The sequence below is a fragment of the Stigmatopora argus genome, chromosome 1 (assembly GCF_051989625.1).
Source record: "Stigmatopora argus isolate UIUO_Sarg chromosome 1, RoL_Sarg_1.0, whole genome shotgun sequence".
In the NCBI taxonomy this organism is placed as follows: domain Eukaryota; kingdom Metazoa; phylum Chordata; class Actinopteri; order Syngnathiformes; family Syngnathidae; genus Stigmatopora; species Stigmatopora argus.
The window spans coordinates 29865635-30104218 of NC_135387.1; the positions used below are offsets into that span (position 1 = coordinate 29865635).

The window sequence follows — 238584 nt, forward strand, 5'->3', positions numbered from 1 at the left end:
AGTAGTGTGAATCCCCATCCTATTATTTAATGTCAGTTCTGCAGCGCCGGTTGCCATGGCGATCTGCTTTATGGAAGACGGAACAATCGGCACCATAACAGAAATCCCAAGGTACCGCGACTTCAATAACACTTCCTGTATCATCTGCATGACTTAACACACTCTTTACAAAACGCCATCCGTATTTACTCGCATATAAGCCGCCTCCGCGTATAAGCCGCACCCTTAATATTGCCTTAAAATCGTTGAATTTTACAATTTCTCGCGTATAAGCCACACCCTGGTTCGCAATTTTAACCTCCATATTCATGGTTTTAATAGGGAGTACAAATGTGTTACTTTGAAGGGAAAATCTTAAGAAAAATCATCACACGTGGTATTTCGGAGATATTATATGAATCAAAAATTCCGAAAGGGTGTTGCCTGCACATAGATGAATACAAAAAGATGTCATGTGAGCGGTACAACCAGGAAGTGTGTCCGTAGCGGTCTAGTTTTGTCATTCCTAGGTAAGATGGCGGCGCCCTGAGCGAGCAATGGCAGGCACAAGTCAGTTTTTTCATGTTTTATGTAAGATATATTTTAATTTTTTTCTTGAATTTCAATCATAGACATTGAAATATTTTTTTTTAGCATTTTATCTGTTTATCTTTTCTCTATTTTGAATGAAATGACCGTATCAGCCGCATTGTCTTGCGTTATGGCGTCATGGCGTAATGGCGCCATGGCGTTAAGGGTGTCATAGTATTTCGTCTTTGTCACCTTGCAGTTTTGTGCATGTCAAGTTTAATTTGTACGCATATAAGCCGTACCCTCGATTCAGTCGTCATTTTTTTCAGCGACAAATTTGGCGTATATACGAGAAAATAAAGTATATTACGTGTATATATATAAATATATAATATGCGTGGGTGTCCTCCGGGTAGTCCAGTTTCCTCCCACATCCCAAAAACATGCATGGTAGGCTAATTGGACATTCTAAATTGCCCCTACCTTTGATTGGATGTCCTTTGTCTCCTTGTGCCCTGCGATTGGCCGGCCACCGATTCTGGGTGTCCACCCCCTGCGACCCTAATGAGGATAAAGCGGTTCAGAAAATGAGAGGAGAGATGATATATATATATATCTGTATATATATATATATATATATATATATATATATATATATATATATATACATATATCTGTATATATATATATATATATATATATATATATATATATATATATATATATATAAAGATATATATATACATATATAGATATACAGATATACAGATATATGGATATACAGATATATAGATATATAAATATATAGATATTGATATACAGATATACAGATATATATCTATATAGATATACATATATATATATATATATATATATATATATATATATATATATATGTATATCTGTGCATCTATCTATATATATATATATATATATATCTGTATATCTATATATCTATATATATATATATATATATATATATCTTTATATATATATGTATATATACATATATACACATATATATGTATATATACATATGTATATATACATATATTTATATATATATATATATATATATATATATATATTGGATTGGATAACTTTATTCATCCCGTATTCGGGAAATTTCATTGTGACAGTAGCAAGAAAAGGCATAGTTATAAATTAGACAGTACAGTCAAAGGCCGCAGAACAACAAAGCAAAAGCAAAAAGCACAAAGTACAAAGCAAATCAAAGTCAATGGGATCATTAAGAATCACCAAATCATTAAGACAGAAAAGCAGCAAAAACACAAAATGAGCTACAAGTTTCGGTAGCAAAACCGGATAGACTCAAAAAGACGTAAAGTTGGACAAAAACTGGAACCACACCATATATATATATATATATATATATATATATATATATATATATATATATATATATATATATATATATATATATATATAGAAAAGACAGAGAAATAGTGTGGAAATTGATGTTAAATTTACAGCATTTTGTAATCTGGCAACGTTTCCAAAGCAATATTAACATTGCCCTGGACCTGACTTCCTCCTCTTATTAAAGGTCCCCATGAAAGAAAGATTGTCCAGTCGCAAGTCGCCAAGCGCCGGAGCCCGATTTAACCAGACCAAGGTCCAAGGTGACAATTGGCGGAGGGCTGTCGCTCTGGCCCGGATCGGATATACAGTAAATGAACCTCTTGAGACAGTTTGGATGAGTCAATCCTTCATTTCCAGCGCCGGCAGAAAGGAGAGGATAATTGGCCGCTTCTCATGGCGGCCGCCAATTGCTCTGGGAGATGAAGAACCGTCATAAAGTCAAGAGTAACTAAGCACCTTGACTCGGACAAAAAAAAAGCCCACTGGTACTTTAAGGACATGTTGTTTCTATGCCCGCAACCTCAATCTGACATTGTTATGAGCTTGTCCATCTTCAAAGTCCTTGCTTTTAGTGTCCAATGCATGAAAAAAGATGGACGACAAGCGCAAACCTTGCGTTCCTTGCCCATTTGCGTTTGATTTATTTAATAAGGGAGAGAGCACATATTAATGAATATATTTATATTCATGTTAATGAACATATATATGGAAATCAGTAAGATTGTTGCCCTTGACATGAATGATGACACATACTAGACACACATATACAAACATGTACATTTTGTTCGTCTGATAGGCAGGCTTTAAAATGATTGGCTAAGAGGTTCAGAGACGGACGGATGGGAGTGAGGATTCCCTTTCACTTATTTATTATGTTGAGTAATAGTATTTATTTATTATAAGTCAAATCAATCAAAAGCCTTTATTGTTATCATACACAGCTGCGTATAACGAAATTGGTGGTGCTACTCCACAAAGTGCGTTTTCCCAGTTCTATGACTACTACGACTACTACTACTACGACTACTACCACAAGTACTGCTACTACTACCACGACCAATACTACTACTACCACAAGTGCTGCAACTACTACCACGACCAATAATACTACTACTACTACCACCACAACCAATACTACTACTACTACCACAACCAATACTACTACTACTACCACCACTACTATCATTAACACTTCTACTACTACTACCAGTATCAATACTACTACCACTACTACTACTACCACTATCAATACTACTACTACTACTACCACTACTACTACTACTACCACTACTACTACCACTATCAATACTACTACCACTACTACTACCACCATCAATACTACTACCACTACTACTACCAATACTACAACTACTACCATCACTACCACTTCTACTACTACTACCACTTCTATTACTACTACCACTACCAATACTACTACCACTACTACCACCACTACTATCATTAACACTTCTACTACTACCACTATCAATACTACTACCACTATCAATACCACTACCACTATCAATACCACTACCACTACCACTACTACTACTACCACAATCAATACTACTATCACTATCAATACTACTACCCCTCTCAATCCTACTACCAATATCAATACTACTACCAATACTACAACTACTACCATCACTACCACTTCTACTACCACTACTTCTACTACTACCACCACTACCAATACTACTACTATTACTACCAATATTACAATTACTACCATCACTACCACTTCTACTACTACCACCACTAGCAATACTACTACTACCAATACTACAACTACTACCATCACTACCACTTCTACTACTACTACTACCACCACTACCACTTCTACTACTACCACTTCTATTACTTTTACCACTACCAATACTACTACCACCACCACTACTACTACTACAACCGCTACTACCACTAACACTACCACTACTACTACTACCACTACTACTACTACTAACACTACCACTACTACTACCACTACCACCACTACCCCTTCCACCACTACTACCACTACTACCAATGAAAGAACAACAAAAATCATTGTAATAAATGTTTTTAGAATAAAAACAAATATTTCTCACAAAAGTTATCAGTTCAAAGTAGGGATCATCCAAGAAAGAAATGGCATATACTCAATCAAAAGTAAAGCATTTGTGATTCCGTCATCATTACGTTTGTATATTGATGGAGACTCAAGATGTTTTTCTTTTGTTATTTTCAAGCTTGAAGTGCTCTTTTGCCATTACTTTCAAAAATAATGTCTATGTCTGGATTTTAAGGGCTCTTTCGAGTATCAAACTCACATTGTACCTGATGAAAAATAATATATGACAATAACCTTTGATATTCTTCCTGCTGGGATCGTAATGCTCCCCTTGGCTGGTGGCTTCACAAAAGGGGAAGTAATTATTTACATTTTTTGCTCGTAACAAAACATAAACAAATTTAAATGAACTTGAGTTATATTTCCAACCCTATGAAAAAACACCCAAAACAAGATATTGGATTGGAATTTTTTTTATTTGTTCTGTTTTGCCATCTATTAACAAAGTGACAAATAACTAGTGGTTTAATAGTGCACTAAAATGTGTTTAATAGTACTAAAATTAGACTGATTTCGCAAAGGGAGGGAAATTGTGAATGGCAACACGCTTGTAACATAACACAAACAAATCTAAATGAACTTGGATTTTGATGCAGACACTTTCAACAATAAGTTTAATCTTACCTTACACTACACTTAATTCTAATTTTGTTTGACATTTTGATACTTTTCTTCTCCCGGGTTGGCTCTATTGGCCCCGCCTCCACCCTGACTTTCAGACGCAACCTATCGAGGGTTGTTTGCTTTTGTCTTCCCTTCAAAATATTCAGAAAATGATGCACACAAATGTCCTCACAATAGGATAACCCACGACCACTAGCCAACGAGAAGTAGCATATACTCCTCTCGTATTAGCGAACAAGCTCCGCCATTCGCACTGACTAACGGGGAAAAAAAACACTGAAAAAAATGCAAGGCTCCGCCCACTGCTCGTAGAGGGAGTTACGACCAGAAAGACAGTGGCCATGATGTTCTTATGAGCTTGTATATCAAAATTTGTCCTGCATCTCAAGATAATCATTTGTCCGAATTTTTACTCGTATCTCAAATTCCTCGTATGTCGGGGTACTCGTATGTCAAGGCACCACTGTATACTAAAAATCCGACCAGACGTTAACCCAGATGTTAAACAGACTCTGCCAAGAGATGCGTGACTGGCGCCATGACGCGCACCGATTACCTCGAGATCCCCCACCACCTGGATCCCGACGATCTAAATAAAAAATGATTGGCAGGAGTCGTTAGCACCATCCATCATCATTTGCCGCCTCCCATTAAGGCTCCGTGTCTAATTGAGCTCCCGGCTAAGGTCAAAATGATGCTAACGTTCCGTTGCAATGGCAGGAATAATAGCCTTACCTCACGACAATTAGGCGCACCTTGTTTATTTGCGTGCATTACGTTTTCCCCGCGGGGTGATTCATCCTCGCCATTGGGGGGGGGCTAATAAGAGTCGGAATGTCGCTAAGTTCAAGCCCAAGTTTAATGCTGTTCGATTTTTATCGAGAACATTTTTTTCCTCTCCGGCTTGTTAAGTGATGAAGGACAAAAGATGGCGGCTCTATATTTAGCAAGAGGAAAAAAGGTTGGGATGTTCTGGATGCAAATGGACTCATTTCCGCTTTCCCCGCATCCCCCCGTAGTAGTAGTATCAATAGTTTTAGTAGTTGTTGTAGTGATAACAGTAGTAGTAGTAGTCGTAGTACTAGTAGTAGTAGTACTATAAGTAGTAGTAGTACTAGTAGTAGTAGTAGTAGTAGTACTACTAGAAGTAGTAGTAGTAGTACTAGAAGTAGTAGTAGTACTAGAAGTAGTAGTACTGGAAGTAGTAGTAGTAGTACTAGTGGTAGTACTAGAAGTAGTAGTAGTACTAGTAGTAGTACTAGAAGTAGTAGTAGTACTAGAAGTAGTAGTAGTACTAGAAGTAGTAGTAGTACTAGAAGTAGTAGTAATAGTACAAGTAGTAGTAGTACTAGAAGTAGTAGTAGTACAAGAAGTAGTAGTAGTACAAGTAGTAGTAGTATTAGAAGTAGTAGTAGTAGTACAAGAAGTAGTAGTAGTAGCACTAGAAGTAGTAGTAGTACAAGAAGTAGTAGTAGTAGTACTAGAAGTAGTAGTACAAGTAGTAGTACTACTACTACTACTACTAGTAGTACTAGAAGTAGTAGTAGTAGTACTAGAAGTAGTAGTAGTACTAGAAGTAGTAGTAGTACTAGAAGTAGTAGTAGTACTAGAAGTAGTAGTAGTACTAGAAGTAGTAGTAGTACTAGAAGTAGTAGTAGTACTAGAAGTAGTAGTAGTAGTAGTTGTTGTTGTTGTAGTTGTAGTAGTACTAGAAGTAGTAGTAATAGTACTAGAAGTAGTAGTAGTAGTAGTTGTTGTTGTTGTAGTTGTAGTAGTACTAGAAGTAGTAGTAGTAGTACTAGAAGTAGTAGTAGTAGTTGTTGTTGTAGTTGTATTAGTACTAGAAGTAGTAGTAGCTGTTGTTGTTGTAGTTGTAGTGCTAGTAGTACTATTAGCAGTAGTAGATGTAGTAGTATTTGTAGCGATAGCAGTAGCAGTAGTAATAGTAGTTGTTGTAGTAGTAGCATCAGTGACGGAGGAAATTGACTAGATGAGGAAAAAGCCTGGAGACTTGGTTAGAAAAAGACCTGGGCGCAAACATATTTCAATATAAATGATTCTATCGGTCCATTTTCAATAGGCTGAGTGTAATATTGTTGAGAGTCACTGCTGTGTGATGATAACGCAGCGGAGAGGCGCAATCAACAGCCAGCCTGTGTGTAGAAATTGGTCAAACATAATTGGAATTCAGTCTTTTGGAAGAGGGGAGCTGGAGCGGCGTTTCGTGGGATTATTTCGTGACTGCCGCCAAATTCGTGTCATCAATAAAAGCCTGTATGAAACACCTGCGCGTGCGTGTGTGTGTGTGTGTGTGGATGCACTAGACTACCAAAGTGTAAATAAGTCGATGGATAACAATAGAATTAGAAGAGGTACCTTCAGTGAAGGGTTTATCCTAAAAATAGTTTTATATATAAGGTGCACTGAGTTATGCGGTAGTAGTGGTCATCGTAGTGGTAGTGGTAGTTGTAGTAGTAGTAGTAGTGGTAGTGGTAATGGTAGTAGTAGGGTTAGTAGTTATTGTAATGGTAGTAGTAGTAGTAGCAGTCGTAGATGTAGTAGTAGTTGTAATGGTAGTAGTAGTAGTAGTACCAGTCGTAGATGTAGTAGTATTTGTAGTGATAACAGTAGTAGTAATAGTAGTTCTAGTGGTAGTAGCAGCAGTAGCAGTAGTAGCAGTAGCACTGCAGTAGTATTTGTACTGATAACAGTAGAAGTAATAGTAGTTCTAGTGGTAGTAGCAGCAGTAGCAGTAGTAGCAGTAGCATTTGTACTGATAACAGTAGTAGTAATAGTAGTTCTAGTGGTAGTAGCAGCAGTAGCAGTAGTAGCAGTAGTATTTGTACTGATAACAGTAGTAGTAATAGTAGTTCTAGTGGTAGTAGCAGCAGTAGCAGTAGTAGCAGTAGCAGTAGTACTAGAACTAGTAGTAGTTGTTGTAGTGGTAGTAGTACTACTAGCAGTAGTACTAGTACTTCTAGTAGTAGTTGTTGTAGTGGTAGTAGTACTATTAGCAGTAGTAGATGTGGTAGTATTTGTAGCGATAGCAGTAGTACTATTAGCAGTAGTACTAGTACTGGTAGTAGCTGTTGTTGTAGTGGTAGTAGTACTATTAGCAGTAGTAGATGTGGTAGTATTTGTAGCGATAGCAGTAGTAGTAGTACTAGTAGTAATAGTAGATGTAGTAGTTGTCATAGTAGTAGTAGTACTATTAGCAGTAGTAGATGTGGTAGTATTTGTAGCGATAGCAGTAGTACTATTAGCAGTAGTACTAGTACTGGTAGTAGCTGTTGTTGTAGTGGTAGTAGTACTATTAGCAGTAGTAGATGTGGTAGTATTTGTAGCGATAGCAGTAGTAGTAGTACTAGTAGTAATAGTAGATGTAGTAGTTGTCATAGTAGTAGTAGTTGTAGCAGCAGTAATAGTGGTAGTAGTAGTTGTTGTTGTAGTGGTAGTAGTGGTAGTGATAGTAATAGTGGTAGTAGTAGTCGTTGTTATTGTAGTGGTAGTAGTAGTAGTTGTAGTAGTAGTGGTAGCAGTGATACTAGTAGTAGTAGGTTGTTGTCTCCTTGAGCCCCGCGGTTTAGCTTGCTGCCCCATAGACGACTGAGATAAGCTTTAGCACCCCTTGTGAAAATAAGTGAAACTGAAATTTAATTGTTTTTGTCTCTATGAATTGCATTTTATTTGAGGAGCAAGATGAACCCTGCTTTTTTGCTTTGGATAAGCTAGCAAATTACACTTTTTATTAAAAAAACAAACTAAAATATTGTATATTTTTGGGACTATTCGTCACACTGGCGAATGTGTTGCATTTTTGTGAGTACAATTTTTTTTTTTACCAACAAACAAAATAAAGTTAACAGCACTAAAATGGAGAACAAGACACAAAATTGGAATTTGTTAACAAAAAAGTTTTTCAGATAAGTATCGTTTAATAAGAAAACAACATAACTGGCGGTTATGTAGAAAAAAAGAAAAAGAATTTGCAGGCCCAGCCAAATTATGAAAAAAAAAATGCGGAAAATACTGATAACACACAAGGGCACATTCTCTTTTATTGCAAAACGACTTTGGTGCCTCTTTAATGTTGTGGTGAAATTGCCGCTCATCGTCATTGCAAATTGTTACTTAAAACTAAAACAAAAAAAATCACTTTCCTATGTGTTTTGGCCCACCTGATATTTACTGGTAATTACTAAGTCATTTCCCCAAAATGTTATTACAGAAATCCAAAAGCAACTCTAATGGTCAAATCATTATCTTTAAATCCCAAATGCTGCCATCGGCTGTCCACTGATTCGGGTCCGAAAGTCAGCAGGGATGGGCTCTGGCACCCCCCGCGACCCTTGTGAGGATGAAACGGTTCAGAATGACTGAATGACAATGAATGACAATGAATGACTGAATGACTGAATGACTGAATGACTGAATGACTGAATGACTGAATGACTGAATGACTGAATGACTGAATGACTGAATGACAATGAATGAATGAATGACAATGAATGAATGAATGACTGAATGACTGAATGACTGCATGACTGACTGAATGACTGACTGAATGACTGACTGAATGACTGACTGAATGACTGACTGAATGACTGACTGAATGATTGACTGAATGACTGAATGACTGGATGACTGGATGACTGGATGAATGACTGAATGACTGAATGACAATGAATGACTGGATGACTGGATGACTGGATGACTGGATGAATGACTGAATGACTGAATGACAATGAATGACAATGAATGAATGAATCCCAAATGCTGCGATCGGCTATCCACCGATTCGAGCCTGAAAGTTAGCATAGGCTCCGGCACCCCCCATGACCCTTGTGAGGATGGAATGGTTCAGAAAATGACTGAACGAATGAATGAATCCCAAATGCTGTGATCGTCTGTCCACCGATTCTGGCCCGAAAATCAGCAGGGATAGGCTCCGGCACCCTTGCGAACCTTGTGAGGATGAAATGGTTCAGAAAATGACTGAATGACTGAATGAATAAATCCCATATGCTGCGATCGGCTGTCCACCGATTCGGGCCCGAAAGTCAGCAGGGATAGGCTCCGGCACCCCCGCAACCCTTGTGAGGATGAAATGGTTCAGAAAATGAATGAACAAATGAATGAATGAATCCCAAATGCTGTGATCGTCTGTCCACCGATTCGGCCCCGAAAATCAGCAGGGATAGGCTCCGGCACCCCCCGCGAACCTTGTGAGGATGAAATGGTTCAGAAAATGAATGAATGAATGAACGAACAAACGGACGAACGAATGAATCCCAAATGCTGTGATCGCCTGTCCACCGATTCTGGCCCGAAAGTCAGCACGGATAGGCTCCGGCACCCCCCGTGACCCTTGTGAGGATGAAACGGTTCAGACAATGAATGAATGAGTGAATCCCAAATGTCCAAAGCAATAAGTGGAGCTCTTTTGTCCAAGAAATGAAGACATTATGATCCCGGAATTCCACCCTCTGACTGTGCCAAGTCATTAGACCCAAACCCAATAGAGCTAATAATGAAAATCCAGTCTCATCCTAAAGCGGAATTTTTAATCTTTGCCTGCTTTTCCCCTATGCTTACCTATGTCGCCTCTAAGATTAGTCATAATTACCATCACTCCTGCCAGATTCCTCGATGTCCAGTCACCATGGAAACTCGTGGCCTTTCCCACAAAACGGCACGGCTGGCAAAGAGAGAAATCATCCAATTAACTACTATATGTTCAAATAAAAATATGTGGCAATATATTCACAAATATACTTTTTGATACCAACGCTATTATATGGCGCTAATCCACTTTGAACGGGAGACAAAAGGATAGGACATCTATACAGTAAAGTGCCATTTGAGGACTTTTAATTTTTAGTATTGGTCCAATATTTACCGTATTTACTCACATATAAGCCGCACCAAAATTTGTTCGACTTCCGAAATGTGTTCAACTTCCGAAATGTGTTCGACTTCCGAAATGTGTTCGACTTCCGAAATGTGTTCGACTTCCGAAATGTGTTCGACTTCCGAAATGTGTTCGACTTCCGAAATGTGTTCGACTTCCGAAATGTGTTCGACTTCCGAAATGTGTTCGACTTCCGAAATGTGTTCGACTTCCGAAATGTGTTCGACTTCCGAAATGTGTTCGACTTCCGAAATGTGTTCGACTTCCGAAATGTGTTCGACTTCCGAAATGTGTTCGACTTCCGAAATGTGTTCGACTTCCGAAATTTGGTCGACTTCCGAAATGTGTTCGACTTCCGAAATTTGTTCGACTTCCGAAATTTGTTCAACTTCCGAAATTTGTTCGACTTTTGAAATTTGTTCACATTCTGAAATTTGTTCACATTCTGAAATTTGTTCAAATTCCCAAATTTGTTTGAATTCCAGGACAACAAAACAGAATTTTTTAATTGAATCCCGATTAGTTTGATGTCTAAATCCTTTGAGAACCACGATTTTCCCGTTATTCCAAACGTGATGTGGTGCGACTTCATAGCGGCGAGGCAGTAGCGTACACAATTTGAAATGATCAAAAAACATGTAAAAACTACGGGAAAAACAAGTTGACAGGTATGTTAAATCAACACCATAAAAACACTGTCACTATATTGCTGTTATTCACCTTTCACAGCAAATCTTGGAACCTATTACCCGCGATAAACGAGGTATTACTGCAATACTAACACTATTCTAAAATGACACAAGGGAGGGTTTGCTACCAAAAATGAAGTTTAGTTTTTTTGTTTTTGTTTTTTTTGCTTGGCTTCACCATTGGCGCTTAGTCTAGCTGGCCAGCAGGGGCACGGCCTGTTAATTAAACAAGCTGGAAATGGACTTCATGAAATGTTAATTAGGTTGTAAATGAAAGTGAGGTGGGCTGTATAGGGTCTGACCTGATAAAGCGGAGCTATGGATGTGTGGGTGTTCGTCTGTGCGCTTCGGGCAGACGGAGATAATGAGCTCAGTCACTTTGACTACGGAGAATATTGGACCAGGACCAGGACTTCAGCGAGAGCCTGGAAATATGGCACCGGGTTCAAACAAATGAATGAAAGCCGGCTCAAAAATCCAAAAGTAGTTGATCGTGAAAACTTCCAAGGATTTTACCTCAAACATTGAACGCTGTTTTTATTTTAACCTGATTTTATAACATGGTTGGCAGAGGAACTTTTCTTCAATGCAGTTTTTAATTCGCAAACCAAAATAAAAAGGATGTATGCGTTATTTTTACTTTTGCATTTTTCTGTCATATTTGTTATCATGGTTTAAAAAATATCGGTAAAAAAACTTGGATCAGAAGTAAAACCTAGATTTTTCTGTATATGTATATATATGTGTATATGTATATATGTATATGTATGTGTATGTGTGTGTATATGTATGTGAATGTGTATGTGTATGTGTGTATGTGTGCATGTGTGTATACGTGTATATGTGTATGTGTGTATCTGTGTATACGTGTATCTGTGTATACGTGTATACGTGTATGTGTGTATATGTGTGTATATGTGTGTATGTGTATGTTTGTATGTGTGTATGTGTGTACGTGTGTGTATATATGTGTATATGTGAGTATGTATATATGTTTACATGTGTATATGTGTATTGGATTGGATTGGATAACTTTATTCATCCCGTATTCGGGAAATTTCGTTGTTCCAGTGGCAAGAGGGTGAGGATGCAGGAATAGGAAAGGCATTTGTGTGTATGTGTGTGTATGTGTGTGTATGTGTGTATGTGTATGGGTGTATGTGTGTGTATATATGTGTATATGTGAGTATGTATATATGTGTATATGTGTATATGTATATAGGTGTATGTGTGTGTATGTGTATATGTGTATATGTGTATGTGTAAATGTGTATGTGTACATGTGTACATGTGTATATGTGCATGTGTGTATGTGTGTGTGCATGTGTGTATGTGTGTATGTGTGTGTATGTGTGTATTTGTGTATGTGTGTATGTGTGTATGTGTGTATGTGTGTATGTGTGTACGTGTATATGTGTATATGTGTGTATGTGTACATGTGTACATGTGTATATGTATGTGTATATATGTATATGTGTATGTGTATATGTGTATGTGTGTATGTGTGTGTATATATATGTGTATATGTGTGTGCATGTGTATATGTGTAAATGTGTATGTGTATATGTGTACATGTGTACATGTGTACGTGTGTATGTGTGTATGTGTGTATGTGTGTATGGTGTATGTGTGTATGTGTGTATGTGTATATGGTTATATGTGTATGTGTATATATGTATATGTTTATGTGTATATGTTTATGTGTATATGTGTATGTAAGTATATATATATATATATATATATATAAATCAATATGTCATTAAGTGCCATATTTGTCAAGCCAAACCGCAACATTTCTTATTTTAAATCACATACTATTATTATTATATATTTTGAATCTCCGTAATACTTTGAACTGTCTCTTTTGTACTTTTGTACTTTTGTACGCAATTCTATCGTTTGATTTGTGTGGCAAAACTGCTATTGGGAATATAAATGGCTGTTGCTGAATAAAATAGAAGAAAAGAAAAACATACAAAAGTGCGAAAGTAGGTCAGTCAATGAAGAATTCCTAATAAGAATCATTTGGAATAAAATCCACCTTTCTGCACTCGAATTTAACATCATTTCACCTTGGTTCTGATTTGCAATTTTTCCTTGTTTCGCCTGTGTTCTCGCCTTTCACTGGAGGCGCTTGTTCTGAGTACCCGAACGCAGTCGTACCCGCAGGTGGATTATGTTAGCCCCCGCATTTTGGAAGGTAGATGAATGCCATGTGGTTTTTCAAAAAGGAAAATTGTGTTTCAGGATACGAAAGACATTCAAGTTAGGAACGCCAAAACTGAAAAATTTATATTGACTCCTCATTTAACAATCATTACTTCTCTAATTAAGATATTAAAGGTGGTGCCGACAGCCTCAGTTAACATAAATAACCTGTCACAGCTGCTTAGTTGTTGTATTACCGTATTTACTCTCATATAAGCCGCTTTTGTCGGACAAAAATAATGACTGAATCGAGGGTACGGCTTATATGCACATAGAAACACGACATGCATGGAACTACAAGTTGACAGCGCCGTGACATGATGATGTCATGACGCAATGGCGCCGTGACATGATGACATCACGATGCAATGGCGCCGTGACATGATGATGTCACGACACAATGGTGGCATGAAATGATGACGTCACGACGCAATGGCGCTGTGACATGATGACGTCACGACGCAATGGCGCCGTGACATGATGACATCACTGCGCAATGGCGCTGTGACAGGATGACGTCACGACGCAATGGCGCCATGAAATGATGACGTTACGACGCAATGGCGCCGTGACATGAAGACGTCACGACGCAATGGCGCCGTGACATGAAGACGTCACGACGCAATGGCGCCGTGACAGGATGACGTCACGACGCCATGGCGCCGTGACATGATGACGTCACGACGCAATGGCGCCGTGACATGATGACGTCACGATGCAATGGCGCCATGGAATGATGACGTCACGACACAATGGCGCTGTGATATGATGACGTCACGACGCAATGGCGCCGTGACATGATGATGGCACGACACAATGGTGCCATGAAGTGATGACGTCACGACGCAATGGTGCTGTGAAATGATGACGTCACGACGCAATGGCGCCGTGATATGATGACGTCACGACGCAATGGCGCCGTAACATGATGACGTCACGACGCAATAGCGCCGTGACATGATGACGTCACGACGCAATGGCGCCATGAAATGATGACGTCACGACACAATGGCACCGAGACATGATGATGTCACGATGCCATGGCGCCGTGACATGATGACGTCACGACGCAATGGCGCCATGAAATGATGACGTCACGACACAATGGCACCGAGACATGATGATGTCACGATGCCATGGCGCCGTGACATGATGACGTCTATGAATGAAATTCAGGAAAAAAACGTATCTTGCATAAAACTGCTCGCTCGGGGTATGGCTTATATGCGCATAAAAACATGAAAAAATCTGCAATATGACGGCGCCGTGATGCGACATGATGACGTCACGAAAAACATGCGTGTGCCGTGACATCACGACACACGTAAATGCCAATAGGGTCAATTATTTCAAAATAGAGTAAATATGGGTTTTACAAAAAACATACTTTAAAAAATCCTGTACAAAAGTACAGCGTACACATTATGATCCGAAAATACGGTAAAAAACGTATAAATTGACAGGTATTTGAAAATCCACTCCCGATTCCCTCTGTGTGCGCATCCCTAAAAAGGCCAAACAAATCAAAATCATTCCGATGTCAGCGCCGCATGTTTAACAAGCGAGACTGATAACTCTTTCAATAAATCACGGCATTCTTTTCTTGCAGCTAGCAAGAAAAAAAACGATTAAAAAAACCAAAAAAATGTCATCCAGGTCCATTCAAGGACAGCAAAAGCCAACGTGGGCGGAACCTTTTACCGGGCACAAATAGGTTCCATCAAATATTCACCCGAGCACATGTCTGGAGAAGTGCAGGCCTTAATAATCCATGAGAAGTTGAAGCGACTTGTCTACCGGAACGTGGCCGATCTTCAGGTGTGTTTCTTTAGAGTTTAAATCAAGTTTGGGTTTTAAAGCCTTTTTATTTCGGGAGTAAGCACCACCGCGTACTCTCGACAAAAAATGAAAGTGGGTCAAGTGAAAAGGAAACATGGTTCATTTGAATAATGAATTCCTTGAATCTCGTTCAACGCACGTTATTTGGGAAGTGCATTTTGGAAAATTATTCAAAATGGCAGAGGCTTATTTTTTTATTTTTAATCTTTGGAGCAAAGACAATAATTGGGATAACTGCGTTTTTCAAAGCTGGTTCTGCAATCAATTTACTGTGTTGGGTCTATCTGGATTACCCTATTTTCAGGCATTATTAGCTACCTCCGACTAGAAGCCGTAGTGGTAAAATTGCCTGAAAATGGTTGAATTTGACATTTTCCCTCGTATAAGCCGCCCCGATTGCCAATTTTCACCTGCATATTCGTGGTTATAATAGGGTACAAATGTGTTACTATGAAAAATCATTGCTCGTGGTATTTCTTTGATACTTTATGATCATACGAATGATTTTAATTTTTAGTAACGGTCCAATATTTACTCGCATATAAGCCGCACCCTTAATATTGCCGTAAAATCGTTGAATTTTACGATTTTTCGCGTATAAGACGCCCCCTGGCTGACAATTTTAACCTCCATATTCATGGTTTTAATGGGGAGTACAAATGTGTTACTAGCCTAGCATGCATGTTTTTGGGATATGGGAGGAAACCGGAGTACCCGGAGAAAACCCACACAAGCCCGGGAGAACATGCAAACTCTACACATGCCAAAGGCAGGGCCCAATAAGACAAACAATCAATCACACGCATGGTCAGGGGCAAATTAGCGGACAATTAGCCTAGCATGCTTGTTTTTAGGATGTGGAAAGAAACCGGAGCACCCAGAGAAAACCCACGCAAGCCCGTGGAGAACATGCAAACTCCACACATGCCAATGGCAGGGCCCAATAAGACAAACAACCAATCACATGCATGGTCAGGGGCAAATTAGCGGACAATTAGCCTAGCATGCATTTTTTTTGGAATGTGGAAGGAAACTGGAGTACCCGAAGAAAACCCACACAACCCATAGAGAACATGCAAACTCCACACATGCCAAAGGCAGGGCCCAATAAGACAAACAACCAATCACTCTTAGCTAGCGACAATTTAGAGTGCTAAATTAGCCTAGCATGCATGTTTTCGGGATGTGGAAAGAAACCAGAGTACCTGCAGAAAACCCACGCAATCCCGGAAAGAACATGCAAGCTGCACACAGTGAGAACCCATTTGGGATCGAACCCTCGAGCCCAAAACTGTGACGCCGAAATGCTAACCACTCCACCACCGCGCCTTATTTATAAAACATTACAGAAAAAAACAGCTGGAAATCAAGTATTTCCCATTGCTAAAATCAATAATGAGAAAAAAATTCAAACAATAACAATAACACCGCCAATAAAACAGTAGCAGACGATCGAACGGAGCTGAAAGCCGAAAAAAAATAATAAAAATATGAATTTTAAAATCCGACGGCGAGGGAGCTTCTTTAATGGGCGATATTCCACAACGCGGGACCAATAACAACGAAACTATCTTCTACACGTTTGATCAGCTGACCCGCCGCAGCTCACAGGAATGTCGGCGCTCCGAGATAAAAATTAATCTTCATGAATAGAATATTAATGAAGAGATATTAACATATTAAAAACCAAGAAGGGAGGCCAGGACCAGACTTTTGTGATCCCTCTTAAAGGGACTATTCAGACAAAGTTTTCCATATCTTACCTATAAAAATGTATTATAAAACTCAAGAAAATGAAATTATATTCTATTTCACTATATTGGTTGTCTGCTTTGTCGTGCCCTGTGATTGGCTGGCAACCCATTAAAGGATCATAATCATAAAGAGCCAAAACTGCATCAAAAAATTCAATAAAATCATCTAACAACATTTTGCACACGGCACGGCGTTGGCCCCGCCCACTAATTTAACAGATAAAATAAAGTGTTGCAGCATATGTCCTTAAACTAATGGATGACATCATTACATGTGTTTTGACATTAAATGCAATGCTATATTAATTATTTAATAGCACTTTTATTTAATTAGTAATTTCCATTTTTATAATTTAATAACAATTTTAAGTATTTATTTAAAGATGTATTTATATATTTCATTCAGTCTTATTTGGTACTCTATACAAGTTCCTCTTTTTATACACTTATTCAATGATTTGAATTTTAATATTGACAATAGCCAATAGAAAATAACTTTTGGAAGGGTTTGCCTCTGCATAGTTGAAATCAAAGACGTAACGGGAGTCCATTACGTTGTTGTTAACAACTCTTCAATGGCCACAAGTCATTTATCACTCGATCAAAGCAGTTTTTAGTCAAATATTTTGGTCATAACACAGATTAGCAATCTAGCGGGGGTGCTGGAGCCTATCCCATCTGATGTTGGACACCCTGAATTGGTGGCCAACCGATCACTGGGCACAAAGAGACAAAAGACAACCAACCACTCATAGCTAGCGGTGATTTGAGTGTTCAACCAGCTAGCCTAGCATGCATGTTTTTGGGCAACTGTAAAAAAACGTACCCAGAGAAAACCCATCTAAGCCCAGTGAAAACATGCAAATTCCACACAGTGAGGACTGACCTGGTATCAAACCCTCGACCCCAGAACTGCGAGGCCGACAAACTAACCACTAGGCGACTGAGAACAAATCATAGCTAGGTGCAATTTAGTGTTCAAACAGCTAGCATAGCATGCCTGTTTTGTGAGCGGAAACTGGAGTACCCTGAGAAAACCCACGCAAGAACATGCAAACTCCACACACGAGGGCCAACCTGGGATCAAACCCTTGACCCCAGACCTGCGAGGCTGACGCGCTACCCACTAGGCCACTGAGAACCAATCATAGCTAGGGGCAAACAGCTAGCATAGCATTCATATTTTTGGGGATGTGAGAGGAAACCGGAGTACCCTGAGAAAACCCATGCAAAAACATGTAAACGCCACAAAGCGAGGACCAACCTGGTATCAAACCCGCGACCCCAGAACTGCGAGGCCGACGCACAAACCACTAGGTGACTGAGAACCAATCATAGCTAGTGGCAATTTAGTGTCAAACAGCTAGCATAGCATGCATGTTTTGTGAGAGGAAACCAGAGTACCCTGAGAAAACCCACGCAAGAACATGCAAACTCCACACACAACGACCAACCTGGGATCAAACCCGCGACTTCAAACCTGCAAGGCCGACGCGCTAACCACTAGTCGACTGAGAACCAATCATAGCTAGGGGCAAACAGCTAGCATAGCATTCATATTTTGGGGGATTTGAGAGGAAACCGGAGTACTCTCAGAAAACCCACACAAGAACATGTAAACTACACACAGCGAGGACCAACCTGGCATCAAACCCTCGACCCCAGAACTGCGAGACCGACACTCTAACCACTGGTTCGATCAAAAAATGTATTATCCTGATATTATTGGGGTATTTATTCTAAAATATTATCGTCGATTGAAGGGGTTTAGTGACAGATTTTCTGCGGTTTGTCACATGGGTTAAAACACACCCATGGAAAGGCCAACCTGGGTGAAAAGTGATAGCGAAAATATGCTAACATTTGCCTTGTTGGCATGGAAACCCGCGCGTGGCATTTTGTGACATTTGCCTTCCTGGACAAACGCATTAAGAGGGTAAAGCGAGTGGCAAAAAATGGGGTCATCTGTGGGTAATAATGAGCGTATGATCCATATAAGCCCATTGAATCATATACTGTATTAATATAATACCTAAATTGCCTATGTAATGTGATATTTATTTAATTAAAAAGCACGTGTGCAGAAAAAACTGAATTTTAATGTTGATTTTTTGTTGCTTTTTTATTGATAATTCCGAAACATTATAAAAAAGTTGCGTTCTTCCTCTCAAAATTTATTGAACTTGAGCTTCTTTATACGCGGCTTTAATGCAATACTCATAAAAATGTTTTAATACCTCGGGAAGCAGCTCTGACCTTCTTAATTGGTCAGTTTTCGCGGAATGGATTCAACGTTTTATTTTATTTTTTATTACAGCTGCTCTAAGTGCGCGTTGGGGTTTAATAAAATATATATTTGTAGGAGACATATTGTTTGCTTGAGATGTTATATGTTTGGCAAGGTGGTGTTTATGGTTATAATTCAATTGGATATCTTATTAACGTTGACCTATTGTGTTGGTGTTGTTGTCTTGGGTTATTGGGAAAGATGGCGTCCCGTTTGGGATGTTAACGGGGAGCCTCCATTGATTGGCTAATTAAAATACAGATGTTAGGTGGGTTTAAGGGGGTGTGGCTTGGACACAAGCCAGGGAGTCAGTCGTGTGTGTCGAATTCATGTTTCAGGCAAAAAATCAAATGAAGTTTATAAGCAATATTAACTGTTTTTTTCTCTGTTGGAAAAAAACACAACTCCTAACCACTACTACTATTACTACTGCTACCACTTCTACTATTACTACAACTACCACTCCTACTACTACTATTATTACTGCTACCACTCCTACTACTACTATTACTACTACTACCACTCCTACTACTACAATTCCATCTTGCAAACATAATACAGTCTTCTACTACTACTACCACTCCTAACCACTACTACTATTACTACTACATCAATTCCATCTTGCAGACATATAGCACAATCTACTACTACTACTACCACTCCTCCTCTTCCTACTACTACTACCACTACTACCACTCCTCCTCCTACTACTACCACCACTACTACTACTACCACTCCTCCTCTTCCTACTACTACTACCACTCCTCCTCCTACTACTACTACCACTACTACTACTACCACTACTACTACTACCACTACTACTACCACTACTACTACTACCACCACAACTACCACTACTACTACTACTACCACTACTACTACTACTACCACTCCTCCTCTTCCTACTACTACCACTCCTCCTCTTCCTACTACTACCACTCCTCCTCCTCCTACTACCACTCCTCCTCCTACTAATACTTCTACTACTACCACTCCTACTACTACTACCACTCCTACTACTACTACCAATCCTACTACTACCACTCCTACCACTCCTCCTCCTACTAATACTACTACTACCATTCCTCCTCCTACTACTACCACTCCTCCTCCTACTAATACTTCTACTACTACCACTACTACTACCACTCCTACTACTACTACCAATCCTACTACCACTCCTACTACTACCACTCCTACTACCACTACCATTCCTCCTCCTCCTACTACCACTCCTACTACCCCTCCTACTACTACCACTCCTACTCCTCCTACTACCACTCCTACCACTCCTACTACTACTCCTACCACTCCTACTACCACCACTTCTATTACTACTACCACTCCTACTACTACTCCTACCACTCCTACTACTACCACTCCTACTACTACTACCGATCCTACTACTACTACTATTATTACTGCTACTACAATCCCATCTTGCAGACATAGAATACAATCTACAACTACCACTCCTCCTACTATTACTACTACTACAATTCCATCTTGCAGACATATAACACATTCTCCTACTACTGCTACCACCACCACCACTAATACGTCTTATAATCCTGTGCACCTTATACGTCTTATGACACAAATTTTCAGCTAGGCCACTCATTGAAGACGCACCTTCTACGCTTCAGAGCCGTTTTGATACTCCCCGTCTCAGATCTTCTTCAAAGGTGCCTTTGCAAGCACGGTAGCGAGTCGGCCATCAAGCGAGCCGAGCCTTCCGAGCCTTCCGAGAGCTCACGTCGCACGCGGCATTCCGACTCAAGACATGTTGGCGAGGAGTGTTACGCAACACGTCCAGTTAGCGAAGGCTCAAGCGGACAAGCCCGGTCAGAGTTGGGTCCACTCATAACAGCCTCTAGAAGCGGGGGTGCCGGACGCAAGGACACACGCGGCTTTCGGAGAGACAAATCGTATGTGAAAAGGAGCATCGGTCTGAGACTGCGGGTCATTTTATCAGCAGCTTTTTGTTACTCACAGCACAAGATTACTTGTGTGTTAGTTAGTGTGCCTTCTAGAGGGCAGCGAGTCTGAATAGTTTATCTGTTTATTTTAGAGATGAGTGTTCCAGTTGGCTTAGTCATGAAGCCAAGGGAACTTTGCTTTCAAATGTCACGCCATTACATTCATCCCTTTAAATTGCTTCACTTAAAAACAGAAGTTACCAACAAATTCATTTCCCGAGTACGTATATTTTGAGTTCATTTTAAAATTGGCCGTCTACGGTTACCGATAAATTAGAGCCGGCGTATTCATTCATTTTCCGAACCGCTTTATCCTCACTCTGGGGGGTGCTGGAGCCTATCCCAGCTGAAGCAGGAGAGACCCTGAATCCATGTCCAGCCAATCACCAGGAGACAAAAGACAACCGATCATACCTAGGGGCAATTTAGCATACAATTAGCTTAGCATGCATGTTTTTGGAACGTGGGAGGAACTCAGAGTACCCAGAGAAAACCCACGTAGGCCGTGGGAGAACATGCAAACTCCACACAGGTGGACCAACTTGGATTTGAACCCAGAACCCTAGAACTGTGAGCCCAACGCGCTAACCACTCATCCGCCGTGCCGCCCTATTTATTAGTTCTTTATTGTTTATTTATTTATTATGATGATTCATTGATTATTTAGATTAGATAACTTTATTCATCCCGTGAGAATACAGACACAGAAAAAGACATTTTAGACATAAATAAATAAGTTAATAAATTACTAAATAAACAAATATATAAATAATTTAATTAATAAATAAATATATAAAATTAATAAAAAGAAGGAAAATAAATATATAAATTAATTAATATATATCAATTAATAAATAAAAAAAGAAAAAGGAAAAATATATAAATAAATAAATTAATTAATATATATAAATTAATAATTAAAAAAAAGAAAAAGGAAAATAAATAAATAAATATATAAATAAATTAATATATATAAATTAATAAATAAAAAAGAAAAGGAAAAAATATATATATATATATATTAAGAAATTAATATATCTAAATGAATAATAAAAAAATAAAAAATGTATATCAATAAATATATAAATAAATTAATTTATAAATATATAAAAAAAATAAAAAATAAGCATGTTGCTGAATTTTTCAGTTTTTTGTTTGTTGTTATTATTTGCACACTTCACTCCTTATTTATGTTGTTGAATACTTATTGTGAAAATGTACTTATTTATTACTTATGTTTTGATTATTGATCTATATTTTATTATTATTTATTGATTATTTATTTGTCTGTTCCTTATTGTTATTTGTGTACTTTGTGGTGAAGCTTTAAATCTCATTATACTTAAATAATGACAATAAAAACATTCAATTAAATTATATGAAATTAATTTTTATGTCAAAGCCGCCACGATAAACACTAATTAAATTTTTTTGACATGCGAAGTCAGTTTTTATACCCCAAAAAAATGTAAATATCGAGGGAGGCCGCCAACGCCGCTTAGCCAATACGTTTCAATTTTTAATGTACCGCAAAATCCCTCGCCGTAACCTTGAAACGCGGCGGCCCAAAGAGAGAAATTATTTATTAAAACATATAGACCTACTTATTATTGTATAAGTTTCACTAACAGAACATTTTTATAATAGTTAGAGTGAATTCTGAGCATCGTATTTTGGAATTTTAATAGGTTGACCATTATATTCTATGACATAATTTTACAGTCTTAGCTTTTAACTGCTAATGAAGTTAAATATCATGTTTTTAACGTATTTAAGTGTCTTAATTGTCACGAATGTTAGGTAAAAATTCGAATAAAGTGCAAATGGGAACTTGCATATAAAATATTAAAGATCTTGTAAGGTCTTTTTGGGGGATTTTCTTCAAAAAACATGAAATCTGGTTGAAAATAAGCGCTAAAAACAAGCAGAAAACTCAGTTGTGAGTTTTAGGCTGAAACTTTTTAGGTCTAATTTTTTGAAGTTATCATTTTAGTTGGTTTTAAATAACCAGTTGTTGACGCCAGTTTCGTCACCGCCTTTCTCGGGGCCCCTCCCCCAACGATATACCGTATTTTCTCGCATATGGGCCGTATTTGTCGCAAAAAAGATGACTGTATACATATTAATGATTTAAAATGCACATATAATAACATCCCCGAATAACCCCAACAGGAACCTTGTCAAACCTGTACCGAGTCTATTACGTTGCGATCTACGGAGGCGGAAGTAAGCTAGCTCGGACCCCGAAGCGGATAACTTGAACCGGGGAGGCGTGTTATAATATTTATTGAAGCCAAACCACACGCGAAGAAGAAGAAGAACTAACTAAAAGGATCCGTGACAAAAAGTCTAAGAAAAACCCGAGGGGAACGCAGTCAAAAACAAAACAAGCAACTTGTTTAAAATCTTAAGACATTGGAAACATCTGGAAGTTGCAGTTTAAAAAAGAAAAATAATAAACTGTAATAAGTATTTTTTTTAAAGACAAAATGTGATTAAAATGTCAGTTTCTGTTCTGTCAGGCATTCACATGGTCGTGTCCTGTTTTTTTTATGCCTGCGGTTCTTATTCATTTAATTGGCTTAATAAATCATTTTCTAATATTTTTTTGCATTCATATATATTCATATAAAATTGGTTTACGTTTATCATTTTCAAAGGGCTTAGACCAGATGTGTCAAACTGGCGGCCCGGGGGCCAAATCTAGCCCGCCGCATCATTTTGTGCGGCCCGGGAAAGTCAATCATGAGTGGCGACTTTCTGTTTTAGGATCAAATTAAAATGAAGAGTATAGATGTATATTAAATTTCCTGATTTTCCCCCTTTTAAATCAATAATTGTCATTTTTTAATCCATTTTTTTCTGTGTTTTTAGTTCAAAAATCATTTTGTAAAATCTAAAAATATATTTAAAAAAACTGAATATTCAGGGTTTTTAATCCAGTTCTTTTAATCCATTTGTAAAAAAAATGTAAATATTATATCTAAAATGGTCCGATGTATATTCAATTTCCTGATTTTCCCCCTTTTAAATCAATAATTGTCATTTTTTAATCCATTTTTTTCTGTGTTTTTAGTTCAAAAATCATTTTGTAAAATCTAAAAATATATAAAAAAAAACTGAATATTCAGGGCTTTTAATCCAGTTCTTTTAATCCATTTGTAAAAAAAATCTAAATATTATATCTAAAATGGTCCGGTCCGCATGAAATCAAGTTGATGTTATTGTGGCCCGCGAACCACCCTTGGACACCCTTGTCTTAGGGGGTAATATTAAAGATCAGGGAACAAATGATGCAAATTCAATGTAAAATATGTCCCTACTTAAGAAAAACTTAATTTCGTAAGTAGAGGTAAATGGAAATCGTGTTCACTGCAAATATTTTTAGGGGGTTTAGAGGGTAATATTAGTGATCAGGGAACAAATGATGCAAATTCAATGTAAAATATGTCCCTACTTAAGAAAAACTTAATTTCGTAAGTAGAGGTAAATGGAAATCGTGTTCACTGCAAATATTTTTAGGGGGTTTAGAGGGTAATATTAGTGATCAGGGAACAAATGATGCAAATTCAATGTAAAATATGTCCCTACTTAAGAAAAACTTAATTTCGTAAGTAGAGGTAAATGGAAATCGTGTTCACTGCAAATATTTTTAGGGGGTTTAGAGGGTAATATTAGTGATCAGGGAACAAATGATGCAAATCCAATGTAAAAGATGCTTCTTCTTACAAAAACGTTACAAAACCAATTCTGGAACCAATTAATTTCGCAAGTAGAGGTACCACTGTATATGAAAATAATGTTCCAGTGCAAATATCTTAAGGGGGTTTTTAGAGGGTAATATTAATGATCAGGGAACAAATGATGCAAATTCAACGTAAAGTATGCGTCTACTTACGAAAAAGTTCGTAACCACTTCTGGAACCAATTAATTTCGTAAGTAGAAGTACCTCTTTACATGAAAATAATTTTCCACTGCAAACATCTTCAGGTGGTTTAGGGGAGTGGGATTAATGATCAGGGCACCAATGATCCGAATTCAATATAAAATATGCTTCTACTTACGAAAAAGTTACAAAACCACTTCTGGAACCAATTAATTTCGTAACTAGAGGTACCTCTGAACATGGAAATTATTTTCCAATGCAAATGTCTTTACTTTATAAATGACGAAAATACTCCCAAAATACTCATACATAGTCACTTGCCCTATAAAATGTTAAATAGGCAGCCACAGTGTTGATTGACATGTTTGTACTGATGGATTTCACGCATTTTTCAGCCTCCACTCACAGCTTTAAATCAAATGAGTCATTTGGGAAGCCTTGCCAATCACAAGCATAAATTAACGCAACTTTAGCACGACCGTCGGTTTGATACCGAGAAAACTCGCCGACACCTACCACTCCCCCCCGTCCCCGTCCGTAAGGTCAACTGTCAAATAAAGCCACCTGATAAATAACCTTTATAAATATCTTCTCACCTCGCACCGCCTCAGATTAAGAACAGAGCAAATCCCGCCGTTGACATTAATCCCCGCTGTTTGCTCCCACACAACGGGGCCATCTCATCAGTTTTAATCATCAAAAAAATAACAGCAGGTCTCATACTTGCTTTTTCAATAAATATATTTTTTCGGTAGCCATGTTGGCGGTGAAAACCATGAACAGGTCAGTTTGTAAACGTTATTTAATTGGTTAAACCCTCCGCGGCCTTCGTAAGGTAGGATGGTTAACCACTCTAAATTGCCCCTAGCTCTGATTGGTCGTTCTTTGTCTCCTTGAACCCTGCGATTGGCTGGCCACCGATTCAAGGTGTCCGTAGTTAGCTCCGAGAGGCTCCGGCACCCTCTGCGACCCCTGGTTGAAGACTCTAAATTGCCCTTAGCTATGATTGGTGGTCTTTTGTCTCCTTGTGGCCTGTGATTGGCTGGGCACCGATTCAGGGTGTCCTTAGTTAGCTAAAATAGGCTCCGGCACCCTCTGCGACCCCTGGATTAAGACTCTAAATTGCCCTTAACTATGATTGGTGGTCTTTTGTCTCCTTGTGGCCTGCGATTGGCTGGGCACCGATTCAGGGTGTCCATGGTAAACTGAGATAGGCTCCGGCGCCCTCGTAAAGACATTTGCGTAGGAAAATTATTTCCATATACTATAACGATCTTTTAATCCTTCTTTATTTTGGTTTGCAAATTAAAAACTGTATTAAAGCAAACTATGAATCCAAAATAATTCCTTATCAAAAACTAGTATTTTCTCGCATATAAGTCGCACCTGCGTAGAATGTCATTCATAGACATCAAAATAAATTTTCTTTCGCATTTTATCTGTTTATCTTTTCTCGATTTTGAAATAAATGACCGTATCGGCCGCATTCGCTTGCGTCATGACGTCACGGCGCCATTGCATCATGACATCATGTCACGGCGCCATTGCGTCGTGACGTCATGTCACGGCGCCATTGCGTTGTCACGTCATGTCAGGGCGCCATTGCGTCGTGACAGCATGTCACGGCGCCATCGCGTCGTGATGTCATTGTCACGGCGCCATTGTGTTGTGACGTCATGTCACGGCGCCATTTTGTCGTGACATGTCACTGCGCCATTGCGTCGTGACATCATGTCACGGCGCCATTGCGTCGTGACGTCATGTCACGGCGCCATTGCGTCGTGAAGTCATTGTCACGGGGCCATTGCGTGGTGACGTCATGTCACAGCGCCATTGCGTCGTGACGTGATGTTACGGCGCCATTGCATGGTGACGTCATGTCTTACGTTATGGCATTATGGCGTAATGGCGCCATGGCGTTAAGGGTGTCATAGTGTTTCGTCTTTGTCTCCATGCAGTTTCGTGCATGTCAGGTCTAATTTGTGCGCATATAAGCCATACACTGAATTCAGTCATCATTTTTTGGAGCGACAAATAGGGCCTATATGCGAGAAAATACGGTACTCGCCAAATTTATAAGGAGACATTCAAATTGGTACAAGATTGTCGAAGCCGATGCCTGATAAACCGAAATGATTCATGGGATACGACCAATTGATTTGGATGAAGTCGCCAGATGAGGTTAGAAAAGAACATCAATAACAAGCTTTTGTGGCAGTTTTTGTCAGCACTTAATAAAAATGAAAATACAAATCGGCCGTTTTAAGGGCTTTTGATGCGAAAAGCGAAATGTTTTTAAACGCATCTTTGGCAAAGAGCCGCGAATGAAAACGGCAAAAGTGAATTTATTGTTTCTCTGAATGACAGCAGATGTGTTTGCTACGCGGCGGCTGCTTGTTTTGGCTATCAATTGCCTTTTTATCTTTTCTCTGTTCTTTGTGTCTGGGTTGCTTTTGTGTCAGTTCCGTCTGCGGGTTTACGTTTATCACCAAGATCACCAAAAAAGGGCATTTTGTATCATTTGTTCCGCCATTATTCATTTAAATGTTCTCATATTAAGAAAAACAGTGGTTAGCGTGTACACCGCGCAGTTCTGAGATTCCCCTGTGCCTGCGTGGGTTTTCTAAGGGTACTCCTGTTTCCTCCCACATCCCAAAAACATGTTTGCGAGGCATATTGAAGAGTTTAAATTATCTTTGGGAAGGAATTCGGGCACCAGGGGTTGTTTTCCCGTGTGGTTACCATTTTAGTGCTAATGTTTTTTAGCGGGGGGCGATTGACTATAGAAAAAAAATGTTTTTGGGATTACAATTACCGTATTTTCTCGCATATATGCCGTATGTCGCTAAAAAAAAAGATGACTGAATCGAGGGTATGGCTTATATGCGCATAAATTAGACTTGACATGCACGAAACTGCAAGGAAACAAAGACAAAATACTATGACACCCTTAACGCCATGGCGCCATTATGCCATGATGCCATAACGCAAGACAATGCGGCCGATACAAAATGGCGCCATAAGTGACGGTTAAAAATTTGTATTTTCATTATGTAAAATGAAATTATTAGTTCAAATGTTTTAATCTTTTGCACCGTAATCAATAAAAAAATTCTAGCTTTACAAGCTAATGGTAAGATTGCCTACTAATTAATTAATTAAAACACACAAGTTTTAAACTTTTGACTGCCTAAAGCCTATTTTTACGAAAATTAAAACAGTATCATGAGAGAACTAAATTACAAAAATTTGCACCAAATTTTTTTGGGGGAAGTTGCCATGCTATGTAGCAAGGAAAAAAATGTTCGGAGTCCGCTAGGTGGCGCCATCTCTCTCCGCAAAACAGTTGTTCAATTGTAAACAAAAGACCAACAGCTTTTAAACTAAAAAAAAGTTGTGATTTTTCCAGAAAATATATATGTGATAAATACGTCAATGATCTCAGAAAACTACAGTAATCCCTCAAATATCGCGGATAATGTCCACCAAACATGGCCGCGATAATTGAAAAAACGTAAAGTAGGATCACCCGTTATTATTACCACAATGCTAAATATAGCATTATTTTGTACCGAAACGCTACATTTTGGATCAAAATGCTACATTTTGGATCAAAGTGCTATATTTTGGATCAAGGTACTACATTTTGGATCAAAGTGCTACATTTTGGATCAAAGTGCTACATTTTGGATCAAAGTGCTACATTTTGGATCAAAGTGCTACATTTTGGATCAAAGTGCTACATTTCGGATCAAAGTGCTACATTTCGGATCAAAATGCTACATTTCGGATCAAAATGCTACATTTCGGATCAAAATGCTACATTTCGGATCAAAATGCTACATTTCGGATCAAAATGCTACATTTCGGATCAAAATGCTACATTTCGGCTCAAAATGCTACATTTCGGATCAAAATGCTACATTTCGGATCAAAATGGTCTCCACAAAATAATACCTTCATATATCATTAGTAAAATGCCATTTTTGGAAGCGTAATTCGGGCAGCTAAAGCGCTAACAACAAAAAAATTATCCCAGAAAATAAGAGGAACACTAAATAATCGCAACTAACAGCAAATTAGCTAAATCAACCGTTAATTGGAGCACTTGAGAGCTACTCCATCACCATCGCTCATAGGCCACACCCCCTAGCATTGATATCTGGAAAATGTGTCCAAGCTTTCAATCAATCAGTGTCGCTTTTCCCATCTGATCCCCGCAAATGCATCCAATTCATTAAGAAAAACGCTAAGAAAAAAAAAAACATTGCATAAAACGGCTATTAAATTCAGGGTGATTATGCAAATGAGTTTAATCACATTAGACCAACTGGGATCAAATACGGAAACTGTCGTTTGATTGGAAATGCCAGCGGAGGCAAAGCGTTGTCCAGTCATCTCCCGTTTCAATATCTCATCTCAGCACGGGGCGACGTTTTATTTTCTCATTAGCGGCTTATAATCGCCATGTGGCTGTGTGAAATATGTTCATTATTTTGGACGCGTGACGTGTGCTGTTGAATTGTATTGAATTGATTTGAATGCTTTTGTTGTCATGATACGCAAAGTGCACAAATACCAAACAAACAAATGAATATATAAATAATCAATAAATAAGTAGGGAAGTGCATAAATAACAATAATCAATAACTAATAACAATAAATAAATAAGTAGTCAACAATTTAAACAGGTAGGGAAGTGCACAAATAACAACAACAAACAAACAAAAAACAGATAAATAATCAATAAATAATAAAAAATAAAATAAGAAAAGGAAATGATCAATAAATAAGTACTAAATAAGTAGTCAACAACATAAATAAGTAGGGAAGTGGACAAAAACAACAGCAAACAAACAAACAGATAAATAATCAATAAATAATAAAAATAAAATAATAAAAATAAATAATCAATAAATAAGTAATAAATAAGTAGTAGTCAACATAGATAAGTAGTCAACATGAACAAGTGATGCGGGGAGGTCTATCGAAAGAATTAACTTTAGCGTCCTGGGAAATAAAGATATTGGAGCAGGGGCGGAGCTTAGAGAGGCATGCTGGGAGTGTGGCCACACCCAGTTTCTGGGTGCAAAGGGGGCGTGGTTGTGTTAAGGGAGAGCATAAAACAACTATAAGATAATCTAATCAGAGCTACATGTTGATTCATTCATTTTACATACCACTAATCCTCACAAGGGTTGTGGGGGTGCTGGAGCCCATCCCGCCCACCTGCTCAATGAGGGGGGGGGGGTCAAAATACTCATGGCCCCCGGGCCCTATCCACATTTGTTCCGCCACTGCACTGCAGAAAGGAAGAGATGAGTGCAAAGGTTTGCATAGATTTATATTTATTAGACTTTAAAGATGGACGTCAGGGCTATAATTTAGCATAATATTACGCCGTGATTTTCAAGAGATGAATATGTCGAAGAATTTTAATGTCTTCCAAGAATGCAATTGCGCAGAAGGCGGCAGCGTGACAAATTGTTCGGCTTTTTATATTATTTTAAATGTGGTACGGTGAGAGATGATTTTTTCTCTCAATTGACTCGACTGAGAATCTCATCATAATTTGGCGCTAACCATTAGCCTGTCAGCGCTACGGTGAGTCGAGAGCGGGTGTGTCAAACCTTTGGTTGGCGGGCAACATGAAGGCCAACGAGATCGCATGTGGGCCAGACTAGATTATTGGCCACCATTGATGATGCCAGATGTGGGAGGGGCCAATGAACAACTAGAAACGATTGGTTGTCCTTTGTCTCTCTGTGGCCTGCGATTGGCCGGCCATAGCGTGGTGTCTGTAGTTAGTTGGGATCAGCTCCAGCACCCTCCGTGACTCTTGCAGAGCAGTCTGGTTGAAGATTCTAAATTGCCCCTAGCTATAATTGGTCGTCCTTTGTCTCCTTGTGGTCTGCGATTGGCTGGCCACCGATTCAGGGTGTCCGTAGTTGGCTGGGATAGGCTCCGGCACCCTCTGTGACCCCGGGTTGAAGACTCTAAATTGCCCTTAGCTATGATTGGTGGTCCTTTGTTTCCTTGTGGCCTGCGATTGGCTGACATCAGTTCAGGGTGTCCGAAGTTAGCTGGGATAGGCTCCGGCACCCTCTGTGACCCCTGGTTGAAAACTCTAAATTGCCTCTAGCTATGATTGGTGGTCCTTTGTCTCCTTGAGCTCTGCAATTGGCTGGCCACCAATTCAAGTTGTCTGTAGTTAGCTGGGATAGGCTCCGGCACCCTCTGTGACCCCTGGTTGAAAACTCTAAATTATCGTTAGCTATGATTGGTTGTCCTTTGTCTCCATACTCCCTGTGATTGACTGGCCACCAATTATTGGTTCTCCCCCCATGCCCTGACCCCGTAGTTAGCAGGGATCAGCTCCAGCACCCCCGCGACCCTTAAACACTAAACCGGTTGAACACTCTTAAATTACCCCTAGCTATGACTGATTGTCCTTTGTCTCCTTGTGCCCTGCTATTGGCTGGCCACCGATTCAGGGTGCCCGTAGTTAGCTGAGATAGGCTCCAGCACCCCCCGCGGCCCTTGAACGGTAGGCTGGTTGAACACTCAAATTACCCCTAGCTATGATTTGTTGTCATTTGCCTCCTCCTACCCTGCTATTGGCTGACCACCAATTCAGGGTGTTGTCCCCCACCTCCTACCCAAAATCAGCCGGGATACGCTCCAGCACCCCCCACACGACCCTTATGAGAATAACCCATTCACACAATGAATTCCCAAAGCATGATGGGAATTCTATAGTTCAAAAGGACAGAATTCTGCACCACCTTGAAGTTCCTCACCGCTTCATTGGACAATTTACAAGGCGACAACCCATCTGGGACTTTATAACCCGCACATAAACAACAGGCTTTCTTCGGGTTGACTAAATTAGATTAACCCTTGATTGACCCACAAAAGATGTCATCTCCCATACCTGCGTACATCTATTTCATCTTTTTGATATGATATCTTCTTCCCAACAAGTGCCTCAGACGATTTCCTAGTGGCCTTAATATTATCATCCACGGCATATTTAATGCACTGTTATTATTTGAAAGCGTTGCACCCTCTGCCAAATGCAACCGGATGCAACCGGATTACAACCATCGCTCTTCGCCATTCGCGTCTACGCCGCCGAGAGGAAAGCTCGCAGCTGTTTTATTTGATTTTATTTCATTTTTTTTCATAAAGAATACGAGGTGGGGAGGGGGGAGTTACCCACTGAAAGGATTTGGTTCAGGCAGGATTTGCTCCGCCTTCTTTACACAGCTGACCTTGTTTTTGGCGGGTTCTTCCCTGCCGTCCCTCCCGGCGTCCATTGACTGTTCTTTAATAGATTGTAGTGCACGGACGGCTTAAAGCAGTGTTTGGCAACCCGTGCGCCACACGCCGTGTGCTTAGGCGTGCCAAAGAGTCGCTTGTTCATTCATTTTTCTGAGCGCTTATCCTCATGGGGGGTGCTGGAGCCGATCCCAGTTGAATTCAGGCGCCAGGCGGAGGACCGAGGCGGCTTATATGCGAGTATGTGTTTGAGCTGTGTATTATTTTCTGCCAAATTCATTCATTTTCACAACCGTTTAGGCTCACTAGGGTCGCGGGGGGTGCTGGAGCCGATCCCGGCTGACTTCAGGCACCAGGCGGCTAATATGCGAGTGTGTATTATCTCCCACCAATCAGTCATTCATTCATTTTCACAACCGCTTATCCTCACTAGGGTCACGGGGGTGCTGGAGCCGATCCCAGCTGACTTCAGGCACCAGGCGGCTAATATGCGAGTATGTGTTTGAGCTGTGTATTATCTCCCGCCAATCAATCATTCATTCATTTTCAGAACCACTTATATTCACTAGGGTCGCGGGGGGTGCTGGAGCCGATCCCAGCTGACTTCAGGCGGGGACGGAGACGGCTAATATGCGAGTATTTTTTTTTAGCTGTGTATTATTTCCTGCCAAATTCAATCATTTTCAGAACCGCTTATCCTCACTAGGGTCGGGGGGTGCTGGAGCCAATCCCAGCTGACTTCAGGCGGGGGATGGAGGCGGCTAATATGCGAGTATGTGTTTGACCTGTGTATTATCTCCCGCCAATCAAACAATCATTAATTTTTTCAGAACCGCTTATCCTCACTAGGGTCGCGGGGGGTGCTGGAGCCGATCCCAGCTGACTTCAGGCACCAGCCGGCTTATATGCGAGTATGTTTTTGAACTGTGTGTTATCTCCCGCGGAAAGGAGATATTTTTTGGCATCTCCCCAACAAAATATGTTGGAAGGAATTGCATTCAGTGGTGTGTTATTTGTGTGCCACTTGCAGTACAATGTTGTCATTCTGCAAAGAGAAGATAAGCAAAAATGCGACCTTTGCGAGGCAGATAGCCCAATTGAAACACTAACTTCAATATCAAACGCCGTGTCCCACTAAATGTTTTGCCTTCTACTAGATGCAGCTTAGCAAATAATTTTTCAGTTTTCAACATGACAATATAGGATGGGTAATCATGTTGATGCTTTTTAAAAAAGGATACTCGTTCGCATCGAGAATAACCGATATAAATATGTAATAACGTGTTAACATAATGTGTCAATAATATGAGTTCTGGAAGGAGATGATTGCATGCATGAAAATTACTGCAATCGGATTCAGAACTACACCTGATTGAGTGACTTATTACTTATTTGTTGATTATTTACATATTATTCATTGTTGTTATTGATTGTTTGTTTGTTGTCGTTATTTGTGAAGCTTTGGATATCATTATAATTTTGAAAAACAAAGTCAAAACCCCATTCGACAGTTATAAAATATTCATTTTCTGAACCGCTTAACCTCACAAGGGTTGCAGGGGGTGCTGGAGCCTGTCAGCTAACTAGGCACAGAACATCTTGACCAACCAAGCGCAAGACACAAGAAGACAAACAACCAATCACAGCTAGGGGCAATGTAGTGTTAGCCAGCTAGCTTAGCATGCATGTTTTTGGGATGTGGGATGAAACCGGAGTACCCGTAGAAAACCCACGCAGGCCTGGTGAAAACATGCAAACTCCATACAGATGAACATGACCCGGATTTGAACCCAGGGCCCCAGAGCTGCAAGGCCGACACATTTACCACTCCCGCCACCGTGCCGCCAACTTTTCATTTTTACCATTCATATTTGCTTGCACACACTTAATAGAATAAGGCAGCCATTTTGACGCATTCGAGGGTTGTTTTCGGGTTAGTTAGGGTTTTGGTTTGCTTGCTTTTTTGCCTCTTGCGTCCCTCCGGGCTTCCCTTTCTCTCGTAACCAGCTGCATGTACTTTGTAATAGACCATTGTCTGTATACTAAACCCCGTGTGTTTGTTAGTTTTTGTCGGATCGACTTTATTGTTGGATTTTTAAGTCCTGGTAATTTTCTTAAGACTCTCCCGCCTTATGAATTCAAGTTTTTTTAGAGACCGCCATTCCGGGTCCAACTATGACGTCACTTTGCTTGGTAAATGACGGGAAACTGACAAACATTAACGGCATTAGACGTCTCATATTTTGTCCAAAAATTTCATGAATATCACCTTTTGTTGTCTGGCATGTCCATTTAAAAAAAAGAATTAAAAACCCCTCACCTGCATCCGTCAACTTTTGTCACATCCCAACTAATTAGCGCTTCACCTGAGGGGCTTCGGGTGAAGATGAGCTCAAAAGGGGAACACGGAAGAAGGAGAATATCATAAAAGGAGCGTAGAGGAAGTGCAGCCTCAGCATCTGCCGATGCCAAACCACCACTGGAGCGTGATTATGCCGAGACCAAAGAAAGCTCGGGGTGGCAACAGCTGGCCCGGTCGCTCTCAACGCGGATCGCTTCCAGTCGTCTGATCTTTTTTTAATGTATGCAGTTATCTCACTTCGCTGTCGACAGAATGTACTGGCAAAAGTGGCTCACCGAGCGGCTTCTCCTTGAGTATTTTTGGATTCGTGAGCCAGTCAAAAATGGCCATTCTCTCCGGTTTTCGGTAAATATCGAATACAGTGGTACCTCGTCATACGACCGTTCGTCATACGGAATGCTCGTCTTACGGGGGAAATTTCGATCGAATAATTCGCCCGTGATGCGGTTAAAGTTTCGTGATGCGACCAAGCCAGGTTGCCATGGCATTTTTTTTGGCATATCTTTCGTGTATAACAATATTTACGAGCACCGGATGAGCTATTCAGACCAGGAAACGCACAACGCGCATGCGCGGTGAAAAGAGGGCTTTCTGGGTAATGAAGTATACTCGTGCTCGCAAAAGTATCCCCGGTAGCAACTCTATCATAGGCGCCGTTCGATGGGACGCGAACACAGATGCTACAAGCTAAAAGGAGCCGCTAGCCAGCGCCCCTGTAAGCTCCCATGAGAAATCCGACTCGGATCGCTGCCGCCTGTGCGACGAGGAAACAGAGTCGTCTGAACACTTATGGCTCCGCTGTCCGGCCTTAATGACCGAACGCTACCATCGCGGCTTGGGCAACTCCCTGGATGAACTTATCCGTGTTCCAGTGGCAGCCCTAGCGCTGCTGAGGGTAATCCTCAGGCGCCTGAGGTGAAAAAGAAGAAGAAGAAGAAGAAGAAGATGAGCAGCGGGGCGATCGCTGATAAGACTGCTTGCTGCTCGTTGGCAAGTGGTCGTGCGTTCTCCGATTGTGAGGACATTTGTGTGCATCATTTTCGGAATATTTTGAAGGGAATAGTACGACAGCAAACAGCCCATCGATAGCGAACGTGAGGGTGGAGTGTTTGTTCTGTTTACGAGTGCGTTGTGTGGAGGGAAAAAAAAAACGAAGCCCCTCTCCCCTCGGCGAAATCCGGCCAATTTTAGTTAGATTAAACACTTTATTTCTATTAAACCACTCGTTGTTTATTACTTTGTCAATATATGGCGAATTATAAGAAATAAAACATTTTTTTTCAATCCAATATCCTGTTTCTGGTGTTTTTTTCAGAGAGTTGGAACGAATTAAATTGTTTCCCATTCATTTCAATGGGAAACTTTACCTCGAGTTACGAGTAACTTGTCATACGAGCTCAGTCCCGGAACGGATTAAGCTCGTATCTCGAGGTACCACTGTATTTAGAAGGATACCCTATTTTCTCGCATATAAGCCGCCTCCGCGTATAAGCCGTACTCTTAAAATGGCCTTGAAAATCGTTGAATTGTACAATTTCTCTCGTATAAGCCGCCCCTGATTCGCAATTTTCACCTCCATATTCATGGTTTTAATAGGGAGTACAAATGTGTTACTTGCAAGGGAAAATCTGAAGAAAAATCATATTGTGGAGATACTGTATGAATCGAAAGGATCGTCTGCTGGATTGCACACTCAAAAAAGGTGTGGCCTGCATTTAGGCAAATTCAAAAAGGAAGTCATGTGAGCAGTACAAGCAGGAAGTGTGTCCGAGTCTACAGTAAAAGATAAGATGGTGGCGCCCGGAGCCAGTAATAGTAGGCAAGTAAGCAAGTTTTTTTCCATGTTTTATGCAAGATATGGTTTATTTTTTTCTTGAATTTCATTCATAGACGTTAAAATACATTTTGTTTAGCGTTTTATCTGTTTATCTTTTCTCAATTTTGAAATAAATGACCGTATCGGCCGCATTGTCTTGCGTTTTGGCGTTTCGTGCATGTCAAGACTGATTTGCATGCGTACGAAAGAAATTCAAGTTATGCAAAAAAACTGTCTCTGGATACGATAGAAATTAAACTGACGAAAAAATGTCTCTAGATATGAACGAAATTCAAGTTACGAAAATATGCTGTCTCAGAATACGAAAGAAAATCAGGTTACGAAAAAATATCTCTAGGTATGGACGAAATTCAAGTTATGAAATATTCAGTCTCTGAATACGAAAGAAATTCAAGTTACGAAAAAATGTCTCTAGATATGAACGAAATTTAAGTTAGGAAAATATGCTGTCTATGGATACAAAATAAATTCAAGTTGTGAAAAAAATCCCTCTGGATCCAAAATTCAAGTTACAGAAAAATGTCTCTGGATCCAAAATTCAAGTTATGAAAAAATGTCTCTAGTTATGAACGAAATTCAAGTTACGAAAATATGCTGTCTAGATACGAACGAAATTCAAGTTACGAAAAAATGTCTCTAGTTATGAAAGAAATTCAAGTTACGAAATATGCTGTCTGGATACGAAATAAATTCAACTTACAAAACAATGTCTCTGGATCCAAAATTCAACTTACGAAAAAATGTCTCTGATACGAAAGAAATTCAAGCTACGGAAAAATGTCTCTAGATATGAACGAAATTCAAGTTACGAAATATTCTGTCTGAATACGAAAGAAATTCAAGTTACTAAAAAACATTTCTCTGGATATGAACAAAATTCAACTTCCGAAAATATGCCATCTCTGAATCCGAAAAAAATTCTACTTCCGAAAATATGCCGTCTCAGAATCTGAAAAAAAATCAACTCCCGAAAAAAGTCTGCACACAAAAAAAAAATCCCGAAACACAGTCTAAAAAACTCAACCACCCCCCAAAACGAAACTCCACTCACACCATCCTGCATTTTATTTTGTAATTACCTCCATTCAATTTCCCCCATCTTAAAAACCAACTTTACCGCAAAACTAAAACGAACAAAACCAAAGGTCCTTCCCACTGCGGGACATTGACTTTTCCCGAACCACAATTCCCATCCCAGGTATGCCAAAGTCTTCATGAGCAAAACCCCGGCGCCATTTTTCCGGCTAATGCGGCATTATCAGCGAATGAGAGCATAATGTGTCAAAGCACTTTGAGTCAGTGCCATTATCCGTCCCATCGCCAAGGTCACTGAATTGACATTTTTTTGTATTAGAAAGCTTTTTGAGCAAAGTGCACGAGAGGCGACCCTCTGGCTGCCTGCGAATAATTATTTTCCCTCGCCCACTAATCCTGCTGAGCAACGTTTAACCACTGTTGCAGTTTCTTCTTGTCAACAGCAGATGCTAAATTATTATTTTTTGGGTTGTTTCGTAAAAAAAATCATACCCTTTCATAGGCCATTTTTCACTTGCACACACTTTTCAGTTTAACAGAATAACGTGGCCTAATAATGGCTGTCTTGCACTTTTGGTTTATAAAAAATGAAAAATGGATCTCAAGGAACAGCTGGTAAACAAAAGATAGTTAATATTATTTTAACAATTTACTACCGTATTTTCTAGCATATATGCCGTATTTGTAACAAGAAAAAGATGGCTGAATCAAAAGTGCGGCTTATATGCGCACAAATGTGTGTGTATATATAGGTGTATGTATGTGTGTATAAATGTGTATATATTTATGTGTATATATGTGTGTAATATGTGTGTATATATACATATGTGTATATATGTGTGTATATATTTGTGTGTGTATGTGTGTATGTACGTGTGTATATATAGGTGTATGTATGTGTATATGTGTGTATATATAGGTGTGTGTATGTGTGTATATATGTGTATATATAGGTGTATGTATGTGTATATATGTGTGTATATATAGGTGTGTGTATGTGTGTATATATGTGTGTATATATGTGTATATATAGGTGTATATATTTATGTGTATATATGTGTGTATATATACATACATATATATGTGTATATATATGTATGTGTATATATAAGTGTATATATGTGTGCATAAATGTGTGTATATATAAGTGTGTATAAATGTGTGTATATATAGTGTATATATTAAGTGTGTATAAATGTGTGTATATATAAGTGTGTATAAATACATGTGTGTGTATATATGTGTATATGTGTGTATATATGTGTATATATGTGTATATATACGTGTGTATATATGTATGTATGTATATATGTGTGTATATGTATATATATGTGTATATATATGTATGTGTATATATAAGTGTATATATGTGTGTATAAATATATAATATAATATATATATACACACATACATACATACATATATACATATATTTATACATACATACATATATGCATATATTTATACATACATATATAGATATATTTTTACATACATACATATATTTATATATATTTATACGTATCTATATATCTATACATTTATTGGGTTCATAGGTGTATAAAACATATCTAGGCGAAGTGATATCATAAATGTCGAAGCTGCTTTTGACACATTTGACAATCGTTCCACTCCAAAGCTTCTATACAACCATTAACTAAACTGCTCAATTGCTTTTCTTGAAACGCTATTTTCTGCTCTTGCTGCTTGAGTGAGCAATATCCAATCTTATGAGTGGGGGAGGGGTGGGGCAAAAATAAATAACAAATCCAATGGTGTTGCATCCTGTTTTTCAACACAAATGAAAACACAAGACGTAGTCTTCCTTCACCCGAATTCTCGTCATCCTCATCCTCGGAGGGCAAATAGGCAATTATACAGAATGCGCAAACACTTCACGGTGAGTTATGGTGGCCGTCCCACTAGATAAATGTCCGACGCTTAACAATGAATTTGACTTCCAATTCCACTTGTTTGCTTTTGTTTCTTCTGCTTGACGTGCCCCCCCAAAAGCTTGTCTTCCTAAATGTGAACTAAACACTTTCTGTCCCTTTTATTTACTGGATTTTGCAGACTATAATGCACATTTATTTTTAGTTTGGCCGAGAGTACGGCTTATTCTCGCATAATTTCCCTCGTATAAGCCGCCGCTTGATTCACAATTATCACCGACATATTCATGGTTTTGATAGAGAGTAGAAATGTGTTACTTTGAAGGGAAAATTTTAAGGAAAATCATATTTCTGAGATTTTGTATGAATCGAAAGGATTGTCTGCTGGATTGCACACTCAAAAAAGTGTTGCCTGCACATAGACAAATTAAAAAAGGAAGTCAGGTGAGCAGTACAACCAGGAAGTGTGTCCGTACCGCTCTAGTTTGTCATCGCTAGGTAAGATAGCGGCGCCCTGAGCGAGCAATGGCAGGCACAATTTTTTTCACGTTTTATGCAAGATACGCTTTTTTTTTTTCTTGAATTTCATTCATAGACAATAAAATACATTTTGTTTAGCGTTTTATCTGTTTATCTTTTCTCTATTTTGAAATAAATGACCGTATTGGCCCGATTGTCTTGGGTCATGGCATCATGGCGTCATGGCGTCATGGCATCATGGCGTCATGGCGTCATGGCATCATGGCGTCATGGCTTGACGTCTTTGTCACCTTGCAGTTTCGTCCATGTCGTCTTTTTATCCGCATATAAGCCGTACCCTCGATTCAGTCGTCATTTTTTTAGCGACAAATACGGCGTATATGCGAGAAAATACGGTACTCAAAGACAGCCTGTTATGTGTCTTTGTCACCTTGCATTTTCATGCATGTCAGGTCTAATTTATGCGCATATAAGCCGTACCTCTGAATCAGTCATCATTTTTTTAGCGACAAATGCGGCGTATATGCAAGAAAATATACTAATACTTCAATAATACTTCATTCATTTTCTGAACAGCTTATCCTGGCAAGGTACGCAGGGGGTGCTGGAGCCTTTTCCAGCTAACTCCAAACACCAGGCGGGGGGACACCCTCAATCGATAGCCAGCCAATCGCAAAGCAAAGGAGACAAACAACCAATCACTAGTCGTCAGGGGGCAAATTAGAGCGATCAATTAGCCTAGCATCCATATTTTAGGGATGTGGGAGAAAACAGGAGTACCAGAAAAGACCCACACAAGCATTTTTCTCAAGGAAACCCACTCGTAACATAACATAAACAAATTTAAATGAACTTGGATTACGATGTAGACACTCAAAAATAAGTTGAATCTAACATTACACTAAACTTAATTCTAATTTTGATGGACATTTTGATACCTTTCTTCTCCCGGGTTGGCTCTATTGGCCCCGCCTCCACCCTGACTTTCAGATGCAACCTATCCAGGGTTGTTTGCTTTTGTCTTCCCTTCAAAATATTCCAAAAATGATACACACAAATGTCCTCACCATAGAATAACGCACGAATACTTGCCAACAAGAAGTAGTATATACTCCTCTCGTATTAGCGAAAAAGCTCCGCCATTCGTATTGACTAACGGGAAAAAAAACACTGACAAAATGCAAGGCTCCGCCCAGTGCTCGTAGATACATTTACACGAGGGAGATGCGACGGGAAAGACAGCGGCCATGATGTTTTTATGAGCAGCCTCTCTTGTCCGCTGTCTGCTCGTATATAAAAATTAGTCCTGCATCTCAAGATAAATATTTACCCGAAATTTTACTCGTATCTCAAATTGCTCATATGTCAAGGTACCACTGTACATTGATTATTTTGTCTGTTATTATTTTTGCACTTTGGTGAAGCTTTAAATCTAATTATAATACATTCAATTCAATTCAATAAAGCAAACATAAGAAGAAATGAACATTCCTAACCTTGCTTTGAATCCGGTCCGGGTGGTCCATCCTCGGGGGTTTTGCAAAAGTCGCACTTGACTCCTCCCATCATTCAATGTCACCTATCAAAAGACTTTTTTTTTTGGTATCTGTCAGGCCGGTGATGAAAAAGACAAGTGGCCATTGATCCCAGACAGGCAGGTCGGCCGGCCACCCCCCCAACAAAAGCCAGCGGCCAGGACCCGGGGAGTTAATTTAGGGGTTGTAAATATTACAAGCCCAACGTACAATTAAAGGGGAAATTGCCAGCCATGTACGCCTGTAATTTATTGCTCGTATAATGTTAGCATGATGACGGGAATAAAATTGAGTTAAGTGTTCTATTAGCAATTTCCGTGGATGGGAAGATGTTCTGTTGCGTCGTAAAACAGGAGTTGAACAGTGACTTGCTTGGCAATATTCATTAATAATGTTAGTCTTTTGAAATTCAGTCACCGACAATTTTTTTCTATTTTAGGTGAGTATTAAAACAGGGCTTTAATTGTTTTGCTAAGTTCAACTTTTCACATTGAAATGTATATATGTATGTATGTATATATATATATATATTTGTGTGTATGTGTGTGTATATTTGTGTGTATGTGTGTGTATGTGTGTGTATGTGTGTACGTGTGTGTATAATAACACAAAAACACAAAAAAGCCTACTTGTCATCACACCCAGTGTATGTGTGTGTATGTGTGTTTACGTGTGTGTGTATGTGTGTGCATGTGTGTGTGTATGTGTGTATATGTGTGTTTACGTGTGTATATGTGTGTATATGTATGTGTGTATATGTGTGTATGTGTGTGCATGTGTGTGCATGTGTGTGTATGTGTGTGTGTGTGTGTGTTTATGTGTGTGTATATGTGTGCGTGTGTATATGGGCGTGTGTATTTGTGTGTGTATGTGTGTGTATGTGTGTATATGTGTGTATATGTGTGTGTATATGTGTGTGTATATGTGCGTGTGTATATGTGCGTGTGTTTATGGGTGTGTGTATTTGTGTGTGTATGTGTGTGAATGTGTGTATATGTGTATTTGTGTGTGTGTATGTGGGTGTATGTGTGTGTATATGTGTGTGTATATATGTGTGTATATGTGTGTGCATATGTGTGTGTATGGGTGTGTCTGTGTGTCTATATGTGTGTATGTGTGTGTATGTGTGTGTATGTGTGTGTATGTGTGTGTATGTGTGTCTATATGTGTATGTGTATGTATGTGTGTGTACATGTGTTTGTATATGCGTGTGTGCGTGTGTATGTGTGTATATGTGTGTTTATGTGTATGTATGTGTGTGTACGTGTGTACGTGTGTGTATGTGTGTATATGTGTGTTTATGTGTATGTATGTGTATGTGTATGTGTGTGTATATGCGTGTGTGTGTATATGCGTGTGTATGTGTGTAAATGTGTGTGCATGTGTGTGTGTATATAGGTGTGTATGTGTGTATGTGTGTATACGTGTGTATATGCGTCAATGGTAGCCAAAATGTTAAATGATCGCCCTATCAAAGGTTAAGGTTAGTATATGAATAAAGACAAATAAACGGGCCTACCTGATTCAACTCAAACAATTGATTCAATGATCCATTTTCCATTTCAGGGGTGCCGGAGCCCATCCCAGCCAACAATGAGCAGTCGGGGGGAACACCCTAAATTGGCTGCCAGACAATTGCATAACACAACAAGACAAAAAAAACAACAAATATTATTTAACACCTGATAACATAAGATTGTTTTTCATATGTATTAAAAAAATCATAAATAAGACACCTTTAATTTGCGTTTTCTCGGGACAAAATGGAGGCACACTGGATTTGTTTTGGAGTCTCGAAACCTGGATGAAGTAGAAGGTCCCGACCTGAGAAGGAATAAAGCAACAGGAATCAAAAATCCATTTTCAAACCAACAGCAACGATAAGTCTTCAAAATTGGGGTTATGTGATGTCATCTTCACGCGTCGGTAAGAAGTCAACACACTGAGGGAAAATAGATGTTTTTTTTAAAATCATACTGGAGAGGATTATCTTGCAGTCACGTTAATCTGGAAATAAGAAATACCGTATTTTCCGGACTATAAATCGTACTTTTTTCATAGCCACGACAGCCTATTGTTTTTTTTTCGCCTATAGCTATCTGAAAAACTTTATTTAGCCTTCTGTTCTCCATTTTACTATTGCTACATATGTTTAGTCTTAGTTTCAAAACATCACCCTCCCAAAATGCCAACTTATATAAACGGTGAAGAAAATATATGCAAGTCATAATGAAGATTAAGTTTAATTTTTTGGGGGTGGCTTTTAAATTCATCCAAAACCAAGAACAAACGGGGTATGTTGAAATAATAGGAAAATATTGAGTTATTTTATGACTAGCCAAAAAAAATACAACAAAACAAGCTGTTGGAGGTCAGAATTTTTTTTTTTTATTATTATTTCCTTTTTATTGTGTATTCTTAAGATGGTAAGAGTTAAAATCCGAAAAATACTATCTCAGTTTTAATAAATATTTATTTTATCTTTGGCTGCATTCAAAATAATATATCAAAAACATTAAAATAAGTTCTTTTAATTCATTTATAAAAAATCAAAATATTATATCTAAAATGGTCCGATGTATATTAAATTTCCAGATTTTCCCCCTTTTAAATCAATAATTGTCATTTTTTCATCCATTTTTTCTGTGTTTTTAGTTCAAAAATCATTTTGTAAAATCTAAAAATATAGAAAAAAAGCTAAAATAAACAGTTTTACATCTATAAAAAACGGAATACAGACGCTCCCTTACTTACGAACGCAATTGGTTCCGAGCGATTGTTCATAAGTTGAATTTGTTTGTAAGTTGATTCAGTGCTATATTTTGTATTATAATTTATGTTTAAGGCCGATATAAGTATATTGAAGGTTTATATAAGTGCATTTGTATGTTTAAGGCTTGTATAAGTAACACGCATTGGTTTGTACTGAAAAAAAAACATTTAATAAAATGGAGAGAATATGTACAGTACTGTAGAGAGAGAGAGAGATTTATGTATTGGAAACTGGCCAAAAGAAGCGACCTAATGACGATTGCACAGTTTTCTTTTTTTCATCATAAATGATGCGTTAGCACTGTATGGCATCATTCAATTGATTTGCAAACTTTGTGCAACGTTCAATATTTGGGTCCTGCTGCTCGATCTTTCTGTTTAGAAATGGTACTCACGCGCATCAAGCTTCGTTATTATTGCCACTCGTTTCAGAAGAAATGGCTTGCCTCTTCCTTGCAACTCCCTCAATAGAAGCCTTTAGCTTTTTTACCAACCATATTCAATGTTGGATGCATGAGATATTTAATGATACAAATGAAAAAGGTTCTTTGCACACTGGAGATACATTCACGCACTTCCGCATTGCAACGAAGAAGAAGAAGGGAGATGCTGGGTGAGCTGAGCTCTCACAGCGCCAGGCGTCGGTATTAGTGGCGGAAAGAAGTACTACTCCGAAAAAGGCGAAATACAAAATTGGACTTGCGAACATTTTTGGACTTAAACGCAATTTGCAGACATGTTCGTATGTACCGTTGTTCGTAAGTTGAATGTTCGTAAGTAGGGGAGCGTCTGTATTCTTAAGATGGTAAGAGTTAAAATCCGAAAAATACTATGTCAGTTTTAATAAATATTAATTTTATCTTTGGCTGCATTCAAAAATAATATATCAAAAACATTAAAATAAGTTATTTTAATCAATTTATAAAAAAATCAAAATATTATATCTAAAATGGTCCGATGTATATTAAATTTCCTGATTTTCCACCTTTTAAATCAATCATTGTCATTTTTTAATCCATTTTTTCTGTGTTTTTAGTTCAAAAATCATTTTGTAAAATCAAAGAATATATAAAAAAGCTCAAATAAACATTGTTTTAGAACTATAAAAAACTGAATATTCGGGGCTTTATATCCATTTATAAAAAAATCTAAATATTATATCTAAAATGGTCCGATGTATATTACATTTCCTGAGTTTCCCCCTTTTAAGTCAATAATTGTCATTTTTTAATCCATTTTTTTCTGTGTTTTTAGTTCAAAAATCATTTTGTAATATCTAAAAATATATTTTAAAAAGCTAAAATAAACATTGCTTTAAATCTATATGAAAATGAATATTCAGGGCTTTTATTACAGTTCTTTTAATCCATTTATTTTAAAAAAATCTAAATATTATATCTAAAATGGTCCGGCCACATGAAATCAAGTTGACGTTAAAGCGGCCCGCGAACCAACCCGATTCTGACACCCTTGCATTGGACGGAGCCAAAAACGACAACAACAAAAAACCCACTCAACTAACAGAAAAAAACCCAAATAGAAATATCTGGGCTTGCTTACTTGCCGTTAAAAGACGCGTTCCGTCCTTTCCAAGCGCTAACAAATAGGACGAGCAAGAGGAAGCAGCTGCCAAACGATTGGCAAATTGGGCCCGGCTGTAAAACAATGAGTCAGCTAAAAGCTTTGAGCGCCGTCAGCACCCTGCAGAGCCTTGATGTTTTGATACAGGGATGTGAAAAAGGGCTGATGGCGGCAAGAGCAACCTTGGAGGACCCCGATCCAAAAAAAAACGCCCACCTAACCACCCCACAAGTGTGCTAAACCGTCATGCTAATGCTTCCCAGCCCGGAACAGCAAGCAAATACAGTGTTACCTCGACATACGAGTGCCTTGACATACGAGCGATTCGAGATACGAGTAAAATTTCGGGCAAATATTTATCTTGAGATGCAGGACACATTTTGATATACGAGCGGACGCGATTGGCTGCTCATAAGAACATCATGGCTACTGTCTTTCTGGACGCAACTCCCTCGTGTAATGTCTGTGAGAATTTACATATAAAGTACACCTCTACTTACGAAATTTTCAAGTTACGACAAAAGTCTAAAATGTACTACAAAGTGGACGGCTTTCGGCCGTGGTAGAACCGGCTCTTGCCGCCATTTGGCGGACAAACGCGGGTATTACATCTATAATGCCCACGTAGGGAGAAATTTCAGCGGCGAAGGGCACATTTTTATAAGCTTTATTTATTTTTAAGAAATTAATAAATCATTTCCTTATAATTTTCTCAAATTTTTGTGTTTCTTCGCATCTTTCATACAAAATTGGCACACTTTGACCCATTTTAAAGGGTTTAGTTGGTAGTTGTGTGAGGACCGTGGAACGAATTTGAGAATTTACATATAAAGTACACTTCTACTTACGAAATTTTCAAGTTACGACAAAAGTCTAAAATGTACTACAAAGTGGACGGCTTTCGGCCGTGGTAGAACCGGCTCTTGCTCCCATTTGGCGGACAAACGCGGGTATTACATCTATAACAGCCACGGAGGGAGAAATTTCAGCGGCGAAGGGCACATTTTTATATGCTTTATTTATTTTTAAGACATTAATAAATCATTTTTAAATAATTTTTGTGTGTTTACTCACATCTTTCATACAAAATTGGGACACTGTGACCAATTTTAAAGGGTTTAGTTGGTAGTTGTGTGAGGACCGTGGAACGAATTCGAGAATTTACATATAAAGTACACCTCTACTTACGAAATTTTCAAGTTACGACAAAAGTCTTGGAACCAATTAATTTCTTAAGTAGAGGTTCTCCACTCTTCTTTTAAAATAGTGCGGCCGTCGAGGATGTTTTCCAAGGATTGGAAGGGCGCTTTGTGACATCCCGTCCAATCGCTGGAAATCGTGGCTGTCGGGCTAAAGTTGAGTCATGGCAACCTTTTGAATCATCGTACGCTCTCACGCAGAATGAAGCGCCCCAGTTTCCGCCATTGTGGCGTGTCGAGGTGCGCCGAGTCATCCATCAAACCGTCATCCCGCGTTTCTTTCATTGGTTTCTTAATGTAAGGCGGACTAGTGGATAAGTGGATGCTTCTGATGATTTGGCGCCGCTTAAATTTGGGTTCGTTGAGACATTTTCAAAGTCCCGCTAACAGATATTTACACACTCATTACACATAGTCACTACTTATCTATGTTGAATACCTACTTGTTTATTTATTACTTATTTATGTATTACTTATTTATTTATTACTTATTTATGTATTACTTATTTATGTATTACTTATTTATTACTTATTTAAGTAAGTCAACCTGAATATAATCAATTAACGACACTAATTAAAAATAATAAATAATAATATATCTAAAAATGACAACAACAAACAAACAGGTAAATAATCATTAAATAATAATGATAAAACAATAAATAAATAAGTCAATCCACGATACTGATTAAAAAAGAATCAATAAAAAATAATATTTTTTATATATATAAAAGATATCTAAAAATAACAACAACAAACAAATAATATATATAATATAAATAATCAATAAATAATAATAAATAATCAATCAATAAGTAATAAGTAGTCAACATAATAAATAAATAGTACAGTAATCCCTCACGGCTTCAACTTTCACGTCTTCACTACATTGCGGATTTTTAGTAAAGTAAAAAAAAATGTTTATTTTTTATTTTTTAAGTTCCCCTGTTTTCCGCTTGCTACTAGAATTTTTAAATTTTATTTTTTTTTTAAATAGGGGTGACCCTACTTCGCGTTTTTTCATTCATCGCGGCCATGTTCGCTCTACATTAACCGCGATAATCGAGGGATTACTGTAGTCAACATACGAAATAAGTACTTCTTAAAGTCTACATTGTCTATTGACCCTATTATTGATCAACCCGCGTTCTTCCCGAAAGAACAACGTGCAATTATCCAAAAGTATGCCCACGTCAACGGCTTCTTTTGTTGTTTCGGCACAAATTGTGCTCCACGTTTGAACGTCTCTGAGAAAAATTACACATTACGTTGCAATATGCTTCACAATACGCTTGCTAAAAATAAATGGCGGCGGAAAATGGAAGCTACGACGACCCGCTCGTCATGTTTCCCTCGCAGTCAATTATACGGGAAGTAGCTGCTAAGCTTCCTGAGAATGTTGCCATTACCCACTGGGGAGAATAAGTAATTACAGACCACTTTTGTCCCCATTTGTCGACCGTAATGGGCCTAAAAGCCTGGCAGCACGGCCAAGGAAATCAAGATTCCCAAGGTACGCATACATGAATTTGTCAGTAACAATGGTTTTCTTTTGTCTCCAACTATAGAGGCCTTTAACAGGTCAATCATTAGATTTGAACTTTCCGATTATGATGTTTAATACTCGGCGAAGGACGTGCCAAAGATGTCGACGTGGGTGGAAAGCACTATTTTCTTGCTTCCGCGTATAAGCCGTAGCCGTAAAATGGCCTTAAAATGGTTGAATTTGACGATTTCTCGCGTATAAGCCGCCCCCTGATTGGCAATTTTCACCTCCATTTTCATGGTTTTAATAGGGAGTACAAATGTGTTACTTTGAAGGGAAAATCTTAAGAAAAATCATGGTAGGTAATATTTTTTAGATACTGTATGCATTGAAAGGATCATCTGCTGGATTGCACACTCAAAAAAGTTGTTGCCTAAATGTAGACAAATTCAAAAAGCAAGTCATGTGAGCAGTACAACCAGGAAGTGTGTCCGTAGTGGTCTAGTTTGTCATCCCTAGGTAAGATGGCGGCGCCCTGAGCGAGCGATGGCAGGCACAAGTGAGTTTTTTTCACGTTTTATGCAAGATACGGTTAATTTATTTCTTGAATTTCATCCATAAACGTTAAAATACATTTTGTTTAGCGTTCTATCTGTTTATCTTTTCTCTATTTTGAAATAAATGGCCGTATTCGCCGCATTGTCTTGTATCATGACGTCATGGCGTCATGATGTCATGGCGTCATGATGTCATGGCGTCATGGCATCATGGCGTCAAGGCGTCATGGCGTCATGGCATCATGGCGTCATGGCGTCATGGCATCATGGCTTCATGGCTTCATGGCATGATGGCGTCATGGCGTCATGGCGTCATGGCGTCATGGCGTCATGGCGTCATGGCATCATGGCGTCATGGCGTCATGGCGTCATGGCGTCATGGCGTCAAGGCGTCATGGCGTCATGGCGTCATGGCATCATGGGGTCATGGCATCATGGCATGGCGTCATGGCATCATGGCGTCATGGCGTGACGTCTCTGTCACCTTGCAGTTTTGTGCATGTCGTCTTTTAATGCGCATATAAGCCGCACCCTCGATCCAGTCGCCATTTTATTAGCTACAAATACGGCGTATATGCGAGAAAATACGGTACTCAAAGACAGCCTGTTATGTGTCTTTGTCACCTTGCATTTTCGTGCATGTCAAGTCTAATTTGTGCGCATATAAGCCGTACCTGTGAATCAGTCATCATTATTTTTTGGTTACAAATACAACGTGAGAAAATACGGTATCTTATCTTTATTTATCTGGGCTCATGAGTTCCTCTACTTGGAATTCAGCTTCATCGAGATGAATATTTCTGCACGGATTCACAATTTTACTTGATGCGTGCAGCCGAGGATGCAAACTTGATAAAAAAAATGTCATTACTTTCAAACTAAGCACTCTCAGCCCCGCCCCCCACAAAAAAATGACATCTACTGAAGCTAAGGTGAACAATCAAGAGTGACTAACTGAATCGTTACAGCGATGAGTCAACATTTTGTACTTAAAATGTGGGCACTTTTGAGCAAACTGACCTGCTGACACCCAAAAAAAATTGAGCGTCTGATTCTGTGCTTCACAACATCAAAATCCAACATCTTTTTTTATGCGACTTAAACTTAAAAAAACATTTTAGGTTGTTATTTTTCACCCCACTTAACCAAAATATGGCATTTTTTGCTCCCTGAGTTGTATTCCTTAGGCTATAGATATCTGAAAAAAATGTGGAACGAATGACAGACTTTACATATAAAGTACTGCTCTACTTACAAAAAATTAGAAAATGTTTCTGCATGCTTGTTAGTCATTTTAATAAATTAATAAATCAATTTCTTATCATTTTTGTGTGTCAAAAATTGGGGACACTGATCATTATTAGAGGGTTGTTTTGAGGGCAAATTACAGACTTTACATATAAAGTACTGCTCTACTTACAAAAAAATTGAAAATGTTTCTGCATGCTTGTTATTCATTTTAATAAATTAATAAATCAATTTATTATCATTTTTGGGTGTTACTCAAAAATTGGGGACACTTTGATCATTATTAGGGTTGTTTTGAGGACCGTAGAACAAATTACAGACTTTACATATAAAGTACTGCTCTACTTACAAAAAAATACAAAATGTTTCTGCATGCTTGGTTTTAATTTTAATAAATGAATTAATCAATTTCTTATCATGTTTGTGTCAAAAATTGGGGACACTTTGATCATTATTAAAGGGTTGTTTTGAGGGCGAATGACAGACTTTACATATAAAGTGATGCTCTACTTACAATTTTTTTTAAATGTTTCTATTTGCTTGTTATTCATTTTAATAAATTAATAAATCAATTTATTATCATTTTTGTGTGCCAAAAATTGGGGACACTGAACATTATGAAAGGGTTGTTTTGAGGACCGTGGGACAAATTACAGACTTTACATATAAAGAACTACTCTACTTACAAAAAAAATCCAGTTACAAATAGTTTGCAAACCAATTAATTTCGTAAGTAGAAGCACGACTTTCATAACCCGTGGCTGATGCGGCTTATAGTCTGAAGAATACGGTAATATAGCGACAAGAAACAAGCTAGCAACAGTAAATTAACAGTAAACCTGTATAATCATGCCGGAAAATAGACTTGGCATCCCACAATTCTGCCAAAAACTCTGCGGGAATTTTTTTCATTAGCTCCAAATTTGACGCCGGATGCGGGTATTGGCAGATGACCCGATCGCTCGGTGCCAAGCGTTTTGCCGCCACATCCCAAAGTGTTCAGTGCCATTTAGTGATCACCAAGAGTGTCGGCACTTAGCCCAAGCACCCTTTACTTGCTTATCTCCCTACCGGTGTCTCACGTGGATAATTTTGGTAATTGAGGAGGTAAACAGGCAATCTCTCCATTTGTTAATTGCACGGTGTGTTCGGAAAGGCGGGATCAAATGAGCGGGGGAACTCTAAGATCTTAAGTCAGAAATAGAACACTGTTATTACTAGCGGTATTTTAAATGATATATAAGTTATTCGAGAAATTGTAAAATTCGACAATTTTAAGGCAATTTTAAGGGTGTGGCTTATACGTGGGGGCGGCTTATATACGAGTAAATACGGTACTAGTCAACATAAATAAGTAGGGGAGTGCACAAAAAACAACAACGAACAAATCAATAAATAATGATAAATAAATAAACAATAAGTAAGAAATAAGTACTCAGCTTAATAAACAAGTCGTACTCAACATAATCAATATACGTAGTAGTGAACATAAATACATAGTAGTCAATATTATAGATAAGTAGTAGTCAACATAATGAACAAGTCAACATAATAAGTAAGTAGTCGACATAATAAATAAGTAATAGATAGATAATGAATAAGTAGAATTTAGCATAATAAATAAGTGGTAGTCATCATAATAAATAGTAGTCAATGTAATAAATAAGTAGTCGACATAATATATAAGTAATAGTCAAGATAATAAATAAGTAGTAGTTAACATAATAAAGAAGTAGTAGTCCACATAATAGATAAGTAGTAGTCAACATAATAAACAAGTAGTAGTCAACATAATAAATAAGTAGTCGGCATAACAAATAAGTAATAGTCAAGATTATAAATAAGTAGAAGTCCGCATAATAAATAAGTGGTAGTCGTCATAATAAGTAGTAGTAAATATAATAAATAAGTATGAGTCAACATAATAAATAAATAGTAGTCGTCATAATAACTAGTAGTCAATATAATAAATAAGTAGTAGTCAACATCATAAATAAGTAGTGGACATAATAAATAAGTAATAGTCAAGATAATAAATAAGTAGAAGTGAGCATAATAAATAAGCAGTAGTCATCATAATAAGTAGTAGTCAAGATAATAAGTAAGTATGAGTCAATATAATAAATAAGTATGAGTGAACATAATAAATAACTAATCAACATAATAAATAAGTAATAGTTAAGATAATAAATAAGTAGAAGTCAGCATAATAAATAAGTAGTAGTCATCATAATAAGTAGTAGTTAAGATAATAAGTATGAGTCAATATAATAAGTATGAGTTAATATAAAAAACAAGTATGAGTGAACATAATAAATAAGTAATCAACATTATAAATAAGTAGTTGACATAATAAATAAGTAATAGTCAAAGTAATTTTATACGTAGTAGTCAACATAATAAATAAGTAGTTGACATAATAAATAAGTAATAGTCAATATGATAAATAAGTAGAAGTCAGCATAATAAATAAGTGGTAGTCATCATAATATTAGTCAAAATAAAAAACAAATAGTCTACATAATAAATAAGAAATAGTCAAGAAAATAAATAAGTAGAAGTCAGCATAATAAATAAGTAGTAAGTAGTCAATATAATAAATAAGAATTAGTCAACATAATAAATAAGTATTAGTCAACCTAGATAAGTAGTCAACATAGAATAAGTGATCACATAAACAAGTACGTACAGTGACAAAAATGGATAGCACTTAATAGTATGGTTGCCTGGGTAAAATCTACACAATAAATTCCGAGAGGGACCAAGACGTGGTTGTTGACCCCCGACTACCTACCTAACATCCAAAGAGGGATTTAGTGGGAATAATTCCTTTTGCTAGACTTCTAATCATAATGCTAATGCCGACCCAATGAAGTGCATACAATATTAGCTTTGGCAGCAGAGCGTTACTAACATGCTCGTTTAAAGAAAGGCCGTACGGCGACCTTGTAGCGACTTCGGTCGATGCTCACCTCAGCAGAAAAAAAAATGTAATTATGAGGGTTTTTTTACCCAGTAAAAAGACACGGAAAGAGGAACCGTTGCACCGTGGCCGTCTCCGTCCGTCATCATGAGCTTCAACGATGCAAAGAATATCGTACGACACCTAATAACCTTTGTTGCAGGGAAAAAAACATCATTCTAATTAGGGGAAATGGGAATATATTCCCATTTTTTTACGTATAATTATGTATAATATCTCCTTGTTAGTATAGTGGGCTTGTCATGCAGAAAACGGGTTCGATTCCTGGACAGGGAGTTTCTGTTTGAACCCATTCAGGATGGATTGTAACTACTTAACATAATTGAACTGGGATAGGCTCCAGCACCACCGCTAATTTAGGATTAGCGTAGTGGAAAACATATGTAAGTGTACGTTGAACTGAATTGAATTGAATGCTTATAAGTATAACAAGATTTAAAACAAAGTACACAAATAACATGCCTGTCAACTTATACGTTTTTGCAGTATTTTATACGTTTTTTTTATCATCTCAAATTGTGTACGGCGTATAACAACTTTTTTACGGGAAGTTCCCGACTTTTTTGCATGGCAACCCGCTCGTAACATAACAAACAAATTTAAATGAACTTGGATTATGATGCAGACACACTAAAAAAAAGTTAAATCTAACCTTACACTAAACTTAATTCTAATTTTGTTTGACATTTTGATACCTTTCTTCTTCCAGGTTGGCTTTTTTGCTCCGCCTCCACCCTGACTGCACGGCAACATGCTAGTAACATAACATAAATAAATTTAAATGTACATGGATTATGATGCAGAGACACTCAAAAATAAGTTGAATCTAACTTTACACTAAACTTAATTCTAATTTTGGTTGAAATTTTGATACCTTTCTTCTTCCGGGTTGGCTCTATTGGCCCCGCCTCCACCCTGACTTTCAGATGCAACCTATGGAGGGTTGTTTGCTTTTGTATTCCCTTCAAAATATTCCCAAAATGATGCACACAAATTCCCTCACAATAGGATAACGCACCACCACTTGCCAACGAGAAGTAGTATCTACTCCTCTCGTATTAGCGAACAAACTCCACCATTCGCACTGACTAACGGGAAAAAAACACTGTAAAAAATGCAATGCTCCGCCCAGTGCTCGTAGAGACATTACACGAGGGAGTTGCGACCAGAAAGACAGTGGCCATGATGTTCTTATGAGCAGCCTATCGCGTCCACTGTCTGCTCGTATATCAAAATGTGTCCTGCATCTCAAGATAAATATTTGCCCGAAATTTTACTCACATCTCAAATTGCTCGTATGTCGGGGCACTCATATGTCGAGGTACCACTGTATAAATATAGCGTGTCAGCAAGCAATGTACCCAGCGTCACCCGGACTCAACAGTCTGTCTAAGACGTGGTCAGACAAGGAAGTCTCGGTTAGCTTAGCCTAGCGTGCCTGTTTTTGAGATAACGAGAAGAAACCGCAAAACCGGGATAGTCCGAACCCACTGGGGTTTGAACGCTCAATGTCAGAACTGCTAGGCAGACATGCTAGCCACTTGTCCAATTAGTGTGCGAGAGTTGAATTCATTTGCTTTGCTCGGTAATTATCGAACGGGGCGTCGAGTGCGGGGGGTCCCAGGGCACGGCGTAGACCCCACATGGTCTTCTCTCATCAATTACACTATTGACATCTAGGTAGGAGGCGGAGTATTGGATGGAAACCTTTTAGCATATGATACGGGGGGGGGAAATTTGCACCTAGACCAAATGTCACCTTCGGGGGAGTGTTTCTGGGGGGGGGCACGAAATGTCAGACACCCTGGGACAAGAAATGACAAGCTCGGCGACGAGAAACACGGCGGGTCGCCGGTTGAAACGGTAAATGAAACGACTCGTACACCTTCTGGAGAAGGGAGAAATAACAGGTGTGGAACAGAAGACAGGTGACGCGACGCTTTGCCGCACGGCAGGTGGTGATTGGCAGGACCTGTAACTAATGCCGCCGAGGTAGCGGAGAAAGGTGACGGGAATGAAGTGGCGGAAAATGGATGTGCTCGGTTGGTCCAACGTTGCCGGATGGGTGGTGATGGGTTACGGTGTTGAGAGGTGATGGGAAGAAGGGAGGGGGAGGGATGTAGGGAGGAAGGGGTGAGGATGAAGGAAGGGAGGTAGGAAAGAAGGAAGGAAGGGAGGGAGGGGGAGGGAGGAAGGAAGGAACAAAGAAAGGAAGGGAGGGAGAGGGATGAAGGAAGGAAGGAAGTATGGAAGGGAGGAAGGAGGGGGAGGGGTGAAGGAAGGTAGGAAGGATTGGAGGAAGGTAGGAAGGAATGAAGGAAGGAATGGAGGCAGGGAGGGAGGGATTTAGGAAGAAGGAAGGAAGGAGAGAAGGAAAGAATGAAGGAAGGTAGGAAGGCAGGAAGGAAAAAGGAGGGTAGGAAGGAAGGAGGGAAGGAAGGAAAGAAAGAAGGAAGAAAGGAAAGAAGGAAGGAAGGGAGGAACGAAGGAAGGGAGGAACGAAGGAAGGGAGGAACGAAGGAAGGGGGAAGGATGAAGGAGGGAAGGAGGGAAGGATGGAAAGAAGGAAGGAAAGAAGGAAGGAAGGAACAAAGGAAGGGAGAGGGATGAAGGAAGGTAGGAAGGAAGGAAAGAAGGAATGAAAGAAGGAGGGAAAGAAGGAAGGAGAGAAGGAAGGAACAAAGGAAGGGTGAGGGATGAAGGAAGGTAGGAAGGAAGGAAAGGAGGGAAGGAAGGAAAGAAGTAAGGAAGGAACGAACGAAGGAAGGGGGAAGGATGAAGGAGGGAAGAACGGAAAGAAGGAAGGAAAGGAGGAAGGAAAGAAGGAAGGAAGGAAAGAAGGAAGGAACAAAGGAAGGGAGAGGGATGAAGGGAGTTAGGAAAGAAGGAAGGAAAGAAGGAGGGAAGGAAGGAACAGAGGTAGGAAGGAAGGAAAGAATGAACAAAGGAAAAGGGAAGGATGAAGGAAGGTAGGGAGGTAGGAAGGAAAAAAGGAGGGAAGGAAGGAATGAACGAAGGAAGGAACGAAGGAAGGAACGAAGGAAGGAACGAAGGAAGGAAGGAAGGAAGGAAGGAGGAAGGCAGAGGGATGAAGGAAGGAAGGAACGAAGGAAGGAAGGAGGAAGGCAGAGGGATGAAGGAAGGAAGGAACGAATGAACGAAGGAAGGGAGAAGGATGAAGGAAGGTAGGGCAGAAGAAAGGAAGGAAGGGAAAAAAAACAGGGAATGTAGGAAGGAAGGGCAGAAGAAAGGCACAGAGGGAGGACAGCAAGAGGTGGGCTAGAACCAGAGGTTCTCTTTAAAAAAAAGAGAAAAAAATATTGAAATGAAAAGCTAAGTGACTTATCAATTGGCCACAGCAGGCATGATTGTAAAGATATCGATGGCAGGAGTTGACGCAGGCTTGTGGCCATCGGCCACCTATCAACACACACTCATGCTTGCCTGCCTGCATTTCACACTGCTTTCGTGGCCGTGATGTATCAAGCAGCATTTCCACGCTCTCACACAGCGAAACGCTACATCGTCCATCTCCAGTCGACAGCCACAAACAGTGATGTTTTCTTTCGCCGCCGCCGCCATCGCTGCCGCCGCCGCGAGCTATCATATTTCACTGACTGATGCCATTGGCCCCGCTTGATGATTCCCTCTGCCACATCTCTCTATCAATTGCTAGATTCAAATTGATCCTTGTCAGGCTTGATCATGGCGTTCTGCTAGTTTCAAAAGCTCCTTTTCTATTAAAAAAAACGCTGAGAAAATGCATTGTGGGTCGTCGTAATTCGGCTATTTGCAAGCTCTGTTTTTTTCCCCCATTAATTTGTTTAACACAGGTGTGAAAGTGGTGGCCCGGGGGCCAAATCTGGCCCGCCACATCATTTTGTGCGGCCCGGGTAAATGATGAGTGCCGACTTTCTGTTTTAGGATCAAATTAAAGTGAAGAGTAGAGATGTATATTGCATTTCCTGATTTTCCCCCTTTTAAAACAATCATTGTCATTTTTTTAACCATTTTTTTGTGTTTTTAGTTCAAAAATCATTTTGTAAAATCTAAAAATATATTTAAAAAGCTCAAATAAACATTGTTTTAGATCTATAAAAAACGGAATATTCAGGGATTTTAATCCATTTCTATAAGAAAAATCTAAATATTATATCTAAAATGGTCCAGCCAAATTAAAATGGAGTATAGATGTATATTAAATTTCCTGATTTTCCTCCTTTTAAATCAATCATTGTCATTTTTAATGCATTTTTCCTGTGTTTTTAGTTCAAAAATCATTTTGTAAAATCAAAAAATATATATAAAAAAAAGATGAAATAAACATTGTTTTAGATCTATAAAAAAACGGAATAGTCAGGGCTTTGAATCCAGTTCTTTTAATCCATTTACTAAAAAAAATCTAAATATATCTAAAATGGTCCGATGTATATTCAATTTCCTGATTTTCCCCCTTTTAAATCAATCATTGTCATTTTTAATCCATTTTTTTCCGTGTTTTTAGTTCAAAAATCATTTTGTAAAATCTAAAAATATATAAAAAAGCTCAAATAAACATAGGCAGGCACATGTGGATTTTTTTTCACATTTTATGCAAGATACGGTTTGTATTTTTTCTTGAATTTCATTCATAGACGTCAAAATAAACTATGTTTAGTCTTTTATCTGTTTATCTTTTCTCTATTTTGAAATAAATGACCGTATCGGTTGCATTGTCTTGCATTATGGCGTCATGGCGTAATGGCGCCATGGTGTTAAGGGTGTCATAGTGTTTCGTCTTAGCTTCCTTGCAGTTTTGTGCATGTCACGTCTAATTTGTGCGCATATAAGCCGTACCCTGGATTCAGTCCTCATTATTTTGTTACAAATACAACGTATATACGAGAAAACACAGTATGTGCAGCTTGTAATCATACCGTGGAAATAAACTCTTGAATAATGATCAATACAAAGAGTGCTACTTGAAAATGCTACACGAACTCGCTACCTTCCGCCTGTGACCTTTTCTACGGTCACATGAATAATACAAAGTTGGCCATTTAACCTATAGAACATTTTCTTCAAATGCCCTTTTAAAAAAACCACACACACTTCACGTCTTTCTGATATTTGGAGCGGTCGCTCAGACGTGAAATCCTTCCGTAATATCGAGAAATGTTAGACATGAGGATAATAGAAATGGGCTGAGGGGAAATTATTAAAACAGGATTTGTGTCAATCACTGGTTTTTTTTTTCCACCCGCAAATACATACTTAATCCCTTATTGCTATATTTATGAAGATGGCAGGCTTTTGTAAAGCTTTGTCAAATCAACACATTAAAAATAAATATCCTGTCAGACGAATCATTTAAAACAGAGATAGCTACAGTTGTCAACATTTAATGAAAAAGTGTTCTCTGTCTATATTATATATATATATATATATATATATGTATATATATGTATCTGTATATATGTATATATGTATCTGTATATATGTATATGTTTATATGTATATATGTGTGTATATATGTATATGTATATATGTATATGTATATATGTATATGTATATATGTATATGTATATATGTATATGTATATATGTATATATGTATATGTATATATGTATATATGTATATGTATATACATATACACACACACGTACATATACACATGTATACATATATACACCTATACACATATATACACATATATACACATATACACATATATACACATATACACACATACAAATATACACACATATACACATACAAATATACACACATATATACACATATATACACATATATACCATACACATATACACGTATACACATATACACATACACACATATATATATACATTTACACATATACACATATATACACATACACACATATACATACACATGAATACACATACACATACACACATATATACACATTCACATATACACATACATATATATATACACATATATACATATATACAAATATACACACGTACACATACACACATATATACACACATGAATACACACACATATATACACATACAAACAAATGAACTAATTTACATATAAAGTACTGCTCTACTTACGAAATATTCAAGTTACGAAAAAAGTTCTAGAACCATTTCATTTCGCAACTAGCGGTACGACTGTACTAAAAATATTTTTCCCCAACAGTGAAACAGGATTAAAACAATATTTTGCCCTTTTTTTGCTTAATTTTAGAATTACGAATTGTAACTGAGTGAAGTCTCATCTATCCAATTGATGAATGCATACCATGAGAATATCCACTTCTAAACAACGTCGTTAAGTGAACCTCGCTTCCCTCAATTCAGCTTTGGACAAAAACCGACGAGAAAAAAAAGGATCCGTTGACCTTGCGTGTACGTTTCCTTTCACGAAAATTATTTCGAGATACACGTAAGACAAAATGAGGTAGACGGAAAAAAAAGCACGCCATCTTTGTAATGAAAACTGGGGATTCGAACAATAGGCCAATAGATGAGCATCGGATCAGCTGTGCTACGTTAGCATACGTTTAGCCGTCATTACTGCCGACACCTGCGGAACCTCGGGGGTCGCGTATGTGTGTTGGAGAGTGAAAATAAAGAGTGTGAGTTAACCTGTTGAAGAGCCGACCTCATTTTATGGTGCGTAGGCTGGTAAACATCCACATTGCAGCGCCGCTCAACATCGAGATGTGTACTGACATTTGAAAAATTGCCTTTATGTACAGTACATATGGATTCCTTGACTGGAGTGGAAATACAAGTGGAAATTTGACACTGGCACTTTGGATCTGAAGGCATATACAGTGGTACCTCTACTTACAAATGATTCTACATAAGACAATTTCAGGTTACAAAAGCCTGTGATACACAAAATATTATGTTGACTACATTGGTACCTCGAGATATGAGCTTAATGAGTTCCGGGACTGAGCTCGTATGTCAATTTACTTGTAAGTCAAATGACTGTTTCCTATAGAAATGAACTAAAAATGAATACATTCGTTCCAACCCTCTGAAAAAACACCCAAAACAGGATATTGGATTGGAAAAACATTTTGATTTGTTCTAATTTGCCATCCATTAACAAAGTAACAAATAAGTAGCAGTTTAATAGCACTAAAATGTGTTTAATAGTACTACAATTAGAGAGAGACTTTTTGCACGGCAACACGCTCGTAACATAAACAAATTTAAATGAACTTCGATAACGATGCAGATACACTTAAAAATATGTTTAATCTAACAGATCGGTTGGTCAATGTCCAGTAAAAAAATATATACAGTGGTACCTCGAGATAAGAGCTTAATTCGTTCCGGTACTGAGCTCGTATGTTGATTTACTCGTAATTCAAATGAACGTTTCCCATAGAAATGAACTAAAAATGAATTAATTTGTTCCAACCCTCTGAAAAAATGGCAAAAACAGGATATTGGATTGCAAAAATATTTTTATTTGTTCTAATTCGCCATCTATTAACAAAGTAAGAAATAACTAGTGCATATGTGTCAAAGTGGCGGCCCGTGGGCCAAATCTGGCCCACCGCATCATTTTGTGTGGCCCGGGCTAGTCAATCATGAGTGCCGACTTTCTGTTTTAGGATCAAATTAAAATGAAGAGTATAGATTTATATTAAATATCCTGATTTTCCCCCTTTTAAACAATCATTGTCATTTTTTAATCCATTTTTTCTGTGTTTTTAGTTCAAAAATCATTTTGTAAGATCTAAAAATATATTTGAAAAAAAAGCTACAATAAACATTGTTTTAGATCTTTAAAAAACTGAATATTCAGGGATTTTAATCCATTTCTTTTAATCAATTTATTTTAAAAAAATCTAAATATTATATCTAAAATGGTCCGGCCCACATGAAATCGAGTTGACGTTAACGCGGCCCGCGAACCAACCCGAGGCTGACACCCTTACTACACATCACAGGTGTCAAAGTGGCGGCCCTGGGGCCAAATCTGGCGCGCCGCATCATTTTGTGCGGCCCGGGGAAAGTAAATCATGAGTGCCGACTTTCTATTTTAGGATCAAATTAAAATGATAATGATAATATTCAGGGATTTTAATCCACTTATATAAAAATCATCTAAATATTATTTTTAAAATGGTCCAGCCAAATTAAAATGAAGAGTAAAGATGTATATTACATTTCCTGATTTTCCCCCTTTTAAATCAATCATTGCCATTTTTTAATCCATTTTTTCTGTGTTTTTAGTTCAAAAATCATTTTGTAAAATCTAAAAATACATTTAAAAAAAAGCTACAATAAACATTGTTTTAGATCTATTAAAAAACTGAATATTCAGGGCTTTTAATCCAGTTCTTTTAGCACATTTAATTAAAAAAAAATCTAAATATTATATCTAAAATGGTCCGGCCCACATGAAATCAAGTTGACGTTAACGCGGCCCGCGAACCAACCCGAGTCTGACACCCCTGGTTTAGTTGGTCGTGTTTTTGAGGATCTTGAAACAAATTAAATCTAAAATACTGCCCCATTTACAAAAAAAAAAATCCATGTTCCAAAACAAGTTCTGGAACCAATGAATTTCTTCAGGGAAAGGACCAGTGTATAGATTTTGGACCTATACATTATTTCGGTGGGGAAAACGGTCATCCATCAAGTCGTCAGATGCGCGTAAAAGCAAACGACATCTTTAATGGCGTTTAATGAGGCACGTCCCAGTCGTGGGGATTTAGAGTTGTTAGCACATGAATCTAAGGAACAACATTCTTTCTACGGCCGGCAAAAAGACGGCTAAAAGTGACATCATCCTCCTGGAATTTAAAGCACGTTTATTTGAAAAAAATTCATTTTTATCTTGGAAAAAATGTGGATTGGAACGCTACCATCTAGTCATCGTGTGTGTGTGTGTTAAATATATATTAAGCTTCATTATTTATGAGTTTGGTTATTGTGCGGGTGAATTCAAAGTCCCACTAGGACCAGCTTTACAATACTACAGTGGTACCTCGACATATGAGTGCCCCGATTTACAAGCAATTTGAGATACGAGTAAAATTTCGAGCAAATATTTATCTTGAGATGCAGGACACATTTTGATATACGAGCAGACAGTGGATGCGATAGGCTGCTCATAAGAACATCATGGCCGCTGTCTTTCCCGTCGCAACTCCCTCTTTGTAATGTCTCTGCGAGCACTGGGCGGAGCCTTGCATTTTTTTCTGTAATTTTTCTGTAATTATTTTTATATACTACTTCTCGTTGGTAATTGGTCGTGCGTTATTCTATTGTGAGGACATTTGTGTGCATCATTTTGGGAATATTTTGAAGGGAAGACAAAAGCAAACAACCCTCGATAGGTTGCATCGGAAAGTCAGGGTGGAGGCGGGGCCAATACACCCAAGAAAGGTATCACAATTTAAAAGAAAATTAGGATTAAGTTTAGTGTAAGGTTAGATAAACTTATTTTTGAGTGTGTCTGCATCGTAATCCAAGTTCATTTTAAAAAAAAATGTTATGTTACGAGCATGTTGCCGTGCAAAAAGGCTCTCTCTCTAATTTTAGTACTATTAAACACATTTTAGTACTATTAAACCACTAGTTACTTGTTACTTTGTTAATAGATGGCGAATTAAGACAAATACAAATGTTTTTGCAATCTAATATCCTGTTTTGGGTGTTTTTTCAGAGGGTTGGAACAAATTAATTCATTTTTAGTTCATTTCTATGGGAAACGTTCATTTGACTTACAAGTAAATTGACATACGAGCTCCGTCCCGGAACGAATTAAGCTCGTATCTCGAGGTACCACTGTATATATTTTTTTACTGGACATTGACCAAATGACCCGTTAGATTAAACATAATTTTAAGTGTATCTGCATCGTAATTCAACTTCATTTCAATTTGTTTATGTTATGTTACGAGCACGTTGCCGTGCAAAAAGTCTCTCTCTCTAATTTTAGTACTATTAAACACATTTTAGTACTATTAAACCACTACTTATTTGTTACTTTGTTAATAGATGGCGAATTAAAACAAATAAAAATGTTTTTTCCAATCCAATATCCTGTTTTGGGTGGTTTTTCAGAGGGTTGGAACCAATTAATTAGTTTTTAGTTCATTTCTATGGGAAACGTTCATTTGACTTACAAGTAAATTGACATACGAGCTCCGTCCCGGAACACATTAAGCTCGTATCTCAAGGTACCACTGTATATATTTTTTTACTGGACATTGACCAACCGACCCGTTAGATTAAACATATTTTTAAGTGTATCTGCATCGTAATCCAACTTCATTTAAATTTGTTTATGTTATGTTACGAGCGTGTTGCCGTGCAAAAAGTCTCTCTCTCTAATTTTAGTACTATTAAACACATTTTAGTACTATTAAACCACTAGTTATGTGTTACTTTATTAATAGATGGCGAATTAAAACAAATAAAAATGTTTTTCCAATCCAATATCCTGTTTTGGGTGTTTTTTCAGAGGGTTGGAACCAATTAATTTGTTTTTAGTTCATTTCTATGGGAAACGTTCATTTAATTTACGAGTAATTTGACATACGAGCTCAGTCCCGGAACGAATTAAGATCATATCTCAAGGTACCCCTATATAAAGTACACCTCTACTTACGAAAATGTCAACTTCTTCGTAAGTCGAGGTACGACTGTACTTCCTTCCCTCATCTTTCAAAGCCCTACTGTAACTTTACCCGGTAACACCATTAAGCAATTAGCTTCCACTTGACAAGATTAGCATCCACGCTAATGGCAGCAATCAAAACAAAGACGACTCCACTTTCCCGGCGGTATCTTGGGACACCAAAAACAACATCCAGCGCATCATTACACTTCAAGGACCGTTTCTGGAGAATAGTTTGTGTTTGTAAAAGTAAAAGAATGTATCTCTCGTGTCTTTTTTTGGGGGGCTACGCGGCATGGTGGGCAATTTTTAGCAACTCCGACGGGAGTCACTTCTCAGCTGCACACAAATTGTATTCCCTAAACATCAAGGCTGTCAAAGTCAGTTTGTTTGGTGGTCCACATTCATGCCAACGAGACCCGTTTATTTTTGGCCATTAAAAAGTAGCTTAAAAGCTGCCAGGGGTGGCGCTAGATCATCCATTTTGACTCAAATGAATCTTCCCAGTCTGGATTGGACGTCTAGCGCCGTCAACGGCAATGAATTATTGATTTAAAAGGGGAAAAATCTAAAACAATGTTAATTTTAGCTTTTTTTATATATTTTTTTAGATTTTACAAAATGATTTTTGAACTAAAAACACAGAAAAATGGATTAAAAAATGACAATTATTGATTTAAAAGGGGGAAAAGCAGGAAATGTAAATATACATCTATACTCTTCATTTTAATTTGATCCTAAAACAAAAAGTCGGCACTCATGATTTACTTTCCCGGGCCACACAAAATGATGCGGCGGCCCAGATTTGGCCCCCGGGCCGCCACTTTGACACATGTGCTCTAAGTGAAAAGGACATCGACTGTTGTCAATGGCAGGCAATCGGTTAATTAAGTGTCAACTAGATATCATTTTACGGTACTTCCAGGTCACTTCCTGTAATTTTTTTTGCTCATTTCCTATTGGTTGTTGGTCAAAAAGTCTCAATGGATAGAACATGTTCGTTTAGTCCAAGTGTATGAAAACAAAAACAGAAAAACTGCACAATCGTTGTTTTACTAGCGGATGTTAGCAATGTTTTTTGGCTTTGGCATTCGCTATAAAACTGTGTCTATTTCAATAAAGTTGCGTGTGCGAATCCGAGAGAGAATTCCGTCATGGCAGGCGGCTACTTGATGACTCGGAATGTCTTTGCAACGACCCATTGGCACGCTGGAAAACTGGCACGGGTGGCCTGAATCAGCATAGATTAACATACACACACACACACACACACTCACACAGGCAGTCATTGACTGGCAACCACATTTTTTGAACCTCTTTATCCTCACAAGGGGGTGCTGGAGCCTATCCCAGCTGACTTCAGACCAGAAGGCCGTGGACACCCTGAATCGGTGGCCACCTAATCGCAAGGCATAATGACACAAACAACCAATCACACTAATACTTAGGGACAATTTAGCATACAATTAGCCTACCATGTATGTTTTTGGAATGTGGGTGGGAACCGGAGAACCCGGGGAAAACCCACATAGGGGCGTGGAGAACAGGCAAACCCATACTTGTCAACGTTGGTCAATTGCTGACCTTATTAATGATTGCAATTCCCCTTATTAAGATGTACAAAGACAACCCAGCACATATTTACCCACATAGGGCCCATTTAAAAGTCTCAAAATGTTGACGTTTTCGTCTGCTACCAGTGACCGAGATGATCCCAATTAGAGCCAAAACGGGTAAAACTAGATCGGTTTTCCAAAGAACGTACTTTTTTGAAAAGAAAATTCCCGTACATAAGTTATTATATGGCGTACACAATTTACAAAGATCAAAAAACCTATAAAACGCGGGAAAAACATATACATTGACATGTATGCTTATCCTCACAAGGCTTGCGGGGGGGGGGGGTGCTGGAGCCTATCCCAGCTAACTACGGGCATCAGGCGGGAAACACCATAAATCGGTGGCCAGCCAATCGCAGGGCTTAAGGAGACTAACAGTAGTTAGCTTAGCATGCATGTTTCTGGGATGTGGGAGGAAACCGGAGTACCCGCAGCAAACCCACGCAGACTGAAATGCCCCAAAAGCAACAGGAAGTGACCCAGAAATGGCCCAAAATCCACAGGATGTGACCTGTACATGCCTAAATAAGAACATGCAAACTCCACACAGGTGGACCAACCTGGATTCTAACCCAGGACCCCAGAGCTGTGAGACGGACGTGCTAACCACTCATCCACTGGACCGCCATTTATAGTATTTTTCCACCCAAATTAATATTTATTTTCCCTGGGATCGGATCGGTACTGAAAATTAGGCGACTCCAAATCACATACAAAAATATGCTTAATAAAAGATATTCAAAACAAACCATTTTGAAGCTAAAAACGGTATAATGCTAAAATTCCCATTTTCCACTGGTTGCTTCATTCATTGAAATTATGCGGGTGGTCTTCCTAACGAAGAGGCTTTTAATTAGCAACGAGTTCCAGCCGTTCAGTTATCCGGCTGTGCGATCTTTCTTGTAAGCCCGCCCACACAGCGCCATTTTTAGAACCAGAGCCGCTGGCAGGGCAACATTATTAATGTTTGCCACGCAAGCTACCCTGGAAATATTTGAACTGGATTAAAAAAAAATGGCCAGATTGTAACGATTTGCATTCGGCGGCGAAACCACGGCATCACCGAGAGGGTTCGAGACGCGATTCGGGCCGCTTGTTGTCTGATGTCAGGGAATTGAGCTTTTTCCCCCCGCCTCCATCAGGCGTGAGGAAGGTGCCCTTGAGTTGCTCAGATAGCCCTAATTGCTCCACTGATGCTGCAAAAGTTAGCAAAGCGTGGCTGGCAGCTACAGTTTTATGTTCCGAGAATGCTGGCCTCGCTTTTAGTTTGATGAGACTCAAATGTATACCGTATTTTTAGGCCTATAAAATGCACCTTTTGATAGGGCGCAGTCTCATTTGTGGGTGTATTTTCAGTTTTTTTGTCAATATGTTGGGCGCTTCTTCAGAAAAGGCGCTAGCATGACGCTAGACTAGCGTGTGTTATGCTAGCTTCTAGCGTATGTTATGCTAGCCACTAGCGTATGTTATGTTAGCCGCTAGTGTATGTTATGCTAGCCGCTAGCATATGTTATGCTTGCCGCAAGCGTACCTATGTTATGCTAGCCGCTAGCCTACCAATGTTATGCTTGCTGCTAGGGTACCTATCTTATGCTAGCTGCTAGGATACCTAGTTATGCTAGTCGCTAGTGGGCCTATGTTATGCTTGCTGCTAGTGTACCTATATTACACTAGCCCCTAGCGTACCTATGTTATGCTTGCCGCTAGCGTACCTATGTTATGCTAGCCACTAGCGTACCAGTTTTGCTAGCCGCTAGTGTACCTATGTTATGCTAGCCACTAGCGTACTTATGTTATGCTAGCCACTAGCGTACCTATGTTTTGCTAGCCGCTAGTGTACCTATGTTATGCTAGCCACTAGCGTACTTATGTTTTGCTAGCTGCTAGTATACCTATGTTATGCTTTACGCTAGCGTACCTAGTTATGCTAGTCGCTAGTGGGCCTATGTTATGCTTGCCGCTAGCGTACCTATATTACGCTAGCCCCTAGCGTACCTATGTTATGCTTGCTGCTAGCGTACCTATGTTATGCTAGCCACTAGCGTACCTATGTTTTGCTAGCCGCTAGTGTACCTATGTTATGCTAGCCACTAGTGTACTTATGTTTTGCTAGCCGCTAGTGTACATATGTTATGCTAGCCACTAGCGTACTTATGTTTTGCTAGCTGCTAGTATACCTATGTTATGCTTTACGCTAGCGTACCTATGTTATGCTACCTGCTAGCGTACCTGTGTTATGTTAGCTACTAGTGTATGTCATGCTAGCTACTAGCGTATGTTATGCTAGTCGTTAGCTTACCTATGTTATGCAATCTGCTAGCGTATGTAATGCTATCTGCTAACGTATGTTATGCTAGCCGCTAGCTTACCTATGCTATGTTTGCTGCTAGCGTACCTTTGTTATGCTAGCTGCTAGCGTAGCAATATTATGCTAGCTGCTAGCATACCTATGTAAATTGAATTTATTGCGCAGACAAGGCACATCGACCATTTTAGAGAAAATTTTAGACTTGAAGGTGCTTGTGTTGTTGTCCCTGAACGCACCCTGATATTCTATTTTTTTTCTGTTGTCCTCGCCTTCAGGTACGTTGGCAAGACACAACGCTAACTTGTTAGCCGATGTTAGCTCGGGTTCATCAGATGGCAAAATTCATCTCCTGTCGTCGTTTTTGTTCTATTCAGCCGTCGAGCTAATCTGCCTCGTCGTGCTACAGATTGAACATCTCTTTGATGGCTATCGCATTGATTCAACCCGAACAATGGCTGCCTTTTTGTCTTGGAAATGATGCCTCCCTGACAACCCGAATAAAAGCTCTCATCAGTTCGGAGAAACGAGCAAATTCACCGTATTATGATGCGCAGGCAGTCTGCGACCTTTGCCCTTGACGTGCTTTCAAATTGCATTCAACTTGAAGCAGCTGTCTTTTCATACACGGTTGAAAAACAAAATGCTAGCCTTGAATACTTTTTTTTTATTGTTATGTAAAAAAAAAAATGGCATGTTTACCAAGAAGAGAATGAAGACCGCTGAAGAAAAGAAAGGGACGCAAGGTTTGGATTTGAAAGTCAGTTTTTGGGAAATTGACGTCATCATTTTGAGTTTATTTGGAGATTTTTTGGTTTAAAATCCGAGTTCAGGATTTTCGGAATTTTGAATTTTAAAGTCTTTTTTATAGAAAAGTAAAAATGTTTGGCATGATTTTTTGATGAGAGCCACTGAAGAAATTAAAAATGGCGGCCAAAATTATGAGATTCAAGTCATAATTTTGAGATTTATGTCACCATTTTGGCTTTAAAAATGAGGACACTTTTGTCTTTGATAAGGTCGGAATTCTGATTTTAAATTTAGGATTATTTTTTTGTTAGAATTGTGACGTTATTGAGGCGATCTTTAAAGGGAGAATTTTGCTGTTTGAGAATTCTGAAATTGAAGTCGGATCTGAAAAATTTGATAATTTTGAGATTCAAGTCACAATTTTGATTAAAAATGGGGACAATTTTGACTTTAATTGCGTGCGAATTCTGAATTTAAACAGAATTGTGACTTTTTTTTAGAATTCTGAGGTTACGGTGGCGAATTTTGAAGGGAGAATTCTGAAAATTCTGACAGTCACAATTTTGACCTTAAAAATGGAAACAATTTTGACTTTATTTGCGTCTGAATTCTGAAATTAAACCCAGAATTGTCACAATTTTAATTTTTTTTTGAATTCTGACATTACTGTGGCAAATTTTGAAGGGAGAATTCTGAACATCGAGAATTCTGAAAGTTGGATATGTAAATTCTGACATAAAAAATCATAATTTTGAGATTCAAGTCACAATTCGGACCTTAAAAATGGCAACAATTTTGACTTTAATTGCATCAGAATTCTGAAATTAAACCCAGAATTGTCACAATTGTATTTTTTTTTAATTCTGACATTACTGTGGCAAATTTTGAAGGGAGAATTCTGAAAGTCAAATATGTAAAATCTGACTCTAAAAAGTCCTAATTTTGACATTCAAGTTACAATTTTGACCTAAAAAATGGCAACAATTTTGACCTTATTCTGAAATTAAACCCAAAATTCTCACAATTATGACTTTAAAAAATTCTGCCATTACCGTGGCAAATTTTGAAGTGAAAATTCCGAAGTATGAGTCAAAATTCTGAAATCAAAGTCGGATCTGAAAATTCTGATATTTAAGTCATAATTTTGAGATTCAAGTCACAATTTTGATTAAAAATGGCGACAATTTGGACTTTAATCGCCTCAGAATTCTGAAATTAAACCCAAAATTCTCACAATTTTGACTTTTTAGAAAAAAATTCTGACGTTACTGTGGCAAATTTTGAAGTTTGAGAATTCTGAAAGTCGGATATGTAAAACCTGACATAAAAAGTCCTAATTTTGAGATTCAAGTCACAATTTTGACCTTAAAAATGGCGTCAATTTTGACTTTATTCTGAAATTAAACCCCAAATTCTCACAATTATGACTTTAAAAAAATATATTCTGCCGTTACTGTGGCGAATTTTGAAGTCAAAATTCTGAAATTAAAGTCGGATCTGAAAATTCTGACATTAAAGTCATAATTTTGAGATCCAAGTCACAATTTTGATTAAAAATGGCTACAATTTGGACTTTAATCACGTCGAAATTCTGAAATCAAACCCAAAATTCTCACAATTGTGATTATTTTTTAGATTTCTGCCGTTACTGTGACAAAATTTGAAGGGCAAATTCTGAAATACGAGTCAAAATCCTGAAATTAAAGTCCAATCTTTGAATTCTGACCCAAAGGTCAGAATTGTGCGACAACACTTCGAACTTTCCACACCAACTCTAACTCAAATCTCCAAATTCTCTCCATTTTTTTCTTTCCCAGTAGCTATATTTCTCTTCTGTGTATCCAAATTCTCACAATCATAACAGGAAATGCATTTTCAAGATGACCTTAAAACCAAGCCGTATCCAAGCCGTTAGCGATTTTCAAAAAAAGACCTCATGGTCAAGTAAAAGAGCTGAAGATGCGAAAGAAGTGAACCGTAAGCACGTCTTGACTTGGCCGGATTCCAAACTCTGCTCCCTAAACAAGAATTCTATGAAGGACGCAAATGAGACCACCAAAGAAAGACAACTCGAAAATGAGCTTTATTTCTTTTTGGGGTGCAAGATGCATCACGAGTTGAAGATCCTTCATCATTCCTAATTTCAGCATAATGAATGAGATCTTTTTGCTTTTATGAGCGTCAGCAAAATTCAGAGGCTCCGACTCAGGAGTTCAAAAGATTAAAATTTGCCACCATCGGCAGATAATGGAAGTCGAAGGAGATTTTAAATGAGGGCTACTAAAATGCGAGATGGAAAGAAAGGACTCGGACGGCCATAATTTCTCCAATAAATGTTGGCCAGAAACTAACTGGAAGTGTAGTTCTACCTAGTTCAGAGTTTGGAGCGCTACCCAACGCCCAAAAACACCCACAGAATTTACGGTGGTTGAGAAATATCGTGGGAAAAATACGGTCCAAAATAATAAGCACAAAGTCAAATTGCCACAAAACGAATGCCAATTACAAGTAGTAAAAACATGACTACAAGTAGTCCCAACATGAATACCAGAAGTCAAAAAACGAATACGAGTAGTCACAAAAGGAATACCAGTAGTCCCAACACCAATACCAGATGTCACAACACAAATACCAATTCCAAATACTTTACAAAATAAATAAAAACATGTATGCTAATTGGCCAAAGCTTGAATACCAGTAGTCACAACACGAACCAGTAGTCCCAACACCAATACTAGTAGTCAAAACACAAATATCAGTAGTCCGAACACAAATACCAGTCATCCCAATGTGAATACCAGTAGTCCCAACACAAATACCAGTAGTCCCAACACAAATACCAGTAGTCCCAACACAAATACCAGTAGTCCCAACACAAATACCAGTAGTCAAAAGACAAATCCCAGTAGTCCCAACACAAATCCCAGTAGTCCCAACACAAAACCAGTAGTCACATCACAAATACCAGTAGTCACAAGACAAATACCAGTAGTCCCAACATGAATCCCAGTAGTCCCAACACGAATCCCAGTAGTCCCAACACAAAACCAGTAGTCACATCACAAATACCAGTAGTCACAACATAAGTACCAGTAGTCCAAACACAAATATCAGTAGTCTAAAGACAAATACCAGTAGTCCCAACACAAATACCAGTAGTCACATGACGAATACCAGTAGTCACAAGATGAATACCAGTAGTCACAAAACGAATACCAGTAATCCCAACACGAATACCAGTAGTCTAAACACAAATACCAGTAGTCACAAGACAAATATCAGTAGTCGCAACACCAATACCAGTAGTCACAAGACGAATACCAGTAGTCTGAACAAAAATACCAGTAGTCACAACAGGAATACCAGTAGTCAAAAGACGAATACCAGTAATCACAAAACGAATACCAGTAGTCACAATACAAATACCGGTAATCACAAAACGAATACCAGTAGTCACAATACAAATACCAGTAGTCAGAAGACGATTCCAGTAGTCACAAGATGAATACCAGTAGTCTGAACACAAATACCAGTAGTCACAACAGGAATACCAGTAGTCAAAAGACGAATACCAGTAGTCAAAAGACGAATACCAGTAGTCACAACACAAAAGCAGTAGTCAAATCACAAATACCAGTAGTCACATCACAAATACGAGTAGTCACATCACAAATACGAGTTGTCACAACACAAAAACCAGTAGTCAAAAGACAAATACCAGCAGTCACAAAACGAATAGCAGTAGTCACAAAACCGAACCCAGAACTCAACCATCCACAATTTCCCTCATCTCAGAACTGCATGGTGGGTCTGGATTATCTCACGAGTCATACGACCATCCCAGGTCGCCGTGTTCTACTCTCTCGAGGTACAACCACTTGAAAACGACACCAAATGCGGTTATACGAGCGGTAAAAATGTCCGCTAGCCAAGCGCGGCCTCGGCGTTCCTTCCCCGCCGTAGCAGACGGCGCGAAAACGATGCTCGGCGGTACCGAGACGTCTCTTCCGGAAGGCCCGGGAGACCCGGCAGCCCAGCTGCTAATGCTGGAAAAAGATGTTTTATTGAAAGCGGGATGATTACCAACCGCGTTGTGTGCGGCCATTAGCCGGCAACTGTTCACCTGGGAGACGGCGGTTCAGACGCGGCGCACTTTCTAATTTCCGTGCGAGGCCTCGAGTGGGGGTCTCCACCGGTTGGGCGACGGGACATCTGCTCCGAACGCCGCCGGCATGCTAAGCGTGGGTTTCGCTCTCCGTCGGAATGGTAATAAAGTACGCTACATTTGCGGATTTACATTTCAGACACGCTAGCGAATGAATGCGGTCGCTAACGCTAAGGCCCGGAGGAATGCACGGTGCTTAGGTATTTCGTTTTTTTGATATCACTTTATTATTAAAGTGTCACACGATCTTACAGTAATATGTGGATTATCGAGGTTCATGGGGGTGTCGGCGCCACCGTGAAAAGTGAAAAACCGTTAAGTAGTCACCCCTATTAGTTATAGTCGTACCTCTACTTACGAAATTAATTGGTTCCAAGACTTTTTTCGTATCTTGAAAATTTCGTAAGTAGAGGTGTACTTTATATGTAAATTCCGTGATTTGTTCCAATGTCCTCAAAAAACTACCAACTCAACCCTATAAAAATGATTTACTTACGAAATTAATTGGTTCCAAGACCTTATTTTAACTTGAAAACTTCGTAAGTAGGTGTACTTTGTATGTAAATTCTGTAATTCGTTCCAAAGTCCTCAAAAAACTACCAAGTCAACCCTATAAAAATGATCTACTTACGAAAATAATTGGTTCCAAGACCTTATTTTAACTTGGAAACGTCATAAGTAGAGGTGTACTTTATATGTAAATTCCGTAATTCGCTCCAACGTCCTCAAAAAACGACCAACTCAACCCTATAAAATTTATCTACTTACGAAATTAATTGGTTCAAGACCTTATTTTAACTTGAAAACTTCGTAAGTAGGTGTACTTTATATGTAAATTCCGTAATTCCTTCCAACGTCCTCAAAAAACGACCAACTCCACCCTATAAAAATGATCTACTTACGAAATTAATTGGTTCCAAGACTTTTTCGTAACTTGAACATTTCGTAAGTAGAGGTGTACTTTATATGTAAATTCCTTAATTCGATCCACGGTCCTCACACAACTACCAACTAAATCCCTTAAAAGTGTCCCAATTTTGTATGAAAACAAACATGTAAAAGCAAATTATAAGGACATGATTTATTAATGTCTTAAAATAAACAAAGCATATGAAAATGTGCCCTGTGCTGCTGAAATATCTCCCTCAGCGACCGTTATAGATGTAATACCCGTCTTTGCCCGCCAGGTGGCGGCAAGAACCCATTCTACCAGGGCCGAAAGCCATCCACTTTGTAGTACATTTTAGACTTTTACGTGTGCCCTATGTGTGTGTGAAAATATGTGCCACGTTGCATTTGTAGTTTTCAATCGCTTAATAAGCGGAATTCAAAATAAAATATCGGATAAAGAAATGCATTGTTTTTGGGGGATTTCGTCACTTGGATCTTTTTCGTATCTCCAGTCACTCATTTGCATATAAAAAAAATGTAACCTGAAACTTTTGTAAGTAGACGGATTTGTAAGCAGAGGCATTTGTAAGTAGAGGTATTTGTAAGTAGAGGTATTTGTAAGTAGAGGCACTTGTAAGTAGAGGTATTTGTAAGTAGAGGCACTTGTAAGTAGTCATTCGTAAGTAGAGGTATTTGTAAGTAGAGGCACTTGTAAGTAGAGGCACTTATAAGTAGAGGCACTTATAAGTAGAGGCACTTGTAAGTAGAGGTATTTGTAAGTAGAGGTATTTGTAGGTAGAGGCATTTGTAAGTAGAGGCAAGATTATTTTTTTAATTATTCAGTGCCGAGTCCTAGTAGCAAGAGTGGCTTCTGTTTACGAGTTTCAGCGTGGATTTTCATATTTTTATGAACTTAAAAAAATATATATATATAAAAATAAACCGCCTCGTTGTGTAGCGGTTCACTGGCCTGACTTCATTGCGGACAGACGCGGATCTGAACCGTACAGCACAACCTAACCAAGCCGTTTTCTTCAAGCGTATTTTATGTTGTTAAAATCCTCTGCCTGTTGTTTTATGGTGATTGACACATCTGTTTAAAGGATTAGACTGAACTCAAATATCCTGTAGAACATCCCAAAGAGAGAAGGTCAACGTCGTTATAGATTTTTTTTGACTTCACAAGCTTGGCTGTTTTACATTTTCAAGGTCGCTTGGTAACTGACTTTTTCATTGTCGCATTCACGCAACTTTAGCAAACACATTCTAGTGTGCATCAAACCATAATTTCATCTATAAACGAACAAACAAAGATCATAAAGTACTTTGAACAACATGCAAAAGCGCTACGCTAATCTGCTAAACCACTGTGTTTGATATATTGTCACATGTAGCAATTTCTTTCATTTTCCATTGTCCATTTTGGTGGGAATTTGACCCCCAAAAAATGACCACGCCCACAATTAGCCATACATTGGACCACCCGTGTCAAAGTGGTGGCCCGGGGGCCAAATCAGGACCGCCGCATCATTTTGTCTTGCCCGGGAAAGTCAATGATGAGTGCCGACTTTCTGTTTTAGGATCAAATTAAAATGAAGAGTATAGATGTATATTCAATTTCCTGATTTTCCCCCTTTTAAATCAATAATTGTAATTTTTTAATTATTTTTTTCTGTGTTTTTAGTTCAAAAATCATTTTGTAAAATCTAAACATAAAGAAGCTAAAATAAACATTGTTTTAGATCTATAAAAATGGAATATTTAGAGTATTTAATCCAGTTCTTTTAATCCATTTATTTAAAAAAAAATCTATATATTATATCTAAAATGGTCCGATGTATATTCAATTTCCTGATTTTCCCCCTTTTAAATCAATAATTGTCATTTTTTTAATCCACTTTTTCTGTGTCTTTTAATCCAGTTCTTTTAATCAATTTATTAAAAAAAGTCTTAATATTATATCTAAAATGGTCCGATGTATATTACATTTTTCCTGATTTTCCCCATTTTAAATCAATAATTGTCATTTTTGAATCCATTTTTTCTGTTTTTAGTTCAAAAATCATTTTGTAAAATCTAAAAATATATTTAAAAAAAGCTCAAATAAACATTGTTTTAGATCTATAAAAAATGGAATATTCAGAGCCTTTAATATAGTTCTTTTAATCCATTTATTTAAAAAAAAAATCTAAATATTATATCTAAAATGGTCCGATGTATATTCAATTTCCTGATTTTCCCCCTTTTAAATCAATAATTGTCATTTTTTTAATCCATTTGTTCTGTGTCTTTTAATCCAGTTCTTTTAATCCATTTATAAAAAAAAATCTTAATATTATATCTAAAATGGTCCGATGTATATTATTTTTTTTCCTGATTTTCCCCCTTTTAAATCAATAATTGTAATTTTTTATCCATTTTTTCTGTTTTTAGTTCAAAAATCCTTTTGTAAAATCTAAAAATATATTTAAAAAAGCTAAAATTAATATTGTTTTAGATCTATAAAAAACTGAATATTCAGAGCCTTTAATCCAGTTCTTTTAATCCATTTATTTAAAAAAAATCTAAATATTATATCTTAAATGGTCCGATGGATTTTAAATTTCCTGATTTCCCTCCTTTTAAAGCAATAATTGTCATTTTTTAATATTTTTTTTCTGTGTTTTTAGTTCAAAAATCATTTTGTAAAATCTAAAAATATAGAAAAAAGCTCAAATAAACATTGTTTTAGATCTATTAAAAAACTGAATATTCAGAGCCTTTAATCCAGTTCTTTAATCAATTTATATATATAAAAAAATCTAAATATTATATCTAAAATGGTCCGGCCCACGTAAAATCAAGTTGACGTTAAAGTGGCCCGGGTCTGACACCCTTGAGTTGGACCATCTAGCAAGAGCGAATCAACAGCCTCGCTAAATCTGCGTCCAAAAAACGCAAAACAATTGAATCCCAAGTGGAATAAATAGTTTTTTTGGTCACACGTTACCATAAAAAATGTATTTAGCATCCACTCGTAACAAAAAATTGTCATTAGTGATGAATACATATGATTAATGAATGTACAGGAAGAGTTCTTGGTTAGCAAAGAGTTGAGTTTCTATCTTAGTGTCCTTTCTGTCATCTTGCTTTTGTATTTTAAACACATTACACCCACAATATCTGCCCTTCGCATTTTATCAAAAGGACATCTTTTCAAAACAGCAAGATAATAAAATCTGACATTTCGAACATATTCTGCTTCTGAAATTTCAATCCATTGAAACAATTACCGTATTTTCTCGCATATACGCTGTATTTGTAACTAAAAAAAAGTGGACTGATTCATGGGTATGGCTTATATGCGCACAAATTAGACTTAAGATGGCCAAAACTGCAAGGTGACAAAGACACATAACAGGCTGTCTTTGAGTAACGTATTTTTTCGGATATACGCCGTATTTGTCGCTAAAAAAATGACGACTGGAACGAGGGTACGGCTTATATGCGCATAAAAAGACGACATGCACGAAACTGCAAGGTGACAAAGATATCACGCCATGACGCCATGATGCCATGACGCCATGACGCCAAGACGGCATGACGCAAGACAATGGGGCCAATATGGTCATTTATTTCAAAATAGAGAAAAGATAAACAGATTAAACGCTAAATAAAATATATTTTAACATCTAAGAATGAAATTCAAGAAAAAATAAGCCTTATCTTGCACAAAACGTGAAAAAAATAAAACCTGAGCCTGCCATTGCTCGCTCAGGGTGCCGCAATCAATCTTACCTTGGGATGACAAACGACAGCGCTATGGACACACTTCCTGGTTGTACTGCTCACATGACTTCCTTTTTCTATTTCAAGATTTGCACTCCCTATTAAAACCATGAACATGGAGGTGAAAATTGTGAATGCGAGAAATCGCTTGACCGGACGTTTGGACGACCGGACGTTTGGTAGAACGGACGTTTGGTAGAACGGACGTTTGGTAGAACGGACGTTTGGTAGAACGGACGTTTGGTAGAACGGACGTTTGGTAGAACGGACGTTTGGTAGAACGGACGTTTGGTAGAACGGACGTTTGGTAGAACGGACGTTTGGTAGAACGGACGTTTGGTAGAACGGACGTTTGGTAGAACGGACGTTTGGTAGAACGGACGCTTGGTCGCCGGTTTCGCTTGCTGTCAAATTATGACAGAGTTTACTGTTGATATTTTGATATTAGATATTTAGATATTAAACTCACTCTCTCTCATGATTATAATTTTGAGAGCTGGTTTCAACAGTAACAACCTGGCGACCAAACGTCCGGTCGACCAAACGTCCGGTCGACCAAACGTCCGGTCGACCAAACGTCCGGTCGACCAAACGTCCGGTCGACCAAACGTCCGGTCGACCAAACGTCCGGTCGACCAAACGTCCGGTCGACCAAACGTCCGGTCGACCAAACGTCCGGTCGACCAAACGTCCGGTCGACCAAACGTCCGGTCGACCAAACGTCCGGTCGACCAAACGTCCGGTCGACCAAACGTCCGGTCGACCAAACGTCCGGTCGACCAAACGTCCGGTCGACCAAACGTCCGGTCGACCAAACGTCCGGTCGACCAAACGTCCGGTCGACCAAACGTCCGGTCGACCAAACGTCCGGTCGACCAAACGTCCGGTCGACCAAACGTCCGGTCGACCAAACGTCCGGTCGACCAAACGTCCGGTCGACCAAACGTCCGGTCGACCAAACGTCCGGTCGACCAAACGTCCGGTCGACCAAACGTCCGGTCGACCAAACGTCCGGTCGACCAAACGTCTTTCGACGAAACGTCCGAGTACCAAGAAATCGTCAAATTCAACAATTTTCAGGCAATTTTAAGGGTACGGCTTATAAGCGGAGACAGTTTTAGTGATAAATTCACTAAAATCCACAAAAATGCAAAACTTATGATAGTCATGCCACTCAATCAATAAATCAGTGTAAAAACCAAAACATCAGTCCATCAAAAATCCTTCACCAGACCACTTTATGTCCAAATTCCCCTTTGAAAATAAACTCGTTGGAAAGCCGCCGGATAATCAAAGCGGCTTGATATTTTCTGCAATTGGCACTAGAGCCGAATTTCGAGCCGGTAGGTATGTTAGACTAGATTAAGGGTCTGCATGGCCCGTGTGCCGCCGCATGCCCACAAACATATTTATGTCGGCGTTTGTTTCCAGCCAAAGCTGATGTGAGTAACAGCTTGGTGCAGTGCTGTCACCAAGCCAGCATTAGTGTGCATTATTTATCCGCTTGCAGACGGAGCCAGAGAAAGGCATAACCATAGCAACAGGAGTCATGCAGACACGCACGGGTAGCAAGCAGAAACATCGCTTAGCGAATGCGCCACTCAAAACGCATTCTTTCAGGCCAAAAAAAAGACAATCGGCAAACCCGTGCCTTGGAAAGAGCTTTAAAACGGATCCTTGTTTACATTCAAGGGAGTCGTGTTGGACAAAAAACTTTTTGGAAAGGTCAGGGATGTCAAAATGTTTTTCTTGCTCGGAATAGGGAGGTATGGAGTCCGGTAAATGTTGGGTAGATACTAAGCGGTGGTGTTGTTTTGACTTAGGTGAGAGTTTGGAGTAGTGGTAAACGCCGAAAAATATTAAATTTACGGGGGTTGAGAAGTGTCAGGCCGAAAATATGGTCCCAAAAAAGAGAATAAGCACAGATTTAAATTGCCACAACAGGAATGTCAATTCCAAACGCTTTACAAAATTAAAAAATAAAACATGTTTGCTAATTGGCCAAAGCTCAGATAACAGTAGTCACAACACGAATACCAGTACTGAAAAGACAAATACCAGTCCTCACAAGACGAATACCAGTCGTCACAACACAAATACCAGTAGTCAAAAGACAAATACCAGTTGTCACAACACAAATACCAGTAGTGACAAAAACAAATACCAGTAGTCACAAGACGAATACCAGTAGTCATAACACAAATACCAGTAGTCACAAAAACGAATACCAGTAGTCACAAGACGAATACCAGTCATCACAACACAAATACTACTAGTCACAAAAACTAATACCAGTAGTCAAAAAAACTAATACCAGTAGTCACAACACAAATACCAGTAGTCACAACACGAATACCAGTATTCACAAAAACGGATACCAGTAGTCACAAAAACTAATACCAGTACTCACAACACAAATACCAGTAGTCACAAAAACGAATACCAGTAGTCACAACACGAATACCAGTAGTCACAACACAAATACCAGTACTCACAACACGAATATTAGTAATCACATCAAGAATGTCAATTCAAAACGCTTTGCAACATTTTGAAAAGATGGATGCTAATTGGCCAAAGCTCAAATGCAAATAGTCACAAAATGAATACCAGTAGTCACCAAACGAATACCAGTAATCACAAAAACGAATACCAGTCATCACAACACAAATACCAGTACTCCCAAAACAAATACCAATTGTAACCACATCAACACCAGTATTCACAACCTGAATATCAATTCCAAACGTTTTACAAAACAAAAAAAGTATGCTAATTGGCCAAAACTCAAATGCAAATAACCACAACACGAATACCAGTCGTCACAACACAAATACCAGTACTCACAACAAAAACGCAAATTGTCCAAATCATGAATACAAATAGCCACAACAGATTGTTTTTTTGTGGGTCAACACTATCTTGACTAGCATTAGCACGTAATTTTTTTTTTAAAAACTCCACACAGGAAGCTCGAAACCCAAGAGAATTGAACCCACAATCTCCGCACGGCTTGTCGGACATGCTAATGCTAATCCTCACGACAAACCATAAATTAAAAACAAAAGTAACCCTTAAACACACCAAACTAAACCAACATTTTACCCCCGTTTCCCACAAGCTAACTCATTTAGCAATACATTCCACATCCCAGCTAGCATTCCACTTTTATCTGCACTTTATTCCTAATCCACTTCCAAGTTACTTCCCCCAAAATGGTTCACTTGTGCGTAAATACGGCCTTGTTCGTTTAACATTCACAGTCGTAAAATTAATTGTCTTTCCCGGCGCAAAATTGCCCACCAAAGCATCACAAAACAACCGTTAGCGCCGATTGCAATGGCTTTTTTCCGGGTTCTATATTGTTTTTTTATCTGTACATACAATAGTACTACATTCCCCAGGCAATTAACAAACGTCCACGTAGTCGTTGTTCCGGACTCGGCTTTTCCGCGGGGAGGCAATTCCCCGAAAGCTATTAAGCGAAACGCCGCGAAAAGGAATAATCCAAATCGTTAGCGTGTCCTGAATAATGCGTGGCTATCGATCGACGAGCTACATTGTCCTTCAAGTCCCCTCCGGAGTGAGGACGTTCAATTAAAAACAACAGGTGGCATTGTGGGAAATTGTCAGTCAATAAAATCACTTTTAATTGCGTCGTTAAAACGTCCCCAATAATTCCTGGATTTGTTTTTCCGTTTCGTTGCCGATGGGGGGGGGGAATCGTACGTTCTTGGATAGCATGGAGGGGACGCAAAAATGGATTTTTTAACGTCAAATGTCGAGGGGGAACGTGTCCATCACCTGGACATACTGGACCTCGGGGGACTTTCGTTTCATTGGCTGTGGACGAGTCGCGTTGACCATCAAAAGAATTAGGGTCAGAGATTTTAACAAGAACGGAGGTCACGTCAAGGCCCCCAAGCCCCCCAGCAGTACTACAAATCACGTATTTCTGGACTATAAGTCGCACTAGATCAAGGGTGTCAGACTCGGGTTGGTTCGCGGGTCGCGTTAACGTCAACTTGATTTCACGTGGGCCGGACCATTTTAGATATAATATTTAGATTTTTTTTTAATAAATGGATTAAAAGAACTGGATTAAAAGCCCTGAATATTCAGTTTTTTATAGATCTAAAACAATGTTTATTTGAGCTTTTTTGAAATATATTTTTAGATTTGACAAAATGATTTTTGAACTAAAAACACAGAAAAAAATGGATTAAAAAATGACAATGATTGATTTAAAAGGGGGAAAATCAGGAAATGTAATATACATCGGACCATTTTAGATATAATATTTAGAATTTTTTTATAAATGGATTAAAAGCCCTGAATATTTAGTTTTTATAGATATAAAACAATGTGTATATTAGCTTTTTTAAATATATTTTTAGATTTTACAAAATGATTTTTGAACTAAAAACACAGAAAAAATGGATTATAAAATGACAATGATTGATTTAAAAGGGGGAAAATCAGGAAATTTAATATACATCGGACCATTTTAGATATAATATTTAGAATTTTTTTATAAATGGATTAAAAGCCCTGAATATTTAGTTTTTATAGATCTAAATTTTAGATTCTAAAACAATGTTTATTTTAGCTTTTATTTATATATTTCTTAGATTTTACAAAATGATTTTTGAACAAAAAACAGAAAAAATGGATTAAAAAATGACAATTATTGATTTAAAAGAGGGAAAATCAGGAAATTTAATATACATCTATACTCTTCATTTTAATTTGATCCTAAAACAGAAAGTTGGCACTCATCATTTATGTTCCCGGGCCACACAAAATGATGCGGCGGCCCAGATTTGGCCCCCGGGCCGCCACTTTGACACATGTACCCTAGTGCAAGAGTGTCAAACTCGCAATTGTGCAATTTCTCACGTATAAGCCACACCCTTGCGATTTTGCAATTTCTCACATATAAGCCACACCCTTGCAATTTCCCTCGTATAAGCCACAGCCTTGCAATTTTGCAATTTCTTACGTATACCGTCACCCCTATTACACAATTTTTTTTCTTAAGTGCTAAGTCCTAGTGGCAAAAGTAGCTTCCTTTTATGAGTTTCAACGTGGATTTTCCCATTTTTATGAATAAAAAAAAATAAAAAAAATAATTTAAAAATATTTAATAGCGGAAAAATTGCGAAGTCATGGATTTTCACATTTTTATGAACTTTAAAATAATAATAATAATAATCATTAATAGCGGAAAAAAATGCAAAGTAGTGGATTTTCCCATTTTTATGAATTTAACAAAAATAAAAATAATTAATAGCGGAAAAAAATTGTGAAGTCGTGAATTTTCAAATTTTTATGAATTTAATAAAAATAATTAATAGCGGAAAAAAATTGTGAAGTCGTGAATACGCGATAAGTGAAGACGCGATACTCGAGGGAAGACTGTATTCCTATATATCATTTTGAAACAGAGTTAGCTATTGCTTAAAAATGTCTGTCTCTTTTATTGCTTAGTTTTTTTTTACTCTTTGTCCAATCCGACGATGGCCAGTTGGTTAGCCTGGAGCTGTTTGTCAATCTGGTAGCCGAGTCCCCAAAAACCTTGGCCTTGTTGTTCTCTTTGTTGGATGAGTGAGAACAACAAGGCCACGCTTCTGTGGAACTTCCACTTTTTCAGACTGACAAACAGCTCCGGGCCAATCAAGCGCACTTTGTGGTGGTAGACAAAGATCGATGTGGGTACACCAGCTGACACTGAGGTGGGGAAGTACCGAGGGCTCAATGAACAGATGGAGTGGATATACAAGGTGAAAAACTAGCTTGACCCCCCCTGGTGGTGGGAGCACTTGGGGCAGTAACCCCTAAACTAGGAAAACTGAAACCCGGGACCGACATCTGAAGCCTCACTTTAGAAGAGAGTAGTCATTTTCATTTCATTTTCTGTACTGATTAACCTTTAAAAAAGGTCGCGGGGGTGCCGGAGCCTATCCTAGCCAAAGGGTGGACACCCTGAAACCGGTGGCTAGCCAATCGCAAGGAGATAGACAACCATTCACACTTATCTAAGGATAATTTAGCGTTATGTTAGCCTAGCATGCATGTTTTTGGGATGTGGGAGGGAACTGGAGCACCCGGAGAAAACCCACAAAAGCCCAGGGAGAACATGCTAACTTCAGACAGTGAGGACCGAACTGGGATCGAACTTACGACCCCAGAACTGCGAGGCCGAAGCGCTAACCACAACAAACAGACAGATAAATAAACAATAAATAATCCAAAAATAATAATAAGTAGTCAACATAATAGCTAGTCACCAACATAAACAAGGAGGGAAGTGAACAAATAATACGTACAAAGTTATAAATAATCAATAAATAATGATAAGTAATAAATGTGTAATCCTTAAATATCATGTCATTTGTAGTCAAGAACATAAATAAGTAAGGAAGTGCACCAATAACAACAAAAAACAAAGAGGTAAATAAACAACAAATAATGATATATAAAAATTAAAAAACAATAAATAAGTAATAAATAAGTAGTCACTGTAATTTGTGGTTAACAACACAAATAAGTAGGCAAGTGCACAAATAACAACAAACAAAGAGATAAATAATCAACAAATAATAATAACAAAATAAAAATCAATAAATAAGAAATACATAAGTAGTCAACGTAATTTGTAGTCAACAACATAAATAAGTAAGTGCACAAGTAACAACAACAAACAAAGAGATAAATAATCAACTAATAATGATAGAAAAATAAAAAAATCCATAAATAATTAATAAATAAGTAGTCAACACATAAATAAGTAGGCAAGTGCACAAATAACAACAACAAACAAAGATATAAATAATCAACAAATAATGATAAATAAAAATAAATTAATAAGTAATAAATAAGTAGTCAACATAATTTGCAGTCAACATCATAAATAAGAAGGGAAGTGCACAAATAACAACAACAAACAAAGAGATAAATAATCAACAAATAATGATAAATAAAAAAATAAAAATAAATAAATAAGTAATAAATAAGTAGTCAACGTAATTTGTAGTCAACAACATAAATAAGAAGGGAAGTGCACAAATAATAACATCAAACAAAGAGATAAATAATCAACAAATAATGATAAATAACACAATTAAAAAATCAATAAATAAGTAGTCAATGTAATTTGTAGTCAACAACATAAATAAGAAGGGAAGTGCACAAATAACAACAACAAACAAACAAATAATCAACAAATAATGATAAATAAGATTTAAAAATCAATAAATAAGTAATAAATAAGCAGTCAACATAATTTGCAGTCAGCAACATAAACAAAAAGAAAAGTGCACCAATAACTACAACAAACAAACTGCCAAATAAATAAGCACTAAATAAATAAGTAGCCAAGAGAATAAGTACTAGTCAACATAGATAAGCATTCAACATGAATAAGCGATAACACAACTAAATACTTAACGGTAATGTCATCCCAACCTCACCATCTTTAAGTGACTTTCCAAACCATAAATAAAAATACACATCATTCACATCAGCAAATATTTATTTAATTTCCTTCCTCCGAAAACCTATAAAAAACCCGCTTGGACGGCAAGTCTACCCGACAACAACCTGTCCAACCGGCATTCTCATTAAAAGCTTCCGAACGTCTGCAACGAATCACTGGCCGTTTTTTTTCCGAGTGTCTCGGCCTGAACAAACGCGACTGTTCTATCTCTATTAACATACACACACACACACCCACACACACGTGTGTTTTTTGTCCCTTGTACTGAATCACTGTAAGTGATAAAGCGACCAAGCATGTAATTTCATTTTCCCTTTCTGCGCGTCCGTTTGTGCATGGCGGCTGTCTTCATTTCCACACTGGTACATCGCATGTGTATGACTGCGTACTAATTGGTATGGGTGTGTGAGTGTGTGTGTGTGGGTGTGTGTGGGTGTGTGTGTGTGTCTAAATGGGGCATTCTGCCAGTAGTGCGCCACGGTGGAACTGACCATGGCTTTTGCTGTTTCCCTTAGCTGACTTCCTGTCGCTTGTAATTAAGCCGATGGCGTGTGTGTTCTGCATGCATGCGAGCGTGAAGGCGGGTTCACTTTTTTGGGGGGGTTTGAATCAACTGAGATATGGAAAAAAATTAAAGATATTTGATATGAATAGGAGAAAAAAATAGTGTGTAGTGGTTAGCATGTTCGCCACGCAGTTTTGAGGTTCGGGGTTCGATCCCCGGTGGGTTGAAATGTGATGAGTAGGAAGATTTGGAGATCCGCTTTGATATAAAATTGTTTTTTTGGGGGAAAAAAGTGTGTAGTGGTTAGCATGTTCGCCACGCAGTTAGGAGATTCAGGGTTCGAGCCCCGGTGGGTTGAAATGTGATGAGTAGGAAGATTTGGAGCGACGCTTTGATATAAAAATCGATTGTTGGAAAAAAAAGAAAAAAAGCAATGTGTGTAGTGGTTAGCATGTTCGCCACGTAGTTTTGAGATTCAGGGTTCGATCCCTGGTGGGTTGAAATGTGACGAGTAGGAAGATTTGGAGCTCCACTTTGATATAAAATTGATTGTTAGGGAAAAAAATGTAGTGGTTAGCATGTACGCCCCTCTGTTTTGAGATTCGGGGTTCGATCCCCGGTGGGTTGAAATGTGATGAGTAGGAAGATTTGGAGATCTGCTTTGATATAAAATTGTTTTTTTGGGGGAAAAAAGTGTGTAGTGGTTAGCATGTTCGCCACGCAGTTAGGAGATTCAGGGTTCGAGCCCCGGTGGGTTGAAATGTGATGAGTAGGAAGATTTGGAGCGACGCTTTGATATAAAAATCGATTGTTGGAAAAAAAAGAAAAAAGCAGTGTGTAGTGGTTAGCATGTTCGCCACGTAGTTTTGAGATTCAGGGTTCGATCCCTGGTGGGTTGAAATGTGACGAGTAGGAAGATTTGGAGCTCCACTTTGATATAAAATTGATTGTTAGGGAAAAAAATGTAGTGGTTAGCATGTACGCCCCTCTGTTTTGAGATTCGGGGTTCGATCCCCGGTGGGTTGAAATGTGATGAGTAGGAAGATTTGGAGATCTGCTTTGATATAAAATTGTTTTTTTGGGGGAAAAAAGTGTGTAGTGGTTAGCATGTTCGCCACGGAGTCTTGAGGTTCAGGGCTCAATCCCCGGTGGTTTGAAATGTGATGAGTAGGAAGATTTGGAGATCCGCTTTGATATAAAATTGATTGTTGGAAAAAAAAAAAAAAAAAAAAAAAAAAACGTGTGTAGTGGTTAGCATGTTTGCCACGCAGTTTTGAGATTCAGGGTTCGATCCCCGGTGGGTTGAAATGTGATGAGTAGAGAAGATTTGGAGCTCCGCTTTGATATAAAATTGATTTTTTGAGAAAAAAAAATGTGTGTAGTGGTTAGGATGTTCGCCATGCAGTTTTGAGATTCAGGGTTCGACCCCCGGTGGGTTGAAATGTGATGAGTAGGAAGATTTGGCGCTCTGTTTTGATACAAATTTGATTGTTGGAAAAAAAAAACAGTGTGTACTGGTTAGCATGTTCGCCCTGCAGTTTTGAGATTCCGGGCTCAATCCCCGATGGGTTGCAATCTTTCTAAGATGAGTTTGCGTCTTTCCCTGTGCCTGAGCAGGTTTCCTCCGGGTATTTTGGTTTCCTCCACATCTTAAAAACATGCATGCTAGACTAATTAATTCATGTTCTAGGGTCGTGGGGGGTGCTGGAGCATATCTCCAGCCAACTAAAGGCACCAGGCCCTTTGGTTTCCTCCACCGCTTAAAAACATGCATGCTAAGCTAATTCATTTATTTTCTGAACTGCTTATCCTCACAAGGTTCATGGGGGGGTGCTGGAGCATATCTCCAGCCAATTAAAGGCACGCATGCCAAAAACATTCAACACTGAACATTTTTGATCCATAATGCCCAAACTCATTTTTGTTTTTTTGTGATTCTTTAAAAGTTGTTTTTCATAAGCGTCCCCCCCCCCCCCCCCAAAAATCTTGCGAGCCCGCCGGTATGCGCTGTATTGACATAAAAAAGTGTTTCTTTGCGACAGCGCCAGGACTGCAAGAGGAATGAGCAACACGCAAATGTGACAGTACCCTGGTGTGTTGTGTAACACGCCTGAAGACTTTTATTGTATCTGGCCCTGTCTTTTTTTCCCTTTTTTTGCCACCAAACATCTCTGCTGAGCTTCACAACGCTGTTTTTTTGGCCAACTATTCTACAAAACCGGAAAATAAGTGAGTGCGCCGTGATTGTATTTATTTTAGAATCAGAACAAAGATAAGATAAGATCAGTAGCTGTAATAGACGAGACTAGTTGAGAGGAGACTAGTTGAGAGGAGAATAGTTGAGAGGAGACTAGTTGAGAGGAGACTAGTTGAGACAAGACTAGTAAAGACGAGACTAGTTGAGATGAGACTAGTTGAGACGAGACTAGTTGAAACGAGACCAGACAAGAATAGACAAGACTATTTGAGACTAGACAAGACTAGTTGAGACTAGTTGAGACTATACTAGTTGAGACTAGACAAGACTAGTTGAGACTAGACAAGACCAGTTCAGACTAGACTAGACTAGACGAGACTAGACTAGTTGAGACGAGACTAGACGAGACTAGACTAGTTGAGACGAGACTAGACTAGTTGAGACTAGACTAGACTAGTTGAGACTAGACTAGACTAGTTGAGACTAGACTAGACTAGTTGAGACTAGATTAGACTAGTTGAGACTAGACTAGACGAAACTAGACTAGACTAGTTGAGAATAGACTAGACTAGTTGAGACTAGACTAATTGAGACTAGACTACACTAATTGAGACTAGACTAGTTGAGACTAGACTAGACTAGTTGAGACTAGAATAGACTAGTTGAGACTAGACTAATTGAGACTAGACTAGACTAGTTGAGACTAGAATAGACTAGTTGAGACTAGACTAATTGAGACTAGACTAGACTAGTTGACACTAACTAGTTGAGACTAACTAGTTGAGACTCGACTAGTTGAGACTCGACTAGTTGAGACTCGACTAGTTGAGACTCGACTAGTTGAGACTCGACTAGTTGAGACTCGACTAGTTGAGACTCGACTAGTTGAGACTCGACTAATTGGGACTAGACTAATTGAGACTAGACTAGTTGAGACTAGACTAGTTGAGACTAGATTAGACGAGACTAGATTAGACTAATTGAGACTAGACTAGTTGAGACTAGACTAGTTGAGACTAGATTAGACGAGACTAGATTAGACTAATTGAGACTAGACGAGTTGAGACTAGACTAGTTGAGACTAGACTAATCGAGACTAGACGAGTTGAGACTAGACGAGTTGAGACTAGACGAGTTGAGACTAGACGAGTTGAGACTAGACTAATTGAGACTAGACGAGTTGAGACTAGACGAGTTGAGACTAGACGAGTTGAGACTAGACGAGTTGAGACTAGACTAATTGAGACTAAATTAGACTCATTGAGACTAGACTAATTGAGACTAGACTATTTGAGACTAGACTAGTTGAGACTAGATTAGACTAATTGAGACTAGACTAGTTGAGACTAGACTAGACTAATTGAGACTAGACTAATTGAGACTAGACTGTGTCGATGACAATGGCAGGCGATGAGTTCAACTTGAATCATGCAAATAAATACAGTATCTTTGGATAGTCATGGCGTCCCTGATGGTTTGGTGGTCAAGTCAGCTGACTTGAATGCCACAAGAGTGGGAAGAGTGGGATCACTCACCACTCAGTCAAGGTGCAAATGAGAGTCTGTCACTCTATATGTCCTAGTATGCCTTTTGCCAGATGTCAGCTGGGAAAGGATTTTGCACACAAGGATGAATGGCTTGGAAATTGAATGGAAAAAAAAAAAAAAAATGGAACCAACTGTGGGTGGGTGGAGGGATACATTAATGGATGAATGGGCGTATAACAACTTTTTGTACCTGAAAGTCAGGGTGGAGGCGGGGCAAACAGCCAACCCGGGAGTAGAATGTATAAAAATTTAAAACAAAATTAGAAGTAAGTTTAGTGTAAGGTTAGATTCAACTTATTTTTGAGTGTCTGCATCGTAATCTAAGTTCATTTAAATTTCTTTGTTATGTTACGAGCGCGTTACCGTGCAAAAAGTCTTGCCCCCCTCTCTCTCTACCCTCCACGAAATCCATCTAATTTTAGTCATTTTAAACACATTTTAGTAGTATTAATCCACTAGTTATTTGTTATTTTGTTAATAGATGGCAAATTAGAACAAACAAAAATGTTTTTCCAATCCAATATCCTGTTTTTGGTGTTTTTTTCAGAGGGTTAAAACCAATTAATTAGTTTTGAGTTCATTTCTATGGGAAACGTTCATTTGAGTAAATCGACATACGAGCTCAGTCCCGGAACGCATTAAGCTTGTATCTCAAGGTACCACTGTATTTATTTATGTCTAAAATATATTTTCCTGTGTCTGTATTCTCACCCTCTTGCTACTATGACAGTGAAATTTCCCGAATACGGGATGAATAAAGTTATCTAATCTAATCTATTATAAATATAGCGCGTCAGCAAGCAATGTACTTTTCAACGTCATCTACAAAATCTTGAATTTAGTGCATACTGATTGGGCACCCTGTCCACTTTGGAGAAAAAAATGGACTTTTAGGTGCGCCCTATGTGAGTAAATATTTATTTATTTATTTTTATCACTTAATAAGGGGATTTTCAATCATTAATTAGCAATTGGCCGAGATTGACAGTATGTAATTCAGTATATGGAAATATATAAAAATTGGTAGGTTGGTAGCTACGTTGGGAAGTAGATTGTCTTGATATGCGGGTATCTATGTACGAAAACTGTAGATTTATTGCTATCAAGCAGATAAAAACATTTTTGGGGGGGAAACCCATCTTAAAAAAATAGACATTTTTATAACTTTTGATAAGAGAAAGATTAATTGCAGATTTTTAGAGGAATTATTAATAAACGCCATGAATAACACAACAAAAACAATTTTACCGTGACTAACCCTGATGAATGACAAAGATAATCAAAGAAAATGAAGACAAAATTTGGGAATTTGTTATTCATAATTATGATTGGCCACCTGGTTTTTGTGTCCACTTATTAGCGAATCAAACGATCCGAATTAAATCGATGTTTTATTCTCAAGCTTCGTTCGGATCGTTAAAATGGCGAAATGACGGAAAAAATGGAGATGATTTCTTGTTTATCATTTTACCTTTCAGGCTTCTCCGTCAATGTCAAAGTGTACGCTTTTGTGTAAATAGAATTTTACGTAATTACTGTGTTTAAACACTCAGCGGGAGATTATTTGACAGTTAGAGTACGGGGGTGCAAAACGGGGATGACGTTTTGATCGTGTAGCCGTTTTGATTGCAGTGTTTACTACAAGAAAAATAAAACAATCTTTTAAAAAAAGTCAAATTCGTCTTTATTTTTTACGTGAGATAATGATGACTCAAGTTGAAGACATTTGAGTACCGTAATTTCTCGCATATAGGCCATATTTGTCGCAAAAAATGATAAAGGGTACGGCTTATATGCGCACAAATTCGACTTGACATGCACGAAACTGCAAGGAGACATTGACGAAATACTATGACACCCTTAACACCATGGCGCCATTACGCCATGACGCCATAACGCAAGACAATGCGGCCAATACGGTCATTTATTTCAAAATAGAGGAAAGATAAATAGATAAAACGCTAAAGAAAATTTATTTTGACGTCTATGAATGAAATTCAAGAAAAAGTTAAACCATATCTTGCATAAAACGTGAAAAAACTCACTTATTGTGCCTGCCATTGCTCGCTCAGGGTGCCGCCATCTTACCTAAGGACGACAACTTGGACTGCTACAGACACACTTCCTGGTTGTACTGCTTACATGACTTCCTTTTTGAATTTGTCTACGTGCAGGCCATACGCTTTCAGAATATTCGATCTAGCAGACGATCCCTTCGATTCATACAATATCTCAGAAATATATTTTTTCTCAAGATTTTCCCTTTGAAGTAACATTTGTACTCGAGTAAAACCATGAATATGGAGGTGAAAATCGAAAATCAGGGGGGGCTTATACGAGAGAAATCGTAAATTTCAACAATCTTAAGGCAGTTTTAAGGGTGAGGCTTATACGAGAGAAATCGTAAATCGACATACGAGCTCAGTCCCGGAACGAATTAAGCTCGTATCTCGAGGTACCACTGAATATATTTTTTACTGGACATTGACCAACCGACCCGTTAGATTAAATATATTTTTAAGTGTATCTGCATCGTAATCCAACTTCATTTCAATTTGTTTATGTTATGTTACGAGCGCGTTACCGTGCAAAAAGTATCTCTCTCTAATTTTAGTACTATTAAACACATTTTAGTACTATTAAGCCACTATTTATTTGTTACTTTGTTAATAGATGGCCAATTAGAACAAATAAAAATGCTTATCCAATCCAATACCCTGTTTTGGGTGGTTTTTCAGAGGGTTGGAACCAATTAATTTGTTTTTAGTTCATTTATATGGTAAGCGTTCACTTGAGTTACGAGTAAATCGACATACGAGCTCAGTTCCGGAACAAATTAAGCTTGTATCTCGAGGTACCACTGTACATATATTATTATTATATTTTTTTTAAATAGGGGTGACCCTACATTTTTCGTTTATCGCGGCCATGTCTGGTCTACATGAACCGCGATAATCGAGGGATTACTGCACACTGCCTTCATACGCAGAACTCAGCTCGCTAACAAAGCAGAGGAGAGTGTGGGTTGACATTCGTATGTCTCTGAAGCCAACCATAAATTAAGCCCCTGGGAGGGTGCGGGAGGCGGGGTGAGGGATTCTGGGGGGGGGAGGGGCATGAAAAGGCTGGAGAAGAGGCTTGGAAGAAAGACTTTGCAATGAACCTCTCTGCTCTCGACAGCTTTTATCGCTTCCTATTTTATCTCTTTCCGATTTGAGATGGATTGCCTCGGCGGATGTGGGGGTCCCGGACGGACTTCTCCGTAAAAGATCACCCGATGATCTTTTCTCGAAGTGAAATGTCGGGTTTTAACGTCCCAAGTCTATTCGAGCTTTGTATCATCTGGATTGCGTTTTGGGAGAGTTTAAACGTACATTTAAGTCCTTAAAAGTCATTAACAATTGAAAATTTTGTAAGTGGAGGTGTACTTTATATGTAAATTCTCTCATTCGTTACACAGTCTTAAAAAAAACACAAATTTGAGACGAAATAATGCTTAAAAGTCATTAACAATTGAAAATTTCGTAAGTGGAGGTGTAGTTTATATGTGAATTCTCTCATTCGTTACACGGTCCTAAAAAACACAAATTTGAGACTAAATGATGAGTAAAATAATTAAATAATGTATTAAAATGAATAAATAGGTGCTGGTGTATAAGTGTAAGCTAACGTTAGCATACGAGCACACGCCTATTAGCACACATTTAAACAAAACAAAACAATGTTGGCATTATTATCGCTATTATAGCTCGTGATGATAAAATATTGTGTTTATTCTATTTTCTGAACCGCTTGTCCATACAAGGGGGTGCTGGAGCCTATCCCAGCTGACTTAGGGGACACCCTGAATCGGTGGGCAGCCAATCGCAAGGCAGAATGACACAAACAACTAACCACTCATAGCTGAGGGCAATTTTGACTGCTAAATTAGCCTAGCATGCATGTTTTTTGGGGTGTGGGAGGAAATCGGAAAAATATATTTAAAAAAGCTAAAATAAACATTGTTTTAGATCTATAAAAAACTGAATATTCAGGGATTTTAATCCAGTTTTTTAATCAATTTATTTAAAAAAATCTAAATATTATATCTAAAATGGTCCGATGTATATTAAATTTCCTGATTTTCCCCCTTTTAAATCAATAATTGTCATTTTTAATCCATTTTTTCTGTTTTTTTAGTTCAAAAATCATTTGGTAAAATCTAAAAATATATTTTAAAAAAAGCTAAAATATACATTGTTTTAGATCTATAAAAAACGGAATATTCAGGGCTTTTAATCCAGTTCTTTTAATCCATTTATAAAAAAAAATCTAAATATTATATCTAAAATGGTCCGGCCCACGTGAAATCAAGTTGACGTTAAAGCTAGCCTAGCATCCGTGTTTGTGCAACGTGGTTAGGAAACCGGAATACCTGGAGAAAACCCACACAAGTCCAGGGAGAACATACAAATCCCACACGAGCACCGACCCAGGACCCCAGAACTGTGAAGCCGACACGCTAACCACTCACCCACCGACCCACCTTTAAAATGAAAGAACTGTAATTGCACTTGGGAAAGGCACACGCATTGCACGGGGTGCCGTAGTGCCGCCGGGGGATGCGGTGATCCATCATTCAGACATCAAGGGAGGAATAGTGACAATTTAGAGATTGGCTCGCTAGCTCGCTGTGCTCGAGTTTGATCCCGCGGGAAGGAAATCGGACGACGGCGAACGCTGAATCCAACCTGCCGTCCGTCTGACGGGTTTTTTCCGTGCATGACGTGACCCGGTTAACACATGCGCCTCGCAGTTTTAAGATCAAGGGTTCAATCCCGGGCTATGGTCTTCCAGTCACTCACATTTTGGAAGGTTTTGTAACCTAGGGATTTTGTAAATAGGAGCATTTGTCAGTACAGGTACCACTGTACAATAAATAGGCGGGTTGCCAGATCAGAAACTGTGTCCAACCCAATCACTCTATAAATATAACCCACCCAGTTTGGCGGGAAACCGCCCAATCTGTCAACATTGCTGCACCCATGAACATGAATACTAACTCATGCGCTCTTCATACAACAAATATGGCTGACATAGCGATGTAAGCTAGTCCAACTCAAGATCCAGGTTTACATGCTTTCCCTGGGCTTGCGTGGGTTTCCTTCCACATCCCAAAACATGCACGCTACACTAATTGAAAATGCTATATCACATGTGTCAAAGTGGCGGCCTGGGGGCCAAATCTGGCCCGCCGCATCATTTTGTGTGGCCCGGGAGAGTAAATCATGAGTGCCGACTTTCTGTTTTAGGATCAAATTAAAATGAAGATTATAGATGTATATTTATACATAATAAAAGATAAAATAAACATTGTTTTGATCTATTAAAAAATGAATATTCAGGGGTTTTAATCCAGTTCTTTTAATCCATTCATAAAAAAATCTAATTATATCTAAAATGGTCCGATGTATATTAAATTTCCTGATTTTCCCCCTTTTAAATCAATAATTGTCATTTTTTAATATTTTTTTCTGTGTTTTTAATTCAAAAATCATTTTGTAAAATCTAAAAAAAAATATATATAAAAAAGCTAAAATAAACATTGTTTTAGATCTATGAAAAACTGAATATTAAGGGCTTTTAATTCAGTTCTTTTAATCCATTTATTAAAAAAAATCTAAATATTATATCTAAAATGGTCCGATGTACATTAAATTTCCTGATTTACCCCCTTTTAAATTAATAATTGTTATTGTTTAATCATTTTTTCTGTTTTTAGTTCAAAAATCATTTTGTAAAATCTAAAAATATATTTAAAAAAGCTAAAATAAACATTGTTTTAGATCTATAAAAAATATTATTATATTCAGGGCTTTTAACCCAGTTCTTTTAATCCATTTATTTAAAAAATCTAAATATTATATCTAAAATGGTCCGGGCCACATCAAATCGAGTTGACGTTAAAGCGGCCCGCGAACCAACCCGAGTCTGACACCCTTGATTTAGAGTGTTTAACCTGTTAGCCTATCATACATGTTTTTGGGACATAGAAGGAAACCCGGAGAAAACCCACGCAAGCCCGGGGAGAACATGCAAACTCCAAATAGTGGGGATCGGACCCTCGACCTTAGAACGACGAAGCCGATCCGCTAACCACCCGCACATGTGCAGCTAATGAGTTAAAAATAAATGTGAAAAAGTTCTCCTGCGACTCATCACATGGCAAAAACACCCAAATAGATTACCCCTAAACTCAAGTACCAAAAAAACTGTTCAACGGATTGTTCCAGTACATTTAGCATCTTTGTCATTATACTCTCGAGTCCAACCGACCAATGTGGCTACATGCTATTATCATCTCGGCACAACAGCGATAACAGCCTGGGGAGGGCGGCATAAGTTTCACATCCCGCAGTAAACTAAGGAGAACGGATAGAAGAAAAATATGCTGGTGTAGAAAAGCAAAACAGCTCCAGGCAGCCAAAAGATAGGAACTTTTCTTGGAAAGCAAAGATGCAAATGTTTCGCATTCGTATGTGCGCCGCGTGTTTTGTTGTTTGATGTTTTAACGCTGCTGAAGTTGCAAGATTGTCAAGTAAGTGACTGCCAGCATTTTTCATCACAATTGCCCATTTTCTTCTCCAAATGTCAAACTTTGAGAAATCCACTCCAAACTGAAATGGGCAGCACGGTGGAGGAGTGGTTGGCGTGTCGGCCGCACGGTTGTGGGGTCCAGGGTTCGATCCCAGGTCGGTTCTTCGCCGTGTGGAGTTTGCATGTTCTTCTCTGGGGTTGCGTAGGTTTACTCTGGGTACTCTGGTGTCCTACCACATACCAAAAATATGCATGCTAGGCTAACTTTATGCTACATTGTCCTTAGGTACATAAAAAGTGGTTAGCATGTCGGCCGCATGGTTTTGGGGTCGAGGGTTCGATCCCAGGTCGGATCTTCGCCATGTGGCGTTTGCATGTTCTTCTCCCGGGCTTGCGTAGGTTTTTTCTGGGTACTCCAGTGTCCTACCCCATCCCAAAAATATGCATGCTAGGCTAACTTTATGCTACATTGTCCTTAGGTAGAAACGAGTGGCTAGCGGGTCAGTCTCACAGTTTTAGGGTGGAGGGTTCGATTCCAGGTGGTTCCTCACTTGAGTAGGTTTTCTCCGGGTATTCCGGTGTCCTACACCATCCCAAAAATATGCATGCTAGGCTAACTTTATGCTACATTGTCCTTAGGTAAAAAAAGAGTGTGGTTAGCGGGTCAGTCTCACAGTTCTAGGGTGGAGGGTTCGATTCCAGGTGGGTCCTTACTATGTGGGGCTTGCGTGGGTTTTCTCCAGGTACTCCGGTGTCCTCCCACACCCAAAAATCAGGCATGCTAGGCTAAATTTATGCTACATTGTCCTTAGGTACAAAAGAGTGGTTAGCGTGGTCAGTCTCACAGTTCTAGGGTCGACGGTTCGATTCCAGGTGGGTCCTTACTATGTGGGGCTTGCGTGGGTTTTCTCGGGGTACTCTAGTGTCCTACTCCATCCCAAAAACATGCATGCTAGGCTAACTGTATGCTACATTGTCCTTAGGTATGAATGAATGGTTGTCCTGGTCCCGGGGAAGAGTGGTTAGCGGGTCTGTCTCACAGTTCTAGGGGCAAGGGTTCGATCCCAGGTGGTTCTTCACTGTATGGGGCTTGCATGGGTTTTCTCCAGGTACTCTGGTGTCCTCCCATATCCCAGAAACATGCATGCTAGGCTAAGTGTATGCTGAAATGTCCCCAGGTGATAGTGAATGGTTGTTTGCTCCAACTTAAACTCGAGTGCGACTTATAGTCCGAGAAATACTGCACCACAATGTAGTTGAGTGAACATACAAAAAATGGGAAGTGAAGTTTGGGTTCTTTTTTTTCTTCCACTTAGTCATTTTTTTCTTCTCCATCTGTCTCCTGACCCGGTGCCTTGAGCAAAGCGTGTCGGTTTATGCAAGTTTCTCGCCATCCCGCTAACACGGCACCCTCCTTATAGAGCGCTTTGAGGTTAAAAATAAAAAATAAAAATGGCGCCATCTGAGTGCATTGCACCATCCAGACGTCTGAGTATATGTTTGGAAAATTCAACAGATACATTTCCCTGAAATAGATGGAAATAACTTAGCTTTGTAGCTAACGGATGTATTTTTTGTAATTTTTAAAAAAAGTTTAAGTGACCAATCCGGTGGGGCAAGTGGTTAGCATGTCTGCCTCGGAGCTCTTGGGTCCTGGGTTCAAGTCCAGGTTGGTCCACCTGTCTGGAGTTTGCATGTTCTTTTTTAGGCATGTACAGGTCACTTCCTGTTGATTTTTGGCAAATTATGGGTTACTTTCTGTTGATTTTGGGCTATTTTTGGGTCACTTCCTGTTGATTTTGGGCCATTTATGGGTCACTTCCTGTTGATATTGGGCCATTTATGCATGTTCTTTTTAAGCAATGTACAGGTCACTTCCTGTTGATTTTGGGCTAATTATGGGTTACTTTCTGTTGATTTTGAGCTATTTTTGGTCACTTCCTGTTGATTTTGGGCCATTTATGGGCCACTTCCTGTTGATTTTGGGCCATTTATGGGTCACTTCCTGTTGATTTTGGGCCATTTATGGGTCACCCCTGTTGATTTTGGGCCATTTATCGGTCACTTCCTGTGGATTTTAGGCCATTTATGGGTCACTTCCTGTTTATTTTGGGCCATTTAAGTATCACTTCCTGTTGATTTTGGGCCATTCATGGGCCACTTCCTGTTGATTTTTGGGGCATTTCAGCCGGTGTGGTACTCCGGTTTCCTCCCACATCCCAGAAACATGCATGCTAGGCTAACTGAATGCTAAAATGTCCTCAGTCCCCTGTGATTGGCTGGCCACCAATTCACTGTCTCCCACCTGGTGCCCGTAGTTAACAGGGATATGCTCCAGCACCCCCCCGCAAGCCTTGTGAGGATAAGCGGTTCAGGAAATGATATTTTTGATCTGGATTCTTTCACATTTCAAGGGTGGGCCTTATTCTGGAATAAGTGACTTTGTTCCTCAAATTTGTTGCCAAGTGGAATACGGCACCCCAAAAGTCTTAGCCGTCAATCTGCGGGTAATCCAGCGAGTCCACGGCGAAGAATGCCCCGAGCGCGGTGAAGAATGGCCGCATTTAAGGCCGCCCAATCGAATCAATAAAATGATCAATAAGTGGGTAACAGGAAGAAAGGGATTAATCCGGATATGTCTTGATTAAGGGCAACTCACGCTGGATTGGCTGACACGTGATCACAGAGTCAATTATGAATTGAAATGTGTTTAATGACTGCAATATTATCTTGGCGGTCTCCACGGTAAACACGAGTCTGTGTTGTGGTTGGAAAGGAGGCCAGGAAATATTGATCGTTAATCCCGGGAATATTTCCCCGGTTTATTTCACGCCGGGGAATGACAAATAAATAGTGAGTAACTCGCCATACCATTTACGATGATTCATTACTATAATTATTGCGGGAAATTATTCGACACGATTTGGTGACTATTTTAAACCTTCTGCTGTGAAATTGTCGCTAAATGTCCATAGCATTTGATATGGGGCAGTTAGGGGTCACTTCCTGTTCATTTTGAGGCGTGTACGGGTCACTTCCTGTTAATTTGGGGGCATTTCCGGTTCACTTCCTGTTAATTTGGGGGCATTTCCGGTTCACTTCTTGTTTATTTGGGGCACGTACAGATCACTTCCTGTGGATTTGGGAGCATTTTTGGGTCACTTCCTGTTGATTTTGGGGCATATCAGCATTACTTCCTGTTGATTTTGGGGCATTTCAGAATTACTTCCTGTTGATTTTGGGGCATTTCGCATTACTTCCTGTTGATTTGGGGTCACGCACAGATCACTTCCTGTGGAGTTGGGGGCATTTCTGGGTCACTTCCTGTTGATTTTGGGGCATTTCAGCATTACTTCCTGTTGATTTAGGGCACGTGCAGGTCACTTCCTGTTGATTTTGGGTTTTTTCAGCATTACTTCCTGTGGATTTAGGGGTATTTCAGCATTACGTCCTGTTGATTTGGGGCACGTGCAGGTCACTTCCTGTTGATTTTTGGGCATTTCAGCATCACTTCCTGTTGATTTGGAGGCATTTCCGGGTCTCTTCCTGTTCTTTTTCAGGCATGTACAGGTCACGTCCTGTTCATATTGGGGCATTTACGTGTCACTTCCTGTTAATTTTGAGCCATGCACAGGTCACTTCCTGTTCATTTTGGGAGCACATACAGGTCACTTTCTGTTGATTTTGGGGCATTTCCAGGTGACTTCCTGTTCATTTTGTGGCACATACAGGTCACTTCCTGTTGAATGGGGGGAATTTCCAGGTCTCTTCCAGTTCATTTTGGGGCATTTACAGATCATTTCCTGTTGATTTTGGGTTACTGGACAGGAAGTGACCGTAAAACATCCCCACATGAAAACCCAGTGACCCCAAAATCAACAGGAAGTGACCTATAAATACCCCAAACTAAACCCAGAAAGGCTGTCTTTGAACGCCCTGTTGCCAGAACCACTGACGGCGCCCTCCCATCTAGTTAAATATAATAAATTGGACGTCTAGAGCCGTCGGGGGCAGCCACTGACTTAACAGATATATTTTACGAGTGGAAAATGTGTTCAGAGAACAGTAACACCTGCTTATAGCAATTTTGGGCGTTAGCATATCGACAACCTTTCGGCATAAAACGTATTTAGTAACATTAGCATTTAGATATGTTGTCACGCCGCTAACTACTATAGCGCTCAACTTTCATTGGGCGGAAAGCGTCAGCGGCAACGGCAGCCAAATTAACAACGTAAGACGGATTAGCCGCGCTAAAACGGACTTACGGGGGGTGCCGGGGAAGCTGCGCTTTTAGTACGGCTCCGGGCTGCGTTGCGCGTAGCCGCAATTTAGCGTCGTAATTAAATGTCCTTTGTCAGCCGTGTCTGCCTATTAACAAGCACGACGGCGCCGCTAGTTTGCGGTAAACAATAGCTTGACGTGTCGGTAGCCGGCGCTAAAGGGCGCGGGGCGTTTAGATGAATATTGTACATTTTCATAAAAGATACATTAGCTTTCTTTGAAAACAGTGGATCACAGCAACGAGGCAGTGCCTGCTGGGCTTTGTTAGTCGCATGTAAAACGAGCGTCTCCTTTCGGCTATGTTATGCTACATCGCTATAATTGATGGTCATTTGTAAAGAGAGGCGTCACAACAACAAAAATCTTGCTATGGGATTGTTGATATAACGTCACCATTTTGGTTAGGGTTTATTCATTCGTTCATTTTATGAACCGCTTATTCGCAAAAGGGTCGTAGGGGGGTGCCGGAGCTTATCCAGGCTGACTTTGGGAAGCAGGCAAGGGCCAATTGCAGGGCACGAGGAGAGAAAGGACAACCAATCATAGCTATGGGCAAGTATGAGTGCTAAATTAGCCTAGCATTGTGGATGTGGGAGGAAAGCGGAGTACCTGGAGAAAACCCACGCAAGCCTGGGAAGAACAGGCAAACCCCACCTGGGATCGAACCCAGAACTGTGATGCTGGCCCCCTAACCACTCCTCCACTGGTTACAGTTCAGGTAATACTAAATGAAAAAATGGCTATTTTATGTTTACATGAATTTTTATTCATTCATTTTTCAAACTGCTTATCCTCAAAAGGGTCGTGGGGGTGCCGGAGCCTATCCCGGCTGACTTTGGGAAGCAGGCAAGGGCCAATCGCAGGGCACGAGGAGAGAAAGGACAACAAATCTTAGCTAGGGACAAGTATGAGTGCTAAATTAGCCTAGCATGCATTTTTTATGGATGTGGGGGGAAAGTGGAGTACCCGGAGAAAAACCACGCAAGCCTGGAGAGAAAATTTACAGGGGGAAAGCTGTCAGAAAATTTTCTAAAAATATATATTTTTTTTGTCTCAGTCATCTATTCATATTCTATGGTGCTTATCCTCACAAGGATTGTGATCGGCTATTTTTTGTTTATATTTTAATTCATTCAAGGGTCACGGGGGTGCTGGAGCCTATCCCGGCTAACTACAGGTTAGCCCACGCGCTTACCGCTGGCCCGCCTATTTTATTTATGATCATATTTTTTTTTTTAAGAGGGAAAACAAATGTATTAGAAAATTTGCTATGATTAAACGATAATGTCAAAACATGGGGGGGGGGGGGGCGGGGTTTATCCGCCCTTGGCTCAAAATGAACTAGAACCGCCACTGCCTGAAAGGCCTTAATCCTACATGTGTACTTTATAAAATGCCAAATATCCCCCAACTCTACCACGAGGCCCCTCCCCCAAATCCTCCGCAAAATCCCAAACCACCTGCAACCCGAATAAATTCCACCCCAAATCCCTCCAATCACAAGACGTTTTCACTCCACCTCAACCACACTTTATTTAACAAAATAGAAGCATGTCAAATATCGCAAAGCATAAAAATGTCATTTGAAACACAGCGCTGGAAAATGAAAACAAAACACCACGAAAGGGGGTTGGGGGTTAGGGGGCGGAGTCAAATCAAATGAACCGGCTAGCTAAATCGATGAGTCACAGATTCACTGTGTCCTTAGGGATCAAAGGTCAAAAGGTCAGTAGGTCAAAGCAAATCCACAGCACGGGAACCAAAAAAAACTTTGAATTCCCATCATTTGAGGACTGAAATCCCTTTTTGTTGCAAAATTGTTAATTTTGGGGCGATAACAGTTAAGGGGGGAGGGGCTAAGGGGGGCTTCACGGATGCAAATGTTGGCACATCTCTGCGGACAAGGAGACAAAAGAAGTGATTCAGCACCAGGACAGCGCTCAACTGTTTCTCGGGGGAGGTGCGTTGGCCTAATTTGGGCCGACGCGCCCATCTCACTGCAGCTCTTTATACTTAACCTGCTCGCCTTTAACCATGGCGGCTAAGCGGAATTTAATTGGAAGGTCGGTATTTTTGAAGCCTAGGCAGAAAATGCAGAAACGCGGGTATGTTTTTTTTTTTTTTTTTTTTTTTTTACATCAAGCCGAACACGGAAATACAAAAAAAAGGCCTGCCGTTGTTGGTAAGTGTGCCTCCATCTTTTTTTTTTTGAAAGTGGCATTTACGCGGGTTGAAAAAAAAAAATCACCCGCGTTTTTTTTTAAAACCACCGCTGATCACATTCCACAAATGCAAGAAATGTTCCCCCGGTATAGAATACTTCAAGCATATACAATGAAATATTTGTACAAGGTTAGATATCTTAAAACCAAAAAAAAAATGTATTATTTTGTTTTTTTTTCCACAATAAAAAGCAATCTAGGCTATATTTACCGGCAATGTTGACATAGACGGAATCCTTCTAGCGTAGGCTAAATTTTTGAAAAAATAGGATGGTACCAAACCCCCCGTTGAAATGATTTTTTTGTAGTTGTTTTGAATTTCCTCCCGCTATATCATAGACACACAAAAACCACAGAACGGTTGAGCTACATCAACTTTTGCGGTAGAAGCATCCAAGCGACGTCATGCTAGTATGCATGTCGTCGACCGTTGGCACGCCATTGAAAGTAACACCATATACATTCAGAAAGAAGGATGGACCGCGCAGACGTGCGTGTGATTGGCCGGGCCTGGAGTGCTACACCCCGCACCGTCTAGAACGGTATAAATAACCCCGATAATCATCAACAATCAAATAAGAGCAGGAAAAAAAAAGAACATGCACCGACAGCTTTTTAAATACAATGGTACCTCTGCTTACTAATTCTTCTCCTTACAAATGATTCAGGTTACAAAACCCATTTTGCTCCAAAAAAAAGTTACACAACATCAAACATTGTTAATTAATTAGTTAATTATTTTTTTCATTGTCTGGGTAGAGTTGCTTTCCTATTGGCTGTCTCGCAAGACCACGCTAGCCTTCCATTGGCTATAAAAGGAAGCTACACCTCCAGGATGCCTGAACTGAGGTTAGCTTAACATACCGCAGGCGGACGTTAGAGCTAGCCTATAGAAGGGTAGATGTCAACAGGTTTGACGGGGGGACAGCGGCAGTCTGACCCGAAAATGGCGCCCACTAGAGGCCAGAACAACTAATAGCACCTTTTTGGCTTTTAAAAAAAATAATAATGATAATGGCTGATCAGATGATCAGAAATTAGAATTTTTCTGAGTAAGCGTAACATAATTCTAAGTTTTGTGTTTACGCTCGTGTTTACTCAGCTGCCACTCGCAATTCCACCCTAATGGAAAAAGTGCTTGCATTTTATATTAATTTTAATGGCTTAAGAAATTATTTTCCTATATATTTTCTATTTTTTTCCATATAAGCATATTTCAGACAGATGATCAGAAATTAGAATTTTTCTGAGTGTGCGTAACATAATTCTAAGTTTTGTGTTTACATTTGTTTACTCAGCTACCACTCGCAATTCCACCCAATGGAAATAGTGCTTGCATTTTATATTCATTTTAATAAGAAATTATGTTTCTATATATATTTTTCCCATATATGCATATTTTAGACAAGATTGGTAGAATTTTGTAACATTTTTAAAAGGGTTTTAGGAACATAATATGCTAATTCAATGCGTAAAATGCCTCATTCATTCATATTCTGAACCACTTTAGGATCGCGGGGGGTGCTAGAGGCTATCCCAGCTGACTTTGGGCCAGAGGTGGGGGACACCATAGCTAGGGAAAATTTTTGGAATATGGGTTGCAGGGGGTGCCGGAGCCTATCCCAGCTGTGTTTCGGGCTAGATGCGGGGTACACCCTGAATCGGTGGCTAGCCAATTGCAGGGAACGATGAGACAAACAACCAATCACTAGTTAGGGACAATTTTGAGTGTCCAACCAGGAAACCGGAGTACCCGGAGAAAACCCACGCAGGCTCAACGAGAACATACAAACTCCCCACAGCACATATAACACATTTTAACCAATATTTGAAACATTTCCCTTAATTTACAGACCCATTTTCTACCCAAATGGGTTGCAGAGGGTGCCGGAGCCTATCCCAGCTGTGTCCCGGGCTAGAGGCAGGGTAAACCCTGAATGTGGCCAGCCAATCGCAGGGCACGATGAGACAAACAACCAATTTCGAGTGTCCAACCACCTTAGCATGCACGTTTTTTTGGAACGTGGGAGAAAACCGGAGTACCCGGAGAAAACCCACACAGGCCAAAGGAGAACATACAAACTCCACACAGGTGGACTGACCTGGATTTGAACCCAGGACCCCAGAGCTGCGAGGCCCAGGCGCTAACCACTCAAGCCGCCGGGCCACTGTAATATGCCGGGTAAAATGCGGGTTTCGTAAGTAGAGGTACCACTGTAATATTTCATATTTCTCCTCTCCGTCACCCCAGACATTTTTAGAACAACAAATACAAAGTCTAACTGCAGTTTCACAAAAATAGAGAAATGGCACTTTGTTATAGTCATATATGCGTTACTCTGGTTATATCTATTTATATATTTATAGATAGTCGTCATATCGATGGAGCATGAAAGGGGGCGGAGTTAGCCTCCTCATTGGCGGTCATGGTCATGGTCATGGTCATGGTTCCTGGGCCGCGCGCTATGAGAGCGTGTGTTTGAAACCATGCAGGAATATTGTCATGCATATGATACACCGGCCCGAATATTTACATTTACATTCATGCGCTCGTGCACCCCCGCGCACGCACGGCCTGTTTTCCCCCCCCCCGCGCCAGGCCTCCGAATCTGTCGTTTGATTTGCGCTAGGGCAGGATTACTCTCTAGGGGGTCCGAGGGTGGATTCGTACACCAACCGGCGGGGGAAACTAGCGATAGGGCGCAATGAGTCCGCGTAAATCCAGTCCGGCCCCCCCTTCTCACGCGTCGTTGGCGGCGGAGAGTTGCGTGGTACAGTCAAACCCCCGGTGCGCCCCCGCGTCGGCGTTGTAGTGCCCGCTGTGCCAGTACGACGAGTCGCAAACGGTCTGCAGGGAGTTGATCTCGGACGCCGAGGAGTTTCCGTCCCGCCGCTTGGAGCGCTTGCGGTTGCGCAGGATGAAGACCAGCATGCCCACCACGGTAAACGCCGAGGTGACGAAAACCAGCAGCAACCCGGGGACCAGCACCGAAATGGAGACCCGGTTGGGTTCCACGTAAGAGTTTGAGCGGGTTCCCGAGTCCAGGGCCAAGGTGCTGTTTTTGGACAGGGAGGTGGGCCCCGGGGGGATCCGCTGGTAGAGCCCGGAACACATCAGGTCGTTCCGCACGTAGCGGAAGTCTCGCTTCCAGAACTCTTCGGGCGACTCGCACTTGAGGTCGCTGACGATGACGTCGGCGCCCAGTCGCTCGGTCCACTGCTTGAAGGGCACGATGTTGCAGGAGCAATCCCAGGGGTTCCCGTGTAAATCGATCTGGATGATGGAGTTGAGTTGCTCCAGCACCCCCGGCACGGGCAGGGTGGAGAAGTAATTATTATGCAGGCTGATTTTGGACAAAGAAATCCCAAGGAAGGCATCGGCCGGCAATGATTTGAGCAAGTTGTTGTTGAGGAATAGAACCCTCAGGTTGGGCATGGGGGTGAAGGCGCCTGCCACGATCAGCTGGATGTCGTTGTATTCCAAACTCAGGTATTCCAGGTTGACCAGGCCCAGGAACATCTCGGCTAGGAGCGTATCCAGGTAGTTCTTATCCACGTACAGCCACCTCAACTCGCTCTGGTTGTGGAAGGTGCCATTGTCCATGACTTTGATGTTGTTCCCGCCCAGATCCAGCAGGTTGAGACTGGTATAGCCCAGGAGGTGGTTCTTCTTCACCGCGTGGATGTTGTTCTCGCGCAGGTTGAGCTCGTGGGCCGCTAAGGGCCTGGGTTTCAAGTTAGCCAGGCTCTCCATCTTCCTGCCCTCGCAGTTGACCCCCAGGCCTCGCCGCGAGCCCACCAGCTTGCAGCTGCACGGCGGCGGGCAGGTGGCGTTGGCCACCGCCGACTCCCTATCGTGGTCGGCGCCCGTGGGCGTGGGCTTGGTCTTGAGTTGCCAGTTCTCCCGCGACTTGGAGCGACTCTTTGCGCCGTGACTTCCCGACGTGGGCGCCGTGGGCGGAGTGGGGTCGGGAGCGTCCGCCGAGCCCGGCGCCAAGGGGCTGGGGGTCTGATCCCGAGTGGGGGGCGCCGCCAGGCTGGTGTCGGCGCCGCCCCTCAGCGAAGGGCACAGCTCGACCTCCGCCGTCTCGTTCAGGTCGGCGCCCTGGAGCCCGGTGGGCGCCTCGCAGACCACCCGCCCGATGAGCGCGTTGGGCGGGATGTTCTCCAGCCATTCCTTGAGGGCCACAAGTTGGCAGTTGCAGTCCCACGGGTTGTCCTCCAGGAGGACCTCCACGATCCCCGGGATCTGTTCCAGGATCCCCTCGTAGGGTAAGGTCTTGATCCGGTTCCCCCGCAGATCCAGGTGCGTGACGGGCACGTGCCGGAACACGTCGGCCGGCAGCGCGCTGATCAGGTTGTCGTTCAGGATCAGCACCTCCAGCTTGTTCAGGTCCCGGAAGACGGCCGGGTCCACCTCCCTCAGAAGATTAAAGTCCGCCTGCAGGTACTCCAGGTCATCCAAACCCAGGAAGGTGCTCTTCCGGAAGGAACGGATCTTGTTGTTGTTGATGTGTAGCCTCTTGACCAACTGTAGACCCAAGAACGCACCCGGGACGATGTCGTGAAGACCGTTATTCTCCAGGTGCAGGCTGACGGCGTTGTAAAAGTTGGCGAACTCGTTGGGGAACAACCTGGACAGCGAGTTCCCGTGCAGCAGCAAGTGGTAGAAATGCGAGCTGGGCCCGCTCAGGTGCCGCAGCGTGGTGAAGCTCCGCTTCTCGCATCCGACGTGCACGTCACCCTCCACCTCGGCGCACTGGCAGATCCGTTCCTGGCACACGTCTCGCGTCACGTTCCCGTTGGCGACACACAACGCCGCCGCGTTCAGCAGGACCACCCAGAGCAGCATTTTTTTTTCTTCTCTCAACGCCGAGCCCCCGGTTTCGAGCCGCCGACGGGCGGGAAATCGGCCACGCGCTCGGATGAGGCGCCCTTCTCCGAAGAACGCATCTAACCCGCTCGCCTGCTGGCGGCGGCTTCAGTTAAAAACCGGCGGAGGGGGGGCGGCGGCGGGGGTCGCTGCCAGCGAAAGTCCGGCACATCCTCCCCGCGGATGAAACCACTGACCTTGGCGGTTTAAAAAAAAAAAACGAAAAAGGAAAAAACGAAGGAGCGGAATGGCTCGTCTTGTCGTTGGAGGGAACCCAGGTGCCGAGCCGAGGTTTGGCTGGAAAACACCCGCATTTGCCCCCCCCCTCCGTCCCCCCACCCTTTCCCCGTCACATCTCCCAACGGCGCCGAACAAGAGCGGGATGCCCCCCACCCCCAAAAAAGGACAAAACCCACCAGAATATCCTCCCTCTACTTTAGTCCGCGCACCCTTAAAAAAACCCAGACGTCCAAACGGCAAATCTGGCGGATTGCGCCAAAAGTTGCGCCGATTCCGCGGGTGATCGGTCGCCGTCCGACTCGTCTTCTCACTTTGCGGCAAAGTGTCCGAGTCCCAGAATTCCAAGAGGCGGTCCAACAACCCCCCCCGGGTTGCGCAATCCCACCCGGTCCGTCAGGTCTGGGAAAGGGACACTGTTGAATGCAAGGTGTGGGGGGTGAAGAAAAAGTCTGGAATCCGCCACGGGCGAGCTGGAGCTCGGCGAAAAGCGTCTGAACCGATGCGTCAGCTCGTATGCGCATGTGTGCGTGACGTGTTCCCTCCTCAGATGCTTTGCGGAGACGACGACGGCGCCGCCAGAAAGAGAGACAAAAGGGAGCGGGATGGGCAAAGATTTCCATTAGCTGTTTGTTTGGATTCTACTCCTCCTCCTCCTCCTCCTCCGCTTCTTCTTCTTCTTCTTTTTTAATCAACCGAGGAACAACACACACGCGCGCACGCAAACGCGCACGCGTGCGGTACGCTCCACTCGGGTTTCCGATAACTCCATCTCGCGAAGTTTTAACAAGCTTTTTTTTGTATTTCCTGCGTGTGTTTTGAAAATGGCTGTCTGAGAATATTATCAGGTTACATCAGTGTTCTTGTCAACCACACACACTAAATAATACACGCACACATGGGCAGAGAGTGTGTGGGTTTAGTCGAGCTGCGGTCAGGGGCGTTTCTAGGGTGTTTGGGGGATGTGGGCAGGGAGTCTGTGGGTCCCCCAGACCACCCCAGTTGTGGACAAGACAGAAATGAAATTGAAAAAAAATGCGCTCTATTATGGACAAAAAGGGAAGAATAGAAAAATATTTCATAGTGTGTGTGTGTGTGTGTGTGAATGTGCGTGTGTATGTGATTGTGTATGTGCATGTGTTTGTGTGTGTGCGTGTACGTGTGTGTGCGTGCGTATATGTGTACGTGTGTGTATGTGCATGCGTGTGTGTGTGTACATGTGTGTATTTGAGTGTATACATATGTATATGTATGCATGTGTGTATGTGTGTGTATGTGTGTATGTGTGTGTATGTGTGTGTATGTGTGTGTATGTGTGTGTATGTGTGTGTATGTATGTGTGTATGTGTGTGATAATGTGTGTGTGTATGTGTGTATGTATGTGAATGTGCGTTTGTGCGTGTGTGTGTGTGGGTGTATGTATGTGTGTGTGTGTATGTGTGTGTATGTACGTGTGTGTATGTGTGTATGTGTGTGTGTATGTGTGTATGTGTGTGTGTATGTGTGTGTATGTATGTGTATGTACGTGTGTATGTGTGTATGTGTGTGTATGTGTGTGTGTATGTGTGTGTGTACATGTGTGTGTGTATGTGTGCGTATATGTGTGCGTATGTGTGTGTGTGTATGTGTTAATGTGTATGTGTGTATGTGTTTATGTGTATGTGTGTTTATGTGTATGTGTGTATGTGTTTGTGTTTGTGTGTATGTGTGAATGTGTGTATGTGTGAATGTGTGAATGTGTGTATGTGTGTATGTGTGTATGTGTGTATGTATGTGTGTATGTGTGTGTATGTGTGTGTATGTGTGGGTGTATGTGTGTGTGTGTACGTGTGTGTATGTACATGTGTGTGTGTATGTGTGTATGTGTGTGTGTATGTGTGTATGTGTGTGTATGTATGTGTATGTACGTGTGTATGTGTGTATGTGTGTGTATGTGTGTGTGTATGTGTGTGTATGTGTGTATGTGTGTATGTGTGCGTATATGTGTGCGTATGTGTGTGTGTGTATGTGTTAATGTGTATGTGTGTATGTGTTTATGTGAATGTGTTTATGTGTGTATGTGTTTGTGTTTGTGTGTATGTGTGAATGTGTGTATGTGTGAATGTGTGAATGTGTGTATGTGTGAATGTGTGTATGTGTGTATGTGTGTATGTGTATGTGTGTATGTATGTGTGTATGTGTGTGTGTATGTGTGGGTGTATGTGTGTGTGTACGTGTGTGTATGTACATGTGTGTGTGTATGTGTGTATGTGTGTGTGGGTGTATGTGTGTGTGGGTGTATGTGTGTGTGTGTATGTGTGTGTATGTGTGTATGTGTGTGTGTGTGTGTATGTATGTGTGTGTATGTGTGTGTATGTATGTGTGTATGTGTGTATGTGTGTAAGTGTGTAAGTATGTGCGTGTATGTGTGTGTGTATGTAGATACATGCGTATATGTATACAGTATTTTCCTACATATTAGCCCCCTCCGCGTATAAGATGTACCATTAAAATAGCCTTAAAATGGTTCAATTTGACAATTTCTCTTGTATAAGCTGCCCTTTGGTTCGCAATTATCACCCCCATATTCATGGTTTTGATAGGGAGTAGTAAAGTGTTACTTTGAAAGGAACATTTAAAGAAAAATCATATTTCTGAGATACTGTATGAATCGAAAGTATCGTCTGCTGGAATGCACACTTTAAAAAGTTGTTGCCTGCACGTAGACAAATTCAAAAAGAAAGTCACGTGACCAGTACAACCAGGAAGTGTGTCCGTAGCGCGCTCGTTTGTCAAGTCTAATTTGTGCGCATATAAGCCGGACCCTCGATTCAGTCATCTTTTTTAGCGACAAATAAGGTGTATATGCGAGGAAATACGGTAATTATCTGACGAATAGCATGACAATTGTGCACAAATAGCTACCTAAAAAATGCTGTGTGGCCCCTTGACCACTTGGCGGCCCGATGTGCGATACTTCGTTTGCTTAAACACAGTGACGGCACTGTCAGTTATACGGTCTAAAAGTGGCGCATTTTCGAATATTTCAAATGCGGAATAATCCCCAAAAGAAATAACTCGTATTTCTAGCAGGAGATCAACATTTTTAGAGTCAAATTTAATTGGATTATGAATATAAATGCATTATCCCAAAGGAATAATTGCATGGAGCTCAGCATGATGATGTGATAGAGATACTGTCATTTTGCATTACTGTGATTAGAGTGCAGAGGAGAGCACAAATTCTATTGGAAGAGCCGGATTTCAGTCCAATGATTCGTTACCCGTGGGATTCCCGTGCCATTGACGACCATGTGTGTCCAATCAGGGGCTGCAATTGAAGCAATGTGTATTTATTGCTGTCCAATCGGGCAATGTGACTCTGTGCTGTTAATTAGTTCGACGCTCGGTCGACGTCCAATCCATTTGGACTGGGAGGGGCTTGACGGCATGATTCCAACCCTCCGAGTCCACAGGGATTGGACGTCTATTGAAGCCGATTGTAGTCTTTGAGTTTAAGTTATATATTGTGTTGGGAATAGGTGAGAGAAAAATAAATAAATACATTTTTTTTAAAAAATAATTAAAAATATATATAATTTTATAATAATAATATACATATTTATTATGAAAGATATGTTTTTCATGAATTTCATTCATAGACGTCAAAATATATTTAGTTTAGTGTTTTATTGGTACTCAATTTTGAAATAAATGACCGTATCAGCATTCGCTTGCGTCGTGACGTCACGGTGCACGCATGGGTGCCATTTTGTCGTGGCGTCATCGTGTCCCGGCGCCGTCAAATTGCAGTTTTTCATGAATTTCATTCATAGAAGTCAAAATAAATTTTGTTTCGTGTTTTATCTGTTCTCAATTTTGAAATAAATGACCATATCGGCATCAACTTGCGTCGTGACGTCACGGCGCACGCATGGGTGCCATTTTGTCGTGGTGTCATTGTGTCACGGCGCCGTCAAATTGCAGTTTTTCATGAATTTCATTCATAGAAGTCAAGATAAATTTTGTTTCGTGTTTTATCTGTTCTCAATTTTGAAATAAATGACTGTATCGGCATCAACTTGCGTCGTGACGTCACGTGCACGCATGGTGCCATTTTGTCGTGGCGTCATCACGACGCTTTCAAATTTTTGTCAGACAAAAGCGGCTTATATGCGAGTAAATACTTTTCACAGTAGGATGTTTGACGAAATACAACTTTTTCAAAAGTTTTGCTTGACATTTTTGGGGAAAAAAGATGACGTGAAGCAAATTGAACTGTCAAACTGTCGACCTGTCAAATATGTTGATTTCCGAGTTAGATATCAAATCAAACCGATAATGAAAACGGAGTTCTGATCATGCGAGTCAATTTCAGGGTAATAGCTCAATATTATTGGTTCGCTCCATCGTTTATGTGAACTTGCCAAAATAAAACTTAATTTATTTATTCATCGCACAAAATGATGCGGCGGGCCAGTGATGGCCCCCGGGCCACCAATTTGAGAGAAAATAAATAAATAAAATATTTAAAAAATATATATATATATATATATATGTAATTTTATAATAATATATTATATATATTATTTATTATGCAAGATACGTTTTTTTCATGAATTTCATTCATAGAAGTCAAAAAAAAATTTCTTTAGTGTTTGATCTGTTCTCAATTTTGAAATAAATGACCGTATTCGCTTGCGTCGTGACGTCACGACGGACGCATTGGCGCCATTTTGTCGTGGCGTCATCGTGTCACGGCGCCGTCAAATGCAGTTTTTTGACAAATCGTGTTTTTATGCGCATATAAGCCGTGCCCTCGATTCAGACATCATTTTTTGTCCGACAAAAGCGGCTTATATGCGAGTAAATACTATTTACAGTATTGGTTCGTTCCATCGTTTATCTCAACTTACCAAAATAAAACATTTTTACTTCATTTATTTATTCATCGCACAAAATGATGAAGGGTCCAGAATTCTCTTGTGTTGTGACGTCACGGTGGACGCATTGGCGCCATTTTGTCATGGCGTCATCGTGTCACGGCGCCGTCAAATGCAGTTTTTTGACAAATCGTGTTTTCATGCGCATATAAGCCGTGCCCTCAATTCAGACATCATTTTTTTTGTCCGACAAAAGCGGTTTATATGCGAGTAAATACTATTTACAGTATTGGTTCGTTCCATCGTTTATGTCAACTTGCCAAAATAAAACATTTTTACTTCATTTATTTATTCATGGGACAAAATGAAGGGTCCAGAATTGGCCCCCGGGCTGGTATTTTCACACCCGTGCGCTCATGCATTTGCCGAAGCCGCCGAGGGAAGAAAAACGCGGGTTAAAGTCAAGGACAACATCCTGAGAAGCAAACTCAGCAATGCTGTCTAACGCACTGCAGTCCAGTGAGAAATGCAGCAAGCTCCACAATGGAGAGACTAAGCAGTGATTCATTCGCATCTCAAGAAGTCTGGACGTTCCTCGGAGAGTTTTTAAAAAAAACATCGGAATTCTGGGTAGGCAGAGCTGCTGATTTTCAAAGAAGACGTCTAGGTCCAAATAGAAATGTTGTTTACAGGCGGCGCAGGTGGTTTGAAAAAGCTTTGTCGGAGTATTTTTTTTTAGCTCTGTTGGGACAACACATGTATTTGTTCATATGGACAATAGCAATAAAGCTTTGAATTCAATTGTTAATGCGGGCTTGGAAAGTGGAAGGGCGTATTTACAATAGGAAAGTGCGGTTTAATATTATTAAAAAAATATTGAAAAATTAAATCTAAAATTTAGAATTTAAGTGTTTTTTTGTTTGGGCAGAGCATTTTTGACTGTAATTTTATTTTAAAACTATACAAAAAAACTAACAAAAATTTAAATCTAAAATTTTAACTATAGCTTTTTTTTCTTATCTTTTGCTTCTTTGCATTTTTAACAATAATTTTAACATTATAAAAATATTATTAAAAAATTTAATCAAAATTTTTAACTTTACCTTTTTTTTGGTCCAGAGCATTTTTTAACTATAATTTTACGTTTATAAAAAAAATTCCATCTACAATTTTGACTTTAAGGGTTTATCTTTTTTCTTTTCTTTTCTCTAGAATATTGTTTTGCTTTGTACTTTTTGAATAACTTTTTTGCTTGAATTTCATCGTACACCCTTTAACTGCCTAAAGCACATTTCTGCAAAAATTAAAACAGTCTAATTAGCAAAAAAAATAACATTTAGAGTTTGTTCGCTAAAAAAGACGTGTGGACAAAAATATCACTAGGCTGTTTTTGTCTTTTAAACTCCAAAAAGTTGTCATTTTTCGAGAAAAAAAATATTCAGAAAAACATAAAAGATCTCAGAAAGCGAATATTACTATAATTGGATGGAAAATGCTACCCAGCATGCATGTCTGGGATCGAACCCTCGACCAAAAACCGTCATACCGACGCACTAACCACTCTCCCACCCCAACCTTACATAATAAATGATTATTTTTTTCTACAATTTCACTAGTTCTAGATCTGTATGTGTCTTAATCATCTATTTTTGATTCTATTATTGAATTGGCGGGTACAAATCTACGAACACCGACCTTCCCGGTTCAGGCCAACGTGTCACGTACGGAAAAAAAGCAAGGTCAAGTCCGCAACGGGAGTCGATAGGACGATACGACTGGCAAAGGTACGCCGACCGGCGTTGGCGCGCTATTGAGCGACAAGTCCGTACGGGCACTCAGCAAAACGTTTGACTGAAAATCTATCCACAGCTATCAACAAGCATGCTCCACCCTCCGTCCCAGAAGACCCCAAAAGCCCCCGAAGGCGGAACACTAGGTAACATCAAAGCCGGCGAAGGAACTGAGAATTCCAGAAGGTTCCTGCGAGCAGTAGATCAGCCGTCTTTAAACATTTTGGCTTCCAAGATCGACTTTTTAAGGAGTTCACCTTTCATGATCGACATTTTTTACAGTGTACTGAGAAAGGTTAGCAGTAGGTCACAGTAGCAAGAGGGTGAGAATACAGACACAGAAATTGTAGACATAAATAAATAGGTAATAAATAAGTTAATGAATAAATAAATAAATGAATAAATAAATATATACAAAAATATAAATAAATATAAAAATAAATATAAAAAAATAATATAAATAAATATGAATAAATATAAATATGAATAAATATAAATAAATAAACATAAATATAAATAAATAAACATAAATATGAATAAATAAACATAAATATAAATAAATAAACATAAATAAATACATATAAGTAAATAAACATGAATAAATAAATAAACGTGAGATACTAGCTTAATTAAAAAATGCCTTGAAATTTTTCAATTTTAAAATTTCTCGCGTATAAGCCGCCCCCTGATGTGTATGTGTATATGTATACTGTATTTTCTCGCAAATTAGCTGCCTCCGCATATAAGCCGCATATAATCCGCACCCTTAAAAGTGGCTTAAAATTTTGGAATTTTACAATTTCTTGCGTATAAACTGCCCCTGATGTGTATGTGTGTGTTTGTGTTTTGTGTATGTGTGTGTGTGTTTTTGTGTATGTGTGTGAATGTGAATGTGTGTGCATGTGCAAATGTGTTTGTATGTATGTGTGTGTGTATATGCATACCGTATTTTCTTGCATATTACCTGCCTCCGCATATAATCCGGACTCTTAAAACTGCCTTAAAACTGTTGAATTTTACTATTTCTCGCGTATAAGCCGCTCCCCTGATTCCCAATTTTCACTTGCATATTCATGGTTTTAATAGGGAGTACAAATGTGTTAATTTCAAAGGAAATTCTTAATAAAAATCATCGCTCATGGTATTTCTGAGATATTATATGAATCAAAAATTCCGAAAGGGTGTTGCCTGCACGTAGACAAATTCAAAAAGGAAGTCACGTGAGCAGTACAACCAGGAAGTGTCTCCGTAGCGGTTTAGTTTGTCATCCCTAGGTATGATGGTGGCGCCCTGATCCACCGTTATATCGCCATCCACGTATACGGCACCCTCGTCGCAGATCATTGTTCCGAGGTTGTGCATTTTAAAACGCCAACTCCGGAAACAAAAATCTCCCGTTCTCTAAGCCGGAATCTCTTTTGCCGGCTATCACTGATCTTTTAAGTTTGAAAGGCTTACGATATTCAAAATGTTGAATAAAGCTGTAAGCTTCTTTATCTATTTGCTAGCCCGGGCTCCACTCGGTGTCCTCTGGACCGGCCCTCGCCCTTTTATCCATAATCCACCCTCAAAAAGTCGGGTGATGCGCGTCTATCCATTTGAAATTCAATTGGTTTGGAGGAGTCTTATGTTTTAAGGTGCCGCAATTAATGCTTGTTACCATGGCAGCCAGTTCATCTGGGTTAAATCAGCCGGAGCTAGTGAGCCGCTCCTTCCCATGGAATCGCAAAAGCGCCGACGCGTCTGGCTCCGGCGCCCTCGGTGACGGAGGCCACTTGAAAACGCGAGTGGATCGCCGGCTCCGCCTCGACGATCGTGATTCGTGACCGATTGCAACTCGGGGCCGGTTTTTGGAGGGCGAAATGAGGGCAAGCGCCAAGGGTGCAATCAGTTTGGGGGCGCAATATTGTTTTTTTCCGTTATAAACCAAATTGTCTATAGACAAGGCTTATCCTCACAAGGGGCGCAGGGGGTGCTGGAGCCTATCCCAGCTGACTTTGGGGAACAGGCGGGATACACCCTGAATCGGTGGCCAGCCAATCGCAGGGCACGATGAGACAAACAACTAATCACGCAAATAGCTAGGAGCAATGTAGCGTCCAGTTAGCCTAGCATGTGTGTTTAAAGGGATGTTGGAGGAAACCGGAGTCCCCGGAGAAAACTCATGCAAGCCGCAGGGGGTGCTAGAGCGTATCCCAGCTGTGTTCCGGGCTAGAGGCGGGGTACACCCTGAATTGATGGCCAGCCAATCGCAGGGCACGATGAGACAAACAACTAATCACGCAAATAGCTAGGAGCAATGTAGCGTCCAGTTAGCCTAGCATGTGTGTTTATGGGATGTGGGAGGAAACCGGAGTCCCCAGAGAAACCCCACGCAAGCCCAGGGAAAACATACAGACTACACAGCAAAGACCCACCTAGGATCGAACCCTCGGCTCCAGAACGGCAAGGCCGACGCTTTCACCACTTTACCACCGGATCGCTAAGACAATTTAACGACAAGTGTAAAAAACATTAAAACAGTATAAATTCAGATTCTGTGAATTATTCATTCATTCATTTTTTGAAGCGCTTATCTTCACAAGGGTCGCAGGGGGTGCTGGAGCCTATTCCAGCTGACTTTGGGGAACAGGCACGATACACCCTGAATCGGTGGCCAGCCAATCACAGCGCACAATGAGACAAACAACCAATCACTCAAACCTAGGAGCAATTTAGCATACAATTAGCCTAGCATGCTTGTTTTTGGAACGTGGGAGGAAACCGGAGTACCCGGAGAAAACCCATGCAGCCCCGGGGAGAACATGCAAACTCCACACAGCACATATAACGCATTTTAACCAATATTTGAAACATTTCCCTTCATTTTCAGACCCACTTTCTCCCCACATGGGTCGCAGGGGGTGCTGGAGCCTATCCCAACTGTGTGTGTCTGAATGTGGCCAGCCAATCACAGGGCACCATGACACAAACAACCAATTTTGACTGTCCAACCACCTTAGCATGCACATTTTTGTAACGTGGGAGGAAACCGGAGTACCCGGAGAAAACCCACACTAGCCCGGGGGAGAACATACAAACTCCACACAGGAAAACCAACCAGGATTTGAACCCAGAACCCCAAAAACTGCAAGGCTGACACCCTTCCCACTTCTTTTAATGATTTTAAACTTGATAATTTTTCATTTCTTCTCTCCTACTTTTATATAATGCATTGAACACATCTTTAAATTATCCATATTTAGCGTAAAGTGTGACAGATGAGCCGATTTTCAACGGCTTTATTCCTTTTAATCGCATCCCACTATCATCTTTAGACCGCTATTATGAAAGATTAAAGATTTTTCTCTTCACGCCGCCACCAGGTAAGACAAACTTTTGATTTTCTATATTTTATTTTATTTTTTTTTATATCAGCGGTCCACCGGATTTAAAGCATTCAGGTCAGCTAGCGTAAAGTCATCACGGGGACAGTGGGGAAGCGGGTTGTCTCCTGTCTGAACGCATTCTGGGCTCACGTCCAAGCCTTTTTAATCCTCGTAGCGTCGCACGCTCGGTCTAGCACGACTAATGCTAGCATGCGGCGCCGTAGCCGTTCGTTCAATTTTGATTTGAACGGCGCGGCCACATCATTTGTTTTGCGTTTTTTTTTTTTTTTTTTTACTTTTAATGAAGCACTTTGTGAGCGAGCAAGAATGGCAGGAAATGGAGATTTATTCCGGCGGAGTCTCTTTTTAATCCTACGAAAAGACGATGGCGGCTTGAGGAGTGGACTTAAGGACTATCGGGAAAAGTAAATCAAGGAAAACCACGGGTGATGTCGTTATTCCGTGAAGACGGGGGTCAAGAGGTCGTGGCGTTGCGGGGAAGCTAATGGGGACGAGGCATAAGGACAAAAAAATGCTTTGAATTTTCCCTCATATCTCAAATTTCCCGTATGATGGGACACTCGTATGTCAAAGCATTGGAGCAAAAATTTGCTCGGAACTTTCATCATATCTCAAATTTCCCGTATGTCGGTACACTCGTATGTCAAGGTATTAGAGCAAAAATTAGCTCTGAATTTTCCCTCATATCTCAAATTTCCCGTATGTTGGGACACTCGTATGTCAAGGCATTAGGGCAAAAAATAATTCTGCACTTTGCCTCATATCTCAAATTTCCCCGATGTTGGGACACTCGTATATCAAGGCATTAGAGCAAATATTAGCTATGAATTTTCCCTCATATCTCAAATTTCTTGTATGTCGGTACACTCGTATGTCAAAGTATTAGAGCAAAAATGTGCTCTGAATTTTCCCTCATATCTCAAATTTCCCGTATGATGGTACACTCGTATGTCAAAGCATTAGAGCAAAAATTTGCTCTGAATTTTCCCTCATATCTCAAATGTCCCGATGTTGGGACACTCGTATATCAAGGCATTAGGGCAAAAATTAGCAATGAATTTTCCCTCATATCTCAAATTTCTCGTATGTCGGTACACTCGTATGTCAAAGCATTAGAGCAAAAATTAGCTCTGAATTTTCCTTCATATCTCAAATTTCTTGTATGTCTGTACACTCATATGTCAAAGCATTAGAGCAAAAATTTGCTTGGAATTTTCCCTCATATCTCAAATTTCCCGTATGATGGGACACGCGTATGTCAAGGCATTAGGGCAAAAATTTGCTCAGAATTTTCCTCATATCTCAAATTTCCTGTATGGTGGGACACTCGTATGTCAAGGCATTAGAGTAAACATAAGTCATTATTCCGTGAAGAAGGGGGTCAAAAGGTCGTGGCGTTGCGGGGAAGCTAATGGGCACGAGAAGAAACACCTGGGATGTCTTTGGAGAAATTGACGCCACCCTAAGAAACGCCACTGCGCCAAAATCCACACATACCTGGCTGGCAACCTCGGCCAATTGATCCCCTTATTAATGATTGCAATTCCCCTTATTAAGCGATTAAAAACGTACAATTACATATTCACTCACATAGGGCGCACATACGTCTCAAATTTTCTACAAAGTAGACGGGGTGCCCAATCAGTCGGTGCAGTACATTCAATATTCTGTAGATGTCGCTGTTTGACGCTGATAGCTTGACTGTCTGGGTACATTGCTGGCTGACACGCTATATATTTATATACAGTAATACAGGGGTCGGGAACCTTTTTGACGAAGAGAGCCATAAACAATTCATATTTTCTAATGTTATTCCTTGAGAGCCATACTCCGAATTTAAAAGGCAAAATACATGTAAATGGGTGTCTTTTATTTTAGTAATTTCACCACTTTTAAAGTGAAAAAAAAAAGAATACTTTTGACAACATTCTTACGCAGTTGCTAATCAATGAGAGTATGCATTCTAGCAGAGTCTAATGCAAAAAAAGAAGACTAAAGCAGCACTGGACGTAGTATCTCAGTTCTTTCACCAGTGGGTTCCATATTTTAGCTCACAGGTTAGCGAAGAGCCAGCTGCACCCATCGAAAGAGCCACATGTGGCTCCCGAGCCATAGGTTCCCTACCCCTGCAGTAATACCTCGACATACGAGTGTGCGGACATATGAGCAATTTGAGATACGAGTGAAATTTTGAGCAAATATTTACCTTGAGATACGAGACAAATTTTGAGCAAATATTTACCTTGAGATACGAGTTGAATTTTGATATACGAGCAGACAGAGGACGCGATAGGCTGCTCAGAAGAACATCATGGCTACGGTCTTACCAGTCACAACTCCCTCGTGTAATGTCTCTACGAGCACTGGGCGGAGCTTTGCATTTTTTCAGTGTTTTCCCGTTAGTCCAATGGTGTCAGACTCGGGTTGGTTCGCGGGCCGCTTTAACGTCAACTTAATTTCACGTGGGCCGGACAATTTTAGATATATTTAGATTTTTTTTAATAAATGGATTAAAAGAACTGAATTAAAAGCCCTGAATATTCAGTTTTTTATAAAACAATCTAAAACAACGTTTATTTTAGATTTTTTTAAAATATATTTTTAGATTTTACAAAATTCTTTTTTGAACTAAAAACACAAAAAAATGGATTAAAATTTTTTAATGATTGATTTAAAAGGGGGAAAATCAGGAAATTTAATATACATCTATACTCTTCAATTTAATTTGATCCTAAAACAGAAAGATTTTTTTTAATAAATGGATTAAAAGAACTGTATCAAAATTCCTGAATATTCAGTTTTTTATAAAACAATCTAAAACAACGTTTATTTTAGATTTTTTTAAAATATATTTTTAGATTTTACAAAGTTATTTTTTGAACTAAAAACACAAAAAAATGGATTAAAATTTTTAAATGATTGATTTAAAAGGGGGAAAATCAGGAAATTGAATATACATCTATACTCTTCAATTTAATTTGATCCTAAAACAGAAAGTCGACACATCATTTACTTCCCGGGCCACACAAAATGATGCGGAGGGCCATATTTGGCCCCCGGGCTGCCACTTTTTTTCCCCGTTAGTTAGTGCGAATGGCAAATCGATCGCTAATACGAGAGGAGTATATACTACTTCTGGTTGGCGTTATCCTATTGTGAGGACATTTGTGTGCATCATTTTGGGAATATTTTGAAGGGAAGACAAAAGCAAACAACCCTCGATAGGTTGCATCTGAAAGTCAGGGTGGAGGCGGGGCTAATAGAGCCAACCCGGGAGAAGAAAGGTATCAACATTTCAAACAAAATTACAATTAAGTTTAGAATAAGGTTAGACTAAACTTATTTTTGAGTGTCTGCATCGTCGTCCAAGTTCATTTAAATTTGTTTATGTTATGTTACGAGCGCGTTGCCATGCAAAAAGATGGGTTTTCCAAAAAACATACTTTTTAAAAAACATTTTTCCCATACAAAACTTCTAATACAGCATACACAATTTCACAAGATCAAAAAAACTATAAAATACGGGGAAAACATATAACTTGACAAGTACGAAATTGCAGGGCACTGAGACAGACAGCCAAATCACATACACAGAACTTAGCATGTAATTAGCCTAGCATGCCTGTTTTGGGGATGTTGGGAGGAAACCAGCGTACCTGGAAAAAAACCACACCAGCCTAAGGAAAACATGCAAACTCCACACGACGAGGACCAACCTGGGGATCGAACCCTCGACCCCAGAACTGCGAGCCCGACATGCTAACCACTGGTAAAAAAATCCCGATTTCAAAACTTCCGTCCATTAATTTCTACATATTTTTTTGCTATTTTCATGACACTGATAAAGTCAAATATACTGCGTTTCTATCCCCACTAATTAATAAAATTCAGATTCAAAATTGATATTCTAGATATCCATTTCACAGAAGACACGCTAACCTCGCTATCTAGCTACGCTATTTAAATATTGACATTTGGCCTTAGGTTAAAACGTCCTCGTCTCCCCGACTATAAATAATAAAAGTTAATCAGGAAATCAGATGAAGAGTCCTGTCATATTTTCATATTTCAAACAATCATCATCAAAAGCTGAATCAACCTCTTTAGTTGACGATAAAAGATATTCGTACTCACCGTATCTTAATTGTATCAAGGTGCCCGATTCTCACTGTAGTTAAGGATGAAACATGTCCGCCTTACGCCGACTCTCCGCCTCCCCCCTCAATTGGGGACTAGAAATCAGAGCACAAGAAACACAAATAATTAATACTCGGGGGTGCCGGATTTCTGCTGCAGGAGAGATGCTGAATTGAAAAGGAAAGATGCGAACACCAAAAAAAATGATCATTGGCTGTTAACCCGTGAATCAACGTACAGTGGTACCTCGACATACGAGCGATTTGAGATACGAGTAAAATTTTGGGCAATATTTATTTTGAGATGCAGGACAAATTTTGATATATGAGACGGATACAGCAAAAAAAATATAATTGGCAGCTAACCTGTGAATTAACGTACAGTGGTACCTTGACATACGAGCGATTTGAGATACGAACGATTTGAGATACGAGTAAAATTTTGGGCAATATTTATTTTGAGATGCAGGATAAATTTTGATATACGAGACAGATACACCCAAAAAATATCATTGGATGTTAACCCGTTAATTAGCGTACAGTGGTACCTCGACATACAAGCGATTTGAGATACGAGTAAAATTTTGGGCAAATATTTATTTTGAGATGCAGGATAAATTTTGATATGGCAAATTAGAACAAATCAAAATGTTTTTCCAATCCAATATCCTTTTTTGGGTGTTTTTTCAGAGGGTTAAAACCAATTAATTAGTTTTGAGTTCATTTCTATGGGAAACGTTCATTTGAGTTACGAGTAAATCAACATACGAGCTCAGTCCCGGAACGAATTAAGCTCGTATCTTGAGGTACCACTGTATATATTTTGTTACTGGACATTAACCAACCGCCCCGTTAGATTAAACATATTTTTAAATGTATCTGCATCGTAATCCAACTTCATTTAAATTTGTTTGTTATGTTACGAGCGTGTTGCCGTGCGAAATAATGGGTTTTACAAAAACCATCATATAAATTTGCGACAATGCCATCTTGTACATCACCCTGCGCGTTTCCCATTGGCATCTCAAACAAATACATTAATATTACATTCCAAAACACGGCCCTTTCTGCCCTTCCAATTTAATTCCCTGAACAAACATCGCCGGCGGTCCCTGATCATCTGGATTTTCTTCCCCGGCGTGTCCATTGAAATGATTTCCAATCAGGGCCCTCCTTTCCATCCCCCTTGAAAAATTGTCATTCTCCTCCATGTCACTTGCCACCTAGGGGGCACAAACCTCTGAAAACACACACTTTGCTTGACAATGGTCGCCCACTTTGACTCTTGATTCACCTCGAAAACTTTCTTTGCATATTCTTCCTCCCAAGAGAGGCTCCTCCCCCTTTATATCAACGCTGTAATTATCATACGGTCTAGCTCAGTGGGTATTTTAACACCCTGCATATTGAATGTTATCTCATTTATTTTCTGAACCGCCTATCCGAAGGGGTGCTGGAGCCTCACCCTCAAACTACCAGGCGGGGGGACAACCTGAATCGGTGGCCAGTCAATCACAGGGCACGAGGAGACAGACAACCAATCATAGCTAGGGGAAATTTAGTGTTCAACCAGCCTAGTCTCCAAGGGACACGGGGGTGCTGGAGCCTATTCCAGCTGACAATGGGCAGCACCCTGAATCGGTGGGCAGCCAATCGCTAGGTACAAGGAGTCAAAGGACGACCAATTAATCTTAGCTAGCGACAAATTAGCATACAATTAGCCTAGCATGCATGTTTTTGTGATGTGGGAGGAAACCGGAGTACCCGGAGAAAACCCACGCAAGCCCATGGAGTACATGTTAACTCGACACAGTGAGGACCGACCAGGTATCGAACCCTCGACCCCAGAACTGCCAGGCCGACGCACTAACCACTCATTTTCTTCGCTATTAGCATACAATTAGCCTAGCATGCATGTTTTTGTGATCTGGGAGGAAACCGGAGTACCAAGAGAAAACCCACGGAAGCCCGCGGAGAACATGTTAACTCCACACAGTGAGGATCGACCAGGTATCGAACCCTCGACCCCAGAACTGCCAGGCCAACGGGCTAACCACTCATTTTCTTTGCTATTAGCATACAATTAGCCTAGCATGCATGTTTTTGTGATGTGGGAGGAAACCGGAGTACCCGGAGAAAACCCACGCAAACCCTTGGAGAACATGTTAACTCCGCACAGTGAGGACCAACCTGGGATCGAACCCAGGACGCCAGAACCGTCAGGCCATCGTACTAACCACTACGTCATTGAAAGTCAAATAATCATTCATTTTCTGAACTGCTTATCCTCACAAGGGTCACGGTAGGGCGCCAGAACGGGGGGGGGGGGGGGGGGGAAACCCTTAATCGGTGGACAGCCAATCGATGGGCACATTGACACGAAGAACCAATTACAGAAGGGTGTCAGACTCGGGTTGGTTTGCGGGGCCGCTTTAACGTCAACTTGATTTCACGTGGGCCGGACCATTTTAGATATAATATTTTTAAATAAATGCATCAAAATACCTGGATTAAAATCCCTGAATATTTCGTTTTTTTTATAGATCTAAAACAATGATTATTTTAGCTTTTTTTAAATATATTTTTACATTTTAAAAAATGATTTTTGAACTAAAAACACAGAAAAAAATGAATTAAAAAAATTCAATGATTGATTTAAAAGGGGGAAAATCAGGAAATTTAACATACATCTATACTCTTCATTTGAATTTGATCCTAAAACACAAAGTCAGCACACATCATTGACTTTCCCGGGCCACACAAAATGATGTGGCGGGCCAGATTTGGCCCCCAGACCGCCACTTTGACACGTGTGAATTACACAAATACCTAGGGAGAATTTAGCTTTAGCAACCAGCTAGCCTAGCATGGATGTTTTGGCCATGTGGGAGGAAACCGGAGTACCTGGAGAAAATGCAATTTAGCATACAATTAGCCTAGCCTACATATTTTGGCCAGTCTAACTCCCTAGTTAACCCTTTCCATCCATAAATTCAGAGATTCCGAGAGAACTGCCATGATTTGAAATATTTGGGAGAAATCCAGAACCCCAAGAAAACCACGAGGTCAACAAATTATTTCTTTGCACGCCGCCGTCAAGCGCGGATTCATTTTATAAACAACAATCTGTTGCATTATGTCTACGGGGTCCTATCTTTGAATAATAGATACAATAGAAAGTAGAGCGTTTCGACTTCTGCGAAACGGCTTGAATAAATCAGGCATGTGAATTGCGTGCGCGCCGTCTCCAACGTGCCGCTAAAACCTGCCTTGATGTATTCTCTTAATTAATGATCAATTAAATAGCCTATTTTATGATTGTTATTCAGTATTTACAGGCCGGCTTCCACTTTAAATGGATACGATGTATGTCAGACTACTACAAATATCCACTTCAATGCAATGTGATTTTGGCTGGTCACCAATTCAGGGTGTCCAAGTAATACCTTGAGATACGAGCTTAATGCGTTCCGGACCGAGCTCGTATGTCAAATTTATTTTTCCATATAAAATAACTAAATACGGTTTTACCTCTACTTACGAAATTAATTGGTTTTCGTAACTTGAAAATTTCATAAGTAGAGGTGTACTTTATATAGTGGTACCTTGAGATACGAGCTTAATTTGTTCCGGAACCGTGCTCCTATGTCAAATCAATTTTTCCCCTTATAAAATAACTAAATAAAAAAAATAGAAAACTAAATTTAAAAAAAACGAAGTTTTACCTCTACTTACGAAATTAATTGGTTCCAAGACTTTTTTCGTAACTTGAAAATTTCGTAAGTACAGGTGTACTTTAAATAGTGGTACCTCGAGATACGAGCTTAATTCGTTCCGGAACCAAGCTTGTACGTCAAATCCATTTTTCCCATATAAAATAACTAAATACGGTTTTACCTCTACTTACGAAATTAATTGGTTTTTGGAACTTGAAAATTTCGTGAGTAGGTGTACTTTATATAATGGTACCTTGAGATATGAGCTTAATGCGTTCCGGAACCGAGCTCGTATGTCAAATCAAATTTTCCCCATATAAGATAACTAAATACGGTTTTACCTCTACTTACGAAATTACTTGGTTTTTGAACTTGAAAAATTTGTAAGTAGAGGTGTACTTTATATAGTGGTACCTTGAGATGTGTGCTGAATGTGTTCCGGGACCGAGCTCGTATGTCAAATCATTTTTTCCCATATAAAATAACTAAATACGGTTTTACCTCTACTTACAAAATTAATTTGTTTTCGTAACTTGAAAATGTCGTAAGTAGAGGTGTACTTTATACAGTGGTACCTTGAGATACGAGCTTAATGCGTTCCGGACCGAGCTCGTAAGTCAAATCAATTTTTCCCCTTATAAAATAACTAAATATGGTGTTACCTCTACTTACAAAATTAATTGGTATTCGTAACTTGAAAATTTCGTAAGTAGAGGTGTACTTTATATAGTGCTACCTCGAGATACGAGTTTAATGCGTTCCGGAACCGAGCTCATATGTCAAATCAATTTTTCCCATATAAAATAACTGAATACGGTTTTACCTCTACTTACAAAATTAATTGGTTCCAAGACTTTTTTCGTAACTTGAAAATTTCGTAGGTAGAGGTATAAGATGCCCCTTAAAGATTAATTTTTAAAAATATATTTTCATTTTTTTAACCAACAACAAAGGCTATCGATAAAATACACACAAGTCATGCAAAAGTCCAAAGTAGTGTCATTTCTAAATGAAAAAAAAAATAGAATAGAGAAAAGTAATGCGACTGCTAAGGGCCAAAGCATTTGACAGCTGCATTATTCAGATTTCCCTTGAAAAAAATGCTGGTTTTGGGTGCCTTGACAATTGAAATGATCCACTTTCAAGCTACAAAGAAGAGTGATGTCGCTACTGCCGTTCGGTCTTTGTACGTACAAACGTCGGCAGGCAGGCGTGGAAAATGAGAAGGGACAGCTTCAAACCAAGACTTCACTTAATGCCTCTAAACCATTGGCGCTTGGGAGTTCAGGAAAGGGTAAAAAGTACTCAAGCGCCACCGTACCCAATGGATCTTAATATGGTGATACCTTGAGCTTAATGCCTTCCAGGACCGATTTACTCGTATCTCAAATCAACTTTTCCCATACAAATGAACTTAAATACAAATGAATTCATCGGCACCCTCTGAAAAAAATGCCAAAAACAAGATATTACAATGGAAAAATATATTTTTATTGGTTGTAATTCAACCATTTACCAATAGTAACAAATAACTATCTAGTGGTTATGATGTCTCATCTCATCTTCCCACTACAGTACCATAGAGCAGACATATAACACTACTCCTAACCACTACTGCTATTACAGTTCCAACTTGCGGACATATAATAATCCACAACTACTCCCACTATTACTACCACAACAACTACTACTACTACTACTACTACCACCACTACCACAACAACAACTACTACTACTACTACTACTACTGCTACCACCACTACCACAACTACTACCACTATTATTCTGACAACCACTGTTACTACCACCACTACTCCAACCACTACTACCACAACTACGACTACTACTACAACCACTACTACCTGAAATACCACTACTAATACAACCACTACTACCACAACCTCTACACTATTACTACTAACATCAATACCACAACTACTACCACTATTACTACCACAACTACTACTACTACTACCACTATTACTACCACAACTTCTACTACTATTACTACTAACAACAATACCACAACTACTACCACTATGTTACTACCACAACTTCTACTACTATTACTACTAACAACAATACCACAACTACTACCACTATTACTACCACAACCTCTACTACTATTACTACTAATAACAATACCACAACGCCTACAACTATTACTACCACAACTTCTACTACTATTACTACTGACAACAATACCACAACTACTACCACAACTTCTACTACTATTACTACTGACAACAATACCACAACTACTACCACTATTACTACCACAACTACTACCATTATTATTCTGACCACCACTATTACAGCCACAACTACTACTACTACTATAACTATGACCATTACTACCACAACTACTACTACAATAACTATGACCATTACTACCACAACTACTACTACTACTATTACTATGACCACTACTACCACAACTACTACTACTATAACTATGACCATTACTATCACAACAACTACTACTATTACTAGGACCACTACTACCAGAACTACTACTATTACTACGGCCACTACTACCACAACTACTACTAGTAATATTACTACTACCACCACTACTATTACTACTACCACCGCTACTATTTCTACTACCACCGCTACTATTTCTACTACCACCGCTACTATTTCTACTACCAACACTACTACTACTATTACTACTAAAACCACAACTATTACAACTACTCCTACCTTTACTACTACCACCGCTACTATTTCTACTACCACCACTACTACTACTATTACTACTAAAACCACAACTATTACAACTACTCCTACCTTTACTACTACCACCAACCACTACGATTAAAACAACTACTACCATTACCATTACTACTACTACCACGACCACTACTACACATCTCATAATCCGGTGCGCCTATATATGAAACTAATTTTAAGATAAGCCATTTATTAAAAGTGTGCCTTATACTGCAGAAATCACCGCATTTTCATTGGTTCCATTGTGGTCATTTTTATAGCCCTTCATACTGTCAAAAATATGAAATCGCGCAGGTAGGAAAAGAGAGAAGTAAACAAAGAGTAGTTAAAAATAAACATATACATTACAAAAAAAACACCTGATCCTTTTATCACCAATTGCAATTTCGGACAACCTTTTTGGGACTCCGAATCTCTAAAAACGAGGCGACCTGTCGGCCCCGATTTCCAACGGCGTGGACGTCTCTTTTCAGTTTTGCTTTTGAGGGAAAATGGCAAAAGCAGCGAGCGCATCCCACGCTGCTCTGCCTACACCTCAGCGCGCTTCCAAGTCAAGGCATCTCTGGGTAATAGCGCATCCCATGGAGAGCGCCGCTTTTTTGTCGAGCACGTTCCTGATAACACGCGGCGTGCTTATGGATGAAAGCGCACGAGGGCCCAGGCTCGGGCTCGATAACACTGGTCAACAACCACAACAACAGAAAACAATTTCCCAATGCACCAGTTGTGCAAATCTGGAGTCCCATTTTTTTTCTATCTCGTCTAAAAACTCATAACCACTTTAGTCATGCTGACTACTTACCGATCTTGACTACGTACCGAGGTTGACTACTTATCGAGGTTGACTACTTATCGAGGTTGACTACTTATCGAGTTTGACTACTTATCGAGTTTGACTACTTATCGAGTTTGACTACTTATCGAGGTTGACTACTTATCGAGGTTGACCACTTATCTCATGTTGACCGCCTATCCTATGTTGACCACTTATCTATGTTGACCACCTATCTATGTTGACCACCTATCTATGTTGACCACCTATCTATGTTGACCACCTATCTATGTTGACCACCTATCTATGTTGACTACCTATCTATGTTGACTACCTATCTATGTTGACTACCTATCTATGTTGACTACCTATCTATGTTGACTACCTATCTATGTTGACTACCTATCTATGTTTTCTACCTATCTATGTTTTCTACCTATCTATGTTTTCTACCTATCTGTTTTCTACCTATCTGTTTTCTACTTATCTATGTTTTCTACTTATCTATGTTTTCTACTTATCTGTATGGCCTACTTATCAATGTTGCCTACTTATCTATCTTGCCTACTTATCTATGTTGACGTATTTTCCGCGCAATAAGGCTCAACTAAAAAAACTTCCAATTTCCCTTAAAACCCAACACACCTCACCCTCAACAAAATCCAAACCCACCTGGTATTAAACCTCCCACCTCAGAACCGCAAGGCAAACATGCTAAACCCGCTCACCACAATTGACCCATTCCACTTACATCTCCATCCATTCACGTCAAGACAAAACACCTGTTATCCCACCACACAAAAAAACATCTCTATCCATATGTTGCATAAACGCGGGGTAGAAAATGCAATATTTCATCCAATTCTTGTTTTTCTCCGCGGGCTACATGCCAACGACTATATTTAGCGCGTTTCTGACAAAAACCCCGAGGAGGATTCCAGTTAGACTGCCGAACTGTCCATCCCGCCGTCCACATACACACTCAGACCGCCTCCATTTTTCTCTTGTATTTATTATTTTTTATAGCGCTTGGTTCACCAATGCTAGCCTCCACGTCGTTCCCATCACGCGACCCACGTGTCACGGAGACGGCGAGGTCCAGTGACCGGCACGACCGGCGTCTGGCCGCGGGTAACGGGCAATCTCGCCCGGACGCACGCTGACGACTTCGCTCCCGGCCGCGGCTATCTCGCCGTCCCTCCGTATAATTGTGCTTTATAGAAGATGCTATCATACGGGCTTGTTGAAAAGCATTTTTTTTTACCCAGAGTGCAACGGGGTGAACGGTTCTCGCCTCTAAATCCTGTAGCAACAACCGCGGGCCAGCGTTTCTATGTCGGAAAGAAGAAATAAATTCAGTTTAATGTATCCAATTGAATACAATTCGTCAGGCTTGGGGCGAAAATAAGGATGCGGTTGGGAAATGCGGGTGTGTTAAGATCAGGGGTATCAAAGCGATTTGATTGGATTGAATTGAATCGAAGGTAGCCGGGTGGCTAAGTGGTTAGCGTGTCACCCACACTGTTTTGGGTTCGAATCCAGGTCAGTGTGGACTTTGCCTGGTCTTCCCAGGCTTACGTGGGTTTTCTCCGGGTACTCTGATTTTCTCCCACATTCCAAAAATATGCATGGTTTTGCAAATACAAATTTCCCCTAGCTATGATTGGTTGTCTGTCTCCTGTGGCCTGCGATTGGCTAGCTACTAATTCAGGGGTCATGCCCGAAGTCAGCTGGGATAAGCTCCAGCACCCCCCGCGAGCTTTGAGAGGATAACGTAGTTCTAAAACAGAACGAACCAGCAAATGAGTGGTTAGCGCGACGCCCTCACAGTTCTGGGTTCGAATCCAGGTCAGTACACCTGTGTGGAGTTTGCCTACTCTTTCCAGGCTTGCGTGGGTTTTCTCCGGGTACTGCCATTTCTTCCCACATTCCAAAAACATGCATGGTAGGCTGGTTGGACGCTCTAAATTTCCCCTATCTATGATTGGTTGTCTGTCTCCTTGTGGCATGTGATTGGCTGGCTACTAATTCAGGGGTCATGGCCGAAATCAGCTGGGATAGGCTCCAGCACCCCCTGCGAGCCTTGTGAGGATAACAAAGTTCTGAAACAGAATGAGTTGGTGAATGAGTGGTTAGCGCACCGGCCTCACAGTTTTAGGGGGCTGGGTTTGAACCCAGGTCGGTCCACCTGTGTGGAGTTTGCATTTTTCCCCGGGCTTGCGTGGGTTTTCTAGGGGTTAGTTCAATTTTTATTTTTTTTAAATTAAAAAATGTATTCAATTTCTGAACCGTTTATCCTCAAGGGTTGCGGGAAGTTTGGGTGTGATTGTTCCACGGCATTGCGTGTTTTTTGGGGGGGGGTTACTTCAAAAAAAAGTTTTTTTACATTTTTTTAATTTAAAAAATTATTCAATTTCTGAACTGTTTATCCTCACAAGGGTTGCGGGAAGTTGGGGTGCTATTGGTTAGTCCAGACACTTGATTTGGAAACCAGCCAATCACAAGTCATAATGAGACAAACAACTATTCACCCCCATATTTAGACAATTTAGCATACAATTAGCCTAGCATGCATAATTGTACCTTGTGGGAAGAAACCGGAGCGCCCAGAGAAAACCCACGTATCCACACGGGAACATTCCAAACTCCACACAAAATCGTAAAACCGGGGCATTGAGCCCGCGATCTGAAGCAGACGTGCAAACCACTCTACCACCCGGCCACCTATATTAAGATATTTTTTTCAAAAATAGGCAAAAAAAAGATAAATATTTTCAATACACTTATTCCACCAAGTCGATAAATTGTCAAATTTTCAAGCCACAAAAAGTCTCCACCAACGCATGTTTTGATCGTGCTTATTTTGGAAGGAAAAATTCATATTGTTGCTGTAAGATGAGAAAAATTATGATTTTATATACGGCAATTTGAGTGCAAGCAATGCTGTTTTTGTTTTCACAAGAGTACAGGATTTGTAAATATACTCATTAACAATACATGGCACCCGACTCTGATCCGTTCTGCATCACTTCAACAGCAGCGTGGCTACAGGCATGATATCATAATATCATAATATCATAATATCATAATAAACAATGAAAAAGTCAGTTCAAAAATTACAACAAATAGTATAAAAGTATGTAAAGATTTCACTATCAGTCTTTGTACCGGCATAAATACATTCTTGCTTTTGTTATTTACATATTTATTCATTCATTTACCATATTGCATATATTCACGAGGGTCGCAGGGGGTGCTGGAGTCTATCCCAGGTAACTACGGGAACACTGGGCACAATGAAACAAGCAACCAATCACTCATAACTAGGAGCAATTTAGTGTACAATTTAGCCTAAGATTCATGTTTTTGGGGATGTGGGAGGAAACGGGAGTACCCGGAGAAAACCCACGCAAGCCCGGGGAGAATATGCAAACGCGGGGCACAATGAAACAAGCAACCAATCACTCATACCTAGGAGCAATTTAGTGTACAATTAGCTTAGAATTCCTGTTTTGGGGATGTGGGAGGAAACGGGAGTACCCGGAGAAAACCCACGCAAGCCCGGGGAGAATATGCAAACTCCACAAAGCGAGAACACAAAGGACAAGGAGACAAATGACAACAATTTGCACTCAAACTTATGTTCATACTTCATTTTCTGAATCGCTTATCCTCACAAGAGTCGCGGGGGTGCTGGACCACCTTGAATTAACCAGCCAATTGCAGAGCACAAGGAGACAAAAGACCAATTTAGGGTCAATTTAGAGTGTTCAACCAGCTAGCCTAGCATGCATGTTTTGGGGATGTGGGAGGAAACCAGAATACCCGGAGAAAACCCACGCAAGCCCGGGGAAAACATGCAAACTCCACACAGTGAGAACCCAAACGACAAGGAAACAAATGACAACCATTCGCACTCGTACTTCATTTACTGAACCATTTATCCTCACAAGAGTCGCAGGGGTGCTGGAGCCTATCCCGGCTAACTCTGGGCACCTTGAATTAGCCAGCCAATTGCAGGGCACAAGGAGACAAACAACCAATCACTCGTAGCAAGGATCAATTTAGAGTGTTCAACCAGCTAGCTTAGCATGCATGTTTGTGGGATGTGGGAGGAAATGGGAGTACCCGAAAAAAACCCATGCAAGCCCGGGAAGAACATACAAACTCCACCCACCGAAGACCCAAAGAACAACCATTCCCACTCATTCTCGCATACATCATTTACTGAACCGCTTATCCCCACAAGGTTCGCGGGGGGTGCTAGAGCCAATCCCAGCTAACTACCAACACCAGGCGAGGGACACCCTGAATTTGTGGCCAGCCAATCACAGGGCACAAAAAGACAAAGGTAAGGGCAATTTTTCAGTGTTGAACCAGCTAGCCTAGCATGCATGTTTTCGAAATGTGGGAGGAAACCAGAATACCCAGAGAAAACCCACACACGCCTGGGTAGAACATGCAAAAATCCACTTGGGATCGAACCCTTGCTCTAAAAAATGCGGGGCCAACGAGCTAAACACTCAACCACCGTTCCAGCCTATTTACATACAATTCCCCCAATAAGAAATCAGTGAACAAATAGCCTGGATTGACGAAAACATACATTTTTAGAACACGGATTTGAAAATAAATGAGTTATATTGACTTTAAAAAGCCACTATCAACGTACACATCTTTTTTCCAATGACTTTTTTTGCAAGTGTTTCTGTGAAAAAGCAGATATTTGCTCTCCGATTGCTTTGTGAGTGCTCGCACGTATCGAGTGGTCCTCGCAAATAGACGACTATGTTGGGAGATGAAAGCCTATAAACAGAGAGGCTGAAAGTCCAAATTGCAGGGGAAATGGCTGCGGTCTGAAAAAGCCCACACTGTCCATCACGCTGGAGGCTGCTCAATCAGGCTAAATGCTGGATGTACTTTATCCAAGTGCACCGAGGTTAGCCATGTTTTCAGGCCCACGTTTCATTCCGATTAAATGTCCGAGCGGGGGGGGGGGGGGGGGCTCGCCAAATGGCAGCGACCTATCGGGTGAGACGGTACGGATGAAGATGGCTTGGTTAACGGATTGTGGAAGGGGATATTCATCTTAACTGTATTAAGTCATCCCTGGAATATCAAGGTTATTGTTGACCAAACATGGCCGTGACAATGGAAAAATTGCAAAGTAGGGTCACCCCTATTAAAATCTATATCTATAAATATAGATATATCTATATCTTTAGATATAGATATATCTATAGATATATCTAAAGATATAGACATAGATATATCTAAAGATATAGATATATCTATATCTAAAGATATATCTATATCTAAAGATATAGATATATCTATATCTAAAGATATATCTATATCTAAAGATATAGATATATCTATAGATATATCTATATCTAAAGATATAGATATATCTATAGATATATCTATATCTATAGATATATCTATATCTATAGATATATCATAATCTATAGATATATCATAATCTATAGATATATCATAATCTATAGATATATCATAATCTATAGATATATCATAATCTATAGATATATCATAATCTATAGATATATCATAATCTATAGATATATCATAATCTATAGATATATCATAATCTATAGATATATCATAATCTATAGATATATCATAATCTATAGATATATCATAATCTATAGATATATCATAATCTATAGATATATCATAATCTATAGATATATCATAATCTATAGATATATCATAATCTATAGATATATCAATATCTATAGATATATCAATATCTATAGATATATCAATATCTATAGATATATCAATATCTATAGATATATCAATATCTATAGATATCAATATCTATAGATATCAATATCTATAGATATCAATATCTATAGATATCAATATCTATAGATATCAATATCTATAGATATCAATATCTATAGATATCAATATCTATAGATATCAATATCTATAGATCAATATCTATAGATATATCAATATCTATAGATATATCAATATCTATAGATATATCAATATCTATAGATATATCAATATCTATAGATATATCAATATCTATAGATATATCTATGTCTATAGATATATCTATGTCTATAGATATATCTATGTCTATATCTATCGATATATCTATGTCTATATCTATCGATATATCTATATCTATCGATATATCTATATCTATCGATATATCTATATCTATCGATATATCTATATCTATAGATATATCTGTATCTATAGACATATCTATATCTATAGACATATCTATATCTATAGATATATCTATATCTATAGATATATCTATATCTATAGATATATCTATATCTATCGATATATCTATATCTATATCTATCGATATATCTATATCTATAGATATATCTATATTTACCACTGTATATAATTTTTAACTTTACCAAAAATCTGCAATGTCATGAAGCAGCGATATTCGAGGGATTACTGGAGTTGCAAAAACGGCTGCCACACTTACACTCTTCACCACAGGAACAATGAACATCGACCAACCGACACATCTCTGAACTTTAATGCCGACACGCGGCCATTTTATTTCCGCGCCGTCTCTATTGCTAACAGCCGCATTGAACCACGTCTTCCTGTTGCATTCGATCGAATCAATCCCCTGCCCTTGAGCATCGACGTAGACCCGAATAAGTTCAATTTCCGTTCACCCGGAAAATAACCAACCGTATTCTCCCCTTGCGCTCCAACGCGGTAACGAGGGAGACCGCTTATGTCTGCGAAATGGCGTGCTGGAACGGCGCCCGGGCGGCGGTCATCGGCCCACGGGGGGCTGGCGTTAGCTAGCGGCGCCGTGGGCAACGGCGCTGCACAAAAAGCCCGTCAAAACGGAACGAGCGCTGAATAGAACAAGTCATTTGAAGAAAAGGACCAATGAAATGTGGCTATTATGTAGCTGTTTTTCACCAAATGGTTCAGATCAGTCGATTGGACGGCGTTCTTAAATCGTATTCGCTGGTGTTGGAAAAGAGTCTTTTAAATACAAATGAGATGTCACTCAATCTTTTGGCGAATCGCCCAACAGGAAACATTTCTACTTTTATTCGATCTTCCGATAGATTTGAAAGACGGCTTGCGATTTTTTTCTGCTATTGTTTATTTTAAAATATTTATATACAGTGGTACCTCGAGATATGAGCTTAATGTGTTCCGGGACGGAGCTCGTATGTTGATTTACTCGTAACTCAAATGAACGTTTCCCATAGAAATGAACTCAAAAACAAATTAATTTGTTCCAACCCTCTGAAAAAAACACCCAAAACAGGATATTGGATTGGAAAAACATTATTTGTTCTAATTCGCCATCTATTAACAAAGTAACACATAACTAGTGGTTTAATAGTACTGAAATGTGTTTAATAGTACTAAAATAAGACGGATTTCCCGGAAGGGAGAAATTTTGCACGGCAACGCGCTCGTTACATAACATAAACATATTTAAATGAACTTGGATTATGATGCAGACACTCAAAAATAAGTTGAATCTAACCTTACACTAAACTTAATTGTAATTTTGTTTGAAATGTTGATACCTTTCTTGGCTCTATTGGCCCCGCCTCCACCCTGACTTTCAGATGCAACCTATCGAGGGTGGCTTGCTTTTGCATTCCCTTCAAAATGTTCCGAAAATGATGCACACAAATGTCCTCACAATAGGATAATGCACGACCTCATGCCAACAAGAAGTAGTATATACTCCTCTCGTATTAGCGATCGCTCCGCTATTCGCACTGACTAAGGCACAGGTGTCAAAGTGGCGGCCCGGGGGCCAAATCTGGCCCGCTGCATCATTTTGTGCGGCCCGAGAAAGTAAATGATGAGTGCCGACTTTCTGTTTAGGATCAAATTCAAATGAAGAGTATAGATGTATATTAAATGTCCTAAATTTCCCCCTTTTAAATCAATAATTGTCATTTTTTAATCATTTTTTTCTGTTTTTAGTTCAAAAATCATTTTGTAAAATCTAAAAATATATTTAAAAAAAGCTAAAATAAACATTGTTTTAGATCTATAAAAAACGGAATATTCAGGGCTTTTAATCCAGTTCTTTTAATCCATTTATATAAAAAAATCTAAATATTTTATCTAAAATGGTCCGATGTATATTAAATTTCCTGATTCTCCCCCTATTAAATCAATCATTGTCATTTTTAATCCATTTTTTCTGTGTTTTTAGTTCAAAAATAATTTTGTAAAATCTAAAAATATATTTAAAAAGCGAAAATAAACATTGTTTTAGATCTATAAAAAAACTGAATATTCAAGGCTTTTAATCCAGTCCTTTTAATCCATTTATAAAAAAAATCTAAATCTTATATCTAAAATGGTCCGATGTATATTACATTTCCTGATTTTCCCCCTTTTAAATCAATCATTGTCATTTTTAAATCCATTTTTTCTCTGTTTTTAGTTCAAAAATCATTTTGTAAAATCTAAAAATATATAAAAAAAGCGAAAATAAAAATTGTTTTAGGTCTGTAAAAAAACTGAATACGTGAAAACACTGCCGGTCATTTCTGGGACTGACCTTGACCCAGAAAACCCAAATTGACCAAGGGATGACGTCACCACGTCCAAATATTTGTCCAGTCTTTTGTTGTGGAGAACAAGCAACGCAAATCAATGAGCGCACTACCACGCCGCTCGTTTTCCAATAACATTTTCAAAGAATCTTCTTTTCCTGCCGTCAACATTGTAGCGCAAATAAAAACATGACCCGCCTAATCAATCCATCCATTCCATTCTCTTGGTTCTGCCGGATAACCCAGCTGACTTTGAGTGGGACAACCTTGACTGCTTTCCGATCAATAGCGGTGCACGTCTAGAAAAGCAAACAAGCGTTCATCCATTTTCTGAACCGTTAATTCTCACAAGGGTGGCGTGGGGTGCTAGAGCCCATCCCAGCTGACTCCGGCCATCAGGATGGGGACCTGGGATCGAACCCTCGAGCTCAGAACCGTAGGGCCGACAAGCTAACCTATTTACATATTACTGGTGGCCAGCCAATTGCACGTATAGAAAAACAATCATTCACATTTCAGTTGGATATGTCAGGGGTGGAACTTCGGGTGGGTCTTGGGGGCAGGGCTGCACTGGGGCCCCGGTCTAGAGGCCCCCCAGTTTTTGAGTGGAAAAAAATTATGAAAGATGGTACTTCAGGGATAAAACGAAAATATCTTAGCCAATCCCACAAGGTCGGTTACGTCACATTCTGAAGGGGTCCCACAAGTAAAAACCAAAGTCACCAGCACTAGGTAATGAAAACCAATAGAATTATTAAGGGGCCCCGCTAGCAAAAAGTCAAAAGTAAGCACCCCTGTTCCCATGTAGGGTCCGGCACATTAGCCAAAATTTGAAGGGGGCCAACTAGCAAAAACTCAAAAATAAGCCCCCTGGTCCTCTGGAGGGTCATGCACATTACGCAAATTTTAAGGGGCCCTGCTAGCAAAAAGTCAAAAGTTAAACCCCCCTGGTCCCATGTAGGGTCCTGCACATTAGCCAAATTTTGAAACGGGCCTGCTAGCAAAAACTCAAAAGTAAGCCGCATCTGGTTCCTGTAGTGTACCTGCATGTTACGCAAATTCTGAAGGGGGCCCGCTAGCAAAAACTCAAAATTTAGCCCCCCTGGTCCCATGTAGGGTCTCGCACGTTAGCCACATTTTGAAGGGGGCCTGCTAGCAAAAACTCAAAAGTATGCCGCCTTGGTCCCTGTAAGGTCCCGCACATTACGCAAATTTTAAGGGGTCCCGCTAGCAAAAACTAAAAAATTAGCCCCTCTGGTCCCATGTAGGGTCCCGCACATTAGCCAAATCTTGAAGGGGTCCCGCTAACAAAAACTCAAAATTACTGTAGGGTCCCGCACATTAGCCAAATCTTGAAGGGGTCCCACTAGCAAAAACTCAAAATTACTGTAGGGTCCCGCTAGCAAAAACGCAAAATTACTGTAGGGTCCCGCATATTAGCCAAATTTTGAAGGGGGCCCGCTAGCAAAAACTAAAAAATAAGCCCCCTGGTCCTCTGTAGAGTCATGCACATTTTGCAAATTTTTGAAGGGGGCCAACTAGCAAAAACTCAAAAATAAGCCCCCCTGGTCCTGTGTAGGGTCCCGCACATTACGCAAATTTTAAAGGGGCCAATTAGCAAAAAGTCAAAAGTAAGCCCCCCCCTGGTCCTCTGTAGGGTCATGCATATTTCACTAATTTTCAAAGGGGCCCGCTCGCAAAAACTCAAAAATTAGCCTCCCAGGTCCCATGGAGGGTCCCGCACATTACGCTAAATTTAAAGGGGCCAATTAGCAAAAAGTCAAAATTAAGCCCCCTTGGCCCCATGTAGGCTCTTGCACATTTCGCAGATTTTGAAGGGGGCCTCCTAGCAAAAACTCAAAAGTAAGCCCCCCTGGTCCTCTGTGGAGTCCCGCACATTAGCAAAATTTTAAAGGGGTTCTGCTAGCAAAAACTCAAAAATAAGCCCCCCTAGTCCTCTATAGGGTCTCACACATTACGCAAATTTTAAGGGGGCCCGCTAGCAAAAACTCTTAGGTAGCCCCCCCACCCCCGGTCCTTTATAGGGTCCTGCACATTAAGCAAATTTTGAATAGGGCCCATAAAAAAATCTTACTCGCAATCCCCCCCATCCAAGGGGCCCCATGAGATTCCTCGCCCCCACGCCCTACTCACACTAGTTCCGCCCCTGCTCCATATTTTTCAAAACGTGGGACACCCGTCAGATTGTCACTGGATGGACATGCAAGCCATCGTTAATTGGGAATTGATTCGATCCCTGCCAATAGTAGAATAATTCGATAAAGAGCTATTTATCTTGCCGGATAGACCTTCATAGATCACTCAGACAAGCGGTTACGCCACGGCGCCCCCGCCCCCATCTGCCCGCGGATGGAGTTGCGGCGCAGAAAGACAAGGACATAGATTGCATCACGGATTTGGTAACAGCTGCCCTCTTGGATTAGCAAACAGAGTAGGAGGTTAAAAATAGATCCGGAACATGGCGGCAATCCAACTTGGTTTTTCTTTGGGTAGAACGGGCGACTGCTTTTTTAGCGGCTTGGGATTTGACTCAGCAACTTTTAAGGCTTTACAATCTAGAACGCCGTCAATCCTTGACATTCGAAGAAGACGCTACGTCGTCTGCGTTATCGAGTGACGGTTTGTAGGAATGGCGCCCCCTATTGAGAATGCCCGGAATATCCCTTATGAATGTATGGGTATATTTCAATAACTAGTGTATTAGGATTTAGGAATGTATAGGATTTTCAACATACATTTTTTTTTACAAATTTCTTGGCCGAAACAAAAAAAAAACAATTTTAACGACGTCAATTTTGGTTAAAAAAAAATTACAAAAATAATGGGTTGTGGCTTAGTGATGTCAAATTGATCAAATTATAATATAATATAAATACACAGTGGCGATCCCAAGTGGGTCCTCACTGTATGTAGTTCCCATGTTTGCCCCAGGCTTGTGTGGGTTTTCTCCGGGTACTCCCCTTTCCTCCCACATCCTAAAAAACATGCATGCTAGGCTAGCTGGAATTAAGGACAATTTAGCATACATTTAGCCTAGCAATGGCCCGGTGGTCGAGTGGTTAGCTCGTCGGCCTCGCAGTTCTGGCGTCGAGGGTTATGTGGGTTTTCTCCGGGTAGTCCAGTTTCCTCCCACATCCCCAAAACATGGCCTCCCTCACAGTTCTGGTGTCGAGGGTTCGATCCCAGGTGGCTCCTCACTGAGTGGAATTTACATGTTTGCGTGGGTTTTCTCCGGGTACTCCGCTTTCCTAAAATCGAAAAAAATGCATGCTAGGCTAGCTGGTTGAACACTCTAAATTTCCCGAGCTAAGAATCATTATTGTTGTTTGTCTCATGGTGCTCTGCAATTGGCTGGCCACTAAATCAAGGTGTCCCCTACCTGGATGCACCTTATAGTGCAGAAAATACGGAATCTTTCTTCCATTATTCTTGTTTTTTGTGAATTTCTCCCGTTTTTTACGGACATTTAAGGACAATTTAGCATACAGTTAGCCTAGCAATGGCTCGACGGTTAGCTCGTCGGCTTAACAGTTCTGGCGTCGAGGGTTATGTGGGTTTTCTCCGGGTAGTCCGATTCCCTCCCACATCCCCAAAACATGGCCTCACAGTTCTGGTGTCGAGGGTTCGATTCCAGGTGGGTGCTAACTGTGTGGAATCTGCATGTTTGCGTGGCTTTTCTCCGGGTACTCCACTTTCCTCCCACAACCTAAAAAACATGCATGCTAGGCTAGCTGCTTGAATACTCAAAATTACTCCTCACTATGATTGGTTCTCCTTTGTCTCATCGAGCCCTGCGATTGGCCGCCCACCTGGTCGGCTCCAGCACCCCACCACGCCCCTTGCGAGAATAATCATTTCACAAAAGGAATAAATTCAGATCTAAAGTACAGTTAAAGCCCATCCATTTTTTATTCCTGCCCCATATTAATTTCATCAGAATCCACCGGAACGTTACATAATTCATCGAGCGCCCCTCCCCCGCCTTGAGAAAATTCTCTGAGCCAGGCAGCGGGTCGGGAGCAGATACCCTCGCAAAACCTAGATAAGCTCTGATGGCTTATACCTGACGGCCAGCTGTGCGCAGGTACAGCAAGCACATCAATCCAGTTTGGGGAATGGGGTCAAAGGTCAAAAGTGCTGACCATGTATAATAAGGTTTTTTTCATAAAAATGACCATGTATATAGTAAGGCATTTTTCTTAAAAACTGACCATGTATAGTTAGTCATTTTTTTTTTTTAAATGACCATGTATAGTAAGGCTTTTTTTCATAAAAATGACCATGTATAGTAAGGCTTTTTTAATAAAAATGACCATGTATAGTAAGTCATTTTTCTTAAAAAATGACCATGTATAGAAAGGCTTTTTTCATAAAAATAACCATAAGGCTTTTTTAATAAAAATGACCATGTGTAGTAAGGCTTTTTTCATAAAAAATGGCCATGTATAGCAGGCTTTTTTTTCATATAAATTACCATGTATAGTAAGGCTTTTTTCTTTAAAAAAGGACCATGTATAGTAAGGCTTTTTCTTTAAAAAAGGACCATGTATAGTAAGGCTTTTTTCCATAAAATGACCATGTACAGTAAGGCATTTTTCTTAAAAATGACCATGTATAGTAAGGCATTTTTCTTAAAAATGACCATGTATAGTAAGGCATTTTTCTTAAAAATGACCATGTATAGTATGGCTTTTTTCATAAAAACGACCATGTATAGTAAGGCTTTTTTCTTAAAAAATGACCATGTATAGTAAGGTTTTTTTCATAAAAACGACCATGAATAGTAAGGCTTTTTTCATAAAAAAAATTACCATGAATAGTAAGGCTTTTTTCATAAAAATGACCATGTATAGTAAGGCTTTTTTTAATTAAAAAATGACCATGTATAGTAAGGCTTTTTTTCATAAAAATGACCATGTATAGTAAGGCTTTTTTTCATAAAAATGACCATGTATAGTAAGGCTTTTTTCATAAAAATGACCATGTTGTTAAGCCGCGCCCACTAGACCCTGCACAAATAGCACCCATATTTAAAATGAATTTGGGTTTAAATCTCGGGACTTTAGTGAAATGACATTGCGTCCCCCGGGGCCGAGTTTTTATTTGATGGAGCGACTGGCCCGAGGCCAGAGATGTCATCAAAGATATCCAAGATGGCGGAACTATGAAGCGTACTCCAAAAGGAAGGAGTTTTTGACGTTGACGTGACGGATGGCGGAATCCTCCGGAATGTGCCGGGAATGTTAATGAGGAGAGTGAATCCATTCTTTAGATTGCCCGCCCACTTTTCTTAATCACGCCGGCGTCGGTGAGCGCTAATTAGCGCCTGTGTCGGACACGTTTAGCGACAGTGCTAATGTGTCGGATGTTTTTTTTACTTCGTGGAATATCGTTTGTTTTAAGCTTAATTGAAGAGAATGGGGGAGGAGTTGATAATGGGGAGGAGCCATGTTAAGGATGGGAGGAAAAATGAGGTCGGAGGGTTTCAAAATGGCGGTCGGGGGGCTGGAGGCGGTCCTGGATAAATTGGCGCTATGGGTTGAAAACATGTAAACAGCAGGTTATACTATTTATGATATTTATGTTTATTATAGGGCAGTTTGGCGGATGAGTGGTTAGCACGTTGGCCTCACAGTTCTGGGTTCAAATCCAGGTCGGTCCATTTGTGAGGAGTTTGTTGTGTGGGTTTTCTCCGGGTAGTCTGGTTTCCTCCCAAATTGCAAAAAACATGTATAGTAGGCTGATTGGACACTTGAAATTGCCCATACCTAAGAGTGATTGGTTGTTTGTCCCCTTGTGCCCTGCGATTGGCTGGCCACCGATTCAGGGTGTACCCCCGCTTCAGGCCTGGAGACAGCTGGAATTGGCTCCAGCACCCCCATGAACATAATGAGGATAAAGCGGTTCAGAAAATGAGATGAGATGGCCTAGCGGATGTTAGCGCGTCGGCCTCACGGTTCTGGGGTACAGGGTTCAAATCCAGGTAAGTCCACCTGTGTGGTGTTTGGGTGGGTTTTCTCCGGGTAGTCCAGTTTCCTCCCACATTCCAAAAAACATGCATGTAGGCTGATTGGACACTAAAAAATGTCCTAGTTAGAGTGATTGTTTGTTTGTCTCCATGTGCCCTGCGATTGGCTGGCCACCGACACAGACAGCTGGGATTAGCTCCAGCACCCCCTGCGAACCTTGTGAGGATAAAGCAGTTCGGAAAATGAATGAAAATATTTCAAATATTGGTTAAAATGCATTACATGATAAGGGTCGGTTCGGCGGGCAAGTGGTTAGCGCATCTGCCTCACCGTTTTAGGGTCGAGGGTTCAATTCCTAGGTCGGTTTTCACTGTGTGGAGTTTGCATGTTCTTCCCGGACTTGCATGGGTTTTCCCCGCACACTCCGGTTCCCTATCACATCCCAAAACATGCATGCTAGGCTAACTCTACGCTAAATTGCCAACATGTTTGAGTGATTGGTTGTCGTTTGTCTCCTTGTGCCCTGCGATTGGTCGGCCACCGATTAAGGGTGTCTTCCGCCGGCTTGTGAGGATAAAAACATGCACGCTAGGCTAATGGTATGCTAATTTGTCCCTAGCTACGAGTGATTGGTTGTTTCAGGGTGCCCATAGTTAGCTGGGATAGGCTCCATCACCCCCCGCGACCCTTGTGAGGATAAGCAGTTAAAAAAAATGAATGGATGAATGATACGTGCTCATTTCTAGCACCCCTGTATAGAATATGATAGTACGTGAGGACCATTTTAAAGCCTATTTAAACGTGTGCTATCTATGGAGCGAAATAAGAGTAAATGATGGAAATGAGTTCATATTTCAGGCTGCCAATGAAGCGAAAATGTCGTTTTCTTTTCTTATTATTCCCTTTTTTTATTTTTTTTTGTAGTTAGCGCCGAGAGAAAATTAGCACTTTATCAAAATCACCGCGGTGACTCAGCGGAGCGATTAGAAACCAGAGAGCTCAGGTACTAATCCAGATGACAGCCCTCGGGGACATGTCATTTGGCCGGGAACATTTTGGACCTCGAGTCGGTGGCTGTGTTGAAAAAAACAAGGTTTTACGGGGTGACAAAATAAATGCAGGGGAAAAAAACACGGGTTAGACAGGGCAGGGAGCGTCAAGATTTTTTATAGCTGTAAAAAATGAAAACACAAAAGTTGATTTGTTTTTGCGATAGCTTCATTTTTAACAATAATTTAAAATAAGCTGACTAATAGATATAACTTTTTTGTTAAAAACGTATTTTCTCGCGTATAAGCCGCCTCCGCGTATAAGGCGCACCCTTAATTTTGCTTTGGAATCGTTAAATTTTACAATTTGTGTCGTATAAGACGCCCGCTGATTCAAAAAAAGTTTAAAAAAATAAAAAATAAATACAAGGTTTAAAAAATTAAAAAATAAGTAAAAAAAAGTTTAAAACATTACAAATAAATAAAAAGTTAAACAAATAAAAAAGTAAAGAAAAACATTTAAAAACGTAAAACATTTTAATAGGTTAAAAAAAATAGAAATAAATAAGTTACAAAAATTAAAAATAAATAATAAGTTACAAAAAAAGCAAGTAATTTTTTTTAAAAACTTCAAACATTTTTTAATAAGTTAAAAAATAAAAAATAAATAAAAAGTTACAAAAAATTTAAAAAAAACAAGTAATTTTTTTTGAAAAACTTAAAACATTTTTTAAAATAATTGATCGCAGAAAAAAATCGCAATAAAATGCGATAAAAAAAGCATAGAAATTCAACACGTCACATTTTTTACTCACATAGGGCGCACTAAAAGTCCAAAATTTTCTCAATAGTGGACGGGGCGCCCAATCAGTCGGTGCGCCTTTTGTATGCACAAAATTCAAAATTCTGTAGATGTCGCTGTTTGACGCTGACAGCTTGACATTGCTTGCTGACGCGCTATAGTAATATAGTGAAAAGGCGGACATAATTGTCATATGCTTCAAGCATGACAATATTAGCAGTCAACAATTACGTTTTCGTCTGCTACCAGTGACCGAGCCGATCCGGATTAGAGCCAAAATCGCTAAAACGAGACCAGTTTTACAAAAAACGTACTTAAAAAAATCCCGGACTAAAGTTGTAATACGCCGTACACTTTGAAATGATCAAAAAACGTATAAAATACTGGAAAAACGTATAAATTGACAAGTACAGAATAGTCATTCTACAGCTAGCAATAGCGCACAATGAGCAAAAACGTCCAAAAATCTTTAAAAAGTGCAGTAAATGACCCAAGGGGGCGGGGCAAAGCATCCCCATGCAATTTCTGGCAAAAATGGCATCTTCTAGAATAAATAAACACACAAAGATAATGAGAAACATGGCGTCGATGTAATTTCCGCTGCTAACATATGGCCATTTCATGTCGAATTAGTTTTCAACGGGCCAACGCTTTAATTCCGCACATGGTGTTTATTTTGCTTCAAAGTCTCACGTGTGCCAGGCGGCGTTTCCGATTTGTTTACGAGTTGCAACGCAAATTTAAATGACGGAAACATCCTGTCGGGTGTTTTTTTATTTTTTTTTTAAACGGGACAACAATATGACAGTGGAAACAAAACACAACAGGATTTTAAAGAAGGACACAAAATGTTACACTTCTTTTTGAAACAAGTGCAACCCGCATGTCAGGCGTCGAGCCGGGCGGGAACAGAGAAAAGCTTTCCCCTCGTCATGAATTAAGGATTCGAACGCAAACATCGCCATCTGGCCCGAAGTGATGCTTTGCATGCGGGTTGGCAAAAAAACAGCAATGCACTAGGAGTGGTAGGAAGCAAGGAAAAAATATGGTGCACCCATGTAGTCTAGCACGGTGGGGTCAAACATAGGGCTCGAGGGTTGGGTGTGGCCCACTAGGGGGTCGGATCTGGCCTGCAAGGGTGTCAAACCTTACTTTGTAGCTCATTCGTACTGTACATTTATTCATTTTCTGAACTGCCTCACATTTCTATGTTGACGACTACTTTTCTACCCATTATGTTGACGACTACTTATCTACGCTGTTGACTACTACGTATCTACGTATTATGTTGACGACTATTTATCTACTTATTATGTTGACAACTACTTACAAACGTATTAAGTTGACAACCACTTATCTACACATTAAAATGACTACTTATCTACGCTTATGTTGACGACTACTTATCTATGTGTTAAGTTGATGACTACTTATCTACGCATTAAGTTGCCAATCACTTATCTACGCGTTAAGTTGCCGACTACTTATCTATGCTTTAACTTGACAACTACTTATCTACACATTATGTTGACGACTACTTATCTACGCATTATGTTGATGACTACTTATCTAGGTATTATGTTGAAAGCTAATTATCTACGCATTAAGTTGATGACTACTTATCTACGCTTATGTTGACGACTACTTATCTATGCATTAAGTTGATGACTACTTATCTACGCTTATGTTGACGACTACTTATCTATGCTTCAAATTGACAACTACTTATCCACGCATTAAGTTGATGACTACGTAACTGCACATTAAGTTGACTACTACGTATCTACGCGTTAAGTTGACAACTACTTACATACGCATCAGGTTGACGACTACTTATCTACGCATTAAGTTGACAACTACTTATCTACGCAATATGTTGACAACTACTTATCTACGCATCAAGTTGACGACTACTTATCTACGCGTTAAGTTGACAACTACTTATCTACGTATTATGTTGACGACTACTTATCTACGTATTATGTTGACGACTACTTATCTACGTATTATGTTGACGACTACTTATCTACGTATTATGTTGACGACTACTTATCTAGTTATGTTGATGACTACTTATCTACGCATTATGTTGACAAATACTATCTATGCGTTAAGTTGACGCCTACTCTACGCATTAAGTTGCAGACTATGCATCTACGTAGTATGTTGACAACTACTTATCTACACATTATGTTGCTGACTACTTATCTACGTATTATGTTGACAACTACTTATGTACGCATTAAGTTGCCGGCTACTTATCCACGCATTAAGTTGCCAACTACTTTAATTACGTATTATGTTGACGACCACTTATCTACATTCAGTCGACAACTAGTTATCTATGTATTATGTTGACGACTACTTATCTACGTGCTAAGTTGAAGACTTTATCTACGCATTAAGTCGATGACAACGCATCTACAAATTGTTGACGACCACTTATCCACGCATTAGGTTGACGACTCCTTATCTACGTATAATTTTGTCGACTACTTATCTACGATGCTAACTACTGCTTAGCAATGATGCTGACTACTAATCTATTATCTTGACTACTTAAGTATTACTTATTTGATTATTATTTATTTCTTATTGATTATTTGTTTGTTATTTGTGTACTTCCCTACTTATTTATGTTGTTGACTGCTTATTTATTTGTATTTTTCTTTGTTGTTGTTATTTCTGCACTTCGTGGTGAAGCTTTAAATCACATTATACTTGTATAACGACAATGAAAGCATACAATTCAATTCATAGCTAGCAACCAGTTAGCATAGCACGCATGTCTTTAGTACGTAGGAGGAAACCGGAGTACCTGGAGAAAACACGAATTCCACACAATGACGACCCAACTGGGATCGAACCCTCGACCCCATAACTGTGAGGCCGACCACCTAACCACTTGTCCACCAGACCGCCTCATAAAATACATACAAAATTTATGTATTTTCTTTTACGCAGTCGCTATAAAACTACAATTTTGTGAGTTCCGTGATTGAACGCATGCACTATTGCACTTTTCTCAATTTCTTACCCGCCGTCATATTCGTTCTTTCACCCCCTGCAATCAAAACGGCGCCATCACCGGCAGCCAATCAGTGAATAGCGAACCGTAAAATGCCTCACACAGGAAGTCGCCCAGAAATTCCCCTAAAATTAATAGAAAATGATCCAAAATGTACCATAAGTACCCTAAAAATGGCAAGAAATTTATGCAAAATAAACTCATTGCCTGCCATTGACAGCAATTGATGTCCAATTCCCTTAAACTGCCAGTGAATTATTATAATAATATAAAAAATAATAAAAAATATAAAAAGTAGCGACATCCAGAATCCTGTAAAAAGTCTTCCACGCAGAAAATAGGCAATCATAACAAACCAGCAATAGAAGAAATTGAATTTCAAAATAAAATGGAATGATGCTAAATGAAAATAATTTTACGGATTAAAGGCCAATTAATTCATTTCAGATGAAAAGAAATCGTCAGGGCGGAATTTTGATTTCCTCCCAAGCAAGCGTGCTTAGCCAATTAACAGCAAGCCAATATAAATATGACGATGCGTCATAATCAGAGTTGATGACACTATCTGGCTCATTATGATATCATCCTTATTAAATCAATGTCATCTTTATATAACAAGGACAAATAATCGGTTTCAATATTTCAACAGATTTGTTTGTAATCATATAAAGCCTATTTAAGATTTGGGCGAATGCTTAGATAAATATTATTATAAATGGAAAGCTCCTCTCTCTCATAAGCATACTATATCAACCGTAGTTTGTGCACAAAAAGGCACAACTAAAAGACTACAACCTTAAACATGGATCAATATTGGTTAAGCATCATCTACTACTAAAGCAACTACTACTAACACTACCACTACTACTGGTACTTCAACTACTACTACAAATGCTGCTACTACTGGTACTTCAACTACTACTACAAATGCTGCTACTACTGGTACTACTACTTCTACTACAAATGCTGCTACTACTGCTACTACTACTTCTACTACAAATGCTACTACTTCTACTACAAATGCTGCTACTACTGGTACTTCTGCTGCTACTACTGCTACTACTACTTCTACTACAAATGCTACTACTTCTACTACAAATGCTGCTACTACTGGTACTTCAGCTACTACTACAAATGCTACTACTGCTACTACTACTTCTACTACAAATGCTACTACTTCTACTACAAATGCTGCTACTACTGGTACTTCAGCTACTACTACAAATGCTACTACTGCTACTACTACTTCTACTACAAATGCTACTACTTCTACTACAAATGCTACTACTGCTACTACTCATACTACAAATGCTACTACTTCTACTACAAATGCTACTACTTCTACTACAAATGCTACTACTGCTACTACTCATACTACAAATGCTACTACTTCTACTACAAATGCTACTACTTCTACTACAAATGCTAGTACTACTACAACTATGAATGCTACTACTACAACTACTACTACAATTATGAATGCTAATACTACAACTACTACTACAATTATGAATGCTACTACTACGACTACTACTACAATTATGAATGCTACTACTACGACTACTACTACAATTATGAATGCTACTACTACGACTACTACTACAATTATGAATGCTACTACTACGACTACTACTACTACAATTATGAATGTGACTACTACTACTACAATTATGAATGTGATTACTTCAATTATGAATGCGACTACTACAATTATGAATGCGACTACTACGACTACTACTACTACAATTGAATGCGACTACTACGACTACTACTACTACAATTATGAATGCGACTACTACGACTACTACTACTACAATTATGAATGCGACTACTACGACTACAATTATGAATGTGACTACTACGACTACTACTACGACTACAATTATGAATGTGACTACTACGACTACTACTACTATGACTACTACGACTACTACTACTATGACTACTACTACTACTATGACTACTTCTACTACTACAACTACTACTACTACAATTATGAATGCGACTACTACGACTACTACTACTACTTCTACGACTACTTCTACGACTACGACTACTACTACTACTACTACTACTACGACTACTACTACTACTACGACTACTAATACGACGACTACCACTACAATTACGAATGCTACTACTACGACTACTACTACAATTACGAATGCTACTACTACGACTACTATTATGAATGGTAACTACTTCTACTACTCAATTTCATAATATGTGAGCCTTATAAATAATATATTAAAATATATATATATATATATATATATAGAGAGAGAGAGAGAGAGACAGAGACAAAGAGAAAGAGAAAGAGAGAGGGAGAGGGCGAAAAAACAAAACGGAATAAGATCAAAGTGTATTTTTCGGAGGACGGAATTCAAACACCGTTTTGCTCTTATTTTGCTTTACTTTAAAAAAAGAGAGAAAACGGAGCACAACTGCAGCTCAGTAAAGCCCAATCTATGGAATTCACAAAAGTCGCAATCCCCTGAGGTATAAAGTGGCACTGCTAGCATAAACAACTCCACGCATAGCACGATAGAATAAAACAAAGCGGCATTCATGCGAAATGGGCTCGGAGGGGATGGTGCCACCAAAAGCCGCCTCCAATTCTCCTTCTTCTCCGCCAAACTTTTATTCCTTCCTTTTCCGAAGCCCTGACTTGTTGAGAGTAATTAGCGACATGCGCTCTTTTGTTCTACGGTCCGCTTTCATCCGTCCCGAGCTTCAAGTGCACTGCACACAAGACAGCTGCGCCTCAGCGGGGTCCGCACTGATGAGAAACTTGCCCACCACGCTTGACTTCTATCACGCCGTGCGCCAGCTTTCACACTGTGGCGCTAATCAACAGCGGCGCCCCACTTTTTTGGGGTTTGCGACACCCTCGGTTTCGCCACCGCCGCCGCCACGTGTCGTTGGCGGATCTCTTGACCGCCGATGGGTTGATTAGCCGCTGGTGGCGCGGCAAAACCGAATTGGCAGGTTGGCATGGCGACCAAATTCCGACCTCATTTCTGGCGAAAACCAATTGTCTTTAGAATTTCTATGATTTAATTTTTGATTTGTTTTCTCCAATTCACTGACCGTGTTTATCTGAGTATAAGTCGCACCCGGGTATAAGCCGCCTAGCCAACGAATGCACATTGAAACTGGGAGAAAAAAAACCTGTCGCAATGGAGGGGTGGAGAAGTGTGGCTAACGCATTGGCCTCGCAGTCCTTAGGTCGAGGGTTCGATCCCGTGTCTGGACATTAATGTGTGGCATTTCCCTGTTCTCCTTGTTTGAGTGCAGGTGACTATGACTACTACAATGATGACGACTACCGCTAAGACGACTACAATGACTACTACTAAGACGATGATAACAGCTACTACTATTACTACTATGATGATGACTACTACGACTATGATAACGATTACTACTACTACTACTAGTATTAACATGAATAGAAATATGTTCATTAATTTGTGCTGTCCCTTATCAAATAAATCAATCAATCTTACTACTACTATGATGACTACTACTACTACTAATATGATAAGTATTTCTACTATGATGTCGACTACTACTACCACTATGATAACAATTACTACTACTACTAGTATTAATATGAATATAAATATGTTCATTAATATGTGCTGTCCCTTATCAAATAAATCAATCAATCTTATTACTACTATGACGACTAATACTACTATGATGACTACTACTACTATAATGACTACTACTACTATGACGACTACTGCTACGACTATGATAATGACTACTACTACTATGACGACTACTGCTACGACTATGATAATGACTACTACTACTACTGCTACGACTATGATAATGACTACTACTACTACTGCTACGACTATGATAATGACTACTACTACTACTGCTACAACTATGATAATGACTACTACTACTACTGCTACGACTATGATAATGACTACTACTACTACGACTATGATAATGACTACTACGACTATGATAATGACTACTACTACGGCTACGACTATGATAATGACTACTACTACGGCTACGACTATGATAATGACTACTACTAGTACTACTACTACTGCTGCGACTATGACAATGACTACTACTACGACTATGATAATGACTACTACTACTGCTACGACTATGATAATGACTACTACTACTACGACTACTAATACTAATACGACGACTACTACTACTACGACTACTACGACGACTACGACTACGACTACTACTACGACGACGACGACGACTACTACTACTACTACTACTACTACTACTACTGCTAACTACTATAATGAGGACTACCACAGTAATCCCTCAAATATCGCGGCTTCAACTTTCGCAGGTTCACTACATCGCAGATTATTTTGAGGGGAATTTAAAACGAATTTTAAAAAAGTATAAATTCATAAAAATGTGAAAATCCACGCTGAAACTCGCAAATGAAAGCCATTTCCCTCTGTTCCGCTTGCTACTAGGACTCAGCACTGAAGAAAAAAATATAATAGGGGTGACCCTACTTTGCAATTTTTGTCACTGTAATCGTGGCATATCACTATCATGATATAAAATGGACTTTTATCATGATTTTTCTTCCCATATATCACACCACTACTAAGTTTTCCTATGTATTTTCCAAATGTTTGCTCTGAGACATTTTCACAGAAAACCTTTGAAAATAAACATGTGTTCGACATCATTGCTGGGTCAGTAAAGAGACCCTAATCAATTCTGTTGATCAGAGCCATTGTTGTTTTCTCATCAGGAAGCCAGCAGGGCAGGAATTAATGAGCAGGTGCGGCTACTGCTATTTTTTTATGCGGCTGAAATCATGTTGCTCACTAAACAACGGGATATGAAAAAAATGAATGGACTTTATATTATTCCCTTTTCATGGAATTATACTTGAGTACAAAATGTTTATTTTTAGACTCATCTAATCATGCACATTTGTTTTAATGGCCCATTGGTGACGATAATGAAATTTCTATGGTGACCAGATCCAAAATGGAGGGTTTGTTTTGGCTAACATTTCAAATTTATTCCCAAGTGCAGGTCCTGTATAATTAATGTTTGCCTGTGAATATTATCATTAGTTTTGGGCGATAAAACTATAATGATAGTTATCGAGAAATAATTTTTCTCAACGGTATTAAAGATGTTCTAGAAAAATTAAATAAATTTTCATTGTAATTACACCACCTGTCCACCACAGAGAATGGGGGCGCTGTTGTGAGATGAACACTAGTTCCAGACCAACGCTCAGGGAAGAGCAAATGCGTTTTTAGCATGTTAGCAACATAGGCTAACACAGAGCATGAACGCAAAAGGACAATAATAAGAACCAAATATGCGATTACGAGATGCAGGACAACACCAGTAAAATATCAATTTCTTGAATTTCATTCATAGACGTCAAAATAAATTTTGCCTAGCGTTTTATCCGTTTATCTTTTCTCTATTTTGAAACAAATGACCGTATCGGCCACATTATTTTGGCGTTTTGTCTTTGTCACGTCGCAGTTTCGTGCACGTTAAGTCTGATTTATGCGCATATAAGCCATACCCTTGATTCAGTCATCATTTTTTTTACAACGACAGATACAGTAACTTTCTTCTTTAGCGCCATCATGTGAAATAAAGTACAAACGGCAAAGAGACTCCCGGTTCAGAATTACAAAGACGAACTAGCACGAGCTAAGAAACGACTTAATGGCGGACAACAGTAAAGTTGAAAATACCAAAGGTCAAGGACATTGTAATCTGAGGACTTAGAATACTTTTGAGGACAAAAAAATGCATAAAATAAAACGGAGAGGGTACGAAAAACCAAGACAGCCACGGTAACCGCGACAACCAAGCTTGTTTTGAATTTCTAAACAACTGCAGAGAGTCGGATATTTTTGGGGGAGGGGGCAGGTGGGCAAACGGGGAATTGCATTTGGTTCCGCATGAACATATTGTAGTCCTTTGATGTCCCCCTTCCAGGAAGCCCCCCGGTAAGGAAAAGTGAAACATGTGAGCAGGAAGTTCTAACAGTTCATCAGTGAGGGATCACTTCAAGTTCATTGAAAGCGACCTTAACAAAAATACAAAAAACAGGTCGCCCTAAAAAGCCTTTTCTATTTATTAAAAAAAAATGAAAAGGCAGAATGCGAATATTTTTCATCGTCTTGCAAACAAATGAAGTCGTATTAAATTCCCAGCCCAGGTGACGCCACACACACCACGGAATAATGAAATGAATTCTGCAAGAAACAAAATCAATTTGTGCACCGCGACGGGATGATTTAAGTGCCTAAAAGTCGAAATATATGACTTTATATTTCATATCACAACAAGATGTAGTTGAGAAGACAACCTTCCTGAATAAAGCTGACACAATCCAAAAAATGGAAAATGCAATTTGATCAAACTGTAAAGGATAAGTTGAGTACAATTTTAGTTAATAGTAGTAGTAGTAGTGGTGGTATTAATCGCAGTGGTCGTCATATTTGTGGTCATCATCGTAGTCATTATAGTAGTAGACGCCATAGCAATAGTCGTCATCATAGTAGTAGTGGTAGTAGTCATCATAGAAGTACAGTAAACCCTCAATTATCGCGGTTAATGTAGAACAGACATGGCCGTGATAAACGAAAAAGCGCAAAGTAGGGTCACCCCTATTGAAATAAATAAATAAAAACTTTTTTTTACTTGAGTGCTGAGTTCTAGTAGCAAGCGGAGGACAGGGGAGTGGCTTCCGCTTGCGAGTTTCAGCGTGGATTTTCACATTTTTAAGAACTTACAAAAATAAAAATTCAAAATTCAAAAATTTCTCCCCGAAAAAAATCTGCGGTGTAATGAAGCCGCGATATTCGAGGGATTACTGTAGTAGTCGTCATCATAGTAGATGGTAGTAGTAGTAGTCATCATAGTAGTTAGTAGTAGTAGTCATCATAGTAGTTAGTAGTAGTAGTCATCATAGTAGTTAGTAGTAGTAGTAGTCATCATAGTAGTTAGTAGTAGTAGTAGTCATCATAGTAGTTAGTAGTAGTAGTAGTCATCATAGTAGTTAGTAGTAGTAGTAGTAGTCATCATAGTAGTTAGTAGTAGTAGTAGTCATCATAGTAGTTAGTAGTAGTAGTAGTCATCATAGTAGTTAGTAGTAGTAGTAGTCATCATAGTAGTTAGTAGTAGTAGTAGTCATCATAGTAGTTAGTAGTAGTAGTAGTCATCATAGTAGTAGTAGTCATCATAGTAGTTAGTAGTAGTAGTAGTCATCATAGTAGTAGTCATCATAGTAGTTAGTAGTAGTAGTCATCATAGTAGTTAGTAGTAGTAGTCATCATAGTAGTTAGTAGTAGTAGTCATCATAGTAGTTAGTAGTAGTAGTAGTCATCATAGTAGTTAGTAGTAGTAGTAGTCATCATAGTAGTAGTAGTCATCATAGTAGTAGTAGTCATCATAGTAGTAGTAGTCATCATAGTAGTAGTAGTCATCATAGTAGTTAGTAGTAGTAGTAGTCATCATAGTAGTAGTAGTCATCATAGTAGTAGTAGTCATCAAAGTAGTAGTAGTCATCAAAGTAGTAGTAGTCATCATAGTAGTTAGTAGTAGTAGTATTCATCATGGTAGTTAGTAGTAGTAGTAGTAGTAAAATTTAAAAAAAATTAATTACATTTTTTTGTTTTTAACATGTTTTACTTCAAAAGTAAAAACTATAAATAATTATGTTTTTATATCTTTTTTTTTGCACTAAATTTGACCAATTTCCAAAAAAGTTTCCTTGAACATTTCTTGTTTGTTGTTTTTTAGATTCTTTAACCCTTTGTTTTATTTGAACTTACGGTATTTTCCAGTTAATTCTACTTGTTCTACTTCGTCTTAATTTTTTGGGACGTTAGGGTTGTTTACTGGATTAAGAACATGTAGTCCTGCTTTGTTTATTAGAGTTTTTGTGTACACCCGTATTTTGCCGGCATTGTATCTTTTGTTGTTTTTTGTTTCTGTCTTCGATACTCATCAAAATCATATTTTCTTTGAGCTTCATTCTGCCGACTGTCTGTTTTGTTTCTGGCGCGGAGGTAATTGCTACCGATCGATGCGTCTACATTTGGAGAATAACTGGGTTGTTTTTATATGAAATAGAACGATATTTTATTCTTTTTAAGGCCAGCTCAGATGGAGTTTTATGGCCAGCTTTACTTCACTTGTTTGGGCTTTGCTGATTTGAAAACCTGGTGTCGAATATCCTTTCCATAAATAAATTATTAATTATTTATTGATTATTTATGTCTGTTTGTTGTTATTTGTGCAATCAATATGAGTGGTGAAAGCTTTAAATCGCATTTTACAGTCGTACACTAATTAGGAAATTATTTGGTTGCAGAACTTTTGTCGTAACTTGAAAATTTTGTAAGTAGAAGTGTACTTTATATGTAAATTCTCTAATTCGTTCCACCGAACCAGGAATCGAACCCTCGATCTTAGAACTGTGAGGCCGATGCGCTAACCAGCCGTTTACCAGGCCACCATGAGATTTGTCGCGTTTACTATGTGGACCACGACTCATGTGGACTACTACTTATGTGGACCACCACTACTTATGTGGACCACCACTACTTATGTGGACCACCACTACTTATGTGGACCACCACTACTTATGTGGACCACCACTACTTATGTGGACCACCACTACTTATGTGGACCACCACTACTTATGTGGACCACCACTACTTATGTGGACCACCACTACTTATGTGGACCACCACTACTTATGTGGACCACCACTACTTATGTGGACCACCACTACTTATGTGGACCACTACTTATGTGGACCACTACTTATGTGGACCACTACTTATGTGGACCACTACTTATGTGGACCACTACTTATGTGGACCACTACTTATGTGGACCACTACTTATGTGGACCACTACTTATGTGGACCACTACTTATGTGGACCACTACTTATGTGGACCACTACTTATGTGGACCACTACTTATGTGGACCACTACTTATGTGGACCACTACTTATGTGGATCACTACTTATGTGGATCACTACTTATGTGGATTACTACTTATGTGGATTACTACTTATGTGGATTACTACTTATGTGGATTACTACTTATGTGGATTACTACTTATGTGGACTACAATTTATGTGGACTACAATTTATGTGGATCACTACTTATGTGGACCACTACTTGTGGACCACTACTTATGTGGACTACTACTTATGTGGACTACTACTTATGTGGACTACTACTTATGTGGACTACTACTTATGTGGACTACTACTTATGTGGACTACTACTTATGTGGACTACTACTTATGTGGACTACTACTTATGTGGACTACTACTTATGTGGACTACTACTTATGTGGACTACTACTTATGTGGACTACTACTTATGTGGACTACTACTTATGTGGACCACTACCTATGTGGACCACTACCTATGTGGACCACTACTTATGTGGACCACTACTTATGTGGACTTCTACTAATGTGGACTACTACTTACGTGGACTACTACTTACGTGGACTACTATTTACGTGGACTACTATTTACGTGGACTACTACTTATGTGGACTAATACTTGTATGGACTACTACTTATTCATGTTGACTACTTATTTATGACTTAATTATAATTCAGTATTATTTGTTTAGTATTTGTTGTTGTGTCGACTACTTATTTATTGATTATTTATTGATTTTTTATCTGTTTGTTGTTATTTGTGCACTTGGTGGTGAATCTTAAAAATCTCATTGTACTTGTATCATGACAATAAAAAGCATTCCATTCAATTCAATTCATTTTTTCACAGGTTGAAATCACTCGGATCCGCCATTGTCGTTGGTGCCTCTTCTTGTATGGGTAGCAAATAGGTGGTTTATTTTATCTCTCATTTCGCAATACCCGCTTTTTTCCGCTTGACTGGCAAAACCACGGGGCGTTATCTGCCCGTGATATTGCACCACTTCCATGTGGCGCTCTTTTAGAAGTGATTTCGTCACTCAACCATTCTAGATTGCACTTGCGCTTATGCTAATTGGATATACCTTGCACCGTATGTTGTGTTTCCTCACAAGGGTCGCAGGGGGTGCTGGAGCCTATCCCAGCTAACTATGGGCACCCTGAAACAACCAATCACTCTCAGCTAGGGACAAATTAGCATAGACTCGGGTTGGTTCGCGGGTCGCTTTAACGTCAACTTGATTTTACGTGGGCCGGACCATTTTAGATATAATATTTAGATTTTTTAATATATATAAATGGATTAAAAGAACTGGATTAAAAGCCCTTAATATTCCGTTTTTTATAGATCTAAAACAATGTTTATTTGAGCTTTTTAATATATTTTTAGATTTTACAAGATGATTTTTGAACTAAAAACACAGAAAAAATGGATTAAAAAATAAAATTATTGATTTAAAAGGGGGACAAATCAGGAAATTTAATATACATTGGACCATTTTAGATATAATATTTAGGTTTTTTTAAATAAATGGATTAAAAGAACTGGATTAAAATCCATGAATATTCGGTTTTTATAGATCTAAAACAATGTTTATTTTAGCTTTTTAAATATATTTTTAGATTTTACAAAATGATTTTTGAACTAAAAACACAGAAAAAAACGGATTAAAAAATACAATTATTGATTTAAAAGGGGGAAAATCAGGAAATTGAATATACATCTATATTCTTCATTTGAATTTGATTCTAAAACAGAAAGTCGGCACTCATGATTCACTTTCCCGGGCCACACAAAATCATACGGCGGGCCAGATTTGGCCCCCGTGCCGCCACTTTGACTCATGTCCTCTAAATTAACCACAATATTCGAGGGATTACTGTATATCACAATAATTTGAACCTGAAACGTCTAGCATCGAACAACTGACAGAAAATAGTCAATCATTTTGACTACCACCCGAAAAATTCCCGACAATAACCCTAATTTCACCATTCAATCGCATTCTAATTGGAACCAAACTCCATTTTCCCACACAAATCCCGCTAATCAGCGTCATTTGTCATCATATCCGGATTGCAAAACAACCCGCTGATCGTATTTCCTCCTCGCCACGTTCCCTCGCAAAAACCCGCACTCGTACATACAAAAAAAATAAAAATGGACGCCTCCTATCGGCATGCCCGACATGCGATAGCGCTGGCGTATTAGCATGCGGCACGCAGATGGACACGGCGCCGTGTGGGCTACACGGCTAATTATGTTTGACCGTGTCATGATGCGTGACGGAATGACTCTCTAATGCTCGCTCATCAAAATGACCTGCAGGGCCGCCCGCCGCCAAAGTAATGGCGGATGTCCCTCGGGGGAGGGTCGGCGTGCCGTGAGATCCACCAACTATTCTCGTCTTTTTTTCCGATAAGTAGGAGTCGTTAAAAAAGCAGACGGATTGATATACGAGACGGAAAAAAAGAGAATTCTGGTCAGAAAAATGTTCATGCTAAGCTAATTCATTGCTTATCCTCACAAAGGGGGGTGCCGGAGTCTATCCTAGATAACTACGGGTATGAGGTGGGGCACAGTATGAATTGGTGGGCAGCCAATCACAGGGCATGATGAGACAAACAAAAGCTTGTAGCTAGGAAAGAGTTAGCATACAATTAAACCCGATTTTTTCGCTTATCGATTTTCAATAGTTGTGGGAAAAATTTCGATACGACAAATGACAAATTGTGTACGTTTTCAGATAAATTGGCTTAGCCGTTTTAGAGTCCATAACAAACGAACAGACACACCCAGACACACACACACAGATACACATACGTGCACACACACACAGACAGATACACACATATACACATATATACACACACACAAAGACAAATACACATGCACACACACACAAACACACATACATACATGCACACAAAAACAGATACACATACACACAGATACACAAATACACACACACAAATATACACACACACATACACAGACAGATACACAAATACACACAGACACAGACAGATACAAATATACACACACAAAGACAGATACACAAATACACACACACAGATACACAAATACACACACATACACACATACACAGACAGATACACAAATACACACACACACACATACACACAGACACACAGACAGATACACAAATACACACAGACAGATACACAAATACACACAGACACAGACAGATACAAATATACACACACACAAAGACAGATACACAAATACACACACACACAGATACACAAATATACACACAGACACAAATACACACATACACACACAGGCAGATACACACATACACACACAGACACACAAACACATGCACAGATACACAAATACACACAAAGACAGATACACACACATACAAACATACACATACACACATACACACACACATACACACACATACACACATACACACACAGACAGATACACAAATACACACACATTCACAAACACCTGTACATACACACACACACACACACACATACACACACATACACACACAGACAGATACACAAATACACACACACATTCACAAACACCTGTACGTTCTTCCAAGATGGCGCCGTACACGCGGGAGCCAGTGGCAGTAGCTCTGTACACTCATGTTTTTTGTGTTTTACAGCCCTTCTATCTTTTTTTTAAAAATTACATTTTAATATTTCTTAATACATTCCTTTTTACTTTACTTTGTACTTTATACTTTAATGTTTTTACAACTTTCCTTGTTCTGTTAGCCTGGCTTCTTTCGGCGACTTCTTTTTTGGAACCATTCAGCCATGCCTATGCTGTCACACACATGGGACTAGCTGTTACAATACGCAGCAGAAGGAGCAATACCTCGGTCCCGCCAGAGATTCGGAGCTGGACAAAAGTGCCAGGAGAAGAGGCAACGCTTCTGACCAACCATTCCATCATGGGATAAGATGGAAGAGCTGTCGAGGCTTACCAGCAACAGAGTCGAGGGGCTCTACTCTGCTACTGTTGTCTTCAGCTCCAGACTACTGAGGAACTGTGCGTATAAGCTTGGAAGAGTGACTCTGCATATTCTCTACCTCGGTCACAGTCTGCAGAAGTTCCCCATCTTGTGGAAGACTTCCTGTGTGTGGTTCCAGTTTTTGTCCAACTTTACAATGTCTTTTTGAGTCTGTATCCGTTTTAGCTACGGCAACCAAGATGGCGCCGTTCAAGTGGCAGCCGGCGGCGGTAGCTCCGTCCACTCTTGCTCGTTTTGTGTTTTTGCTGCTTTTCTGTCTTAATGATTTTATTTGGTGATTCTCAATGATCCCATTTACTTTGATTTGCTTTGTACTTTTACTTTGTTGTTCTGCGGCTTTTGCGACTGTACTGGCTAACTTATAACTATGCCTTTTTCTTGCTACTGTCACAATGAAATTTCTCGAATACGGGATGAATAAAGTTATCCAATCCAATCCAATCCAATCCAACATACACACACATACACACACACACAGACAGATACACACAGTCAATTAACATACGATCTCCGTCCCGGAACACATGAATTAGGCTCATATCTCAAGGTATTTCTAAAAGGCCATTTTTTTCTCTGTGTTTTGCTGTTTTTATGATAACACACAGTGAGCTCTACCTCATTTATTTCCAGCCGAAATCACGGGAACATTACCGGATTTGAGCGGAATCAAAGCATTTGATATTTGCGCCTGGGTAATGAGCCCACGCGTACGCAAACGCAAATGCGTGGCTTTAAGCCGGGTGCCATTGACTGCGGAAAATGTTCCTAAATAAGAAAGGCAATAATAAAAGGTTTAGCAAATGGAAAGCGCATCGGCGGCGCGGTGGAGCGGCGGAGCGGCGAAGCGTGACGGCTTACACGGCTAATCCTCAAACGGTGGCTCGCCGTCGATCCCGTTGACTCCCCGAAAACCGAGTCGAGCGGGAAAACCCAAAGACAAACAATTCATCGGCGAGGTCGTTCCGTCCGCGTGATTAAAATCGGCGAGAGGTCGAGCGACTTCGCTCGGGGTTCGGCCCTGCGGTTCTTTTCGGTCGAAGCGGATTCCGACCGCAGGACTCGGACTGTCACGGAACCCGAGTGCCGGCCGGACACGGCGAAACTAGACACGAAAGCGTCCGCAAGAATGAGAAGAACGCGCAAGGCTTGTAAAAAGGATAAAAGCGGGACAACGACGAGGCTGCCGCTTGGAAGCTTTTCTTCTTTGCTTCCTTTTAAAAAGGTTGTGAAAAGCGGCCCATTACAAGGATCGATAAAGTCAGACGATTATGGCGCTCGGTCATAGAAAAAAACAAAAAAAAAATCGGGTCTGAATCTAAACTCTTCGAAATGCAGCTTTTTCTGTGTGTTAGTGTGTACGTGTGTATTTGTCTGTGTTTGTGCATGTGTGTTTGTGTGTGTGTGTGTATCTGTCTGTGTGTGTAAGTGTGTGTCAGTGTGTGTATTTGTGTGTATGTCTGTGTGTGTATGTGTGTATTTGTGTATTTGTCTGTTTGTGCATGTGTGTGTGTATCTGTGTGTGCATATCTGTGTGTGTGTCTGTGTGTGCGTATCTGTGTGTGTGTGTATCGTCTGTGTGTATCTGTCTGTGTGTATCTGTCTGTGTGTGTACGCGTGTGTATTTGTGTACCTGTGTGTATATGTGTATTTGTGTATCTGTGTGTATGTATCTGTCTGTGTGTGTATGTGTGTGTCTATGTGTTTATTTGTGTCCATGTCTGTGTGTGTATTTGTGTATCTGTGTGTGTATGTATCTGTCTGTGTGTATGTGTGTGTGTGTGTCTGTGTCTGTGTGTTTATTTGTGTCCATGTCTGTGTGTGTATCTGTGTGTGTATCTGTCTGTGTATGTGTGCGTCTGTGTGTTTATTTGTGTCCATGTCTGTGTGTGTATCTGTGTGTGTATCTGTGTGTGTATCTGTGTGTGTATCTGTCTGTGTGTATCTGTCTGTGTGTATCTGTCTGTGTGTATCTGTCTGTGTGTATGTGTGCGTCTGTGTGTTTATTTGTGTCCATGTCTGTGTGTGTATCTGTGTGTGTATCTCTCTGTGTGTGTGTCTGTGTGTTTATTTGTGTCCATGTCTGTGTGTTTATCTGTGTGTGTATCTGTCTGTGTGTATCTGTCTGTGTGTATCTGTCTCTGTGTGTGTGTGTCTTTGTGTGTGTATATGTGTGTGTGTGTCTTTGTGTGTGTATATGTGTGTGTATCTATCTGTGTGTGTCTTTGTGTGTGTGTCTTTGTGTGTGTATGTATGTGTGTCTGTGTGTGTATGTATGTGTGTCTTTGTGTGTATGTGTGTGTATATGTGTGTGTATCTATCTGTGTGTGTGTCTGTGTGTCTTTGTGTGTGTGTGTCTTTGTGTGTGTATGTATGTGTGTCTTTGTATGTCCATGTCTGTGTATATGTGTGTGTGTCTGTCTGTGTATTTGTGTCCATGTCTGTGTGTGTATCTGTATGTGTGTGGGTGTGTATCTGTGTGTCTGTGTGTGTGTGTGTGTGTGTGTATGTATATGTATATGTATATATATACATATATATATATATATATATATATATATATATATATATATATATATATATATATATATATATATATATATATATATATATATATATATATATATATATATATATATTCATGCAACAGCTTATTTGTTTATTAACTTATTTATGACCTATTTCTTTATGTCTAGGGTGTCTTTTGCTGTGTCTGTATTCTCACCCTCTTGCTAATGTGACAGTGAAATTTCCCGAATATGGGATGAATAAAGTTATCACATCTAATCTATAAAGCAGGCCTGGGATTGTAAAATTTGATGCATTTTCTCATTGTAGGAAGGTTTGTGACATGCTTAAATGGAATGTTGGTAGATATTTTTACTATTTCATAACTTGGATCTTCTTTTCGTAAACTGGGACGATCATTCGCACGTTTTTCGTATTTTGTAACCTGACAAATTCCCATTGAGAGACATTTGTAAGTCGAGGCGCTCTTCATTGAGTCTCAGTTTGTGGACTTGAAAGACGTTATCGAGATTGGCAAGATCCCAGAAGGCAAAAAAAGGACGGCTCACGACTAACGTGATAAGAAGAACGAGCGGACGTGATATTGAACACGTACGTACAAGGCTGCAAGCCCCCCCTGGGGACCCAAGAGACATCGTGCAAAGCCGCCAATGCACAACAACATTGCTTCTTAGGGACATTAGAGCAGAAGGCAAAACGCCTCATTGCGCTTTTTGCTCACGAGATGCTTCACATCAGCACACAAAAAATCTTTTCAACTGTTATGTCATAACTTGTTTTCCCTCTTTTTAAAAAAAAAAAAAAAAAATATATATATATATATATATATATATATATATATATATATATATATATATTTTTTTTTTTTTTTTAAATGGCCCTTTGTGGGTTTTTTTCATTTAAAAAAAATGAACATTTGCACAAATTTTTAATTAGTTTTTTTTTTAAAGTCTTTTATTTTGTCGACCTGACACTCAAGCGATGGTTTGCTACTTTTTTATGATTAATTCTAATGTTGATTATAATTTACATTATTATTTTTTGTATTTTTTATTGATAATTTCTGTGAATGTGTTTGTTTGGTTGTTATTTGTGCACTTCGCAACTTATTTTTGTTGTTGGCTGCCTATGTTGACTACTTATTTATTTATCACTTATTTATTTATTACTTATTTATTGATTATTACTTTATTATTTATTGTTTATTTTGTATTAACCTCACTATTATTTATAGAATATTTATCTGTGTGTGTTTGTTGTTATTTGAGCATTTTCATACTTATTTCTGTTGTTGACTGCTTATGTTGACTACTTATTTTTGACTATTTATTTATTATTCATTGTTATTATTTATGGGTTATTTATTTGTTTGTTGTTTTATTGTGTAAAAAATAATTTATCCTCAGTGAATCCATCACTTTTGTGATTACTCATTTATTTATGACTTATTATTGATTATTTATTTTTCATTGTTATTTATTTATTATTTATTTTTTACTTATTTAGGTATTATTCATTGTTATTATTTATGGATTATTTATTTTACTCATTGTTATTATTTATGGATTATTTATTTGTTTTTGTTTTATTGAGTAAAAATTAATTTATCCTTACTGAATCCATCCATCACTTTTGTGATTACTTTATTTATGACTTATTGATTATTTATTTATTTTTCATTGATATTATTTATTGATTATGTATTTACTACTTATTTATTGATTATTTATATATTAGTTATTGATTATTTATTTATTACTTATGTATTGATTTTTTATTTATTACTTATTTATTGAGTATTTATTTATTACTTTTTTATTGATTATATAATTATTAATTATTGATTATTTATTGATTATTTATTAATTATTTATTTGTTTCTTATTTTAATGAATGAAAATGTATTTATCTTTTGTCTGTTCTTGAATCCATCACTTATGTGACTACCTTAATATTTATTATTCTAAAATGATATTATAGTTATTATTTATTTGTCTGTTGTTTTGTTGAATGAAAACTAATTCATCTTTAATCTCTTCTTTAATCCATCCAATCCACTCTTGCCTTTTTGGGGTAATAACATTTTTTTTCTTACTGGGGCAAATTTCTGATTATATTTTTTTTTTTTCAGTTCAATCCAATCATCCAACAGAACCGGTTTTATGTTTCATATCTCTTTTTGTATGTCTCATCATTATTGCTCATAATATTGCTGGTTTAATTTTCTCCTGTTCCTTTATTTATTTATATTTTTTGTCCCTCTCTGCAAAAACCTTCTGTCAGACTTCAATAAATAAGCATCAAAATAAAAATAACCACAAAGGGGATTTACAAAACTCCTCCGTGGGACAGAAAACCTGTTCCAGCATCAAAAAGTTGGAATATTTTCCATTTTTCATGCCCAAAGCAACAAAAAGAAAAAGAAGAATACACCGCTTATTTTTTCTAGTTGAATGGAGTGAAGTTACTTTTAGTATTTGTCGATAATTGCAAATAGAAAGCCTATTTTTTTCACCTTGAGTCGAAATGGAGCGTGGTTTTATTTTATTGTCATTTTCTGGTTATTGTGGATGACAATAATAGTCCTTCTGACTTTATACTTCAGTAAAAATACAGTAATGCCTCTACTTACAAATGGCTCTTTTTACAAATGCCTCTACTTACAAATGGCTCTTCTTGCAAATGGCTCTTCTTGCAAATGGCTCTTCTTGCAAATGGCTCTTCTTGCAAACGGCTCTTCTTGCAAATGGCTCTTTTTACATCGAGATACGAAAAAGATCCAAGTTATGAAATCCCCCAAAAAGTAAATGCATTTCCTTATCCATTATTTTATTTTGAAATCCCCTTATTATAATTAAAAACTACAAATGCAACGTGGCACATATTTTCACACACACATAGGGCACACGTAAAAGTCTAAAATGTACTACAAAGTGGACGGCTTTCGGCCCTGGTAGAACAGACTCTTGCCACCATCTGGCGGGCAAACACGGGTATTACATCTTTAACGGCCATGAAGGGAACTATAGCAATGGTGCAGGGCACATTTTCATGTGCTTTATTTATTTTAAGACATTAATAAATCATTTCTTTATAATTTTCTCTCATTTTTGTGTTTCCTTGCATCTTTCATACAAAATTGGGATACTTTGACCCATTTTAAAGGGTTTAAATGGTAGTTGTGTGAGGACCATGGAACCAATTTGAGGATTTACATATAAAGTACACCTCTACTTACGAAATTTTCAAGTTACGAAAAAGGTCTTGAAACCAATTAATTTTTCTAAGTAGATAATTTTTATAGGGTTGAATTGGTAGTTTTTTGAGGACCTTGGAACAAATTACAAAATTTACATATAAAGTACACCTCTACTTAAGAAATTCTCAAGTTACGAAAAAGGTCTTGGAACCAATTAATTTTGTAATTAGATCATTTTTATAGGGTGGAGTTGGTAGTTTTTTGAGGACGTTGGAACAAATTACGGAATTTACATACAAAGTACACCTCTACTTACGAAATTTTCAAGTTACCAAAAAGTCTTGGAACCAATTAATTTCGTAAGTAGTTAATTTTTATAGGGTTGAGTTGGTAATTTTTTGAGGACGTTGGAACAAATTACGGAATTTACATATAAAGTACACCTCTACTTACTAAATTTTCAAGTCACGACAAAAGTCTTGGGACCAAATAATTTCATAAGTCGATCATTTTTATAGGAATGAGTTGGTAGTTTTTTGAGGACATTGGAACGAATTACGGAATTTACATAAGTACATCTCTACTTACGAAATTTTCAAGTTACGAAAAATATCTTGGAACCAATTAATTTCATAAGTAGATCATTTAATAGGGTTGAGTTGGTCGCTTTTAGAGGACGTTGGAACGAATTACGGAATTTACATATAAAGTACACCTCTACTTACGAAATTTTCAAATTACGAAAAAATTGGGTCTACCCTACTGTCTGTTCTACGCGATAATTGAGGGATTACTGTACTTCCATTCCATTTCAAGACTTTTCAGGTAATCCTGCAATCTCAACCTGCAAAGAAAATGAAACGGAGACACTCGCGGTGATGGAAGCAAAAAATGCGGGGAGCGAGAAGAAGATAAGGGAAACAATGGCTGCACTCCGAAGATGATACTTCAGGAAAAGGAGTTCAAATGGGCCAAACGCGGCCAAGTGGCGCATTAATCTTTCTTTCTCGGCCCCGCCCACTTGAAGATTCTACCGTGTGAGGACATGACACTAAAGTACAAATGGAGGATCAAGACTCAAAAAGGGAGTCGTTGCGTGTTCAGAAACTAAAACACCCTTTGAAATAGTCATTCATTTTCTGACCTGCTAATCCTCGCAGGGGGTGCTAGAGCCTATCCCAGCCAACTACGGTCATCAGGTGGGGGACACCCTGAATCGGCGGCCAGCCAATCACAGGGCACGAGGAGACAAACAACCATTCACTCACAGCTAAGGACAATTTAGCATACAATTAGCCTAGCATGAATATTTTTTTGGAATGTGGGAGGAAACCGGAGTACCCGGAGGAAACCCACATAGGCCCCTGGAGAACATGCAAACTCCACACAGGTGGACCGATCTGGATTTGAACCCAGGACCGCAGAGCTGCGAGACCGACGCGCGAACCACTCATTCTGAAAGATAGTTAGCATTCAGTAGCTCCTACGTGGCAGCCCGGCGGCCGCGGGTTCGATCCCGAATCGGTCCTCACTGTGTGGAGTTTGTAGTTTCGTCCCGGGCTTGCGTAGGTTTTCTCCAGGTACTCCCGTTTCCTCCCATATACCAAAAACATGCTTGCTAGGCTAGCTGGTTGAACACTCGAAATAGCCCTGAGCTATGACCGTGATTGGTTGTTTGTCTCCTTGTGCCCTGTTATTGGATTCCGGTGTACCCTACCTCAGGACCAAAGTCATCTGGGATAGGCTCCGGCACCCCCTTCAAACCTTGTGAGGATAAGCAGTTTGGAACATGAATGAATATTAATTTCCTTTTCCAGGACCAAAAACATGCATGCTAGGCTAATTGTATGCTAAATTGTCCCTAAATATTAGTGCGATCGGGTGTTTGTCTCCTCGTGCCCTGTGATTGGCTGTCCATCGATTCCAGGTGTCCCCCGCCTGGTTCCCAAGGTGAGCTGGGGAGAGACTCCAACACCCCCAGCGACCCTTGTGAGGATAAGCAGTTCAGAAAATGAATGAATAGAACCACTACAAACGGAGCTACATCTTTCTTTAACGATTAAAACTACGCCCTCTGCTGGCGGCCTCATTTTTGTGATGTCTTCGTTTATGACGAAAGCTGACGGGAACGTGAAGTTAATGATTTATTTGACAAGATCTGCCTTTGAGTTGCTATGCTAATATGGTACAGCAACATTAGCCTTAATGCTACTGATGAAAATCCATATATTTGCTTCTATTTGTATCTCCTTAATGAACAAGTGGATAAGTGTGAAGTGGTTTCTGCTCCACAGCCTCGCCGTCTTGACAGGTTCCCCCGGCAAGCGGAGGCGGCGGCGAACGCTCGCTAACTAGCTCCCTCGTCGCCGCAACAGTTGGCTTGGAAATCTATAAAGCGCGGACGGTGCTACCGTGGGACTTTTCTGACAGATTTAGACCAATCAGACGGCTGAAGAGACGGGCCTTTTGGCGTGAATGAGTAAAAAGCAGAGAGAGACCATTTTTTTGCTACAAAAACACGCAAGTGAATACTTTCGGAATTTCGGGATTTACATAGAAAGTAGTGATCTGCTTACTAAAAATCCAAAAGTTCTGGAACCAATTCATTTTGTAAGTCATAGGAATACACAATAAATGTCATTTTTGTGATGGGAAAATGGCGAAAATTAAACTTGCCTTTTGTTATCAAATCTTACTTAAAAAAACATTTCTTATAAACAATTATGACAGCTATTTTGCATACGTATCATAATTTCCATTAAGAAAATTGCATCGTTTCTCAATTAAGGCTTAAATACTTAAAGCAACCATGTTTTGCATAAAAGTCATTTATAAGACATCCTGTACGCAATTGCATGTATAATCTTTATTTAAATTGTTTTAGCATATTTATTGATTTCAACCATTTATATTTATCGCCTCGGGCCACTGTTAACGTGTTTATCTAATTTCCTTTTTGTTTTTCGCTTTGAATTTAAAGGGACAGTGTACTCATTTCGATGGTTTTCTTCCAAAAATTGGTTAGCTTAGCTTAGCGATTGGCTAGCTACCGATTCAGGGCCGTCCCTCGCCGGGTCCATACAGTATGGACCGACGCGGGATCAAACCCGCGGCCGCCAGACTTCCACGTATGATCTACTGAATGCTAGCTATCTTTCAGGATGAGCGGTTCGCGCGTCGGCCTCACAGCTCTGCGGTCCTGGGTTAAAATCCCGGTCAATCCACCTGTGTGGAATTTGCATGTTCTCCACGGGCCTACGTGGGTTTCATCCGGGTACTCCGGTTTTCTCCCACATTCCAAACAAAATATTCATGCTAGGCTAATTATATGCTAATGTATCCCTAGCTACAAGTGATTGGTTGTTTTAGGGTCCCCACGGTTAGCTTGGATAGGCTCCAGCACCCCCACGACCCTTGTGAGGATTAAAAACATGCATGCTAGGCTAATGGTATGCTAATTTGTCCCTAGCTACGAGTGAATGGTTGTTTTAGGGTGCTCATAGTTAGCTTGGATAGGCTCCAGCACCCCCCGCGAACCTTGTGAGGATAAAAACATGCATGCATGTTCCTAGCTACAAGTGAATGGTTATTTGTCTCCTCGTGCCCTACGATTGGCTGGCCACCGATTCAGGGTGTCCCCCACCTTATGCCCATAGTCAGCTGGGATACGCTCCAGCACCCCCCGCGACCCTTGAGATCAAATTTTTGCCAATTTTGGGGGTTTAGGCTGTTTTTTCCTGCTCTTCCCGTCCATGAAAATTGCCACGTAAATAAAATGTGGATATATTAATTTCTACCGTATTTTTTTTTCCCGTAGCATCCGCAAACGGGGGTGACGGATCACACATGGAGCAGCTGTCGATCACCGCCCACCTCCCATTTCCTCATTCCCTTTATTTCTTCCCGTGCTCGTCTTCCCGACGCCGGGTGCACGGAGTCATTTGCTAATTGGTTTTTTTTTGAGGAAAGACGGGCTGGGCCGATTGGCCGCCGCAAAACCCCGAGGGTTGCCTTCCTCTTAGATGATTCCCTCGTCTCGGGCTCCTGCCAAGTCAGCCGAGCGTTCAGCCGAGCTTGTTATTCTTCCGCTCGCTGTAAATCTGCCGGGCTTGCGAGGGGGCTTCAAAAAACACTTCCCCCAGACTTGGAATCCATTAAGCGCGGGGAGGGACCTGCACCTTATCTCACCCGCGTTGTAAATTATACAACTTTGCGCAACCTTCGCGCCGCCACTGAGAGTTCGATACGGGCCACGGCGGCGTCGGCGAATCTGTTTGAAGGCAATGGGAGACGGGGGTGGCTGGAGTTTCGATGCTATGCAGCGGGGGTGGAAAACCTCATACCTGTCAATGTATATGTATGTGTATGTGTATGTGTATGTGTATGTGTATGTGTATGTGTATGTGTATGTGTATGTGTATGTGTATGTGTATGTGTATGTGTATGTGTATGTGTATGTGTATGTGTATGTGTATGTGTATGTGTATGTGTATGTGTATGTGTATGTGTATGTGTATGTGTATGTGTATGTGTATGTGTATGTGTATGTGTATGTGTATGTGTATGTGTATGTGTATGTGTATGTGTATGTGTATGTGTATGTGTATGTGTATGTGTATGTGTATGTGTATGTGTATGTGTATGTGTATGTGTATGTGTATGTGTATAGGTATGTGTATAGGTATGTGTATAGGTATGTGTATAGGTACGTGTATGTGTACGTGTATATGTACGTGTATATGTACGTGTATATGTACGTGTATGAGTACGCGTATGAGTACGCGTATGAGTACGCGTATGAGTACGTGTATGAGTACGTGTATGAGTACGTGTATGAGTACGTGTATGAGTACGTGTATAAGTACGTGTATAAGTACAAGTACGTGTATAAGTACGTGTATATGTATATATGTATACATGTGTATATGTGTATATGTGTATATGTGTATATGTGTATATGTGTATATGTGTATATGTGTATATGTGTATAAATATATGTATGTGTGTGTGTATATATAAATATATATATATAAATGTGTGTGTATATATATAGATAAAGATCTAGATGTATATTCCTAACTAAACTACATACAAATTAATTTGTTCACATACTGAGAAAATACCAAAAAACAGGATACATTGGTACCTTGAGATACGAGCTTAATTCGTTCCGGGACTGAGCTCGTATGTCAAATTACTTGTAACTCAAACGAACATTTCCCATAGAAATGAACTCAAAACTACTTAATTGGTTCCAACCCTCTGGAAAAACACTAAAAACAGGATATTGGATTGGAAACACATTTTGATTTGTTCTAATTCGCCATCTATTAACGAAGTAGCGAATAACTAGTGGTTTAATTGTACTAATATGTGTTTAATAGTACTAAAATTAGACGGATTTCATGGAGGGAGACTTTTTGCACGGCAACACGCTCGTAACATAACAAACAAATTGAAATGAACTTGGACTACGATGCAGACACTCAAAAATAAGTTCAGTCTTACCTTACACTAAACTTCATTCTAATTTAGTTTGACATTTGTATACCTTTCTTCTCCCGGGTTGGCTCTATTGGCCCCGCCTCCACCCTGACTTTCAGATGCAACCTATCAAGGGTTGTTTGCTTTTGTCTTCCCTTCAAAATATTCAGAAAATGATGCACACAAATGTCCTCACAATAGGATAACGCCAAAGAAAAGTAGTATATACTCCTCTCGTATTAGCAAACAAGCTCCGCCATTCTGCACTGACTAACGGCAAAAAAAAAACACTGAAAAAATGCAACGCTCCGCCCAGTGGTCGTAGAGATATTACACGAGGGATTTCCGACCAGAAAAAACAGCGGCCATGATGTTCTTATGAGCAGCCTCTCGCGTCCGCTCGTATATCAAAATTTGTCTCGTATCTCAAGATAAAAATCTGCTCAAAATTTTACTCATATCTCAAATTGCCCGTATGTCGGGGTACTCTTATGTCAAGGCATTACTGTATTACGACAATTGCCTGCCTTTGATGAAAATCTCCATTTCAACTGGAAGAATTAGCAAAAATTGAACAAAATCAAGCTAGCCTTCGCTAATAGCTGACCTGAACACGTTATGTAAATGTTTAATCCTCTTATGTGTAAAACTAGCGGACGTGCGAAGTAACGTAAACAGCGCTCGTTTGCGTCTAAGTGCCAACAGCTGTTTTTTACCCCACCGCATCTCACGCATCTTAATATTTTATACCACCCGATGAATTTTTGATGACAGCTAATTTCCCTCCGCACAAAGACGCCGTCCGATAGCAACGATAGCGCTAGCTCGCTAACCCCGTGTAATAACATTAGCATCGAAATTTCCAGCCGCCGCCATCCCATTTGCCAGCGTAAATTAAGTAGGACACGAATATTTTGTGTACTGACAAATCCAATCAGTTTGCTAACAAGGTGGCGCCAATGTCAGATGCGCCGAGAAACAATTCCGTGGGAAAGACGGCAGCAGCTGTGCATTTTTTCTTCTCGCATTATCAGAGGAATTATTTAATTGTGTCAACACGCTAGCATCAAAAAAATGGCTTCTTCAGTCTTTCAGGGTTGAAAGTAGACGTAATATTTGATGTAGTTTTTGGTTTAGGAGGTCACAAAGGCCTGTGGGGGGTGGGGGAGGGGATACCGTATTTTACGGACTATAAATTGCAGTTTTTCTGTAGTTTGGGTGGGCCTGCAACTTGTTTTGTATCGGCCCGAATGTAAGACGGTGTTTTTTTGCATTGAGATAAAACGATCAAAGTGGGGTCGTCTTACATTCGGGCATGATACCCATTCACAACAGTAGAGGGCGCCAGAGATTTTTAACCCTAATGCTGCACTCCCTAGTTAAGGTTAGACTTCACTTTAATGGACTATAAGTTGCAGTTTTTCTGTAGTTTGGGTGGGCCTGCAACTTGTTTTGTATCGGCCCGAATATAAGACGGTGTTTTTTTGCATTGGGATAAAACGATCTAAGTGGGGTCGTCTTACATTAGGGCATGATACCCATTCACAACAGTAGAGGGCGCCAGATATTTTTAACCCTAATGCTGCACTCCCTAGTTAAGGTTAGACTTCACTTTAATGGACTATAAGTTGCAGTTTTTCTGTAGTTTGGGTGGGCCTGCAACTTGTTTTGTATCGGCCCGAATGTAAGACGGTGTTTTTTTGCATTGAGATAAGACGTAAAAAGTGGGGTCGTCTTACATTCAGGCATTATACCCATTCACAACAGTAGAGGGCGCCAGAGATTTTTAACCCTAATGCTGCACTCCCTAGTTAAGGTTCGACTTCACTTTAATGGTCTTGAGTGGTTAGCACGTCAGTCTCACAGCTCTGTGGTCCTGGGTTCAAATCTAGGTCAGTCCATTTGAGTGGAGTTTTTGCATGGTGTCCCTGGGTGGGCCTGCGTGGGTTTTCTCCGGGTACTCTAGTTTCCTCCCATATTCCAAAGAAATGCATGGTAGGGGGATTGGACATTCTAAATTGCCATGATGTGTGATTGGTTGTATCTCTCCTCGTGCCCTTGGATTGGCTGGCCACTGATTCAGTCAGCTGGGATAGGCTACAGCACCCCCCACGATCTTATAGAGGATAAAGCAGTTCAGAAAATAAATGAATGGATGCAGTTATTGTAGTTTTATTGTTTTATCAGTAGATTGGTTCATTTCAAAAAGCAGAAGGCATCCATTTACAAATGTGATTGCACTTTAGTTTACATATTTAAACGTTTGGATGACAGGTGTCAAAGTGGCGGCCCGCGGGCCAAATCTGGCCCACCGCATCATTCTGTGCGGCCTGGGAAAGTAAATGATGAGTGCCGACTTTCTGTTTTAGGATCAAATTAGAATGAAGAGTATAGATGTATATTACATTTCCAGATATTCCTCCTTTTAAAAACAGAAAACCCACGCAGGCCCGGGGGAACACATACAAACTCCACACAGGTTCACCGAACCCATGACCCCAAAGCTGTGAGACCGACGCGCTAACCACTGTTCAAAGAGCATTTATTTTCAAAAAAGGGGGTCGTCTTATAGTCGGGCCAATAAAATTACGTCTTTTCTTAGCACTCTGACCTCTATTTGTATTATATCTTCCTCTCACCCAGCCACGCCCCCCATTCCACCCTAAAACTGTTCCCCCTAGCGCGCCCCCACAAGCCCCACCCCCAAACAAAGCAGCCCTTGTTTCCTCCATGTTCTACAGCACTTTATTACCTTGTCGGAGTAAACGCAGCCAAGCCGACTTTTGGCAAGCGATCGGTACACCTGGACTGGTCGCCCATCCGTCACAGAACATAACCATTCACGCGTTTTGGAATGTTACCCACACAACCACAGGAGGCAAAAAAAAGGGTAAACTCAAGGCGAACATTTTTTAAAAAAACGAAGATTTGAACCCAGAAACAAAAATGCGAGGCAAGCAGAGTACCCACTTTTCCCCCTAACCGACTTTTTTTTTACCTACCTAAAAAAAGAAAAAAACTAAAAAGGTAAACTCCCGGAAAACATTTTTAAAAAACGAAGATTTGAACCCAGAAACAAAAAATGCGAGGCAAGCAGAGTACCCACTTTTCCACATACGCGACTTTATTTATTTTTTTACCTACCTAAAAAAAATTAAAAAGGGTAAACTCAAGGAATTGTTTTTTAAAAAAACGAAGATTTGAACCCAGAAACGAAAAATGCGAGGCAAGCGGAGTACCCACTTTTTCCACCTACGCGACTTTAAAAAAGAAAAAAAAAAATTTACCTAGCTAAAAATAATTTTTAAAAAGGGTAAACGCAAGGATTAAAATAAAAAAACAACAAAGATTTGAACCCAGAAACAAAAAATGCGAGGCAAGCAGAGTACCCACTTTTCCACATACGCGACATTTTTTTACCTACCTAAAAAAAAATTAAAAAGGGTAAACTCAAGGAATTTTTTTTTTTTAAACGAAGATTTGAACCCAGAAACGAAAAATGTGAGGCAAGCGGAGTACCCACTTTTTCCACCTAAGCGACTTTTTTTAAAAAAAAAATTTACCTACCTAAAAATAATTTTTAAAAAGGGTAAACGCAAGGAATTTTTAAAAACAAAAAACAAAGATTTGAACCCAGAAACAAAAAATGCGAGGCAAGCGAAGTACCCACTTTTCCCCCTACGCGACTTTTTATTATTTTTATTATTTTTACCTACCTCAAAGCATGAAAGCAGTCAAAATGTCAAAATAATTGCCGTTAATTGCCACTGGAGATAAAAAAGCTGTCTTAAAGTCACTGACGTGTTAAAAAAAAAGCACTTTTATCTCATGCGGTTTAATTTCCGATTTAATGTTATATTTTCATATGCAGGCTGGAGGCTTGCTTCTTATTTCCCCAAAAAATCTGGTCTGCATAACTCTGAATTCAAAAATATACATTTTGAATAAATAATGAGCGCAGCTATGTAAACCAAAGTGCAGTTTTTTTTACTGTAAGATAAGGAATACATAATTATACACGGAAATATTCATTACGGTGGCCAAGTTTTAATAAAATTAGGAGCATTGCGAGAGCAGACCTCCGGCGGATGTTACTTTTTTGACCTTTGACCTTTTTCGTGACCTTTGCCCTCGTTGGCTTCAAATTAAATCAGTTATGATTCATATGAAAATAAGCATTTCAGCTAAATTAATAACATTCCATGAATTAATTTGATATTAAAGTGGTACCTCTACTTATGAAATTAATGAGATTTTTTTGGTTTCAAGATCCAAAAAAATTTCAAGTTGAGAAAAAAATCTTAAAAAAAATTAAAAAAATGAAATCAAACATCCGCCAAAAGGAAAGTAGACTTTCTGTACCCTGTATTTTATTTTGAAATTGGCATGATCGAGTCACAACACGTCCCTGGCCTCTCCATAATTGTTTTTGTTTTTTGAGATTTAACGCACTGTTTTGTTAATTTTTTCAGTGTCTTTTATTTTGGAGGGAAGACAAAAGCAAACAACCCTCGATAGGTTGCATCGGAAAGTCAGGGTGGAGGCGGGGCCAATACAGCCAAGAAAGGTATCAAAATTTCAAACAAAATTACAATTAAGTTTAGTGTAAGGTTAGACTCAACTTATTTTTGTGTGTGTCTGCATCATAATCCAAGTTCATATAAATTTGTTTATGTTATGTTACGAGCGTGTTGCCGTGCAAAAAGTCTCTCCCTAATTTTAGTACTATTAAACACATTTTAGTAGTATTAAACCACTAGTTATTTGTTTCTTTGTTGATAGATGGCCAATTAGAACAAATCAAAATGTTTTTCCAATCCAATATCCTGTTTTGGGTGTTTTTTTTCAGAGGGTTGGAACCAATTCATTAGTTTTCAGTTCATTTCTATGGGAAACGTTCATTTGAGTTACGAGTAAATCGACATACAAGCTCAGTCCCGGAACACATTAAACTCGTATCTCGAGGTACCACTGTATGTTGAATTTTAAAGGGTTTAGTGCACAGGTGTCAAAGTGGCGGCCCGGGGGCCAAATCTGGCCCGCCGCATGATTTTGTGCGGCCCGGGAAAGTAAATCGTGAGTGCCGACTTTCTGTTTTAGGATCAAATTAAAATGAAGAGTATAGATGCATATTAAATTTCCTGATTTCCCCCCTTTTAAATCAATAATTGTCATTTTTAATCAATTTTTTCTGTGTTTTTAGTTCAAAAATCTTTGTGTAAAATCTAAAAATATATTAAATAAAAGCTAAAATAAACATTGTTTTAGATCTGTAAAAAACTCAATATTCAGGGCTTTTAATCCAGTTCTTTTAATCCACTTATAAAAAAAATCTAAATATTCTATCTAAAATGGTCCGATGTATATAAAATTTCCTGATTTCCCCCCTTTTAAATCCATCATTGTAATTTTTTAATCAATTTTTTCTGTGTTATTAATTCAAAAATCTTTTAGTAAAATCTAAAAATATATTTTAAAAAACCTAAAATAAACATTATATTAGATCTATAAAAAAACTGAATATTCAGGTCTTTTAATCCAGTTCTTTTAATCCATTTATTTAAAAAAAATACTAAATATTATATCTAAAATGGTCCGGCCTTGTCTTTTTTCCTCACCACGACATATAAATGTGTATCTAAAATGAAATCCAAGTTTTTGGGTTCACCCACGACGAGCACTGATTTCTTCCTCGTCTCCAAAAAAGACAAATTTTGCCCAAAAAAAAAAAGTACTAGATCCAATCCCCCTCTGCGAAGGGGGACGTTTCCACGGCAACGTCCTACACATCCATTCGCTGTCTGCCCGCATTTTGTCCAAACCAGTGAGGCGTAATGATGCTTTATATTCCTGTCAGACAGCGACTGACATTCCGAGTCTGAAAAGTGACATGTGGGGGGGGGCAAGGAGGGGGTCTTTCTAATGTTCCACCGGGGGGGGGCGAGGGTAATTTGCTCTGTCTTGGCTATTATAAGATATTACGGAATTTTATCAAGGTTTACTTGGCCTGCTATTTGCACGGGTGTAAAATTGCAAAGCTGAATCCTGTCATTTTTTATTTTAACGTAATTTCTCGCGTATAAGCCGCACTGTTAAATTAGCCTTAAAATCGTCATTATGAAATAAATAAAATATTAACAATTGGCAAGCAGACAATTTTCAGCCTCACAAAGAGAAACGTAATAATAAATTTAACTCACAAATGTCCATTTGTGGTGATCGGTGGTCGGGTGGTGTAATTACAGTTTAAAATGATCAAATTTTTATCATTTCAAAAGTGAGGCCGCCAGCAGAGGGCGTATTTTTAATCATCAAAGGAAGATGTAGCTCCGTTTATAGTGGTTGTATTCATTCATTTTCTGAAACGCTTATCCTCACAAGGGTCGCTGGGGGTGATGGAGTCGATCCCAGCTCACCATAGGCAGCAGGTTCAAAAATCATTTTGTAAAATCTAAAAATATATTTTAAAAAAGCCAAAATAAACATTGTTTTAGATCTATAAAAAACTGAATATTCAGGGCTTTTAATCCAGTTCTTTTAATCCACTTCTAAAAAATATATATAAATATATCTAAAATGGTCCGATGTATATTAAATTTCCTGATTTTCCCCTTTTTAAATCAATAATTGTCATTTTTAATCATTTTTTTCTGTGTTTTTAGTTCAAAAATCATTTTGTAAAATGTAAAAATATATTTTAAAAAAGCTAAAATAAACATTGTTGTAGATCTATAAAAATCTGAATATTCAGGGATTTTAATCCATTGATATAAAAAAATCTAAATATTATATCTAAAGTCTGACACCCTTGACTTAAAGGAATCTTAAGAAAATAACAAGGACATCAAATAAATAAAAAATCAAACCTAACGTGAGTTAACGAGGAACTTGACAGGAATCAAACAAGATAGACGATTTGAAATGACAAAAAAACACAGGTTTTTAAATAGACACAACGGCTGATTACCAAGTACCAAGCATCTGGTTACCAGAGGAAGCAAAACCCGGAGGGACACAAGACACAGGCTTCAAATAGACACACAACGGCTGATAACCAATTACCAAGCATCTGGTTACCAGAGAAAGGGAACCCGGAGGTACACAAGAGGCGAAAAGCAAACATTACAACCAAAACCCCAATTAACCCTAACAATGAGCTGATGGAAATCAACCCTCGGCTACAATTATACATATTTACATATATATGTTCATTAACATAAACATGAGCGGTCACTTATTAAATAAATAAAAACAAAAATACATGTGTTTCTGGATCAAATCACCCTTCTGAGTGGGAATAAACTTATTAAAAAGCATGCAAAGCGTACATTCTGGCTAAGTGGGTCTAAAGTGTAGTAGCACACAATCTGTATGTAGAAAATAATCAAGTGTGATATAATAGTAAGTGTGTGTGTGTGTGTGTGTAACACTTCGTTCCCACACAAACACCTCCCACCAGCTATTACTGCAACTCTGCATGTTGTAAAGTGGAAAGCGAGATTTGTTTCAGGTCGAATGAGCAAATTAGCGGGACTCGCTAGCTTGATGAGCTCGCTAATATGAGAGAGTGATTCAAAGAGAAGCATTAGCGCCACCATATTAGGCCAAAGCCAGTCATGGGGAGGAGATAGAGAGAACTTGATGACATCTAAGTCAATGCTCTGGTTTGAGAATATTTAAGGAAAGGGGTGTTCAAACTATGACATGTGGGCCAATTGTGGCCCAATACATTTGTACTCCCTATTAAAACAATGAATATGGAGGTGGAGATTGGGATTCGGGGGCGGCTTATACGCGAGAAAATGTAAAATTTAGCAATTTAAGGCAGTTTTAAGGGTGCGGCTTATACGAGAGAAATTGTAAAATTCAACAATTTAAGGCAATTTTAAGGGTGCGGCTTATACGAGAGAAATTGTAAAATTCAACGATTTAAGGCAATTTTAAGGGTGCGGATTATACGCGAGAAATTGTAAAATTCAACTATTTAAGGCAATTTTAAGGGGGCGGCTCATACGCAGGGCGGCTTATACGCCAAAGAAATTGTAAAATGTAGAGATTTAAGGCAATTTCAAGGGTGTGGTTTATATGCGAGAAACTGTAAAATTCAACGATTTAAGGCAATTTCAAGGGTGCGGCTTATACGCGAGACGGCAATTTCAAGGGTGCGGCTTATACGTGAGAAATTGTAAAATTCAACGATTTAAGGCTATTTCAAGGATGCGGTTCATACGTGGGGCGGCTTATACGCGAGAAATTATAAAATTCAACGATTTAAGGCAATTTTAAGGGTGCGGCTCATTCACAGGGCGGCTTATATACGGGAAGTTGTAAAATTCAACGATTTAAGGCTATTTTAAGGGTGCGGCTCATACGCGGGGCGGGTTGTACGCGAGAAATTGCAAAATTCAACCATTTAAGGCCATTTTAAGGGTGCGGCTTATACGCGAGAAATTGTAAAATTCAACGAATTAAGGCAACTTTAAGCGTGTGGCTCATACACGGGGCGGCTTATATGCGGGAAATTGTAAAATTCAATGATATAAGGCCATATTAGAGGTGTGGCTCATACGCGGGGCGGCTTATACGCTAGAAATTGTACAATTCAATGATTTTGGGAAATTTAAAGGCTGCGGCTCAAATGCGGGGTGGCTTATATGCGGGAAATTGTAAAATTCAACGATTTAAGGCTATTTTAAGGGTGCGACTCATCTGCGGGGTGGCTTATACGCGAGAAATTGTAAAATTCAACGATTTAAGGGAATTTTAAGGGTGCTGCACATACGCAGGGGTGGCTTATATGCGGGTAATAACGGTAAATTACCGTATTGTCTCACTTTATGGTGTTTCCTCTTTGTCACGTAGCAGTTTCTTGCATGTCAAGTCGAATTTGTGCGCATATAAGCCGTACCCTCGATTTAGCCATCATCTTTTAGCAAAAAATACAGCGCATATTCGAGAAAAAACTGTATACTTTATTTAATACATTTTTGTTTGTTTATTTTACAAAGAAAATGTTTATGGGTTGTGGTTTAGTCGGATCCAATCTATTGAATTCAGTAAAATGTGATGGCGGGACTTTAAAGTAAAGTCTTGTTCTGCTTACTTAACATAAATTCATCTTTGGAGTTTTCCCATCTAAGCTTGCAAAATACATTGACTTGGAATTTCAAGCTGCGCTAACTTCCTTTGAACTGCGCGGCTAAAAGTTGCAAGTTAACTTTTATTTAAAAAATATGCCACATAACATTCTTAGCCCGTTCTATAATTGCGAGTTAGCAACCCTTGGGAAAAGTCCCAGTACTCCCAGTGGCCAGTTCATCCTCCTCCTCCTCAGTTAATTCCCCTTCAAGTTAATTTCCTCAGTGTCTGTGCCAGTTTGCTTTATCTTCTGTATTGAAAATAAACATGACATCAGACCGTTTTCTGTCGAAGTCTAGCATTCCTGAATTAAATGCTACGTTTAAAAAAAAATGTTAAAAAAAAATCACTGAAAATAAAAATGACATCGAATTTTTGAAATTAAAAAAGGTACAGAAGCTTTTCGGCCACAATCCACGATTCCCTTGGGAAGTGAATAAAATTCAGGCAGCACTGCGATAATATTAAAATCCTCACCAACACGCTTCATTGAACATTGTGTTTAAAGTTTAAGTACCCAAAGCCGAAAAAAAACTTGATTAAATAGGCAGGCTGGACATTATTTGCTTGCTAAATGTCCCACAAGCAGATATAATTTATGTTTCAGAGGCTAACTAGCGCATAGAAGCTATATCATTAAAAAACTGGACAAAATTGTAGTTACTATCATCAAATATTATATCTCAGCAAGACGGGATAACCATAACGTCTAAGTATAACTGTTTTGTTAGCTAAAGTTAGCATAAATGTGATACTAAAAGGTTAGGATGGCATCACTATTACGTTTAAGTATAACTGTCTGATTAGCTAAAGTTAGCATGAATGTGATAGTAAAGGGTTAGTGGGTACGGACGGCAGAACTATGACGTCAAAGTGTGTATAACTGTTTTGTTAGCTAAGGTTAGCATGAATATGATACTAAAGGGTTAGGAGGCCATCATAATAACGTCCAAGTAGAACTGTTTTGTTAGCTAAAGTTAGCATGAATGTGATACTAAAGGGTTCGGACGGCATCACTATTATGTTTAAGTATAACTGTCTCATTAGCTAAAGTTAGCATGAATGTGATAATAAAGTGTTAGCGGATACGGACGGCAGAACTATAGGGTTGAAGTACGTATAACTGTTTTGTTAGCTAAAGTTAGCATGAATATGATACTAAAGGGGGAGGACGGCATCATTATAACGTCCAAGTAGAACTGTTTTGTTAGCTAAAGTTAGCATGAACGTGATGCTAAAGGGTTAGGACGGCATCACTATTACGTTTAAGTATAACTGTTTCGTTAGCTAAAGCTAGCATGAATGGGATATAAATGTTTCAAAAAAGATGTTTTTTTTTAAAGTAAACAAAGCCTTCTGAAAAGAGTCCATGATTTTTACTTATTATTATTTGGTTACTGTAAATAAGATGTCATTGACCAAATCTACCGATTCTATTACCGCACGCAAGTAGCAAATTAGCCTAGGAACACCAAGTTTTGGCAAAAGCTTAATAGGTTGATGTCCCAATAGACTATTGTGGTGGATTTGTTAGCTTGAAAACGCAGGCGGAAAAAAAGAAGAGACGGAGAAGTACGAGACAAAGGAATGACCTGAAGAAAAGAATGTCAAATTGTTTTTCATTCACCAGCCAGCGATAAAACACAACTGACAAGAGGTTGTTTTAGCTACTGTGTGCGGGCGCGCTGGCGAGTGTCAAGGATGGCTAAGTTTTTTAAAAAAATGTATATATATTGTATGGCATTTAAGTGAAGGAACTGAAGAAAGAAAGTCAAACGCAGGCGTGTCCAACTTTTTGGCTAGGTAGGATGATTGGTTTGCGGGGAGGGGTGTTTTTGGTGGGTGGGCAGGGAGGGGTGTTTTTGGTTGGTGGGTGGGGAGAGGTGTTTTTGGTTGGTGGGCGGGAACTGATGTTTTTGGTTGGTGGGCGGATAGGGGTGTTTTTTAGTTGGTGGTGGGGAGGGATGTTTTTGGTTGGTGGGCGGGGACGGATGTTTTTGGTTTGTGAGTGGGGAGGGGTGTTTTTGGTTGGTGGGCGGGGACAGATGTTTTTGGTTTGTGAGTGGGGAGGGGTGTTTTTTGGTTGGTGGGTGGGGAGGGATGTTTATGGTTGGTGGGCGGGGATGTTTTTGGTTGGTGGGCGGGGACAGATGTTTTTGGTTCGTGAGTGGGGAGGGGTGTTTTTGGTTGGTGGGCGGGGAGAAATGTTTTTGGTTGGTGGGCGGGGACAGATGTTTTTGATTTGAGTGGGGAGGGTTGTTTTTGGTTGGTGGGCGGGGACAAATGTTTTTGGTTGGTGGGTGGGGAGGGATGTTTTTGGTTGGTGGGCGGGGACGGATGTTTTTGGTTGGTGAGTGGGGAGGGGTGTTTTTGGTTGGTGGGCGGGGACAGTTGTTTTTGGTTTGTAAGTGGGGAGGGCTGTTTTTGGTTTGTGAGTGGGGAGGGCTGTTTTTGGTTGGTGGGCGGGAGGGATGTTTTTGGTTGGTGGGCAGGGACAAATGTTTTTGGTTGGTGGGTGGGGCGGGATGTTTTTGGTTGGTTAGCTGGGAGGGGTGTTTTTGCTTGGTGGGCGGGGACAGATGGTTTTGGTCGCTCTGGAAGGGACGGATGTTTTGGTTTGTCGATGGGTACAATGTTTGGTTTATGGCCGGGGTCCGATGTTTTGGTTGGTCGCTTTCCTGCTGGTCACCAGCGTGGAAATGGAAATTCCATCGGCAAACAATTCCCATTGATTTACACACGGCGGAGTGACAGAACTAATGTGCGCTAGCTAGTACAGACTGTATTTTTCAGTGAGCACTCAATAGGGCAGTGGGGCATCCCAGAGAATCAGTGACAGAGCAACTATGAAGAAACCAGCAAATCAATTGCCTATCGATTCCGACAAACAATGCTCGCCCAGCAGGCGGCGGCGACTTTTCAGCCTAATTAGCGGGAGGCGTATGGTCAATTTGCTAGCTTCTTCTTTGTAATTTTCTTTATTCCTCCATTTTTTTTTCATATGCTTTGATCCATCCTGACCAAACCGGTATGATTTCCAACCCACGAGAATGACACGTTATACTAAGACTACTCACATTTGCGGAAGGGAACGACGTCAGGTTCTTCACGACATTGTTTTCACCCCCGACGTGTCACACTTAGTTGTTGTTAACACGACGGTGATTCAAGTCGCTTCCACTCTCCTGTTGCGGTGCCACCTAAAGGTAAAAAACAGAAAGAGCAAAAGATTAGCTCATTGGCTGCCATTTATGGCGATAGACGAACCACGTCTGCTCTAAAAATTTGACCAACAAATTGCTGCAATGGTCATAAAACTTTGGGTTTCATTTTCTCATTCTTACAGTATTTTCTCGCATATAAGCCTTATTTGTAACCAAAAAAAATGTGTCTGAATCAAGGGTACGGCTTATATGCGCACAAGACTTAGTGTTGCTATACTCTTTTTCACCAGTGGATGTCGGCAAAGTAACATATACTATTTGTTGGTTATTTTCTGTTTTGCAGTAAGAAAACAACCATTACTGGAGGGATTAATTCCTTATCATAGAGCCTAATAATGTGCTTTTGATTCATACGGTGTCTCAGAAATATGATTTTTCTTAAGATTTTCCCTTCAAAGTAAGACATTTGTACTCCCGTTTAAAACCATGAATATGGAGGTGAAAATTGTGAATCCGGGGGCGGCTTATACGTGAGAAATTGTCAAATTCAATGATTTTAAGGCAATTTTAAGGGCGCGGCTAATACGCGAGAAATTGTCAAATTCTACGATTTTAAGGGCACGGCTCATACGCAAGAATTTGTATAATTCGATGATTTTAAGGGCACGGCTTATACCCGAGAAATTGTAAAATTCAACGATTTTAAGGCCATTTTAAGGGTGCAGCTTATACGAAAGAAATTGTAAAATTATACGATTTTAAGGGCGCGGCTCATACGCAAGAATTTGTAAAATTCTGCGATTTTAAGGGCGCGGCTTATACACGAGAAATTGTAAAATTCTGCGATTTTAATGCCATTTTAAGGGTGCGGCTTATACGCAATAAATTGTAAAATTCTATGATTTTAAGGGCGCGGCTCATACGCAAGAATTTGTAAAATTTGATGATTTTAAGGGCGCGGCTTATACGCGAGAAATTGTAAAATTCAGCGATTTTAAGGCAATTTTAAGGGTGCGGCTTATACGCGGGGTGTCTTATTTGTGAGTAAGTACGGTATCAACCTTGGCCAATTGCTCTTCTTAATGAAAAACACTCCCGTACAAAAGTCGGGATGGCGTACACAATTTGAAATGATAAAAAAACATAAAACACATCCTAAAATGTACAAATCAAGAGGAATTGATCCAAAATAATAAGGAAGTGACCGTGATATGCTTAAAGATAATAATAATAATAATAAAAATAAATAAATAAATCAACACTACGCGAGCCAAAATCAGAATGAATTGACCTTTAAATGCCCCCAAATCAACAGGAAGTTACCCTTAGAACCCAGAAAAGTAACAAAAACTGACCTTAAATACAACTCAAGTGATGCATTTGTAATGCAAAAATCAACAGGAAATGACTCAAGAATGGCAGAAAATCCAAAGGAAGTGACCTGCAAATCCCCCGAAACAGGAAGTGACCCTTCCATCCCACAAATTTAAGAACTGACCTGAAATCCAAAGTATGCATCGCCGACATAAACCAAAATCTGAAGGAAGTGACCCCAAAACAAAGAGGAAATTACCCTTAAATCCCACAAAATTAACGGCAACTGACCTGAAACACAAAGCAAGTGACCCAAAAATGCCCAATAAAACAACAACAACAAAACCCTCGAGCAGTCGTCAGACCAGAACAATCCTCCCTTCTCATCACATTTCTTATACTTAAACTCTCTGACTGCCATTGACAACAATACCCGTTTACATACCTGGCAACGTATACGTTTTCCCCTTATTTATTTTAGTTTTTTTGATCATTTCAAATTGGGTACGCTATAATAACAACTTTTGTACGGGATTTTTTTCAGTCCATTTTTGTGCCGCGATGCATTTGTATGTTTTTTAAAATTTCTTAATAAAGGGAATTGCAATCATTAATGAAGGGGAGCAATTGGCCGAGGTTGATACCGGATTTACTCGCATATAAGATGCCCCGTGTATAAGCCGCACCCTTAAAATCGTAGAATTTTACAATTTCTCGCGTATAAGCCACACCCTTAAAATGGGCTTAAAATCGTAGGATTTTACAATTTCTCGCGTATAAGCCGCACCCTTAAAATCTTAGAATTTTACAATTTCTCGCATATAAGCCAGGCCCTTAAAATCGTGGAATTTTACAATTTCCCGCGTATAAGCCATGCCCTTAAAATCGTGGAATTTTACAATTTCCCGCGTATAAGCCAACCCCTTAAAATGGCCTTAAAATCGTATTATTTAACAATTTCTCGCGTATAAGCTGCACCCTTAAAATCATAGAATTTTACAATTTCTCGCGTATAAGCCGCGCCCTTAAAATTGTAGAATTTTACAATTTCTCGCGTATAAGCCGCGCCCTTAAAATCGTAGAATTTTACAATTTTTCACGTATAAGCCGCACCCTTAAAATCATAGAATTTTACAATTTCTCGCTTATAAGCCGCGCCCTTAAAATCGTAGAATTTTACAATTTCTCACGTATAAGCCGTGCCCTTAAAATCATAGAATTTGACAATTTCTCGTGTATAAGCCGCGCCATTAAAATGCGTAGAATTTTACAATTTCTCGCGTATAAGCCACCCCCTGATTCACAATTTTCACCTCCATATTCAAAACAGTCAAACAGCGACATCTACAGAATCTTGAAATTAGTGCATACATAAGGCGCACCGACTGATTGGACACCCTGTCCACTTTGGAGAAAATTTTAGACTTTTAACCTATGTGTGAGTAATTATGTAATTGGAATTTTACTTTTTTGATTGACCAAGGTTGCCAGGTATGCGTTCAATCCAGTTTGACTCGCACACCTAACACCGAAAGGCCCGAAAACTTGAAAACCCAAATATGGCAGTGCGAGATTCGGTTCTCGTCGAGTCCACCAGGACCAAAGCGCATTTGCGCACGGATCCGCGCACTCGCGTGTCAATCTCGTGTATTTCGGCGACCGGTCGAGCGAGCCGAGTCGTCCCACCGCCCCGCTGATTCACCTTTTCTCCTCCAGGTTTTCACCTGGTCACCGAAGCAGCGCATTGATACGACCTGACACCTGTCCGCTCGGATGGCCGGGAACGAGGCTCACGCGTGTATAGATATGTACACACGCCATCGCCCTCCGACACCAATTGGCGTTCGACCCTTTGCCCGAATCGGCGGCGGCGGTGGCGTGCAAACGCTACAAACGCGGCGAGAGGATTAATCAACGCCGCGCTACGCTACGTTACGCCACCTCCTTCCCCCGGCGCCCAAGCCCGACAACACGGAACCTGGAAAGTCGGCGCCGCGTGTAGCGGAGATGTGTAAATATTTCACAGTTTATCTGGCGCCGCGTCTCGGCGAGGCGCCGTGATTCACGGGCTGCCGCGTACGCCGCTACTCTTCACACCCTGGAGAAAAGTGCACGGCTCTTTTGGATGCCAACTTTTTTACTGGATATACTTAGGGTTTATCAATATTCAGGCTCTCGGTTTTCGCGCGGGAAATGTGATTTTCGCCTGAAATAAACACTAAAGTACAAAAGCCCTTTAAATGTAGGGCAAGGTACAAACTCATTTACTGAACTACTTTATCTAGCATGCAGGGGGTGCTGGAGCCTATCACAAGTGACTAAGAACACCAGGCAGGGGACAGCCTGAATCGGTGGCCAGCCAATCGCAGGGCACGAGGAGATAAACAATCAATCACTCTTAGCTAAGGACAATTTAGCATATGGTTAGCCTAGCATGCATGTTTTGGTGATGTGGGAGGAACCCAGAGTACCCGGAAGAAATCCACGCAAGCCCAGAAAGAACATGCAAACTCCACACAGTGAGGAGACACCTGGGATCGAACCCTCAACCCTAGAACTGCGAGGCCAACCCTCTAACCACTATTTCCTCCAGGCCAGGTCTACCATTCACTCATACCTAAGGACAATGTAGCATACTTTTAGGCTAGCATGCAAGTTTTGGGGATGTGGGAGGAACCTGTGGATTTTCAAAATAATAAATAAAAAAAATTAATTAAAAATAAATTAATAATTAATCGCGAAAAAAAAAATAAAGTATAGAATTCGAGATACGAAAAAGATCCAAGTGACGAAATCCCCAAAAAGTAAATGCATTTTCTTATGCATTATTTTATTTTTAATTCCCCTTATTAAGCAATTAAAAACTACAAATGCAACATGGCGCATATTTTCTCACACACACATAGGGCACACGTAAAAAATTAAAATGTACTACAAAGTGGACTGCTTTCGGCTCTGCTAGAACAGGTTATTGCCGCCACCTGGCGGCCAAAACCGGTATTACATCTACAACGGCAGCAGAGGAGATATTTCAGCGGCACAGGGCACATTATCATATGCTTAATTTATTTTAAGACATTAATAAATAATTTACTTATAATTTTCTGTCATTTTTGCGTTTCCTCGCATCTTTCATACAAAATTGGGAGACTTTGACCCATTTTAAAGGGTTTAATTGGTAGTTGTGCGAGGACCGTGGAACCAATGATAGAATTTACATATAAAGTACACCTCTACTTACGAAATTTTCAAGTTACGAAAAAAGTCTTGGAACCAATTAATTTTGTAAGTAGATCATTTTTATAGGGTTGGGTTGGTAGTTTTTTGAGGACGTTGGAACGAATTACGGAATTTACATATAAAGTACACTTCTACTTACGAAATTTTCAAGTTACGACAAAAGTCTTGGGACCAATTAATTTCGTAAGTAGATCATTTTTATAGGGTTGGGTTGGTAGTTTTTTGAGGACGTTGGAACGAATTACGGAATTTACATATAAAGCACACCTCTACTTACTAAATTTTCAAGTCACAACAAAAGTCTTGGGACCAATTAATTTCCTAAGTAGATCATTTTTATAGGGTGGAGTTGGTAGTTTTATGAGGACGTTGGAACGAATTACGGAATTTACATATAAAGTAGAGCTCTACTTACGAAATTTTCAAGTTACAATAAAAGTCTTGGAACCAACTAATTTCGTAAGTAGATCATTTTATAAGGTTGGGTTGGTAGTTTTTTGAGGACGTTGGAACGAATTACGGAATTTGCATATAAAGTACACCTCTACTTACGAAATTTTCAAGTTAAAATAAGATCTTGGAACCAATTAATTTCGTAAGTAGATCATTTTTATAGGGTTGGGTTGGTAGTTTTTTGAGGACGTTGGAACGAATTACGGAATTTACATATAAAGTACACCTCTACTTACGAAATTTTCAAGTTACGACAAAAGTCTTGGAACCAATTAATTTCGTAAGTAGAGGTACGACTGTATAATGACAATGTCACCATTCAATTTAATTCAATATTTTACATTATTTGTGGCTAAACGTTTAGCAGGTTATTACGTTGTATTACTGTAATGACATACTACGTGCAAAACGGCGAGGGAAGACCGCGTGAGGATGAGCGAGGACAATAGCAAAGCAAGTTGAGTCTCCTCCGGGTAATGAGTCATTGCTGCCCACTTAAAATAGATTGCTGGCAGAAGCCAACTTGGAATCTAGGCCATGTCAATACACACGTTTCACTGAAGGCAGCTGCAAAAAGATTTGAGCTTTTTGCTAGAACAAATACAAAAGAGACAAAACCTCATTGAAAGTCGCTGAAAACATTTCCTTCGGTGACAGTGTGACGTTACCCACAAATTACTGTATTTTCTCGCGTATAAGCCGCCCTCCACGTATAAGCCGCACCCTCTAAATTGCCTTAAAATTGTTGATTTTTACAATTTCGAGTATAATCCGTAACCGTAAAATTGCCTTAAAATTGTTGAAATTTACGATTTCTCTCGTATAAGCCGCACCCTTAAAATTGCCTTAAATTCGTTGAAATTTACGATATCTTGTATAAGCCGCACCCTTAAAATTGCCTTAAATTCGTTGAAATTTACGATATCTTGTATAAGCCGCACCCTTAAAATTGCCTTAAAATTGTTGAAATTTACGATTTCTCTCGTATAAGCCACACCCTTAAAATTGCCTTAAAATCGTTGAAATTAACGATTTCTCTCGTATAAGCCGCACCCTTAAAATTGCCTTAAAATCGTTGAAATTTACGATTTCTCTCATATAAGCCGCACCCTTAAAATTGCCTTAAATTCATTGAAATTTACGATATCTTGTATAAGCCGCACCCTTAAAATTACCTTAAAATCGTTGAAATTAACGATTTCTCTCGTATAAGCCGCACCCTTAAAATTGTTGAAATTTACGATTTCTCTCGTATAAGCCGCACCTTTAAAATTGCCTTAAAATCGTTGAAATTTACGATTTCTCTCCAACATTGTTTTAGATCTAAAAAAATGGAATATTCAGGGCTTTTAATCCAGTTCTTTTAATCCATTTATAATAAAAAAATCTAAATATTATGTCTAAAATGGCCCTCCATTCAGTCATTTTTTTAGCGACAAATACGGCTTATATGCGAGTAGATGCCATCGGTAATTACGCAGGAGCCTGAGCTGAAGATAAGTTTGGATGTAAACGTGTGGCTAAATTGCTTCCTCGCGTGTTCATTGAATCACTCGGCCGTGACTCGACGGCGATGACTCAGATGTGGCCGTTTCCAAGCGGCTAATCGCCCCGCCCCCCCCACCCGCGCGCCGCCGACGGCGGGGCTAAGCTCCGACCAGCCGACGGCTCCAAATTAGCGGATGACGACGGACGGACGGACGGACGCTGGAAAGGAAGCCCCAAAGACTATTGGGATGATAATGTGCTTAATGAGCAGATGCAAATAAAGCCAGAATGGATCCGAGGCTGGCGATTGGACCGGCAAATCGGTCACACGTTCTGCCTTTGAAAACCACTATCCGGTGTTTCCATCTGGTTTTATCGGCCTCGCGTGCGGCGTGCTAACGGCTAATAAATATAGCTGAAGTACCCAAGAGTTCCGGCGAGGCTTGTCAAAAGTCTTGAGAAGCAATACTGCAATACTGAATGGCAAAACTTGATAGGAAGTGGTTAAGAAATCAACAGGAAGTGACCCAAAATTATCAGGAAGTAAGAGAACCTGAAATGCCCCCCAAAATCAACAGGTAGTGACCGCCAAAGGCCTCAAAGTTGTTTTAGTTATTTATTTTTGCCAAAATTCACAGGTGGTGACCCAAACTCAATAGGAAGTGACTAAGAAATCAACAGGAAGTTACCCATAATTACCAGGAAGTAAAAGAACCTGAAATGCCCCCCAAAATCAACAGGTAGTGACCGCCAAAGGCCTCAAAGTTGTTTTAGTTATTTATTTTTGCCAAAATTCACAGGTGGTGACCCAAACTCAATAGGAAGTGACTAAGAAATCAACAGGAAGTTACCCATAATTACCAGGAAGTAAAAGAACCTGAAATGCCCCCCAAAATCAACAGGTAGTGACCGCCAAAGGCCTCAAAGTTGTTTTAGTTATTTATTTTTGCCAAAATTCACAGGTGGTGACCCAAACTCAATAGGAAGTGACTAAGAAATCAACAGGAAGTTACCCATAATTACCAGGAAGTAAAATAACCTGAAATGCCCCCCAAAATCAACAGGCAGTGACTCAAAATCCTAATTTATTTTTGCCAAAACTCATGGGGTCACCCCGAAAAGCCTCCAAACTCAATAGGAAGTGACTACAAAATCAACAGGAAGTGACCCCAAATTACCAGGAAGTAAAAAAAACTCAAAATGCCCCTAAAATCAACAAGTGACACCAAATGCCTCAAAGTCTTTCAAGTTATTTATTTTTGCCAAATTGACGGGGGTGACCCTAAAACACCTCCAAACTCAATAGGAAGTGACCCAAAACTATCAGGAAGTAAGAGAACCTGAAATGCCCCCAAAATCAACAGGCAGTGACCGCCAAATTCCTCAAAGTTTTGTTTTTGTTATCTATTTTTGCCAAAATTCACAGGGCTTGACCCCGAACCGCCCCCAAACTCAATAGGAAGTCACTACAAAATCAACAGGAAGTGACCCAAAAGTACCAGGAAGTAAGAGAACCTGAAACGCCTCCCAAAATCAACAGGCAGTGACCGCCAAATTCCTCAAAGTTTTGCTTTTTTAAATTTATATTTGCCAAAATTTACAGGTAGTGACCCCGAAACGCTTCCACACTCAATGGGAAGTGACTACGAAATCAACAGGAAGTGACCCAAAATTATCAGAAAGTAAGAGAACCTGAAATGCCCCCTAAAATCACATGTAGTGACCGCCAAATACCTCAAAGTTTTGCTTTTGTTATTTATTTTTGCCAAAAATTACAGGTGGTGACCCCGAAACACCTCCAAACTCAATAGGAAGTGACCCAAAATTACCAGGAAGTAACAGAACCTGAAATGCTCCAAAAAATCAACAGATAGTGACCGCCAAATGCCTCAAAATAACCAGAAAGCGACCCAAAAAATGCCCCCGAAAATCAGCAACATACCCCGGAATGCCCCTAAATCAACAGGAAGTGGCGTGGTCCCAGACTGCCTCAAAATCCATACGAAGTGGTACAAAATAAAGACCCTAAAATGCCTTTAAATCAGGAGGTTAAGCTTATAATTGTAGTATTTCAGACAATAGTAGTCAGGGCAACTTGACTAACGATGCCCGGTACGCATCGTTACCGTCGTCCTTGTACGCTTCGCAAATCCTGCATTCTCTTATAGTGAAATCTTGTAAAAATAAATAAATAAACTCCTCTTGGTGACGCAGCCTTATCAAAGCCACATCACGGTAAGACCCTGGAGCAATTCTCTGGTACCCAAACCACTTCGGTTCCAAAGGTGGACCAACCATCTGGATTCACAGACGTCTCGCTCCCAAAGTACCTGCGAGTCAAAACATTCTATTTTTGTCCCTCCATCTGCCTGTCAAATTTCCACGTCTGCATTGGAAACTCTCTAAACAAGAAGCACATTGACTCATAGCCGCGGCGGCTAAATGCTAATCTGCGGCAATGTGGAGCGAATTAGCGCGTACGGATGCCAAAATCTAAAACTGTTGGGAACGGGGTTTTTTTTTGTAGCGCTAATTCCAGCCTTCTGGGACTTCTGGAACGTCTCGGTTCTTAGCTAGCATCACGGCTCGGTGAATATGCATGAGTCGATTCCGCCTCGAGGCTAACGTGGCTCGTGTTTACAGCCGACGTTGAGCTTCTGATTCTTCAAGGGATCGGCCAATCGATTGGCGGCCCGGCGTCCGAATTCCGGAGGATCGCGGTCTTCCCGCCGAGGCGCTTGGGAGACGGGCGCTAGAGTAGGAGTGCTGCCAGATTGTGATGCTGAGTAGATGAGACAGATTCAGCCTGCCTTGGCTCTCTCGACGAGGCAAACCGGATGAGGCCGGCAGCAACGGGAAGGCTAATGGGCTAAGGATGTCATGGCGTGGGTAGATTTGGAGCTCGGTGTGGAATTGTTGTGGAGGTCATCTGATTCATTTTTAAAAAAAATCTTAGCGTTAACATTGCTAGCTAATATTTTGGCTGAGTTAATGCTAACCACTTTAGTCACTTTGTACTTATTTGTGGGACCGGTTATCTATGTGGACCGCCCATCTATGTGGACCGCCTATCTATGTGGACCGCCTATCTATGTGGACCGCCTATCTATGTTGACCGCCTATCTATGTTGACCGCCTATCTATGTTGACTACTTATTTATGTTAACCGCTTATCTATGTTGACCACCTACTTATGTTGACCGCTTGTCTTTGTTGACCGCCTATCCTATGTTGACCGCTTATATATGTTGACCATTTTTCTAGGTTGAGCGCTTATCTATGTTGACTACTTATCTATGTTGACCACTTATTTATTATGTGGGCTACTTATTTATGTTGACCACTTTTCTATGTTGACTGCTTATCTATGTTGACCATTTATCTATGTTAACTGCTCATCTATGTTGACCTCCTACTTATGTTGACCACCTATCCTATGTTGACCGTTTTTCTATGTTGACCGTTTATCTACGTTGACCGTTTATCTAGGTTGACCGCCTACCTAGGTTGAGCGCTTATCTAGGTTGAGCGCTTATCTAGGTTGAGCGCTTATCTAGGTTGACCGCCTACCTAGGTTGACTACTTATCTATGTGGACCACTGATTTATAATGTGGGCTACTTATCTATGGTGCCCACTTATCTATGGTGCCCACTTATCTACGGTGCCCACTTATCTACGGTGCCCACTTATCTACGGTGCCCACTTATCTACGGTGACCACTTATCTACGGTGACCACTTATCTACGGTGACCACTTATCTACGGTGACCACTTATCTACGGTGACCACTTATCTACGGTGACCACTTATCTACGGTGACCACTTATCTACGGTGACCACTTATCTATGGTGCCCACTTATCTATGGTGCCCACTTATCTATGGTGCCTACTTATCTATGGTGCCTCCTTATCTATGTTGACCACTTATCTATGGTGCCCACTTATCTATAGTGCCCACTTATCTATAGTGCCTACTTATCTATAGTGCCTACTTATCTATAGCGCCTACTTATCTATGTTGACCACTTATCTATGTTGACCACCTACCTATGTTAATCGCTTATCTATGTTTATTGAATGATATCTGATTTATTGATTATTTCTGTTCATTTGTTTATTTGTGTTGTTATTTGTTTCCTACTTATCCACGTTGTTGACTTCTTATTCCTTACGAACTGATTATTTATGGGTTATTTATGAGTTATTTATTGTTATTTATGGCCACGTCTTCGATTTCTCAATATCGGACCCAATTTCCCAAAGGTCAGCATAACAACACACCAGCAGGGAACTTTCACGTTGACAAATTCTATTCCTGTCCATAATCCATTATCGCCGACAAAAAAAGGGGGCTTAAAGGTGAACGCAGCGAGGGCGCGGGGGTGCCGCTCAATTGCGTTGACAAAAAAATGTCACGGCAAATGGCAGCTGTTAAGTACGCCATTTTCCCCCCAAGAAACCGCAGGCGGCAACAACTTTAGCGAATCACCTTTTCCCGAACAAGAGTAGCCAAAGTACCACGACATTTTCATTCGGGCACGTCATGTTCCTACTCCGGTCGTGGCTGTTATTTCCCGGGGGTGACGTACGTACGAGCTCGCGACGTTACGCCGCGCCGCTAACGTGGAAAACTCAAAATAGCGTTTCAACTCAGCTCATTTACAGGGAAGCAAGGACGTTAATCATATCTGTAATCTTTTATGATTTGACCTTCAAGTCCTGCTGTCACCTCACCCAAGTACAGTGGTACCCTGAGATATGAGTTTAACTTGTTCCGGGACTGAGCTCGTATGTCGATTTACTTGTAACTCAAATGAACGTTTCCCATAGAAATGAACTCTAAAAACAAATTAATTGGTTCCAACCCTCTGAAAAAACACCAAAAAGAGGATATTATAAATGGATTAAAAGAACTGGATTAAAAGCCCTGAATATTCAGTTTTTTATAGATCTAAAACAATGTTTATTTTAGCTTTTTTTATAATATATTTTTAGATTTTACAAAATGATTTTTGAACTAAAAACACAGAAAAAATGGATTAAAAAATGACAATTATTGATTTAAAAGGGTGAAAATCAGGAAATTTAATATATATCGGACCATTTTAGATATAATATTTAGATTTTTTAATAAATGGTTTAAAAGAACTGGATTAAAGGCCCTGAATATTCAGTTTTTTATAGATCTAAAACAATAATTATTTGATCTTTTTTTTAAATATATTTTCAGATTTTACAAAATGATTTTTGAACTAAAAACACAGAAAAAAATGGATTAAAAAATGACAATTATTGGTTTAAAAGGGGGAAAATCAGGAAATGTAATATACATCTACACTCTTCATTTTAATTTGATCCTAAAACAGAAAGTCACCACTCATGATTTACTTTCCCGGGCCACACAAAATGATGCGGCGGGCCAGATTTGGCCCCCGGGACGCCACTTTGCTTTACAATATGACCGAGCTAATGCTAATGTTATCTAAGCAACAGCGTTTAGCCCGTTTATCTATTAAAACTCAAATCAATTTGCGGGTGAGTGATTATCATGAAGGGCTCACAATTCTGGGGTCGAGGGTTCAATCCCTGACTGCGTGGAGTTTGCATGTTCTACCCAGGCTTGCGTGGGTTTTCTCTGGGTACTCCAGTTTCCTCCCACATGCCAAAAAAACCATGCATGCTAGGCTAACTATACGCTAAATTGTCCCTAGCTCCTCGTGTACTGTCTCAATTGGCTGGACACCCATTCGGAGTCAGCTGGGATAGGCTCCAGCACCCCCTCCCCCACACCCCTCTTGTGAGGATAAGCGGTATAGAAGATGAATGAATGAAATCAATTTGCAGAGCTGAGAAGAGGAAGTGGCGTTTCTGTCGGTTACATTGTGGCGTGTTCTTATTCGAAGGTTGATGTGAAAAGGGCGCCGTGAGGCGAGCGGCGACCTGAAATGATCCGGGGAGAGGCGGCGCCGATCAACGGAAGCGCTTTCGGGTCGGCTCGCCGCCGCCGCCGCGCTACATGTGACAGTGCTGCGGGATCAGAATGGTTGGGTTCGCTCGCTGACTGGTGCGCTCGGTGCTAATTAGCTCCCTCCATCCACTACGCCACATGTGACAAAGTGGCGGCTCGGGGGCCAAATCTGGCCCGCCGCATCATTTTGTGCGGCCCGGGAAAGTAAATGATGAGTGCCGACTTTCTGTTTTAGGATCAAATTCAAATGAAGAGTATGATGTACATTAAATTTCCTGATTTTCCCCCTTTTAAATCAATCATTGTCATTTTATAATCCATTTTTTTCGGTGTTTTTAGTTCAAAAATCATTTAGTAAAATCTAAAAATTTATTTAAAAAAAGCTCAAATAAACATTGTTTTAGATCTATAAAAAATTGAATATTCAGGACTTCTAATACATTTATAAAAAAAAATCTAAATATTATATCTAAAATGGTCCGATGTATATTACATTTCCTGATTTTCCTCCTTTTAAATCAATAATTGTATTTTTTTTAATCCTTTTTTTTCTGTGTTTTAGTTCAAAAATCATTTGGTAAAATCTAAAAAATATATTTAAAAAAAAGCTAAAATAAACATTATTTTAGATCTATAAAAAACTGAATAGTTAGGGCTTTTAATCCAGTTATTTCTTATCCATTTATAAAAAAAATCTAAATATTATATCTAAAATGGTCCGATTTATATTAAATTTCCGGATTTTCCCCCTTTTAAATCAATCATTGTAAATTTTTAAATCATTTTTTTCTGTTTTTAGTTCAAAAATCATTTTGTAAAATCTAAAAATATATTTTAAAAAGCGAAAATAAACATTGTTTTAGGTCTATAAAAAAACGGAATATTCAGTGCTTTTAATCCAGTTATTTTAATACATTTATTGCGTTATGGCGTTATGGCGTCATGGCGTCATGGCGTCATGGCGCCATGGTGTTAAGGGTGTCATTTCGTCTTTGTCTCCTTGCAGTTTTGTGCATGTCAAGTCTAATTTGTGCGCATATAAGCCGTACCTGTGAATCAGTCATCATTTTTTTAGCGACAAATACGGCCTATATGCGAGAAATTACGGTAATTAATTGAAGTTTGAGTCAAACGATTAAAACGACTAAATTGCCTCACATACATTAAATAATGATGTTATCGAGCTCTCCCAATGAGTCCCTTTTTTCGTTGTTGTTTTTTTCCCAGGAAGTTGACCTTAACCTTTGAACGCAACACCGACACCCCCGCACGCTCCGTTAACCCGCGCACAAACAGATTTTGTCAGTAAAAGAAAAGCATCGTTGTCAACTGTCTGGCTTTTGACCCCAACAAAACCTCCGAGCAACACTTCTTGAACAAAAAGTGACAATTCTCGTCTGTCGCCCCGGTGTCGGCACCCCCGTGTGCCGAGATTGGCGACTACGACAACAAAAGTCCAGGTGTGACCTGGTGAAAGAAGTGAAGAAAAGTCATGGCTGACAGGCTCGGGTCAGACAGGAAGGGGACTCGAGGCTATGCTTTTATTTTGGGGGCGGGGCTGAACGAGGGATTTAACGGACCGGCACGAGGGCGGGAGAATGTTGACCCCTGGTGGCGAGGGGCAGTACTGCGCTGTGAGGTAAAAGCTAGCTCATCTTGCAAATTGAATTGTCGATCTCTGGGTTGCGTGGCACCAAGTAGCCCCAAAGGATCATGGGAATTTTTAGGAAAGTTGAAAATGGAAACATAGGTAGAAATGAATAGGGAATAATTTTCGTTAATTGAGATACGAACAGAAAATGATTGATAGACGATATTGGTAGGAAGTTACCCTGAAAACGCACCAAAATCAACAGGAAATGACCCAATATCAACAGGAAGTTACTTAATATGAACAAGAAATGGCCCTAAATCAACAAGATGTGACCCCTAAATGTTCCAATAAGTAGTAAGTGTCAGGAAAATGTCCCCAAATTAATAGGAAGTGACCCTGAAAATCTCCAAAATCAACAGGAAATGGCCAAATAAACAGGAAATGACCAAATAACAACAGGAAATGACTTAATCTTAACAAGAAAAGGCACCAAATCAACAAGATGTCACAAAAATGCTCCGATGAATAGGAAGTGTCCGAAAAATGCACCAAAATCAACAGGAAGTGACCCAATATCAACAGGAAGTGGCTTCATCTTAACAAGAAATGGCCTTAAATCCACAAGATGTGACCCCTAAATGCTCCAATAAACTGGAAGTGTCAGGAAAATGTCCCAAAATTAACAGGAAGTGACCCTGAAATGCTCCAAAATCAACAGGAAATGACCCAATACCAACAGGAAGTGACTTAATCTTAACAAGAAATGGCCCCAAATCAACAAGATGTGACTCTTATTTGTTCTAATAAATAGGAAGTCCATAAAATGGACCAAAGTCAACAGGAAGTGACCTTCAAACGCCCCAAAATCAACATCAAGTGACCTCCAAACACTCCAAAATCAACAGGAAATAACGTATTATTAACAAGAAGTGACTTAATCCTAAAAAGAAATTGCCCCAAATCCACAAGATGTGACCCTTTAATGCTCTAATAAATAGGAAGTGTCCAAAAAATGCTCCAAAATCAACAGGAAGCGACCCTCAAACGCCCCAAAATCAACAGGAAGAGACTTAATCTTAACAAGAAATGGCCCCAAATCCACAAGATTTGACCCCTAAACCCTCCAATAAATACTTAGTCCGAAAAATGGACCAAAGTAATCAGGAAGTGACCCTCAAACACCCCAAAATCAACAGGAAATGACCCAATATCAACAGGAAGTGACTTAATCTTAACAAGAAATGGCCCCAAATCCACAAGATGTGTCCTCTTAATGCTCCAATAAATAGGAAGTGTCCGGAAAATGACCCAAAATCAACAGGAAATGACCCTTAAATGCTTCAATAAATAGGAAGTCTCCATAAAATGCCCCAAAATAAACAAGGAAGGCACGCAAATGGCGACGACATCCGCGGCACCCTCGGCAAACAACGACGGGGCGGATTTGGACATTTCCATGACAAATACTCGGAGAAGGCTTTTCATTAGCGAGTCACTTGGCTTGCGGTTGCTAAGCAACATTAGCGCAAAGAGCTGCCGCTTCCATTTTCTTTCAGACTCTCGTCATTTGTCTTCTGTTGTTTAGGCACGTATGTCTGAGAGGAAAAAAGAGGGCGGAGCAAAAGGAAAAGAATGACTTCCATTGGACGTGGGCCACCAAAGCAACAGCAAAAAATGTGATTGATTACAGCAGTACCTTGACATAAGAGTGTCCCAATATACGAGAAATTTGAGATACGAGGAAAATTGCGAGATTTTTTTTGCCCTGAAACACAAGACAAATTTAACATCGTTATCTTATATGAAAAATTGATTTGAGATACGAGTAAATTGACATACGAGCTCAGTCCCGTTACGCATTAAGCTCGTATCTCAAGGTATTACTCTATCCGATTTTTTGTGTGGTTTTTTCAGCGATCGGAACGGATACATTTCTATATAGTTATTTTATATGGGAAAAATTGATTTGAGATAAGAGTAAATTGACATACGAGCTCAGTCCCGTTACGCATTAAGCTCGTATCTCAAGGCATTACTCTATTCTATTTTTAGGTGGGGTTTTTTTTCAGCGTGTCGGAAGGGATATATTTCTATATAGTTATTTTATATGGGAAAAACTGATTTGCGATACGATTAAATTGACATACGAGCTCAGTCCTGTTACGCATTAAGCTCATATGTCAAGGTATTACTCTATTTTTTGGGGGTTTTTTTCAGCGGGTCGGAACGGATATATTTCTATATAGTTGTTTTACATGGAAAAAATTGATTTGAGATACGAGTAGTTTGACATAAGAGCTCAGTCCCGTTACACATTAAGCTCATATCTCAAGGTATTCCTCTATTCTATTTATAGGGGATTTTTTTCAGCGGGTCGGAACGGATACACTTCCATATAGTTCATTTTATATGGGAAAATTGATTTGAGATACGAGTAAATTGACATACGAGCTCGGTCCCAGTACACATTAAGCTTGTATCTCAAGGTATTACTATATTTGTCGGTTTTTTTTCAGCGGGTCAAAACGGATACATTTCTTTATAGTAATTTCATATAGGAAAAATTGATTTGACATAAGGGTATGGGAAAAACTGATTTGAGATACAAGTAAATTGACATAAGCTCAGTCCCGTTATGCATTAAGCTCATATCTCAAGGTATGATTCTATTTTTTAGGTGTTTTTCCTTTCAGCGGGTATGAACGGATACATTTCTATTTAGTTATTTTATATGGAAAAAAATGATTTGAGATACAAGTAAATTGACACATGAGCTCAGTACCATTACGCATTAAGCTCATATCTCAAGGTATTACTCTATTATTTAGGTTTTTTTCAGCGGGTCGGAACGGATAAATTTCCATTCAGTTATTTTACATGGGAAAAATGGATTTGAGAACCGAGTAAATTGACATACGAGCTCCGTCCCATTACGCATTAAGCTCATATCTCAAGGTATTACTCTATTCCAAACACTTCCCACCCCCATTATAATAAATTCCTCATTGACTCACAGTTAAACGCAATTTTCAAGACAACGCTAACGCACGACTAGTTTACAGTCAACGTCGCTATCTAATTGTCAATGCTAAGAGACGAAAAACGGACGCCATAATGGCGCCGTCGCCATCCGGTTTTTTATTCCAGTCGTGCTAAAGTGTGTGTTTGGAGGTTGCCAAGACAAGCGCACTCCATCATCCCCCCAGATTCATCCGTCACCGGGGGGACGGGCCACAAACGCGCATGTACAGATGCCCGTCCAAAGGTTAACGAGCGCACGCTGATGTGTGTGTTTAGCGCTAAGTGGCGCTGGCGTCTGATGTATGTGTTGTTGTCTGCGCCAGATTCTGTCACCTTTTATTCCCGCTTGATGTGGTGAAGGAGTGGGTTTTTTTGGAGTGTGTTGTTTTTGGCCGCTCCACGAGGGAAATGGACTGTCCTTTCTGATTGGAAATGACTATTTGCGGACGGAAAGGAGGGGGCGGGGCTTCAATGGCGGTGTAGGAAAGGCGTGTGAGCTTAAATTTCCTTTATTTTTTTTGAATTGTTGACAGAAAGTTTTATTATTTTTGTGGGGATATTTCATTGCAAAAGGCATGTGGATGAATAATTATTATTTATTTTAAATATTTTTTGACTAAATTAATTAACTTTTATGTTTCTGAGGATTTTTTTGAGTGCGTGTTAAGGTCTATTTTTTTATAGATAATTTTTATTTTGTCTTTTTATAGCATGTAAATATGTTTGACATATTTTAGCTATTTTTTTTAATCTGTTTTATTTTTTAATTATTTTTTATTGATCATATAGTGGTCTGTTTGTTGTTGTTATCTGTGCATTTTGTAGTGAAGCCTTAAATCTTATTACAGTGGTACCTTGAGTTATGAGCTTAATACGTTCCGGGACTGAGCTCGTATGTTAATTAACTCATTACTCAAACAAACGTTTCCCATAGAAATGAACTCAAAAAATATTAATTGGTTTTAACCCTCTAAAAAAACAGCCAAAACAGGATATTGGATTGGATAAACATTTTTTTTGTTCTAATTTGCCATTTATTAACAAAGTAACAAATAACTAGTGGTTTAATAGTACTAAAATCTGTTTAATAGTACTAAAATTAGACAGATTTCGCGGAAGGGAGAAATTTTGCACGGCAACGCGCTCGTAACAAAATAAACAAATTTAAATGAACTTGGATTACGATGCAGACACACTCAAAAATAAGTTTATCTAACCTTACACTAAACTTAATCCTAATTTTCTTTTAAATTGTGATACCTTTCTTGGGTGTATTGGCCCCGCCTCCACCCTGACTTTCAGATGCAACCTATCGAGGGTTGTTTGCTTTTGTCTTCCCTTCAAAATATTGATATAAATGATGCACAAAAATGTCCTCACAATAGGATAACGCACGAATACTTGCCAACGAGAAGTAGATATACTCCTCTCGTATTAGCGAACAAGCTCCGCCATTCGCGCTAACTAACAGGAAAAAAAACACTGAAAAAATGCAAGGCTCCGCCCAGTGCTCGTAGAGACATTTACACGAGGGAGTTGCGACGGGAAAGACAGCGGCCATGATGTTCTTATGAGCAGCCTCTCGCGTCCACTCGTATATCAAAATTAGTCCTGCATCTCAAGATAAATATCCGCTCAAAATTGTACTCTTATCTCAAATCACTCGTATGTCGGGGCACTCGTATGTCGAGGTACCACTGTACTGGAATCTGAAGCTAATCTTTTAGAATGATATTTGTCCTTCCGCACAAGTAGCGTTAGCTTAAAAAATGGCCCTGCCTGGTAAAAAAAAAATTGTAATTAATCCATAAGTAAGCCACGTTTGTTTTTCAGTGTCAAATTCCAGGCGGTTAAGGTCAGCTATCGTTCTGCGTCCCCAGCAAAAGCCGCCCCGCTGACAGATGAGCATTTGGGCCAATTAGAAAAAGGTTACATTACATGCGAGATTCCCCGATAGCGCAATTATTTGAGGGAAGCGCAAATGTCAAAGCCCTTGTTTCGGTCTTTTCGGTGCCAGTGCGTCCGCTCTCAAATCCAAATGGCGACCGTTCCAAGTAAGAGGGTGCTAATGTCCACCTCGTCTTTGGCACCACTTCAACCTTCACCTTTCCGTAACACAAAGTATGTTTTAATAGGGAGTACAAATGTGTTACTTTGAAAGGAAAATTTGGAGAAAAATCATATTTTTGAGACACTATGTATCGAAAGGATCGTCTGCAGGTTCACACATTCCATTGGATGAGTCATGTGAGCAGTACAACCAGGAAGTGTGTCCGTAGCGGTCTAGTTTGTCATCGCTAGGTAAGATGGCGGCGTCCTGAGCGAGCCAAGGCAGGCAAAAGTATGTTTTTTTTGTATTTCAGAATGGCGGAGCTTGTTCGCTAATACGAGAGGAGTATATACTACTTTTCGTTGGCAAGTGGTCGTGCGTTATCCTATTGTGAGGACATTTGCCGTGCATCATTTTCAGAATATTTTGAAGGGAAGACAAAAGCAAACAACTCTCGATAGGTTGCATCTGAAAGTCAGGGTGGAGGCGGGGCCAATACACCCAAGAAAGGTATCAAAATGTCAAACTAAATTAGAATTAAGTTTAGTGTAAGGTTAGATTTAACTTATTTTTTAGTGTGTCTGCATTGTCATCCAAGTTCATTTAAATGTGTTTGTTATGTTACAAGCGTGTTGCCGTGCAAAAAGTCTCTTGCTCTAATTTTAATACTATTAAACACATTTTAGTACTATTAAACCACTTATTTGTTACCTTGTTAATAGATGGTGAATTGCAACCAATAAAAAACTGTTTTGAAATTTAAAAATCCAGGGAAGACAAAAGCAAACAACCCTCAATAGGTTGCATCTGAAAGTCAGGGTGGAGGCGGAGCTAATAGAGCCAAGAAAGGTATCAAAATTTCAAACAAAATTAGAATCAAGTTTAGTGTAAGGTTAGATTCAATTTATTTTTGAGTGTGTCTGCATCGTCATCAAAGTTCATTTAAATTTTTTTGTTATGTTACAAGCGCGTTGCCGTGCAAAACGTCTCACCCCGCGAAATCTGTCTAATTTTAGTACTATTAAACACATTTGAGTACTATTAAACCACTAGTTCAAGGGTGTCAGACCAGGGTTGATTCGTGGGCCGCATTAACGTTAACTCGATTTGATGTGGGCCGGACCATTTTAGATATAATATTTAGATTTATTTTTTTTATAAATGGATTAAAAGAACTGGATCAAAAGCCCTGAATATTCCATTTTTTTATAGATCTAAAACAATGTTTATTTGAGCTTTTTTTCTTAGTAAGGGAAAATCATTGATTTAATCATTTGTTTTTCATTGCAAAAGGAAACCAATTTTTTCTTTAATTATGTTCCATATTAAAGTGTAAAACAGAACATATTTTTATATTTTTTTTGATTTTACAAAATTATTTTTGAACTAAAACAAAGAAAAAAATGGATTGTGTCTGCATCTTAATCCAAGTTCATTTAAAAAAAAAAGTTATGTTACGAGCGCGTTGCCATGCAAAAAGTCTCTCTCCCCTCCGCAAAATCTGTTTAATTTTAGTACAATTAAACACATTTTAGTACAATTAAACCACTAGTTATGTGTTACTTTGTTAATAGATGGCGAATTAGAAAGAATAAAAATGTTTTTCCAATCCAACATCCTGTTTTGCTTGTTTTTTCAGAGGGTTGGAACCAATTAATTAGTTTTTAGTTCATTTCTATGGGAAAAGTTCGTTTGAGTTACGAGTAAATCAACATACGAGCTCCGTCCCGGAACCAATTAAGCTCTTAACTCGAGGTACCACTGTATATAGGTTTACTCCATCTAGGACTACGCAAAGAACCCAAACAAGTAGAAAAAACCCGATCCAAACCCAAATCCCAACTCAAACATTCTTTACCGACGCAAATCTAATTTCCCACCGACGCAAATCTATCCCCCAAAAAAGCCATTTTCAAGTCGTCATCATCAAGTCCGCCTCCGCCCCGAAAAAGTTTGGGTGTGCGTTTGGAATGCCTTTTGACGGCTTACTTTCAAATCAATGGCTTGCGAAAGAGATTTGAATTTCATGCGTTTATAATTAGCCTTCATGGCTCCTTCGTCTTCAACGCACAAAGGCGGGGTTGGACTTAATATCTCACTCCGATGCACATATCTTTATCTTTATCTTTTTTATAGTCGGCAGTCTGTCAAGATCTGCTTTTGATGTCACTTTCTTACTTTCTCAGACGATGCTAGGCTCAAACTTTGCGTCAATTGTTTGGGGAAGAGCGCTCCGTGTCGGCAGGTATCAAACCCGAAACCCCGGGGCACGTTACCGGATTATTTTCCGAGAAATAAGTCGCACTTTTATTCGTACTTTTGGGCCTGCGAATAGTACTCAAAGTGTTGAGTTATTCATTTTTTTTAAGCAGGGGGGTGCCGGAGCCTATCCTTGACCTGGAGCACGAAGAGGGGGGCGGTCTGAATCAGTGGCCAGCCAATCGCAGGGCACGAGGAGATAAACAAACGATCACTCGTAGCTAGGGGCAAGTTAGAGGGCTAATTAGCCTAGCATGCATGTTTTTGCTGAAGAAAATACACAGAAGAACATGCCGACTCCACACAAAAGGAAATCAGGGATCGAACCCACGACCCCAGAACTGAGGCCGAAGCGCTAACCCCTCAACCAACGTGCTAACCACTATTTTTTTTGGGCTTTCTGACCACCTGCCATATTTTTTAACTCATAATTATCAGAAAAACTGATGTTAACAAGTGCTTATTTTGGACGCCTCACCCCAAAAAATGCAACTTACTGTATTTACTCGCATATAAGCCGTCTAAGTAATATTATATAATAAAAACAATCATTAATTAAAGAGTATTGCAAGCATATAAGCCATACTGATTCAGTCATCTTTTTTTCACCTCCATATTTATGGTTTTAGTAGGGAGTACAAATGAGTTTCTATAAGACACCCCCGCGTATAAGCCACACCCTTAAAATGACCTCAAAATCGTTAAATTTGACCATTTCTCACGTATAAGCCGCCCCCTGATTTCCTGTTTTCACCTCCATATTCATGGTTTTAATAGGGAGTACAAATGTGTTACTTTGAAGGGAAAATCTTGAGAAAAAAATCATATTTCTGAGATACTGTACGAATCAAAAGCACATTATTAGAGTCAATATCAAAAGAAATTAATTCATCCAGTAATGGTTGTTTTCTTACCGCAAAACCAAAAACAACCAACAAATACTAAATGTTACTTTGCCGACATCTACTGGTGAAAAAGAGTATAGCAACTCTTGTGCGCATATAAGCCATACCCTTGATGCAGTCATCGTTTTTTTAGTTACAAATACGGCTTATATGTGAGAAAATACAGTATACACCAATGTGACTTATAGTCCGAAAAACATTTTTAACTAAAAATGAAAATACGAGACATGAATCGATCATCATCACCCGAATTTGCTCACCCGCACTTTCCGACCATTTTATTTTAAGGACAAAAAATAATAATAATAATAATTTTTTCCCCAATGCTTCCAATTATAACATCCCTCAATCAATGGGCGAGATGTTCCCTTCCCATGATGCCGTGTGTTGGGGTTATTCTGGATAATATTATAGATGTATGCATTTTAATGACTTTTGTATAAGAGTGTCTTTAATTTGAGACTGGCTCCAGCTTGTTGATGCTCCAAGGACTGTTTACTGGGAGGTACACCTGGCAACCCAGACACCCAGATGCAAGTTCGCAATGAAGATCTACAAAGGACTCATAAATTGCTTTGACTGGGACGCCGGCAGTTTACCTTATAAAGAAATGATTATGCTTATACAGACGCTCCCCTACTTACGAACATTCAACTTACGAACAACGGTACATACGAACATGTCTGCAAATTGCGTTTAAGTCCAAAAATGTTCGCAAGTAGTACTTCTTTCCGCCGCTAATACCGACGCCTGGCGCTGTGAGAGCTCAGCTCACCCAGCATCTCCCTTCTTCTTCGTTGCAATGCGGAAGTGCGTGAATGTATCTCCAGTGTGCAAAGAACCTTTTTCATTTGTATCATTAAATATCTCATGCATCCAATATTGAATATGGTTGGTAAAAAGCTAAAGGCTTCTATTGAGGGAGTTGCAAGGAAGAGGCAAGCCATTTCATTTGAAACGAGTGGCAATAATAACGAAGCTTGATGCGCGTCAGAAAGTGGTGAGCGTTGCACATTCAGTACCATTTCTAAACAGAAAGATCGAGCAGCAGGACCCAAATATTGAACGTTGCACAAAGTTTGCAAATCAATTGAATGATGCCATACAGTGCTACTGCATCATTTATGATGAAAAAAAGAAGAAAACTGTGCAATCGTCATTAGGTCGCTTCTTTTGGCCAGTTTCTAATACATAAATCTATCTCTCTCTCTACAGTACTGTACATATTCTCCATTTTATTAAATGTTTTTTTTTCAGTACAAACCAATGCGTGTTACTTATACAAGCCTTAAACATACAAATGCACTTATATAAACCTTCAATATACTTATATAGGCCTTAAACATAAATTATAATACAAAATATAGCACTAAATCAACTTACAAACAAATTCAACTTATGAACAATCGCTCGGAACCAATTACGTTCGTAAGTTGAGGAGTGTCTGTACTGCAAATTCTTACGCAGGTGTTTTTGGTTTCGATCTAATATGAGCAGTTGTTTTTTGACCTTCATGGTGTTATTCGGTTAGCTTATGCAATTGTTTTGAATCCGATTATATTAAATGTTTTGAGTATGCCGCTCGTCAGAATCCTCTTGAACGAAGGCGAGCGAGTTATGAGTGATTTCTCCTTGCAAGTTGTAACCAGTGTATGTTTAAAGATGTCTTCCATGTTAATTAAATTGTATTAATAATTAATCCATCACCGTGGGTGCCTTTTCTTAAGACCTCCCACTCCAAGACGAGTCCCCGCCCCCTAAAAAGGCCCCCAACGCAAAAAAAGACAAGTTGATTAAAGATCTCATCGCGCTATCGATTCCCGAAACGAGCTACTTGTCGGATTAAAGATCTCGTCACGGCAACGTTTCTTCAAAGTGGCGCGAGATGAAGGACTCGGGTACGAATCCGATGACCAGATGATCAAGAGACAAATGGAAATGAACATTTTTGTTCCTGGCGTCCGTTCAAAAGAAGATCGGTCCTCGGATGGGGTTTTGATTCTTTGGCGAGCGGAAGAAAGAGGGATGATGGGATGGATGGCTGATCTCCAGAGTTGGGAAGCTTATCAGCGAGATGCACACTTGGACGCGTTTCCTCTCATCTGATGGAGATCAAAGCTCAAAATAAGCTTTGGACCAGGTGGAGGTTAGCGGCGATTGAGGGCCGCCACCGCCGAAGCTCACGGCTTTTAAAAGGCAATGTTTGTTGAATTGAATGGTATTTACAGTGGTACCTTGAGATACGAGCTTAATTGGTTCCGGGACTGAGCTCGTATGTTGATTTAATCGTAAGTCAAATGAACGTTTCCCATAGAAATGAACTCAAAACAAATTAATTGGTTCCAACCCTCTGAAAAAACACCCAAAACAGGATATTGGATTGGAAAAACATTTTAATTTGCAGATTACGATAGCGACTTCTCTGGAGAAGGCCGCTGCCCCAAGTGGCTGACGCAAACAATCACAGGCAATCAAACCATCCACGCTTGGATTTTCTAGCCCGCGTCCGCCCGTTAGCAGCTAGCGACGGACGTCATTAGCCGAGGAAAAAAATAACAAGGGTCTGGACGGTGTCTCGGGGAGAGAAATATCTTAAGTAGACAAATATTGTGCAGCCTTTGCTTTTTAAAAGCTTGTCTTACAAGGACCGAGAATGCTGTCAAAGTAGCGAACCGAGGGCCAGACCATCGTTGGTGCGGCCCGCCAAAGTAAAGTATTGGATTTTATCGCATATACGCCGTATTTGTCGTTAAAAAAAGATGGCTGAATCGAGGGTACGGCTTATATGTGCACAAATTAGACTTGACATGCACAAAACTGCAAGGTGACAAAGACGAAATACTATGACACCCTTAACACCATGGCGCCATTACGCCATGACGCAAGACACTGCGGCCCATATGGTCATTTATTTCAAAATAAAGAAGAGGTAAAGAGATAAAACGATAAAGAAAATTGATTTTGACGTCTATGAATGAAATTCAAGACAAAAAACTTGCATTAAATGTGAAAAAAACTCACTTGGGCCTGCCATTGCATCGTTTTTATGTGTATCTAGAATCGTTTTATGTGTCCGGAAACGTTTTTTTATTATCCGGAATCGTTTTATTTTTTTAAATCCGGAATGGTTTTTTTTTTTTTTATCCGGAATGGGTTTTTTTAAATCCGGAATGTTTTTTTTTTAAATCCGGAATGTTTTTTTTTTTTTTATCCGGAATGGTTTTTTAAAATCCAGAATCGTTTTTTAAAATCCAGAATCGTTTTCTTTAATCCGGAATCGTTTTCTTTAATCCGGAATCAGTTTTTTTAATCCGGAATCGTTTTTTTTAATCCGGAATCGTTTTTTTTAATCCGGAATCGTTTTGTATCCGGAATCGTTTTGTATCTTGACTCATTTTGTATCTTGAATCCTTTTGTAACTTGAATCATTTTTTATTATCTTGAAACAAAACCTTTCCCATCACAGCTTTTTGTAACCCGAACATTTTGTATGTAGCGGTACCACTGCACATATTTACTGATGCTCGACATTTTGTCAACACGTTGCTACAAGAGGCCTTTGTTGAAAAGTTAGCACTCCAGCCACCACGTCCGCGAGAAAACAAATATTACCCGGCACCCAAAGCCTTTTTTTATTTCCTGACAGGAGGAAGCGCACAGCCATTCCCACATCTCACCTCTACTCCGATAAAGGTTATCTCGGCAATTTAGTTCCGGTGATATCGCATTATGGAGAGAGTTATGAGGCGGAAATCAAATTTTGTTCTGACAGGAGATGAAAGCCGTGTGCTGGGTAATGATTGGGCGCGGGTTGTTCGCACGTTTGCGCGCGGGTTCTTCGCACGTTTGCGCGTTTTCAAAATTGCCTCATTCGGGGAGAGCGCGTCTTCAAACGCGGGAATTTTGCAAAAAATAAGTCTGGAAATGTTAAGAGGAAGTACTTCGTTTAGCCTACCAAAATAAAGTGGGAATATTAAGACTTTTATTTGGCGATAGTACGAGAACAAAGACAAATATGAGGGAATTTTTCGGTAAAAAGTGGGGTAACAATTTGACAATGGGGAGGATAGTTGTGGCATGTCAATGTTATGGACGCTAATGAATGATTGACAGGTGTCAATCTTTTGGTGGCATTGTCATGACAACTTGTCTTAGCAATTATGGCACCCGTTAAACAAAATTGCCATAAATTTTAAAATGACGACTTGACATACGTAATTCGTGTCAATTTGTCGTGACAGAATCGCTTAAATTTTGGATGAAAAGTGACCCCGTTTATATTTTGAGTTGTCATGACGACGCATCATTGGCTGGATGACACTTTATGAAACCTGTCATAAGCATTCATGTCATATTGTATTTTCTCGCATATAAGCCGCATTTGTAACAGAAAAAAAATGATGATTGACTCAAGGGTACGGCTTATATGCACATGAGACTTAGATTGTTGCTATACTCTTTTTCACCAGTAGATGTCGGCAAATTGACATTTAGGATTTGGGGTTATTTTCTGTTTTGCCGTAAGAAAACAACCATTACTGGATGCAATAATTCCTTATTTTATTGACCCTAATAATGTGCTTTTGATTCATACAGTAGCTCAGAAATATGATTTTTTTTTCAAGATTTTCCCTTCAAAGTCACACATTTGTACCCCCTATTAAAACCATGAATACAGAGGTGAAAATTGTGAATCCAGGGCGGCTTATACGTGAGAAATTCTAAAATTCAACCATTTTAAGGCAATTTTAAGGGTGCGGCTTATACGCGAGAAATTGTAAAATTCAACCATTTTAAGGCAATTTTAAGGGTGCGGCTTATATGCGAGAAATTGTAAAATTCAACCATTTTAAGGCAGTTTTAAGGGTGCGGCTTATATGCAAGAAATTGTCAAATTCAACCATTTTAAGGCAGTTTTAAGGGTGCGGCTTATACGCGAGGAATTTCAAAATTCAACCATTTTAAGGCCATTTTAAGGGTGCAGCTTATATGCGAGAAATTGTAAAATTCAACCGTTTTAAGGCAATTTAAATACTGCGGCTTATATGCGGGGAAATCTAATAATTAGGACCAAGTCGATTTCAACGATGCAGAGGCATACTGTAACAAAAATGATTTTTAGCCCAGTAACAGGCCATTATTGTGCCCCCGGTGGCCAGTCGGTTTATTTCACACGGGAGTTAATCGTCTCTCTAAAAGCTCCTTTTTTATGTTACCGAGGCAGCGGCGCTCATTAAGCCTCGGCCGGAGTGCGCGAGTGACGTGGAGCACTTAAAACACCCACGAGGTGAACCCGGGCAGAGTTTACAGGCGAGGCACTCGAGTCCCACATTGCGCGCGGGTGACCTCACTTAGCCATGAATGGTTGAAAATGACCGGGTGGCGACGCGTTGAAGGAGGAGCGTTCGTGGTTTCAATGAACTCGAAAGTTGTCAATGGCAGGAAATGGAGTTGAGCTTTGGGTCACTTCTTCTTTATTCACTTTGCAGCATTTCCAGATCGATTCCTGTTGATTGGGGGTCATTTCCTGCATTATTTTTGGACATTTTGGTACCAATTGATTTGTGGGTCACTTCAGGTCCATTTTAGGGCCTTTGAGTCACTTTGTGCAAAGTTATGTAGGTCACTTTCTGTCATTTTGAAGATTATTTTCTATTTATTTTAGAGGATTTCTGAGTGACTTCCTTTTGTTTGGTCACTTCCTGTAGATTTCCAGGCTTGTCAGGTCATTTCCTGTTGCTATTAGGAGATTTGGCGCCTTTTTGAGTCACTTTCTGCCCAATAAGGTCAATTCCTGTATTTTTTTTAATATTTCCTTTTTAATTTAGCATAACATGGGTGCGCTAGCGGCAAGCATAACAGGGGTGCGCTAGCGGCAAGCATAACATGGGCGTGCCGGCGGCTAGCATGACATGGGCACGCCAGCGGCAAGCATAACATGGGCGTGCCGGCGGCTAGCATGACATGGGCGCGCCGGCGGCTAGCATAACATGGGTGCACCGTTTGCTAGCATAACATGGGCACGCTAGTGGCTAGCATAACATAGGTGCGCTGGCGGATAGCATAACATAGGCACGCCGGCGGCTAGCATAATATTGGCACACTAGCGGCTAGCATAGCATAGGTGCGCCAGCGGCTAGCATAACATAGGCGTGCCAGCGGCTAGTATAACATCGACATGCCAGCAACTAGCATAACATCTGCACGCTAGCGGCTAGCATAACATCGGCATGGGAGAGGCTAGCATAACATGGGCACGCTAGTGGCTAGCATATCATAGATATACACTAGCGGCTAGCATAACATAGGTATGCTAGCGGCTAGCATAACATAGGTATGCTAGCGGCTAGCATAACATAGGTATGCTAGCGGCTAGCATAACATAGGTATGCTAGCGGCTAGCATAACATAGGTATGCTAGCAACTAGCATGACATCGGCACACTAGCGGCTAGCATAACATCGGCACACTAGCGGCTAGCATAACATGCGCACGCTAGCGGCTAGCATATCATAGATGGGCACTAGCGGCTAGCATAACATAGGTACGCTAGTGGCTAGCCTAACATCGGCGCACTAGCGGACAGCATAACATACACTAGCCTAGTGTCATGCTAGCGCCTTATCGGACGAGACATCCAATGTATTGACAAAAAAGAGAAAATATACCCACAAATGAGACTGCATCCTATCACACAGTGCGCTTTATAGCTGTGAAAATACAGTATTCATTTCCACGGCGAAAAGTTATTCAGTTTCTGCCGCCTAAAATATATCTATTTAGCGAGACAGATATATTTCTGACACATATGAATATTTCTTGGCTACTGCCATATGTTCCTGGGCCACGCTAAAAGGAATCTCTCGACCTTACAGAGAGCTTTGAATCCGAGCGCCACTTTTCTTGACATCCTTTTCCCCGACACGGGAGCGTACGCCATTCATCGACTCGCTCCGCCGGGCGCCGGCAGAGAGGAGAAAGGGAAGGGAGCCGCCGCATAATAGCGGCTAATGCGCCGCAAGTCGTGATACGAGTACCAAGCGAGCCTCACCCGGTCGGCCCTGCGCTTTTTTTTTCTTGTCTGGAGGGCATAAAAACGCGTCTAAATGACCGGCGCTAAATGACCAGTCATTCCTTTTTGTGCCTTTCGTATTCAAACCGACGCATTCCTCGACTGAGATGGCGTCTCGCCACGTTAGCGCCATTTTTGAGCCTGGTTAACTTTTGTCCGAGGGGGGCGGAGCCAAACGGCCATTGCTTTTCATCTATTGAATACAGTAATGCCTTGAGATACGAGCTTAATGCGTTCGGGGATTGAGCTCATATGTCAAATCATTTTTCCCCATCTGCACTATTATATAAATGGATCTTTGTGTGTGTGTGTGTGTGGGTATGTATCTGTTCTCTCCCTATATACTCAAAAATGGCTGAACCGATTTTCATGAAATTTCACACAGTTATACTTTAGGTGTGTGTGGGTGTTTTAGGCTTGGTTTTGTGTCAAAACACCCTCGATAAGTACCGAAAATTGATCAGAAAAAAAAATCGGGTATTCAAAAACATTGTCCGATTCAGACCAAATTCAACACACGTTTGTCAGATCCCGTCAGAAATGTTAATCTAGAGTTTCAAGAACATGGCTCTCTTAACAGCAAATATAATCTCAAAAAAATAAAAATAGCAAACCCATTATTTATTGCCGGCTGTCGCGCACTATAAGAAGTTGTAACATCCCCAAATACATCCTCGCTCAAACTGTTACCCATCTTTGACATATATTATGTATGAAACAAATAATTTCGTAAGTAGAGGTGTACTTTATACAGTGGTACCTCGAGATAAGAGCTTAATGCGTTCCGGGACTGAGCTCGTATGTCGAATTACTCCTAACTCAAATCAACTTTTCCCATAGAAATGAACTAAAAACAAATGAATTGGTTGCAACCCTCTGAAAAAAACACCAAAAAAAGGATTTTGGATTGGAAAAACATTTTGATTTGTTCTAATTCGCCATCTATTAACAAAGTAACAAATAACTAGTGGTTTAATTGTACTAAAATGTGTTTAATAGTACTAAAATTAGACGGATTTGATGACGATTCTGCCCAGAGTTTATCATTTTTACCTTATTTTTTAAACAGGTCATTTTATCTGATATTTGTTTTGAAAATTTGTACTTTTTTAGGTCATTTAAACACTTAAAGTACCAAAAAAATGCATTGGACACAAGCACCCATCAGAAAAACCACATATGGCTCGCGAGCCATAGGTTTAGCGCCAGCTCCTTTAATAATTTAAAATGAATGTCTCGTTCTCGGATGAAGGCGTTTAAAGTCAACTGTGACTTGGACGCGTTTGGTTTCTCTTCGTCCGGCATATAAAAAAGGCTAATAAAAGTTGTCTCCTTGAGGCCGCCCGGGGAAGGACATTGGCGGCTTTTGGCAGGGGAGCCCCTCCAAAACAAGAGCGCGGCATCTGCTTTGGCAGATAGCATTCAGCGTTTACTGTTTGGGAGAAAAGCGCCGTGGAAGCGAGCCACAAATGTACACTTTGCCGCCTTGTTGAATGCGACCAACCAGACGGCAAATGCCATCATTTCACGAGGGGGGTGCAGCTTAAAAATAAATTAAAAAAGGACAACAGTGGTCCCTAGTGGTGAGATCGGAAATGGCAAGTCCATTACAAACTGAGGAGAGACAATAAAGGGCATATTTCAATGGTGCTTTTCCATTTTTTTTAGATAGGCTAATCAGAAAAAACATGTTTTAAGTCTGTTGTTATTATTAGACTTTGATAGCTTTGTTTACTTTACATTGCTTGCTGACGCGCTATATTTATATAGTGAAAAGGCTGACATGATTGACATATCATGCTTAAAGTCGACGATGACCTTTTCGTGACCGAGACGATCCGGATTAGAGCTGAACTGGGTAAAACCAGATCGGTTTTACAAAGAACGTACTTAAAAAAATCCTGTACAAATGTTATACTGCGTACAGAATTTAAAATGATCAAAAAAACGTATAAAATACAGGAAAAAATATATAAATTGACAAGTATACTAATAGGACATGCCTATATTTAAGCCCCTCCCTTCACCACTACACACAATCCAAATTATTAATCAATAATTCATAAATAAAATTATCAAGCGATAATTCATAAATCAAATTATCAATCGATAATTCATAAATCAAATTATCGATCGATAATTCATAAATACAAATTACTAATCGATAACTCATAAATACAAATTACTAATCAATAACTCATAAATGCACATTATTAATCAATAACTCATAAATGCACATTATTAATCAATAACTCATAAATGCACATTATTAATCAATAACTCATAAATGCACATTATTAATCAATAATTCATAAATGCACATTATTAATCAATAATTCATAAATGCACATTATTAATCAATAATTCATAAATGCACATTATTAATCAATAATTCATAAATGCAAATTATTAATCAATAATTCATACATGCACATTATTAATCAATAATTCATACATGCACATTATTAATCAATAATTCATACATGCACATTATTAATCAATAATTCATACATGCACATTATTAATAAATAATTCATAAATGCAAATTACTAATCAATAATGCATAAATACAACTATTAATAAATAATGCATAAATAGAAATTTTAATCAATAATTCATAAACAAAAATATTAATAAATAATTCATAAATAATTTTGTACAATAAAAAAACAATTATTAATAAATCTAAATAAAAATCTAGGGTTAGGCCGCACCCTTAAAATTTCCTAAAAATTGTTGAATTTTACAATTTCTCGACTCGAGTATAAGACGACTCCGACAATTTTTCACGTCCATATTCATGGTTTTAATAGGAAGTACAAATGTGTTACTTTGAAGGGAAAATCTTAAGAAAAATTATATTTCTGAGATACTGTATGAATCAAAACCCCATTATTAGGCTCAATAACATATGGAAATATGTCATCCAGTAATGGTTGTTTTCTTACTGCAAAACCGAAAACAACCAACAAATACTAATTTGTCGACATCTACTGGTGAAAACGAGCATAGCAATGCTGTAAATCATTTAAGCCATACTCTTGATTCCTATAATAAAGTTGTTGTGAGGCGTACACAATTTGAAATAATCCAAAAACGTAAAAAATACGGGAAAAAAACTATAAATTGCCAGGTATTATGACAACCCAGCGGGCCGGATTGGACCCCGCTACCGGGCCACTTCCGGCCCGCCGGCCCCATGTTTGACACCCCAATTTAGATCATTTACGGACCATTGTCATCCTTTCGGTTGCGAGCCAAAATCTCAGGTCAACATTTCCTGCCGCGAATTTAAAAGAAGATCTTTATGTTTTTCTTTATGACTTTCTAATAGAAACAATTTTTCGTGTGTCAGCGCTCGTCTTGTCAGAGAAAATGCAAGCATATAAAAGTTAATAACAATGCTGATGCCTGACAGCTATTTTTTATCAAGTCTGCTGACAATATATAGCGTTTTATGTGCTTTTTAATACGATTTTTTTCCCCTCTCGAATCCCCGAGATTTAAAGGTCCCCGCAGGCCAAACAAAAACGGGATAGTTGTTGACGGCGGCGCCAGACTTTTTTTTTGCCGCGCTTACGCACACTCGCGTTTGGATTTTTTTTGAGTGACGGGCGGTGTTAGGGTGGTCTTACCTGTTTTGGGGTCAATGCGGTCAGGCGTAAAAAAAGGGTAAAAAAAAAATCCTCTTCCAAAAATGGAGACTTGATTTGGTGTTTGTTCTCCATCTGAAAAATCGTCAAGTCTGAAAAGGAAGATAGAGATTATTGTTAAAAAAATGGGACATTTTTACAAGGGTTTAGTTGGACGTTTTTTGGACATCTCATCTCATTTTCTGAACCGCTTTATCCTCACTAGGGTCGACGGCCTGACCGTGGAACAAATAACAGAATTTACATGTAAAATGCACGATAAATCCAAGTTGTGAAACAAGAGATTTCCTAAATAAAAATCTAATCTAATCTAATCCTTAATATAATATAATCCTTAATCAAATCCTTAATCAAATCCTTAATCAAATCCTTAATCTAATCCTTAATCTAATCCTTAATCTAATCCTTAATCTAATCCTTAATCTAATCCTTAATCTAATCCTTAATCTAATCCTTAATCTAATCCTTAATCTAATCCTTAATCTAATCCTTAATCTAATCCTTAATCTAATCCTTAATCTAACCCTTAATCTAACCCTTAATCTAACCCTTAATCTAACCCTTAATCTAACCCTTAATCTAACCCTTAATCTAACCCTTAATCTAACCCTTAATCTAACCCTTAATCTAACCCTTAATCTAACCCTTAATCTAATCCTTAATCTAATCCTTAATCTAATCCTTAATCTAATCCTTAACCTAATCCTTAATCTAGTCCTTAATCTAATCTAGTCCTTAATCTAATCTAGTCCTTAATCTAATCTAGTCCTTAATCTAATCTAGTCCTTAATCTAATCTAGTCCTTAATCTAATCTAGTCCTTAATCTAATCTAGTCCTTAATCTAATCTAGTCCTTAATCTAATCTAGTCCTTAATCTAATCTAGTCCTTAATCTAATCTAGTCCTTAATCTAATCTAATCCTTAATCTAATCTAATCCTTAATCTAATCTAATTCAATTCATTTTTTAAAGATGTAATTGGTGACCTTGTAATGAATGAAGGCGATACACGTAAAATACATCTCTGTTTACTCTATCTAAAACTAATAATGTATTAAAATGAATAACAAGCGTGCAAAAACGTTCTTTTTTTCTGGGGTATGTACACTGATTTGTAGATTAAAGGGTTTTGTAACCTGAAAAATTCATACCTAGAGGCTTTTTGTAAGTAGACGTACGACTGTATTCTCTTTTAAATATTGTTAAATATTTTTATTTTCCTCCTACATCCCAAAAACATGCGTGCTAGGCTAATTCCAGGCTAAATTGTCTCTAGCTATTAGTAATTGTTGGTTATTTCTCTCCTCATGCCCTGTGATTGGCTGGCAACCGATACAGGGCTTCTGCCCAGAGTAGCTAGCTGGGTTAGACTCCAGCACCCTCGTGACACTTGCAAGGCTAACCGTTATGGAAAATGAATGACTAAATATGCATAAACATTTTCCTTACCACTTATTTTAACAAAGTTCGCAGGGAGTGCTGAAGCGTATTCAAAAAACTACGGGCAGGAGGCGGGGCACACCCCAAATGGGTCACTGGCCAATCAAGGCACGGCACAATGAGACAAACAACCGGGCTGGCTGGAATGACACATATTGCATCTCGGCGCCCTCAAAGATGGCCATAATTCATCTTTGAGGAAAGTTGTCAAATTATTAATAAGGCCCTTAAGCGAGGGCCCTGAAAGGAGGCCAGCGTCGTGTTCTCGGTTGGTGGAGAGGGAAACAAACTTTTACGCTTGTTTACTGCTAAAATAAAACCAGGTTCACTCCCTCCTCGTATAAACCAGTTGACGGGAATGTAGATCTGGCTCATGAATTCAAATGTCCCCAAGTGTAAACAAGAATAAAACCCATTTTAACTGAATTTGGTCTATTGGACTTCACTTAGCCACAAACTGTACTACTTTTCTGCCTAATAAATCTTGCAAAAATGGCAAAAAAAATCATTTTCTGAACCAATTTATCCTCACTAGGTTCACGGGGGTGCTGGAGTCTACCCTAGCTGACTTCAGGCCAGAGGCAGGGGACACCCAGAATGGAGAGAAAGGACACACAATCATAGCTAGGGGCGATTTAGAGTGTCCAATCATGCATGTTTGTTTTCAATGTGGGATGAAACCGGAGTACCCGGAGAAAACCCACGCAAACATCATACGGGTGTATCAACCTGGATTTGAACCCAGCACCCCAGAGCTGTGAGGCCGAAGCGCTAACCACTTAAACCACCAGGCCGCCCAGTTAAATCCCATTTTGTATTTATTTTTTCCCCAAAATGGCGGCACGTGTGAACGTAGTGGCACAACTTTTCATGTGTTTTGTGTGCAAGTTGTTCGTCAAAACCGGATATTCACGTCAAATTGATCTATTGATTATTTATTTATTATTATAGTGGGACTTAAAGAATTGAATTTTTCAAAATATTGTTGCACTGGGACAGTAGAAATGAAAAAGCTACATTTTCTTAGTTATTAAATGATATTCATCGGACACAAAGACGTGAAGTTGAATGAAACAACTGCAAAAATCGGGAATCGATATTCTTAAATAGCCCGAAGAAGACTTAGCAACATGGTGACGTGAGACGATAGCACCCTCCAGTGGTTTAAAGAGGTTATTACAGCTCGTGCAGACTTTATGTGCAGCTATCGTTTTTTATTTAACATTAAAGCCTCATTTATGGGGTTAAACACGTTAGGAAAATCAAGGGTGGGCTGCAATGTTGATGATCAGAGTTGTAATTATGAAATTATGCATATTTTAGTCATAGGATTGATATTTAGCTGTACTCAGAAGTCCGGTTAGAAAACACAGAATTAAAACATTTGATATTTATAGCGTGAGTGTCTTAAAAATAAAAATAAACATACCATGACTTTAAATCGATCATTTCTTCGGTTCTGGCGTGGACTTTCCGGGCCAAATAAAATCAAAAACTCCATATATTGTTGACTTTTTGCGGAGAGTTGAGCTGTCTTGGCGTTACAAACATGCCACTTGATTGAACAGGTTGGCGTAATCAAACATAATTACCCATACGGCGTGTGCGTGGGGTCATGTGACTAAAAGCTTACGTCTAATTGGTAGATAATGAGTCACGTGAATATTATTGCGACGTCTCATTGGTGTAAAAAGTAGCGTTTACAGCCGGTACTCTTGAACTCAAAAATGAAGTAAAAACTATAATGTCGAATAAAAAGGAAAATTGTAACGAATCGATTAGATTGTTTTCTCCACAAATTTAATAAACTATGACGGGGTAAAAAATAACTACACGAAGAAGTTCGTTTTTCTCAAAAAGTACCGTCGCTTAGTGTATGACGTCACTATCTAAGGGTGGAAAGCCGGCATTATTAATTACTACGTATTTTCATAAAATAATAACTTTTACTTGAAGATTTGTTTTTGCTAAATACTTAAAAGTTAGCTCTAATTCTTTAATGCATAAAAGTGATAAACTATGGCGTGGTAAAACAAAAATACACGAAGTTCGCTTTTCTCACAAAGTACCGTCGCTTAGTGTATGACGTCACTATCTAACGGGGGAAAGCCGGCATGATTAATTACTACGTATGTTCAAAAAATAATAACTTTTTTTTGAACGTTTGTTTTTGCTGAATACTTAAAATTTAGCTCTAATTCTTAATGAATAAAAGTAATAAACTATGGCGTGGTAAAACAAAAATACACGAAGAAGTTCGCTTTTCTCAAAAACTACCGTCGCTTAGTGTATGACGTCACTATCTAACGGTGGAAAGCCGGCATGATTAATTACTACGTATGTTCATAAAATAATAACTTTTACTTGAACATTAATTTTTGATGAATACTTCAAAGTTAGCTCTAATTCTTTAATGCATAAAAAATGAGTACAACAGTCCATACGTTTTGGAATTTTATTGGCATTTTCCAATACATGAATTAATTCCAGTTACAATAAATGACGAGTTACAATTGCCAAAGCAACAACAAAATGACTGCCATTTTATTTCAGTTGTTCTTTGTACTGGTTCATGGCTTTTGTATGTAAATAAACTAAATTGAGCGAAATCCCTGCTAATCGTTCATGCATGAAAAATCAATGCGTCAAATTTGGATATTGCTGAAAAAAAAAGGCTGAGGGCAGAAAAAAAAATGGCGAGAAAGAGTTTGGCAAAATATAAACAGTCACAGTTCAGATGATAAAAGAAAAAAAAAAATCAGTGTGAAAAGTCAAAAGTGCAAAGAAAAAAGCAGACAAAAAAATAACAGCAGTTATACCACACAATTAAGATTTCAAGTTCAAAACCAAAGAAGGCAGTTTTGATTTTTTTTTTGTTTTTTTTAACTGCTTCAACACCACATAAAGTTAAGCAGATTCACAAATTATACTGTACAGAAGTTCAAAGTGCAAATATGAATTGGTATCAGGCTGATATTTACATTGAACTTTTTGGGGTTGGTGTTTACTCTGACGATGACATCCGCGTCTCTGCTTGCTTTATTTATGTTTTTTACATTATTTTTTAAGTACAAACTAGCAATTAAGAGTTTATGTCACTCGGCGTGCTCCCACAAACATTTTTAACGAAAAGGACGGACATTTATCCAGCTAAAAAATGCCTGGCCAATCATATTTGAGTTATATCGCCAAACTGTTGCATCGTTGTAATCCAAAATATTTTTGTAAGTAACATTGCATAGGACTTATAAACATTTTTTTTTGCTTTCTGGTCAACTTTCCGTATTTTCTCGCATATAAGCCTGATTTGAAACTCCAAAAAATGACGACTTGAATCAAGGGTACGGCTTATATGCGCATAAGACTTAAAGCATTGCTATACTCTTTTTCACCAGTAGATGTCAGCACATTAATTATAATTATTTGTTGGTTATTTTCAGTTTTGCAGTAAGAAAACAACCATTACTGGATGAATGAATTCCTTATGATATTGACCCTAATAATGTGCTTTTAAATTAGTTTTTCAGAAATATGATTTTTCTTAAGATTTTCCCTTCAAAGTAACACATTTGTACTCTCTATTATAACCACGAATATGGACATGAAAAATTGTCGGAGTCGTCTTATACTCGAGAAATTGTAAAATTCAACAATTTTTAGGAAATGTTAAGGGTGCGGCTAATACGTGGGGGCGGCTTATATGTGAGTTAATACGATACATTTTTTTATTAAAACCGATCTGGTTTTACCCAATTTTCGGCTGTAATCTCGATCTGATTTAGATTGTTATTCAGAGTATTTATAAATGATTGTTTTTTATTATATATTTTTATGAATTATTTATTAATATTTTTATTTATGATTTATTTATTAATATTTTTGTTTATGAATTATGTATTAATATTTTTGTTTATGAATTATTTATTAATATTTTTATTTATGAATTATGTATTAATATTTGTATTTATGAATTATTTATTAATAATTTTATTCATGAATTATGTATTAATAACTTTATTTATGAATAATTTTATGTATGGTTTTTTTATGAATAATTTTATCTATGAATTATTTATGAATAATTTTATCTATGAATTATTTTTGAATAATTTTATCTATGAATTATTTATGAATAATTTTATCTATGAATTATTTATGAATAATATGTATTACTCTTTTTCACCAGTGGATGTCAGCAAATTAATATTAATTATTTGTTTGTTATTTTCAGTTTTGCAGTAAGAAAACAACCATTACTGAATGAATGAATTCCTTATGATATTGACTCTAATAATGTGCTTTTGATTCATAAAGTATCTCAGAAATATGATTTTTCTTAAATTTTTTCCCTTCAATGTAAGACATTTGTACTCCCTATTAAAACCATGAATATGGAGGTGAAAATTGGGAATCAGGGCGTGGCTTATACGTGAGAAATTGTCAAATTCAACGATTTTAAGGCCATTTTAAGGGATGCGGCTTATACGGGAGGGGCTTATTTGCAAGAAAATACGGTTTTAAGGTCATTTTAAGGGGTGTGGCTTATACGGGAGGGGCTTATATGCAAGAAAATACGGTTATCTCCAGGTTTTTCCCCGCCAAAATAAGAGCACAGCTGAAAATATTTGTTACTAGCCCTATTTTGGTAAACTTGTGATGCATAGGAGCCTGAAATATGTTTTATTTAGTGGCTCAGACGTGCCAAAAAACATTCTTTTGTTCTTCTTAGGTATTAATAATTGAATTATTGCCTAAAAATCCGATTATTGTCATCACGGGATATGTAAGCTGGTCCTATCATGCGCAGTTATGAATTGCCTAGTGTTGATTAAAGTGAAAATGAGTAAAGTTGGAACTAGGATGGATGTAGGCAGCAGAGGGTCAAAGGTCAAAGTGCTTCATTCGGGATGAAGTAAGTAAGACTTGATTTAAAAAAGTTCATTGGCTCACCGGCATGACTTACGGTAAATGGGAAAAAAGAAAAAAATCGATCCGCTATACATTCGACTACACGTTTCTCCTTACGTTTATTTTTTCTCTTTCTTTGCTGCCCTTCTTCCTCTTCGCCGTGGCGATGGTCTGGCAGGTCATTCGAGGGTGGGGGAGGGGTGGTAGATGTTGGACGTGGGAGTGGAACGGAATGGCGACGGAGGGGCGGAGCCCTAAGGGGGAAGAAGCGGGAAATGATTTGGGGAACTTTGAAAGCGACGGATGTTGTTTTACCTTGTTAGTACAGGAAAAGGAGACGCGTTCTGTGCGAGGAGGCCATGTCTTCGGACATGTTGCGGACTTTGAGGTAGTTGACAAAACCTCTGAAGAATAGCAGGAGACCTGCGCAGGAAGAGTGAGTCATTAAAGCCTGACTATGAGCCAAGTAACAAACAAATATGTAAAAAAATCAAAAAATAAATAACATTCTTTGCTACCGATTTTGACCCGAGTCTTTGCCTTCAAATGGGATATTTATATGGAAATGTTACATAGAAATATACCGTATTTTCTCGCATATTAGCTGCCTCCGCGTATAAGCCGTACCCTTAAAATTGCCTTAAAAATTGTTTAATTTTACAATTTCTCGAGTATAAGCCGCCCCCTGGTTCCCAATTTTCAGCTCCATATTCATGGTTTTAATAGGGAGTACAAATGTGTTACTTTAAAGCACAGGTGTCAAAGTGGCGGCCCGGGGGCCAAATCTGGCCCGCCGCATCATTTTGTGCGGCCCGAGAAAGTGAATCATGAGTGCCCACTTTCTGTTTTAGGATCAAATTAAAATGAAGAGTATAGATGTATATTAAATTTCCTGATTTTCCTCCTTTTAAATCAATCATTGTCATTTTTTTAATGCATTTTTTCGGTGTTTTTAGTTCAAAAATCATTTTGTAAAATCTAAAAATATATTTTAAAAAAGGTAAAATAAATAAATTAAATAAAAAAATCTAGTTGCTAAGTTATAGAAATTAATAGAAAAAGTGTCAACGTTTTGTTCAAAAATTACATTGCGTGGAATAACCATATTAATTCGAGTATAACGCGCATCCATAATTTGTGACTAAAAATTGGTATTAGGCTGTTAGAGATGACGACTATTTGTCTAAAAAAATAATAATCGAGCTGCTAAGTTATAGAAATTGATAGAAAAAGTGTCAACTTTTTGTTGGAAAATTACGTTGTGTGGAATAACCAAGTTGGAAGGACATACCAAGCAACAGGAAGATCCACCAAAGCCAGTACTGACCATTGAAGTAGCCAGTGAAGTAGTCGGAGTACTACAAAATAAAATCCACATTCAAAATGGTCATTATTTTTACAAAAGGTGAGATTTTCAGTAACCATTCCGTTTTGTCACGCGCACATACCCGGACAATGAGAATCCACTTGATGAGCGATAGCCCGAAGCCACAAATGGCGCCGTAGCGGCCTGCGATGGTGTTGGTTAAGCAGAAAGATAGACAGAAACCGATCCAGTTAAACAGGAAGGCCACTAGAGGGAGACAAAAACAGGCATTTGTGAGTCAAGCATTTGCTCCCAATTGAATTGAACTCAATGCTTTTACATTGGTACCTCGACATACAAGTGCCCCGACATCCGATCAATTTGAGATACGAGTAAAATTTTGAGCAAATATTTATCTTGAGATATGAGACAAATTTTGATATACAAGCATACAGCGGACATCATGGCCACAGTCTTTACCGTCGCAACTCCCTCATGTAATGTCTCTACACGACCACTGGGCGGAACCTTGCAATTTTCCAGTGTTTTTTTTCCCATTAGTCAGTGCGAATGGCTGAGCTTGTTCGCTAATACGAGAGGAGTATAAACTACCTTCGTAGGCAAGTGGTCGTGCGTTCTATAAAACTTATTCTTGAGTGTGTCTGCATCGTAATCCAAGTTCATTTCAATTTGTTTATGTTATGTTACGAGCGCGTTGCCGTGCAAAAAGTCTCCCCCGCGAAATCCGTCTAATTTAAGTACTATTAAACACATTTTAGTACTATTAAACCACTAGTTATTTGTTAATAGATGTCGAATTAGAACAAATCAAAATGTTTTTCCAATCCAATAACCTGTTTTTGGTGTTTTTTCAGAGGGTTGGAACAAATTAATTTGTTTTTAGTTCATTCCTATGGGAAACGTTCGTTTGAGTTACGAGTAAATCGACATACGAGCTCAGTCCCGGAACGCATTAAGCTCGTATCTCAAGGTACCACTGTATTGTCATTATACAACTGTAATGAGATTTAAAGCTTTCAACACGTGGACAAATAACAACAACAAACAGACAAATAATCAATAAACAAGTAGTCAACATAATGTCATTGGCAAGGTGTTTTAAAGTGCTTTACTTACTGAAAAAAGCCAACATGAAGATTCCGTCGTTCCCCACTCGCAGTTGGTCGGCGTCGCTAAAATCGTCTCGGGGAAGAAATTCCTCGTCCTGACGGGAACGCATTCACAAACGAAGGAGTGGTGATTCTGGTGGGAATATCAACCCATAGAAAAACGGGGCGGCCACGTACCCTTGTAACGATCTCCGCGGCCGAAGCGGCCATGGCGGCGGCTTTGGCTTTTTCCGCTTCGTCGTAGGTGGGCAACGATGTGGCCACGCTGTACGGCGGCGGCACCGGGAAGTCGCTTTGGAAACTGCTCTCCGCTGTCAATGCCATCAAAAATAATACATTAATAATAATAATAATAATGCACATTTAATGAATCGTATATCTTAAAATTTATTTCATATATAAGGCGCACCGGATTCATTATAAAGCAAAGTACCATATTTTCTTGCGTATAAGCCACACCCTTAAAATGGTTGAATTTTATAATTTCTCGCGTATAAGCCGCCCCCTGATTGAGAACTTTCATCTCCATATTCATGGTTTTAATAGGGAGAACAAATGTTACTTTGAAGGGAAAAATCTTAAGAAAATCGCATTATGTAAACTAGTGTCAAAGTGGCGGCCCGGGGGCCAAATCTGGCCCACCGCATAATTTTGTGTGGCCCGGGAAAGTAAATGATGAGTGCTGACTTTCTGTTTTAGGATCAAATTAAAATGAAGAGTATAAATGTATATTAAATGTCCTGATTTTCCCTTTTAAATCAATAATTGTCATTATTTAATCAATTTTTTCTGTGATTTTATTTAAAAAATAATTTTGTAAAATCTAAAAATACATTTTAAAAAAGCTAAAATAAACATTGTTTTAGATCTATAAAAAAACGAATATTCAGGGCTTTTAATCCATTAAAGAAATCTAAATATTATATCTAAAATGGTCCGATCTATTTTACATTTCCTGATTTTCCCCCTTTTAAATCAATAATTGACATTTTTTAATCCATTTTTTTCTGTTTTTAGTTCAAAAATCATTTTGTAAAATCTCAAAATATATTTTAAAAAGCTAAAATAAACATTGTTTTAGATCTATAAAAAACTGAATATTCAGGGCTTTTAATCCAGTTCTTTTAAACCATTTATTAAAAAAAATCTAAATATTATTTCTAAAATGGTCCGGCCCACATAAAATAGAGTTTCTGTGTTTTTCGTTCAAAAATCATTTTGTAAAATCTAAAAATACATTTAAAAAAGCTAAAATAAACATTGTTTTAGATCTATAAAAAAACTGAATATTCAGGGCTTTTAATCAATTTATTTCAAAAAATCTAAATATTATATCTAAAATGGTCCGGCCCACGTGAAATCAAGTTGACGTTAACGCGGCCTGCGAACCAACCCAAGTCTGACACCCATGCACTAGATGGAGCTGTAGTAGTAGTAATAATAGTAGTACGTAGTTAGCAATTGTGTTGTCCATCAACCAGAGGGAGCCGTGCTAAATGAAATTTCATACAATGATGAACCAATATTGATCCATATATAAGGCACATGGTATTATAAAGTGCCCTGCCATCTTTTAGTTGCGCCTTATAGTGCAGATAATACAGCACTTAGAACAGTACAGTCGTAATAAAATTATTTTTGGCTTCATTTTTACTTAAAACATGCCTAAATCAACTTTTTTTTTCGTTATTATTGTTTATTACTATTATTGAATGGTTTAAGTCATCGCAAAAAAAGTGCTGATCATTAATTTCAGCATGATTTTTTGAATACCAACCAGCTGCGGTTGCCCCCAGGTCGATGGAGGCGTAAGGGGGCGGAGCCGCCTCCGCGCCCGCGGGTTCTACCGCCGCATCTGGGACGGGAATCACGCCGCTCGGTGACCGGCTTTGGTCCAACGACGTTCCGGGCTGGGCGTCGGCGGACGGCTGCCGGTCCTCCCCGCCGGAGGCTTCGGAGGGGTCGTCCTCATTGTGCAGCTGAAAAAGAAAACACCAATGGCGGCCATGTTTATTTTCTTTTTTCAGTTCATATGGTTCCTGTGAAAAAAAAATTACCTTTGTACTGGTACTTTTTTTATTACAAGACCATATTTTTATAAATTTCAAGTGTAAATGTCTGGATAAGCAATTTCTACATTTAAAAAAAAAAAATCAACACAACTATGATAGGGCCATATCTGAACTAAATCAATTATGTATATTATAACTATTTTATAGCGAATATCCATTACGGGGTGAACGTGAGTGCACATAGTGTATTCCCAATGTCGTTAAATATACCTTCTGGGAAATGTAATACCTATAATGACTTATCAGTCAATTTAAAACCTTAATTACATGGATTTTATTTCAGTTTAAGACCTTAATTACATGGATTTTAATTTAATCCGCGTAGATTCTGAATGTCCCGTTTGACGTGTGATACTTAACTTTTTAAAGGTCACTATTCGTGACATATATGCGCATAATTTCTCTTTTTCATTAGGGTTTTACATACATTTTTTTAAATGTTATAGGTGAAATAGTCTAAAAAAGGGAAGTTTCACAACCCTTTTTGACAGACTGGAAAAAAATCAACGCACGTCGCCATAAAACCTTACATTTTTATCTCTGTCTGTCTATATTACGAATATAATGTCATTCACATCAGTTTTATCAACATAAGGTAAATATACGACACACATTTTTATGTGGCTCCATACTGCTGTTGTTTACATAACCCGTGTGCTAATGTTAGCATAGCATAGCATACACGGAAGTAGTCACCTTCCCGTTTTCCATTAATATGCGGGATATAAATCGAGAAATATTTTCGAACGGGGTCAAAACTGAGCGAACAAAGTAAATATTGAAATATAACACGCTTTAATTTAAAGGTAAAAATCGTAGTATTCGTTCGGCCCGTTTTATAGGCCAAACATCGCCACTGAAGCCTTAACACTTACCACTTGGTATCGACTGGTTGGGTCCATCCCGAAGTGATTAAACTGGCTTGTGAGCCAGCCAATAACCCACGATAATCTTCCCTGCGTACAAAAATTTATATATTTTAATATATTTCAGCACAAAACCAGCAGTAAAATACAGCGACGTAAGAAATGGCTGCAGCTCACCAAACACTAGTTTCGTTGTTGATAATGACGTAATGACGTTCCGCTTTGTCAAACCCGTCTCAACGTTTTACTTCCGCTAAAAAAACGTCAAAATAAATCAAAGATATTGTCTCAAATGCTCATACGGGGTTAAATATGTAAACATTTACGTCTATATTAAAACATATTCAAAGAAATATCTCTTAATTAGTAGTTTGTAACGGTTTGAATCAAATTTAGGTTAGTTTAATACTTGGTATGTATTTGATTTTGTCAAAAGTGCTGCATTTCCGGTACTATCTGAGAGAATGGTTGAACCAGATGACGCAAATCTACATTGATATGAAGACATTTCCGCTGGCTTGTCCACTAAAACCGAACCCAGTCGTTTTAATTGATTGAGCCATAAATATATAAAATGAAATAAAATAAATAAAATCAAATTGCAAAGAGGAAGACTAAAAGCTTTCGGGTATTGAACCCCGATCTTAGAACTGTGAGGCGGTCGTTCTAACCACACGTCACCATCCCGCCTAAAATTGTAGTTTCTGATAATTAAAAAAATATAAGAAAAAAATACAATAATGATTCATGTTTAAAAATAGAACAATTTCGAATTCCAAAAACATCACGTGCTCTATAAAGTCTTAAATGTATTTTTTAAACAAAAAAAATCTGTCCACTGTATTACGTTAATTTATTAATTGCAAACAATTTATATTAATGTTACATTGGAGATTTGATAAACTATTCTGCACGTCAACATTATGTCCAGCAGGGGGCAGCAAAGATTAGATTATCCTTTTAGGGACCTTCATTTAGTTACTGTACATTAAGTAATGAGAAAAATTAATTTGTAACCATTCCTACAAATTGAAAAACATATCGAAAGAAACGTTGGACAAAAAAAACATATTGAATCTCTCTCGCTATTTAATTAGTTAACATTTTAAACTATTAAATCTATCATGTTTTGACCTTTTGTTTTTTATTTACAGAGGATAAAGAGTAAATATTGCCTTTTTTAAATTATGTTTATTTACTGTGGAAAATAAAAGTGGAAAGAGGAAAAAATTTAGATATAATATTTAGGTATTTAAAAAAGGATCAAAAGAACTGGATTAAAAGCCTTAAATATTACGTTTGCGATCTAAAATAATGTTTAATCTTTTTTTCTTAAAGGGAAAAAACCGTTTAATCATTTGTTTTTCATTTTAAAAGGAAGGAGTATTTTTAATTATGTTAACTAATGAAGTGGAAAACAGAAAATATTTTTATATATTTATTAAGATTAGATTAAATTAGATAACTTTATTCATCCCGTACTTGGGAAATTTCACTGTCACAGTAGCAAGAGGGTGAGAATACAGACACAGATATTTTAGACATAAATAAATAGGTCATAAATAAGTAAATAAATAAATAAAATAATTGATCAAATCAAATTATTTTTAGATTTTCAAAAATACCTTTTGTACTGAAAACAACACAAACAGAAAAAAAACAATTTTGGAGTAAAAAAAATGCAATTATTAATTTAAAAGGGGGAACATCAGGAAATATAATACACATCTATAATCTTCATTTGAATTTGATCATAAATCAGAAAATGATGCGACGGGCCAGATTTGACCCCCGGCCCGCTACTTTGACACCGGCGATCGAACTGGTGTCCTAGAGGCGGGCCGGGGGCCAGATTTCGGCCCGCCACGCCACTTTGTGCGGCCCACAAAAGCAAGTCAGGTCAATGCACATTGTCATTTTCAATCAGTCATTTTATTAACTACAAACAAACAAAAATGAATTTCAAAATAAAAAAATTCACACGACCTTATATGCCCGAAAATCCACATTCTCGTCCTGCGTGGGTTTTCTCCAGGTACTCTGGCTTCCTCCCACATTCCAAAAAAACGGGGGGACTTTATCCATGGCAACGCACTCATAACCGAACAAACAAATTTAAATGTACTTGGATTAATATATACAGACACACTCAAACATACGTTTAATGTAACTTTACACAAAACTGAATTCTATTTTTTTTTTACCTTCATTCTGGGCGGGTTAGCAGTTAGCCACGCCTCCACCCTCACGTTCGCTATCGATGGGCTGTTGGCTGTTGTATTCCCTTCAAAATATAATAAAAATGATGCACACAAATGTCCTCACAATAAGATAACGCACGACCACTTGCCAACGAGAAGTAGTCTTGAATAAGCGATCGCGGGAGCTAACAGGCTAAGGAAGGAATAACAGCCTACCCACGTATTGATTGTGGGTAATTAAGTTTTATTCTGAAAAATTGTGCCATTGCGTTGCACGGGAATACAACTTGAATCGTTCGACCGTCAGTACCATTTATAAACATAAAGATGGAGCAGCAGGACCCAAATATTGAACGTTGCACAAAGTTTGCAAATGAATTGAATGATGCCATACAGTGCTACCGCATCATTTATGATGAAAAAAAAGAAAACTGCAATTGTCATTAGATAGCTTCTTTCGGCCAGTTTCTAGTAGATCTCTCTCTCTCTAATGTATGTATACAGTACTGTATGTATTCTCTCCATTTTATGAAATGTTTTTTTCAGTACAAACCAGTGCGTGTTACTTATACAAGCCTTAAACATACAAATACACTTATATAAACCTTCAATATACTTACATAGGCCTTAAACATAAATTATAATACAAACTGAGCAATTTACGAACAAATTCAACTTACGAACAATCGCTCGGAACCTAACTCGTTCGTAAGTAGGGGAGCGTCTGTATAGAAAAGTCAAGCTATTCCCCCCAGTCGCCAAGAACGGGCGTTTGAAGCCAAAAGACTTTTTTATTTCTTTTTTTTTTTTGTCCCTCGCCACCCCACCTCCTCTCTCCCACGCTCCCTCCGTCTCTCGCCGCGCCGCTGATGAATTAAAAGAAAGTATGTCATTCGGCAGCCGGGCGGGGAGGAAGACATCAGAAAGAATTCATTCCGCCAGCGGAGCTCGGCCTGCGTCATTTTACGGCTTTTCGGGGATGGCGGGCGCCTTTTTTGGGTCAATTATTGGGGGCGGCCGTGTTCGCCGAGCGCTAACGGCCTGCCCGACTGCGTGTTCTGGAATTCGTTGCCTTTGTTTTTTTTTTTTAACGAGACATCCGACGCTTCTGCCGCCAGCCAGCCGCTGTTGCTAGGCAACCCCGGCTCCGAGGAAAGCTTCGCCAAAGTGTCATGGCAAAACAGGTTTTCAGTACCTGAGAGTTCTTAGATGGGAATCTGACGCAGACCTAAACCGGGGACGGTTTTTGGTGTAGGCCAGGGGTGTCAGGTTCGCGGGCCGCTTTAACGTCAACTTGATTTCACGTGGGCCAGACCATTTTAGATATAATATTTAGATTTTTTTGTATAAATGGATTAAAAGAACTGGATGAAAAGCCCTGAATATTCAGTTTTTATAGATCTAAAACAATGTTTATTTTAGCTTTTTATATATATATTTTTAGATTTTACAAAATGATTTTTGAACTAAAAACACAGAAAAAATGGATTAAAAATGACGATGATTGATTTAAAAGGGGGAAAATCAGGAAATTTAGTATACATCGGACCATTTTAGATATAATATTTAGATTTTTTTAAATAAATGGATTAAAAGAACTGGTTTAAAAGCCCTGAATATTCCGTTTTTAATAGATCTAAAACAATGTTTATTTTAGCTTTTTTTAAAGTATATTTTTAGATTTTACAAAATGATTTTTGAACTAAAAACACAGAAAAAAATGGATTAAAAAATGACAATAATTGATTTCAAAAGGGGGAAAATCAGGAAATTTAATATACATCGGACCATTTTAGATATAATATTTAGATTTTTTTCTATATAAATGGATTAAAAGAACTGGATTAAAAGCCCTGAATATTCCGTTTTTAATAGATCTAAAACAATGTTTATTTTAGCTTTTTTAAAATATATTTTTAGATTTAACAAAATGATTTTTGAACTAATGGATTACAAATTATAATTATTGATTAAAAGAGGGAAAATCAGGAAATTTAATATACATCTATACTCTTCATTTGAATTTGATCCTAAAACAGAAAGTCGGCACTCATGATTTACTTTCCCGGGCCACACAAAATGATGCGGCGGGCCAGATTTGGCCCCCGGGCCGCCATTTTGACACATGTGGTGTAGGCAATGTGGGCGAGAACCCTGCAAAATAATGTTCTCTTTCAAAATTGACATATTTTTCGGACTGTACGCTGAAGGGTTAGCGTGTCGGTCTCATGTACCGTATTTACTGGAGTATAACGTGCACACATAATTTGTGAATAAAAACTGGTATACATTTTTTTTCCACTTTTTCTCAGTTCACGCCAAGAATCGGTAATAAATGTCAAATGCGGAACACATGTCGCCATGACAAAACATTTATTCCCAACATATGGCACGGAAACCTGGCAAAACAAACTACTATTTAAAGTCAAATTCATTGTCATAATATTTTAAAAAATTCAAAGTTTGATTGATCATGATCAGATTCACCCAAAAAATGATTCCATTCTTCGCTAACGTTTCCCTTTTTTTTTTTTTTTTTTGCAACCCTATTTATTACCCTATAAACTTGCGAAAGGCTATTTGGAAGGGGCTGGTTTTTGTAAAAGATGCTAGATTGACGCCATCTGGTGGACAACGATAGGTTCTACGTCTTCCATTGTACATATCAGCTGTGGAGGGGACTTTTTGCACCAGCAGAGGGCAGTGTTTTACCGGGTTTTGTGTATCACGCGCATCCGAACTTTTGCTTCAGTTACAAAATTTTGCGTGTTATACTCGAATAAATACGGTAAGTGAATTGGACATCTATCCTTGTCAATGGCAGGCATTGAGTTCATTTTGCGTCAATTTCGGGTACTTGCCGGTCACTTCCTGTGAATTTTGGCCCGCGCACCGCACTTTTGACCCCCGCAACCCTAGTGAGGATGAAGCAGTTCAGATACATATATATGTGTATATATATGTGTATATATATATGTGTATATATATGTGTATATATATATATACACACACATATATATATATACACATATATATATATATATATATATATATATATATATTGATATAAAAATAAAAATGAAAAATAATAATATACATTGAAAAAAAATAAAAATAATTAATATATATATATATATATATATATATATATATATATATTTATATATATATATATATATGTTTTTTTCAATTTATTATTATTATTTTTATAATATTTTATTTGTACTTTTTTTTTCATTTTTCCTGTTTTTAAATTATTGTTATCATATTTTTATATCATAGTTTTCCCATTCAAAATCATTGAGTATTGATCACAGGCCAAGCCGAACTATGAAAAAAGTGCGCCTTATAGTCCGGAAAATACGCTAAGCATTTATTTCATTCAATTTCCTCGCCAGGGTCCTGGAGGGGGTGCTGGAGCCTATCCCAACTGACACTAGGGCACCCAAATCCTTCACTGTATGGAGTTTGCATGTTCTCCCCGGGGTTTCGTGGGTTTTCCACCGATTCAAGCACCCCCCGCGACCCTTGTGAGGATTAACGGTTGATAAAATGACTGAATGCCAGTAAGAAGTCCATCCATCTTTAGCGTTCCTCCGTAAAAGCCGGCGTGTACGAATGAGAACTTGATTAATTGCAATGTTTTATTCATGGTTACCACTTAAAGCAACGGTACGTGTTTATTTGACCTCAAAGTAACACCTTCCCGCTTCCCGATTTTTAATTAGAAAGGCAACTTGGCAGTTGCTATGGTAACACCAGATCATATTGCTGCATTGGAATGGACTGGTTGGTCTGTTCAAAAGAAAAAAATGTCTGCAGCACTTTAAGTTTTTTTTATTTTATTTTTATTTTCATTCATTCATTCATTTGCCGAACCGCTTATCCTCACATGGGTCGCGGGGGTGCTGGAGCAGCTAAATCCTTTTTTTCCAGTTGTGCAGCCCCAAATTGATCTTGCAAGCTATTTTAGTTGTCATTTGTTGGTGTCATTTGAAAAATATGGTACTTAATTATTGATTATTTATTTATTAGTTAGTTAGTTATTTGTCTGTTTGTTTGTTGTTATTTGTGCATTTTGTAGTGAAGCTTTAAATCTTATTATACTTGTTTTATGACAATAAAAGCATTCAATTTAATTCATTTCAATCATTTTATTACCTTAACTCATTAACTAGTATCGGATTTAAAAAATAAAATAAACTGAGGGCGATTGAGGACGTGATTGGGGCTGATTTCTGATCAAGAAATATTATTAAATTAACTAATAATTAAATCCATTTTTTTAAATCTATCATGAAATAAATCAAACTCAAAAGATCCTGAAATGGTTTTTTTAATTCCCTGTATAGTCATACCTTGACATACGAGTGCCCCGACATACAGACAATTTGAGATACGAGTAAAATTTTGAGCAAATATTTATCTTGTGATACGAGACACATTTTAATATACGAGCGGACGCGAGAGGCTGCTCATAAGAACATCATGGCCACTGTCTAACCCCGTCGCAACTCTCTCGTGTAATATCTCTACGACCACTGGGCGGAGCCTTGCTTTTTTTTCCCCATTAGTCAGTGCGAATGGCGAAGCGATCGCTAATAGGAGAGGAGTATAGACTACTTCTGGTTGGCAAATGGTCGTGCGTTATCCTATTGTGGGGACATTTGTGTGCATCATTTTGAGAATATTTTGAAAGGAATGCAAAAGCAAACAACCCTTGATTGGTTGCATCTGAAAGTCAGGGTGGAGGCGGGGCAAATAGACCCAACCCGGGAGAAGAAAAGTATCAAAATTTCAAACAAAATTAGAATTAAGTTTAGTGTAAGGTTAGATTAAACTTATTTTTGAGTGTGTCTGCATCGTCATCCAAGTTCATTTCAATTTGTTTATGTTATGTTACGAGCGCGTTGCCGTGCAAAAAGTCTCTCTCTCTCATTTTAGTACTATTAAACACATTTTAGTACTATTAAACCACTAGTAATTTGTTACTTTGTTAATAGATGGCGAATTAGAACAAATAAAAATGTTTTTTCAATCCAATATCCTGTTTTTGATGTTTTTTTCAGATGCTTGGAACGAATTAATTTTATTTTTAGTTCATTTCTATGGGAAACGTTTATTTGAGTTACGAGTAAATTGACATACGAGCTCAATCCGGGAACGAATTAAGCTCGTATCTCAAGGTACCCCTGTAATGACCACCGACTCTCGACGCCAACATAAGCAGAATCCTTACAATGTATATATCCTTTATTTGATGATTTAACATAACCATCCTTTGAAAAAAAGAAAGATAAACATCCAGAGATTTACAATATAAATCTAAGCCTAAATACATTTTTTGTGGCAGCACAGAACATTTCACATTCCATTTTTTTGGACGGAGGCCATAAAACTTTTAACTTTTTTTTTTATCCGCGTCGTCTCGCCTCAAAAAGTGAGGCTTGAAAAAAAATGATAATAATAAACAAACATGTTTTTGTTTTGCTCAAAAGTCTTTTCAAGTCAGTCCAAATGTGGCGTTGCATGCACAAATGAGAACTTGTCAATGTCGGAGCAGTTTGTTTTGAAAAAATAAATAAAATAAAAAGAAAGAACACTTTTTCTCACCGTTTTTATACGATTGATGTGAAAGTGAAAGTGAAAGTTGGTCTACACAGTAGAAAAACAGCGCCGAGTCGGGGGATGCAAAATGAGACCAATTCGGGCCATTTGGGAATTTTAAAAGAAAAAAAAATGGTGGTCAAGATTCGGAATTGAAAGGGAAAATTCTGAGATTGAAGTCAGAATTTTTGTTTGAAGTCAGAATTTTAGTTTGAAGTCAGAATTTTTGTTTGAAGTCTGAATCTTTCCTCGTGGAGGGAGAATCTGAAATGAAGTCTGAATTTGGGTTTGAAGTCTGAATCTTTCCTCGTGGAGGGAGAATCTGAAATGAATTCCGAATTTGGGTTTGAATGATTTCGGAGAATGAAGTCGGAATTCTGACTTCAACCATTTTGGAGAATTCTGACTTCAGTCTCTGAAATTTGAGTTTGTTCTCAGATTTCTTTAAATAAGAATTTGGACTCTAAAGTCAGTCTGAATAAATTATAGTCAGAATTCTAACTCTAAAGTCAAAGAGAATAATTTAAAGTCTGAATTCTGACTCTAAAGCCAGTCTGAATGAATTCAATTCAGAATTCTGATTTCAATCTCTGAATTTTGACTTTATTCTCAGATTTATTTCAATAAGTATTTGGACTCTAAAGTCAGTCAGAATAAATTCTAGTCATAATTCTGACTCTAAAGTCAAAGAGAATAATTTGAAGTCCAAATTCTGACTCTGAAGTCAAAGAGAATAATTTGAAGTCTGAATTCTGACTCTAAAGTCAGTCTGAATTAATTCAATTCTGAATTCTGATTTCTATCTCTGAATTTTAATTTTATTCTCAGATTTCTTTCAATAAGAATTCAAACTCTAAAGTCAGTCAGAATGAATTCTAGTCGGAATTCTGACTCTAAAGTCAAAGAGAATAATTTGAAGTCTGAATTCTGACTCTAAAGTCAGTCTGAATAAATTCAATTCTGAATTCTGATTTCAATATCTGAATTTTGACTTTATTCTCAGAATTATTTCAATAAGAAATCTGACTCTAAAGTCAGTCAGAATTTGGATAAACGTGAGGATTCTGAGATGAAAGTCATAATTCTGAGAATAAATTCAGATTTATGAGAATGAGTCAGAATTATGACTTCCAAATCATAATTCTGATTTTCGAGCCAGAATTCGGATTTCAAAGTCCAGATTCTGAAAAATCCTTTCCTCATAATTCTCACTTTATTCTCCTAATTCTGAATTTTAAATCAGATTTCTGACTTGAAAATCAGAATTAT

General features: G+C 39.0%; 2 protein-coding genes and 1 long non-coding RNA gene across 6 annotated transcripts; all 3 read right to left on the reverse strand.

Moving 5' to 3' along the window:
• Positions 1-9172: 9172 nt before the first annotated feature.
• On the reverse strand, positions 9173-220788 carry LOC144074201 (uncharacterized). Of its 3 annotated transcripts, XR_013300256.1 has the most exons (8): positions 220655-220788; positions 217768-217877; positions 184680-184802; positions 121671-121768; positions 43343-43430; positions 43126-43230; positions 41568-41650; positions 9173-10328 (listed from the first exon to the last, which is right to left on the reverse strand). It is a non-coding gene; the product is annotated as an uncharacterized LOC144074201 (long non-coding RNA). The 3 variants fall into 3 exon arrangements; XR_013300259.1 differs by lacking the exons at positions 121671-121768; positions 184680-184802; positions 217768-217877; positions 220655-220788 and adding exons at positions 11533-11655; positions 44774-44955; XR_013300255.1 differs by lacking the exons at positions 121671-121768; positions 184680-184802; positions 217768-217877; positions 220655-220788 and adding an exon at positions 44774-44955.
• slitrk1 (SLIT and NTRK like family member 1) lies at positions 101671-108173 on the reverse strand. The gene has a single exon (XM_077615766.1). It carries the CDS (start codon positions 107235-107237, stop codon positions 105126-105128), a length of 2112 nt encoding a protein of 703 aa, XP_077471892.1. The 5' UTR covers positions 107238-108173; the 3' UTR covers positions 101671-105125.
• Positions 220789-221666: 878 nt separating the features above from the next.
• Positions 221667-229751, reverse strand: ndfip2 (Nedd4 family interacting protein 2). 2 transcript variants are annotated; one of them, XM_077615785.1, is made up of 9 exons: positions 229685-229751; positions 229517-229597; positions 228347-228548; positions 226747-226880; positions 226577-226664; positions 225582-225706; positions 225425-225491; positions 224449-224556; positions 221667-224387 (listed from the first exon to the last, which is right to left on the reverse strand). In XM_077615785.1, the coding sequence occupies exons 2-8, from the start codon at positions 229541-229543 to the stop codon at positions 224453-224455; spliced, it is 747 nt and encodes a 248-aa protein (XP_077471911.1). In that variant the 5' UTR covers positions 229544-229597; positions 229685-229751; the 3' UTR covers positions 221667-224387; positions 224449-224452. The 2 variants fall into 2 exon arrangements, with proteins under 2 accessions (XP_077471911.1, XP_077471903.1); XM_077615777.1 differs by lacking the exon at positions 229685-229751 and having other exon boundaries at positions 229517-229678.
• Between the last annotated feature and the right edge of the window lie 8833 nt (positions 229752-238584).

What these genes read in the sequence shown, in the direction of transcription:
- ndfip2 (XM_077615785.1), bottom strand. Translation starts at nt 229,543, where the DNA reads ATGGACCCAACCAGTCGATACCAAGTG. An exon ending in AGTGGATTCTCATTGTCCGG is followed by an intron (nt 225,492 to 225,581) that starts GTATGTGCGCGT and finishes TTTATTTTGTAG; the next exon opens with TACTCCGACTACTTCACTGG. An exon ending in GTGGATCTTCCTGTTGCTTG is followed by an intron (nt 224,557 to 225,424) that starts GTATGTCCTTCC and finishes CTTCCTGCGCAG; the next exon opens with GTCTCCTGCTATTCTTCAGA.
- slitrk1 (XM_077615766.1), bottom strand. Translation starts at nt 107,237, where the DNA reads ATGCTGCTCTGGGTGGTCCTGCTGAACGCGGCGGCGTTGTGTGTCGCC.